A 288,358-nucleotide genomic window follows, 5' to 3' on the forward strand; every position below is an offset into this window, starting at 1 on the left:
TGTCCTCGGTTTACATTCAGAAATTTGGCCAATAGTCTACTCCTCTGCTGGTTTGAAAACACTCGTCTATTATCTATAGCCTTAAAAAGGAAGGTGCATCAGCATCTTTGGGTACAAAACTTAGGGAAGTTGCTCCTTCGGTATCCATCAGCTGCCTTTATAATCGGAGGAGATATGTCGCGGGAGGTGATTCAGAGCAGGAGACCAGCCTGGATTCTCTGAGTCACCTCCTGCCTGGACTAATCTCCCTCTGAAGATGAGATAGGGGAAAAAGCTTCCTGAATTGAAGTGCCCAAAGATTGGCAGTGTAAATAGCCCCCTGAGGCTCCCAATCCATGAGAGCACATCGGCAGAGCATGGCTGAGGCCAGAAGGGACCTCTGGAGATCCTCCTGCCCAACCTCCTGCTCAAAGCAGGGTCAGCTACAGCAGGGTGCTCAGGGATGTCTCCTGCTGGATTTTGGATATTTACTGCCAGAGCACAGCGCTGGATAAACACACCAGTGGTGCTATCACTGAGGTTACTTACTCTCTACAGTCCTGGATATTGTCTTTGCTGCGGCAGCTGTCAAGAAATGAAAGAGAAAAAAACAGTTTAGGAGCTCTGGCAATTATCTGCTGAGCTGCGCTTTCATCTCTCCTTGCCCCATCGCTAGGCGATGCTTAGACAAATACACTGATATGAATCAAATCTTGAGCCTTCGTTTCTTACCGTACATCAATACAGAATCATGACTGTATCCTCTCAATAATTAATAGTGCGCTGTACATTAAAAAAAAAAAAAAAAAAAAAAAAGAGCAAACATCTGTGTGAAAAATATTCTCACATCAGTGAATTTCAATTACCAAAACTTGATGGTGTTTTAAAAAAGCCTCTTCTGTTATCCAAAGCGGTGTTGAATTTGTTGCTGGGCATTATCTGTACCGAAAGCCCATTAGTCAGACAGCCCCTCATTCATCCATGGTAACTCACTGTCCTCCTCCGAGGTAGCTGAGCTTTAACAGCTAGACGTATATGAATGCAACACAAATAAATGGCATGGAGATATTTCATCATAATTTACGAAGTGCAAAAACTACTTCATTCACCGCTCGTGACTCCCATGCTAGAGCACTGTGACAGTCCTTTGGCACCAGCTCACAGGAGAATTGCTTTAGTTCGTCCTATGGCTGACTAAAAGCTCCATTGGAAGGAATGTTGAGGTAGCAAACGCAAGCGTGCAAAATTTGGAAATGCCCAAAGCAAGCCTGATGCCCCTTGACATAATCGTACTCCTCAGCCACATGCGTGCATGCTGCTCTTCACCTGATGCTGAGCTCCTCTTCTGCTCTGAGGGCCCTCGGTAGCACAACCCTGCCGCCACGCTCCCCACTGCTGACACGTCCACAGGCCACCACACCAGCTCTCCTTGTGCCCTCAGCCCCAGTGGGCCTCTTTCCTTGCTTTGGCACAATCTCCCCAGTTTTCCTTGGCAAGCTCACTTTGTGCTTTCCTTGGCACACTCCCCCCCAGCTGTTTCCAGCACCCGTTTCCCACCCCAGCTCCCAGACCAGGTTTCTTACGGTGCACATCTTCTCCACCCCTGGTCCCCAGCCCCAATCTTTCTGTGCTGCTTTTGCCCACCTATTTACACCTCCTGCAGACATCAAGGCCAGGACGCTTCCTCCTCACGGTTTTGGGTCAAGGAGATAAATGTGGCAGAGCTGGCGTCTCTGTGCCTGTGCCAGTAGGCATGAAGAAGGGCACGGGCAGAAACCTCCTGCTGAGAAGCTGTTCTGGGAAAAGCATTCCTAGAAAGAACAGCAAGAAACATCCCTCCAGAGTCAGGCTGAGGCAGTCATCCGGCACGGAAAATGCTAGCCTAAAAGGTTACGGTTTGAACAAATCGAAGAATATGGGAAAAATAAGATGGTGCAACTCAACTCAGACTATAATTAAAGCAAACCCAGTAGGAGAAAGGTTATTCTTTCTCTAACCTAACGCAAGTCCCATATATATTGCCCCTAGGGTAGTATGAGTCCACAGTTCACATCACAGGCCTTGAGAAGACGAAATTGCGCTGTGTAAACACTCCGCTTCATTATCACCAAACCACCCAGCCAGTTTAGGGTGTTTTATGCCTCGTGACTGGTGTTATTAAGTCCTGGTTGCTACAGGCTGAACACCGGGCGAAAACCGGGCTGAACACCACAGCGAAAGTCCAGCAGCCACCCAGGGAGCGAGCGCGGCCCCGCCATCTCCTTTTAGAAGGAGAAACTCAAGCGAGATGTGGCAGCCTGCGTGCTGATGCAGGCTTGTTTCAGCTACACCTCTGCCTGACCATGCCACCTCTCACGTGCAGGAGGAGCCGCCGGGAAGCACGCTCAGCCGAGTAGCGCTGCTCTTGAAGAGAAGAGTTAGCAGGGTTGGGACCAAGGGCTGCAGCCGCAGCGCTGAAGCTGAGGCACGCATGGGAGAAAACAAGCGCGCTGGGGGGTTTCGGTGTGCAGCGCTAGCATGGCAGCAGCGAAGGCACTTCAGCCCCACGCTTCCTGGAGGTGACAGCATTTATAATGAACACTGCAGCTCTGGATTCACCGCCATCGGAAACGAATTAGATAACAAAGCTCCTTAGGAAATCCCACGGATTTCCTGAGATAGACGGTATGGCCAGTTAAGTATGTGAATATGAAGTAAACTTATATTAAAATTTTTTTATTTTTTTATTTTTTTTAATTGAGGTTACTGAAGAGAGCCCCATATACGCATCAGCAGGGGGATGGCACTGCTTGTAGCAGGAAGCACATTAAAAACCTTCCTGTCCCCCTGAGAGATGTCTCATCAGGCTCTCCCGGCCCAGGCAATCCTTGCACAGCAGTCTCTCACTCAGGGCCTCACCCTGCAGTCCCCACGCCCCTGAAAGAAGCTCGGGGGATTTCAGCGTTGTCCAGTTTGCAGATAACAGGGCCATTTGTGCAAACAAACGTCTTCAGGACCAGCCCTGCCAAGGCAGGGCCATTCAGCCCTATGTCAGCATGTAAAGAGCCTGGTTGCCCACAGTTGCTGCTGCACATCCTCACGGATCCTTTCTGCATCCTTTCTACCTCCCAACCTGCTGGAAACTCGATGCTGAGACCATTTTGGAAAAGCATCCAGAAAGCCTTTGTGCACAGCCAGGGCAGAGCCTATATGTGCTCTACAGCAGCAGTGGTGCAAGTGCTCTCCGAATTACTGCCTTTTCCTTGACTCGCTTAGTTGACGTGTGTTTCCCCAAACAACCCATGTATGGTCCAAGAGGGAATAAGCTTCTTTCTAGGCTGATAGATCCATCTCATTAATAGTTGCTTTCCTAGGGCTCCTATATTCCTGTCAAGTTGGCACATGCTTTGTAGCGCAGTGCTGCTTATATCACATTTAAGTTTGCTGCCGGAAAATATGTACAGAGGTTCCTAGTTCAGACCTCTGGGCTGTGAGACGTGCCTGATCCATGTGTCTAGTGTCAATCCTGTGAGATGTCAGCTCTTAAACATGCCTCTGATTTAAAGAGAGCTGTTTGAGCCCCTTCTTTACTTCTTTCTCCTCAGAGATCTGGCTGAAGAGCAGAAAGACACGGCTGAAGGGCAAAAAAAGAGCCCAAGCGTCACTTCTGAAGTCAGATGGGACTTACACCCCGAAATCACTGGGAAGCTTTTGAAAAAAAAAATTATTGTGTCCCTGTCTGGACTGATAAAAACTACCTCTGAGAAAAGCTGTTCTTTTAAATATCTATCTGGGCTTGGATAAGGCTTCCCCATGCTCAGGGGAGGAAAGAAAAGGTTAAAAGGCCTGATCTTGCCTTTCTAAACTTCCCAGCTTTCCCACTGATTAAATTGCTCAGCAAATCAAGTTCTCTGACAAGTCCAAAGGGTACAGCTGGGTGTGAGCCTCATGGGGGCGAGCATTTTAAAGGCCATTAAAACTAGCAGAAGAACTTCCATGGACTGCAACAGGATTTGGACCACCCCATCAATAAGCTGCTAAATGTCTGTGAGGAGCGTGCACATGCCCTGCAAGCCAGTGACGAGGAAGGACGCAGGAAAGGGAACAGATGACACCTCCTTTGCAGGGAAGGTTAGCCCCATTCTCAGATATTTTACCCCAAGACACGTATTTCAGCATCGGTAATGGACCAGCTTGCAGGATGGGAGCCTACATGTGGGTTGTAGCAGAGCTGCCAAGTTTCCACCAGGGAGGCTGTGGGGAAGCTGCCCAAGACCGAAGGGGGCTTTGGAGAGCCTTGTGTACAGCTGAAGTGCTCAAGAATGCTTTGCCCATTCATCATCCTCAAAGAGAAGTGCTTGGCCGCGCTCCTCTGAGGGAGGGGAGGGCATGGCAATCGGACCCGCAGCAGCTGCCAGGGAAAAATAATCCAGGAGTAACATGAATAAATAAGAAACATTTTGCTAGTCTTCATATTACATGGCTTTCTTCATGCTCTCTCTCTAACACTTGAATTCCCTCCAAACATTCATTTTTTCCACTGGCCTCTGTCTATGGCTTTCAGCTCGTTTTCTTTTTCTTATTTCTCTCCTCTTTTTTTTTTTTTTTTCCTTTGAAGAGCAGCACCCCCATCCTCTTATTCTCTCTTCCCTGCAGTGTCTTCATTTGTTCTCCCCGTATTCTGCACCACCTTGTCCACTTTTAGTTTTTCTTCACAGGTTGTTCCCTCCATCTCTCTCCCTTTAAGCCCTACTCTGCACTTTATTTGCATGTCTTTCTCCTCCATTGCTTAATTTTCTACTCATTTCTCTGTCTCTCTTTCAGATTTGTTTTAAAACTGGCCCAACTTTTCTCCACAATCCACTTTGAAGACCTCCAAGCCCTTTTATTTCATTCTCTTCCAAGCAAATGTTTCCTTTCATCATCATTTTCCTGGATTTTAACAAAGAGAAGCCTTTGACTCCAAACCCTTGGCTCATGCTTGAGCTACAGAGGTGCCACTACCAGTTTCGGGCAGTTCCTCCCCAGGCACTTCAGGAGCCCAGCTAAGGAGGCAGAGATCCTCATAGTGACAGGGCCTCTGTGGCAGAAGTGACAGCGACATATCTCCACGCTTAGGTCACATCTGCCCAAAGCTTACAGGGACTAAGCTATTAGTGAGTAAGTTACAACTAGAGTAGTCAACACATGCTCAGAAATTCATTGCTGAAGGGCTCCGGACGATGAGTTAGCTGAAAGCTGCAGGCTCTGGCCCTTTTGAATTACGTGACTCAGGTGCCTAAAAACAATAAAAACACAAACATGGGAAATGAACATGAAGAAAACATTTCTAGACAGAGCTTTCCAAAGCCTAAGTGTGTCTGTGCTCAACTGCACCTTGAAGTTGCAAGAGTTTTGCTTTCTCTTACTGTGTTTTGACGCTGATTTTTGTGTTCTTCCAGATTTTCTGCTCTGTGTTGGGCTATAGCACAAGTGAAAATATCCACTGGTCAGCAGGCTTTAAGCACATGGCCAGACATAATCATGGGAGACAGACCAGCTCCACTGAAACCTTCCCCTGCCTGGGATTTCACTTTTCCTACCGTTGCAGCTGCATTAAGCAAACTGCGCTGCTCCCCATGGGAGGTTCATCGGCCTAGGTAGTTTTGATTCGTTTAGCTGTGGCTTTATCAAAGCCAGATCAAGCAGCATCATTCTCAGTCCTAGGAATGGCTTTGTTTTTTCCCTCCTCTTTTCACCTCCTGCCCCATAATTCCTTCCCCACTGCTATAAAGGATATTGCTTGGCCTGAACTCTTGCAACCAGCTTCTACATCCTTGTTGTGTTATAAATACAGCACCCTGCTCCAGCCAGATCCAGCCCCGGTTGGCTTGCTCTACCTCTTATTTTATGAGGAAAACTTCTCTGACGTGTGACAGTGACTCCAGGAGACCGCCAGGCAGCTGGGGGGAAACGCTCAGATGAACGAGGAGGGCCAAACTGTAAATCTGGGGTGAGGAAAGAGCTCGCCTCTGGTCCCTCGCCCCTGCTGCTCTCAGCGTAGCCAATCTTTGCCTCACACTGGATTATTTTCGAGCTGTGAAAACAGCTGCAGTTGCAAGTTGCTGCTTGCCAGAGCCTAATATTTCTCCTACCTGTCCAGACATCCCATATAACAAGAAAGTGCTGATGGCAGTATGACAAACCTCTCTCTCTGGAGCTGGGGCTGTGTAGTCATGTCTGCAGCTGAAGCGCCATCGCGGCCCCACCAGCGGGTTGGTTCTTGTTGGCACCGCGTTTGAAGGCACAGGGGATGCCACAACCGTGTTGCCACAGCATGAAAGATGAGAGTAAAAAAAAGCAGTATTTAAGGAGCGGGGTTATCCTGGCTATCCAAGAGGCACCATCTTTATCTGCTGAGTGCACGTAATGCATGCCTCACCTCATTCAGCCACTTATAGGCTGTTAGGTAAGAGTTAGGTACGACCACATCCAGCTCTCCATGCACACTCTGGCATTTTCTACAGGGTATCAAAAGGAGAATCTCAGTTTATGGCCCTGGAGATAAGAGCCCTGCCTGCTGTTTAACCTCAGAGGTCCCCACGTGCTTATCAAGGCGGATAAGCAGTGACAGTCCCTCCCCAGTGATGCACCCACGCCCGCACGCTGATTGCTGGGGATGTGGAAGCGTAGGAATCTCTGCTTATCTGCGGACGGCTTAACTGCTCTTACCCCAAACGTGCCTCTTTCAGGAAACAGCCGAGTCAGACTGGCGAGAGATTTAATTCCTTCTAAAGCTCTACCTTTAATGCTGCAATGCTGTAGCAACTGCAGAGGATTGTATTCTAAGACACCTTTGATTCTTGATTTCATCTGCTTGTATCACTGCTGTCTTCCCCAGGTAACCAAGGTGTGAATGCCTCAGCAGGCTACCAGCTTTCCCTGTGGTCATGAGGAGGACAAAAGACACTCGCTCACCTTTTTCAAAGCCTCTCCCCTCGGGGTGCCCATCTGATAGCCCAGGATGCGCCTTCAGGAGCTGATAGCTGCCTTCAGCAGCTGATAGCAATCACGGTCTTTGTCTCCCCATCCTGTCCCACCTCTCTGAGTCAGTCCTTTTGTCTCCTTATTTGGGTGCCTTTTGACTGGAAGCCTGCCCCTTGTCTTTCTGCTGTCAACTCAGTGGCTCGAGTCTTCTTCTGGTTGTTCTGACTTGTCCTGTGCCCAGAGTCCCCGAGGAGCTGCGTGCAGGTGTGCTGCGATGGTGACGACCTACTAAACTGAAGGCTTTCCCTGGCCTTACGTAGAAGAGGGGAGAAACACAGCAGAAACATCTTCCCCACTGCTCTGCTTTGTCCCTCGTCCGCCCCTTAGGATCCTCCACCCCCAGAGGTGAGGGTGGGTGATTTTCCCCACAGCTGAGGCCAAGGCTCAGCTTGGAGGGCGACCACCATCACAGAAACATCAGTAGCTAACGCTCCCATTTCCACCAAAACCCAGGAACATCTACAAGCACGGAGAGGGGGGAACACCAGCGCTGTATGCTGCACATAAACAAAGGGCACATTAAGCAATTGCCTCCTATAAAGCACGTTTAAATGCCCGGAGTTTCGAGAGAGCGCTTTAGTACCAGCATTGGCTTGCTCTAGTGGAGCTGCAGGCCAACGCGTATTCGTCGCTATAATTTTATACAGCTGCATTATTTTCACAGTTTATGGTGACACTATCTCGTTTATGAAGTGCACGCAGCAGTTACACATATGGCTGTATTATTTCCAGCACTTCGAGTGCAATTAGTAATTTTGTCGAGCTAACGCTGTCAAAGCTACAGCGGCAGCACGCACTGTATTGCAGCTGTCCAAAATTTAGGGAGTGCTATCCACGTTGATGCAATATGTACGTAGCCGTTTGGGTGCCTGAGCTTGGGCCGCTGTCTCCAAAAGGTTACCAGAGATGTCAGGTGAAATTCCACCCCTCCGGCTCCTTTCAGTAACCTCGTTTATACCTGGGATGCATCTGGCCCTAGGTTTTTGTGGCTCCGAATTGCAACACGATCGCTGATCAAGGAAATGCTGCTTCATCCCCAGCAGGAGCCATCATGAGACACAACACCAACCTGAGCAACCAGGCCCTGTGCACAGACCAGGGGCTGACAGTGGCCCTTTGAGACATCTCTGCCCATAATGCTATTTTGAGTCATTTGCTAGTACCGTAAATGACTCTCAAAATTAAGGATCAGTTTCTTAGGGAAAGAGGAGCGCTGTTAAGTGGGCAGACTGGGCAGAAAGAGAAAAATGATACAAATTTCATGGGCAATTGTGCTTGCCAAAAAAATGTGCCAGTTTGCACGTCACTGATTTATTCCTAGTGTAGTAATTATCATTGTGGCTTTACCCTGCCTAATGAGAGGTATTATCTATTGCTGAGAAGACAGATTCACAACTCTGCTGTCAACTTCAGTGCTGACTTTCACCAGCACTTGCATGCCAGCCAGTTTAGCCAAGGGGCGACTTGCTACTCGAAGGGACGAGAACAAGCAGTTGCCCTCAGTTCCTCCTCGGGCCTCTCACACAGGTGTCAGACACCAGCAAACTGCCAAAATTGCGCCCCGGTTTTGCAGCATGCAAGCCAGAGAGAATGAAAGCCACTTCCTGGCACATTCGAAAATTTGTTGCTTAGCTTCTAGGCTTTCTTCGCCCCCCGAGCGGGTGGTACCACCGAGGCGTGAAAGCGCAGCAAGGTTTCCCCCAGCTCCCCTGGCTGCTTCTGGGACCAGCAGAAGAAATGTCCTCCGAGCCCCAAATCAAAATTAATGGGTTTTCCTACCAGCTCCGTCTTACGCCGTGCTCCATGAAAGAACGGATCTATCCTTATCACAGCCCCCTGTGTTTGGCTAAACAGAAATACGATAAAGCACTAAGAGCAGGAAATGAAGGCAGGGTCAGGGGGATTCTCTGGGCACATCTCCCTTCACATGCTGACAGACTCGTGCATTGACACAAGGGAAAGTCTACCTTTTTTACTCTACTTTTTGGCAGTGGTTGTCAGTTTGGCTTGCTTTCCCCTGCAATAATGTTGACAAATACATGGCTCACAGCACTCGGGCAATAGCACTTCAGCCAGCCCATTCAGACAAATGATGTTTTGATATTTACTGGCCATGCCTCACCACTTGGGCAACGGGCTGAGCAGGAATTTGTATTTAAAACCTTCCAGGACATGCTGTTCTCTTTTTTTTGGTAATTCAGATGCAAACTCCCAGTGCAGGACTAAACCCATTCCACCTTTCCCGTGTTCCTCCAGCGTGGTATCTCTGCAGGGCTGGCGTTTCAGTCTCTGAACGTCTCCATCCCAATTTAATTTTCCCTTCATCCACCTTCTCTGATCCTTACCTCATCAAAAGTAATTGCCTCATCCTGATTTTATTTTTCTGTAATTAGTATGCTTTGACTTGAGACGGAGTAGGGATGCTGCCCCTCACAGACATTGCACCTGAAAGTTCATGTCCCCAGTTTTGAAGTAAAAACAAAAGTATTAAACTCCTGCACTACACTATGGTGTGTGGTTTTCTAGGTTTAAATTGGCCTATTTCCTTCCTGTTCTGCTTATTGACTCATTTCCTTAAATCTAATTTGAGCTTGTTATTGAGTTTTAGCCTCAGACAATACATCAGTTGTGTCCATAACACCCATCGATCCAGCAGGAAAAGAGATGGCAGCAAGAGATGGAAGATTTTCATTATTTTCACAAGAGAGAAATACAAATTATTATTTTCTGATGGGAGACAAGGAGGAACAACAGTGGATAGCCGTGGAGCAGACCATGTGTTCCTCGAGGGAACCTTATCTGCTGCTCCCATGTCCAAGAACATCCTATATGAAATCCATAGAAATACAGAACTTGGATTCATGGAGTTTTCATCAACAGAGATGTTGCTCTTTTGTAGCTGAGCATGGTAAAGATCCCTCAATATCCTTTATAGACGAATTAGAGAAGCTTAGAATGCCTTTTTTTCCTTTTTTTTTTTTTTTTTTTTTTTTCCTCCTGGAGTTGGGGAAACTAAGGAATGCCTGCTTTTCACTTCCACCTTAACAAACATTTGAAGAGGTTTCTGGTATTCATCCTGTCTGGATCCCACTGGGTATGTCACTTAAATGGAGTTTCTCCACTTTTTATTTTTATTTTTTAAAGAGTGGATTAAACATTTGCATTTCCAGTCCTCCAGAGCACAGATTTCAAAGGCAAATGTGTTCTTGCTTTTCCATGCTCCCATAGCTATTTGCTCTGAGAGAAGCCTTTAAGTGTAAATAACAAGAATAATGCAAATATTCTTAATTCAAAACCACATTTAAGCCAGCGGTTTTCTAGCTTCCTTATATCTGGTCCACAAGTAAAGACATTTTTTTTTTTTTTTTTTCTGAATTCTTGCCCCTGGCTCCCTTTTTGCAAGTTAAGAGGTTTGTGTCTCTCCATAGGAGTGGCTGGCTATTCAGTGTCAGCTGGGCTTGGTCCCAGCATCCAGCAACTTGAGCACAACCTTCTGTGTCTGCAAGTGGACACATTTAGACATCTAACTGCTTGATCTGCAAGAAGGTGCTGTGGCTCTGGTTTTATGCCCACACTTGAGCACAGAATTAATATTAAACTGCAGCACCCTACTTGAGACTCACATTTAATTGCACTTGAATTGTCAAAGTGCAGCCTTTGATCATAGGTGAGTTTCAAGCCCTTGCTTGCAATTAAGGAAGATGTTACAGGAAGCATCAGGCTGCTTTTGGAGTGAGAGTAAAGGAAGACAGAGAATGCAGGTGCTCTAGCAGCAAAAAACATCTGGCTCCACCCTTGGAGCTTCAATAAACTGCGGATAAGCATTGCCATGAAATGATGCTGGTTCAGTGTCATAACCTCAGCTGCTGTCAATGGCATTTTTCGTCTGCAAGGTATTTTATGGACACTAATAATGAGCTCACAGAAAGGCCTGTCAGGTAAGTGAGGTGTTATTACACTACATCTTTAGAGGAAGCAGAGCCAAAAAAAGCTGAATGACTTGCCCAAGGCTAAAGAGTGTCAAGGCCAGAGCATTTATGAGTCCTGTGCTTTATCCAAGCCACAGGGTCTCAGCTCATTCCCATAGTTTCTTAACCCACAGAATCTGCATAAAAAGATATCATTTCATGGTTATTTGGCCCTATTTGCTGTGCACATTTTCTTGTGTTGCACTTGGAACCAAAGCTCTGGATCCAAATAACTGATAGGAAAAAAAATAAAAAAAAATTAAAAAAAAAATTACCAACACTCCTATTGTGTCTTAAAAAGTCAGATTTAGCTGGAGAGACAGAGAAGGTGCCCACCAACAATAAAACTATTTATTATTATTCTTTCCAGAGGAGACAGTGTTATCTCAGAGCCTTGGTAAGATGACTGGGAGAACACGCGTAGCACTTTTGCCCAGGCTAGGCTGCTCAACAAAAAGGCATGCCTTAATGCCCTCATGTCTGCTTTAGCAAGTAATGAGTGTCTTCCTGATTTGCTGGTAGGACAAAAATAAATTTCCTGATAATTGTGTCGTTACAGTTTGTCCTGGCTTACTTACATCTCAGGAAATCAAAAGACACTACCAAGGACAGTAAGCTTTCCATACACCCAACTAACCACAGATTTACTGTCGGGGTAAAGCACTCCACCGGGTCCCCTCCATCCCAACCCTGTAGTACCCACCCAGCTGGCCCCTGTCCCTGCCCCACACTGGCAATAAACACATTTATCTGCTCCCCAAAGCTGGTGTGAGGATGCCATGACTGCCCTTTCCTACAGGGCCCCCAGAGCACACACACAGAAGCAAAGGCATGGTACAGATACTAAAGCATGTCCAGACTCAGACAAGGCACATAGATTAAAGAAATCCCTGGGCAGCCACACTTTCAGATGGCACCCTTGTACAGCTAGTGTACAAGTTCTGTCCCTGCTAAGAGACCCCATTGCCCTCAGGCCTGGATGCACCTGATTTTGGTGCCTGAGGGCCCCGTCCTCGGCACAGGCCTCTGAGGCCTCGCTGCCGCCCATGCCAACATTGTGCAAACCACACAGTGGCCAACAACAGCACCATTAGCTAATAAACCTCGATAAACTGCGACAAGCAGCTTTTTATGGCAGGCGAAGCACGTCCTAACAGCCACCTCGTGCTTCGTGCTGTTAAACGATAGCCCCGATACCGATATCTCGGCTTTGCAGGGGCGACGGTGGCACACCTTAAACCTGCGTCACTCAGGGACAGACGGGCTTTTCTGCCCCATCCAAACTGTGCCACTCACCGTGAATTTGGCAACCAGGGAAAAAAAATAAAAAATCCCAAGATTTTTTGGGTGGGAATTTTGAAAAGGTTTTCTTTGCCTGGTGGTCTCCCCCTTCAGGGAGCCTGGGGCAAGAGGAGCCACTGCGTGCTAGCAAAAGGCCTCTGCCACGCGGGACTTCCCATTGTGGATTTGGTTAAAGTTAAAGGCTCTTACACTCTTCTGTTGCCCTAAGGGAGAAACACTACCTAAAAGGCTGGTGCTTTATACATCAAAGGATGCCAGGGGATTTTTTTTTTTTTATTTTTTATTTTTAATTGCTCTGAGTAATTTTAAGCCAGACATTTTCATAAAAGAGTATCAATTTAAAATCCACTTCTGGAGCTGTTGAATGAATAAGCTAGGATCCAAAGAGAGGCTTAAATGAAAGCTACACTGGGAAAAAATAAATAAAGGAAAAAAAAAAAAAAAAAGAATCATGCAGAATATTTGTTCCTCAGGGCATTTGCTTTCAGTTTGGAGATCCTTTATAAGCTCCTCTGATCTTCAGCTTCCAATTTGTATGTGCCTGTTTCCAGGGAACTAAACACCATTCCTCCTAGTTTTCCTTTACAAGAATATAAGGCATGCCTGTAAATCGAACCTGTCTTTACATTTCTTAGTGAGCATACTGCATCTCCTACAGTTAGCTAAATAAAATGCACAAATCTCTAAGTGTGTCTGATCTGGCCAATCTTTAAATAAAAGGTCTGCTTTTCACTGGGAGGACTCCTCAGCACTTTCTGAAATTGCTCAAGCCTCCCTGACAGTGGCTTTGTCTGAGTCCATCCACACAGAGCTACCACAGCCATGTGAGGTTACATGAAACCAGCAGACGTGTCCAACTGAAGGACTCATTTCTTCAAATATCAGACCACACACACATGTACACCCATAAAAAGAATCCAGAACGACTGGGTTTAACTGAATAGGATGAAGAGAGACACCACAGAGCCAAATTGTTTGAAAATGCAAATTCTATACAAACAACGATTGTGTACAGGAACATACATAAAAGCAAAAATACCCATAGTATTTGTGGTTCTTTTCTCAAACCAAAGAAACAGTACAAAGGAAAATGCTGAAATTTGCCTTTTTTGTCCTGGGTCCTCAATGTAAAGCTTACTAGAGATAGAAAAGAAAATGAAGCCACATTTCATTAAGCAACCCCCAAATGAATTAAAATCAAACAGACAAAAGGGTCAGCAGATACATGTACAAGATGGTGAATTCAACTCCTCTGCAATTTCTTCGTTGGCAGTAAGTCATGCCATTACTAAAAGCACCAGAAAACACACTCTCAAAATATATATATATCTTTTCAGCCCATCGCATCTGCTCAAAAATAATGTGCATTGTGGTGTTTCCATTGGGGCTCCACAGGGCTGCTTCCTGAGCGAAAGGCTTGGAGTTGCCTCCAGGCTTCAGCTGGACAGGATATAGCATATTATTGCCAGGATACACCAGGCTACGATCTCCACGTCAGAAAATAAAGCATCAGTCAAAACAGCTCTAAACTATTTGCTCACAGGTCCCACTCTGGCAGTCATCAACCTGCTGGGTTGTCCTCCATCCCACCAGTCAGCCGGTCACCCACCTCCTGTCCCAATAACCCGGGAGGTAGGTCTGGTGGGCAGAGCTCTGAAAGGCATACGGGTCTGCATACAGCACGAGTGCCCATCAGACTCCATGAGAGGGCATTTTGAGGTAGCGTTACAGACACATCTCACACATACTAAATTACTGCAAGCTGAAGTCCTAAATTTATATCTATAAATAAAACTGATGTAGACTGAAGAGAAGAACTGCAGAGGTGTGCAGTAAAACGTGGCTCCATTGATGCAATTTTTCACAATGGTTTCCTGCACAGCTTCTACATTCATCTCTCCCCAGAAAGCCTCCTTCTAACAACCCCCAAATTCCAGCGGTTGTAAAGAACCAGGTTCAGCCCAGCAGAGAAAATGCAAGGGTGAGAACTGAGGTCTGAATCTGAAGCCCCCTGAGCACAGGGGAAAGAGACTGCAGCAGCTGGACACACGGACTTGGTCCAGAAATACCTCTGATAAATACCAGAGTAGCAACTCTGTCAATTCCCATATTGTTTGGGGTCAAAGGAGGAGCACTGCTTTCTGTCAGGAAAAGCATACCAACCCACAGAGTCCTGGTTTTGGGGTGGCAGTCCTTCTACCCTGCCTGGTGATAAATTGCCTCTTTCACAGGTGCTCTACCCCTTTCTCTGCCTAAGATTTCTGAAATAGAAATTTTTGGTTTAGGACAACATTGCACTGGTTCTCCAAGAACATCAAACCAAGGAGCCAACTCCTTCCCTGTTCAGGTGAGATAAATTCTCTGATACTTGGATATTACTTGGATGAATTATTCAGCTCGCAGTTAGTCACGGGCATGCTCCTGGACACAATCTGCTTCTTCAAAGCATGGTTGGGTAATGCAGCATGTACTCCCTGGGGGGCCCAGCTACTTCTTGAAGTTCTCTGTGGCCTGGAATTGCCTTAAAAGGGACATTAGATCTAATGCAGAAAGGCAAATTCAGTCCAATAATCTAAATGCAACTACCCTGTCCTGAGCTGCAGCTTTAGTTAACTTGAAGCACATTATCATGAAAGAGAGCAGTGACTAACTACTGAGCAACTTATTTCCCCCACCCAGAGGTTTCCACGATGCAGAAACCAACCTTACGCTGAGCCTTGCCAGTCTGTTATCACAGGCAATTATAAGTAATTACAGCAATTACTAATAAGACATTATCAAGGATAATGGGGAAGGGGCAATTGCTACTGTTCACTTCAGATGATCCAAGGTCACGGCAAGACGTGACCAAGAAGGACAGCCACGAGAGGCACCAAGCCTTTCTGATGACCCAACCCCAGGTCTGCGTGGCAGAGGTGAAGCCAGGGACGTGCCCTTGAGCACGGGCACTCTGCAAGCCCCTGGCTCAGTCTGGGGCACACGGCTGCTGGTGTTGACCTTCCAGCTGATCTTCTGTCTCTGTTAAGCAGGAGATGACGCAGCTCCCCCAGCCCTGCCAGGCTGTTTGGCCACAGGGGCTGAATCCCTGATTCCCACAAAGTCGTGGGAACTGGGTGAATCCTCACCTCCAACATCAGGCACGGTTACAGAGGTGAAGGGTCAGTGTAGTCAAATCGCTGGGCCATCTGCCTTCCCTGCTGCAGGTCACCTCTTTAAATGGCCACGGGGGAACGTGGGAGAAGGGTGTTTTTCCAGCTGACCTGCTGCCTTCAGAGGTTTTCGTTTTACCTCAGCCTCTGATTGATTTCCCACATCCTCCATTAAAATATATATGAGCAAGCGGTGGCTTGTGCGAGGGTGACAGCTCAGCAGCAGCAGTTTCCATCCTGAGGAGCAGCTTGTATGCACTCCTGCTTCTTCTGTCAGAGCAGCAATATATTAAGATGGATGTTTCCCTCGGTGCGAAGAAAACAAGGTTTTTTAACCCGGTGTGTGGCACTTTTTTAACTGACGTGCATCTAAACTGCTGGCTTGGGGATTATCCCCTCTGAAGACATTTACGCCAACACAAAGGGTAGGCAAAGAGGATGCTGCATGGCCCCACGTTGTGGGGATGGGATTTGCACAGGGTGCAGCACTGGTCATTAGCCTGAACAAGAGTGACTCTTGGTTTGCTTGGTTCGTTTTATCAAACACTTAAAGAAGAGTCTTAGCAATGCACAGGAAAGAAAGAAGTTCAGTCTTGGCCCAAAATGAAGCACAGCGTGAAATTAATGCTCTTCTACCTGCCCTATGTTTCCTACTGGTCCTCAAATCTGGACCCTGGCTCAATTCCCAGTATATGTAGCTTCTTTTTTTCCTTGCCACACAGTCCCACCAAGCTATTTACTTCCACAGGTTACAGTAGCTTTTATTGGTTTTGCAGTCTCTTGTATATTGCTACAGAAGAAACAGGATTGAGCTCAGTAGCATCTGTGTGCTGCTGAGCACAGAGCAAATTCCCAGGACTCTTTATTGGATTTCTCTATCCGGTACCAGGCAAATCACCCAGGGGGATAAAAATTGCTGCAAAGTCCAAGAGGAGGAGCAAAAGTTCCCCCAATAAACGGCTGGACCAGGTCCAGTGGGAAGCCTGGAGAGCTGCCAGGCTGCCATTCCTCAAGCAAAGACAGCTGGCATTTGCAAGTCAGGTCCCAGCAGTGCGAGCGAGTTCAGGGCGATCGGCCGGTGGGTCACGGCGCTGCGCACCGGGGTGGGGAGGAAGGGTCACACAGGTCTGCTGAGCGAAGGGCAGGATGGAAGAGCACACCGCAAAGGAGCGAAGAATCTCCTTCCAGTCCATGTGCTGCTTTGGGGTTGACCCAGAAGTCCTCATCTGCAGGACACGCTACTGTAAAATCCATGTTCAGTCACCTCTAGGAATGCAGAAGTCAAGCCTGAACACTTGGAATAAAGCAATTTGAGAGCGAAGTCCTGCAGACCGTACCATGAGATATAAACCACTTTGCAGACAATCCTTTTTGACAGGGCATTTCCTGAACAGGATGAGGGACCAAAGTTAAATTCTTAGAGATCTATCAGCAGTTCTGAGGAGCGTGAAAAATATCCCGGGCCTGGGGGAGGAGGGGAGCACTGCTTTTCCTCCAGGCTTTTCCCACAAGCATCTCCCAGCATTAGCAGCGTGATGGGTGTAACTTAAAGTATGCTGGAAGAGTAGACCAAACATATGGAAGAGCTATTTATATTAGGCTAATGGCAAGTTTATGCTTTCAGTCTGTAAAACATTGCTTTGGACTTAAATCTCAACAGATATCCCTCTCCTTCTGGACATCCCCTGAGGTTGTTTTAGCCACCTGGGGGGGAAGCACCCCCTTCCCTTCACATTAGGATCTCTGTATGAAAAAAATAATAATAATAAAACGAGGCTATTAAGACCTGTAAGATATTTTGCAATTTCTAGAGGAATCATACAACATAACTCTGCACCAGAGAGTTGCCAACAAATAAGCATGGCTCTTCTACGTGACTCGCTCAAAGCCTTTGGCATGGATATTAAGTTTGCACAAGCAATACAGGGGACAGGAAAATCCGGCACACCAAGATCAATTGCTTTCTTATCCTTCAGCCCAAGGCAACGTGGAGGAGAGATGACCTTCCAGAAGGACTGTGTGGAGGAAATGCCATACCCGCTCTCCAAAGAGGAATTGTCCTAGCTGCTGTGTGCAGACGATGCCCAGCACAAGGAGATGAGAGCTTCTACCTACTGCCACTGTAATGCAAAGTGTTATAATGAGGGGTGAATGTGAAATATGGAGTTTCCTACCACCTCCAGGAAACTTCTGGTATTAGAGCAGTGTGCACGTGTTTCTGTGTGAGTCTGAGCTGCATGCATGCATACATGTATATGTGGCCTAATGGTGTTATTTAGGTATTCCTAGAGAAGCACACAGCGAGATGCTCCATCGGCCCCGTCTGATTTCTACAAAGAAACAAATCAATCCCTACGGAGACCTCACATGAGAGCAAAGCTGAGTAACCGCAGATCTGCCTAACCAAGCTGCTGGAGTGACTTCAGGAAACCCCAGCAAGTCAAAGGTTTGCTAATGAGATCAGAAGGTGTGAACTCCTTTGGAAGGGCAGAGCTCTGTGCCGTCAGTGCTGAGCCACCTACAGAGACAAGGAGCTGCTTTCCACTGATGAATCCTGCAGAATCTGTTCCTTGATAGCAAGGGATACCGGCAGAGCACACAGAGCAGCATTCCTGCTAGTTTGCTGGCATCTTTGGAGAGGTTTGGGGCAGAGCGTATTAATGATCTCCTATGAGCATGGCTCCCACCAAGCAGCCTAGCAGCCTGCTGGTGTGAGGAAAACAAGGTCTAAAGCTGACCTACGTGTTCATTAATTCAAGTCATATTCCCCCCAGTGGTGCTGCAATTCAAGCATACCTCTTGCAAGTGCAGTTAGATCAAGTTAGCACGACTCTTTATCATGCTGTCGTGTTTCCATAACATCTGCTAAGAAGCAGATGCAACACGAGGATGGTAAACTTCAGTCACGTGGGAGCAAAACAAATTCTAACTCGGAGCCTTTAAAAGGCGAGAAGAAATGAGAGAAACAAGACTTCCTTGAGGAAGAGATGATGTATTGATATTGCGGTGTCAGGCTACGTAAACACAGCTGCAAATCTCCATGCAGAGTCAAGCTGCTTTATGGGGTGTTTATTATACATCGAGATGGATATCTCTTTATGTACTTATAGAAAACAAATATCCACATAAAACACCCGTCTGTAAGTGCTACACAGGCTTCCGCATTGCAAAGAAGTTGTTACGAGTGGGATAAGGGAAATGCCTGATGTAATATCACGAGGCATTCGGATTTGAGGGATGACTACAGGCCAGCCATCTCAATGAAGTCGGTGGCACTTCTGTTTGCATGTATTACAGTTTAATGTTAACCCGGCACCCGTGTTAGCAACATCAAAGCATCTGCTACAGTCCTGCAAGCCTTGCCACTGCCGAGTCTTTTAGATAGCAGCCTGAGGCCATCCATCATCTGCCAACATGCCAGTCAATGCGCGAGGAAAGACAATTACCAAAGCAGATAGCAGCAGTACCATTTCATTAGACATGCAATAGAAATTGGCTATAAAAGAAATGTGAAGATAAAACCAAATAAAATCAGATGGCCTGGCAAGGGATCCATCTGGTTTATCAAAACATTTATGGACTCCGTATCTCGGTTTGCTTTCCTGCATGTAGCCACAAGGCTTGTTGTACTTAGTTTTAGCCAGATCAGCACCCAGATCACCAGCTGCATCATCTTCTGTGCCAAAACAAGGAAGAGGACAAGAACAGGCAGGCAAGGAAGAGAGGCATATCTCCTTTATGGTGGCTAAGGAAACTTTAGGGTAGTTCACAAAACTATGGCATAAACTTTTCAACCAAGCTTGCTATTCACATTCCCCGGTACTTTGTAACACTCCTATAAAATCCAGTATCACATCCTGTATTGGGTTTATGTGGCATGGTTTTGGTAGAGAGGGGCTGCTGGGGTGGCCTCTGTGAGCAGAGCCCAGCACTGCCCCATGTTGGATCAGAGCCAGCTCCAAAAAGGACCCGCCACTGGCCAGAGCCAAGCCAGGGAGTGACCTGGATGGGTCTTTGTGAGAGCAAATTTAAGAAAGGGGAAACGAACTGCCATGCAAAAGCAGTCTGTGAGAGAGAGGAGTGAGACCCAGCCCTGCAGCCCCCCCAGGTGAGTGCAGCAGGAGGGCAGGAGGTGCTGCAGGCAGGCAGCAGCAGTTCCCCTGCGGGCTGTGCAGGGAGAGGCCCCCGGTGGAGCAGGCTGTCCCCCTGCAGCCCATGGGTCCCCCATGGAGCAGATCTCCACGCTGCAGCCCCCCCGTGGGTGGAGGAGCCCCCGGTGGAGCAGGTGGATGTGGCCTGGAGGAGGCTGCGGCCCATGGAGAGCCCGCGCAGGAGCAGGGGGTCTGGGGGGAGCTGCCGCCCAGCCGTGGGGGACCCGTGCTGGAGCAGTTTGCTCCTGGGGGATGGATGGATGGACCCCGTGGGACGGAGCCGTGTGGGAGCAGTGCTTGAGGAGCTGCTGCCTGTGGGCAGCCCGTGTGGGATCAGCTGGGGAAGGACGGCATGCCGTGGGAGGGACCCCATGGGGAGCAGGGGCAGGGAGGGACCCTGAGGGTCACTCTGCTGAGTCTGCTTTGCCCGTCACGATAATTGTTGAGCGATCTCCCCGTCCTTATCTCAGCCCTTGAGCCCTTTGCATCGTATTTTCTCCCCCTTTGTCTTTGAGGAGGGGGAGTGAGAGAGCGGCCGTGGTGGAACTCGGCTGCCCACCCGATTCAGACCACCGCAGTTGCAAAGTCCTGGGAAAGATTTCTTTAAAGGAATTAAACAAGGTGTTTAACAAAGAAATGCTCAGTTTCCTTTTTCAGGCTTCCTGGAGAATTGGGGTTCTTTCCTATTCCCAAATCAGAGGAAGGGAATTGTTGATTTCACCTTCTTTTTTCTTACATGGAAATAAAAGGTGAGCTGCTCTACAAGTACGGGCAACGTATCAGAATCAAGCTCTTTTTGTCTGTAGTCCTTTCTCAAGGAAAAGATTGATCACACACCTTCCACAGATGTACGGGTACAGAGAATAATTTCGGAACTACTCTAATTAAAGTCAGTTTGGCCATAGTGGTACTTCTCCAGCTGTTTCTGAGACATACGCATTAGCAACTGAGAGTGTTGTGCTGTCATTGCGAGGCGCCTGCGGTGATGACTTCAGAAACAGAACTGAATCATGTCACCACAGCACTTTGGGAACAGCTGCCTCTGTGCACGTTTAGCTGGGAGGGACAGAGAAGGGTGCTGGATGCGATGAAACCACGTGAGGACTTGTGGATCTCCCCTTGAGGCGCACAGAGAGGGCCCATGCCCTTCTGTAAGTGATGCTTGGCTGAGGAAAAAAATGTGGTTTTGTTGTGAATGCCTCATTTTAGTATTCTGTAGTTTGTGTAAAGTCCTTACAGAAGCCTCAAGTTTGGTACTTTGCTCAATGATGGAGCTGCACAGAGTGAGAACAGACCCAATGTACGGGTGAGGGCCTCTGCACGTTCTCTTCTTCCTACAGACGATCAACAAATAAGGGTAGACAGAGAAGAGTGTGCTGTGGTCCTCCCATAGACCGCAAGTACTAAAGCATAAACAAGAGGCTTAAGAGTCCCCCTGTCACGTTCAAATTCAGGACAGCAATGGACTTCATCACATGGGCTGGCCTGTCGAGTAGTGTCTCAGGCTGTGCTGTATGAAGATGCACTCCATCTGCTTTCAGGGCAGCAATGGCAGTGGGCAAGCTGCCTGACCTTAACATTTTTCATTTCATTTGTCACCTGAGTTTTGCTGCTTCTCCACGATTCATTCTTGGTCTAGAAAAAAAAAAAAAAAAAAAAAAAAAAAAAAAAAAAAAACAGACAAAAGTGAACTGGGATCCAAATAGAAGGATTTCCTTTCCATTAATTACATGTTCTTAACTTTGTAACAGATCTGGTTATTGACTTAGAAGGCAAATATCTGGCCAGACTGCAAGACTTATGCTCACAGCGTGGGACTGCTCTCGTAAAGGTGATTCAGGGCAGTTTCTGGAAAACAAGACATCAGATCTCCAAAACAGCTGTCTTTGTGCTAATGTAGAAAGGGCGAGTAAGAGTACAGGTAAGAGCCCAGATACCGTAAGAAGCGGAAGGTGTGAAGGAAACTTCCTTCTGCTTGATACAGCTCCATATCTAGTTGTCAAGTACGAAGAGAGCAGTGCTAAGTTTCTTGGGGAGAGGTCAAAAAGAAGAGACTGTGAGATTGTAAAAGGAAAAAGTGGGATTCGCTATTTCAGGAAATCACAGTGACTGGAAATAGAGACTGGAAGAGTGCTTTAAGCCAAGACAGACACGTTTTAAAACTAAAACCTAAGAGTTGAATGAACCAAGAAATGAATCCATTTTGATTATGGAGTTGTGTCCAGGGTTATCTTGGGAGATACGGTTTCCACATAAAACGTATCTGGTGCTTGAAGTTCTGCTAACGCCCTTCCCTGTGTATTCCCTACTGTTTGGTAAGCGCTGAGGTCACACTGCAGACAGCAGCACGTCCTCTCCCCACTACTGAGCTGTCTGTTCTCACAACACGTCTAGGAACAGAATGACTTTGACACAACCGCGCCTATGACCGAGTTCATGCAAGCTGGTGGACGAGGTAAAAGCTCTGGACAAGCGAAGGGGAGGGAGGGAGGGATGGACGTACAATATGATCACTTTAATTTCTCTAAGAATCCTTCCTGAGAAAACAAAACAAAACTGAATGGAACAGAACAGAACAAATGAAGCAAGCAGCTAGCTTGCTGGAGACATTGTCTGGGAAACAGTGAAAACACTTGCAGACAAAAACACGTCAAAGGACTAACTCTTTGAGCTTAATTCTAATCAAACAGCATGACCTCAAAGTCCTGTTTCTGTTCGTAACAGGCTGGTACAGTAACATGTCACATTGGATGACTTTGCAGCATAGATGTCAGGAATGCGGCTTGGGATCCCCTACTTCTACTACTCAGAGTTCAGCTTGAAGGGATGAGCAAGTAATTTTTCCTGGGTTGACGGAAATCTAAAGTCTGTTTTCTAACACTCTTCCAGACGCTTCTCTGTCCATCGGCCTGCCTGCCAACTCTGGTGTGAGTGTGAAGTTGTGGCAAGAGGGATTTCCCGTTCCTATTTGACCTGATGGACACCGGCTTTCCTCGGAAATTGCTGATGTTGCTGAGGAGGCAGCAGTATCAAAGCCCTTGTTGATGAAGCTACAGCAAGCTGGGGGAGGCTTTGGCATTTCTGCACAATGCTGCTCCCTGATTGTCACTCCAGACTCAGATTCTGAAGGAAGCAAAGCAAGCTAGAGGAAAACGGTATGTCCTGGTAATTTTCTTTCTTTTTATTTTTTCATTCTTCACTTGTAAGAAAATCTAAGTCTTTAAGCCCTTTGTTTGAAAACACAGCTTTATGGAAATGCTTATGGGTGTGCTCCTTCACCTTGTGTGGAACCTGCTTCACCTCGCTTCAGCTATAGGACACCTATGCTCCAATTTATGCTTCCCATGATAAAGCGGTGCTCTTTCGGTATTCTTTTCTGTGATGGTTGCAGGTGAGGTTGACAAGAGTTGTCAGTACGATTCTTCGTTTCCTTTGCAGTTTCCTTCCAAAGCTCGGTATTACAGCGGATCTTCTCCTCTGATCTGGAAAGCTTCACAGGCCAAAAGAGAATTGAGATGAAGAAGGAAATAGAGAATGCTGACCAATATTTCCAAGTACCACCCGTAAGTTTTGTGAAAGAATCCGGTGCATTTCTGTAGAGGTAGAAAGTTAATAAAATCACGATCGTGCACTTGAAGCCAAGCAATGCTGTAAAAATGGAGAATGCAAGGCCCTGCTTAAGGACAATCTTCAGGCTGCTTCTAGATCAACAGCTGATTTGGTTCTTCCACAACCTCATCTCCACTTGCTTAGAAGTTGTGAAGGTCGGAAGCACACTCCGTCTTTTTCATCCCCTCCGTGTATCTTTTCCCTGACAGCAACTTCTGTCTTGGCTCTTCACAGCCAGCCAGAGCAGTTTCTTTGCCTCCGCAACCTGCAGGCTGTCCTCTCGTGTGTACCTCTGGTGGACTGAGGGTAATGCTTGTAACGCACACAGATGCTGTATTCACTGTGACTTTTAGAAAAGAGAGCAAGAAGCTAACCTGCACAGCAGTTTCTTAGGTTTCTGTATATTTCTCTCTCTCTCTCTCTCTCATTTAGGTATGAGGTGAAGAAGAACACTGAAACCAGCTGAAGCCGTATCAGACACATGCTTCTGCTAGGAAGTAATTCCGAGTCATTCCACGGTGTACTTTAGACAGGTTTGCTCTGGTCCTCTGGACTCAGCATCCCCAAGGGATATTTCAAAGCTCTCTGAAGGACCTGTCATTATCTCTGACACTGCAGCCTCCAGTAGGAAGGGGTAAATATTCCTCGCCCTTGTGGAAAGGAACTACTCAGTTAGCTGTTTCGAACCCAAATCTCGTTGTTGTCTTCTATTGACAGACACCACCCGGCTAGCCAAGCTAAACCATTGAAAAGGGAAGCAGTGGGACTACTTCCAAACCCTGCTGCTGCTTCTAAGCAGAACTGCGCTGTAGGTGGGGACACAGCAAGAGCACACGTCCAGGCCACGGTGGAACTGAAAGGCACCTGTCTGAGCCACAGAACCAAGTCAGCAATTCCCACTTGGAGACTGTTGCTCACCTCCTGACACAGCAGCTGGAGCGCTTCTGGTTGCTGCTGATGGGTTCCCGTGAATCAGCCAGGGATAGGAGCTACGAGAACGGCTGAAGCGATTTGAAGCTAGCTGAAAGAAAGAAGAGAGGAGAGAAGAAGACAAGAGGGGAGGGAAGGGGAGGGAATAAAGGGAAGGGAGGGGAGGGGAGGGGAAGGAAGGGAAGGGGACGGGAACGGGGACGGGGATGGGGACGGGGATGGGGTTGGGACGGGGACGGGGATGGGGTTGGGACGGGGATGGGGATGGGGATGGGGATGGGGACGGGGATGGGAATGGGGGTGGGGATGGGGATGGGGAGGGGAGGGAGGAGAGGGGAGGGCAGAAGAGGGGAGGGGAAGATAGTGTAGGGGAGGTTAGCGGAGAGTAGGATAGGGTAGTGTAGCATAGTATAGGGGAGGGGAGCGTAGGAGAGTATAGGAGAGTGTAGGGGAGTGGAGTTTAGGGGAGTGTAGGGTAGGATAGGGGAGGGGAGTGTAGGGGAGCATAAGGGAGGGGATCGTAAGGGAGGGGAGCATAGGGTAGTGTAGGGTAGTGTGGACAAGGGGAGTGTAGCGAAGGGGAGTGTAGGGTAGTATAGGGAAGGGGAGTGTAGGGGTGTGTAGGGACAGGGAGCATAGGGGAGGGGAGTGGGGGGATGGGAAAAGAGGGGATGGGAGGGGTGGGGAATGCTACCATAAATAAATAAAATTGCCAAATACATGACATTTTGGATCTGGAGCCAAATCTTTGTGTTGCTGAAGGGACGCAAGACACAGACTCCTGATAGCTCTTGAACAGGAGGCGTTTATTGCCCTTTTTCACTGCTACAAGTCCTCTCCCCGTAGCCCCACGTGCTGTCCACGTGCCCAAATCTATCATACAGTTGGTCAGAGACCCTCAGACACGCGCCTGGAGCCAGCCAGCAATTGCCCACTGCCCAAAGGTCCTCTTTAACACTGTAGCCAATTCTTGATCTCAGCCTTGCTCAAGGTTTTGTTTCTCCCGCTTCTTTCCTCATTATCTCTAATTCAGGGACCTGCGAAACAGCGCGAAGCCACCTGCAAATGCCTTCCCCACACGTTGCCATTCATTCCACAACCTGATTTATCGCTGCCATCCGCGCGTTGCACAGTGCCATGAAAGGGTTGGCGTGCACAGAGGTGGCTGAGGATTTTCAGAAATAACTTTCCTGAAGAACTGCATCAAGACTTTTGCTGGAAGGCCAAAGATCGGGTGACTGATTAACATAGGGATGGCAGCTGAGCAAGGGAAGCATCTGCAAAACTTGCAAATATTTCCTCAGAGGTTGGACTCGATGATCTTGAGGTCTCTTCCAACCTAGAAATTCTGTGATTCTGTGATTCTGTATACAGGACTACAACTCCTCTGCTCTCCGGTTAGGAGTTTCTGTCACCTGCTTAGGAAGCAGAAGCAGTAAAATGGGATTTAGAGGATCCAGCTGAAGCGTCAGTGCAAGCTAGAGGAAATCATCAATTTACAGGGTTTGAAGAGAGTTTGACCAGTTTTCCAAGGAACATGTACTAGTGCTGCATATATATGCACATAAATAGATATACACCTGGCTTGTATCAGAACTAGAGTGGCCATCAAGACTAGGGAAGCGGTTGTCCCTCTGTGCTCGGCTCTGGTGAGGCCGCGCCTCGAGCACTGTGTTCAGCGAAGACCTCGAGGTGCTGGAGCGTGTCCGGAGAAGGGCTCTGAAGCTTGTTAAGGGTTTAGAGAACAAGTCTGGTGAGGAGCGGCTGAGGGAGCTGGGGTTGTTCAGCCTGGAGAAAAGGAGGCTCAGGGGAGACCTTCCTGTGCTCTACAGTAAGCTGAAAGGAGGCTCCAGAGAGGTGGGGATCGTTCTCTTCTCCCAAGCCCCAAGTGACAGGACAAGAACAAAAAACCTGAAGTTGTACCGGGGAGGTTTCGGTTGGTTATTACGAAAAATTTCTTCACCGAAAGACTTGCTCTGGTGGGTTTCTGTGGCAAGGTTTTGGTAGCAGGGGGCCATAGGGGTGGCTTCTGTGAGAAGAATCTAGAAGCTGCCCCATGTTAGATAAGGGCTCCACTGCTGGCCAGAGCCAAGCCAAGAAACTATGTCGCTTGTTCCTCTGTGAGAGCATATTTAAGAAAGGAGAAAAAAAATAACCAAAAAAAAGCTGCTTCACAGGGAGAAAGAGAGGAGAAGCAGCCCTGCAGCCCCCAGGTGAGTGCAGCAGGAGGGCAGGAGGTGCTGCAGGCAGGCAGCAGCAGTTCCCCTGCGGGTTGTGCAGGGAGAGGCCCCCGGTGGAGCAGGCTGTCCCCCTGCAGCCCATGGGTCCCCCATGGAGCAGATCTCCACGCTGCAGCCCCCCCGTGGGTGGAGGAGCCCCCGGTGGAGCAGGTGGATGTGGCCTGGAGGAGGCTGCGGCCCATGGAGAGCCCGCGCAGGAGCAGGGGGTCTGGGGGGAGCTGCCGCCCAGCCGTGGGGGACCCGTGCTGGAGCAGTTTGCTCCTGGGGGATGGATGGATGGACCCCGTGGGACGGAGCCGTGTGGGAGCAGTGCTTGAGGAGCTGCTGCCTGTGGGCAGCCCGTGTGGGATCAGCTGGGGAAGGACGGCATGCCGTGGGAGGGACACCATGGGGAGCAGGGGCAGGGAGGGACCCTGAGGGAGCGGCGGAGATGAAGCATCAGGGACTGAGCACAGCCCCCGTTCCCCGTTCCCCTGTGCTGTTTGGGGGGGAGGACATAGAGGAGAGTGGATGGGGGGAAGGAAATTTAATTAATCTCCCTATACTGAGTGTGTTTTGCCCATCATAATAATGGTTGTGTGATCTCCCTGTCCTCATCTCAACCCTTAAGCCCTTTCCTTTGTATTTTCTCCCCCTCTCCCTTTGAGGTGGGGGAATTAGAGAGAGGTTTTGGTGGAGCGTAGCTACCTAGCCAGGTAAAACCACCACACATGCACATGCCTACTTTTCTCTCTAACTTCCATTTGGCTTGGTTTCCTTCAGAAGGGCTATGCCAGCCAGCAGAGGCTGGGCTGGAACAAGAAGAAGTAATTGGGCTCATCAAGACCCACAGGAGGCGACTAACGTGCTAACCAAGCTCCATCTGAGAGAACGCTGACCAAGTCCAAAAGAGTCAACAATGGTTCCTTTGCTCGAGGGCTGCACATGTCAGCTAACAGGGATGTTTTTAACAGGTCTCTCACCATCCCCTTGGCTCCGTGGAAGGGTATCAGTAGGACACGGCAGACTGAAGATGCAGCGATGTCTGGCCTGCTGGTGGAAACCCTCACATAGCTGGTCAGCTATTGGTGCTGACCCAGAAACGCACAGGTGCTCCACACCTGACCAGCTTCTTTTTCTGCTGTCCATCACAGGAACAGATCTATCAGAGCATGTCTCTGCAGTGTAGACATGGCCAAAGAACTGGGAAAATAAAAGGGAAATTAGGTCAGGTGCCCATAAAAACAAAGCTATCTAAGACTATAGCATCAAACTTCAACTTCAAAAATTACATAGGTATGTAGCACCTTTCTCATGATGATATCTGTGAATAACCCTCACCCTTTCCAGATTTGCTTTCTGTAAAAAATAAGAAATAATTTAAAAAATGACACACTTTTTAATCAAACAGTTTTCCTCCCAGTTGAATAGCCTAACTACAGTTGACTTCTTGCTATGGTGACTAACCAGACAGGCCAACCACCTCGACAGAAATTCTCTCAAAATAAAGGCAGGCCCACTTGTAAAATTTCCAGCAGAGTTGCAGCAAGCAGCTCCAGTTTGTGATTTAAAAACAGAAGTTGTGGGAGGCAGCGACATGCTTTTGCAGTCATTGTATATTTTGTTTAGGGGACTCATTACAAACTGCCTTTACACAAGGAGCACTTCTCAAGCATTTTACTAGCAGAGAGGTTCTGATGGAGATGTCTTGCTCTAGCAGAAGCCCCCATTCTCTTCTCCCTCCCACCCCAAGCAAATGTTATCAGATGAGATCAGAAGTATCTTGCTTATTTACTCTTCATCTGGACAGACTCTATCCAACATCCCAGAAAGTCCTTCAGAGACGATACAAGGCAACAGTCTACAATGTAGACATGTTGGGTAGTTTTCTAAGGACAACAGCCATCCAGCATCCCCACACACTTAGGAAAAAAATGGGGAAGGGGAACCAAATCCTCCAGGAAAAATGAGAGGTGACAGGAGATGCAACCTGCTTCCTCCTGCTCGTCTCCCTCACTGTGTTCTCTGCACAGGTGGCTTTGGGGAGCATGGTAGAGGGTGCAAATAGTGGAAGGAGGAGAAGCTGCATTTCTCACAGCTGAATTATCATAAGCCTGAGCTGAGCTTCATGAATTCACTCAGCATCCAGCCCAGGGCCAAGTTCAGCTGCATCTGAGGTCTAAATAAATGTTTTGCATAGCTGTAATATCATTTTTTATTTCAGCAGAGCCTTTTTCCAAGGCAGGAACCGATTCCTCCGCTTGGCTGAAGAAAGGCTTTAAGCTGTGTTTGTTAATGTATTAAAAGGGATTTGCTCTGTTAATTTTCACAAATACCACGTCCCTTCTGTGGGCATATTTATTTGTACAGAAACAAGAGTGTGATCCATCTAAGGAACACAGAGGCTCTCTTTTTTTTTTCATCGTGTCCAGATGAAGTGATCAAGATCTAAGAGTCGATGGCTCTTATTTCAAGCGGACAAAAGCACAGTGAGATCTAACAACTGGAAACTTAGCTTAGAAATAAGATGCAATTTATTTTATTCATCACAAAGCATTATGAGCAATTAGCTTCTAGACCAAACTACCACTGAATTACACCATATCTTCATTTCTGAATTTTTTTAATTAAAACTACGTGGTTTTCTACAAGGTACACTGTAGCTCTAACAGGCTACAGGGCTAAAGCAGAAATTACTCAGCATAATGCTATGACCTGCATTATGCAGGTCAGGCTGGATGATCTAATAGTCCCTTCTGGCCTTAAATCCTATGAATTATGGATCTAGGGTGCCTTCCCTGGAGAGCTCCAAAATGGTTGCCAGCACCGGGGCGTGATCCGCTCCTGTACAGCAGCGTGTCCCTCAGCATCCCCAAAGCTCTGTTATCTGCATTTGGTGGCCATCTCTGCAAGGATGAGCTTTGCCCGTTAGGGAATTGAATATTTCAGAAGAACAGCTACCAGACTACGTGGAAGAATTTCCCTTTTACAGAGCAAGAGTGGAGTGGCATTATGAGTCCCCATAGTCTGAAGGCCTAAAATCCCTCAGGACTTCTGCTTCCCTGCAGGAACACCGTGATGGATGGATGGCTTGGTGTGATCCTAGCAGAAGCAAGGTGACCCCGGGTAACAATATGGTGGTGAAACAACCTCCTCACAAAATCTTTTTCTTCACAAAAAGAAACAATCTGACAACCTGCTCCACCTTTATACAGTACAGGCAAGAGACAGGAGCAAAGGCCTGGGCCCTCCCGCGTACTGCTAGGCCAGGGAGCACGCTGTAAATACAAGAGCATGCCCATGCATACACGTTCACACGTACTAAAACACAGGGATTGTCACAGTGAAGAATAAAACACTGAGGTGTGGGGTGCTCTGGGGGAAGGATTTGCCCCTGAAGATCAGCTGGGCACAGAGGGCCCGAAGACCTCCGACACGTAGCAGTAATGTGCCTGAACCTAAATGTTTTCCAGCAGAGCCAAGAATGGCTTCAGGGGCCTTTTCTGCCTGATAATGTGAGTTGCTGGTCGAAGCCTCTGCACCAACAAATTGGTGCAGAGACATGCTTAGTGCTTTTAGGCCCAGTTTCCATACTATCTAGACTCTTCAACTACCTGGCAGACCTTTCAGATAAAGTAGGGCTGAGTGCTCCACTACAAACTTTAATAGTGAAACAAGTGTGTCAATGCTTAAAACAATTGTAACTATGGTAATTTCTAAGGGAACCTAATCACTGCAGTTATCAGAACTGCTGAAGCGAGGTTTGAGAGCAAAGAGCAGGGAATGACCCCCCAGTGCATCATCCCAGGCCCCTGCTCTAACAGCACGCAACTAGGCTGCTGCTCACGCCAAAGCAGCTCACATAAATCCCTAGAGGCACCCCTCCACGGCAGTCATCACATCACAGATCTCCTAGGGATAAAGCAACCACAGAACGAGCCTGAATGCTGCTCTGCAAGAGCTTTATCCAAACTTGCTGAAGACGATTCTACCATTAACTGCATCACTTTTCCAATCAAGCCTGTAGCAAGTATTTTCTAACACGCTACTGCATTGTTCTTCGTGCCCTTTCTCCCCACGAGCAGTCACATGGCTCTTTAATAGATGGTTTACTACTCAGTCTTGCTTTGACCTGAGGTAGCATTTTCAGCAGGCACACATCATGTGAGTAAGCCAACAACCTAACAGGCGTGTGATTTGCTGCTACTCTTGTTAAGCAGAACAGAGAGCACCCTCGTTTTCATAAAGCACTGCTACAAAGACACAGCCAAAGAGAAAAAGCCTTTGCTCTGATCAAAGAATTCAGCCTTAGGTATGCTGTGAACCCTTCTGTAACCAAGTGAAAGAAGAGTTGAAGGCCTTTGCTTCATTGCCGAGCCTTTTTATCTCCTTTTTGCAGAGGAGTTTCTACTTCTGGAAAGGACTGGGTCCCATTTCTTATCTGCGGCAGACTGCGCTAGGACTGCCTTAGAGGAGTTACGGGGGTATGAGGCAGGTGGGAGCTATCAGAGCATCAACTGGGATAGGGTTTAATGTTTCAGAATCATTGTGCTGAGCTTCTTCAAGGCTTGGGCAAATAGACTGAACATAATACTAAAGGGTATACTGAAGAGCTTCTTTAAATGAGGAAGAAAATCCCTCTGAGTTCAACAAAACCTATATGCTTTGTCTCAGCCCCCTTTGTGCAAGGAGGGGGGTCATCACCAATATGCCAGTGACATGCTGAATTAGGGATTGTGAAAGGCACAGCTACCACAATAGTGGAGCTCTATAAATATCTTAAATAAAAACACATGGGCAGACACATGTAGCTGAAGAAGTTTGTACTTCAGTGGGCACAAACACGATATACCAAAATAATTAAATTCATCCCTCAGAAGACTCAAAACTACTTGGGTAAAGTCTCCCCATTTCATCCTCTCACATTTTATATAATTATGGTCATTCAATACGTCCAGTTTTTGGAAGCATAATATTCTGCAGCTCCTTCTCTTCCCCTTCTGCATCCAAAAAAACAGGCAAGAAAAACAACAGCTAAGTCTGAGCACAGTTAGGTCTGCAATATGCCACTGGCTTTCCTCCACACAGTTCCCTTTAAGTCAAACCAGCTGATTAGCTCCGAGATGCCCATCTCTGTAGAAGCTTTTCCCACAGCCAACAAAAAAGGGGAATTGCTTTTGTGGTTGCCTGAATCAGAACAGCACTTCTGGGATTTTTTCATGCTCTCTCCCTGTACAGAAGAGTCAACATAATAGTGCAACATGACAAGATGTTGAGCCACATTGCCAAGACAACTTGCACACTTTGCATTTTTCCTATTAGAGATGCATCAATGATTCTGGAAGGAAAGAGGGAGAGAGAAGGAGAGGGAAAATAATCCAGAGCAGTCAAGTCCAGCCCCAAAAGCCTTTGTGTTTTCATGTTTGCATCAAAATGGAGTATTACAATACACTGATGATTTGTAACATTCAAGTGTTGTAATAGATCTTGCTCTTTATTAAGACTGTTTTCCTAAGAAAAAAGTACACAAATACAAACAAACAAAAAACAGACCAAAAGATTACAAACTGCATAGCTTTCTCTACTAGCGACCTCATGCTAAGATGAGCAACAGGAAAAAAAAATAAAAAAAAAAACCTTTCAGATCCCTCCTCCTAGCTTTTCTGAAAGTTATTCCCCCAGACTGCAGCACCAAAAACTGTAAGCTCCATTTCTTTTCCTTACACTAGGAATCAATATGTTAAATTATGAAGGCTTTGAATGCATTTTCAGACTTATTTTTACACTGAACTTAGTACTGATTTTAGGGAGGTTTGTCCAGACTTTTTGATATAAAAATATATATATATTAAAACTTAAATAGGTGGATATCCATGGAGCTACTATTTCTGAAAATACCTGTAAGAACTACTACAGTAAAACATGCTTCCCCTACCAAGTACCTACCTGAGTTAGATTTTATATGACTTTGACCTGCTAGGAGGAAAGGGCAACGATTCACTACTAACATTGTCATCCAGCAAGTGGAACGAAGAAGGAAACTCTTTGATCAAGAGACAGAACAAGCAAATTCCCTCTCTGAACATCTTGGAGGATGAAAATTTGATTCACTGCCAGGGGAAGTGTTTTTGTATTTTTTCTTTGCACCCTTCTAGGTCTGGTCTCTCCCCAAAGCCAATGCAAAGAGCAACAGCAGCTAGAAACAGAGGTCTCCCTTTCTCCGAAAGCAGCCTGCCAGGTGGGCTCCTGCTGTAACATCTCTGGTCAGGACTCCCAGCTGGCTCCAGGAAGCATGTAGCACTGTGCCTTTTGCTGATCCAAGCACGCCGGGTGCCTGCTCTGGACCCAATCAACCAGACAGCAAAACTGAATTCGGGTTATTACTCAATAACCCGAAGTCTAAACTTGCTCCCTCACTGCAGGGCATCAGTGCCACCACTGTCCTCTGTCCCCTTCACATCCTGCAGAGGAGTGGGGACTCTGGAGAGGCTTTGCAGCCCATCCTGTGCAATGAACCATACCTCATGAGGAGCCCTGAACCTTCTTGCAGCCCTCAAGACCTTTTAATTTGCAGTGAGTGAGAAAGGAGATGTCCATCACTGAGAAACACTGTGCCCAAGGTGAGCCTTTCTGGCTGCTCCAGCATACACGAACCCATTCGTTCACAAGGTGAAGGCAGCTCATTTTACAATTTTTAATTGTAAGTGCATTGTGAGATTATGGGAAAGGAGTGCTGTATGATTTCAAATGGAAATTTGCTTGATAATTATAAATTAGAAAAATATCATTACCCTCACAAAGCATTTAACCATTACACGAACTACTGCTCTATTATTCATACTAACACAATCAGCTTAAAGCCTCAAGGCCAGTAAAAAGGTTCACTCTGGGTGCTCTTGTTTTCAAGTAAATAACAAAAAGATATCTGGATTAACTTCCCCCTCACACTCACACACACACACACACACACAACCCTCAAGCTTTTAAGATGCTGCTAATGAGCATCATGGTTTTAATAAGCCATGAATTGTACTGCAGATATTTGCTCTTAAGGGCCCACAAAACCCATTTGTTGCATGACAACCTATGCCTAGCACCCCGGCAGAGATTATTAGCTTTACCATTTCATTGCCTTTCTGAGGGAACTTCTCTAATCCAGTGTATTCTTTTCATAAAGGTCACATCGGGAAAACTTGCACATTGCAGAGCTGTGTTACCATCTACAAATCAAACCTCGGCTGCAAATCATGAACATCGCACCTATCTGAAAAGAGCAAACACACGTACGTATAGCGATCTGACAAGCCAGTCCTTCATACCCGCCTTGACAACTGATCCCAGCGATTTGCATCCATTATAGGGACGCAGGAGAAAAAAGGACGGAAGGTCACAAATCACCTTCCAATGCAAAGCCCCATTTTAGCCCCAGCAGGTTAGTCTGAGATTTGCCAGACGTGCTTGGCAAGAAAAGGAGAGCATTTTTCAGTAAAAGGGGAAGTAATTGGAGGCTTGTTTTTGAAATACAGCTCAGTGAAGAGCTACCCTCGGGTTGGAATTCTGACTCCTGCACTGAACCGATCAACACATTTTTCCACAGAAACTTTCCTGCAAAAATAGCTTTTTCTCTGATAAGAATTTAAATATAGAAACTAGGCAAAAGAGAGCTACTTTTTCAGAAGAAATCACTTTTCAGCCAAACATTTTTCTCTTAGCCTTGCTTTTCAATTAAAGCTGTTCTTCCAACTACTTTTTTTAAAGATCTTAAAGTGAACTCTGGAAAGGCTGGGCTTTTGGGGAGGAGAAAGGCTTTTCATTAGATTTTCTTTTAAAAAAAAGAACAAAGAGGTTGATAATTTGCCAGAGAAAAATCCTTTACACTTCCACCAGCTTCACTATCATCTTTTTTTTCTGATTCAAAATAGATTAAAAAAAATAATAAAAAAGCTAGTCTCCATGCTCTTCATACTCCTTAGAAGTTTTTTTTTTGTTTTTTTGTTTTTTTTTTAATATGCTTTAAGTTAGCCCAAACTGCTACCTCTAATCAGAAGTCTGGGGCCCAGACCTGATCTTGGTTCTTTCAGTAAGATTTCTGAGACAGGCTCTGCTGACGTCAAGAAGTATTTTTGTCACTCGTTTCCTCTGGGACCAGGATGGGGAATAAGGGAGATGCATTTTAGGCATTTCCAGTCTGGCACAAGGGATTAATTGAAGCAACAAAGTTGGGAGCATTCACCCTCTGCAGCTTCAGCAAGGGCAGCCAGCACAGCCTTGGGATTATTGGGTCCATAGGACCCAAGTCCTGTGGGAACCTTTGGGCATGTGAGAGGGAGAGGAGGAGAACTTGTGTGCAATCACACCTACAAAAACCTAGTTTGAGCATGCAAAGCTCAAGGAGATATATCTGCTTGGCAGATACAGCAAGCTCTTTCCTTCTGCTGCCTCAGGAGAGCCCGTCAGCCTATGCCCTCTTTTTCATAGCAGCAAAATGTCATTGTCTTGGCAGGGGACAGCTGTGTCCCAACCATAGCAGAGCTGGAGAAATTTCTCCTCAAGGCCACCAGATGAGTGCTGGATGTCCCTCACTTCTGTAGGAGTATGTTTGCCAAAGGTACCAATGTAGGAAAATCCCTGCAAAAGCCACAACACACTGCTGAAAGGGGCATGACGACGAGCATGGGATTTGTCTTGTATTAACTATGGTAACCTCAGCATCTCGTCTGTAGCTGGCTGGGGTGGAGTCCTGAAAATCTAATAAAATGTGAGCTAAGCATTGCACCACCTTGGAAGCCGTGACCTCGGATCACCCTTTGGTTGCATTCATGCTTTTAGGCTGTGTGCAATGTTTGTGGCAAGCTACCAATTATCAGTCATAGAAAGAGTTTGTAGTGTTAACATTCCTCTTAATGCATCTTGTATAGAGTCACACTACACTGTTTTTCATATGTAAACAGATGCAGCCTGAATCCAGGAATGAGGTAATTCTACAACATAAATGTATACTCAGTAACCTGAAAGGGGGGGGAAGGTGAGAATGAAGCAATGTAAGCCCTTACAGACCCATATAAGATCCCAGGGGTAAGTCACAGGCAAGGAGCAATCAAACAAGAAGGTTTTCCTGTGTAGAGAAGAACAGGAACAAGGTGACCAGAGCAATTTTTCTAAGAGCCACCTTTAAGAGGCAGCAAAAAGCACTCCAAAATATGCCAGCCCTGACAGCAGCAGCTAATGAACTACCCTAAAGAGCTAGCTGGGTTGCAGGAATAGCTGAAAAGACTTTTCCTTTTCTTTCTTTCTTTTTTTTTTTTTTTTTTTAAGTACAATCTTAATTGTTTTATCTTTTATTAACTTTATCCTAGTATCATATGTATATGCTCCTAAGTAAACATCCTTCATCCCTCAGCCTCATCTAGTAAAAATGCTGACTCTTGAGTAATGTGAAGCAACCAGGGTTTCCATTCCTACTGGGCTGGAATCAGAGGATGAGTGTGCTTTTGCAATAAACAACAGCTGACAAAAGTACTCCCCGGGGTATCATGAAAGTAGCAGCACAGACTTCCACATAGCTACTAGGGTAGAGAGGAGGAACCCTGCTCCAGCAACAGTAAGGCGTGGAGCCTGCCTGACATGCAGTAGGAGAGCAGGAACAAACCTGAGCCCAACTGGTTCCCAGCTTCCCTGACATCGGTGCCACTGCAGGGATTTACACCAAGCAAGGCGCCGGTCCTGTTCTTCCTTACAGCTCAGAAGTCTTCATATTTGCTGAGGTTGGGCTAGGGGGCAGGGACATGACATCAGCACCCTGAAATGTTTAAATAAATGGAGGCAGCAGTATGTTGAAGTACTGCTTGTTTCTCTAGAGGCTTTGCCAAAAAATAAATAAATAAATAAATAAATGACTCTTGTAAAAAAAATGCTACATTGGAAAGTTTGCAATATAAACAGCTGCTTTCGCTGACTTTCATCAGTGCAGCCAGTCTGGGCTGCCTAATCCTGGGGTAGCAGAGCTGATAAATGCTGTTCAGACAGGCAGGTTAGATCAGATTTTCCCATGAGCTCATTCAGGACGGTTAGCTTTCATGGGCAGGCGTGTTGTTATCTCTTTTAACTGCCAGCGCTTGAAAGCCAGCCCTGGTTTTCAAAGAGTCAGTCCCGAGGAGGAGGAGGAGAAGGAGGAGAGTATCTTTCATCACGAACCTGACACGGGTGAAGCCGAGGTTTGACTGACGCCACAGGAGAATATATCACTCACTGTCACGCAGAGCCAGGCTGTTTTTGACAGTGATGAGCCTGCTGCAGGGCACCTGGGGGGCACCTTGGGGTTTTCACCCAGGGGAGTGCAGCAGCAGTGGGTGTGGAGCCAACCCTCTGCACACCTGAGTGCATCCCAGCACGTTGGGGAGTGGGTCTGCCCATTGCAATTCGTTACCCTAGAAGCTCCAGAGAGAAATGACGTCCACCTTTGCACGTGTGTTGCTCACAATACTGTACAAGCTGCAGTGGTTAACACCAAAAGGCAGCAATGCTTCCAGCTGGCCACTTCCTGGCCCTCAGGTGTGCTCATCCCAGCATCGTGGTCGCCTCCATGGGTGGTTACGTACCCTCAGCTAGAAGGCACATTACAAAGACATTACCTGCCACAGAAACAACATGAAGGTGAAATATCAGTAGAGCTTAGATGCAGGAGTACAAATGATCAGAAGATAGCTCTGGCAGGACTATGTCTGACAAGAAAGCGTTAGCCTAAATCTTATCTGTCAGGAGATGTAGAAAATTTCTTCCAGTTCTGCTGCTATTCAGTTTCCCAAGAAGCATAGCTCCAGTTATGAGCAAATGATTGCTACAGGAGTGTTTCAACAGAAAGAGATAACAGCAAAAACACGTCTGGAGGCTCACGGGGAAAAATGAGTCCATCAGAGCCAAAGATGGAGAAGTCCCACAAGGAGAGTTGATTAAAGAGCATTTTGAAGAATATTATGTAAGCCCCGATGTCTGACATTACCTCAGCATTTGCCCCATGTACTGTCCTCATGCTGATCTTCATAACATCCTTTGTAGCTGAGGGCCGGGAGCTGCCATTCCTGTCAAAAGACATTTTGTGACAAACTCGCTGTGGGCATTTGACGGATGTGTCAGAAGTGCCCAGAGAAGTGGGAGGGAGGTGACATTACTGCTGTTGCAGGAAAAAAAAAAAAAGTGCAGATGATGAAAACTGCAACTGCGTAAACAGCATTTCTGTTGAAAGCAAAAGCAAAGTCCAAATGAAAAAGTGGTTTATCGTGGGGAGCAAGTATATAGGGTGAAGCCCGAGGAGTCTGCATGCTCTGCACCTGAGGAGATCATCACAGAGCCTGACCACGGCCTGCTGCCACCCAGCAGAACAGGACCATGGGCCTTTTTGCCTTTTTTTCTTGCTTGTCCTTCCTTGGGCAGATCCCACATCATCTGTGGTGTCAGCCCAGCTGGGATAATGTCCTTCCATCAGGGTTTGTTGTTGCCCAGCAAGGAAGGAAAACCTCATGTCTTAGGCAGAGTTTGGAGAGGAAGGCCTAGACTTTTGTCTTCACCAGCGGAGAATTCGTGTCACTAAAGGTGCCACTGGCAGCTGTCCACACCAAACAGCTCCTAATTATGGCTTCCTTGAAGAAAAGGAGTAATTACAGCTGGGCATTGAGAGACTGCCTGAAACCTGTGTGGCCAAGCCCCAGCTGCAGGCCCTGAGTGGCTGAGGGAACCCCTCACAGAGGCCAGGCCCCAGGGACAGGAGCTCCCTTTCTTTTCCAGGCTCCCTCCATCCCAAAAGCACGAACTGAAGTTCAGGTCTTCAGGGCTTCCTGCAGATATTAAGGGAGTTGGTAATGAGGAGAGGGATCGGCCTTGTTCTGGCCAATTTGGACCACAGGGTTCAGAGGGCTGCATCCTCAGGGGCAGCATTTGCCCGAGGGAAGGTGATTTGTGGAGATGATTTGCACCAGGGGCACCAATTTTCTTTAATCTCAGCTCCCAAGGGCTGCAGGAGGGGAAGGGCAGACAGAGGCCAGGATCATTAGCCTGTGTCCTGAGGAGAAAAGACCTATTCCACCGCACTCTGCCTCTCTCTCTCTCAAAGGTGATTTTATCTCAATTCAAAGGAGTCCCAGAGGTGTAAGTCTCAGAAATAACTGAATTTCTACAAGCCTGATGAGACACAGTGGCTTGGGAGAACGAGAGATCCCAGGAAGGAGCAGGTGGCCAAGAGTGGGCACGGTCACATGGTGGGTCAGCAGATGCCACCCACCCGCTGTCCTCTGCCTGGGCTCACACAGAAAAGGGATGACAGCACCTAGTGTCTCTCCCACCACATGCTTTGGTGTGAAACATCTTTGTGCAGAGCCAATTCCTCACCCAGGTGATGGATACGGAAGGGCTGCCCACCCAGGGGCTCGCTCTTCGCAATGGTGCAGGGAAGAGAAAGGCTTAGACCAGGTAGCAGCGTGCCCAAAAGCATCTATCCTGAGAGGATGTGGTGATCCAAAGCATCATTAAGATACCCTTGAGAATTAAAGGAGTAAAAGGTAGCATTTGCAGACCGTATGTGTCAAACCTGAAGCACAAGGGATTATCTTTGAATTATGCATAGGAGGGACATAAAAGGAAATTGATCTCACAATAATACCTAGCGGGATAATGTCAGACAGTACAGAAAGTGCTGTGGAGGGGAAACAAGTTTTAGAGTTTTTTTCCTTGACCGTTTTATTCCTGCAATTGAAACCTGACGAAGCCAAACACACAAACACTTAAGTATGTTGGTAGTTCACATGAGATACCAGCGAGACAGAGACAACCCGGCATGTTGGCTGGGGGTTTTGGTTTCCATGCTGTAGATGCAGACTCAACATCAAATTCGAAGGCTGTAGTTGAGTAGACTTGATGCAGAAATATCTGGTAGAGGACCACAGCAGTTCTTCAAGTGTTAAAGGTAATTCATCGGTCAAAAAATGGGAATTAGCTAATCACTTTCAGTTATAACTAGATAGGTTTCATGCGATATCTGACAGACACCTGCATACTCAACCAGTTCTCCTGGTCTGTTGATGAGATTACAAACAAAAAGTGGGGAAGGCAACCAAAAATCCTTCATTTTTATTCTGGGCATCACAAAGCAAAGAAGGAAAAAACAAAACAAACAAAACCAAAAAAGCAAACACACTGATGCGAACCCTTCTTTCACAGCCCGTGTTACAGATTTCTTCAATTAAAACAGACCCCACAAGTGAGTAAGCACCTCCATCAGAAGACATGCAGTTTCTGTCATTTCTGACATGACTTACAGAAGTAAGTTTGCTTTGCTTGCGGTACTTGTTCCTATGCATAGCTGGTGTAATTGCTCTTACTGAGCAGTGGGGCATTTTTCTCTGTGGAAAAAATCAATAAATATTTAATTCATAAATGTAAGAGAGGTGATGAGCAAAAATATTCAACTAATAAAGATAAATGGCTTTTGTACTCATGAAGGCTTCTTATTAAACAGCCAGTAGAAAAAAATGTCCCTGCTGGGCAAAGAGAACAAAATAAATTGTAGACCTTATACTGCAAACACAGCATTAAGAAAAAAAAAAAAAAAAAAGGAAAAGAAAACAACATTAATGCATCATTAAGGTTGAGCTTTTAAATCTACAGAAGCCAGCACAAACATGAAGGAAGGTTCCTGTGGCAACGTTAATTGGGACTTATTGTGGACCGTGTTATTGATGATTGCATACATTTAGTTGCATAAACAAATTGCCAAAGCTGTATCCAACTGGAATGCAAATGAGGGATGTGCAGCCATGTGGCTTCTCCTGTGTTGAGAAACCCACCAGGTAACAAATTTAGCAGGCATAGCTGATAGGTTGCCTGCAGCTACACACACACATACATACATATGCATGTGTGTAAGCAAAAGGCCAAAAAAATAAATAAATACCCAAACCAGTCTACCAAATCTTCAGCATACATCTTCTAGTTATTTGTGTTTATTTGCAGGCAAGTTAACAAAGACTGTGGCTAAGAATGCATTCTTTCAGTGAACACATAGTTTAATTTGCTTCATCTGTTGTATCTGCAAATGCTGAAACATGACAAGAATGCAACATTCCCAGAGTCGTAAAGTACTTCTATTTAGTCATTTCTACGGCCAGATGAAAACTTTGTGTTATTTCATGTTCCGTATTGCCAATAAAGCTGCAGCTGAGCTAACACATCCCAGCCCCTCTGCCTGTTTTCCAAAGCAGAATGTCCTGGGGACATATTCTCCAAATTGCCTGCAAAGCTCTGGAACAACACAAAAACAACCCACAAAAAGACCCCATCCATCCTGGCTGGCTCATCCTAGGGCTATGCTGGAAAGGCAAGCATCTGTCTCAGCTCCAGCAAATATTATTACACAATATCAGCACAGATGATCAAAACCTGGGAAAGATCCTTTAAACAATGCTGTGGGGTTATTATGGGAATTGCTGCCTTTCCCAGAGACCCCAGCTGAGATCAGGTTCCCACTGCACCCATTACAGAGGCAGCAATGGGAAATTGCCTCTCATGTCCAGGCAGGCTATTAACCTTGGGGAAAAAGGGTAAGGTGTGGGTCATCCTGTCAGATGACTCCCATTTCACAGGTGAAGTGGTGATGTGTGCTGTATCTCCTACCAAAGGCTGTGGATTTCAGTGGGAATTATGGTGTTGTGAAGTTTTGTTCAAGATGAAATCAAGTGCAAAAAAGTGATCCCAGACACTTCATCAAGTTGCCTGAGGCCACATGCTGTGACAGCAACCAGAACAGAGTCCAGGGCTGCCCATTTCCCCACGACTAATCGGCCTCTTTTCCACCTCCTTGTGCCTCTTCTTTTATCAGAAAAATGATGGCATTGCTCATGAAGTGCTACATCCTCTTTGCTGCTTTTGTTTCCAAGTTCCCCAGCGTCTGAGCATAGGGTGAGACAGATAACAGGGACATTTTGCTTAGATGATTTAACTAATCTCATGGAAATGTACTCAACAGTCTTGGTACACATCGTGCTTTCACCTACATAATGGCCAAGCCAGCTGAATATTGCTTTTTCCAAAGATAATAGCATTTTATGCATCGTTCTTTAAAGCTTTTTGTGCTCGCACACCGAAAAAACAGCTTCAGCTGAGGAATAACTGAAGTCAGTATACTTTGTCTCTGTCCAGGTAATTGTGTGTCCGCCTCCCATGTTAGCTGAAGAGATTGTGATGATGATAGGACCTCATTAAGATGTCTATTTTTTTCCCTATTTTTACTTTCAGAATACGAAATGGAAAACTGCAGTTAAACATTTATCGTTACATCTTTTCTGGCTTATATGAGAAACGCTGGCTGCCTCCGTTATCATGCATATGAGAAGCAGGAAGAACTTTGCAGGCAAGACAAAACACAGAACTGGTTGAAAAAGGCAGCACAGGCAGCAGCTCCTCAAGAACTGCTCCCACACGGCTCCGTATGACACCCTGCAGACCCTTGCAACTACACAAAAACAAACTTTTGGGTCACAACATAGCTGTCCTTTTAATGGGTGATGCTTCAACGCAAAAAGAACACTCTAGCGAATGATACCCTTGGCAAACATTATCTTGCAGGGGGTTACAGATAAGAATGGAATTTAATTCATTTCACAGTACAGTTGTGCAAAGGTGCCTAGGGATAACAGGCGAGGCCTGTAGAGCCTGGAGAAGGCTGAGAGGGGAATCTCCCAGTCAGGAGCGACTTGTGATTCTTCCAACCAGACGGGAGAGCTCTTCCTCTGAGCGAGGAAGCAGAGAAGCCACAAAAAAACAACATCAAGAAGGTGGCAGTGGGGTAGTGGAGGCCCTGCCCCTCCAGAAACACTGCGGCCACCATCTTGTGGCACAGGGAGCCCAGGCACAGGATGAGGAGGGGAGCTGGAGGGCAGGCCCTGTGCCCGAGGGGCAGCCTGTCTCTCTGGCAGGCAAAATGGCCAGGGAGAGCCATCCCCAGGAGAGGGGCCCTCTGCCCCCCGACCCTCCTCCTCCTGCCTCGTGAGGGCGTCTTTCAGGCCACCGACACCTCTCCCAACACAGCCACGTCTGGCCATGCCTTGGCCACCGTCACAGAGGCTTCCTGATGTCACAGTGGCATCTGCCCCCCGGACTGTTCCGGGCCCTATAAAAGGCCCCTGCGCAGGGCCCGCCACTCGCTGAGCTTCCAGGCCCTCTGACGACAGCCATCATGGATGGGAGGAAGAGGACCTGGAGCGAAAGCTGCCCACCCCTGTGTGGGTCCAAAGAGGATGCGCTCCTCAAAGCGAAGAGAAGGCGGCCACAGCTTGTGACGAGGAGGCAGAGGACCGGTGCCTGTGGCAAAGGAGCAGTGCGCTGCGCTGCGACTCGTGATGCGGAGCCCATGGAGGTGGATCTGCCTCCGGATGAAGACCTGATGGAGGTAGATCCGCCTCCAGATGAGCCAATGGAGGTGCATGCTCCACCACAGCTGGGCTGGCACAATACCAACGTGCCCGGGCTCCCTGCCAAGTACCACCGGCAGCATCACAGGAGCACCAGACCTGCTCCATATGCACGGCCCGGCCTCCGCCCCTCAAAATAGCTGTTAGGCCATCCACAGCCACCCTGCTGGCTTGCCTGCAGGGTGGCCTTTTTCCCGTCCCCCATCCACCATCCCCCACCCCCACCTCGTCCAGAGGTGTCATCTCTTCTACACGGAGTCCTGAGGAGTGGGCAAGAGGGGACTTGGCTTCCTCTGGGATGCTGCACCAGGGTGGCAGAAGGAACCCCTCAGAGAGCCACGGTGGACCTTGGGACCTGGAGCCCGGCGATGTCTCTGTCTGAGGACAAGAAGGCTGCCCCATGGCTGCTTGAAGAGGAAGCCGCACCTTCCATGGCAAAGCACAAAGAAGGGCAGCAGATCAGCCAAAGCTGTTAGGGGGACGGCTGCTCCTCTGAAGAAGCAGAAGACTTCACGTCTGCCGGGAAGAAGTGCTGGAGCGCAGCGTCACTGTTCGTTCAGAGAAGAAAGAATAAGAGCTTCATTAGGAGCTCTTCCAAGACCAAGCAATAAACAGCAATAAAAATATACTAATAAAAAAAATATCAGAAAACCACTTTCCTCCCTTATTTGGGGACAATATAGTAAGTGCGTCTGGGCTCCGGCGTCCCGTTCTGGTCTCCCTCATAGAGGAAAGATCCTGATGGGTGTGGAGTGGGCCCAGCTGCCGGCACTGGAGGGAGTGAGGGGCCAGGGCACACGGCATACAGGGGCAGGCTGAGGGAACTCCTGTGGTCAGCATGAAGGAGAGGAGGCTCAGGGGTGGAGCTGACAGCTGCCTCCAGCTGCCTGCTGGGAAGGGGGAGTAGAGAAGATGAAGCCTGAGGCTTCCCAGTGGAAAGGCAAGCACCCCCAAAGGCCATGCTTGCAGATGGAGACATCCCAGGGGATAAAAGTAAAAGATTGTCACTGGTGCACAGCTTCAATTCTGAAGCAACCAACCCTTAAGTTACACTCCTGAGAGAACCTTTTGACTATTTGTCTATCTACAATAGACCTCTTGATTTATTGGCTTCCGTGGACTTTGGGAAATTCCTACAGATTTTGGTCATGTCTTACATCCAAGGCATGTGTATTAAAGGGGCGTAAAATCTATTTTGGTGCATTAAATGGCTATGGAGAAAGTTCTAGGCCCCCTCCCCTCTGACCACAAAAATATGGCTACTTTCATAAGGAGTTGTATGTTATGCCGTTTGATCATCGTTGTTTGATCGTCTTTTGTTTCCTTGATAAGGGGAAAGTGCTGAGGGATTCAGGTATTTTTTATGCAATCCTGTTGATTCTGCACAAAGGAGAGAAAGAAATACAAAAGCCTTGAAGATTGAATCAATTCAGAGATAATTTCCTTATTACTTTCTAGCTAGCACTCAAGCCTGTAAAGAGACATTTCAGCCATTATCTCAGGATCCTATTTCCAACTTTTTTTCTAGCTGTCTCCTGGATACTCTGGAAAATGCACACTCCAGGAACAGTATCTTATTGCTTAGATCTGAATTTGGGCCCTAGAAATCTTTTTTTTTTTTTTTTTTTTCCACCATTCCCTTCTGTTTTTTGTTAATCATCCAGGGCTGGTGTTTTAGGGGTTGAATCCACTCATTTCCATTTTTATTCAAAAAAGGGAGATTATTGGCTTCCTGCGGATCTCCTGAAAGACACCTTCACTTTGCCATGCTTCAATAAAGCTTCACCTGACCAGCATCAACCTCAGACGTATTTTAAGAGATGATATCAGCAGAAATAAAGAGGAAAAAAAAGGTCAAAAATCATCCCAAAAAGCAAAGAACATGCAACAGTGGTGTACACAGGTTGGTGCTAATGTAAAAGGGCACGGGGATCATTGTGAAGGTTTCATGCTTCACAATGCAAATGCAAAGCAGCTGTTGCGTTTACGTATCTGCTGGAGCGGGAAGCAGTAACTCAACAAGCATGTTTCTGACAGGGACAGAAACCCAAATATTCTCCTTTAAAAAAATTAAAAGGAGAAAGCAGTGGGCTCCAGCTGTAGTTCTGGCTTGCCAAAACTCTCTTAGGCACATGAAACTTGAAGAAAGTTTGTTACATGGAGTCCAAACACAACTTCATCAGAATGACCCCAATTCAGCTTTTAATAACGCCCGTGGTTCAGAGCAGCTTTTTTCACCTGCAGCTCCAGGAACTTCCAAAAGTATTGCCGGAAAGGAGCTTGTGATGAAGCAAAGTTACAGGATTCCTGGTTGGTAGCATGAGGCAGGTGCAGGATGAATGGTGGAGGAGAGTTTAAAGATACTGCAAAACAAAAACACTTTGTTGCTCTTCTTGGGTTTAGGTTTTTCTTGGCCTCATTCCCTTTCCAATTAAGCCATTTAGTGAAAGCAATATTTGGCCAAAGCCGAATGAGATTTTCACTGAATAACCATAAAATATTTAATATGTTTCTGTTCCCCCAAATTAAAAACAAAGCAGAACAAAATGCTGTTCTGAAACGGGCAGCTAGGTTAGCCTTTTCCTGAAATTCCTCCCTTGCTTGTCCCTAGCCCGAGGAAAGCCAGCCAACAGACAGCTGAGGATGCTCCGTCCATGACAAGCTCTGATTACTCTTGCTTACTGCCGCCACCCTGCCGTGGATGCTCCACACAAAAGATTTTCCCTTTTATAAGCTCCCCATGCCAGACTCAGGTCCTCCGGGTCCCCTAAGCACAGGTCTAATTCAAGTGCAGGAGCAGTTTCCTGAAGCGCAGAAAGGGCCCGGCTCTGCTCCACGGCCGTCAGCAGAGCCAGGTTGGTTGGAGGTAAGCACACGCTGAAGTGCTCGGCTGGATTCTTGCCAAAACTGTCCATCTTTTACAGTTAATCATTTATCACCCTGCTCATGTGCTGGTAGGCGTGCTTCAGCCTGGAAATATGTAAATTGCTTTCATAAAGCTCCACGCGCTGAGCGCAAATAATGCTTCCTCAGCCCTTTGCAGGAGTTCTCCCGTCCTGCGACATCTCAGATAGATCAAACAGCACTTAGGGCTGGCAAGGAAGTTACTTCTCCGTTAATTAACCAGAATCATTACGGCGTTCCTAGCCTTAATAGCGAGGCGCATTCACAGGCTTGCAAAATAAAGGGATAAATAATGCCACTTAGCTCTCACCTGACAAGCACCACGCGTTTCGCCGTGAGGAGCGTGCACATCGATCCATCTTAGATCCATCAAGAGTGAGGATGGGAGCAAGCTGTCAAACGCGCGATGAGCACATCTGCATAACTGTGGCACAGATTAAGTTAAATGACTTTTATTTATTGTGAGCGAGGGTGTCCGCGATGGATGGCAAGGTAATTCCCCCAAACATCAGCGGCTGTTTTAATTTTTCCTCCTCTTGCTGATGTTAATTGCTGTGAACCACGGGGGATGTCACCTCCACTCACCTCTGCTGGCTTGCTTCCTGCGTAGGCAGCTTGCAGCTCCCATGATTTTGCACAAATTAAAATCACTGCGATGAGAGAAAATACAGGTGAAACCATCAGCTCCCAATACATCGTGTGTTGGAGTGACAGGTAGCAGTGGTGCCTTGCTGATACAGAGCCTTAAAAACGCCATCAGCTGCACTTCCATGGATTGCAGAGCCAGTTATCACCCTGCACTCTTGCCCGTGGGGCCTTGCCCGCACCCGCTGAGGAAAAGGCTGCTTTTCCCCAAACATCACACGCTTTTGCGAGAAATGAGGTACCACGAAGGAAAAATGTCAGAGTCCGTTCCCCGGCTTCATAGAGCAATTTCAGTAAGAATTTATCCTCTGCCAAGCAAACTGCCTGAAAAAATAAATGCATTCAGCCACTTTCTCTAAGAGGAAGTTTGAGCACTTCTCGACGTGAGTCATATTAAAATGAATTAATGCTGCCAGCTGGTCTCCCGAGCATTAATTGGAAAAAAAAAAAAATTAAATTCCAAGATTTAAGAATCATGTAAAAAAAATCCTGAACAAGCAAATAAAAGAACTGAACACACCCTGTGGGCTGCACAGAGGCACTGGTCCTGGCCAGGAGGCGGCACAGGGTGGGGATGAGGCTGGGGGGAGACCGCCACGCACCGCACATGGGGGCAGAGTTTAGGCAGGGCTCACTGAGAGACTGTTTTGGGACCAGCAGTGAAATAAAGCCCCCGGAACCAGAGGAGTCTTGGACAGTGTTCTGGAAGGCTTGCATTGGATTTAGGTCCTGGATAAAGATTTGGCTGTTGTCCCAAATACCAGGAGGCTTTCCTTCAGTATTTCATTCTTGAAAAATGACCTGCACGCTTTGTTTCTGCTTTAAATACCAGCCAAATGCCAAGTTACGTTCAAATAAGTTTGTGTTGTCTTATAGGTGTTAAGGGAGGTTACAAGAGATGCAGAAAAATACCTTTATGTGGGAAAAATGTATGGTGGCTAAACGTTTGTTTTCCTTTCACAGCAGGTCAGATATAACGAGCTTCCTACTCAAGGCCAGTGATGGAAAATATCCACTCGCTTCTGGAGATGTGGTGAGATGGAGACACAAACATCTGAGCCGCTAAATATAGCTCTGGGTAGCGATTCTCTGTACAGTAAGTTCTGGTGTCCCTTAATATGGAAATTGATACAAAAATAAAGCTGCAGTATTTTCAAAGCCTGACTCTGCTCACGTGCCTCACTTAGACAAACACCACCAAAACTCAACCCCGGCTGAAATTACTCCGCAGCTTTCCCTCTTGCTCTGTCTCACACACCACAAAAGCAGAATAATGATGTCCAGCACCAAAGGCCACGTCTATTGAGATACATACAAAAGGTTACTCCGCAGGAAGTCAATATGAGAACTGCACTCGACATGCCTTGTCCTTCAGCATTTGGGCAGCAGCGATAAGCTACGTTTAATTAGAGGAGCTTAGGCCTCGGCCAGAGATTTCCCCTACCCTAAATGTCAGCGGCTCAATTTTGCAATGCCCGTTCCTGAACACGTCCTTTGGATCAGCTCGGGTCTGCTGGAGCTTGGGGTTGGGCTTGGGAAGGCTGCAGCCCCCCGAGGAGGAGGAAGAGGAGGAGGCGAGGACAGTGAAGGGCTGGATAGCGACGTGTGGCTTTCCTGCACTTCTCCTCCCATCTTGCTGCACGGCAGAAACGTTGGGCCCGGCGGTGGCAGTAATTAGGTTAGATGTTAGGAAGAACTTCTTTACTGAAAGGGTTGTTAGGCATTGGAACAGGCTGCTCAGGGAAGTGGTGGAGTCACCATCCCTGGAAGTCTTCAAAAGACGTTTAGATGTAGAGCTTAGGGATATGGTTTAGTGGGGACTGCTAGCGTTAGGTCAGAGGTTGGACTCGATGATCTTGAGGTCTCTTCCAACCTAGAAATTCTGTGATTCTGTGATTCTGTGAACGCTAACCCTGTGTGTCTGCCTCCTCTTATGCAACACTGCAGGAAACGAAAAGGAAAAAGGCATTTGCTCTTATGACTTGCCTGCAAAATAACACGCAAATGAAATGAAACCCATTTTCCTTTATTTCCAGTTGATGCTATCACTGTCAAAGTTAGAAAGTTAGGGAGCTTGCTGCCAAGCACGAGTCAATAAATGGACGAATGAAGAAAATATCGACAAGCTTGATTTCAAAGGTCACGGGAACGGGACGAGTGCCACGCTTTCAGCATTTTCCTTTCCCTTTTCAGCCCTCCCCAAATGCCCACAGGCTGCACCCTGCCCCAGGGCTGAGGAGGGAGCCCCTGCAGGAAGCAGCTGAAGCTGGAGCTGGATCCAGCCCTGGTGTCCCTATAGTGTAACCGGTCTGGGGGACTCTTTCCTGCCCGAGGAGGGATTTGCAGCAAGAGCTCCCAGCCCTCCCCTGGCCACCACAGCTCACAAGGCAGCTGCCCAAAGGCAAAAGAAGTTTCAGTTTCTTGCCTTCAGGCTGGCTGAAGCTGTGGGAGGATGGAGAAGGGGGTGCCCAGCCACTGCAATGCACTCCATGCCTCAGTACACTCTCCATGCTCTTTGCCAAAAGCATTTTTTGCGAAGCAACTCTCACCACCCCAAAGCATAAGACACGGCAAAAGGGATTGCAGGATGCACATGGACAGAAAATTCTGCAAAGTGATGAGCTTCAATCCCTTACGGACCAGCTGGGAGGCAAAACGATGCTTTTATCTTGGCTTGGCCACACCACACAGGGGAGGTCAGCCTTGCTAGAAAGCAAGGTTTGGGTAAAAACATCAAAGTTGATGAATGAATGTATCCACATCCTCATTCACAAGGCTGTAAGGCAGCTACAGCCTTCACAGAACAGCTACGGCATGCACTGAAATTGGCAGAGCTTGTAAAATCTGATTGTGGGGAGGGAAGGGGAAATCATTGGGTTTGAGTCATAAGAGGTTTTGATATAATCTAAGCTTCATCATCTCCGAAGAAACAGCTCAATCCCTGGACTTGTATCAAAAAGCTTTGTGCGGCCCTGGTAATACAATAGCAGGGAACAATTCCTAGCACTGAAGATTACAAGATCTTTATATCAGCTGCTCTCACGCTGCAGCTTCCCTCGCATTACAACACCTGATGGGTACTCCAGGTTTATGGCTTGTTCTTCAGGGATCCATGACTCTGAAAGGAAGCAGATAGAAGATTTGCAGAGGTTTTTATACTCTACCAGTATAGCTAAAAGAAATTTTGCTGCCTCAGGGATAAATAATGTCGATCTACCTGCCTTGCCCTGCCTGAGGTTTTCACCGTCTCACCTGCTGTGGGAGTCAGAGAGGCTGCAGCTCTGTGGCAGGTGAAAGAAGGGAGGCAGGAGGGCTCGGGGTAGTTCTGCCTTCATGCCCTTGGCTGAAAGCACAAGAGCCAGCTGATGCCTGCAACACCAGAGTCCCTGCTTCTGTGCCCAGAGCCCTGCTCATGAAGAGGGACTGAAGACCCACGAGCAGAGCCTAAACTCAGCTAAGTATGAACTTTATTCCCTACCTCGGCTCCTAAGGCTGGCGAGGACGTTTGTTTTTGGAGAAGGAAGCACATATCAGCAAGAGGCAGGAGTCTACTTTGTCACACGCCCCATGGGTCTGCCGAAAGTAGCTGAGTGGGAGAATTTTTGACACCTCCCTGCGCTGGAGTAAGCCCAAACGTGCAGGCCAAGAGCCTCCCCCGGGGAGGCACAGGAACAGCAGAGCCAACCCTGCCCCTCCACCAGGGCTGCTCTCCAGCACTCCCGCAGCCCCCGCTAGAAGCTGAATTTGCAAAGGGCACAGGGATGCACGGGGCTGGCAGTGGGGAGGGAAAGGTGAGCTAAGGTTGCTGCCACCACGACCCAACCAAAAAGGGCAAACAGGAACAGTTTCAGAGAAGCACTGGGAAAAAAAAAAAAAAAGTGTGAATGTTGTAAATGTCCCTTTGAAGTCTCTGTTCTGCCCTTACAGGAATGGATATAAGAAAACCTACTTTGTGGAAGGAGGCACAGTGGAAGCCACAAGCAGAAGGTGCAACTGATGCAGGTCGCACTTGGCACAGCCACCTCCACTTGCCTGCGTACCAGAATATCTTGATTACGCCTGCCACCACAGATAGCAGCACCAGGGACAGTGGGGTGAGCCCCTGCATTACCGCCACAGCCCAAGAATAAACAGCCCATCATAAGAGGTGACACCAGGCTCGAGTTTCTGTGCCTAGTCCCGGGGAGCCTGCAGCACTAGACAGAAGGTACCCGCGGTGCTTTCCCTGGGTAGGCAGGGCATCCGCTTGGCCTTGTCAGAGCTAACGAGCACTTCTGACATGCCTGCAGAAGCCCTGCCTTCAGGGTGGCAGCCCCGCGGGCCCCACGTTCCTACTTTTTGAGTCAATTCCTTCCTGTCACGCCAGCGCCAGCTGTTCAGCTGCTCCCCTCAGTGAATTTGCTCGGCAAACAGCCGCCTGGCAAAGAAATCGCTCTGGTGATGGAGGCTGGGGCGTTCACTGCCTTTGCTGCAGCAGCAACTGTCACCGTGCTCGTGGTTGCTCTTCGCCTTAAAGCATGGCTACTGGCAGCAGGCACATGCCCACCTCCCAGCACGCAAGCCTGTGTGCACAGCCTGTAATAAACGTGAAATGTCTTCTGTGACTGAGGCCAGCTGTGCTCGCAACACGCCCAGGAGGGCCACCGGGCTACCACCTAGTGGAAAAATGACTCCCCCTCCAGTGCTCAGACACTCTGAGGTTGCACGGATGACTGCAGACCCACGACAGGGCATTTTCAAGCCCTCAGCAAGCAGATGGAGCTTTGCGATGGGTTCCTCCCAGCCAATCTTCCCGCGGGGCTGACTAGTTTCCAGGAGCATTAACCAGCCCGCTGACCACGGCCAAATGCCAGGTGGCTGGGAAGAGCCCTGGAACAGCCCTCGTGATGAGTGTCTTGTCCTGGCTGCCAGCACCTCGCACCGTATGGGTCAGCTCGCAGGCAGGGAGGCCTGGCTGCAGCCTGGGGGTATTGCTGGGTCCCCAGGAGCACCCATGACAGCAGAGCCTCTAAGTCTCCTGGCTCTTTGTGCTCTCACTTCTAATCAGCATACGAGCAGGAGATTTGTGTCTGTGTTTGCTTCACGGCGCAGCCATTACCCAAACTGACACTTGCAATTCAGACCAGAAGACAAGTGGAAAGGAAAACGGGGAAACAAGGGGAAAAATAACCCTCTGCACAGCAGAATAGGCATCACTGTATGCAAACCAGCAGCTCCAGCTGCAGCTTCATGACCTCTTTAAGCTGATCTAACTCTAGGCTGTCACCGAAACCATCAGCCCTATCCTTCCTGCCTGCCCTCTGTCACGAGCCGGACCGGGAAATCTGTCTGAATTTATTCTTCAGTTCTTTAATCAGGTTCATTTTCATTTGGATCAATTACTTCGTTTGGCTTACTGCTCAGCCCGCCCAAGCACTGGCAGAGGAGGCAGCAGGGAGCATGGTCAGAGGCCTCAGATTGCACCGAGGTTAGCTAAAAGCTATTGTCTTAAAAAAGACAATTGTCTTTCGAAATTGTCTGTTGAAAAGAATATTGTCTTAAAAGCCTCACAGCGTACCAGTCTTAACCTGCCTCACGCAGTCTGCCTCACGTTTACGAGGCTTGCAAAAAGCGTAGCCACTTCCAGAGAGATTCAAATGCAAACGCCACATTGGCAACATATAAATCAGCGATCTGCCCAGACTGATTTGATTTATGCTTTTGTCTGCGAGATGCTTATGTGAGACATGAAATGAAGCTATGACTTTGCAGACTCCTAATGAGAGTACGCGCGTGAGACAAACAGCTGGCAGCTGAGTTAGAGCAACCAAAAAAAAAACCACCCAAGGGTTTCCTGTGTCCTTAAACAGGACTTACCTGCTGCGTTTTATTTTATTTCCAAGAAATACGTACAGTTGGAGAATAGAGCTAAGGCTGTTTTGGCCCCATGATGTCTGAACGACAGCCTCCAAATGCAAATTTCAGTCACAGCATTTAATCTGCAGCAGCAGCGCCCTCGGATCCCTGGATGGGATTTTGGCACCCAAGTCTGTTCATTTATATTTACGTTCCAGAAATGGAGGTTGGTTCAAAGGAAGCCGGAGGGTGGGCACAAAGACGGGAACATTTATCTCTTCATCACGTGGCATGGTGCTTAGTCCTTCTGGAAAGATCAAGTCTCTTCGTAGTTAGCAACTGGGCCAGTCCGTTCATCAGCATCATAAATATGGTCAGAGACATCACCAGCACGTAGTGGCTAATGCTGCAAGGGAGAAGCAGACAAAAACAGAGAAATGCAGGTTTGTGAAGTAGAAAGAAATGACTTATTCATCTGATTTTTATTTATTTATTTTTTAAACTAGACCTAGTACAACACTTTACGTATGCTACTCCAGGAAAACCACTACAGCAGCACTACCAAGTAAAAAAACAAAGTCAAGTCTGCGGCAAAATAAAAAGGTGGGGACAACAGAAATCACAACTGAATGTGTACCAAGTGAATAAGAGGTACTGGGTTTACACAGATACATATAAATATATATATTTCTTCATCCTAGTGGGTAATTCAATGTAAGCAACAAACCACTGTAAGATTGCAGTTTGCTACAGACTGATCATGCAGAATTTAGGGAGAACTTGCCCAGAAGTAGGCATTTCTTTGTAACAAGACAAATCAGATATTTAGGTCAGTCGAGCTGCAATTTTCTAGAGAAAGCACTTCTCCAGCAATAAGCAGCTTTAAGGAAATGAACCCTTTTTTCACTCAATGTTTCTAGAAATCATCGATTTCACTGCTGTGGTAAGACATGGATTCAAACAGATTAAACAAATTAGTTCAAGAGTGGTTAATAGACACGGTAGGAAGATACAATTTCTGGGTTGGGAAGACCTCAAGTCACTAATAAGTTCAGCACACACACAGATTGTTCTCCACTTGCTCAAACTCTCACATTACTTCCTCAAGTACCTGATGCTCACCAGCAGTAAGGACAGCAATTGGTTCAGACTGAGATTTCACCTCGGAGATTCAGCATCCTGCCTTCAGTGTCTCAAGCTGGTTGTTAATATAACCACTGAGAAATTAGGATTTTTCCAACTCATGGCATTTCAGACTAGAGTTTCAGATGAAACGCTTGTCTGCATCACAACATCCAGTCACCAGTGCAGCTGGTTTTTTGTTGTTTTATTTTTTGTTGTCCTTTTCCCCAGGACTACTGAAGACACTGACATTATTCTGACACGAGAGGTGTTCATATCTCCCGGTGAACCCCATCTCCGCTGTTTCAAAGCAGATGGTTCCTTAGGACGCGTGGGGTAACTTCAGGCTTGATGAAGCCTGAGTTTATTTAGAAAAAAAAGGATCGCAAGGAGTACTTGCAGGTTTAATGATCTGGAATTTCTGCCTGAGGACCCATTCCGTTTGACAGTTTAGCCACGGAAGAGCAGTAAAGCTCGTAACTGATGCTATCAATCCTCACGACCCCGAGATGGTGACAATCTTGGCACTGGCATGCTGTAATTTAGTTCTGCGAAGCGTATAAGCACTGGCTCTTAACAAAGCTTGGCCACTAACCACTGTGAGAGAATAAAAGTCATCCAAAAGTTCACTAATGAGCAGGAGCTCTCCCACAGCCAGGATGCAAGCAACCACAGGAACTCAGCTGAACAAAATGGGTGGAGAGCACTGAGAGGGACCTGACTCACGCTACAAGATTTTTCTGTTTCCATTGGGGCTGATTATAACCTTTTCACAAATACCTTGCTCAAAATACATACATTTAAGGAATCGTTTACAAAAATCCACCGGTGCAAATGGGCTCCCACCACAGCAAGAGTAACCCCTTCTGTGCAACTCCCACCTGTGTGCACTGTAACTGAAAATGTTCCCTGCTGTGAACACAGGAAGGTTTAATTTATCAAACAGGAGCCATATTTCCTTCCCTACAAGTATCTCCCTCTCTAGCACAAGCTAAGCAGAGCAGCACGGCTACCAGAGCCGGCCTCCTGCTCTGTCTCCGTGGGGAATGTACAAATCCATGCAACGAGGGCATGAAGTCAGGCGCAAAGCACACTTTCATCTGGTCGCTGCACTTCGGACTTCGCGGCCCACAGTGAATTTATGACCCAAACGTTACACAACTCCCTCAAGAGCAGCCCTTGGAAGTCCACCTGGGTGTGTTGCAGACTCTGTCCGAGTTTCAGTGCTCCGTGCGAAAGGACATAATGCTGCCAAAGTCAAACCCGAGCCGCAGCTGTTTTCGTGGTGTCAGGTGTCCTTGTACGAGCACCCCAGGTGCAGCAGTTTGCCGAGCCCTTAGGAGAACAGCCACCCCGATGAACAGCTCTGTGGCTCAACGGCTCATGCATTTCTGGAAACACCTCAGCTTTCCCACTCACTTGGCACCAGAATTGTCGTTTCTCATATACAGTAGCAAGAATACTTTTACTCCAGCTCTGAAAGAAAGCTTGAAAACGCAGAATCTGAAAATGAGAAGTCAGATGAGGACCCTACCTTTACTCTTACAGACAGCCTGAGAGAGACGGTCATCTGAGGCTTAGCCATTGCTGAAGACCTCCTGCCATCAGCATGGTGCTTCCGCAGACATCTGACTTCCCCCCATCCTGAAAGAAGCTTTACCAGATGTGGGTGCTCATCCATTATTTGGGGGGTACAGAGAGGGGCTTTCTCCAACAAAAAAGCCTCTGCAAACTGTTTAGGCACCTGTCATTCTGGGGATTAGGTTCTTCGTGCTTTTATAAAGGACATTTCTCTCTTGCTATACTGCACAAGGCTGAATGGCTATGCTCCTTTATTAAAATATCAGATGTTCAGAGTAAAGAAAACATATATTATGTCACAGAGCACAATTAAAAGCAATTTCAGTCTATTTGCCACATAATTGCAAACAGCCAGCATCTCTGGGGCTATCAGCAACTGGTACTGCAGTGCCTGCAGGCAGCTCTGCTTGGCAAATTAGTTCTCAGGCTGGGGTAATGCTGTAATTAAACAAACAAACAAAGCGAGACTCTTACAGGTATGTGCCACAACAGCAGGGGAAAAAGCTCTCGATTCCTGCACAACCCAGAGCTACACCCTTGGCTGGATCTGTAGTTACAGGGAAGCAGGCAATTCTCAGAACAAGGCTCCTCCATCGCAAGTCAGAGCTGAGCTAACAAGACAAAAGAGTGAGGTTGCAGGCTCCAGGCAAGTCAGACCCCTGCAGAGGAAGGGAAAATCCTGAGCACGGTGGGGCAGGGAGCCTGCAGTGGGGCGATGCTTATGGAGGACAAGACGGGCAGGGACAGGCAGTGGTAAGAGGAGAGGTAGCTGGTGTAGGGGAACATGGACAAACTAAGGAAAGGCAGCACTGCTCAACAGAAAGGTGTTTGCCCCACCTGCGGATGGAGGTTACCAGGCAAGGCTAGTGCTAGGAGAAATCTGGATCAGGGCAACACCTGTTTTGGTCACAAGTAACCAGGAGGAGAACATACGAGGTACTACTCTCTCGTGGCTTTGTTTGGGACAGTGGGTATCGATGAGAAGCACTCACCCAAGAAAAGAGGAATCGAACACCACTAGAAAATGAGAAGAATCAATCCTGTCCCAACCTGCGCCTGGTCTCTCAAGACAGGCTAACTGCTAAGGTGGCAGACCTGACTGGAAACCGGGAAGGCAGGAAGACGAAGCAAGTTGCCTTAGCAATTAAAAAACGGAGACTGAACTAAAACAAACAGAATAAAGGAACTCATGCAAGGACTTGGAAGAGCTCTTTCCAGAAGCGTTTAAGGACCTTATCTCTACATGGCATGCTGCTTTCTGTGTGCTTGGGAAAAAAACAAACAAACAACAACAACCACCAAGAAATACTTCAGAGACCAGACGCAGGTTTTGAATTTTAAGTCTCCTGCATTTTCAGCCAGGATCCTTCACCATTTCTCCCTCCACTTCATCCGAGGCAAACCACAAAGCACATCGTCCTAGATCCTACTTTAGAGGTTGTTGATAAGCACCGTTCTCCTCATGGACGCAAGACCCTCGTTTTAATTAACAGCCCTAGAACAACACCATCCCCAAACTAAAACAGTTTCTATCAGATGAAAACCTAAACCCTTGATCTATGCTTTATCTATCTCCTCTGAACTTTGAAACTGCAGAAGAACAGTTCAGACTGTATCTATCTTTATATCTTCTAGCAACTGTTATAAAAAGATAGAGGAAGTAGTACAGCGTGTGTCTGGATAAAACTATAAAATACTGTCATATAAAGAAGTTTCAGGGTTCTGTCTTGACCATCTGTTTATACAGCTATTTACAAACCGCACGTACTATACAGCTCTAGTAGGTTTTAAAGGCTGTATATCTCCGTTTTTATAGATAGATAGATAAAACATAGCTTTTAAGCCATAGAGAAATATATTTCAGTGACAAAGAAGCTGAAAAGCTATCTATTCTATTTATCTGTTATTCAAAAATAAAAGAATCTGTCAGAACAAACTTCTCGTGATCAGGTACTACACACAGATAAATCAAACATACTGGGAATACTGCATCAGTGCACCTATGAAATGTAATGGTGGCTTCTTCCACAGCATACGACACAATTCAGGGTCACCTCGAGGTGTATGTGTACAGGGTAAGGTTAGCAGACCCCAGAAGCTTGCAAAAGACAACACTAGGAATTCAATATTCACTGAAAGATTATACCTCGTTCTTATATTAAAACAATAAAAAACAGCCACCCTCAGAAAAATAAGTTCACGCTGATTTTAGTAGCACCATTAAGCAACGGGGCATCAAGACTTTCTGAACAGCCATAAATAATCGTGATAATTTGTAATTTCCTGAGAGGAGGCAAGCAATAGTGGGTTGATAATTTGCTGAATGTGATACTACAGGACTTTATGTTGGGTGTGTTGTTTCTCAGCATTTCATTGATGATCTGGAAGAGAGGGAAAAGTAAAAATCTCTACATTCAGAGACAATACTTAAGTGGTGTGGTGTATTCAACCAGGAGAATAAAGACATGTTGTTAAGGCAGCTTGGAGGCATGGTAGACTGAGATGTAAGAAGCAGGAGTCAGGGGTGAAATAAAAAAAAAAGGAAATATATCAGTCAGGCAAATAAAAACTACTTCTGAACAATGCAAGAGATCCACTGGGAAACAATACCACCATAAAATAGTGATGAAAGTCATATTTTTTCCTCAAGGGACCTTACATTTGAAAGTACTGAGCACTGGTATTGAAAAACCCAGCTCTCGCCTAATGAGCATTCCTGACTCCCCCTTCATATTCTTAGTGAGAGGACATTCAAACATTTTGAGGGGCAGTAATTAGAAAATTCAAAGAAATCTATCACCACGAAAAAAGAAAGAAAGACTGGAAATATACCTCCGAAACTTTCCAAATGCAGGATATACACCCCTTCAAAGGACTTCAAAGGAATGGATCTCTCGTTTTTCACTAGGCAACTAAATTGCTGCTTTTCCAGTTTCATTTCAGTGATCTTGTAACCAGTAATACAAAATGAACCAGAAAATTGTATCCTCCTCAAACTACTTCCTATCACTACCACACACACACACACAAAAAGACAGCAGCTGGTCCTAAGGGCGCTCCTATTCTTTGTTCCACTAAATTCTGCACAGGTTTTGTTGAGATACAAATGGCTGGAAACAAACCAACCATCATTTCCTTAACTGACTCAGTCTTCTCAGGAACATTTTGGCAACACCTAAAATGTCAGCTGAGAGAGGATATTTTCAGACCTTGCTGTCAAAGCAACAACAGACAACACTGCCATAGGAATGCTACAGGGCTGTCACGGCGTCTGTAACAAAAGGACAGGAAAGAGGCACATTAGTATCTCTCTCCCACCAGTTTTGGGAATTGCCCAAAACCCCACGAATCTCATGTTTCAGGAATAAACAAAAAAATCTTCTGCCACTGCCTGCTGATTCTGCCAAGCTTGAGGACTGCACGTTGAAAGATCTGCTCAGGATCAGGAGGGGTCAAAAGATTGTTCACCCTGGGTAAGAGGACTGCTTCAGTTCTCTCTGCAGCTTCACCTCTTTTCTTACACAGCCCAGTCAGTTTTATCTTATGTGCATGCACACACACAAATATGTGTGTGTACACATATACACAAAAATATAAATCCTATACACACAACATACATAGAGAAATTACAATAAAATAATGTAGGTTGTAAAGTCAAACATTCAAAAGTGAAGTAATAACAAAGTTAACGCTGCCTGAGCATTATGCATTAACACACACAAAACTAATCACAAATTACTTCGAAAAAGGACTACTTCAATGCCTTCTTCAGTGTTCAAAACACACACAACGAGAGGCAGAATTACATTTGTATGTATCAGGCTCCCCCAAGCTCTTTGGAACAAAGCCTACCTCCAGCTGAAATAGATCCAACAACCTATCCCAGCTGTAAATCACTGTGCTATGAAGACTGTACACGAGAAACAAAGGTTTGGGTTACTTGTGACAATTTTTGTTCTTGTTCTCTAACTCCCAATTAGAAAGCTTCTTGCCCAGCTGAACAGACAACTTCAGAGGTCTTTAAAATCCTTATTAACCTACAGAGGAATTCAAACCAAAGGATGAGGCCATCTGATCTACCATAACCTGACAGCAACAAGGAATTGTGATGTTAAAGCAGTTTCCATTATTTGATCTAACTCGATCTCCTCCCATTAGGAACCTTCAAAAGCTGTAGGCAGGAGTTTCAGCCTCTCGGGCAGAATGTGTGTGTATATATGCATGCATGCACCCAAAGAAGTGCAGGGCTCAGCAAAGCACAGGGTAAATGTAGACTAAACAGAGCATTAACAACGGGTCACTATTCAACTTTTGTTTAAATAACAGTTTCAAGTGACCAGATTGGCTGGATTATTAACACCACATTCCCTGCTAAGCTTATTACAGAATGCTACCTACTCCCACAACTCAGCGAAGGTAAGTCTGAAACGTGCATTTCTTGGATGTGCTATTTCTGGGCCACTCACAAATACGAATGCACAGCAATGGATGCCGTAGGACTCACAATGCAAAACAAATTCACTTGCTGAAATTGTGATTTGTATCTTAAATGCCGCAGATTTATTCTCCCCCAACTGCGGGTAGGATAAATGCACGGGTATTGGTACCCACCAACATATTCACACAACGTTCATGAATTCACAGGGGATCTTATACAGAAATTTAACTAGATTCATGACAATTAAGAACCTTGATAAATTATTATTTTAACAGTAATTAAAACTAATTACAATGCAAATCAGTAATTAAGATATTTTTGTGTAATTACTGTTCTTTAAAAATAACAGGATTTCTTGTCATGCAAGATTAATTACTTACTCCACGTTGCTTTGGCACAGATTTTAAGATGTAATTTTAGCTGGGGATGTATCTATGCATGTGTTGGGGTGCACGTGTGCACATATGTATTCATACGTGTTTTAAGTACGGGGAACATCACTGAAGCATTTGATTAAGGAGAGTAATTGGAAAAAATTACAAGAGTTCTGAGTAGATAAACAACAATATTAACCTATGAACCTTCTTAAAATGCATTGGAGGCAAAAAAAATACTGTACCTTGTTCCTATTTCGAGCCAGCTTCCATAATCTTTAACCAAAAAGAAAAAGTGCTAGGAAAAAAAAACAACAAGTTTTATTAGTACATCATCATTGCACAATTTGAAACCTAAAATTAAAACGAACATTTTCAGGTTGTTTACTCCAAGTTTCTAATTCAAGTAGAACAAGGGCAAGACCTTTCCAGGAATGCTCATTTGGACAAAAGTAAAGAATACTCTAGCAGCCAGAGATAGACTTAACATGGCATCAAACACAAACAGCTAAAGATAGACTGAGTTCTGTTCCTGTTTGCCAGCAGCAGCAGAGCTTACCAGCAGAGAACCTTTTCAATAAGAAAATGCAGTTCACCTTATTGCCCAAAATAATGGGATCCCAAGTAATGCCTAATGTCAATAAGCAGCCTACATATCGTTTACATGGAATTCTGCCATGAATTTCTTTGTGCAAGTCTGGCAGTTCCCCGTTTGCAAAAAGGCAATAAAGTCAGGAGAAGACAATTATTTATCAGTGAATTATAGCTAATGGCCACAATAAATACTTCGGAAGACTCAAGAAAAGCAGTGTTGTTTCATTTTTTTTCTTGCTAGCTTTCTCATTTCTCGATATGCACACAGCTCCTGCATATCAAACCCTTTTGGTCTTGTTTTGTTTTCTACACCAAGTTGCTAATTGTTTTAAAATCATTAAGTCAAAATAGGAGAATATGTGAGATAGGAAATACTGGGGCTTGCTACATATCTGCACACACCCCCACTCCTCTTTTGTCTTGGTCTATTTAGACTGATTTTATTAGTGAAACGCTGAGTGTGGCTTACTGATATTTTAATCCTTTTCCTCTGAAAGTTATCAAAGAACAGTTTAGTCAAAAGACTTGTTTAGAGTTACACAAAACTGTATCTTCTCCATTTTTTACTCTACAGACAAATTAGTCATTATTTGGTTTTGTACTTGTGCTGTTTTTCCTGTAAGGTAAGATCCACAGATCACACTGCATTGTACGTTATGATGCCCACTGCCATCACATCTGGAATACTTACTCCGAAGTGACCAAACAAAAACAGCATGTAAAAGTGAGAACACCAGCTCTACCTGCTGCTTTCTAAAGGTTTCTGTTGAACTCATGATATCGAGAGGCACCAACTGGTATTACTTGATACCATTAGAGAGGAACAATGAAAACACACTTTTAACCTGTAAAAACTATACTGGGTTATTACTGTTCAGATTTGGGTTGTTTGAACTACCTTGGCTTGTGGACACAAGCTATCTGAAGATATTTCCTAACAGCTTATTACAAAAGGCACAGTGCCTTTTCACATGTTGCAGATCTCCCAGATGCTGGCAATTCTAACAATGAAAATGGCAACACATTTTTCCTTTTAATCTTTTTTTCTTTTTCGTGGGAAGAGGGAGAGGGTGTGAGGAAAAGGTTCAGATTCCTGAAAAATTAACTAAACCTAGCACACAGCTAGAACTGATATTCTCATTTAAGCTCTTCCTGAGAATTTGATTGAAAAGCACATGAAAGACTCAGAATGACTTGTTACTCCATTTTTGTCTCTTGTTATTGTAAGTATATTGCTTCTTTGGAAACTTTAATTACATGAAATTCAAAGAGCCGTGATTGCAGGAGTGTTATTTCTAAATTGTGCTAGGATTTCAATTCACTGCCCTAGTTGCAAAAATTTTGAAGTCTGAAGCAAATTCAGATCCGTAGCTGGAGTTAATAGAGCCCTCTGCTTTACCTTATTCGAAGAGAATGTGCAGCAACAACTTACCAAAGCCATGATGTCTGAAATCACAAGAACAATGAGGAAAAGGCTGCAAAGAAAAGTAAAACAGCAACAGATCAACCTTCATTCATGGCCACAGATGTTGCAAAGCACACTAACTCCTCTTCTCCCCCGTAAAGAAATTAAAATAAGATATGATTTCTTGTGGTCAACTGCCTTTCAGCCGCTCGGCTCCTTTTCAATGTATTAGAGAGCCGTCAAAATATATGCCTAGAATATTAGGTGTTTTTAATCCCACCCTATTTGAGAATAACATTTCACATTAACAGCTTCAATTTTGCAACAGAGAAACCTAACATGGGTCACTAGCAGAGAACAAGAGCATGCTAGAAACAGTGCCTGTCCATCCCCTGCACAGGGAACTCATGTGCCAGCTAAGCCAAAGAAAGCTGATTTAGAGGTTTCGGGGTGGACTCAAGAGTGAGCAAAACTGTTTTGTGCAGGCAGATAGATACCTGAGCTGATCAGTCCTGCTCTACAACCATGCCTGCTGAACAAGGAGCTTGCCTTCCCCTTCCAGAGCTCTGGGTACCTGTGAGCTGCTCCAACGAGGTGCAGCATTTTTTTGGTGGCATGCTCCCAGACTCACAGGAGTCTGTCAGGCAGCAGTTTACCTCTGCAAAGTAGACTGCAGCCAATAAAATGAACCAGAAGGGAGCACGTAGAGCTATTTTTTTCCCCATTAACCTAATCTTCTTTTCATTAAACTATGTAAATCCTAAATTGCATGAAAGCAATTACTATAACTGGTTAAAACTAGCTTCTAAGTTAATGATGCTGAAGCAATGTAGCAAGGAACTGACCCATTAGCAGAGGAGTCTTTAACTATAATACAGTTAATTTATCAGTACTATCACCGTAAATCCATGAAGCCTTTTTTTTTGGGAAAAAAATGTCCTGCAGCAGCATTGCACAAGCCTGTTCTGGGAGGACACCCATATCGATGTCTCCAAAGAAGAAAAAGTTTCTGATATTGCCAAAGCCTGCATGTGGTTCATTAGTAAATCAGGATGTGTCTCAGGCTCACTGAGAGGCATCTGTCCCCTTACCTATGGCTCAGTTCAGATGTTGCAATCTTGGAAGCCTAGGAAGTACTCAGCTAGAGGGCTGTTTTCACAGGGAAGTTATAAGAACATATTCTGACAGAATATTCTCCACAAACAGGAAAAAAAAAAAGAAAAAAAAGAAAAAAAAAAGGATAATTCTTTAATCTATAAACAGGGAGTTTGGGAGCAATTTGTTGAGACAACAAAAACCTGCTTTACGCCCTTCTGAACTGCAGGAAGCCTTTCACAACGGAAGGACAACACTAATTTCAGAGCATGTTTATAACACTACAAAAACAAGATTGCCCCCCGTGATGGCTTAATTTAGCTAGCAGGGGCAGCAAGAGCAATAATGAGAGTACAGCACAGACTCCAGGATGTGCTGATAATCAGAGCACAACCCCTCCAGGGAACCTGGGCACGTCTTATGGTTTCTGTCTTGATCCCAAGCTGATGCTGTGGCAGTATCACTGCTATTGTTACCTGAGCAGCTAAATGAAGCCAGTAAAAATCCCAGCCTGAGGTACAACCACAGCCTCATAAACCTGCAAAGATGTACTTGTGTCCCATGCTTTAAAAATACACAATTTTCCCTCTCACACACTCATATGCACGTTACACAAAAGCTTGCAATATCTCCAGTGTTGCAAAGCACTCAGAAGTTGGGAAATGCTGACCTTTGTGATGCCTGATCCCTACAAATGTGAATTGTTAGCTGACTTTCTGAACAATGCCAGTTCCTCAGTGCAGCCCTGCTCCTGTATTAACCTTAGTGAGGAAGAGATACCCTTCCCTTCCTGGGAGGTCGAGGGACTATCCCAACACACTGCATGCACAGCTGAGGCAGAAAAAGGGAGAAGGCAGGCCTTGTGCTACCTCTGCCACAAGAAGTCGGGTTTCAGGCTGTCATTCTCCTCTTAGTACCAGGTGAAATTGCAGAAGGAGACAACAGGCAGAGCACAGGCAGGGTGAAAACAAACAGAAAGGCACAGGACATCACAGCGATCAAGGGCAGCTTTCTCCATCTTAGCTGAGCAATATGAAGGTTGGTCCCCCAGCCACTGTCCAGTGAGACCCTTGGCCCCAAACAAGATCCCACTGTGACAAATTCAAAATTAGGTGGTGGACCTCCTACATCTCAGCACCATCTGTAACCCCACATGATGTTCAGAGGCTGGGGACCCTTCTCACATTCACTTTGAAAAGTCTTTAGAGATGGAGAAAGGGCAGGCAGCCATCTAGCCCTACCACAAAAAACATCATATCGAGGACACCTGAGCAGCATTCTACTGCCATAGAAGGGCATACAGACCTTTTTTTTTTTTAATGCTATTTGTGGTGAGGTCAGTGCTACACAGTTCTGAATTGGTTACGTTATAAATGGATTATTTTTAAAATATTGTACTATAAGCAGAGTTGCAGTATGAAACAAAAATCAGACTTCAGATTCTGCTCATTTTTCTATATTACAGAGAAAACAGTGCTCCTTCTGTGTATTGTCAAGAAAGAATATTAAATATCTGATTGCTTCAGACAGAGCCAACACCTCCATTTATAATCATTTATCACAAAAAGAACTCCTGAGCTTGCAGAATCACTGAACAAGAAAACCAAACTGCAGTAACAAGTAACAGTATGACCCATCGGCTGATTTTTTTCTTTTAAATTTAGATATGACAATCTTGAATTCTTGCAAAATAGATTTGAAACCCTTACTAATGCAGAAATACAGCATTTACTGTACCTCTTAGAAGACAGCTGAGTTGTGACCTGAACAGCTTCGAAAGCGCATGACACCAGAACAAATGGGATTACAACCTGTTAAAACAGAAACAACATTTTGGTTTATGACTGTATTTACACAACAACCTGGCAGGTTGTGGAAACAGTTTCATCCTTTTGAAATTATCACAGAGTGTGTATGTTACAAAAACAAAATATTGGCAAGAAAGAGTAGAGACCCATTCTGCAGGAAGCATGTTCTGTAAATGAATAGAAAACCCTTTCCATCGTCATAGCTGAACTGCAGTGAAATAAACCATGAGGCAATATGGAAAACTGTAATTAAAACACATTAATGGTACTCACTTCATTTAGCCATTTTAACACTGATGAGAAATACTTCAGCAAGGCTAAAAGACAGAACTATTCAGATCTAATATCCTGTGTGACAGGCTGCAGAGCTCCAAGTGAAGTGTAATAGGTCAATCTTAGCCTCACACGCACAAAAACAAAAATTAAGTATAGCATATGTTCAGAAAAAAAAAAAAAAAAAAGTAAAGTAAGGCAAATGAAAGCAGTTCAGTAAACTAAGAACAAAACAAAGCCAAAAAAAAAGATAGAAACATTAATGTCTTTTGCTCCTTCTAAAGTTGCCTTGCACTTCTTAAGTCTAAGCACATCACAACTCCTAGAGGCTAAAAGCTCTTCTCTAGGATCCAGAAAGTTTGCACTGACTTGTGTCCTGGAGTATTACACATATACCTAAGTGCTTTCCCTGGGACAGAAGCAGCAGAGATGCAGAGGTAGGAGCTGCTGCATATTTTAAGAGAAATCCATAAATTCCATGTTTTCCTTCCTGTTTGCCTCTGCCTCTGGCAGATCCTGTTCTCCAGTATCAGAACAGAGCTCCCACACCTCGCCTGCAAACAAGAAGTGCACTCCAATCTCTAATAGACCATTAAGATATTAGAAAAAAATATTAAAAATAGCACTCATTGTGAAAATGACAGCCTAATCAGTAGAGCATTCAAAGCCTGTACTTAATGTAATGTAGATAGATGGAACTAATAAAATATATATTTCCATCCATGTTTCTGTAGATATTATACTACAGGGAAAACTCACCATTTTAAAAATAATCTAGAAGTCTTTTCAACATTTAAAATTTCCATTTTAATGCAATAAACTGATCTAATACAGTTAAATTATACTTTCCATACAATTTAGCTTCTCTCCTCTGGGAATCAGAAGAATCCATCTCTAGAAATAATACAGAGGCTGAAAGCTTCACACATGGTTGAGAAGGCTAATGAAGCTCAAATACATATATATGTTTTTGTAAATTGCAAAGTAACAACTGCGTACACGATGTGTTATTTATTAAACAGCTCTTTGAGAACATTTCACTAAGGCAGGATTACTAACCTTCAGCACAAGCAAGCCTCCCATCATAAAGGGACTGAACACAGTTAAGAAACAATAGACAGACGCAGGATCAAAACTAGGGAAACATGAAAAAGACATTACAACATGTCCTCAAAATGGCATTTTGCATTAAAAAAACGTAGCATTTAGTTAGTCCTGTGTATATACATTTTTAAACAAGGCTTCCAGCCTTCTCTCCTCTTGCTCAAATATTAAATTAGCAAGGACTGTTTACACTTCACTTTTCTTTCTCTGCAATTTTTCTCTGCCGGTGTCTTTTGGGGAGCCATGCTGCTAATGAGCAGCCGAGCTCTCCCAAGTCATGCTGCCAATATCTTCTAATGGAAATTGAGATGACCCCGTAACCAAACAGTGCAGCCTTTTAGGGAACAAGTTACAGAGCAGAAAAAATACCTTGCTATTATTATTATCACTGAATATTGCTTTAATTCTGCTGCCTTAATCTTGCGAACCAAATTTGTATTCAGTATACCAACTGCAGGAAGAACTGTTGTAGCCTACTGTTTCTCAAATCAATGAGTAAGATTTACCTGTTAACAGAAGCTATGTTTCCAGTGCCAAAAAAGGCTGTCACTATGAAGAAAACCTAGATGCACTTAAGGAAAACACACCGCAGAAACAGCTGTAGTAAAACAAACCCAGCATTTTCCCCCTTCGTTCCAATTTAATTCCCAAATCCTGTAAATTTAATTCCCAAATTTTTTTCCTCTTCCCATCAGGCAGAGGGTTACTGACAATGGCTCCTGCTGCTAGAGGTCCCTCTGGGTCTTTCCACTCCTGTTACAGCTACTGCCTCAGATCATTCAAGTCTCTGCATAAACAGCTTGCTACCAAATATTCAGCAGAATCGTCGTGATTCTGTATGCAGAATTTCTGAAGGATTAGGTCAGCACAACTACAGAAATTACGCCTCCCAAGTGTATCACATCATTTCAAGTTTAGTAACACAGCAGTCTAACAGTATAGTGCAAATCTGCCAGTTGAGATTTATAACAACAACAATTTTGTAACAAAGCAGAAAAAAAATACCAGTGGCACATAGGTCTAATGAAAATGCTAAGCATGTGAATTCTGAATCTTCTTCTGGAAAATCAGGCTACGAGGTCAATCAGTGCAAGACTGACTTTTGGACCCTATATAGGAACCTTGAAAGATTCTTTTTAAGATAAACAACTAACAGGGTTGTGGATGCAACGTGACTGTTCTAGTAGAAAAGGCTTTGAACACCACTATTTCTAATTGTTACACATACCTGAGTTAAACAAAACAAAACACTACCTTCTGAGCTAGTATGTATCACACCTGCAAAGGAGACTAGCAAATTGTATATTTTTTCCAAGAGCTGAACAGGATACATTCAAGTGTTCTCAATTAAATATAATAACTTAATCTCATCTTAAGTGTTTGATATGAAAGAAGTACTATGCTGAAACTTTAAAAAATATAATCATATTGCTTGGGTCTTGTTTTGGCTAATTTTTAGGATCTGACAGCACTAATTTCAACATAGCTTTTTTTTTGTTAAAAAAACAGCAAAGTAGCAAATGAAATAGATGAACTCACTGCAGGATCTCAGGTTGTTTTCAGGTATACTGTATAAACAAATAATTTCAACTGCAGTCCCAGGATGAAAGAGAAAAGCAGTAACATTATCAAGATTTTAGAGTACTGAAAAAAAAATACCAGCAGTTGCAGTTACAGTAATGCAAAATAACTGCTATGCTAGTGAACAAGCAAACCTGAGCACAAACCCTTTCTAGCAGCAGAAAGGATATGCGATACATTTTATTCTAGGCCAAACTCTGGCAACACATTTCATTACAGTCTGCAGGAACTTTCCTTCTCATCTCATCTGATTGGCCAAGGCCAATGCCTCCCCTTTAACATTTTCTTCCTAATAAACTGCCAGAAGAGAAAAAACAAAACCAGAATTATTTTAATATCACCTTTTCCAACTAATTTGTGAAGGTTGAATGAATTCTCTACAGCCAAAATGTACTGAAAGGCAACCAAACTGAAAACTGATGCCCTTAGAATAAAGTTAAACTCAACTGTAATAGTTATAAAAGATCAAACTTTTCAAAGTGGCAAAGGAGACAGATTTCAAAGAAAAGTACAGTTCATTAAGGATTTATTTTTTCACTACTGTATACAAAACAATGTACAAGACTGTTGTCTTCTGAGCAATGCGAGTCAGATCATCTTCACTAGCTTCTGTATCCAACCACTATCAGACTAGAATTTTTTGATTATAGGACCTTGTGAAACAAACCCATTTTTTTCCTGGAAAGCAGCAGCCAAAAGGATACGAAGAAGAAAGACCTGCGGATGTCATCTAGGTGGAGCTGTCGAAACTGAGTTATATCAGTAGCATAGGCGAAGTTGAAAACAGCAAGCTGGGAAGACAGCAGAAGAAATCAATACGTTACATAATGGATGTACTTCAACAGAACCACCATATTTTTCACTGAAATGAATGAGAAATAAACCTACTTCCCTAGCAGCTGTTATTAGAGTGACATTATGATGAGGACTGCAAACTTACCCATATTTTCATTATACTTTAATGAATCTGCCAGAAAGATTGTCCTAGTGAGATGATCAAGTGAACACAAGCAGAGTTGCCGCTGTTATCTAGACTAAAAAAGAACTTCTATGACTTATATTTATCATCTTCTTTTTCCATCATAACTATTCCTCCTACACACACACACTTCCACTGGTCACAAGAACATGTGGATAAGGACCCACAGAAATAATAGACTGCAATCATCCTTAATTGACTTATGCTGTGGATGAGAATACTAAAATATTCTCCATCTCCTTCACTCTGTCACTTGACCTGAAGAGAAACTGTCTTCATGGAGTTTAAGAGGCCAAAGAACTCCTTTTCACTGAGGAAAAGAAAAACGTCAAGTAATAAACATTCAATACTGTCAACATTTTAATTAATGATCTCACATCAGAGAACTAAGGAGGATTCTCAAGTACAACATTTACTTTATGGCAGGTATTAACAGGTATTCAAGAGATGAATTTTCTAATCTAAAAGTGGGAAGCAGGGTGACTGTTATTGTTCCATTCACTTGAAACCAAAAGAAAAGTCAAAAGACATGCAGATAGTGACAACATAAACCATAATTACAGTTCCTTATGTTCTTGTCATTAACATTTGATTAATAGTGTTCATTACTGTTCAAGTCTTCTACATAATATAAGGCTTTAATAGAATTTAATTTTAAAACAGACAGAATATCAGACCACCATCAGGCAGGCAAGCATCACAGATGGCTTGTCACAAGATGCAAAAGGTACAGTGGGTTCAGGAGCAGAAGAGAAAGTAGATCCCACTGAAAACTGCCGTGCTAAGAATTTCCTGCTATCACGGCCTTGCACTATGTTTTTTTCTGTTTGTGTGTGTGTTACCTTGTACATTTTTGCATTCAGACTCCACCTCTGTCACTTAAGATGCCACAAAACTTGCTCACATAAAATACCGCTAGTGTATGCAATATACATAAAAAGTGATTCCCATTTTCATTTCCAATATCCAGCAATAAATTGGTAAAACTTGTTCTCTCTCAAGTTGTAAAATTGTCTCCCTTGAGGAGACAAAATCACAGCATTTGTCAGATCCACTCTAGCAACTGCTTTGTCATGAAAGATAAATACCACCTCCTCTCTTACAAGCGTCTCTGGCCACTTCTGTGCATCCCTACCCAGATTCTCTGAGACCAGCACCAAGGAGGGCACAACTGGGAGAAGTGAGGAAGAACCACATTGCATACCTGCTTAGTTCTGAGCACCCAGACAGCTCTGCAGCAGGCATCCAGGCTCTAACCAAATCAATGGCAAAGCCACAGCCTGCTAAAACCTGGACCTAAAAGTTAAACAGCAGTGTGAGCAGCATGGGTTTTAAAAAGTGCTTTAAAAATTTTGGGGTGAAAGAAATTGCACTGATACCTATTACAAAATTCTCTCTCCAGGCAAATCCAAGAATGTTACAGCTTCAATTTAGTCTCCAACTCCTTGTCTGTCATATCAGAAATAAAGGGCCATCTTTGATGAAAGAGAGGGGCAGGACAAAGTCAAACGAGATTTCTTGTATTTCCTATGGGTCATTCCAGAAATGAAATTATTTCTTTTCAGTCTTTACATGGACACTCACGACTGCCATCAGAAAGAAAGCACGGTGACATTGCACTTGATCTGAAGAGTTACTGTACCCTCCTCTGAATATCACCGCATTCGAAGAACAGTTTGTAGCCAACAGAACATACCACTAAGTCAAACTGACTTGCTGCTTTCCTAGAAACAGCTCTGATGCGAAACATCTTTTTTACAAGGTCACATTCCCATTTCATGAGACAGCTGTTACTGGCCTCCTAAGCTCAAAAAAAAGGAAATACAAAGTTTTGCTGTGCGAAAGTCACTCGGAACTTTATTGTTTATTGGAATTGTTTATCGTGCCTGAAGGAAAAAGATGAAGCTGATAATTAACTTGATAAAAGTATCTGGAGCTGTTACCTTTGGTTTGAGTGAAAGACCATAGTGCTGCAGTGCTTCTTGTTCCATGTGTATCCAAACAAACATCAAACCAGAGAGCACCAGTGGAAACAGAGCTTCATACCTGAGTGACAACGTAATAATCATAGTCAGTGCAGTCACTAACAACTGTTTAACATCAAATATCAATATATTTTTTTCTTTACTCCAGTGATAGATGAACACTATAGCAGCACTCTTCACCCACCATTTCTGAGGAGTACACACAGTTGGTTGGTGAACTTTAAAGCCACACAGTGATTAAATTATAAAACTAGGAGAGGCAGACTGCTTCAGCTTTAGTCAGTTCTGTTTTGTACTCATTTCCTTATCTGATGGCTGCCACAACATTGGCTGAGTTCCCATCGTTATCATGACTGATTTTAACAAAACTCTAGCAAATAAAATCTAAAAGGAAAACGAAGAAAAAAAAAATGTCAAATTTGGCACCTGTTTTCTGCAAAACTGAAAGTTTCATAGCAAGATTTATTTGGAACTGAGGAGGTCCAGTCCAACATAGCATCTAGAAGTTGTGTCTCTTTAGGACCTAACCACACAAACTCATTCTGGTGGTCTCAGTCCAGCAGCCAGGAGAGAGGCATCTATATGATTAAAAGAGCATCACATTTTACAGAAGCTGAATGTCCTTTTTCTTTGCTACATACTAATCTACCCCAGTGGCAACACCCATCACAAGAGCAGTGTCAAGCCATACTCTAATCAAGTCACCTCAGCTTTTCTAGAAGCTAGGTACCCAGTCTCAGAGGGGGGACTGCTGGTTTCTACAGCATACTGTAAGTAGCTGTGCTGTTCAGCTGGCCTCGATACTTCCACCTGACTACACCTAGGAAGGTGCTGGAGTTACCCAAGTGAGGCACCAGGCTATCATTACAATATGTAAAAGAGTGCTGAGGAGAAAATGCTTTTTGTATGGACAGCCTTGGGTTTGCTGCAATTGTGTTTTTGTTTTTGAAGAATTGTTTTAGAATTTGTTGGTCTATTTGAACATTGCAGGAAGGCAGCAAAGTACCGTAAGCGTTTAAGCAATTTGGTGAAGGGCCACAGTACAAAGAGGGAGGTTGTCATCCTCAGAATAATTTGAATGCTTTATCCAGCAACCAGGACAGGCTAAGAAGGTCGAGTTCAAGACTGCGTGTGTTGACAAGAGTAAGATTAGGATCAAAAACCTAATGGGAAAGTGGGAGGAAGGGGCAGGCAGGAGATAAAAAAAGAGATGTTTCATCTGAAATGAGCGTATCCACAAGAGGCAGCTATTGCAAAATGTCTGCTGCAAGATATTTTATTCCACTTAATTTTCCAGTGTAATTAAATCCAGAGGATAAGTGGGAGGGGAGGCAGAAGGGATGGTTCCTACACTCCCCATTAATTATGCCTTTAACAGCTACTGACTCTGGACAAAAAGTGGGTTGGCTGACATGGTGTTTTCTTCCTTTACAAGCTCTGGAGAATTGCCTGTTATCTGAAAAGGAGAAAGCCCTGCTCTTTATGAGGATCTAGCATCCCTTTGAAAAAGGATACTTCCATGAAAATATCTCTGAATAAGTTTCCCTCATTTTAGGGCTACTTGTTTCCCATCACGTCATTTAAGCCATAGCTACACACAAGTGCTGGGCAATTGAGAAGAAAGTTATTTATTTTTTTGTGAGGAGAAAAGCATGTACTAAACCAACAGAAGAAACTAAAACAGATTTTCTTATTTGGTGCAAGATTGTTTGAATACACATCCTTTCAGCCTCTGCTTGGTCTAGCTGAAAGGAATGTCAACAAAACAGAGTGCTTAGAATAAATAACAAGGAGAACTACAGAAGTTCCCCTGAAATTTTCTTTAGGGAACTAATCAAAGAGATAAACAGTGAGACTACAGCTGCAAGCAAGCTTTACACCTTTAAAAGGAATGTACATGAGATTCAACAGACAGTTTCACATTTAGCCCCAATACTCATATGCAAGATCAATGCAAACAGAGTAAGAAAGAAGTACCCTGTGCTGAGGAGTAGGTAGGTGGCCATCAGGGAAAGCAGTATGCTGAACAGTCGCTGAAAAAGAAACGTGGGGCTCAGTAACGGCAACACCGAGGAAGAAACTGCAAGGAAAAGAGATCTGTCAGTCACTGCATGCAAAACATTTCATCCTCAGTAACAAGATAATGTTCTTCAAATCTTGAGATTTATGTATGAAAACTCAATACTTGTCATATATGCCCTACTTATTTTCAGAGGTTACTTCTGGTAAAGGCAAACTGTGTTTGGAACATTTAATATTTATCAAAAGTAATTTTGGTTCTCTGTCATTTTCTATCATTTCTCTACAATCTCCTGGCTTTCTAGCTCACAACCTTTATAATTTCTCATGAACTGCTGTTCCCTTAAGATAACACAGAAGAACTACCCTCCAAAAACCAGTCAAACCTCACTGTTTACTACAAGTCTGAGAACCACTAACCACGTCCTTGAAGACCACCATCAGCTCTAAGACTGCAGTTAGGGAACAACTGCTCCATTTTATGAGACTAGGTAGCCTGCCATATTTTGAGGTGCAACTGTAAATACTGGTAGTACAGATATAGAAAGTATTGACTTATTAGCTTCTCTGCTGGAAAGGTTTAAAACAGGAAGATTTAAGGAACTACAGGGGACCTATCTGTTGTGATTCATGCTTCTCGCCTTTAACCTGTCATGTGTTTTTATAATGCACATGTAGGGTCTAAAGAGTTGCCTGTGCTGCCCCTGAAGAGACTCTTCTAGCTGGGAAACTCCTGCAGGTAAGGATGGGGTCCAGTGGCTTGCAGGAGGTGAGGAAAACTGAGAAAAGTAGAAACGGGCTACTGGAAGAGAATGAGCAAAGAAGAAAAGTAGAGGAAAAGCAGCCAGGCACTCGAAGCAGGGAAAGGGAGAAGGAAAAGAATTGCCATGATCTGTCCCCTTTAAACCTGTTTCTTTTTAAAAATACTTTTTTAAACAGAATTTTATTTAAAACCTTTATAAACAAATGAGGGGGCAAATAACATTGGTGCAATTCTTCATTGTGGCATGGTCCCCTCACTAGACTGAAATTCTCAAAGGTTGCCGCAGCACTGAGTCTTAATTAATACATATTCTGTCAAGAAACAGAAATAAAACTATAATACATGGAAAGCTCATTTGTTTTGTTGTGCTTATTGTCATAGCATACAATAGTGTTTATAGCAAGCGTATCAATGAAAGAGAGATGAGGCAGTTTCTACAAACTGTGGGTCAGCATGTTTTATTTCCTGGCTTTCAGCCTGGGCCACTGCTACAGTAAGAGAATGAGTGACTTCGTTTCAAGGGTGCTTCAGCCTTTTGGCATTACTTTTAGCTTGCTGTGCTTAAAGAAAGCCTGGCTCAAGGAGAAACTCCAGGGACACTCACTGCAAGCCAGATTTGGTGGAAAGAAATTCAGTGTGGCTATGGGCCTCTCTGAATTAGGCTCAGTGCATCAGGGTGTGCATGGGTTCCCATGCACAATCACAGATGAAAACAGATGAGTGTCTGGCAGGTGATAATTACCCTTTCCATCTCTGATATGTCATGTGAAATATTAGCCATCCAAAGACCTGCACATTTCTGGCTGACCTATATGCTGACCTGTATGCATCCCAGGACAAAATTATGGCATGAAATTACTCAAAATTTGGCTAGTCGCCATGGTAGATTTCCATCAACGAAAACTACTAACATACAAAAGAAGGCTCTGTAGAATGTGGAAGCAGCTGGATTCACTTTATACCTCCTGGGTTTAATTCTGTATGTTTATAGTTCAGGTACACTGCAACAACCATGTGGCATAACAGCTGAAGCCAGCTGGACCTTTTGCAGGCCTTCAGGAACCCACCCATGACTAGTTTTTTGCCTGACTTCCCCCTCTCCCCACAACCAGCCTTTCTTTGAAGTTTTAAATTAGGCCTAAAATTATCATTTTTTAAAACACGGTAGACTTTATCACAATGAATAGCTGGGGGATGACGACACAATTTGCTAGAAAACACGTGATGTCACGGTTATGGTAGATGCTAATGACAAGGCAGATGCTAGTTGTGGTTATGCAAGTGCCAAGGCATCTCTCTGCAACAGGAGCATTGAGGACATACTGTTGGATGCCTTAGGTTTCTACCTGCTTAGGTGTTTAATTATGTAAAGCAACTTCAACAAATGCATAAGGCTCCTACCTGGAATATCACATCCACTTAAAACAATTACTTCCAGTCTGAAAAATTTCGCTAAAATATTCAATACCACTATGGCAGCAAACAGGGTGCATAGCTTGCTTCACTTTCAGTATAGCTTCTATCATAGACACAACACCATCAGCAAAGAGAATTTCTAATACACTTTTTCCTTATAACTGTAGACCTCTATGACTTCCCAAATCATCTCTTTGATGAAAAATATTTTTCTCTCACCATTACACAGGAGAGAAAGATAACCTTTAACCTCAATTCCTGCTACAGTAAGCCAAGCAGGACATCATTGATTTCATTGACTTCAAAAACTGCAAGGAATTCATCCACACAGAGACAAGCACTTAGCTTAGTAGGCTGTGAAGAGGCAGGAAAGGATGATGGAAAAGAGAATGCTCCAAAGAGAACTACATTACAAAGAGTATTCCTCATACACATAGTGATCACAATCAGTTGTATCAGTCTTGAATTAACTTGATCAAAGAGAAGCAAGAACGGCAAAACAGACAAGATCTGATTGTGTTACAGCAATGTCACCAATACATGAACGCACACAGTATCTGACATTCAGCAACTAGAAAACAAGAGCCATAATTCTTCCATTAAGCTGTATTTAAGTGTTTGGTCCTGTCTTATAGGAAACTGCTGCTTTCAGATTTAAAAGGGGATATGTTTAGCTTTAAAAGAAGTCACATATTCCCAATGAGTCAGGGATAAATAATTCCTAACATTTTCTAATGCAGTCCTACAGAAATTATTTTAGAGCTGAAATACCAAAGGCATTACTTTACTGTGGTCTATAACCCCAGTGATAATTACATTTGTTCTGCTTAATCATCCTAAGATTTTAATTTAAGAGCAGTGAAAAATCCAGCCTTGTAAATTTTTTACTTTAATAGTTAGGTTCTAACGGATATCAAATGTATACTAACATCATTAGTTCACAAGTACTTTGTAAGGCAGTTCTGAAAAGCCTACCCAATACCCCAAGGATCTCTGTCATCAGCTGCAGCTTTATTTTTATTGAAATATAGCAACAATCTTTTCATTATTTCACTGTGCTTTAACTGGCTTGCTTGTAGAACATCTCAGATCACCCTTATCTGGCTTCAAGTAAAGGGAAAAGGGCCTTTGTACCATTATATCCCTAAAAGGGATCTTCAAGATACTCAGAATATTCAAAACAAAAGATAAAGCTACTTATAAGTCAAAGTTGTTCACATTCCATTAGAAACTTAAAAAGCAGTAGTGTTTTAGAAGACTAACACACTCATCAGGGGAAAAAAAAATTAGAAAATAATAGTAAACATGTTTACAAACTATAAGGAGTTAAATCAAGGAATATGTGCAAAAGTAAGATGTTAATATTAAAGTGTCACCACTAGCCCACCAACCCCTAACACCACAAATTATCAGAAAAACAAGTTTGGGAAGCAAGATGTTCTTACCTAGAGTGGTCCAACTGATAATTTGATTGAATACAGGCAATCCCTGTTTGTTCTTCAGACTGTTATGGGTACTGCTCACAACATATGTTGAAAGCGCAATACTCAACATCTAGAAAGAAGAAAATCAATAAAACGCATAATTAGTGTAGGGATCTCTGCCATCTCATACTAAATATGTAAATATTTTTCAGAGCTGCATAAACAACTTATCTGAATCAACGCAAGAGTGGGAAGCCTGAGGAAGACTCTCTGATATGCAAGTAGAGCGTTTCTACCTTTGTAGAATTTTTGCCCTTTGAAACTTTTCTAGTCTTTTTATTAATTTTAAAACTTATTCACGCTGTTTTTAAATAGTTTAAGTGTTCCAGATCAGTATTGCAGTGATATACCCTCCTTAAACATCCACATAAACCACACAAAATATATGCACCCAATTTTTTGCCAACACATTATATATCTTGTGAACCCATCAAGTACCAATGCCTCTTCTGATTTCCTTGCATTATTTTTTTTTGACACACTTGTAGGTATATATGTTTCATATTTGCTAGATACTGTAAGAATCCTCCAAAGACTCAAAGCTCAGCATGGAATTCCCTTTTTATAAGCTAACCCCATTTATCACCTTCCCACATCCTCCTCCCCCTCTATTTTTCTTAAAATAAGTGCAAATATGAAAAAAGAACCAAGCACGGAGCAAATAAGCAGAAGAGCATTTGTCCTTGCATGGCAGCCATGAAGAACCAGCAGAACTTCTGGCTCTGCTGCAAGATCAGGCTCAGGGTGAAGGAAAGGATAGTTAAGAGCTTTGCAGGGGCAGCACAGTTGCCTCTGCTCTGGAAAAACACAGAAGATGGAAAGGGATTTTGTTTTGGACTGATTCAGGAGGCGCCAATCAGTCATCTGGTAGGTGCACCCCCCAAAAAAACAACAAGATAAAGCACACCCTTAGGGAGATTACCCCATGAGTCAGTTATTTTTGAAAGCAGACAATTATTCAAGAAAACGTTTGAGCCAAGTTTTCAATTACTGCTATTTGTTCACAACTCCACAGTTCCACTAAAGGCAAATCAAGCATACATGGCACTCTGCAAACGTGCTTTAAAATAGCATTGCAAGATCTAATTGCTGTTGTTTTGTTGTTTTTTTGTTTTTTTTTTGTTTTTTTTTTTTAAGGCAAAGCAACTAAACAATGTCCCCAGCCTTCACTTTTTACCGTGGGAATAGCTGCCACTTCCCATCCTGACATTAAGCAGTACCTGCCCAGAGGATGTATTTGGCAGTCAGCACCCTTTTTTGGCCCAGTTTCAGAGGTGCTCAGTATCTGCTGGTTCTGCTTAATTTCAGAGCACATGAAAATATAAGTTGTATTTCTGTGTGACATCAAACTAGGCCAAACCATTATGCCTTCAAAAGCTCAGATAATTGGCCCATTTAGACCTCTGATGTTTATTTGGGATCTTTTCACTGCATTGAGGCCAGATCCCTCTCCCCTTCGACATATCTTTTCAACTTCTCTGAGTGTCATGAGCTCTAGTAATCCCCCCTGCTACCTCCTAGTCACTGGTGAAGTCACTTCGAGTCATCACCCATAATATATCTTGTGCCTTGTAAGATTAGTGATGATCTGGGCACATCAGCAAAACCCCATTTACTGCTGCTAGATCTATACTAGGCCTGGGGTGGTGCTCAGCATCTGCTGCTGAGATTTGTGTTCACAGTTTATCTGATGTGCAAAGTGCTCCCAGCTTTCGTTGATGTCTCCAGGACTGTGGAACGACACAGAAGCAACTTGGAGATGTAAAGAGAGGTCTCCAGCTAAGAACCTGTCTTCCTTCCCCCTGCACACCTCCTTTTAGTTCAGAGATTCTTCTTGAACAGCCCGAGAGCTGGCCATCTGTAGGTCTCAGCTAGAAAGAGGAAACCAAGAGTGACATCTGCAGTCCCTGCATGTCCTTGCCAGCAACTTCCCTGAGCACCACATGTGATAACAGCCCATAGAGAGGATGGTCCAAGAACCTGAATCATCTGCCGGGCTGCATACAAGACTGGCTGAAAATACCCCTCCTGTCCCCAAACTCCATAACTCATAACTCATTTTTAAGCACTCCCGAAGCCTTCTCAAAGACAGAAGAGGCATTAACCAGAAAGCAATGCTCTCCTTGCCACAGCAAACCAAACTCAGAAAAAATAGTGTTATTCCCGCTTTAATGATATCAAAAGAAAACCTGAGAAACTCTTGACAATTTTTAGAAACAGCAGAGAAGTAATTAGTATCCTTCTGCCTCAAGCAGGCAGTGACATATATCAAAACTACAAAACTGGGCTTGAACAAAACTGAAGATTTTGTTACAGCTGTAAATGTAAATATAATTAATTAATCCTGTATTTTCACTTTTATTTATAACACTTCAGTTGACAAATCTTTTTGATCATAATGTTTGGTTGTCTGACTTGTTTTTGTTTCTGTAAGGCTAAGACCAATGTTGGAAATCCATGATGAATACCTACAAAAGCCAGTAAACGAATGTGTAGCCTGTAAATGGACTCTCAGATCCATACAGGTAGGTAGCTCATACTCATTTGCCAAGGTGTATACTTGGATGGTGTCCCATACATGGAGAAACCAAGACAAAAATATACAGCTCAGGACTGAAACCGAGGTGTTTATCGTCTCTGGGGATGGCTACATACAAGCTGTCATTTAAAAAAATAAATAAATCATTAGTTTTGTCTCCTCTGTGGGTCTCTTTCTGCCAAAAGGGGGAATAATTAACGTAATGGAACAAGCTTTGTTCCTTACCAGCCATGGCATCTTCACTACAGGCTAATTCTCAGATGGAAAAGGAAGCTCACTTGGACAAGAAAGAAGAAAGCTGTCTTCTGAAGAAAAAAAATAAGCACGACAAAAAAAGGCTAAGCAATGCTGTGCCCCTTTCTTTCTCTGACATCGGAAGAAAACTGAAAAGGGAAGCATCTTTACTGAGATGCAATTTCAAAATAACTTGTGGTGAACAACTCAGGCAAGTGGGAAGAACTACTTGAGTCTTTAGGAAATGTTACCTGCTTTCTTGTATGAAAATGCATCTCATCCTAACTGAGCAGATGCAAAAATCTGAGATGAGAGATTGAAAATTTGAAATGAAAGATTCAAAAGAGGGGTCTTGCATGCAGACAGTACCAGAACAAGGAAGAAAGGGATTGAAAAAAGGAGTCAAGGGATCCTCACAAGAGAAGTTAGGCCAGATCAGCAGGGTTTTTTGCTAACAGAAGTAGTAAAGCTAGAACCTCCAGTTATTCCTTCTCTCTTGTATAGTTCAAAAGCTTTTGGTCAGAGCTGAACCTATAAAGACAGGTTAGCAAAGTTGCTAAGGGAATCCCAAGGCATAACTGCTCATGAGGGACACTATATTTTTCCTTCTACTTCAATCAACACTTGACAGGAAAGGAGCACACCAAGAAGAACGAACCACAGCAAATGAATCTCTCCTCTCATTTACCAAAACGAAGAATAAGAATCATGAAGCAACCACTCTTTTTCTCCTCAGTAGTAACACATATGAGAGGAAAGCATTACTTTCAGTGACAGCTTCCAGACAGCACGCGTGGGGGAGCTGCACAAATTGTTCTCAAGAAATCCCTGCCCAGATGCAAAGCAAGAACCTGATGGTGCGTGCTTATGTGCAGGAGCGTCGGTAACCTGACCGCTGCCTTTATAAAATAGCTCTTGTCTGGTGAGAAGATTGATCTCGCCCTTAAAACTGCCCAGGAGTTGTGTCTTGAACTCAAGAGCTCACAATGCTCCAGATCAGCATTCTTGACTCCTCCCACCCCAGCCCCTCTGAAAACTCCAACCCAAAAGAAAAAGCACAGGGAGAGCAAGGGAATCCCAGTGTCTAGAAATGACACCAGGCTTCTGCCAGACATTTTCCTTTAGCATTCCTGTACATTTCAGAGCAACCAAATAAATTTCAACCGCAAAACAAGCTCATAACCGAGGAACATATGTAACAGCTCTGTAATCTTCTGTCCCCCCTCTGAGTCTGAATGCTCTTCCTGCCCAATCCTTTCCTCACCCAGAGAGTGAATGATGGATCCCATATTTGTCACTCCTAAGAAAGCTATTGAAATAAAAACCTAATAGATAACAGCAATGAGATGTCGTTATTGTAAAAATATCCCCTGATTAAGGAGCAAGTTGAGGAGCTTTATGATCTTCTTACAGCTTGGGACAAAATCGAAGATGTTTCTCCCTGAACAAGCAGGCAGAACCTTTTCATCTAGTTAAGTATCTCAGGGCTCACAAAATTTCCTGCATCTCTGAAGCTGGCTCAAGAAGCATCTGGCATTACTCTTTGACTACTGAGCTAGTTCCCCCTCGTTTGTGAGTTTCTCCACAAAGTTACACTGCTGAGATGCTGTCACAGTTGTGTGGCGGGTTGACCTTGGCCCACCTAAGAGCACTCCCACTCCCCCAACAGAAGTTGTTTCTGAGCTTTCCAGTGAGAGATCCACAGCTGAGAATACACTGGAAATGTCTGTCTTAAATGCTTAGGACCGGAACCAGTACTTCTTCTCCTAGGTTAAGCTGAAAAGGTTAAGAGAAACCACGACATTTTAAATATGTGCACGCTCAGGTAAAGGCATTTTAATACTTCAATATTCTTTCCCCTCCTCCTCTTAACCAATTCGAGCTCCATACCTAAAAAGACAATATAATGAATACATTGCTTAGCTCAATAGGAAATTCCAGCATACAAGTCATAACCAAGAAAGCTTTTAAGAAACACTGTTAGTCCTAAAATAAAACCATTATCTTGTAACAAGTTTTTTAAAAAATGGGGACTGCAGACATGTAAAGTATTATTAAAATCTTAAAAGCTCTCTAGAACTTAATTAGCAACTAGTATGAAAAGATCTAGCTATTCTATTAAGCTGTGAAGAAAAATCTCATCTTTCATCTAAGAGAAGATTTAAAGAAAAGAAAAGCAGCTCAGTATCGGTCTCACAGCTGTTATTCAACACCCACCCAGAAACTGGAAATGATCCCCTGAACCAGCAAGCTCGTCCTTAGTGTGCATGGACAGTCCTGCAAAGGTCAGTGGGAGTTAGATACACAGACTGAAGGCAGGAGTAGAGCATCAAATTCTTGGGGTAGAGCATCAAAATGTGCACGCACATCTAGGCACCAATGCACATAAAGGAAGAGCTTTTGGGGACACAACATTATGAGATTTAAAAATGTGTATTACCATGAGCATAGTCCTCTTGAAGACAGCTAAGGAGAAAACTCAGCAACAATCAATCTCCTTTTGAAAATTGTGGGTTTGGTAGGAAAAGGTTCTTAAAGTACACAAAGATTTACACCTAGAAACACTAACATTGAGAATTACTGTAAAGTAGCAACTGACCTGATAAAAATGTACTTTCATATCTTCATTATTTCTGTACTTATTTTCACTTTTACAAGACGATGCCAAGGAGAAGCCAGAGATCAAAAGAGTCAGCAAACCAGCTGCTATTCTATAAAAACAAAAGGACAATAAAATCCTTGGAAATATCACCAAAATTAATAAATCAGGACTTTTTCATAGACATGTTCTTCACTAAGATAAAATAATTTGTTACAGTATCAAGACAGAATATATTAAAGGAACTTTAACATCTAGCTTTGGAAAAACAAAATTCAGAGTCATGTACGTGTTATTTTTTTGTGTGTGTTTTTGTTTGTTTGTTTGTTTTTTAAATACCAGGCTTGTCATCCACAAATACGTTCTTTTTGGGTAGTGGCAAAAATCACCATTTTGGCCACATACCTGCTTTGTTACCCATCATTTTTAGTTTTTCAATCACCACCATTTGCCTTTTGGCATCGCCATGGAGAGACTACTGACCAAAACGTCCATTTGTGATTGCTCTGCTCATTGTGTTGTCTCAGTCAAAACAACAACAAAAAAAAGCACAAATAGCTCATATTCAGTAAAATCGGTCTGCTTAATTGTATTACAATAGTAATTTTCAGGTAATGATCTAGCCAATACAGTAACACAACTGCAGGCTATTCACTCACAGAATGAAGATTGGAAAGCACCTCTGGAGAGCAGCCTAGTCTAACTCCCTACTCAGAGCAGTGCCAACTTCCACAGGCTGCTAAGGGCAACATCCACTTGGGTGTTGAATAATTCCAACAACAAAAACTCTACAACCTGCCTGGGCAACCCGATCCAGTCTTTGACCATTTTAATCAGTATAATTTTTTAAAAAAAGTTTCTTATGTTTAAATGGAATTTTGTGTACCTGGATTTGTGCCCATTTCTTGTCTTTTTGCTGGATACCACTGAGAAGAATCTGAATCTGTCATCTTTACCCTTCTCCCCCGTTCAAGTATATACATACTTGGATAAGACCCTCCTGAGTCTTCTCCAGGATACCTGGTTTCAGCAACCAATCTCTCCTCGTATGACAGATGTTCCACTACTGGCAATCCAGATTTGTTTCACCAGGACTGGGTAGAGAAGAATAATCTCCATCCCTGACTTGCTGGCAATGCTCTCCCTACTCTCCCAGGGCACCACTGCCCTTCTTTGCTGCAAGGAGCACAGTGATAGCTCACGGTCAACACAGTTAGCCCTCAGCCTGCCTGATGAATAAGGTTGTCACTCTTCAGGTGTAGGACTTCGCCTTTCAGTGACTTTGTGTCACCCTTTGAACCTGAAAATTCAGCCGGTTTTCAGTCCGCCTCACTGTCCACTGACCTAGCCTGTATGTTATCAGTTTTTGTATGAGGATGTTATGGAAGACTGTACTAAAAGGCTTGCTACAATCAAAATAAACTGTATCCACTACTCTCCCCTTGTTCAGTCAGCCAGTCATCTCATCTTTGAAGGCTGTCATGTTGGTCAAGCACAATTTCCCCTTCGTAAATACATGCTGACCACTCCCAATCACCTTCTTTTCCTTCATATGTTTGGAAATGGTTTATTTCCAGGATTAGTTGCTTCATGGCCTTTCCCAGTGATTGATGTGAGACTAACCAGCCTGTAGTTCCCTGGATCCTCCACATAAAGTATTCCCTTACCTGATCCTCTTCCACTAAGAGGAAGTTGTCCTTGCTCCAGACTTTCCTGCAGGTCTCAGGGGTCTGAAGGCTGTGGTTCCTTAAGGTCAGTCATACCAATAATCACAGAGGCAAGGAAGGCCTTAGTCTGTATCAAGTCCTTTGCCACCAGGTCCCCTGTCTCAGTGAACAGCAGGGGCCACATTTTCCCTAGTTTTCCTTTGGCTCCTTTATGGCATCCTAACCCATCCTGCACATTGAGACAAGCATGTCTATGTTCCTCCTAGGTAACGCAACCCTGCATTCACCTCTTGTGTGCTTACTTTTTATGAAGGAGTTTAGTCAGGATCACACTGTGCAAGTTTTATTAATGTCCTGAAGAAGCACTGGCCTGACCTATAGTGCCAGTGCTCAAGAACAGATTTAATAAATGCACCCATTTCTCACTGGCACTCTAATTTCATCCTGTGGTATCTTCTCTTCCAGTATCTCCTTATCTTCAATATCATGAAATGTCACATGAACATATACTTTTAATTGCTGCTTCAGGGCTTTGCAATTTCAAAACTCCCTTGACAAGATTCAGACAGGTACAAGCTGTTTTAGAGGTACAATGTTTCATTAGAGAAATAAAAAGGAAGATGTACGGCCAGGGTAAGGTGAGTGTAAAGAAGTGTCAGGGAGGAAGACTTGAAGGTAATTTAATTCCATTTTGATTTCTAACCCGTGCTAAGCTGTTATAAAGAAGAAAAAAGCTCACAACCAGCAGAAATACGTATCTGTATATACAGCCAAGAGACAGTACTACAGCCATCACTCATCTGTCTTGAATATTTCTAATATGCCCAAGCACCAAAGGTTTTCAATGGATAAATTTAAATTACAGTGAAAAATATTGCAGCAGAATGTAATAATAATTTTGAAAATATCTGGGCTCTTAATTCTATCTGCAATCTTCTGTCAGACAGCAGCAGGAGCTCTTGCAGTCTAGGTTGATCCGAGTCTCTCTGCTGTAACTACAAGGATACCACAAGCCTAACTCCTTCAGGCCAACCAACTGGACTGCATCCAGATAAAAGAGAATGCCTCTATGATGAAAGAGTAGCACACAATAGGAGAGCTCTCGTGATCCTATTTGCTCTATTTCTCTGAATAACTCATTAGTTACACAATGTTATTCAAAGACAAAGTATTTAAAATTAGAGAAATTCAGAAAGATGCTGTCAAAGTAAACTGTTTTTGAATAAATCTTCTTATTCACACATCACTGCTATTTACCATGGCTGTACCCCAGTGAAGCTCCTCCTTTAATGACAACTTTATTTTCATGTACAATTTGCAAATTCTGGTATTGTGAAAAATATTTTCCTCCACAAGAAATCACAGAATAATGAAACAAGCAAATGGATTTGCCTTCCTTTGAAGTACTGCAAGAGAATTAAAAGTCTCTCCTCATTGACATTAGTGACTAACCGACGTCTCTATAATCATATCATTGAAATTCTGAATTTCAATATCTGTCTCAGCCAGCTTTCAATAACACAACTCCTCACATATATCAAGTCAGTCTAAATTTCAAATATCAAAGAGGGAAACAAAACACTTAAACAGCAAGACAAGATTCTTACACCAGAGGAATGTTCGGTTCTCTTCCTACAACAGGCATTAAAGGAAATACTGCCAGGAGTGCACACAGAACAGTCCAGATCAATGTTGTTGTCTAAAAGAAACAAAGACAAATGGGATTTTTGGAGGCCATGTGGACAGACAAAAAAAAAAAAAATTAATTGAACTACCAACAGCTACAAGCACCTTCCAACAGACAAAAAAAACCACCTATCTATCAATAATAAGATTAACTGGAAAAGGCCACAAGGTCATTTGTATTACAGCGCTTTGATTTAATACAAAAAAGAAACTAATTCACACAGCTGTCAAAATCCCATCAAAGACAATAAGAATTAAAACTAAGCTTTAATTTTTATTCTTAAAAGCGCTTTCTCAAAGCGTGGCCTTCACGCACATCACAGTCACCAGAAAGCTGCTGAGTAACCTCACGAAGAAAGGAATAAAACCATAATCTCATCAGAAGTTTGCAGCAGCTAACTAATCGCCAGTCTCTAGCGATATGCTAACATTTTTCAGTCTTTGAATCTGAATGCCATTTGATTTACCTACCATAATCACCCACCTAGTTCTCTAAATTCTCTGCTTTGAGGGAAAAAAAAAAATCACAGGTGTTTTATTTTCAATAAAGTCAGGAAGAGATACATCACTTAAGATTTTCAAGCTCATGTCAGGTTCTACTACCTGAAAAGATATTTTCAGGGCTAGAAAGCATCTTCTTTGTACCCCCAGCTTTAAGACGTGTTACTTGAGTACTGAGATACAATAAAAAAAAAACAAGAGAAGCCTACATCACAACAGTTCTTGCAAAGCACGAAAATTTGGGTACAAATTTTAATTTCAATTAAAATGCTAATGCTACTCCAGACCTCTAGGTTTTAGGTATTCTGCAAGGTAAGAGAAGTTTCAACAAACTAATGGAACAGCTGTCTGTTATATTAAAGATTGTGCCACTTCACATCCTTATCTACTGAAGCAGAGGAGGTTTTTTCCTGTGAAAAGCAGTAGAGGAAGCTGCCACTGAGGAACAATACATGCCATTTGACTGTGGACAATAAAGACATGACAAGCATTTTTCAGTAACTTCTTTTTTTTTTCAATTAAAAAAATATATATTTCTTAAATGGTGGCATTTTCACCAGTCATGTATGTCAATGCTTTTGTCACTGTGACAATTCAATAAATGATGTGCACTTCATATGACTTTAAACCAACCATTTTTCTTGTCACTACCAACAGAAAACTGATAGCTAGCTCATAGCTATCCTGGAATGAGGACAGAAGCATGACACATGACAGCAACAGCCAGGATACTGGACTCCAGGAAAAAAAACAGAATTCTGTCAGGTTGTAATCTAGAAAGATTACAACTGTTCTTGCCTAAAATCAGTGTAGACTAGGATGCATGACAGCTGTCAGTCAAAATGTCTGTCAAATCAGTTCTGATTCTTAACCAATCCTATTGCTTGTCTCGTATATGAGAATTCTATCCCAATCACGTGAAATTCCCTTGCTTTGCTACATGTTGCTGATAGAGATCAGAGTTAGAGCATAACTGAAAATCAGAATCAGAAGCAGCATTACAAAAGAGATGAATCCGAACATCCTAAGATGCAACCATCTGCCAGTCACTTAAAATGTTTTTGTTGTTGTTGTTGTTAAGTAAAGCAATAAAAACCATACAGTACCTTTGCTTGAACCCACAGCTGTGTGATCACTGGCCAGCCAGCAAACACAAGAAGACCCACAGTGAGTGTAGCGCGGTAGAAAAAGCTGAAAACCTAATAAAGAAAATTCAACATAAGATTGAAAAACAAGCACATTAATAAAACCTACAATTCCTCAAAGAGAGAAATGGTAGCAATGAGATACCCTGTTGATACATACAGATAAGATACTTACTAGTATTTCAATTCCCAGTATAGAAATCAAGATGAATCCTAGAGACTGACTGATTGGAAGTGACCGGAGATTTGCAGTGAGGTTTTGAATAACATGAAGTCTGTTCAAAACAATGGAACACAATAACCATTACTGTAACACAACAGAAATAATATAAAATTTTACTGCTTTGAAGGACAGGGGCGAGGGGTCAGAGCACAAGAAATGACCAAGGTATTGCAGATCCTGTCTGCAGCTAGAAATTAAGATTGGGTGATGGCCTGAGGCTCCTTCTGCCCAGTTTTATTTGATATAAAACCTACAATAAAAACCTTCATTTTTTTCTCTCCCATTTCTGGCATATCTCCATGAGTATTTGGACAAGCTTCAGATTGCTTTTTATCCAAATTGACTCTGAGTTTATGAACATCTTTGGTTATGCTGTGCTTAATGTCCATCATAACTGATGAAACATTCACATGCTTTAGAGGGAAAAAAAACAGTTATCTCTTCCAGTGTTTTATGAGGCAGCTCATTATCTAACTGCAGTTGGTCTCATTTTCCCTGAATAATACCTAGTTGGTATCTACAGAATTGCCAGTAGATTATGGAAGTAATAGAAAACAGAAAGGAAGAAGTCTTGTTGAACGTGAGGTATTTAGTCAAGTTAAAGCCAAACAAGACCAGTTCACTTCAGTACCAGAGCACAATCCTCAATATGACTAGCACATCTTCTCCAAAAGCAGCTGGAGTTCAGCACACCTAACATTCCCAGGATCAGACCATTTCAGAATAACTAAAGAAAAGGAACAACCCGCTCCATTTTACCCATTTTTGGTCAAGATTTTAGCACCTGTTTGTTCCAAAGCACTGAAAACATCTCATCTTGGAATAACATGAATTTATTTTCGCTAAAAGAAAAGATATCTTCTAGAACTGGCAGCTGCATTAGTCTGTTTGGAAACTGTTCTATATGTCAAGTGAAATATAAACCAGAGTACTCTGGAATGTCTCAGAAAACATTTCACCAAATTTAATTACAGTTGTATCTATTTTTCTTCCAAACTTAAAGAAATAATTTAATTATCAACAAAAAGGACACACAGACCTGGTTTTATAAAACATGATTTCTAAAACGTATTCTTTACTCACTCTCTCATAACTGCATACCATACGGGTACGGGCAGCAGACAGTATATGTAGTATGTCCAAGGAGAAGTTTGGATCAACAGGAAAAAAGTTATCATCATCCCAACAAATGTAAAACCGCACAAGAGCGCTGCAGATTCCTGAAAAACAAATGGTTAGACAAACATCACTAAAACAGCAATGAAATGGTTTAAACTACAAGCTATTTTCCACTTGTGGAGTTACACCCTAAAGCAAATGCCATGTTAGAACAGCCACTCAAGCTGCCTCGTGTCTATGAATACAACTCTGGATGCTGTTTCCACAGCCCGATTAAAAAGCTGCAGAAAGATTTGAAGATCTACTTCTAAATATTGCTCTACGTAGGGTCCTGCAGTAAACTCTGCACAGGCAAAGTGCACTTGTACAATCTGGAAGCCTAATGCGTGCAACACTATTTAAGTTCAAAAGAAGCTTGAAGTCCAGTGGAAGTCAGAGCATGAAGAGTCTTGGAAAAAAAAAAAAACACAACTCTTAAATTTAGGTTCTAAAAATAGACTCGAAGTATAACCTTTTGAGTTCAAGTTCAGAGCATTACAGTCAAAGCATTTAATGAAAATTCCATTAGCACACGTCTCCTTCTCCTACTTGAGGCATTTATAAGAGAAACAAATTAAAATACAAGACATCGACTCCTACTGAGATCAGCTCTTCAGGATTTAGTAGCAGCTACCGAAGGGAGATTGCCACTAGCCTTCCACAGCTAAGTTCCCCTACGTTACTCCTGATCCCCTGCAGTTTCCACCTTTGGGCATTAAGCTAAGCCAGCCCCAAATTCAATTTCCTGCTAACAAAGCAGAGATGAAAGCAAGGACGGTGGTGCAGGAGCTGCCCTGTGAGCCAACCCAATTTTTCCCAGTGCAAAGACTGATGCACCTGCTGAAGAGGCAGCACAGGCTGATGGGGACTAATCAGCAGTTAGCAGCAGGCTCTCACTTGCACAAAGAAGAGCATTAAACAGTCAATCCATCCACCTTTTACTTGGTCATTGAACTACTTTTCCTTCTTCAGGTAAAGGAAGATTACATGCAAGTTTGAAATGAACAATTTTATCTTTTGGTATTGCAACTTGAGGTTGTGAAGGCAGCTTTAGCAACGGAGCAGTGCTCAGCACAATGGGTAGGTAATGACTGAAGAATCTGTTTTCTTTTAATAACAGAACTGCCAGTTCCTCTGAATGAGTTATTTCAAAGGATACACGACTATGCTAGATGTGCTGAGAAGACAAGACACTCAATTAGCAGGTCACATCGATGGGTTAGCAGTTTTTGTTCTCCTCCCTGCCGTAATTGACATAAAACTGCCCTGATCTAAGCTGACAGCAAATGCAAGTTCTAAATGATTTTTAAAATACAATTTCTGCTAAGATACGCCATTAAAGGGAAAAAAAAGTCATACAGAAAGCTGACCTAATGCAATATGGTTCCATTAGTTTTAAATTTTACATTTGCTGACACGTACACAAAATGAATATGTATAGATACGATACACACACAATGGAGTTTATTGTCGAACGAGTAAACCACACACAATCAACGTTTTATTCCACGCTGAGATAAAGATTATACAATCCAATAGCTGGTCATGCATTGAAGACAGAAACTGATTTCACATTTTCTGTGAATGTTTAAAATTAGATTAAAAGGTTAGGCTTCTTACTAAGTGAAACACCCCACCCCAAAAGAAAAAAAAATGTTTTCTCATAAGCAGCATAAGAAGCCACAGACTTTTATAGATGACATATACAGGATATGCAGTTTCATTATTCAAAGGCTGCTACTGGATTTTATACGGCTGTGCTTTGCACAAAACTATTTGTCAATGGTAGATTAGTTTCTCAGCAATATTCTTTAAGTAGCTCTGATACTATCTGTAAAGCAAATAACTTCCATGTAAGAAGCGTCAGGCTCACACTGTGACTCCCTGAATATATATGAACACACAAAAAAAAAAAATATATATATATATATACAGAAAAGGGCCTGTTATAAAAACAGTGAAAAGAAAAATTCTACATGCAACAGAAGGAACCTCTTTTTTTCCCCACCAGTGTTGCTGGCATAAGTTTTGCGTAACATTTTTGAGATTTTACCTGTTGAAAGTAACGAATTATTTTAGAAGTGAAATTTTATGTTGACTAAAAATACTACATTTTTGCTTATGCTTTTAACATACCCAATATTCAGTCTAATTTTTGTAATTATTCTGTTCATATCTAACATAAGCATCTTGGACTATTTCTTCTACGTTCTTTGATGAAAGAAAACCTAAGTAATGCAGTACATCACTTATGAATATTTTCTGATTCAATTCTGTTTGATCATTTTCATTAAAAGCCAAGACTCTCTCATTTCAGCCAGTTGTAAAAACATCAAGATAGCACGATGGGAATTTTCTCAGAGTAATATACTGAAGGCAGTACAGATGCTACAGGAATACTCATTGCCAAATTAAACAATTTCTTTTACTCTGAAACAAATCCTTAAGTCTGGGAGGGTTTTTTTGTTTGTTTGTTTCTCTCCATAAAGCTTTCATCTTCCCCTGGTGAAATGCTAGCTTTTAGCTGGTTCTCCTTTTTGAGGTCTCTCTCTTCTGATGAATGACTGAAACAAAAATGAATTTCCTAGGATTTTGGATTTTGTGAAAAATCGAGCCATTATAACCTTGTTAAAAAGAGCTTCCTCTTTGATATTTTCTTCTCTACTCTTGCAAATCGTAAAGGGCAAGAGTGCAAGCTGACCTGTGAAACCACAGTTCACCTTTCAATTAAAACAGGTTATACATTTTAAAAATGCCATCATAGAATTGCAAGGCTTCTGAAGACTGATTACCCACCACTACTGAGGACAGGAACAAAAGAATCTACATGCAAATTTTTTGGCCCTACAGTAGAAAGCAAAAATCGAAATGGAATCCAAAAGTCTGTATTGTTCATTGTATAACAATGCCCATTACTAGAGTGCTGACTTTATTACAGTTAAAGTTGAAAATTGACTTCTGGTTAAAGACCGATTCTCTAATAGTTTTTTAGCATTTAGTAAAATGCACAGTTGTAAGAAAGAAACTCAGAAAACACAGTATTGCATATTCTGACTTGTAATGCATTGGAATACTGATCTGAATTAATGGTCCAAACAATAACACCAGGCAGGATTACAGCAGCTGTTTCCATCTGTGGTCAACAGAACAGAACAGTGGAATGTGTGCAGTTTTATCTCCTGCACAGAGGCACCAGGCACACATAACACTGAAAACAGGGAGAAATCACTGCATATTTCTGACCTACCTTATTACTACTCTGGACAGCCTTAGTCAAATTGGTATGGGTCTTGACAATCACCAGGATCACGTAAGTCGTCCATCCCATGAAACCCATTGCGATACTTAGGCCCAGGAATAATCTGTCATACGTATGGTAATACGACAGGCCTTCCAAAGCAAGGTTAATCAGGGTTTTGCACAGAGATACCTAGAGACAAACAAAAAATACAAGCAACAGTTTGAAGTAATGTAAGCTCCATACCACGAATCAACCCAACCAACAACTGCAGCTCAAGCAGTTCTGCCGTTCCTGGCACGTGTCCTCTGTACAACCAGGTATGGTGTTTTGGCCAACATCAACTACTGGAGTGTGCACCGCTTCAGACTCCTGTTGGACATAAAGTCAGCCATCACTTGGCTCTTTCACTACCCAACTGAGCCACGACAGTGGTTGAGATGCTGAAAGTTTCACAGGCTGCACATCTTGAACACCATCTATTATAAAGCATACCACTTGTTTGTCCCATCAGCATTTGACCTTTACAGGTGACCCCCTGAAAAAAAAAAACAGTCACAAGCTTCTGAGAGCACCACATTTAAATAGGAGGATGACTATGGATACAGATTACACTGGACTGTACTAAGTTTAATCACAAGTCTCTCTAGCTCACTACCTCCCTCACTGTGCTGACCCCAGTGATTTTCCCAAAGATGGGAAAAAAACTGTGTAATTTATGGTCACAGAGGATTCTCTGATTGATGGAAAGATCTGTAAGGAAGGCTATAATAAGAAGTTAAGCACACATCATGATGCTTCTTTATATGCCCAAGTATCCATTAAATACTTTGTTATTACTATAATTGTCTTTATTAATTCGCCTGATATGGTTCTCAAGGCTAGGCACAGTAGTGGACATATCACATCCATCTACCAGTAGAAACAACACTCTTTTCTCTTGGAGCACTTGATTTCCCGTTCCTGCTCAATTTGAGGAAATGTCCATCAGTAATGTGTCATTACTCCCTATGACCCACAAAGTACTAGGAAATTTGAAAAAAGAAGTTCAGATCGTCCTTGATCAGATCAGAGGTCAAGTACAAGGATAAGGACAATGATATTTAACATTTGTCTCACTGTCAAAATCCTTTGAGAAGCACTCTTACACATAAAACACTTGAAAGGGCACAAAGTTCCTCAAAATAAATGAATTATAGTATGCTGATATCATCTGCTTGCTGTTATCTGTTAAAGCAGGTGACAGAGATCCTATTAAACCAAGAAGTTGGGACAAAGTTTCAATCAACAGAAAAAAGCGTATCAACTGTTGAAGAGCCTGATTTGTTAGTCCTCAAAAGAGTGATCATGAACACATAGGGTACCTGAAGCAAACAAGGGGTAAAGTTTATGTATAAGAGGTCTCAAGTCCCTAGACCTCTACAGCCTCTGAGCAAGCCCAAGTCCAGATGAAAGAAAGCTGGAGAGGGACTCTATCAGGGAGTGTAGCGATGGAGCAAGGAATAATGGCTTTGAACAAATGGAGGGGAGATTTAGATTAGATGTGATGTGAGGAAGTAATTCTTTATTCAGAGCACAAAGCACACATGGGCATTAGGGCTGAAGATACACCTTGCTTCTCTTCTTGTCCATAAAGAATAGAATAAAATCACATAAAAACCGGTGTTAACAATAAACCCAGGGCACAGGACGGGAGGTGCAGGGCAGTCCCTGTGGCCAAGGCACAGCCTTTCTCTCCGGCAAACCAAATGGCCTGGTGGAAACAGCCCCAGAAAAAGGGTCCTCAGCCCCCCCAACCCTCCTCCTTGTCCACGTGAGGGCATCTTCCAGGCTGCTCCCAGCACAGCCACCTTTGGCCATGCGTGGGCCACCCCATCACGGAGGCTTGCTGAGGTCACTGGCCACCACTGCCCTGTGGGCCCTATAAAACAGGCCCCCTGCAGCTGGCCCAGTATTCACTGAGCTTCTAGGCACCCTGACTGCCAGCCAGTGTGGCAGGAAGGAGACCAGAAGAGTGAGGCAAGCAGCAGGCCTCTTGGTGGGCGAGGACAGCCATGCTGTCCAAAGAAGCACCAAGAAGGAATGCACCTGAGCAGGAGAGGTGTTGTGGGCACAGGGATGGTGCTGGGAGCATGAGAGACACCAGTGCTCGAGGGACCTCTGGTGCCCAGCCCATGGAGATGTGTAAGCAGTACCAGTGGTACCACAACGATGCAGGGAACAGGCTGTCCCCTCAAACGCCCAGCGACAGGGGGCCCGGGCCTTACTACAGGCACGACAGTGGCATGGGGTGAAGGCAGGAGCATCAGGCAGACAGCCATGGGGAGCAGAGGCGTGCCCATAATCCAGAACATGGTGTGGGACCCAGGCATGGCTGTCAAATGGACGGCAGTGTCAAACCCCTGCATGGAAATCAACCAGACAGTGGCACGGGGCCTAGGGGTGGAGCTGGACCACCCCCTGGTTCAGCACCCCGGCCTGAGAACGTTCCAGATGGAAGCCATCCCGTATGGGCAGTCCCGGGCAAGGACTGGCTTGTCCTTCTGCCAAACACCATGGAGCCCATGGAGATGGATCCACCATATGTGGAGGAACCGATGGAAGTGGATCCACCTCGGCCAGAACAGAGCTGCACCTACCCCGGCATGTCTTTGCTCTGTGCCACCACAGCACCCCAACAGCATCGCTGGAGTGCCTGGTGAGCTCCCTACTCATCGCGCAGGCTCCATCCCCAGCATTAGCTTGGAGCCCCCAAACACCACAGACATCCCACAAGCTTACCTGCGGGATGTCCCGGCAATAAAGAACTCTGTTGCCAATGCTCAGGGATTGTGTGAGTGCTTCTTTCCCAGCCCCCAGCCCTTGTGCCAGAGGTGGCAGCCCTTCTGCACAGAGCCTGGAGGAACAGCACAAGCGAGGACCCAGCTTCCTTCGGGCTGCTGCGCTGGGGTGACAGCAGGAGTCCGCAGGGGCCACCATGCACCTTTAACATTTGTGAAAATAGACTGGGGGTGAAAATAGTAGGCTCTCGTGGGGGAGGGGGCTGTTCCTCCTGAACAACCACTACACGTTTTGAGGCCCTGCTTCCCAGGACGTGGTCAAACATCGCTTGTTGATGGGAAGTAGAGAATAATTTTTTTTTCCCCTCTCTCCGTGCTTCCACGCGGACTTCTTGTTTCTTTTGTTCCTCCCCATTCCCTTTCCTTTTAATTAAACCTTTCTCATCTCAAACCTCAAGTTCTGTGTTGTATTTTCTCCCCCTTCCTCTTTGAGGAGAGGGGGAGTGAGAGAGCTGTTGTGGTGGAGCTCGGCTGCCCACCTGAGTAAAACCACCACACCTGAACCCATAGCTGGAGGCTGGGGGAGCAAAGTCCCACCCACTGTCAGTGAAGAGCAGGTCTGACACCACCTGATGAATCTAAACAGGTACAAGTCTATGGGACTTGATGACATGTATATCAGGGTCCTGAGGGAACTGGCTGATGGAATTGCCAAGCACTCCATCAGAGCTAAAAAGCCATGGCATTCAGGCAATGTCCCTGGTGAGTGGAAAAATGGAAACATCATGCCCCTACTCTTCAACAATTAAAGAATTGAACAAAGAGCACTAATCTTCAACAATAAAACAATTAGGAGACTTTTCTTCTCAGAAAGAGCACTCAGGCATTGGAACGGGTTGCCCAGGGAAGTGGTGGCACCACCGTCCCTGGGGGTGTTCAAGGCAAGGTTGGACCTGGTGCGTAGGGACATGGTTTAGTGGGTGACATTGGAAGCAGGGTGATGGTTGGACCAGATGATCTTGGAGGTCTTTTCCAACCTTAATGTTTCTATGACTCTGTGTTACACTGATCAGATACAGCTAATTTTCCAGCCTGAGCTGGAAAAGAACACGTGGAACGTGTGGTCCGAGGTAGATAAGGCTGCGATTTGCTAGGTCCTGCATTTTTGCCACCTAACCCAACCCATAAAAGTGGCCTTAATGGAGCCGGAGAGGGACTCTATCAGGGAGTGTAGCCATGGAACAAGGGATAACAGCTTTGAACAAATGGAGGGGAGATTTAGATTAGATGTGATGTGAGGAAGAAATTCTTTATTCAGAGCACAAGTGCACATGGGAATTAGGGCTGAAGATGCACCTTGCTTCTCTTCTTTTGCGTGAGGAATAGAACTAATTACCTAAAAGCCAGTGTTAAAAATAAATGCAGGGCAAAAGGTGGGATGTGGAGGGCAGTCCCCATGGCCAAGGCGCAGCCTTTCTTGCTGGCAAGCCAAATGGCCCGGGGGAACCAGCCCCACACAAGGCGCCCTCAGCCCCCCCAGCCTTTCTCCTTCCTCCACGTGAGGGCATCTTCCGGACCACTCCCAACACAGCCACCCAAATTTGGCCACACATGGGCCACTCCATCACAGGGGCTTGCTGAGGTCACAGTGGCCACCACTACCTCGCGGGCCCTATAAAAAGGCCCCTGTGCCGCCAGCCCGCCACTCGCTGAGCTTCGAGGCCCCCTGACAGCCAGCATCCGCGGCAGAAGGCAGCCCAGAAGCAGCAAGGCGAGAGGCGGCCCTCGTTGGTGCGAGCGGACGGCGATGCAGTCCCAGCGAGCACCAGCAAGGAAGGCAGCCGAGAAGAAGCGTCATGGGCAGAGCACCAGCGGCACGACAAACACCAGCGCCCAAGGCCGCTCTGGCGTGCAGCCCAGTGACAATTCCAACTGGTACCCTTGGCACCACAACCATGCGGGGAACAGGCCGGCCCCTCAGCCATCCAGCCACAGGGGGGCTGGGCCTTCCCAGTGGTGCAACGGCGGCGTGGGGCGAAGGCAGCAGGATCAGTCCGACAGCCACAGGGAGCACAGGCATGCCTACCATCCCTACCACGGCGCGGGACCCAGCCAGGGCCATACACCAGATGGCAGCGTCGGATCCACGCACGGAAATCAACCCGACAGTGGACGTAGGCATGGAACTGAACGACCCCGTGGTTCGGCACCCCGGCCTGGAAGGCATCCTGTTTGGGCAGTCCTGGGCAAGGACTGGCTTAGCCTTCTGCCCAGCACCGAGGAGCCCATGGAGGTGGATCCTCCACAAGACACGGAGGAGCCAATGGAAGTCGGTCCACCTCAGCAAGAACAGACCTGGGACTCCAGCGGCACATCTTGGTTCTCTGCTTTGCGAGCACAGAAAGAGCGTCGCAAGAGCGCGCGGCCAGCCCCCTACTCGTCGGCGCGCGGGCTCCATCCCCACCATTAGCTTGGAGCCCCCAAACACCATGGACGTCCTGCAGGCTTACCTGCAAGGCGTCCCGGCAATAAAGAAATCTGTTGCCAATGCTCAGGAGTTGTGTGAGTGCTTCTTTCCTATCCCCCAGCCCTTGTGCCAGAGGCGGCGTCCCTTCTGCACAGAGCCTGGAGGAACAGCACAAGAGAGGACCCAGCTCCCTTCGGGCTGCTGCGCTGGGGTGACAGCAGGAGTCCCCGAGGGCCACCATGCACCTTTAACATTTGTGAAAATAGTAGACTGAGGGGTGAAAATAGGAGTGTGTGAGTGATTAGAGGTGGCTAATTTCTTATCCTAGGAGTGAGTTTCTCTACCTGAGTACTTGGTAACGACAGACGTGGAGAAAGCTGAGGTACTCAACAACTTCTTTACCTCCATCTGCACTGGTAGGCGGGCTTCCCGAGTCTTTCATTTCCCTGAACCCGCAGATGGAGGCTGGGGAAGCAAAGTCCCACCCACTGTAACCGAAGAGCAAGTTCGAGACCACCTGATGAATCTAAACAACAGGTACAGGTCTATGGGACCAGATGACATGAATCCCAGGGTCCTGAGGGAACTGGCTGATGGAATTGCCAAGCTCTCCATCAGAGTTGAAAAGCCCTGGCATTCAGGCAATGTCCCTGGTGAGTGGAAAAATGGAAACATCATGCCCCTACTCTTCAACAATTAAAACAAAGAATTGAACAAAGAGCACTACTCTTCAACAATAAAACAATTAGGAGACTTTTCTTCTCAGAAAAGTCTTGGACAGGCATTGGAACGGGTTGCCCGGGGAGGGGTGGGGTCACTGTCCCTGGGGGTGTTCAAGACAAGGTTGGACCTGGTATGTAGGGACATGGTTTAGTGTGCGACATTGGTAGTAGGGCGATGGTTGGATGAGATGATTTTGAAGGTCTTTTCTAACCTTAATTTCTCTGTGATTCTATTCTATGACCCACCACTCAAACTTGCAGGTTTGACTACTGAAAATGATTAAAATACATCCTGTAAGTAAATCTGTAACAGACAAGCAGTAGTTGGAAATAAAAAAGATCTGTTCCCACACCAAAATAGATCCATTGATGTTAACTGAGCTATTTCCAATTTACAATGATGTAAATGAAAAGGTACAAGGTATAAAATAGGTTTAGTTCTTCTGTGCATGAAACAGTAGTTTATAACCTTGAGAAACATATTAAGAAAAAAAAAAAAAGAGCTGAACCTTAGCACATAACAGAATTATTCTTCCATGCATTTGCTAGGTTAAATGCAATCTTACAGATTCAACTTTTTCATGGGCTTTTTCACACAAAAGTCAGTAACTAACCTAAACCTGTTAAAATGAAAGTCGTCATTGTATCATTTAGCTCTGCAAATTATTTCTGTGAATGTCAGAATACAAGCACTGGCAAACTGCAACCATCAGGCACCCTGTCTCACTGAGTAGCAGAAAACGCTTAGGAAGGTATTCAAGACTTGCAAAGCACAGAATGATTCCACATAAAGCTCTCAGTTTCTGACAAAGTGAAATGCAAAATTAAAAACATGAACAGCTGGTTCAGGTAAGAGAAGTACAAAACAAAGCAGGGTCTACGACAGAGCAAGTCACCATGCTTTTTCATGCAACTAGCAGCCTAGGAAGGATGATTATGATCTACATTCTTTAGTTTCTCTTTGAATTTACTCTTTTTTTACAGTGGAAAAGATAAACATACTTTGTGTGCTGCTACACTGTGGAATGGTAGCAAATAGTTTAATAGCTATGAGAAAAAACTGAGTAAGTTAGTATTGTTCAATAGCGCTGATGTCATGAAATGCAAAACTTTGGAGACTTATAATGGGATTTTATTTGTGTTGGTGAGATGTGCATCAGAATGACAAATATTTTCTGGTTTAAGTTAAACAAATATAAATATATTTACATATAACAGAAGTTCTTAAAGTTTCTATAAGATAGAGAGCAAAGGTGCACTTACCGCTTCATCATACTTTTGCTGCTGAATGTACAGTCTTGTTTTCTTTAAAAAGTTGATCTGTTCAGAATCAGAAAGTGGCCTGTCCAACAAAATAAACAGATATTAACATTAATGCTTCTTTTCATGAGCAGAGGAGGAGACAGAAAAACTTCACTTCATAATCAAAAATGATTCTGGAATGAAATGAAACAAAACAAGTTTTCCAAATTTCATTAGGGGAACGCTCCATACCTCTATATTCATTTTCACACGTAAGTCAACACTGCTGCTGTCTAATTTACCCCAAGAACTTTGCATTAATAGACACATCTTTTATTCCCAGCTAATACTGCTGGTGAAAATTCTCTCCCTTGTGCATTATTATTGACCACTGCCCTGAGCAAGAAGCACTGCACACACAAGAATTAAGCAAATTAACTGATTTGATGATACCCATGGCTGTAAGATGTTTGAAAGCCTGTCAGCAAAGGACAAATTGTTCAGGATCCACAATAGCCATAGATGATGCCTAACAATCTTTTATTAAAAAAAAAAAAAAAAAAAAAAAAAAAAGAGTTTATCTCCTCTTCCAGGAAGCTGTTAACAGAGTCCCCATACCAGGGGATAGAACAATTACCTGACAGCACTGAGGCCTGTGGTAAAAATCTCTGACTTTAATGAGTTAGATAATCACCCAAAATCATTTCTACAACCCTTCCTTTCCAGGAAATATCACCATGGAAGAACAAACCAGCCAACCAACCCCCACCAAACAGAGGAGGAAGGAGCTGAGTCCCTTGCCACTTTGTTCCAGGTTAAGGATGGCAGCAGGGCAGAGGATCCCCTGGGCAAATTGTCAGCCACTGGCCCTCTCAGCACCACAGAGGAAAATTGTCATGGGTCCCAGATTCATGACAGCTGATAAACAGATACAGGAAGGTTTTCCTTCACACACTCCACAACGCTGCTGAGCCACAGCATCACCTTCACAGCACGATGGCCCAGCAGTGTACCATTGGCCCTTGCGCACACTCCTCCACACGCAGAAATCCAAACTTCACGTTTCAGGCTGTACCAAATCCAGATCCACCCTTGGGGTCTCATTCCTTTTATTTTAATCAGCAGCAATAACCTGGGTGGGCACTCAGTTGAACCACGGGGGTCGTTTTTGATGTGATGCACCCACTGCCTGGAAACACTTCCTCCTGAGCATTTGATATGAGCTGTAGGAGCTACCACTGCCTGCCACCCAGAAGCAGCTGATGCATCATCAATGATACATACACACTATCTTGTGAGCCACGAAACCGCTGTGAATGATTCTGTGATTGACCAACCTGATTTTTTTTTTCTTTTACTATTACTAATAGTACCCTGACGTGTTTTGCTGGATTGCTTTGATTTCAGAGCACAGCAGTATTGAGCAGGGGTCTTCTAAAACAGCAACAAATCTATCTTTTGAAAAAGGTAAAAAACTAGCTGCATTTAAAATGCTCAGCTGTTTTAAATCTAGAAGAATCTAAACGTGTTGTTATCTGTAAACGAGAAGGAAGTGAGAGGCCCCATGGAATTCAATACACTCTGTAACAGAAAAGCAACAGAGGAAGAAAGGAAGATGAGTGACATGGTGGTAGTGAGCATTTAATCACCTTAACTTTGGAGGGGAGGGCAGAAGACTTCAGAAAATAGCCTTGAAAAGTAGCAGAGTGAATGCTGGTTGTTTCTGCACCTTCATGGTATGTCCCAATGAACATCAACCCTACAGCTCCAAAGGCCGAGGGCTACCAGCACGTAGCCAGAGAGCGTGCACCAAGGCTGGTGATAATTCAGGGAGGAATCAATTCTTCAAGTAGGCTAACAAGATGCTAGCACTGCCTCAGAGAAATCTTTGATCTATCTAGTTTTCCTAATGTTTTTGGCAGGGCAAACTGCCAAAGGAACCAAACCCACGTGGCAGTTTCCACCTTGTGAGTAACAGGAAGAAGAAGTGCTAACTTTTAGGTAAGGATTTAAAGAATCTGAAATAAATATTAAGCAGCTTCATTTAGAACTTCAATTCATCCAAAGGGTTCCTACGTGAATTGTCTCATTTTTATTGTTTCATATGTATGCTTTCTGACAATTTTATCCTTCTAATATTTAATGCAAAGGTTTAACATGCTAGAAAAGCCTTATTTTTACCTTTCACTCTCTATTCTTTCCTACAGTCATTTAGCTATAAATCCCTTAATTATCTTTTTACTCTCGATGAACCATTTTAATATTAACGAACAAGTTACAGTCTTTACCTATTCCTTCTTCGATGACAGCTCCCAGGATCTCTGCACGTGGAACGGTGTAACAGACGAAATGTTTTTTTTTAAGCAGAAAGGTTCAGGAAGTCAAATGCACAATGCAATTATTATGTCAAATGGGGTTGCCATTAGCGAGTGCGCAGTTAATTCTCAACAGCTACCGTTGTACCACACATTTTACCTTACTTCCATACGCATGGATTTCAAGGTACTGACAGTACAATTATGTATGGATTACTTCTCTGTTAAGTTAATGAATTCTACCAGAAACTGAGGACTGTTCACACATACCTGTATCAAAATGCAAGTTTCATCCTGAATACAATGTTTGATTGTCACCTTACACATTATTTGCCTCAATATTCAATAAAAACTAAAATAAGCCATGAGAGGATTTTTACATCTCACGCCAGACTAAAGAGAGGAGTTACTAAACACGCAGATTATTCATCAGTCAAGGCCTGAATGTAGTTCACCATAAGCAGCTTATCATCCACCAAGGATCTCAATTCGCATCCTAAACCTGACAAAGAAGATGGGAAATTTAAAAGAAGACCTTCACCAGAGGTAGGAGAAAGAGCAAAGCGATAAAGCTGACCCACGAATAGAAGAGGAAAGTTGTCTAGAAAAGGGAGAAGCCAGGGACTTAAATAAACAAACAGCCCACAAGTGGCTCTTAAAAAAAAAAAACCTAAATGAAGTCAGAACAAATGAAAAAAACAGAGCCCAGAAAAAGCAGACACAGACTTGTGTGCATGGTACTTGGATTTTACCAATTTTCTGTATTTCCCATACTACCCCCTGAGGAGTGTTTTTAAAACTGTTATTAGATATAAACATCTTTGTCTATTTCAGCCAGAATATGTTCCAGAACAAATAACCCATCAATGTAAAAGCTGCGTGCAACAGATCACTAGAAAAAAAAAGTATCACAGAAGTGGGAAGAGAGAGGAAGAAGAAATAACTCATGCAACCTAGGGCAGCTAGACACCATAGGATACCACTTTCCTTGTGGGATAGCAAGTGGAATTTATACCTACAAATGAAGTACTGCAACTGGACTTTACTCAGGTACCATGAAATTAAAAATGAAATACTTGCATGCTAAAATCACATATGAAACACACCATGCTGAACAATGTGCAACACCAGAGACCTTGAGACTTACTGAAGCATCACTTAGGAGGAATTTAAGAATATTTAGAGGTACTGAGAATTCAAGGCAATGCTGAAAATTAGTGGATTTAGCTCCACCCCTATGCGTTCAGTCATGAGAGGTTCCACCATAGTATAATACTATACATTACAAGGTAAGCAGACTCTGGAAAAGGAAAAAATAAAGCTGAAAATTGCAGAAACTCACCCTTTTGAGGCAAACAGTAAGGAACCATCCAAAATAAAGGAACAGAGAAGAATAAAAAGTAATACCTAAACAAGTATTGTATCTATTCAAAGATGATTATGAATGATGGTTAATTTTTGACTACCTGAACACATACAGGATTTCAGTGCATGAGTACAAATAGAATAAAATGTATCAGGTGTCAAGAGTTTCAACCCTTACAGACAAAATTTATGGGGTGCTACTGTCTGCTAATTCCAACAATCAGAGCACAAAGCGGAAATGCTGTTTGCTAGGTTTTAATTTTAGATGTGACCAAACAACAAAACTGCAAGGCAAACGTGGATCTGAGAAATTAAATCTTGAACTATTCTTAGCACCAGTTAGTTTAATTTTAACTTAATTGAAACCATTGAGAAGGTTTAGAATACAAACGAGGTAGTGTCAGAGACAAGAGTAAGCAGGCCAGTTATTTCCCTGTGTTTCAGCGTGCAGCAATCCCAGAGGCACTACTAGTATGGTAATGTATTCTCAAGGTCATTTAATGCACACACATGCAATTAATATTAATAGTAATTAAGTGAGTTTAGTGATCATTATTAAAAAGATCCTGAACTCTACAAAGAGAGCTTAAAGTTGTGAATGCACATGCTCCTCCTGGCTACCCTTCACCATCCAGTTCTACAAAACTAGAAGTACAACTAGTAAAAATGAAGTCTTTTTGCTGTAACACAATATCCTAGAAGTCTTGTTTTCGCTGTATTTGCCTATTAATAGGGAAGAGAGAGCAGCTGTCCTCCTTTCTTTGAAGAAAACATTACAAAATACATTGCTCACACACTGTAAAATGTAGTACCCTGAGATTTAACTTGAACAAAAAAAACTACAAACTTAATAGTCCCATATATGATAAATAATCTAAATGCCTTCACAGTAACATTAGACCTCTACATTCTTCACAGGAAATGATGGTGGCACTAGGAGAAGGGTAATTTTGTTTTTCAATATGGCCATCTGAAATTAGCTTTCTAGCTCCAGACAGAGAACTCACAGCTTCATCCGTGAACAAACACAGTTAATTACGAAAGAAAACAATTGGGCTAATTGTGCAAGTGCTTGTAAACCATCCCTTATGAGATGTTAGCTACCCTTCTCATAAGCATACCTGACAGGATTAATCTTTCTAACGCATCATTCACGCTTCATATCAGCTAAGCTATTTGACAGCACTAATAACAAGGCTGAGATGAAGCAAGGCTCTGGTAGCAATGTCAAGGGGACCTCTCTTTGGCCAGTGAATCTTATTTATCATCACGCTACAGAATTACCATCCCCACCAGCACAGACAGTGTGCTACAGTCAAACCATGAAACCCAACAGCAAAAGACATCTTACAGCGACATCTGTACCCTCCACTACCAGTATGTTAATTTTATTATGTCTGATCATTTGGGTAATGATTTATAGTCGTTATATTGTACAGTACATTTCCCAGAATTATGCCATAAAAAACCCACAGCCCTTAGGATCTGTCGTGGTTTAACATTTAAAGTGCTCCAGATTTCATCATGAAAGTCAAGGAAGCATCACAGACTGGAAGATGCAACGTATGAAGAAAAATGCTGAGTTGCTTTTTTCTTTTTTAAAGCTTGCTGCCAAGCAGTCGAAACAAATTTGTTTTCAGTTCCCTCAAACACACATGCATCCCTGTATGTATAACTAATAGACTACTCACACTTGAGAACTTAATTTCTTGCAGGAGAACTCAGTCTCTCCAAGACCAACTCCGTGTACCTCACCATCGTCAGCTCATACACATTACATCCATCGCTCCTTTTTTTACTCTTGCCGTTAGTAAAAACAAATGCAAACAAAGAAACACTGAAACCTGTGCATTCTACAACACTTTTGGAATGACAAGATTTGCAGAAAGCAGTGATCACATTTCTACAAACCATATCCCACCAGCAGCAATAGCTGCTCAGCAGACATCGATCATCTAACTTTGCATATTAGGTATTAGGAGATGGGGAAAAAGACCAACTCTTCCCACTGAGGAGAAACAAAAATCTTGAGGGTAAGGATATGCATCTCTTGAACCTCATTATGAACCCCAAATAGATGTGGAAAGGTGACCTGAATAAAGCCTACTAGGATTTTGTATGCATCAGCTTCTCCTGAACATAGTCACAGGATGGTTTGGGTTGGAAGGGACTTTAAAGCCCACCCAGCTCCAACTCCCTGCCATGGGCAGGGACACCTTCCACCTCACCAAGTTGCTCAAAGCCCCATCCAGCCTGGCCTTGAGCACCTCCAGGGATGGGGCAGCCACAGCTTCTCTGGGCAGCCTGTGCCAGGGCCTCACCACCCTCTGGATAAATAACTTCTTCTGAATACCTAATCTAAACCTACACTCTTCTAGTTTAAAGCCATTCCTCCTTGTCCTAGCACTACCCTCCCTGACACAGAGTCCCTCCCCAGCTTTCCTGCAGGCCCCCTTTAGGCACTGGCAGGCCGCTGTAGGGTGTCCCAGAGCTTTCTCTTCTCCAGGCTGAACAACCCCAGCTCCCCCAGCCTGTCTTTGTAGGAGAGGTGCTCCAGCCCTCTGAGCATCCTCATGGCCCTCCTCCAGACCCCCTCTATCACATCCATGTCCTTTTGTGCTGGGGCCCCAGAGCTGAGCACAGGGCTCCAGGTGGGGTCTCACGCGAGCAGAGCAGAGGGGCAGAATCCCCTCCCTCGCCCTGCTGGCCATGCTGCTTTTGGTGCAGCCCAGGATACAGGTGGCTTTCTGGGCTCACGTCGATCGAGCACATATAGCAACATCGCACACGGCAGGCCTTCTCACCTGCTTCGCTATGAAACTCCAAACTCCCCAGCAGCTGGCAATGAAAGAGGCCTCAGACTGCTGCCTCCCCCAGCAACCTCTTCCTTAAAAAGGCCGAGCGGTCACAGATCCTTGTCCTCTTCTCAAGCAAACTGCTGGCGTTTTGGTAATTGGCAACCTGAAAGAAATCCCCTGGAGGAACGCTGCCCCCCCTCATCAGCAGGTTGTCCCACTGGCACCACCCCACCCACGGAGCAGCCCAGGTCTCTGCCACACACCGGCAGTCTCGTCGTGCTGAGTGGGGCCAGCGCTAACATCTCCGCTCTCACCAGGAGAGAAAATTGCCAGCGAAGGAAGCAGTTGCATGTATTCAGACTGTTTACCAACTCTCCTGCTGTGAGGGAGTCATACTAAGAAGGCCAGATTGCTTCCAGTTCAGCAGTTCTGCAATCAGCTGAAATAGTGCTTAGAGGACCAACTATTATTATTTTGATCCACATCACTGCTACTGGCGAGATGGCATCTTGGAAGCGCAGATATAAAACTCGCCCGGCGCTTTTGCAGGGCTGCTACTCAAAAGATGTACAAGTAATGGAACAACACTTTTTCACAGCCTTTTCGGAGCAGCAAGAGGATCTAAAAACAAAGCCAGTCTCCTGCGAGAGCTGCCTTCAAACACTCCCACCGTACAACGGAGAGCATCTCAGAAAGCATCAGGTAGGAAAGGACAACGCAAGATACTCACAGTGTGTGATGTGAGATCAGTCTGGCAGAAATGTGATTGCGTGCCTCTTCCTGATTCACATCAAATTGGTACTAACAAGCAATCTGAGCGCAGAGATGTGATATTAATGACAGTGCAATCAGAATCAAGCCTCACCTTATCATCCTATCATTTCTTTTAAAGACACGGTGCATACCCTAGCAGCAAGAGAACAAAACACATAATACAAAGCCCTCCCAATTCTCTATCAAGAGCAGAAAATGATCAGAGAGTGAATAGCAAATGATGCAAAGCCATGAGTTCATTCAGTGGGCCACGGAGAAAAATCAACCCAATAAATATTTCAGAAATCAAAGCCTGGAACCGTGATGTTTACTTTTCATTGAACTCGCTCTGAAGCACAGAGTACATGATGCTACTACAAGCAATGATCAGGAAAAAATCGGGTGCTATAGTTTCATGGACTTTACCAAATTACACATTTACATTCATTTTAACACTCAGAAACTGATTTTCTCCATTTTAAAAATGTGTTTGTTCTAGTTCTTTATATGTGCCTGTTCAAAAAAAAAAAAAAAAAGAATTGTCTTACTGTATCTTCAAAAGACAGACAGAAAGCACGTACTGTTAGATACAGAAACTTATTTCAGTGTTGTTCGAATAGTGAAATACCAAAGATTAAACGATTCAGTGGGTAACTTGGTGATGCTTAACCTGTAGAGACAGATTAAAACATTTTAGTAAAATGTTAAAATTCAGCCTACGCTACTAAAGGGGCAAGTCCTATGAAATTTAGTTTTCATAGTTTAGAAGATGCAACTCATTTACAAGTGAAAAAAAAAAAAAGGTAATATTTTAGTGTGTTAAAGCAGTGCTAAAGAAAAAGATAGTCACACTGAAAAGTTAACCCACCCTAAAGAGTTAAGTTCCTCTGACAGTGCTACCTAAGGCCCAGGACCCTCACTTTTCCACCTCCTCCTGATCCAACCTCTCCTCTCCTGCTATTCCACGCCAGGCGTTTCAGCTCTGTAGTGGCTCCAATTCAGCCAGGTTTTTGTGCCTTCTGAATTTTCCAACTACTGTGCTAGGGTAAGTCAGCCAGTCTAGCTGTAGGGCTGCCGTCAGTTGCCTTTGCAAACTTTTTTTCTTTTAATAAATATTAAAGGCACCACACCAGGCACTCTGAAAAAAAAAAAAAAAAAAAAAAAAGAGGAGTAAGAAGAGTAATGGGAGACTTCTAAATCTTGAGGTTTTTAAGCTGTAAAGCATAATGAAATTACAGAACTTAGACTTCCATAGACTAAAGATACCAAAAAACTTCTCTAGTGATGCATCTCTAAAGCATCTCTACTGCAAGAGCTGCGGCCAAGCGGAGGCCCCTCTGATGCGGTCCCTCCAGACACTTCAAAGAGGAACAGCTGAGTCGAGTCGAGTCACCCGAGGCCTGCACTGCAACCCAGCGTGGCTTTCAGGCTGCGTGGTGCTGCACAAATCCCTTGGCCAAGCTCAGCCAGATGGCTGTACCAGAGGAGCCACGGGCAGCTCTCACCCAGTGCTGGTACTGCCTGCACGGCCTGGCCTTCATCTCACAGCGCAGCAGGAAGTTCTCATGTGAACCTCCGTTTTGTTTGACAGTGGAAATAATAAATAAAATTGATTTACTGTAAGCAAATCACATAACAGTTTGAATGAGGAAAGGGAAGGAACCTCTCCACGGGCTGGATCTGTGCAATGCTGTGGGAAAATCCATCTGGGCTCTGCTTCAGGAAGATGAGGCGGGGTGCCCGGCATCCAAAGGGCCATAAAGTAAGAAGAATATAGATAATGAGCCAACCTTATCTTATGAAAGCAGCTATTTTATCCTATTTGTTGTGCCTTTCTTAGTGAGATCCAAAGATCCCTGTGCTGTTTCTCCCACTTGACTCCCCCGGTGATGAACATCCTCCTCCATCCCTTCCCACCCCACTGCCTGCCCTGCACACCCCCCACACCGTCACTACACGACGCCTCGTAACCTCTGAGAAAAGGCCCGTGAGATTTATCCAAGGTGACAAGCAAATACATACAAGTCTTGTGATACTTTATCTCATAGGTTAGCCTCTCAGATTCTCCTAAAGACCTACTTCCCACTTGACAATAAACCCAATTATGTCCAGTCCTTCTGCGCAGCAAGCTCTGCTTGTGAAAACAGAGAGCTACGGAGTGTGCTGAAACCTGCCACCAGCAGGGTGCCTGCTTTCGAAGAGGACTGCATCCTCCCTGATCAGCGTTCAGAGCTTCAGACACAGCACATTCAGTGACACAGAACCTGACTTTTTTTTTTTTTTTTGCCAAAAAACATGTGTTTTTATAGTAGACATACATTTCTGATGCATCTAACAGTCCTTAACGTATATAACCACGTGTGTCTCAGGTGCTACCATTTAAATAAATGTCACTTATTTAAACAAAACAAGAACTTGGTGCTTTGAAGGATGTACTGTGTTTACTGACCTCAAGGGACCCTGCCCCACCTAATGGTGGAGGAGAAATCACTTGTTTCGCTTTGATCCAAATGTCAATTTGTCGAAATATTTCTTAGTGCAGTTTTGAAAGGCCATCAGGCAGAGGGAACAATGGAGTGCTGCATCTTCAGTCACAGGAAGGAAGTAGAAAAGAGATATTTGTGCATATGGCCTTTCTTTGAAGTTGCTGTACATCTTCAGAGACTCTCCACACTAATGAAAGAACTACTTTCTATTGCCATGGCAAATCACAGAATAGTTTGGGTTGGAAAGGACCTTAAGGACCATGCAGTTCCAATCCCCTGCCATGGGCAGGGACACCTCCCACCTCACCAGGCTGCCCAAAGCCCCATCCAGCCTGGCCTTGAGCACCTCCAGGGATGGGGCATCCACAGCTTCTCTGGGCAGCCTGGGCCAGGGCCTCACCACCCTCTGAGTGAAGAATTTCCTCCTAATATCCAATCTAAATCTCCCCTCATTTAGTTCAAAACCATTCCCCTTCATCCTGTCATTATCTGCCTGAGCAAGAAGTTGCTCTCCATCTTTTTTTTTCTTTTCTTTTTTTTAAAAGCTCTTTAAGTATTGAAAAGCTGCAATGAGATCACCCCAGAGCCTTCTCTTCTTTAGACTGAACATCCCCAGCTCTTTCAGCCTTTCTTTGTAGGAGAAAAATTTCTCCTACCCTCTGATCATCTTTGTGGTCCTCCTCTGGACCCACTCTAACAAACCCACGTCCTTCTTGTGCTGGGGTCCCAGAGCTGAACCCAGGGCTCCAGGTGGGGCCTCACAAGGGCAGAGCAGAGGGGGACAATCACAAATACATGATGCATATCCACGTGCAAAGACTCAGTCTACGTGATTGATATGCATCAAATCCATGCAAACATTTAAGGCAGTCATATCTCAATTTATATGGGAGGGTAGGGGGAAGGAAATGTTACATTTTCACACGGTGAGGGAGAAACATATTTTAATTGCAGTACAGTGCACACACTAAAATGCAGGGGCTTTCTATAGAACTATAGCTATGGAAGTCATAGCTTGATTATACATACCTATAGCTCCTGGATTATTGAAATTTAGCATTCAAGCAACTAAATTACTTAAGAATGCTTAAACTACTTTAAGAATGCAACATCAAGGTGGTACGAGGTTTTCCATATATGAGAAGATACTAATATGACAATGAGTAACAGTTATGCTGTTTCCTGAAGAAAAAACCACCACCTTTCTTATTGACATACACTGCCAAAGACATTCAAAAAAGAATGGAAAGAGGAAATCAAGCACTCATAATCCAGCTGCCCATCTCTTCTTTGTATGTGGTGGTTCTTAACCTACTGCTCCTGCTGTCTTACCACGGGTCAACCAGAACCTGAACAGCTGGAAGCTGTCTTGCCTGAAAGCATTGCATACGCCAGCCATACACAGCAAGCACTCTTGTGCTTTTGTGTAATTTAATACCTTAAATCTCTTGCACCTGTTGGAATAATCAAGTTGTTTTAATTGGTTTAAGAGGATTTCAATGCAACACTGATGTCCGCTCTACTCACCTCACTACAACCGTCCTCCTGCTACTCCTTTTAGGATTCTGGAGGTGATTTTTTTATATTTTTTTTTAGGATTTACTGCAGAGTCTGGAGGTGGCAGCTTTGGGAATGCTTTTGCAACAGCAGCATCTGGCCCCTTGGCACACTCCTCTTCAAACAGGGCCAGCTCTGCAGTTGCTTGAAGGTACATCAAGTGGTGAGAATGCTAAGATAATTTCACTATCCTGGACATCGGTCTTCCTGTCAGCTGTCTTCAGATTTGTCCTCCCTCTCTCTTTCTTCAAAGCATCTGGTATTTTGGTACCTGCCTTTCTTACTTACAAAGGTCAGGGCACTGTGCCTGGTAAGGTTTTGTTACACAAGTAACCTCTGAAGACTTGCTTTTCACAGCTGGAGGAAAATGCAAGGAGTGGAAAGAGGTGGGAGGAAAACTCATTTCAGGCAGTAATCCCTTCAGATATCCAACTGGAATTGCCTATAAATATTCTAAACAATTATTCAACATAAGCCTCACAAGTGACTGGCACACAAGCAGGGGATGCTTCTGCTCCTGTGTATTCATTCACCCCTCTAGGGGCAGGTTGTGCACCTTGCCTGGCAGAGTCAGACACTCGCAGCTGAGCTCCTTCCAAAATGTATACTCAGTTTCACAGGTAGCCTCAGGATACACGTTTATACAGATTCGTTCCTTGATGAAGAGACGTGAACTAAATGAATACGACACTGACAGCCAGACACGTCCCTTTTCATAGATACAGCTACCCAAATTCTGACCTGCCTCAAAGGTGGTTAAGTAGACACCTACTAAAGTTTCCATTGCATAACAATGGTCAGATCCATCCTCCCCATCCTTACAAATTTGACAGATGATTTCAGAGATGCAATTTGGGTCCAAGAGAGACAGGGCACGTTTCCAATGGCCTCCTTCCTTCCCTGGCCATTGCGCTATCCACATTTCTACGAGAGGATAGATTCCTTGTGGAGATCAGGAGACTATCACTTCAAGAACCTTCCTCTCTGTTGCCAGCATTGTATAAAAACAGGCTTGTCGTGTAGATATACTAGCTTAATGCTTTTGGTGTGAGAGATTGAATGTCCAACTCAAATGCTAGTTTTTGAGTCATTGCAGCAGAGGGCATGAAGAGTTTTCTGGTGACGTGGCAATGATACACCTTGAAAATTCAAGCCCAGAAACAGGATCTCCCCTTTACAATATAAGAAGAACCTTTTCATGCTATTTCTTGCTAAAAAATTAACCTGAGTTTTTCTGGAAAGTTTTCTTTCTACAGAACACATTATCTGTGAATGTATCTCCCTCTATACAATTACTATTAAAGCTGTGTTTATATCAACTTCTCTGGAAACAGAACGTCTCAGTCTGAAATTTTACGTTCGTATTTCTTCTGCAATTGACATCCACATTTCAGTTACACAGACTTAAACAACATTTATTTAATTACACCATTTAATTTAAGTAATTAAAGGAGGGCAATTCTTAGGCATTTTTGTTTATTTTTGGGTTCTCATGGTACTGAAACAGAATGTGTAATATTCCAAGATGGTGTATTTACTTTTCAAATTTCTACATAAAGGTCCCAAAGCCATGAACTATGCTTCGCCAACCTCTGATAAACGAGAGAGGAATAAAGCATTATGGTTTCTGAGCATCAAGTTACAGATTTCACGCGCCAGAAAGATTAAAAAAAGGATATCTACCTCCTTCGTACAAGAATTCACATCTATGAGTAGTGGCGGAAGAAGCTACTCTCACCTTAATGAAAGGCCAGTAGTGATCAGAAGAAACAACACAGAGCTGTGTTCAACAGTGGACAAGTACAAACATAGATTTACATCAACTTGTGGTCAAACCTCTCATTAAATCTACTCTGACAAATCCAAATTGTGTATAGCTGTGCAGTAATGGAATCTCTATACCACTACCAATTATTTTGAAACAGTATACCACGAGGTCTCCTGCTCCAGATACCCACCAAAGATGGGATAATTTACCTCCTGTATTGCATCTGTGGAGAGTTTTGCCATCTTTGAAGAGACTGCTAATTCAAAATTGTACTTTTCCTTTCACACCATTTTATTCAGTGTAGCGATAGCAGTGGAACAACGTGTATTGTATTACCAGATTTCAGACTGGATCATATGGGCAATAATGCTGCTGCCTTCTGGGCTTCTATCCTTCAAAACACGCTCAGCAGCACACAGCAAACAAAATAATACTCAGATGTGTTAACAAATTTGAGGGTTCTGACAGTGAGCATGGACAAGACTAGCTGTGAAGACTTGAAATGCCCATCTCCTCTCTGCCCCCAGACACACACACTACCTGACCTACACAGTAAAGCCAGCAGAAGGGGGTACCCGCCTTTCCCTGAGCATCTCAGACATAAGCGAAGTTTTATAAGTCAAGGAGCACTGGGAAAACTAGTTAGTATCTGGCTAAATTCACCCTACAGCACACTGTGGATGAGTATTTGCTTTAATGCATCACGGCCTGTGATATGAATCTTCTGTTTCCCTAATGCGAAGAGAAACAATATCTTGAGGAACCAAGGAAAGTCTTTATGCACGCAACACACTAACACCTTTTGTAGGGTAATTCACACATCCAAGGAATTGTTTTGTTTTCACTCACCTTTCCCTTGAAACCGTTATCCCAAATTCTGATTCAGAAACTATTTAAGAATACACAGAGAAAGTAAAATAAATGTGTTCTTGCAGCGTGCCACACTGAAAAGTGACATTATTTTTATACCAAGTTTTAGTCATATTTTCTAAGTGATGTCTCAAGCATTTCAAGAACATTTCAACCCAAAATATACCTCCTCTCCCCGCAGAAAAAGAAAAAAAAGAAAGAGGAAAATACCAATTCATAAGGCAATTAGCAGTACTTAGTTGTTTTAAAGTTAAACTTAACACTAAGAAAAACACACCACATTTTACAGATTCAGACACTTCTTGCAGAAAGGTGAAATTTAAAGAAGAGCTGTGAAGTCAACCTTCACAGCCTTCCCCACAGAACCAAAGCTGACCAACTGTCCTTTGCACATGGCATTTTTGTTCCCTACAGATCAGTAAGTTATTAGGCAAGGCAATTGTCATTCTTAATCAGAATTTAAATCAAAGCTTTCGTTATGTGCCCATGATTGATTTAACCGGGGTCTCAGAAACTAAGCATCTTGGAGCCCTGCCCTTAGAAGAAGCTAGTGGTGTAAGATTGACACAGTAAATCTCGATTCAGAAAGACAGCAATCTTATTTAGCAGTTACACGTACTTCACAGGAAAAGAGCCTAGTACTTTCCTGCTCCTATCATTTAAAGATCTTAATTAACATCAGTTTTATTTCCCAAAGGAAAACAGCTGCGCTCAATGACAAAGCATTTTTGGAGCTCTCCACACACTAAAGGCAGAACCGATCGTGCGCCCCCATAGCAAAGCTTTCTCAAACCTTCTGGGGCAGCGGGAGGGCAGTAGGATAAAGCAGCTTTAGCTGGATAAGATGGAAGGGTGAGTGGGTCAGTAGCAGCTGCATACATTGGAACAGAGCTCACAGATCCACAAATCTTTTTCAAAATTCCTTCATGGCCCTGGAAACAAATACTAGGCAACACAAAGACTTTGAGCCTCATTTCTGGCTGCAAGGGGTTTTGTTTGTTGGCTATTCATTAGAATTTAAATTGCAGAAGAAACAATTCCTAGACCAACTTTGATATAGATACAATCTGTTCTCTTCCTCGTTTGTATTTCCTAACCCTACAGCACCTTCTTTTCTCCCAAGGAAAGATAAAAGAACATACCAAAAAAAGAAATCAGGGAGACTTACCATGGAGTCTCTATTTAGCTATATTGTCAAAAAAGTTAAGTAAATAACCCTTAACCAAAGACTAAGTGTAAGGAATGACAATTTCTTTTTAGATCTACTTTAACCAGAACTTTTAAATAGAAATTTATTGCATAAAGTCTTCATTAATGCAAAGTTTCATAGTTAGATAAGCACTATAATTTAACAAGGAAGAGGCCAGATTTCTCTGTCGTTAGATTTCACTGAAATACCAAAGTGTTAAAACAATCAAGGAAAGTCTTTACAGGCACTTACTTAAACGGTGTGAACAGAAATGACAATGTAGTTGCCTTTTTCTGATTCATCTTAACCTGCATAAGAAAAAAGTTACACCATTACATGCAAGTTGCAACAAGAACAAAAATTATGTCAGGCATTAAACTAAGTCACAGAAAAGTTCTAAGACCACAGAAAAGGAATTAAATCAAGTTGCCATTAGAGTGCCCAGGAAACCGGGTGTTAAACATTTGTCTGTATAACTCCTCTGAATGCTGAACCAGTGTTTTTGGGAAGCCAGAGCTGCTCCAATGTAGGTAAAATACAGCCCCCTCTCTGCAGCAGTGATTTTTTTTACAGGACTTCTACCGTTTTCAGGATTTCTAGCCATTTCTTTCCTTTATCCTAACAGACTTTAGTGACAGTCTCCTGTGAAAGTGGCATTATTTATGCTGGACAGGAACTGGAACACTGCTGCAACAGTGCTGAAGCAATACTGTTAGATCGATTAACCTGCACCTGGATAAAAATAGAAGGCTTTGATGCCAGAGTCACTTTGCCCAAGGCCCTTCAAAACATCTTTAAGGTCTCCTGCACCAGTTTGACTTGAGTTTGACTGCTGGCATAAAGCAGAGGAAAGAACTTTCTAGCACACTGCTTCCAGAATCTGACAGCTTGAAGTAGCAACCCACATGTCTCATCCTATCCATCCAACACAACGTCCTCTCTCCAGGGAGTACAAACTGTGGTCTGGTCAGTCCATCACAGGAAAAGTAAAAACCCACTTGGCATGTCTAAGGCAGTGTGCCACTTCTGCTTCAGCAAAGAAATGCAAACAGAAATCACCAACAAACCTTCCAAAACAATTCTAGAAAGAAGCTACCCAACAAGAAAATAGCTTAGCACAACAAAATTACAGAATAAAAATAAAGACAAGGAGGACTAGAACTACTTTTTTTCTTAAGTAGTCCCCGAGACAACAATTTAACCCAAAAGAGCCAATTTCCACGTTCAATACTTAGAGCAGAGGTCTTCCAACTGTGGAGGCTCTACCCCCATACTTCAACTTCACACCCCAACAGCCAGTCACTCCCTCTGCTACATGCCAGCTCTCCACCACCAGAGATTGGAAAGCAGCTCTGCTGTTGACATGGCCAATTTGATAACCACATAAACCTTTTAATAATTTGGGAACCTGTATGTTCAAGGGAGGGAAGGTGCTGAAGGCACTAATCATCATGTTACATCATTATCTCAAGTGAGTGCCTTGCTCTGCCATCATCACACGCTTTCTTGACGGTTCTACATGCCTCTGCTTCCTATCTGTGGAGATGATAAATTTCCTTCAAAGCATTTCTATGTCTTGCCAAAACAGACTTTTAGGATTTGTGGTTTTTTTTTTTAGGATTTTAATCCACAGTTAAATAGCATCTAGTGAAACAACCCCCCCCACACACACACACTTTTGGACCACATACATGTTCTTACAATATCCAATATGAGACGAATCAAGATAGAAAGCAGAGAAACGTTTACAAAGCATACAACAGATATTAAGCATAATCTAAAGGTTAATTAACACGCTAATTTTGTTTCCTTAATGGACATGTGCCTGTTACTTTTTGATCTGTTTATTGGTCTGCTGTAGAGCCTTGTCTCCCAACCACTGCTGAAAAGGAAATTTTCCTTCACCAACTGCAGAATTTAGTGCTCAGCTTCAGGCCTACCTACGAACTGCTACAGGTTTACACTAATATCAATAAACATCAGCATTAAGATCCAAATCAAGAAAAAGTTGCTCATTTCCCTTACTAGGGAGATGTTTTACTGAAGTCTTTCAAAACTCTTCAGATACAGTTCACAGCTAGTATCACCTAGTATATGCATACAACTTTAGTCCTTGATATTACAGCGTGCCATATGCACTGCATGGCCCAGTATAATTATTTCACACAGAATAATAATAATTATTATTCAAAGAAATATTTCTCTTTTTCACCATGTTTGATTACCTTAAATTGCTCGAGAACCTGAACAGCATTGGTAAACATGCTCTCAGCTTTGAAATGAGCACTGTTGTTCAGATATTCCAGAGGCAGGGTTCCCTGGGGAAGAATAAATAAATATATAAATAAATGTTAAAAATTTAAGGGAAGACACAGGAATTTCTCTAACTGTATGGTGGGCCAAATGAGCAGTAAGAGTGCTTCAAATTACTACTTAAATAACTACTGTTAACACCTAACAATGCTCTCACATCATTTATTAGCACTGCAAAGACTGCTTGTATTATCCCAGCTCTCACAGGAACACAAAGGCATGTAATGCAAACTGTTAATTAAACTACATATTATATAGTAATAAAGCTTCAACCACTCATCATATGCCATTTTTAAAAAAATATCTAGAAGTTTTCCATTCAAACCCTTGCTTGGTCCTGACTTGCCCAGTACTCAGGATGAGAAAGGGAGTGTTAGGACACTTTTCTCAGGTTAGTTTGCACATCCAGCAATCAGTGCAAGACACAGGGACTGGGGCAGAGCTTGCAGAAGAAATATTTTGAAAACGTGTTATATATTGATGTTTCAAATGGAAAATGAGAAGCATGAGAGCATGCTGATGCAATGCTAATTGTCAATTAGGTATTTATTAGACAACCTTTGGACTACATAAAAACATAGCTTTTTATTTGAAATTGCTTCCTATCTCAGTGAAGACTGTTCTCTCACTGTTTACGAAATTAAAAGCACAAGATACCATCTGAAAAAAAAAACTCATCACATCAAATTAAACAAGAAATAATTAAACCTTAGATTGCAAGAACTATCTTGTTTACAGATTCAGCTTTCTTGATCAAACTCAAATGTTATTCAAACCATATTGCATTTTTACCATCCCTAAAAAAAAAAAACACACAAACAAACAGAAACCTTTTACATAGCTCAACAGGGCAGGGTTGCAGGTTATAAAAGGATCGACTGCCTTTCCAAATTAAAGTACTATATAATATATAAGAAGATTAAGTTCATGCTCCAAAGTGAAAATGTATGCACATAAAATTAAAACTATAAGCAGTCTCATACCCTCGAGCAATTTCCCAGAACTGTAATCTTTTCCCTTCTATCTCATCCCCAAAATCTCTTCCTTTAAGACATGCAGATTCCCATAATACGGTAAGACATTTGTACTACTTACCACAGAATTCAGGGGGAAAGGAACACCAATAAGGGAAGCCATCAGTGGCGCTATATCAGCCTGTGCAAACAGAAGCATCCCATTTTAACACAATTCCAGCTTCTAAAACTAATAAATTCAGTTTAATTTTAACGTATCTACATTTGTAACAGTAAATGGCATGAGACTGTGAAGTTATAACATCACTACTTCATAATATTTTGTTTAGTTTCTTGTAGTCATCACAAAACATTGAGCCTCCACTACTGATAAAGTTTCAAGACTATATATTTAGTTTAAAAGGCAAAATAAAAAAGGTATTTATTCACGGGAATTCAGTACTTTCTTCACTGCACTCAGAAGCATACTGCTTTATGACAACTTATACCACAGAAAGCACTCATGTCGTATTTACAGCTTTAAGCAATACACCAAATTTTTGCTTTTCAAAATGCTCCTCCTCCCAGGTTTTCAAAGTGAGGATTACTCAACTTCTCCCCTTCACAGAGGCTCTATATTTTTTCTTGTGCCCACTCAGCCCTTAGCCCTCAAGAAGGTCCCTATATCTACATCGAGGCTTCTCAGAAAACAAGTTACCATTACCTTCTGCTTATGATGAGAAACAGTGGATTTTCACTAGGTTTGTATTTTTCTTTAGTATATAACTATACACCAAAATTCTTTTTTTTTTCTCCACCATAAATCTGAAGAAACTATGCTGAAATCAAAGGCACTGCTGCAGCCTTATGTTTACTGTGCAGATGCAGACTCCAAAACATTATTTGTTTGTAGTCAGAGAGTATGCAGTATAATATAAGCAGAAATCCAGCTCTAATTTCATACTAGGGTTTTGCTGAAAGCAGCTTATCCAAAGCTTTTCCAACTTTAACCTTCCAGTAAAAGTTTCTTTCCATTGTTTTATCATGTTTGGAGTCTTATTCGTACATTGGGTTTCACAGGATGGGATAAAGGAAGACTCAAGTTGCCAGTGCACAGATGTACACTATTTCCTTGATTTATAAAAACTTGGCTGATTTAGTATCAAGGGTTAAGTTGTCCTTTTCTTCTTCCTTTACAGTGCAACGCTACATATTTGTCTAAAGAGCCAAATGGCTGGGCCATAACTACAAACTTTGTTAAAAAAAAACAGCTCAACGGTAGAGTAAGAAATGGTTTTGATTCATAAGTGATAGCAACTTCTGAAAAAAGTGACAAAAATACAGACATCAAAATAGCTCTGAAAAACAACACTAAATGTAAAGCTGGTTAACTTAAATGTAGCAAAAAGCATGCAGATGTTTGCTAGCTTGGGAAGCGTGGCCATCAGACTATACTTTCTTGTGTTTAGCTGGGCACCTTCCATAGGCAATATCCATAGGCACCTTCCTGAGGCAATAGCTCAGATCCAAAATATTTTAAAAAGCAGAAAGTTGAAGGAAGGCATCACAAGCTACTTCTAAAAGCTTGCAAAACCAAATCCCACTCTGAAAACAGATGCTATTCAAGTTACATTCAGATAACTGACACTGAGCTTGCAAGGAATACCTGACATATTGTACTGCACTCCTTCTAAAAAGGCATATTATCGCAATTAAAAATGGGGAGAAAATTCATTCAAGTTCCCTCAATTAGTTTAAATCACACAAAACTCCATTTGAAAGCTTACAAGTTCTGAAATTAGGTATGTTTGATACCTGATTGACATCCAGCCTCTTCAGGTTCTCCAGTTTCCACTCTGCAAGAAATAACAGAGCACATGAACAAATAGTCTAAATAGACTTGAAAGGGATAATTCAAATGACATTTAATGTCTTGTTGGCATTTTCTGAACAGTGTTGTTACTAAAGAAAACTCTAATTTGGCTTTAGGATGCTAGCTTAGGAGAGGTTATGGATGGAACACAACAGGCAGAAACAATAAAATGCATTCATTTCAGTTCACATTTCCTTTTATCCACCAGGATAAATTGCTGCCTGCAATTGTGACCCAGATCAGTTGAACAAAGTCCAAGCCTTTTTTTTTTTTTTTTTTTTTCAGCACAGCACAGAAAGTGATGTGTTACCTTCTGTACCAACTAAAAGAATCAAACTCAGGTTTAGGAGGACTGTTTAAATCTCTTCAAGTGTCTTTTTTTTTTTTCTTTTTTTTTTTTTAAGGTTATCCAAAGGTTTCTAATGTACCGGTACAGAGTGGTACAATCGTACTTCATGTGTGCCATATGCAATACTAGCTAAAAGCAAGCTCAAGGGAAAAGTTCAACAATTTAGTAATCAGAACAACTACAATGGAGACGGAGACAAACCCCTGAAGCTATGGTGCATCATACAAAAAGCTGGTTGAAAACAGCATTTTCCTGCTCTCCATTAACCTCTAAGGAAATGAAGAGGAAATTTGCTGTTTTCACTGGGGGTAGAGAGCTATTTCAAAACGAAGTTAAGGATTTTCTTTCATGCCTTTTCCTATCATTTAAATTAGCTTACCCAATACCTACAGCAATAATATGAGAAAGAAAAACAAACAAACAACAAACCCTACAATTTTGGTAACTCAAGCTTTAAAAAAAAATAAATCCAATACACAGGAAAAAACGGTAGGGGCTGAAACTGGCTTGCAGACAGAGTACTTAAAATGTTGTCACCTATGTACGTAGAGCAGACCTTGATTACAGCAGTAAAGAATTCAGGGCCACTTTTCCTCAGCTGGGGAACCCAACTTAACGTCAGCCACAGGGACGCAGCCACCTTTCCCAAGTGAACACGCAAAGCTCAGTGGAGCAGTTGCTGCCCTGCTAATGCTGTTTGCCCAAACGACACCACAGAAGCAGCACAGATGCCAGCAGGGCTCTGCCCAGCATCTCAGAATTGCAGCTGCCTCACTTACACCGCTCCCAACATCAGCACCTTGTCTACAGTCATCCTCTGGGTTTAAATGAATCAAAGTTTAAGGGCAGCAGAAACAGGGTTTGTTAAGAGTGCTGGTAAACCATATTTCCCAGTTCTGGCCCAGCCTCGTTATTTTCCCAAGCAACAATAGGCATTCAAATCCCGGACTGCACCCTTTTCGTGTCCTTCAATACACCCTGTCAGCACCAGACCCAAACATCCCTACTTTGAGTATTGCCTGTGCCACGCTTATTTCCAGCAATTAGCTCGTATCACTGCAAGCTTCAGGGACCCGACTGCAAGTTCACTGTTATTTATGAGCTCAGAGCACCCTGAACAGCAGCCACACAGCTTAACAGCAGTAAGAAATAGTTGCAATGAGTTCCCATAGCAACACAGGGCAGGATTATCAGTATTTATCACGAATCCTGTATTAAACTTGCACCAAAATGAGCAAGTTAGTTTGTTTCCTTTTGCTTCCCAGAGCAAGAAGAGGGTTTATATTTCTAGAGACAGATTCTCACCTAGATTTTTATTATATAAAAGCAATGTTTTTTCTCTTCTAAATGACGTTTCCCAATCAAAAATGTAGAAAAACAGTCCATACACATACAACGTGTCTAGGGAAGGAAGAAACCATAGCTCTGCTGGAGAAGCTTCTAGCAAACCCAGAAACTTTTACGTCTCTGCTTCCCTTGTCTATATATTTTCAAGAGGAGAATAATTTGAGCCACATGCCTTGGACCAGGCACCGTACGACACTGAATCCAAGTGTTCCCGAGGAACAGGGCATCTCCCAGACTGGCCAGCCTGGGTTGCACTCCTGGGAATAAGACGTGGCAGACCTAGATGCTGCCCTTGCTGTTTTTGTGTTTCAAGCTTTCAGCTTCTTTTCTATGGAGCAGGAAAGGCAAATTCAGAGAACTCTTCAAAAAAAATTATTTTAATCATTTTTTTCTTGCATATCTCAGTTTTATGAAAACGTATGGGTTTGTAACTTAATGGAGTAGCTGAACTGTACTGACCTGAGAAAGTGTCAAGTTCCATTTCAACAATTTTTTCTTTTCTTTTAGGCTACATAGCCTACTGGAAGCTGTAACACACTGCCAGAATGTAACATACTACCACAGAGAGCGTATTCACTTTTTAGAGGATAGTTATTACTCCAATAGAGATTACAACTCTCAATATATTCAAAGACACTTAGAACTCAAAGAGAGATTATTCCTGACAATTAAGAACCTGTAACCAGTGCCTAAGCCAAACAGCACTGTGATTTTCAGCTGGAAAGCTGCAGAACAAGCCTGGAATGAAGGGCTTTAAAAAAAATAATATATATATATATATAAACATATATATACACCACCACCAACAACAAAAAACAAACACCACTACAAGGAAAACATGAAGCAGGCAGAGCAGGGTGCAGACATTTCCTCCTTTAAGGAAATAAAGGCATCCTAACTGGTAGCAGCCAACCCCCTTTTTCTATTGTGTACCTAGATGTCAGCTCAACAGTCATCTTCTTTGAAGTGCTCTCACACCATTTTCATCATTACTTGAAATCAAATGCTGGTACTAAAGCTGTTAAAAATCAAAACTGCACCAGCTGCAAAAATCATCTATTATGGATAAACAAAGACACTAAGTGTCCTTAAAAGTCTAGCAGATCAGCCACCAGACACCAAAATCTGTTGTTTTCATTTTTTCCCATTGTTTATTGTACAACTAATTTTCAATTTTATCTGACATGCTGTAATTTTATAGCAGGGAGTAATGAGCACAACATGTACACGGCCTACGCTGGACAAGTCCTGTTTAATCTGTTACCAAATACCTTCTCAAGAGCAAGGTGGGGTTAAAACCCCATGTTTGAAGTCATTTTTGTCCATTTTCTCTTCTCTAATGCAGCTTGACAAACAATCCAATAAAATATAAAGTCATTTGATCCCAAGCAACACCATGAGAAATTCAAGGCATCTTAAGAAACAGAGCAGGCTACAGAAGTCAAACACATGAAAAAGGAAGAGCTTATGCAGTTAACCACATCTGATTTTCAAATCCCAAGGAAATTTCAATAAACAAGTATTTACAGTTTTGAAATATTTATTATTATTATTTTAAATAGCAGTGTTTACTTTCCTTAGATAAGTTACAAATGGGTAAATTAACAGTAAAATAGTCACAGTTATTCATTGAGAAAGACTGTTTGTATTTCCTCAAAGGCCACAGGGATGAATGTGAGATACGATGCTCCAGGCAAGTTCCCAGGACTCTACTGTGGAGCTAGAAAGAGGTCTTCGGACCTGTCAATTTATGTTTCTGTACAAATAACTTTTAACCTCTAGGAGTCTTCTGAAGAAGCAAGTCTCCTCCGTAACTAAGTTTTAAGAGTGTTAATAGTCTTCTGTACGCAAAGAGAAAGTCCTCAGTTCCATGACTCGGGAAGAAATGACTCTGATATTATCTATCCAGTTTTCCTATATCCTCCACATGTACATCCTGTCACCTTTTCTTTCTACACTTTCTCGCACAAAGCAAGTCACATTTACTGTAATGGAAGAGAAGTCAGTGAAGCTTAACAGATGTAACTGCTGAACACTGCCCTTTCCACTAAAACCTCACACTTAAGTTTCGTATTTTACATACCTTTCAAAAAATTGTCTTCAAAGAACTGGGATGTGACTTTCTGTGGATAATTCACTCCAGCACCCCAAACAATCAGGGGTGTTAAAGTCTCTGAGGGATGGCCGGCTCCATGGGAACCTAAAATACACCAAACCAAAAACAACCTAAGCTTCAACATGCATAGTGTAATAAATAAATGTTCACACACGCAGTTTTTATTATTGAATTTATGCTAAGATTGTTACAGGATCAAAACTCAAGGTTGAATTAAATTGGGAAACTGGTATCATTCAGGTCAAGCCTATACAAATAAAATGCTGTATATGAAAAAAAAAACAAAAAACACAAAACACAAAACTGTTAATACAGAAACTAAAGCCAAAGTGTTCAAAAGTCTTAAGGTACAGAAAAGTCACCTGTTCACAAGTGTTCAAATCCTGTTGCATGTGCCTGTCCCTGAGTGCTCCATGGAAACCAGAGCTGGTTGATTAGAGCAGTTAGCTATGTGCCTAGAAATCACACAGAACTGATCTCTGTGGTACTCAAATAAGGATTAAACTTCAGTTTCAAAAACAAGGGACAAGATACATAGCATCTGCCATCCTTTCCCAGTGATGTGAGTTCATTTTTAAGGTTTTAAAGCCTGGTAGCACACTTCAAGAACTGATGAAACAGCACGTCCTTCCCTGAGAAATTTAATTTCCTAAAGATTAACATATCAGTTACCCAAAGGAGAAAACAAACTACAACATCTCAACACAGCTGCACTGAAGCAGAAACCACACAAGCTTGAAAGAAACTTTGGCCATTGCATTCAGCGGGTGAGGTGCCACAGCAGTGACATAAACCAGTCTCAAAGGTAATGAGATGGTTATACAAACTATGCTGGGCACGGCACATGCTACAAGACTATATGTTTTATTTGTGTGTGTGTGTGGACACACACCCCCTCTGTATGTATATTTTAATCATTCAAGAGGATAGAGAAAAATGCATTGCTTCAAGGGCCAATTTTTTTTTTAAAGTAAAAAACAATTTGATATAAATTTGGGAATAGCACTGAGGTTGCCTGTGCAATTGCTACGGCAGAACTGAAAAGCCAGCTCTGCTTTCTTTAAACAGCCACACTGGTCTGCAAATAAGATTTCAGACGTACAGAAATCCCTTGGAAGGCATTCTCTGGGCTCAACAGTAGCAAGTATTCCTCCTCACAGAGTTTGGGAAAAGAACAGATGGAGGTCACACTTCCTCCATGCATCAGCTATTTCCTTGTATCACAGGAGGGAAGTACAAGTTTTGGTGAGCTTTCATTTTATCTGAGCCACCAGCTCCATCAGCATTTTAGTGAGTGTGCCTCCATTAACACTGCAAGACAGATGTAGCTGAGTGAGGCAGCCATACTCACCCTTCCTGTTTTCAGGACCAGGTTTCAGTCGAATCCGAACTAATGAATTATTTCAGCTGCGTCAACTCCCTGTACCACCTGCCAGCACCCCCAAAACAGACTTTTTTTTTTTTTTTTTTAAGGTGTAAGGGAAGGAGATGGTGCTGCTGGTTTAGGTTTCTGTGCTGTCCAGCACAGCGGTATGTTTGCCAGGAGGGCAGCAGGATAGCAAGAGGCTGTGATGAGGGTCGGTGTGGGACTGCCTGTGTTAGCAGTCAGGAATCCCCTCTGAGGTCAGGTTAAAGCAAAATCACGGAGTCAGACTGAGAAAGCAAGTGATTATTATCAGCCTTTGCTAACAGCAGCTGGAAATCCTCCCAAACGTCTTAATTATTTAAATAAATCTGGTGCCCACCCCGTTCTGCAAATAGTCACTGAAAGACTGTAGCACCTGCGGATACCACAAGCCTGAATGAAAACCCACTGCAGTAGCCTTCAGAAGGCTGGCGATGGGCCCCTGCCTCTTCTTTAGGTTTGCTCTTGTATTCACTCAAGTCAGCTCTAAAGTCACTGACATGCCTGGCTGAAGATCAAGCTTTCACTTCTGACAGGAGGGAATGACAGAGGACTGTGGCAGACCTGTAGTTCTCAAAGCCTGAAGTCTTAACTCCTGTCACCTTTCATTCCCCTTTCAAAGGTTCCAGTACATAATGAGAACGCCTCAGAATATATATATAAGTACATTTTATTAACAAGACTACCTGCTCTTCCAAACTAACAGCAAAGCTGACCTGTTTTCAGCTATTGAATCAAAAACATGTACTAACTGGAAAACTAATCCAGGCTGATGCAGATGAAAGACAGGCCTTTGAATACCTTAATATGGCATTCATTTTATATTCACACACCTCCTGAAGAGCACACAGGACACTTTGCAGACAGCAAGCTGCTGATGAGCCAGCGGCATGCTCTTGCAGCAAGGAAGGCCGACAGCACCCTGGGCTGTGTTACCAGGGAATAGATCCAAGCAAGGGATTATTCTCCCCCACTAAGGGCTTCTCAGGCAGCCTCTAGGCATTGCATCCAATTTTGGACCCTCCAGAACAGGAAAGACATCAACCAACTGGAACGAATCACAGAGTGGTTTGGGTTGGAAAGGACCTTAAGGACTACCTGGTTCCACCCTTCTGCCATGGGCAGGGACACCTCCCACCAGACCAGGCTGCCCACAGCCCCATCCAGCCTGGCCTTAAGCACCTCCAGGGATGGGGCAGCCACAGCTTCTCTGGGCAGCCTGTGCCAGGGCCTCACCTCCCTCGGAGTGAATAATTTCCTCCTAAAATCCAATCTAAATCTCCCCTCCTATAGTTTAAAACCATTCCCCCTCGTCCTGTCATTATCTGACAGAGCAAAGAGTTGCTCTCCAACCTCGAGTCCCCTCTAATAAGCACTGAAAACTCTGTAGGAAGTATTGAAAAGCTGCAATAAGGTCACCCCACAGCCTGCTCTTCTTTAGGTTGAACAGCCCCAGGTCTTTCAGCCCTTTCTTCATAGGAGAGGTGCTTCAGACCTCTGATCATCTTCATAGCCCTCCTCTAGAACATGTTCAGCGAGAGGCCACCAAACTGGTCAGAAGAGCATATGCCTTGCAAGGAGAGGCTGAGGCACTGGGATTTGTTTAACCTGGACAAGATTTTTTTATTTTTTTTTGAGGGGTGTGTGTGTGTGTGGTGGGACATGAACTTGTACTTGGCCTGCTTGTACTACAGTGCCGGTGAGTGCAGGAAGATGGAACCAGGTCTACACTGTGCTATGTGGCAGAAGGATGAGAGAAAATAGGCATGAGTTGAAACAGAGGGTGGTCAGACTGCAGGTAATGGAAGTGTATTCCTTCCTTCCATAAGGGCAGCCAAGGAATGGAAAAGGCTGCTCAAAGGGGCTGTGCAGGCTCCAGCCTTCGAGGATTTCAAGGCCCTGATGGATAAAGCCCAAGCAGCCTCATCTGATCCCAAAACTGAGCCTGCTTTGAGTAGGTGGTTGGATCTCCTGAGGTCCCTTTGATCATATATATCATACAATATCTCTCTCTATATATACAGACACCTGCATACACATATATTAAAAATCATTACTTTAAACAACAAAAATATCAAACTTAAATTTTATTTTAAGTGGCAGCCAGCTCAGCAATAAATAATATTCCAAGCAGACCATTTTGCAAATGAGCAGATGGCAATTCGGCTGATTTCGAATAGATATGAACACTTTTGTCATCTCTGATAACAGAAAGCTTGCGTAGCATCCGTTAGAAAAGTGCAGGATTTCACACACTGTAAGATGCTGAATTTTGGCATGACCACACCTTGACTCAGAAGTGTCACAATTAATAGCTATGAGCACACACAGCGTATTAAGACAGATCTATCACTTCATTTGGGAGCATGCAAGGACAGGAATGTTCTTAAAATTATTGGAGGAAAAAAAAAAAAAGACAAAAGGAAAAAGAATTGTCTGAAGGACCACAGGAAACCCTCCTCATCTGCCTTGAGTCTTGTCACACCAGAATTGCCCCCAGTCCTTCAGCAGCTATGGTTGTGCCCTCCACAAGTGCCCCCTGTGAGTACCAGCCTGGCTGGCCACCTGCCTCGCTCTCCTGTCCTCACAGCTGCTTCTCCTACTCTCCAGCACCAGCCTCTTCTAGAAGATCACGCAGCAGTCCCATCCTTCCTGCTGTACCTAACAGCACAAGTGGGAAGACAGACCACCCCAGAAAACTTGGTCACCAGCTCCCAGTCAGGCTCCCCACCTTTCCTTTTTTTTTTTTCTTTTTTGTCTGTTCTGTTCAGATCTGCAACCCAGCTGTCACAGGACTGATGAGGGCCCCTGCAGCCCCCATTAACCATTTCCTAATTCACCTGGGGTTCATACACAAGCAATATTTATCAGATCAAAGCAGAAGCTCCAAAGCTTCTAACAGGACAGCACTCTAATCCCACTCCAGATGTGTATCCCATACCCCACTCCCACTCATTAACTCAGCTGACTGTCAACATTTAAAAATGCTCACCCCAATCTGTCATTCCATGGTCAGAAGTTAAGATAAATGCAGTTTTTCCATCATTTCCATAGAAGCTTTCAAGCATTGAAGCAATTTCTTTCACACCCTCATCAACTTTTCTAATATTCTCCTTGTACTCCCTGGAGAAAAAAAAAAAAAAGTTATTAGATTCAAGGTAGCTTTTGCATTTGGTATAAAGCAAGTTATCCACAGTAATTATGCCCAACTTTATTCCTCACAGAACCTCAAGGTAACAAAAGACATTCTAGATGTAAAACTCCCCCTCTGCTAAGTGTAATGTGAGATACTGAACTGCCACACTGCAGTTTGAAAGTCCCTTGAACTACAGTCTCAATGGCTTTTTATTTGTGTTGCAAATCTAACCGGTCCTTGATGGTGGACAGCTTATTACCCACAGTAATGAAGCAAATTTACCAGGGAGTGTAGTGACAGGACAAGGGGGGGGAGTTAAACCAGAAAAGAGTAGGTTTAGTTTAGATATAAGGAAGAAATTCTTCACTCCGAGGGTGGTGAGGCCCTGGCCCAGGCTGCCCAGAGGAGCTGTGGCTGCCCCATCCCTGGAGGTGCTCAAGGCCAAGCTGGATGGGGCTTTGGGCAGGCTGGGCTGGTGGGAGGTGTCCCTGCCCATGGGGTTGGAACCAGGTGGTCTTTAAGGTCCCTTCCAACCCAAACCGCTCTGTGATTCTAACAATTAAGAATCATAATGAAGAATTCTGGAAAATTCAAACACTTAAATTAGAAGTTTCAGAAGTTATTTTACACTAGTAACTAAGACCTCACAATGCAGGAACTGCTTTGAGACTATTCATATATCAGCACAGATCCCAGAGTTTGAGTCAGAGGCTAAACCAAAAAAATCATGCATTTTTTAGAGACAGTGACAAAGATTAACTGTTGGCCAACCAATTTTCTATTTGTTGCTGTTGCTAAAGTCAATTTGAAAACACCAAAATAGAAAAGAAAGTGAGACATACGACAAACATAAGCTTTGGAATGACATAGAAAATCAGAACAAGGATTTTGAAAGTATGCAAGGATCAGGAGAAAAGAAAAAATATAAAATCCTATATACAAAACATCTGACTGAACAAAAGCAAATCTCTCAAATACCCTACTTCAAGGTGAATTGACGATGAATACTGTTAATAATCTAAACTCTTCATTCAAGCATCCTAGGAAAGCTAAAAGATGGCTGACAAATTGCAGCATCAATATTTTTGATCTTACTTTTTTCTGCAGAACCAGTCTTACAAACTTTCAGCCATGCAGAATCCAAAAAAAACTGTTTACATTTTACATGTGAAAATGCAGGTCCCTACAGATCCTCTAGATCATGTATAAACTGAATTAGAGGACCTGATAAAAAAAAAAAAAAACAACAAACAGATTTGAGTAGAGAATTAGAACCAAGCATAAGGTATATATATAGCAAAAAAACCCCAACAATAATAATAATTAAAAAAACTTCTATAGAGAAGACCTTAAAACAAGAAACCTCTCAAAATTCAGAGCATAAGTAATCATGGTGACATACATGGCCTATTGTAGAAACCCCCAGGACTGCAAGTCTTGTTTGGGGCTTGATAAAGAGCAAGGTCAAGAAAAAGAGTTACTGTATGCACTCAACATTAATAAGAAAGATATATTTAACCTCTCCCATTACCTTGAGTTTGGCCGATGAGCATGTCCATTCGTGTCTATGCCTAGCAAATGCATGAACAGGACCACTTTTTCTTCATTTAGCGCAGAGAACAATGTTTGATTACTTCTTGAAGAATTAAAGAAGCTCTGTATGGAATAAGCCATTAAGATATTAATCTGAGAAGAATGGACAACAATGACAGAAAGCCTATTAAAACTAAAATGCAGCTGGTTTTGCATCAAAATATCAGTAGTTATGAAGAAAAAACTGCTTCCCAATTTACTTACTACCATCAATGTAGTCAGTCCAAGGTTTCAGCTTATTTAGGACAGGCAACACTTAATTTTTTTTATTATTTTTTTCTAGTTCCCGTTAGGGAGGCATACCAGATGACTCTATCAATCCTTCTTTGCCTCCTACATGTACGCAACTACGCACCACTCCTGAGCTCCGCTTACAGCTTCATTTTTCTACTGATTTTTAAGCTGGAAGTGAAGTTCTCAATACTGCTGCTGCTTTGGAAGCAGATCCTGCAGGACTGAGATACCAAGCAACAACTCATTTGCAGGAACCAAATTAAAACAGAACAAAACAAGACACGCTTTGCAAATACAAGCGCTACAGAACATACATCTGCCTTGCACATGTCCTACTTAAGCATCCCCGAGGCAGATGCCAGGGGGGGATTTTCCCCCTGAGACTGTATGAGTCTTGACATGGCTATCGAGATTTAGACCAGCCACATTACAGCAATGCAAAATGCAGGCAGACAGCTATTTCAGCATGATCCCCCTAGAAACAGAACTGCCCAAGGAAACAAGGTTGGGTAAGGTTTCAGTTCAAAGAGCATCCAGGGGACCTTTCAGTAACAGGAACAGAGAAAAGTGTCTCTGAATTTCACACAGGAGCCTAGGGAAAATGCTGGTAGGCAACAAACCATTTCTGTCGCCAAAGGGAAAAGCAACCTACCACATACCTGTGATGGTGGTGGAGCTGCTAAAACTAAAGCTCACACCCTGGGTAAACTAAAATCATTGCACCAAGAAGAAAACCAAGCTGGCAGCAAGAGCACCATAGTAAGCTGTGTCAGGATACCAAGACAGTACTCAATTCTACCCTTTTTCCCCCTGAATACAGCCTAGCCACAGACTGATATCCAAACATCAGCTCCTCTCCAAACAAAAAAGTAGTCTTACCCAAGCCCAGACATGTTTTAAATGAAGGTACAAGAGAAAAAAAAAATATCTGGTTGCATTGTTTTGAAAGCAGTATAATTATTTTTATAGATGTGTCCATTTCCCAAATGGGTCTGTCCACCTACACAAATTTGACCACAAACTGAAGCAGCCTCCCAGAACACACACCAATAATTTACAGGATACCGTATAGTTCTGTTTTATTTTTAATTAAATATCAGAACAGAAACAGGAAATTACTGGAATTATATCTTAAAACATAGATGAATATTAGAAGAAAGGTACTTTACATCAAGGCTTAACAAAGCAAAAGAATATTTTAAGAGGAAAGCAAGGCTTTATATTAGAGAAGTTCCTGTGATGCTCCAAAAATGCCCCACTCCCCCAGCATCAGCCACCTCTTAACCCTAAGCAGCAGCAGCCAAAACAGCTTGCCTAACCTCAGGCTAATTGAGAATAAGGCAAAGGGAAGGAGAGTGTAACTTGAGCCAGCATCTCCTCAAAGAGCAAATGCAAACTTTATCCCATGGAACATTTTTAAAATCACACGCTGCAAACAGAAAATTCACTGCAAGGAATTATCTTAGGCTGCTAAACTTGACAGGCTGATAAACAGGAGGGGGAAGAAAAAACACTAAACAGTTGGGGCAAAAACAAATAACCTTGCTCAAGTGGTTGCTGTACCATGTGCCCAACACCATGCTCACAGCCTTCTAAACACCTCCTGGTTTTGGTACCCTTTCACACAACCTGAAACCTGTGGGCACTAGTTGCCAAGCCACCACTGTATGTTAACTATGTATTTGTCTCTATTTTTTTTATTTAGCTTTTATTTGCTCTATTGAGTGATATTATCTCCTTTGTATATTTAAGCCAAGTGTCCTCAAGAAGTTTTTGGGGTGGGAATAAACAATGAGGCTGAGAGAAGCTTGGCCTACAACTCGTTACTAGGAAGCTGAAGAGGTTATGGAGCCAGACTTCTCAGAAACATTCGACAATAGGGCAAAGGACAATTTGAAACACGGGAAATTCCAGTAAGATCGGGACTTACTGCTTATTTTTTATCACTTTGGAAACCGTGAGTGCAGCCAGATCTTTGAACAGGTACCAAAAGAGGTTGACACATTTCTGCCCTCCAAGATGCTCAATGCTGGCCTGGGAAGGCCTGCTCAACCTGCTGTAACTGGCACTCCTACGTGCAGGGAGCTAGACTAAATACCACTAGAGCTCTCCTCCAACTTGATTTTCCTTTGATTCTGAGTTATACTAATGACAAGCTTTACAAGGAATAGATAACTCCATTCCCAGAATCCAACCAACTTTCTGTTTTTCTGGTAAATATACATCCTGGCTACAACTGAACAATGTAGGAAGATCAGTAATGGATTTCCCATTAAAAAATTTTCACAATAAACTGAAAAGTTGTTTATAATGCTTAAAACGTAACATTTAAACATGAAGGTGGGTTTTAACATCTGTAAATCTTAGTATCATAAGAAATGTTGGTATCACAGCCCTCCTTGTATTGGGAAAAGCAAATAAAAGTGTACCTAGAAGGTCTAGCAAATACCTGCTTTACTGATGTCTGAACAAAATATAGACTTCACTAATATCTACCAAATTGTTGAGGACACCTTGTTTCCCCCAAAACGGAGCCTTCCTTGGAAGCACAATCCTTTCGTAGAGCTGATAAACTGCTGCTGACTGCATGGATGCACAAGAAGAAAGAGACTAAACAAACTTTCTCCTGCCACAAAGCTTCTTCACACACAAATCCAGGACAACTTAATTAAATTGGCTGATTAAAGTTGTGCACACTGATGTGTGCTCATGCGAGAGTTTAAACGGTTATGCCAATTTTTAGATGCAAACTAAAAAAGGCAGGATAAAAATACGTATGTCAGGTTTATATCAGTAGAGCATGCTTATGCACAGCAGCGCTATACATTTAAATAAATCATTCAACCATGGTACTGCTAATTAAAACAAAGCAATTTGTATTGAAATCCACATCAGGTCGTGCCACATGGTTTGCAGAACTTCAAAGTTTAACATGATCCAGTTCTGGACTCCAACCTCCATCAAACATACAAGGAACAGTCTGAAGGCTTGGGTGGCCTGTTTCTGGCAGAAAGGGGCCAAAAGAAGAAATACTATGGGCAAAATGAAAAGAGAAAGAAGCTTGCTATCTGCATCTACATGTCCATTTAAATCAGAAGACATCAACTTAGTATTTTAGAAGTATTTTTGACCCTGTGGTCATAATAAATTGTGGTCAGACCACTGCTGAGACTCATCTCCAAGAGACTGTAAATACTTGCAAAATGATTAAAATATTCCACTAAATACAATTAGGTTCAATCTTCTAAAAGTGTTTTTCCTCAACATTTTTAAAGATCAGAAATGCATTTTGAAATACTTATTTATTACTGTTGCAGCATTTGTTCTCTACTTTTTTTTTTTCTTTTTTTCTTCAGCACAAAGTCAAAGTATGATCCAGCAATAGGTCATTAACTGAAAATTGTTGGGTCACATCCTGCCACATTCCAGTTGGTCCCCTATTTTTTAAGGTTTCTGGAAAGGAAAAGTCCAATAACCCCATACCTAAGTGGCCTAGGTGGGTGGCAGTAGCACCCACAAACTACCATCACACATTGACGTTCCACCAAGCTTTAGCCCAGCTGCAGATAACCACTCACATCATCTAGTCTATACCCAGTCTTCTCTGTCCTCAAAAAGGGCTGGGATGTCCTTATACCATAAATAGTCATTGTAGGAACTATAAAGAATCATTTTTTTTTCCCCACTCACGACTTAAGCAATCTGCTTCCAATGCATACACAACTACTAGCCAGAGTTTACATACCTCCCGACTAACTTAGTTTCTGCTATATTGCACTTTTGAGGAGAATAAGCAATTCCACAGAGACAGAGCTAACAGCCCAAACACTAGTCGGCCATTCTCCATTTTATCCCCATCTTTCTGGGAGGCAGAGAAAACCAAAAAAGGCCTCGTGATGTTTGGGACCTGCTAACTACACTGCAAAGAGGGGATACACCTTCGTCTTTTGCTTTCTAGAGCAGGAGACACAAATTCAGGGACCATAAATGCAAGCCAAAGTCAAATGACGTGTGGTTAAGTATTTTCCTCCCTTTCATTTTATCTCAAATACATGTTGTAGAAAAAGTAGATTTCAGATTTCAGCACATTATCATTGTTACCCATATATTCACAACAGCATGGCTGAGACAGATGCTGGAGCTATAGCAGAAGAGTGACCTGTTTCAGGCAGCCTTAAGTTTCATGCTTCTGAAGCAATCGCTGATGTGTAACTGAAGAGATGATTAATGGAATGAGTGTTTTACGCTAGTCAGTCAAGTCCTACCCATTCACAGCATGAAATTTAGATAGGCAAAATAAGCCTTTACAACAACAGTGGGTGCTGGTTCCAAAGAAAAAGTCACCAGCAATGACATATATTAAGCATATCATTATGGCTTGAAATAAGAAATGTCATTGTGTGTTTTAACACAAGAGAAAGGTAGCACCACCCTCATACACCTGTGCAACTCCAAGTGACAGCAGGGTGTAACTTTAAGGCAAGTGTCCAAGGGTAACTGACAGCCTAATTTGATTTGTATTATTCATGCATATTACAACAAACAACCTGGCATGGGTGCAAGTTCAGAGAGGGCAATGGTTAAAAAACAAATCAAAAACCTTCTTTCCGCTTGCAAACACAGAAAATCACTTCCTTTGAACACTGGTGACTTGTAATAAACTTTTCAACCCTACAACATCGTTTAAAGCAGGCCCACCCTTGGCTTCCTACCACGGATGCTGATTTGGTTTATATATTGGTTTATTTGTCCTTATTTAGGTTTGATTTGATTTACGCTGCAGCTAACATTAATGCATGCAGCCCAAAGATTATGTGGAAGAAGTTTATTAAGACTTGAACTGCATTTAACATTGTTATGAGACACAGAAAGCCAAACCCCACCTAATCACTCCACTGACGTACACACTTAGGCACCAACACCCACTAACAGCATTTCTTAATTCACGACAACTGAAGTAGCACAGCATACAACATGAACACAGGAATTCACAAATTAAGCACTGTGTGCATTGGATATTAATACAAACAATGGTAATATCACAGAAGACTGTCTAGCTGAGCAGAGCACCATGTGAATGAGTAATCCTGCTTCAGGGCCTAAATTGCCTTTTTAACAAAACTAACCATGGCTCCTCTGGCAGTCACAGCATAGCATTAGCCTCAGCAGATAATCAGGAGTCATCTACGTGCATCAGAAAAAGCAACACTACAGTTGGAGCAGATCGAGTCCTGACAGAAATTAAGTGAATAATATTGTCCATTTTTTTTTCCATAATGAAGATCTGTTTCTCCCTACTTAATTCAAGTAGGAAAACACCTCTAAGATCATCTAAGTCCAACCTTTTTCGGAGTATTGACAAGTCCACCACTAAACCATGCTACGAAGTTCTACCTCTAAATGTTTCCTGGAGACCTCCAGGGATGGTGACTCAGCCACTTCCCTGGGCAGCCCATTCCAATGCTGCAAGACCCTTGACCCTTTCAGTAAAGACATTTTTCCCAATATGCAGATACTTGTTAGGAAATTCTTAGCTAATCACACAAAATTTTAAACAGTCTGTAATACTCTAAAAAGATAGGTTTCAGGTAACATGCAAATTTAAGTCTAAGGAAAGCAAAGAATATTTGTTAAAAGGGTATGTTTATTAGCATTTTAATTAGTATTGGATGACACACTTCCTCTAATCTATTACATGACTCATGATAATCACTTCAAGCCCTTTTTTTTTTTTTTAATACTTACTGCCTCAAATGATATCTCTTTCAAAAATTTCTTATTTTCCAGATCTATAGTAAAATAAACATTACCTATGTTTTATACACAGGTAGCATGAGAAGATTCTTTGCTCACCTTAACATGGTCAAAAACCCAAGTGTCAAGCTTGGATGCATCTTGTGCTCCAAAGTCTTCACTTTCTGCTGTGTAACAAAATGTATAAACATGATCTCCAGTAGCACCTGCAAAAACAATATAAATGGAATAGGAGACAACAGAAAGAAAAGTTTTCATCCTTCTTCCTTAGTAAAAAAATACATGAATATTAATGCATACGAACACAAATCCATCAAGAATGACAATCCTGAGAGAATTCAAAGAAGGATCTCTCCTTAAATTATTCCACCATTTACATTTTTAAGCCTAGATACCATATTTATCTCATTAGCTTATCAGCATCTTTGGGGGGGGCTGGGGGAAGGGGGGGAGGAACAACGTTACTCAATACACTCGTGAGAAAAAGCAGATAGAAATTGAACAACTTCCAGTTAAAGCAAGTTAAAAAACTTAGTTTTGAAACAAGTAACTTCATTAAAATGTCTAACAGGAAACTAGACATCTAGAGCCTTATATGAGCACACAAGTTGTTGTTGTTTTTCTTTTGTTATTTGTTTAGTAAATTGTACAGGGCTTTTGATTGTTAAAGTGAATCATACAAGACAACAGGATATCATGTATGCCTTTTATTCAGGAAACAATCGTATATTACATACAAGGCAGGCAACAGCACGGAGTATATGAGGTCCACTGATGCAAACACACAGCATCTGAACAAGATCACAGAATCACAGAATTTTCTAGGTTGGAAGAGACCTCAAGGTCATCGAGTCCAACCTCCAACCTAACGCTAACAGTCCCCACTAAACCATATCCCTAAGCTCTACATCTAAACGTCTTGCATTCACTGTCCACAAAGTAAAGCAGAAAAAGAGGGGGGGAAAGATAATGAAGACCTAGAAGAAAGTAAACTTCTGAAGTCCTGGAAAGATCTGAAATTAGGTGCAGTTTAATGAGCTATTCAGTCTGTGGCTGAGCTGTTAACAGCTTGGGAATGCTATTTCTACATTGACTACATAAAATCCCAAAGGGGAGACATTCTTCTATCAGTTGATTGCCAGTCAGCATGTAGCTGATTTTCTGAATGTCAGAATTATATAATGCCATTTTGTAAGCTTCCAGGCTTGTCAATGGGCTAACATCCCCATATAAGGGACATGTTTAACCAAGATTACATCCAAACCTACGCAAGTGATGCAGGTATTTCAGGCCAGAAAGATGAAAGCTGGCACAGATCTGGTGCAGTTCCCCCTGCTGTCCCTCGGGAGATGTTTCTACTACTTATAACCCAGAACACTCGCTGCACTCCTCAGTCTGAAAGAAAAGAACAAAATACTCCAGGGCACTTAAAAGTGAATTAAGGAGTTCAAATTGGTGGATAAAGGAGCTCAAAAGAAGAAATAAGCCCTGGTGATCACTGTAAGGACGACTGATGTTCAAAGAGGGTAGAGTGCTGTACTGTTTGTTCTGCAGCATTACAGAACATCGGACGAGACCTGTTTTTGTGAGGTACAACACCAAAGAAGCTAGATGAAAAGCATGTAGTTTGCAGACTGGGTAAAGGAATGCTACTGGTTACCCATTCTAATTTCCACCAGAGGAAAAAAAAAAACATGTAGCGGCTAAATGAGGCCATATAAGGAAAGCTTTGGAGTGCTGGAAAGATCTTCAAAATGATTTTAAGAAAAAAGAAAACAACCAACTATACAATATTATTAAATAATATTTTATATTTCTGTATTTTGAGAGGTGATAGGCAACAGTATGCCTGATACTTCTTTGAAATGTGGGGACGAGGCAAGGAGGATGCAAAGACGTGATAGAGAAGTAGGTGGTAGCCAAGGATGAAAACATCCTTACGAAGCAGAGCTCTACTGTGTTTAGTGGTGCCATTACACTAATGGAAATAATGTGGAGATGCCAAAAACCTGCACACCAGATACCAGCTGTTCCTATGGCAGACTTCTGCCTGGCATGTTGTCTCAGCCCTTAGTATCAAGATTCAAATACTAAGGTTAGGAATAGAGTTATCCTCCTACAATAAGATTACATCCTTTGGAAATCAAAGCTCTCATTCTGCCTGACCCTCCCCTGTCCCAGCTCCATGCCGTCCCTCGGGTCCTGTCGCTGTCCCCAGAGAGCAGAGCTCAGTGCCTGCCCCTCCGCTCCCCTCGTGAGGGAGCTGCAGGCCGCCATGAGGCCTCCCCTCAGCCTGCTCTGCTCTGGGCTGAACAAACCAAGGGGCCTCAGTTGCTCCTCATATCTCTTCCCCTCCAGACCCTTCACCATCCTCAAAGTCCTCCTTCAGAGGCTAATAGTTTTGTGTCCTCATATGTTGTGGTGCCCAAAATCATACACAGAACTTGAGGTGAGGCTGCACCAGCGTCAAGGAGACCAACCCCTTCCTTCAATGGTCCAGCAGAAGCAGCAGCTTCAGATCCTTTCTCAGTGTGGTTTTCAATACTCAGGATTACGCTCTAACCCAGACCTACGACAAAACAGTACCAGGCTGGACTACAGCAAGACAAGCTCAACTCTTGGCAAGTCTAGAAGAAAAAATGGAAGTTTTCACAAACATTCTGGAAATAAAGTAGACATTTTCAAAGTGCACTGTTTTCAGATAATTTCAAGATCAATCTAAAAATATCATAAAAATAAGGTTAGAATTAAAATACCGAATCTGCGTAGTTTAAGCAAATTTATCTATTGGAAAGTAACATTCTCTAAACCTGCTTCAGATGTATGCAAATTGCACACTAGTTCCAAAGATACTTCTGACATTTTCTCAGACTAACATTAATCACACAAACTTAGACGAATTCAGATATCATGCATATACTTATATTTTGATATAGAGAGATCCAACAGCATTTTATTTACCTTCTCTATAGAATCTACCACCATCTGACTGAAATATTTATTTTATGACAGAAAAAAGACTGGAAGATAAATAATGCCAGCAAATGGGATTTTTCACTCCTTGACAAAACCCAGCAGGTATCATATATTCTTTATTCATCATCCAATGAAAATGGTGTGAGAAGACGTGTTTCTCACAATGGTGAAACAATTAAAAGAATTCTGAATATTTTGGCATGATGAAAAAACACAAGAAGGGTCATATGACTGTACTAATTTCCAACATGGAAAGAATTCAAGCTATGTTCCACTCATCTTCTTTTCAGCTTTTTGTAAAAGTGAAGCAAAAGTTAATAAATACTTGATTCCATTCCTTTGTTTGTTATAGAAGCCAAAGTTTCCTATCTCTCCTCTTCTTTGGAAACTCGTAACAAAGAAATGGCAAACGTCTTTATTCTATACATGATCAAAAATAAATTGCTTATAGATAAAGCTTATATTGGAGAGACCAAAGAATGCAAGAATACTTTTTCCAATAAAAAGTTAAATCAGCTTTATATCACGAGAAACTGCTTCCCAGATAGCATCTACTTCTCAAACTGTGCTGCACTAAACCTTTCTCAAGCAGTGTGGCCATAGGCCAAGGACAGTTCATTTTTGGAGGATTCCAAAAAAAAAAAAACACAACAAAACAACAAACAAACAAAACAGCTTCACTGGTGTCACTCAGAAGAAGCCATATTGAGACACAAGACAACTGTATGGAATTAGCCATGCACACCCCTGCAGAAAACATCAAAGCTGCTTCCAGTCCCCTGTTTATCTTCTTACTCAAAGAAAATTAACAAAAGGACAGGGCTTTGTAAAATTCTTGAATTCCCCAAATATTTTCCCAAGAATATATCCCTAGAAATGTAAATAATCTGTGCAAGGGCAGTATACTACCTTTCCTCGCTCCCCAGTCATCATCAAAATATTTCTAAATACAAACTGTTATCTGAGGTCATGGGAAAGTGTAAACTTCTAGGACATATTTTTACAGCTTTTCATAAACTTAAATTTATATGGACCAACCTAGGAACAGGAAAAAAAAAAAAAGAAAAAAAAAAAGAGGTGTGTGTGACAGAGGAGATACTGGGGAGATGAAGAGAGACTGGAGTTCAGAAAATGAAGGAAGAACTTTAAACCAAATTAAAAGCATGAAGTCCTTTTAACTATGGGTGTTTCTCCTTTAGTATGTTGACAGAATTAAGTAAAGCCTACTTAAATGGATGATAAATAGGGATAACAAAATAGGGATATCTTCTTAAAAGCTTACCATTTCTCCACCCAGTCTTGAATTCACAAACTAGAAATCACATGTACAAAAAATAAACTGGAAACATGTCATTCACCTTCTTCTTTAACTTGAAAATTTCAAGTCTTTCTATTTTATTACCAGATAACTACGTGTTAAAAATTCACAAAATTTAAACCTTACCTTTTGCAAACATTGGCAAAATATCTGGGCTTCCCCAGCTCCACGTATATTTACTTTCATTGAAAACAGAGTCAAATTCCACTGGATTCTCCTTCCATCCTGTTAAACATACAATTTCAATTGGATTGCCAAAAGATTTTTGACTTCTTTTCCATGCAAATTTTCTTTTTGGAGGGTGGGGGATGGAGGAAGTCCCTTCTACTATTTCACAATGAACCGCACTCCGTAGGTCTCAGTTTTACTTGTTTTTGCCTCTATTTGCAATTAGTCCCACATTCATCAAGAAATGAGATGAAAACCTAAGCCAATCTTGTTATGAAAGGATTCAGACAAATAACACACAGCTGGTTTACCTTCTACAAAGCTAAATTTTTCCCGAATTCTAAATCCCCTGTTATCTGATTGCAGCTTTCAACATACTGTGCATTAAGTTACACACACGTATTATATTACCAATAATCATGTTCCACCCTTTCACAAGAAAACCTTAAAGACTTTCTGTGACAAGGCAGCTGACAAATATAAAGAGATGCTCTTAACAGCAACTCATGCCAATCCTGCATTTGTAACAATGTCAGAAGGAAGAACCTTCTGACTAGAAGCCTGAGCAAGATCAGGTAATTCCTCTTACCCTCCGCTTTCCAAAAACAACATAAAACATTACAAGTGTTCCTAGGGGAAGGCATAGAAGCATACAAGACATCAAGTTAGAAACATGAGGGTTTGTTCCATATTATTAACCACCAAGCATTCACCGACAGCAGCTATCTCCAGCTAAACCATAGCTGAAGTTTCCACTCCATTTTGCTACTGATCCTTCAACTCCACCTGACAATGGTTCAGCTAAAACAATGAAGTTTACTTCCGTTTGCAACAATTATTTAACCACCTTCTATTACATCCCAAATTATAATTTAAAACAATCTGTTACATGAAAAGGTAAATCCAGAAAGTTCTTCTGCTTTTAGACTTAGGGTGCTAAATCTTACTAAATTACAAAATATTAACTTGTGTAATGCATTTTCATAGCTAACAATATGAACAGAGGGAAAACTATCCAAAATGAGATTTTTCCATATAATCTTGTCATACAAACCACTATGCAAGTGTTTACCGATAACATAGAACCTAGTATATCAGTAGAATTCCTTATCTTGGAGCATAGTGTTTAAAACTTTGGGACTGGCATACCTTTAGCAACTGCACTGACGTCTTCATAAAACCCAGCTATCAGTGCAACGTGCCCTGGTCTGGATTCTGTTGGGACTCGGGTATGAGAGATGCCCCAGCTGCCATTATTCTCCAGAATAGCCCTGAAAAAAAGATACAAGTCAGTTAATGCTTGTGACTTCTTGCAAGTAAAATGTTTTGCAGATAAAAAGAGTGACAGGTAGGATGCTACACAGGAAATACAAAAAGCCCAGATTAAAAATAGATTTTTTGCTTTAGCCTGCTGTGCAGCAACTCAAACCAAACATTAACTGAAAGTAGTTCTGTATTATAATACCCCACAGATAACATTGCTATTGTTGACCACCAACACTCAAACAGACTAGTTTAACTGATGTTTTACAACACTTACACGTAACATATAGTGGTTTTGTTTTTTTTCTGCTGTTTTCTAATATGGCTTAACCCCCCCAGTCCCTGCCCAACAAATTGTTGCTGTCTGGCATTGCTTTTCTTTGTTCTTTCCATTTAGCTTGAAAGTTCAATCTTCCTTTGCTCATTAAATACACTCAAGTATAATTAGTTCTTGGGACCATGCCTGTCTTCTTTATCTATGCTTAATCTTGGAAGCCAGCAACGAGAGGATATAAACCAAATGTGAATGCAATGTGGAGATCATTCGAACAACACAGAAAATCCAGGCAAACCTATTATCTTTTGCAGTTACGCTGAAGCAAATCAGAGTAGATTCTCACCAAATATAAAGAAATACAGAAGCTGTCTAGGGATTATACATGTACACATAAAATCATTGTAAGATAAAAAGCAAAGAAAACAGAGGGCAAAGCTCAAGCGTAAGAAACAGGCTCAAACTGTTCTTGTCTGCTAAAGATATGAACAGCTGGAACCTGTCAGAGAGCAAGCAAGCAAATGTTATCATCGAATGTTTTCTTGTCTCCATCTTCTGGAAGCAGAGGAACATTCAGTGCCCACTGTCAGGGTGGCGGCTGGAAGGAGACGAGATTAAAACACACCATGATATACTTTATACTAATTCTTAGGAAAAAAGGAGCAGATTCTCTGAACAAATCCAAAGCAATTTTATGAGCGAAACCTACTAGAAGTTACTTTTGTTGTTCAAGGTATAAGTTACAAAACTCGCTGAGTTTGAACGTGATCGAACGTAGATCCCAAGTTCATGTTTTATAACTTGATTTTTAACAGATAGACCAATCTGGTTTTATACAGTTGTTAATTACAAGTTCTGTACGCTAAACACATTTCACATGAATAACATAAGAATCAAACCAAAACATAGAATATTTAAGGCTTGGCTGTGCTCATGGAATTCATTGCTTATATTCATCTTGGATCTCAAATTCTCAGGCCTACTTGGAAGTTCACGGGACTACTTTGAATAGCCCAAACACTGCAGAGAAAAATGAAAAAGGCAATATAATATTCTGATATTACTTCTAGCTATCACCTCAGCCAGGTTTTAAGACAACTCATATTGAAAACAAGTATTATTCTTAAAAAAAGGATTTAAGTATCAGCTAAAGAGGTTTCTAATTTATTCTTACTGGAGACTGATCAAGATATATTGCACTAGCATTAGTGGAAGACTTACGACAGATAAAAAATTTTGGCTCTCCTCTCACTTCACTGTAACAACAGGTGGGAAATTGTTTTAATTAGACTTTGATTTCTACCCCTTGGATTACTTCCCAACTCCATTTTGCCTAAGTTAGAAAGTAATCCTTTACATTTGCTTCTGATGGGTTGCATTAACGTATGTGAAGTCAACAATAACATAAAGCAAGCAGAATATAGTCAGAATACCTCTTACCTTTTCAAAAATCACTTAGCCATTTTGAATTATTTCCAAAGCCTTTTACTCAGAAGAACTGTTTTAAAAATTCATTTCCCTGACAGGACAAACATTAGCTACCCATAATAGTGATGAATATGATATAGCAATACATACAAAACGTGACTGACAAGGAATACAACATCTTCCTTGCAGTCCTCATCTGCACTACCACAGCACTTCAGACCACACCACCTGCTGTCCCTTGTAGCTACCAGAACGCTGCTGAACAACAGATTTTTCAAGAATAGTTGTAAAAGAAAAGCCTGATGTATACCTGCTATACATCAGCCAGCAATCTGTTCCAACCATAATGGATATTTATTAACTTTACATGCCTACTAAAACACCTTGCTTTCATTTATGGCACATTGCTACATGAATAATTCTTGCTCATTTAAAGATAATCTTTCCTCCTTAGAGAAACAGTAGTTCCCAAAGTGCTCCACCTGCACGAGACAAGTCATCTGCCTATTATGCTGCACACTAAAGCAGATAAGGGACTGCACACTTGACACTTAAGAATGAACATGCAAAACAGTGGACTTGATATGCCCTGGACTGCCTTGCCTTCCACCTTTCAGAAGACACAGCGTGCTGCATGCTTTCATCTCACATACACATGCTCACACATGCATTTATTATTTATAGGCAGAATGAAAGAACTAGAGATAGACAGATGGCACCTCAAGTCTCACTGGCATTTTACTCTGGTGACCTACCAGTATCTTTTCTTCTAAGGCAGCTCTTTCCTCCACTTACCCAGGTCCTTTCAGCATAGGTTTTACTTGCACAAATTTTGAAATGGGACAAATTAAAAGACAGAAAAGTACAAATTTCCCAATACTGGACAAGCTAATGTATGGTTTGCCTTATTACTAGAAATCTGTAATAATGCTGAATTGCTGAAACTGAAGAACTTTAGACACTTCATGGCTGGAAAAGAGGGTATTTTGGCCCCAACGCACCACTGCTCCTAGAGATGGGGCACTATGGCATTCAAAGCCTTATGATGCTACAAAAGACCAACAACTTTAGTCCTAAAAGGACGAATCTGCTCTGGAAGAGGCACGAAGTCCACCACTAAAAGAAGGTATGGAAAACACACTGGTGTGGCACAAAGCACACCTTACAAGAACCCTAACTCAGGCAGAGAAACAGTTACAAGTAATCCCACGCAGGATGACAAGCACTAAAGTGCAGCCTTCCCAGATTTCTATAGCAGACTGGAAATGCCATAGCAGCTTCAGATGATTGATTACATGGATTTGCTCTGATATGCCAGCCAGACACCAGCTATTACACAAATGCAGTCTTATTTAGCACTGTCTCATTTTTTTTAAATTTCGGCAATTATTCGTGTTATGATCAAGTAACTATCTCGATATAAGGAAACAAGGAAGGCTGGGGAATATTAACTTTAATCACTCAAAGACAAGGCTTCTAGCGTTCCTTTCTGGCTGCATTAATTTTCCACAATCTTAAACCCAATCATGCCATTATGCAATGAGAGATGCTAGAGATAGCACAAGAGAGGCAGCGGGGTCACGCAGACGGGAAAGGAGGAACAAACAGGAAGAGGCGGCTTGCTGTTAGATCCGCTCAGCCCATCTTGTTTAATCACTCCTTACGAAGCCTCATCAGCAGCTCAGAACTGGAAGACAGGTGCGTTAATGAACTACTCCGGCTAAACTGAACATCCAGGAAGCAGCTTAAATAAATGACTTAGGTTTCAAAATTGATGCCATGCAGAGCGTAACTCTGCAAAAATTTGTCACTTCAAAGGCAGAGGGAAGGCAGTACCAAGCCACCACATTTGTCTGTTTCTCTTGTTCCTATGAGAACACTTTTCATCATTACATAGAGCTAACTCCAGAAGCTAAACCTTCTGGATCGGAAGCATTTTTGGGTGGACTTACCGCAGGTAAGGTGCATGGGAAGTGTTGTTGCCATCCAATTCGTACAGTGAATCTGCCCGCAGACCGTCGGCAACAAAGAGCACGAGACGTTTCGCTGGAGGTGGCAGCGGAGTCTGCTGAGGGGTCATACCGTGAACCAGAGGAGAGCTGAAGTAGATGTCAAAAATGGAGACCAAGAACACAAAGTGGACAAGGAGACCAGCAAGGATGAAGACTGGTATACCCATGGTAACGGGGGGCTGGCAAGGCAAAGTCCAGCACTGAGAGGGAATAAGAAAAATATAGTTAGTCACATGAGACTTAGTAGGATCAGTATTTATTTCATTTGATACAGAATGGGAGTACTGTAAATAGAGTTGTTACCCAGATCCAAAATCAAACTTCATTTACAAGCAGCTTTTTCCCAGATATGCTGGTTTCGGTCAGAAGCCATCGCACTGCTGATTCAGCCTGTCAGATAGCTGTGTCACACCAACTCCACTTTGGCGTTTTCTGGCATACCGGCTGGCTTCAGAAGACCATTAAATCAAGCCAGCATCTCCGACATCCAGCAGCTTTCTGTTACCTACAGCAGTGACAGGACAACACGACGTCTCTCTCCATGAGCATACTACCCTCTACTGGCCGACTGCACGACAGCTTTGGGGTCTGTTCTGGCAGATAAGAGACCGAAGTCAGCCAGGGAAAGGCATCCTACAGCAAGCACCCATCCAAAGGTGCTTTCTGTGAATTTACCATCAATTCCGGGCTCGTTATACTCCATTTAGAAACTTACTTTAAACGAACAAAGCTGCTCTGTGTGAGTGCAGAACGCTATCACTCCTCTAAGAAAGGCGACAAAAACGCAACAGGTGAAGAATTACGGTTCAGCAGGATAATAATCTCTCCTTTCAGGATGCTTTTTCTGCCTTCAGTCTTTGAAGTCAGGTTCAGGATACAAAGATGCTTAAAAATAGATACACTGGAAATGCATGCATCCACCACATGCACTGAGGGTTTCGCATGATGCCTACCGAAGGCAACGCCAACACGTACAGAGTTAGGTAAAATAGGAAACAGCCTGAACGAGGCTATTAGCTCTGTGCAAACTGCTAACTTCATTATTTAAATAAGCTAATTATCAGCCCTACCCAAACAGCACCTCCACACCTCCATTCACTGATTTGGAGACAGATCTTCCGAACAGCCCGGAAGGTGCCGACATTCAGTTGTCTGTATCAGTACGTGCCTCCCTCCAAAAGAAGCTCTTCATTCAGGATCTAGTCAGTGCTCCTGAATGAGAACGCCTACATTTCTTATCTTGCTACTTACAGAACGCCAGTAGTTAGAAACACGAACGTGGACAGGCACAGACAGCCACCACATGGTAAGACGATTAGTTTTATCGAGGAAGGAAAGAAAGGCTTCATTACAACATAATTAACCCTGATAAAAACCCTGAAAGATTTTCTTAAAATACAAATTTTAAAGGGCCAGGAAAACCACAGGAAAAGAAAAAAGAAAAAGATTTGAAAGTTTGTTTTATATCTAAATCACACTACTTGTCAAAGTAAAATTCAGGCCTATACGCAGCTTAACTATAAGGTACATTTCCACTCATTTTCCCTACTGAAATACAGCTGCACCAGCCTTCATCCTAATCAAAGTAATTAATACAGTAATAACTTCCAACTTCAGAGACTGAGAGAAAAAAGTATCACGATTGAGATAAATATGGCATTTCAAAGAGACATGTGGTAGCCATACTCAATGCAGAGTGAGGTTTTCTCTCTCAAGCAGGAGCTTGTAGGCACAGAACTGTGTAAGTGAGATTCCAGCAGAGACCTGGGACATCTGTAAGCATCAGCTTATTACTTAGTGTTTCCATTCTTAAGTACTTTAAGTTCCTGCATGCGTTGAACATTAACGTTGTTCATTAAGTTGAACACAGGACCTCATTTTACTGTCTTATTTTCCACCGGGCTTCCTCTTCTGATGTAGCTGTGCTGTTTGATACGAGAACCTGAACTATTCATGCCTAGGAGCTGATGCAACTAGATACCCCCTTAATGAGAGCACATTACTTCAATCAGATACTTGCTGCTGGCTGCTCCCAATACTACAAATCTATAGCTGAACACTTTCTGAGTTCTTCCAATTACAGTATTAGACATCTAAACTGTTTACAGCACAGAGTATTTCCCTTTGCTTTAAATCTCCCCAGGCCTGAGGCGTAGCTTGCAGCAAAAGGAGTGTAATCAACACAATTCAAGTTTAATGCCATGTCATCAGAGTACAGTGATCTACAAAATTAAGTCCAAAAGAAGACTTCATTTGCAACCACGGTTCAATTATGCTATAGTAGGCCACTCTTCCAGGCACAAGATACCCAATTGCTCATCACCTCCAGATGATTTCACTGCAGGCAGCTCCCAACCCACCTGCTTTTTGAACCACTAAGCCCTTGTGAGGTCTTGCAAACGAGCACATCTGTGGCTAGAGAAGGATCAAACAGCATTGATAAGAGTCAGCAAAAAGCAATGTAGACAAGCAACAATGACCTTCTGCACCTCTTCATGCTGATCAAGTTACAGCTGAACTTGGTCATTGCTACTCTGAAGCGTCTAAAGTTGTTTAGACTGTTTATGAAATATGTTCTCTTCAAACACAATCAGGGAACAACATGAGTTAGGATTTCCAGTAACTGATTTTCATCTTGGGTTTCCTTGAGACTTCCCAACAATCAACGTACCCTTTCTATCCCACAGGACAAACAAACACCCAAGATCGGGTGTTTTTGGGGAGCCAGCTTTCCACAGGTCCATTGCCATCTAATTCTCAGCTTGGAGCACATCCCCATTTCTTCTCAACCTTCAATATACAACATCTTTGACTACAAAGTGAGGAGAAGGAAAAACAAGCAGGCACAAAGATAACCTCTTCTATAGAGCTTTGGTTACTGGCGGTTGAATGCTTCTGCTTTTCTTATCTTCAAGCATTTCTCTACATGTCTGCTCCACTCCTGTGTATCTTTCTGGTTAAAATCACGTAATTACAGCTTCAGAGCTCTTCAAGCAAATGAGGCATCTCCGCAGCTCTCCCTTCAGCAGCACACCAGCTCTTGCAAGAATTCATCAAAAAGCACAGTTCCAGGTACCCACTTAAACGTGACAGATACTTTTAAGCATGGTCATGGTTGCAGAACTACTCTGACCCAACCTCTTCTCTACCACCTAACCCAGGCAGGATCTGAAAAAGCAGAGCAATGAGACTACCTGAAGAGAAGGGCTGTGCACATTTGTCCTCTCAGCGACGATGCTTGGGGTAAACTTTGGTTCCTGACTGAAAAGAGGGGTAAATACTCCTTTTCATCCCATGATGCTGAAACATCAGTTTGCCTAGAAGGTACAGCAGCATCAATTAAAATGGGCAAGTTGATTTCCAGAAGGGGCAAATTAATTTCCAGAATGCTTTTCCCAGTCCCCTTCCTGAAGGCTGTCAGAGGAGTCCCATAGGCACACTGCCTATAAAAGAAACTGCAACCATCAAATACAAGGACCAGGATCTGAACCAGCCTTTGTGCAGAGGAAACAGCAACCGAGGTAAAACATAACATTCAGGGTTACGTTGACTCGTGAAATAACCTATCAGAGGCTTAAATATGCATGGCATTAAGCATTTACAGATTAATGAAGTGAAGTATACCCTGACAAAGAAGTGACTTTGCTAGAGCCCTCTAAGCTTACGTACCACAGTCTAAGACAGACATGGGTGGAAGATTGTTGAATGATGGACTGAAATGGCCACTTCTCACATAAAAACCAGTTTCTGTTTTGAGTAGGATCTTGTCTGTCTACACAATCCACAGCTGTGCAGAAACAGGTCTTGGCTGACACTAATTTGTTTCTTGGCTTAATCACTACCAGCTGGGACTTACTATTAAAGGTTGATTTACCACGGATCACTGAATCGTGAAAGGCAGACCATCAGGGAAGAAAGCAAAGGTTCAAAGACAAGGGGACTTCCAGAGTTTGTAAGCCACCTCCATGGCACAAGAAGGCCTAATGCTAAGCAGTGTAATTACAAATATAAGCATTTGTAGCACAAAGAGGAAAACAGATGAATGCGTCTCACTTCAGATATAAATGGGTTCCCTGGGGTGATCTCCTCCACTGCACTCTTGTGCAGGGATCATCGGTGTGGAAAAGTAAAGCTACAAATATATTGTGAAAATGTTTTCTCTTGCAAGATCTGGACGTGACCTTCAGTAATCAGAACAAGCCTCAGTGTCAGTCTCCTGGGACATCTATTTGTGTGGTGTTTTTTTTTTTTTCCTTCCTATAATGGGCTCTAGTATTATACTTCTCTCTCCTCAAAACTTGACCTCGTTCTCAAAGACACGATGGAAAGTCTTGGACTGCAAGTCCACCGCCTCCACGCAACCAGTGCAGTAACAACTGGGATGGGGTGACAGCACCAGGAAATGTGAAAACGCAGAGGTCTTTGGAGCACTGAGCTGAATCATCCACAACGCAGGGATCTCTTCCACGCCCCTTTTCTTCTCCCTCTGTGCTTCTGCATCACCTTTTGACAGGGCTGTTCAAAAGCCAGTCTCAACCTGCAGGTTCGATGTGGGAACCAGAGGTGGAACAGGATCTCAGAGGTGCCCTGACACACCTGTCAGCGTAAAGAGGAGCTGCAGATGAAAGCCTTGGTGCCCAGCAGCTCTCCAGCATGCTTGTCTGGCCAGGAAGAGCAGAGAGCAGCTATCCCAGTACAATCCAGGCACTCAGACATCCCTCAAGCCAGTGACGTCTGCCCTCAGGCCCTCCAGGCACAGAGGGGCACAGGTAATGCTTCTCAGGAGCAGGTGTCTGCTCTAGCAGGAGTCATGCATATTTATCTACGTACTGTTCGTCTGCATCCTCGGAAACGCAGAAGTAGAATCCGATTTTTATGGGGCACCACACAAAAGAAGAGACAGACCCTTCCTCTTCTCCCTCCTCCTGTTGTAGAAGTCATCACAAGCAAGTTTCTCTGTAGAGCCTGGTGCTTGGTGGTTCAAGGCAACCCCACAAGACATGAAAAGGACAAAAAAAAACTCAGAGAAAAGTAGATTTACTGTTAACTTATACGAAAAAGCAAAAGCCAAAGCCTGTCAAGAGAAGCAAAGGAGCAATGTATTAGACACGCAGCCCTTTTCACTTTGGAGGACAAGGAACTGAATCTAAGTTTATTCTTAGTGCAAAAAGCTCTGCTCTCATGTGCTTGGCCACCCAAAAAGTGGATAAACAAACTCTCCCTTGAAGATGTATCTTGCATCTTGCTGTCAATGAAACTTAAGGATGTGTCAGCATTTTTGCGTCCTCTGATATCTTCCCAGGCAACCCCCTAGCAAGTGACTCAGTGTACTACAATCCAGAGATTTAAGCTTTGCCCAAATCCTGATTGCATTACTCTGTTTAATTCCATTTAGCTACTGCCTATCACGTACTAAGAGAAAAGATCACAGTTTCTAGCCTTACAGACAAAATAGAGGGAGAGTCCAGAGCACGTTACAACCAATTTATCACTTGCTGTTTCTTACTGTCCATCCAAAGACGCTACTTACAATAATACAGCTCAGGCAGCCAATTCATCTCCTCTACAGCCTCAGCCCAAGTAGTGCACAGGGCATCAGGCTCTGATTTATCCTTTTTCTGTATTTTCTCTCCTTCTATCACTACCTCCTAAAACTAAATACGGAGCCAATCCATCGTGAAGGCAAGAAGCAGGCAGCCTGTTTCACGTTAGCTCGTCCCTCCTCTCCAGCTGGTCCATACCCTGCTAACAGGACTTTTTTTTGACTTGCACCCCAGCCCAGCACTACCCCTGCAGCCAGGTCTGGCCGCTGCACAACCCACGTCCACAGCCCCCAGGAAAGGATCAGCTCCCTTACAGCCGAGCAGGAAAGCTGATGTAATTAGGGAAATGCTCGTTTCCCCGAAGCAATCCACATCCGAGTTGTTTTTCCCTGAAGTTATAATCTCCCAGCATTACAGATAAGGCAAAGAAAGCCATACTTGCGCTGCAATATAACATAGTCCTTTCTGAGAAATGTAACTTTTCCCTTCCCTTTTTTTTTTTTTTTTTTCCCTAAATATGCAATAAAACAAGCACAAAACACTACATGGAGTATGCCTCCCTGGCAGGAATATTTTTTAAGGATAATAAAGTGTCAGGAGAGGGAGCTGAAGTCACATTAATCAATTCCGGTAGAGGGACCATGCCTCACTAAATACTGCCAAGCCTGTTGGTTAAGATGAAGAAAATCCATTGGAAAGGCTTTTTCAATAAGCACCGACGGCCTTGGTAAGTATCTTTTATGGAAAGAAGAAATAGACGGGAATGTCTGCTCTGTTTCTGGCTGACGAACACATTTTTCAGCTAAACGGCGCTGTGTATTATGTAATTTAAGCTGTCAAATTGGTGACTGCACAATTTGTCCATACATAAAACATGATCCTTGCACTTAGGGCAGGGGAGCGACATGGGAGCTCTGCTGCGTGACAGGATTTTTCGTGGTGTGGCAATTATACTCCATCCACGATAGCACCAGCAGCCCTTACCCTACTCTTTTACTAATCTGTATTTTTTTTTTTTAAGAGTTAAACTTGTCAAATAACAAAATCAAGCGATTCCTGCTGTCAAGGCACACACCTACTGGCTGCACAAATTTATACAGCAGACTTAGCAGCCAGCCTCGGAGTAAGCCTACTGGCATCTTTATGCAACACTTAAACTTTGGAAACCCAAAAACCTCATCGTGACTTCACACATACGATGAATGTAGGTGAGGTAACAATCACGTCCCTCTTCCTCCTTTCCCAAACTTCATTTTCTTTCCCTACTGAGGCATAATATGCTCCGCCAGACAATGAAACTGTAACGAGAGTATTTTTACTTGCTCTTGCACTGAAGTGGCTTTCGTAATTCAAACCATCTGTTTATAATTATTTTATGCTCAACATCTTCACCGAGCATCTTATGGATTATAATAACAAACGACATCTGCTTTAAATTGTAAATGTGGTTCAGTAAAGCACATCCAAATCTGAGGCAGGGAGCCCAAGGAATACTGAATTTTCTTTTTAACATCTCTTGATAATCAAGATCGCTTTGCCCGCCTAGAAAAGTCTCTTTTGCGAAACCACTGCAAGGAGAAACCTGACTGTGGCCTACGAGGCAGAATGACTTGAACTTCCCCGCAACGCCGTCACTCCAGTGCCAGCCTAACAAATTCAATCTGAATTACCCTGTGAGCATGGGAACAGCATCCACAAGTCTCCCAGGTACAAAGACATACCCAGGAACAGCACCGACAAGACGACAGCGTGGAGAAGGAACAAGGGTGGTTTCCTCATGCTTTGAGGCGTGAAAGAGAACAAGAGCATCGTCCTCTGCCAACACCAGTCAGCCAGGTACAGAGAAAGGGAGGGGGAGAAATGCAGCGGTACTTTTGCTCGCCATGCAGGATGTTATAAAAGTACTCAGAAAAAGCAAAACTCAAACCCAACTGCTGTGTCTTTTCTTTGCTGTGAATCAGCCATTTCATCGGCAACAGCACTTTGGGAGCCTGTCTGTTTTCAGGCAGCATTCACGATTCTGTTCGGGTATTTCTTGATTTATTATTTATGTATTTCTTCATACCGCCATGCTCTATAAGCAAGATTTCTTCGAGCACCCCTGGTCTACAGCTTAACATCATATTTCATGGACATGCCATTCATATCCTCATCATTTCATAAACATAGACTGTTTAGTTGTTTCTCCTGCCAAAAGTGCCTTGTATTACACTGTGTAACCTCTGTTTTTTTTTAAACATTTAGACAAAGAAAACAGTGCTTAAAGTATGCTCTACAGAAGCGACTACAAGATTGAAAAGAGCTGAAACAGAAGAGTTTGGTCTGAAGTCACATTTTCTCATCAGTATCAACGGCTACCAAAACCCAACAAACATGGTAAGAAGCCATTTGTCAGCTACTTCCTGCACACAGGCTGTCGAATGCCAATTTTTCCTTCAGGCTGAAGGGAAAAAGGACTGCAAGACAACCTTCTGAGCACAGAGTAACACTTTCCTTAATAAAGGAACACGTAAGTCAAATAATCATTTCACAGGTTCCCACTCTTTCAAAAAAAAGTGTTTTAGAAAGGACTCACGAGCTTGTGAGATAAAAGTACTACTTCAACCAAGTCTGCTAGCCAGTAGAATGCATTTGATCGTAAGGTATAATTAATGGGCTAGCATAATTGCTATTGTACAACTCTTAACCTACAGAACCTGCACCCACAGCACGCCCCATAGAGCGATCCCTGCCTACCGCCCCGCTCCCTCACCCCAAACTTGCCTGTTTGGCAGCTCCCGAAGGGAATTTCCCTTCCTGTTGCCTTTCTGTTGTCTTTCTCAGGGCTATACAAACATTAAGAAGGATCTTGGCTCTGCTCCAACCATACATGGGCACCGTTGCGGACCAAGACCCTAGCAGGATCCATCACAGAAGCAGGCTTTCAGTATGTACAGGTTCATCATAAAGAAACTAGCACAAGGGGGGCAAATGTGCCCCAACTTCTTCAATCACCGAATGAAATGATTCAAGAAGCTGAAATAACTAGTTGCAAGGCCCAGAAAAACAAGAGCAGACACTTACTGTTATTGCAGACATCAAATATAGTCTCATGTTAGAAACACACAGACGAGTTCTACCTACATTAGGTGCCTGTTCTCAGGGAAGAAACAACCAGCTAGTTTTAAGGTGACAGAAAAGGTCTATTATTCACATCTGTGTAGCACTTCTTTACCTGTACCCAACCATCTGTAGGAACTGTCTGGTAATTAAAAACATCTGTTTCCCAAAATAATTAAAACCAGCAAGGGAAATATTTCATCGGGTGTTGCTACACGAATACCTAACTGCTACTGCCATGTCAGAAGAACAAGAGGTCCTCACAGCCACAAATACCACAAGAAAAACCAAGCTAGGACAGCTGCAGAGAGTTGTCCTGTCCTGTGCTCCCATCCACGTATTCCCTTGGACTGGCACAGCTGCCTGGAAAACTGCATAGAGAGACAGACTGAAAATAACCTATAGAAAAAAAAAAAAAAAGGAAGGAAACTGAAATAACTTTGCTCCAGTGCAGTTCCCCATTCTAATTCATAAAATAGACCTCCGCTGGCGCCAGATGGACAGGCCCGCATCACCTCCCAGCTGTGCTAACCGAGCACATTCGAAGCACATCCTCAGATTCTTACTTTGTTTTCCAACTTATATTAAATTTATTAACACCACCATTGCCTTCATTGCATGACCTTCTCCACAAGCCAGCTTAAATATCTTCAATCACATTTTCCTCCAATTCTCGACCGAACAACAGCAGGCAGAATAAGGAAAACAGAGTTAAGTGTAGAAACCATTTTGCAAGTTGGAGGAGCGTGCTTCTGCAGTGACGGGAATAAATAAGACCTTCTCAATTTCAAGCCTTGTTTTCACCTCCAGAAAGCTTCAATAACAGACTCGTTAATAAATTCAGGCAGCGTAGCCTCTCACGTGAGTTTAGTTCTTTAAAACCTCCAAATGACTTTACAAAGGCCACTTTTATACTTGATTTCTACTGCTTCCTTTCCCACCTAGACTGTCCTTCAATATGGTACAGAATGCCATCTTTAACAGCCATCTGTAACCTCCACAACTTTCTTTCTGTACAGCCTACATTGGCAGACAATATACCCATCTTCCACAGGTCTCCAAATTTGAGTGCCTGAAGACCAACAACTCAATTCTCCAGTTTGTGGATGTATAAAAGGTCATATCTCTTATCCCCAAGTTGTGACTTCATTCAACAGCATTTCTCTCTCTTTGTTCTCACAAAAACATGAAACACGTCACGAAATCTGAACTTGGTTTCCCAAATTTCTAAAATTCTTCGTGGGCTGTAAATGCTTTATTCACCATGCTTCAGACAGCAGGCTCCCAAGCATCCATTGTTCACAGAAATGCTTCAAAACAACAAATCTAGAGAAAAGAAAAAGTGATTGAACTTTTCTCCTCCCAAAGGAAGAAATTATTTCTAACCTCATAGAATCATAAAGGTTGAAAAAGACCTCCAAGATCATCTGGTGCAACCATCACCCTACTACCAATGTCACCCACTACACCATGTCCCTAAGCACCATGTCCAACCTTTCCTTGAACACCCCCAGGGACAGTGACCCCACCACCCCCTGGGCAACCCATCCCAGTGCCTGATTGCTCTTTCTGAGAAGAAATGTCTACTAATTTATAACCTAAACCTCCCCTGGCGCAACTTGAGGCCATTCCTTCTAGTCCTCTCACTAGTTATCTGCAAGAAGAGGCTGACCCGCAGCTCTCCACACCTCCTTTCAGGTATCTGTAGAGAGCAATAAGGTCTCCCCTGAGCCTCCTCTTCTTCAGACTGAACACCCCCAGTTCCCTCAGCCGCTCCTCACAGGCCTTGTGCTCCAGGCCCTTCACCAGCTTCGTAGCCCTTCTCTGGACATGCTCCAGGGCTTCAGTGTCTTTCTTGTAGTGAGGGGCCCAAAACTGAACACGGCACTTGAGGTGCAGCCTCACCAGAGCCGAGTACAGGGGGACGATCACCTCCCTGGTCCTGGTGGCTATACTATTCCTGATATAAGCCATGATGCCATTGGCCTTCCTGGCCACACTGCTGGCTCATGTTCAGGTGAGCATCAACCAGCACCCCCAGATCCTTTTCCTCTGCACAGCTTTCCAGCCACTCTGCCCCAAGACTGCAGTGTTTCACGGGGTTGTTGTGATCAAAGTACAGGACCCAGCACTTAATCATGTTGAACCTCATCCCACTGGCCTCTGCCCATTGACCCAGCTTGTCCAGGTCCCTCTGCAGGGCCTTCCTACCCTCCAGCAGATCGACACTTTCCCACAACTTGGTGTCATCTGCAAACTTACATGTTCTCCTCCTACTTTGTGGGACATTATCACATTTTTGTTAAAGCTGAAAATATTTCCAAGAGTCCCTTCTCACTTTTGTCCTATTTTTACTTCAGATACATTATAAAGTCGGTTTCTATGGGTAAAGCTATACCTATATTTAACATACAAAAAATATATATTTATAAAATAGCCTATATTAGATCAGGATTCAACAACCCTATGAAAATCAACACAAGAAGAGCAAAGATTGATGTGTTTCTACTCATTTTCTGCCTCAAGAAGTGCACATTTTAAAGTTCATGAAAAAATATGCACACATTGAAAAACTGGGTTTTGTTTCATACAAAACCAAGTAATAATAATAATAATAAAAACACAAGAAAAACTCCTGAAGGCTGTTTTTTTCTTGTTTTGTTTGTTTTTCCTCCACACAAGCCCTCCATATTTTGGATACCCAGCTTGACAGACCTATATTTGGAAACCTCATCTTCTGAGACATGTTAAGGTAAGCTATTCTTCAGACAACCAACTTGCACCCTTTAAAGGCAGAAGAAGATTTTAATTCCAGTAAGAAACAAAGCACACCTTTTGGAGGCAGAAAAATAAATGAATTTGTAGATGTCTCCATCAAGCAAACCTATTTAATGCCTTCTTTCCAGAGCTTCAGCATCTTTTTCTGCCTCACACATCCTCCATGGTGATGAACGTTTATTGTGAGGCTTTCTTCTCAAGTCCCTTAAATTAGACTCTTAGAATACCTATTCATATACCGCAATAAACTATTTTTAAGCATATTGTTATTGCACAAGGCAGTTTAAACACATTTTCTTCCGCTCTGGAATATGTACTTCAGCTGTGTTAACCTTATCCTAGGTGCCAGTACATTCTTTTGGAGCAACTGAAGGACATCAGTGTAAACATTGCAATTAGTTTCATAAGCCCAAACGAACCTCTTAGGAAGTACTGAAACAGAGAAATATTTGTGCATTATTTTAGGGGAGAAGAGAAAAATTTAGTCCTTGTTGTAAAACTACACAGAAGCCAGCAGCAACGCGTACCTTAAAAGCAAGGGAGACTTGTTTAAACCATCTTTAAACTTCGAATCACTTGTAAACATCACAGATCACCACTAGAGGCTGCTACAGGACATCAGTAAGGGAAAAAAAGAGAAAAAAGACCACAAGCAGATGAACTTTTAGTAAGTTCACACTGAGCATCCTTTAACTCTCCAGAAAGGAAAGTGACAAGATTTCCTTAACGAAATCTACCACAAAGTACCAGAGAAAACGCTTTTCTTATTTTTTTTCTTATTTTTAGTGCATTTTAGTATATTATTTTTAGTTTATGTAGTGTATTTACGTGTATTTTGCCACTTCATTTTATGCTACAACCCATTCACACTCCCCTACTGTTCACGCTCCCCTACTTTTTTCCTATGACATAGACAATATGAAATCAATATATTATGGGAGAAAAAAAGTTTATTAAAGGACAGGTTGATTGCATTTTAAGGAAAATTTATGTAAACTAAATACAGGAGTACCACTCTTATAGCATAGCATTATAACACGAATTAACCAGTTTGCAGTTACAGTAAAGAGTACTGCTGCATCTAGTGAGGCCCTGTAAAACAAGATTAGATGTAGCCTTGATAGAGTTTCGATTAATTTGCAGGACGGTCACTTCCACACACCCAGAAACGCGTCTTTTTGCCTCCCTGAGATTTGTCTACGCTTGTATTGGAGATTTCAACCCCAGCTTTGCTTCCAGCTGTTAGCATGGAGAGGAGAAGGCTCTGGGGGACTTTATAGCAGCCCTCCAGCACCTAAGGGGTGCCCAGGAGAGCAGGGGAGGGCCCCTACGAACCGTGAGGCCCCAAATTCCCCCCATGAGCGCGCCCACAGCCCGGCAGGACCCCCTCCCTCCCCCACCCCCCGCCCGCCCCATCTCCCCCAGCCCCGCTCCCGCCGCGCGCACTGCGCAGGCGCCAACACTCACTCGCCTCCCGCCGCGCGCCCGGCCACGGTCCCCTTCCGCTTCCGCGGACCCCTCAAGCCACGCCCACCTTCAGAAAGCCACGCCCATCCCTGACAAGCCACGCCCATCCCACCACGCCACGCCCCCTCCCTCCCAGGCAGCGGGGCCGGTCGCGTTGTCCGGGCGGCTCTCGCGAGAGCGGCGAGCCGGAAGAGGCCGCGGGGCGGGCTGCGGAGCGCAGTGGGCGGCGGGCGGGCGGAGGTGCGGGAGGGCCTCGCCTCGCGTCGCGCCGCAAGATGGCGGCGGGCGGCGGCAGCGGCGGTGTGAACCCCTTCCTCAGCGACTCGGAGGAGGACGAGCCCGGCGGCGGGCGGCACGGCGGCAGCAGCAGCAGCACGGAGCCGGCCGAGCCGCGGCGGGAGGAGCCGGGCAGCCCCGAGGAGCCGCCGGGCCCGCGGGCGGCGGGGGCGCCGGGCGATGGCGGCGGGGCCGGGCCTGGGGTTGGTGCCGGGGCCGGGTCCGGTTCTGGGTCCGGTTCCGGGCCCGGCTCGGCGGTGGAGCCGCCGCGGGTGTCGATGGACGCGATGGCGGCGCAGCTGCTGCGGGACCAGTTCCTGCTGACGGCGCTGGAGCTGCACACCGAGCTGCTGGAGAGCGGCCGCGAGCTGCCCCGCCTGCGGGATTTCTTCTCCAACCCCGGCAACTTCGAGAGGCAGAGCGGCACGCCGCCCGGCGCCTCGGGGGGGCTGCCCGGCAGCCTGCTGGGGGCGGCCGGCGGCAGGGAGCCCGGCCCCGGGCAGCTCAGTAAGTGCCGGGGGGACGGGGAGGGTGCTGAGGCTGCCCTGGGCATCGCCTGCCCTCCTGGGCACCCCTTCTCAAAGAGGAGTGAGTGTGCGGCGCGGTGAAGGGGCTGCCAGAGCCGCCACCCATTCATTTGGAGCCTCGCGGGGTGGCTGAGGTTGGAAGGGATCCCCAGGGATCAGCTGGTCCCGCAGGGTGACGCAGAGCAGGCTGCGCAGGGGCACCCAGCAGCTGTCAAAATGTGGCTGTCAGTGCAGGGCTCAGGTCTGCAGGACGGGCCTCAGTTACACGGGTACCACCCCATCGCACACAACTAACACAGTGTTTCCAATAACCCGTGCTGCCAGGCTTTCCAGGCGCTTGTACTCTTGGACTATCCATTTTGGGGATCACCACTTGGTGGGGGGAAATATACTGGGCTAGCGTGCCTACTGGAAGCAGTGAGGGTGTTTCGGAAGTTGTGGCATAGCTGGCCTGAAAAGCTTTTAGGTTTTAATAGTCGAGCAGGTGGTTTAGAATAGAATTACTTGTGTGATTTAACAGTATTACTGTTGAGAACAGCAGAGGTTTAAAAGCCTGGCAGCTAATGGAAGTGGCACTGAGAGAGAGAGGAGTTGCCCTGACACCTGACTTCTGAGGTCTTAATGAGCTCCTGGACAGCATTGAAATGAAAGGTGTTTTTTTTCAGCAGACTGTTGAAAGGTTTATCTATACGCGTATTCTAAGATACCTAGTGGCCTCCTGCATGTATTCCTGTACTTGGGTTGACTTTAAAAAATGTCCAGTGTTGCAAAGACACACAGTTAGACTTAAAAATTGGAAAGAACTGGTGGTATCAAGATGGCTTGGATAACAGGAGGCATCTAGGCTGTCAGCTTTTATCGTTTTTTCAATGTATTTTAAAAACTGGATGGAATTTTTCTTTAATTCCTACCATGTTGTTTATATGCCGCTTGTCTTGCTTACAAATGCTTAGAATTTCATACTTGGCTTTGTCCTACCGAGAGCTTCAGTGTTGTTGCTTTCATGATAAGATTGGTGAACGCTCATGCTTCAAGGCTACGGGCCAACAAAAATCTCTGTTTCCTTAAAAGCAGCTTTCTTGGGGTTTCCAATCAATTCATCCAATTGATTAAACATTCTCCTCTTTTTTTAACGTGTTGTTTCCAGTTGTTGATGATGTACATTCTCCAGTGGGATTAAGAGAACAGCAGCCTGTGTGACTGCTGTTACACACCCCAAAAAATGGGGAGTTCTAGAGCAATGTACATTGATGTGAGAACATCTTTCTGATCATTGTGCTGACCTGCTGAATGCATGGCAGCAGGATGACACAACTATTAAACAAGGAGGGAAGGAGGTGAGGAGAGGAGGGGGATGTATTTCTGGAGCAGTGTAACAATACTGAGGCATGGCAAAAGTAAATATGGTAAACCTTATGTTAAAGGTTACGTAGAAGTGTCTTGAAATCCAGTATCTATAACAGAAGTTGTGTGCTTTTTTTGTCTCAAAAGCATTTCAAAAGGCAATTAACATTGAGTGACGTTGATATGTGTCAGATCCAGAACAATGAGAAAAATGTATTTTTGCACAGCTCAAGTAGATTTTCGAACTTTTTTTTTCTCATCAGATTTCTTGAGATGTGGAGGTCTAGTGCAGAGCTAGTGATTTGTGTCAGTGCTGCTCAGCCTGAGGCTGGTTAATGTTAACGAGAACTGATAAGGACTCATGCCTCTGAATTTAAGCCAATATCCAAGTGTTAAAATTGATGGCAGAAGATTGATGGGCTGAAAATTGTAAGGTCCTCGCAAGAATTCCTTTCATTTTCTTCTTCAGCAGCTGGTATTGTATTTGGCCAGTTAAATAACCCACAGGTCTGATCCAGCAGTGAGTGAGTGTTTCCCTAAGCTAGCTGTGAAGCCAGAATGAGTTTGAGCATAAAACTGTAGTTTTCTTTACAGAAACTATTGATGTAGAAGGTAGTGGGATTTGGTATGATTGACATCTCAAGGTCACTTGAATTTTGTGCCTCAGTGGGGGGGAAAAAAAAAAAAAAAACACACGTGTTCAGAATGACAAAAAAGTTGTGTTGATACCTAAAATCAGAATTCTTTCTCAGCACAGGCCCTGCACCTGCTGTCCCCTGCTCCCAAGTTAGATGACTCTGGTTGTGTGGTGAGGCTTTCCCTAGGCTGGGTGGCTGTAGGAAAGGTGACTGGCGCTGAATGTGAAGCATGTCTGGAATGCTGCCTGAGGATTTCCAGGGAGCAAGGAGCAGCTTTGCACTGTATGTGCATTCATATGCAGAATGGGAGAATTTCACTGCAACTGGTCATCGTCAGGTCTCGGTGTTTCAGGCAAGCTAAAATACGAGTCCACGCTGGCATTTTTATCCTTTTTTCTTTATGGATTTCTATAAAGAGGCTTTAATGAAGTATCCTAGCAGCTAAAGAACTAGCATCATGTGGCCAACTAGTGACTTAGAGGCTGTTTTGTCTCTGAACCATGCTTCAGAGAGAGTACTTGGTTACAAAGCAGTTGATAGTCAGCTGACTAGGTTCTCCTGTATTTTTGGAAGAAACACCCCTCCGTTTTGCGGCAGCAATGTGTCACAGCTGCAACCAGAGATAAAGCCATACTGTAATGAAAAACAGGGAAAGGTTTATTGCGTCTAACACTTTTCTTTGTGTAATTTTAAAAAAATAATTGACATTGTGAAGGAGTCAGCGCTGCTCCTTCAGTCACACAACACTTCTGTGCAGTCATCCTTCATATCCTGCATCTCTGCTTAGATCTTCCCAAACTCCCAGGTTTGCTTCTTCCATTGGATTCAATAGCAGTGGTGACCAATCTGCTAGACCATTTTGATACCACTCTTCTAATGCTAGTCATATGAGCAGTGCAGTTTGGAAGTTCCTGCTTCACACGGTATTCCAGATCTCCTAGGAGGCTTTGGGTAGCGACCTACATTTTAAAAGTAAAATTGTGGTCCCATCACCGTTGTATCATATAAACTGAGACACTTGAAGTTTAGAACCCAGTGGCCCAAATGGCTCATCTTTGTTGCCCAGCCTCAAATGTTGTGCCAGTAAGTCCTTTAAGTTGAGAGCCATAATTCAGGCTTAAGCATAGCAGGTGAAGAAGCCTCGTATTTCTTATGTGTTTGGTATGATGCTCTGTGAGTATTACACTTGGTGAATGTTGTTTCCTGAAGGGATGCAGCTTACGCTGTTAGAACTAGCTTTAGTCTCAAAATCTGCCTTTCATTTCCTTCATAAAGAAGAAATATTTTAAAAATTTGTAATGGCTTTAAAGAAAATCATAAAGGGATTAAACTTGTCTGCTGCATTTATATTTTTAGGAGATGATTTTTTTTCTGGATATTTCAAAAGTGGAATTGTTTGTAATTTGCAAGGGGGTTGGTTCCAGTTACGTTAAGTTAATCTGTGAGTACAAACATAGAGGGAGTTGATCCTGCTAGTGTGCAGTAAACTGCAGGGTTTCCTTGTGGTTTGGGGTTTGCTTGTGTGTGTGTTTCAGATGTAATAAATATCTCTGCTTTCACTTATAGCCTTTGGAATTCAGCTCGGTCCTACTGGAAGAAGGATGCAGGAAAAGCACATTGATGCTATCACGAGAAAGGGGGGGCTTCATAACAGCTCTGAATCCTGAGCTACAGGCACGGTGGTGCTGTGACTCTGTACGTGCCCCTGTCATGATCTGTGTTTTATCAGATTTTTGCTTTAAATGAATATATGTTAGAGAAGACTACATCAAAAGAGCTCCCACAGCTTAAATGACAATCTAAATAGGATTGGAAATTGAGAAGATGATGTGGTATCTGTTGTTCTAATGACTAGGATTCTGCCTTGTGCTGTTTTGCTTTTGTTATCAGCTTGAAACTTACACTGGTTTCTTTATGAAAGGTGATCTGAGGGCTTGTGGGTGAGACAGTGGGTTTAATACCTGCTTTAGGAAAGGCTCCTCTTGTGAAGGGAAGGATGGAAGGGTGCAGGTGAAGAGGGAGTCAAAACTCCCGTTACAGACAGCTGGGAGATACTGAGTGTTGTCTCTTCAAAAGGACAGAACAGACCTGTATGGAGTGCTGAGGGAAAGAGGAACTGAGTTTTTGGTGGCTGCAGCCGGTGAGTGGATTGTTTAATCTTTGGTTGATACCTACATTGGAGCGCTCTGGGGTGTTTTGGTGGATCTGAAGATGGATTTATGCCTGTAATGATGCAGTGACACACAGAAATAACGCGACCAGGCAGCATGAGGTACGTACAGCAGAGATGGGCAAAGCAGGGCAGGCTCACATCCCCCAGGAGCAGGCAGGCACAGCTCAGGTTATCACTGAGTAACAAGGGTTCCTATGGCACGCCATGCTTTACCTTGCAGTAACTTATTTGTGTGCCCTTCGTCTCTTAGGATGCTTGCAGGTACCCTCTGGGAAATCTTCCTGCACGAGCCCTGGCTTTCTCTTGTGTTCCTGTGCCGGAGCTGCTGCTGGTTTTCATGCTGTGGGAAGCAGAAGTGACCCTGTGCAGATAGGCGCTGTGGCTAGTGCACTCATGGGGGAGTTGAGCCGTGCCTTGTATGAAAGTTTGATCAAAATGAGCAGACTGGGTGCTGGAGCAGCACACGTTCCCTTTCACCAGTGCTGCTGGTGGAGAAGGTGGAGCTGGTTGTGTGGAGAGGAGGGGGAGACCGAGGAGAGAGCTTTGTGTTTAAGAGCCAGCAGTTGGCAGCTTCTCAAGCTTCCCTGTGCGTAATTTCAATGCTCTGCAAAGTGCATGGAGTTTCCTGCAGCTTTTCTTCCTCTGAGAATTGTCGGTTTTGTGACAGAAGATGCAACTTACAAATTCTGTTCTGCCCAGAGCACACTTGCTGGAAATTTATACAAGATTCATTGCCTGATAATAAAAGCACTGTCTTGTATTTGCAGGCAAGCCGTGATGAATTAAGTAGTGATACCAATTGTGTTGGGAGCTGACTTGTGTGCAAAGTCCATCCTGGTTAATTTAAAATTGCCAGCAACTGTATTCTATAAACCCAGAATTAATGAAAATACAGAAAAGGGAAGTTTCAGGAAGTTCTCAGACTTTCAAACCAAATTAAGATTTCTAACCAATTCTGAGTTAAATCTTTTTTATATTTGGAGCTGTTCAAAGCAGAGCATCAGAAGTATCTTTCCTATCAGTACGCGGAGATGTATCTTAAAACCTTATTTTGTTGTGTGTTCTGCATTGCAACTATTCCCATTAAATGTATGACTTGTCATTGTTTTTCTAGTATATTATAAAGATGTAGGCGTGATAAAACTGCATTTGATAACCTCTTGGGCAAAGGCTGCAAGTTGTAGTTAAGCTTGTAGGCTTTGGATTTTTAGTTACAATACAAACGACTAAGACAGGGTACAAAGTGTATGTTAAGTTTGGTGGACAAGAAGGCTTTTTTTAGAGGTGGTGTTTTTGTTGTTGGTTTTAAATGGACCAAGCTGAAAAAGCCTTTGGGAAATACTGAACTCTTCCCCTGTGTGCACCATAGGGGACGGGCAATTTACTTCCTCCCTTCCTGCAGCACAGCTCTGCATGGTGGTGACGCAACTTGGCTTCTGAATTGAAGGAAACGCTATTACATAAAAACTCACAGGAAAAAAAATCTTATTTATATAACAAGTACTTCTTCATGTTGGTTTGATGTTGGTGGGGCAGGGTGGAAATGAGCAAATACTCATTTGACAGGCGACTTGCAAATACCTTCAAGAAGGGAGGGAGGTTCCGCAACCTCGCTGGGCAACCTCTGACACTGCTCAGTAAAAAAAAAAAAAAAAAAATGTTTCCTGATGTTGAGATGGCACCTCCCGTGTTCCAGTTTGTGTACTTTGCCTCTTGCCCTGTCCCCGGACACCACTCAGTGAAATATCTTGTCTTTGCACCCTTCTTCCAGGTGTTGGCACATGTGGATGAGATCCCACCTTAGTCTTTTCTTCTCCAGGCTGAACAGTCCCAGCTCTCTTGGCCTTTCCTCACAGGAGAGATGCTTCAGTCTCTAGTTTCTTGATTATAGTTTTTAAATTTTTTTAAAAATTCTCTATAGAATCAGCTTAGACACACGTTAAAACTTAATTGGAAAATTTACTACTATCCTGAGGTAAGTGTAAAAATCAGGGAAATGTGAATACGCTGGAGGTGAAATAACATGAAGATGGTGCTTGAGAATTAAGGTGGGTGTCATCTCTGCATGTTAAGTAGTTCCTCATCAAAGTCAGCCACTTAAGGACTGGATTGATGCAAGATAATTTTGGCTGGCATCAGAGAATGTAACTAAAAGCTGGGTTACTGCAGAGAAAGGAAAAATCCTTGTATTGCAAGCTGATTTGTATGCCTTGGGAAAGGCAGAGCTGCAACACAGAGCATATGGAGCTAACTTGATTGTGTTGATGCTGAAGCTGGGATCAGGGGCTGGAAGTCGTGCCCTAGCACCGTGCTTCGCCCTTAGCTCTTCTCTTCTGGGAAGCTCTGGCAGCTGGAGCTTCAATGCGTTCCCCAAGGTAAATTACCCCTGGGGTCTCCATGTTCACTGCAGCAACACTCCGTGGCTCTTAGCAGGGCCAACTGAGGTCTTTCAGGCTCAAATAATGTGGGTGCTGCCTATGTCTGCCCAGTAAGCTGCCCATTGGAGTGCTGTTTGCTGCTGGGAGGGTATCTTAACCCCAGGCAGTGGCTCGTGAGCATGCTATCTCTGTGCTAGGCTGCGGGATCCATCTTGTGCTTGTGTGGCTTCCGCTCATGCCTTTCCATAGGAGCAAGCATTATAGCTTTCTATTTTAATGTATCTAGCAAATAATCTGTTATACAGAACTGGTGACTTGTTTTTTTCTGCTGTTCATGGCCAGCAAGCATAGATTAGCTTTCTCCAAGTAGTTTTAGGGCTGTAACCCTCATATACTTCCCAGAAGTTTTCTTAGCATGAAGTAGGTAAAAGTATTGATCATCTGTTTTCACACTGGTTTGGGTTTCCTGTCATGGGCTGGCATGATCTGATCATCCTGAACACCTGTTAAATTTCTAGGTGACTTGTAAGTCGATTGCTCTGGTGGCTCCAAGTTAATTTTATTCTAGGAGCTGTACTTAATTTAGTTGCCCTTTAATTTGATGGTGCTCTGAGAACTTCTTCCAAGCACGTAGCAATTTGTAAAATTCATCAAAGAAAGAACATCTGGGCGAGGGTGGAAGAGACGCTCATAGATGGGTGTGCACGATTCAGTGCCTGATGCAATAGATGGCTTAAAGGCTCTGAGTTCCCTATCAGAGTTACCACAGCAGTGTGGAGTGTGTTGATCTGCTGTACATTCACTATGAAGTTTCAAATCAATTTAAAAACTTGACCACTGAGTCTGTTCCTTCCTGATAGGTTTTGTGCTAGATCACGTATCTGCTGCCACAGATCTAGCTTGCACTGCTGGCTGATGCAGCAGCGGGAAGCTGGGAAGAAGCTGAAACCTCTCAGAGCTTCTAAGTGCAGCAGCCAGTTAAGACTTCTCAAACTGATATTGCTCCACTGTTGTCTTGTCAAACCTGTTAAGGTTTAGAGTAAAGAAATTCACTGAATGAATTAAATTGTTAAATTCATTTATTCCTATGTACTGCACAAGATACCACCCAAAATATCTATTTCAGTTGCTACCCAATGTGGCTACAAATATAAGCTGCGAATTGATAATTGCTTTTCAAAGTGTTAATGATGTCTGATTCTTCAACGTAGAGAGATCTCCATTCAAGCTGTTTGTGTTTTTATCTTGTTCCACATCTGTGAGCGCTACCCCTCTTGCCAGTTGGTTTATTCACATGCACATATTTGCGTTTTGGTACTAATTTGGAGTTTGAACTTCCTCTTTTACCACTTGCACATGCCTATTCTTTCTCCCATGTGGTGTCCATGCCCAGTTTCCTCAGTTCCTGCTGTTCCTGCCTGTGATGTTGTGCAAGACAGCTGAAGATGCAAGTAACTCAAGGACATGTTTCTATAGAGCAGTACTCTAGAAGAGAGCAAGCAAGCTGTTGTGTGACTGTAAGGGCTAGTTTAGACTAGGTCTTGAATGTTTAAGGGAGGTGTGATACCTGGTCTGCTGACTTCTTTACCACCAACAGAACCAGATCTAAAATACATATTCAGACACAAGTATTTCCTTAGGCCTGAACATAAGCAATTCTTCTGTTCTACCTCTAGCACAGAGGAAAAATAAAAATAAAAAAGTGGCAGACCTGAGTAGTTTCTAAGGAAACTTGTCAGTTGGGTTCTGTTATCAGTCTGCTGGTTTGCCTGTATCTTCTTGTGAACCTATAAATTATGTGGATGTCCTAAATATAAAGATGAGCTATACTTGGTAAAATGTACTGTTGGCTTCTTCAGATGGATATGGAGTGTTTTTTCCAGTGTCTTTGACTTCCAGACACCTTCAAAAAAAATAGTTTTGTTTTCCTGATGACATTAGCTTCCTTGGAATAGAAAATTTGACTGTACCTTAATGTATAGATCAGGAAGAGGAAGAGTTTCTCCTGTTGAATTGTGCTGCTGTTAAGAAACTTCTGTATATTTTCTAAAGTTGCATGGAATTGCACCCTTACTTATCTTACAGCATGGGTTGTAGGTTGAAAAGCACTGCAGTAGTCAACATGTGTAGCTTTGGATCTGAGAGTATCCTGTAATCAGAAATTTTTTCTTGGATTCTCTCAAATATAATGGTAATTACATGTTTTCCTGACATTTATAATTCCCAACTACTCTCATTATATTGCGGCTAATAAAATTTGGAGCCTAATTTACTATTATATGTAGCATAACAGTAAATTATATAGCATGTCTGTTGGTTGAATTGTTTTTCTAAATCATAGGAAAAATAAACCTTAGCAATTCCCTGTCTTTTTATCTGTTTCCACAGAACAAATTTTCTATCTTCAGTTCAAGAATGAACAGTAACTTATATCTAAAACTGCAGAGAGGTACAACCCAGAAATCCACTGCTAAGGAAGCCTCATTAAGGTTGAAATCCTATGTAATTAAAATTTAATTTAGTGAAGAGAGTGTGTTGTCAAATAAATTACTTCTGGTAGATCAAGTTGCTTGTGCAATACTTCTAACACCAATGTCAAAGCATTTTGACCTTCTCTGAAGTGTTTCAAAAAAAGTTGTCCGTGCTTTTTGTCATGGTTCCGCTCGAGTGGGCAGCCGAGCTCCACCACAGCCGCTCTCTCACTCCCCCTCCTCAAAGAGGAACGGGGAGAAAATATGTGAAAAGGGCTCAAGGGTTGAAATAAGGACGAGAAGATCACGCAATAATTATTGTAACGGGCAAAACAGACTCAGCATAAGGAGATAGTAAGATTTATTGCCTACAACTAACAAGCGAGAGAAGTGAGAAACAAAGGAAAGAAACCAAAAGCACCTTCCCCCCCCACCCACCCTCTTCCACCTCCTCCCCCCGAGCGGCGCAGGGGAATGGGGGTTATGGTCAGTCTACAGCACTTCTTCTCTGCTGCTCCTTCTCGGTCACTCTTGTCCCCTGTGCGGTGGGGTCCCACCCACGGGATGCAGTCCTTGATGAACTGATCCGGCGTGGGCTTCCCACAGGCAGCAGCTCTTCCAGAACTGCTCCAGATATGGGTCCATACCACGGGGTCCATCCCTCAGGAGGAAACTGCTCCAACCTGGCTCCCCTACGGGCAGCAGCTCCTGCCAGGCCACCTGCTCCACCGTGGTCTCCTCCATGGGCTGCAGCGTGGAACCCTGCTCCACCGTGGTACTCCATGGGCTGCAGGGGGACATCCTGCTTCACCATGGTCCTCACCACAGGCCGCAGGGGACTTCTGCTCCGGCGCCTGGAGCACCTCTCCCCCTCCCTCTACACTGACCTTGGCGCCTGCAAGGCTGTTCCTCACTCCTCTCACTCTCCCAGCTGCTGTGTGGCACAGTGTATTTTTTCCCTGTCTTAAATATGCTCTCACAGAGGTGCAAAACAACATCGCTTATTGGCTCGGCTCAGGTCAGCAGTGGGGCCCTTACCTAACATGGGGCAGTTTCTAGATCCTTCTCACAGAAGCCACCCATATGGCCCCCTGCTACCAAAACCTTGCCACGTAAACCCACTACACTTTCGGAAGGTGAGCTTCTGGAACTCTGCAAGCTCAAATACTCAAAATTCTCTACAAATATTTTCTGGTATCTGGTAGCATGAACAACTTTCTGTTACGTTTTTTTCCAGGTTTGTGATGTGTTTCCAGGCCACATTCTTGCCTTAGTAAGGCTACAGTAAATGACAAGGAGAACTGTACTAAACATATAAATTGAATTTCTTCCAGGAGTGTTTTCTTTGTTTTCCATTTCTGTTTCTTTTTCTGGTGAAATGTAGTGATATTTTTTTCTCCAAAGAATGATGTGTGAGGATGGGCTTCTGAAGAGTCTAGATGGTGGTTTCATTATAGCGTGGTAGGCATAAGCTTTAAGCTAGATTAATGAACTTTGAATTTGAGCTTTTACTGTCTTGGAAACACTTGCATCTTCCTGTCACATATATGAGCTGTCTTCTTACAGCTTTATCTCCTTGCATAAAATGCACATAAAGCCTAGCTTAATGGAAAAGATTTGGTCCTAGTGTATCAAATATCCAGAGAAAAGCTACCTTTAGTCTTCATGGTGAAGAATTCTTTGCATTGCCTCTTGCTTTGTGTGGATGCTCATCTAAACCAAATTGCCAGCAGCCATTTACTACCCTCATCAGTTTAAAACGTGGTAACAATCTTGTTACAGAAATTTTTCAGTACGAGTGAATGCTAACGCTTGCAAAAGACAAATTCACTTTGAATCTCTAATCGTGTTACCTTTATTACTCCTTGAATTTCAGGGAAGATGAGCTTGGTCTTCAGATGCTCTGCTTGGTTAATTGCTAGTACGCGGTGATTGGATTTCTTCCCATCTTCAAGCAAATGTGACAACTGCTTTGCTAATGGTTGCTTTACCAACAAGTATTTCTAAAAATTTAGTTGTTGTCAAAGTAAATGCAAATAGCTTCTAAAAGATCTCTCTAATATTTATTGCGCGTTTTCATCAGGAAGCAGTACTGCCTGGTTTGTCTGTCTTTAGCAGATATGAGATAGTATACTTACATAAAGAATATTAAGTACTAAGGTAGAAGATGGCAATTTATTTCTGCTTAATTTTTCTACTTTGTGGTCAGTGTGATTCCTGTTGCATCCCTTTATTTCAGCTAATTTACCTAAACTGTTTTTACCATCAGAGTGAACAAAATTTAGCCTTATCTTTGTTATGTATGCTAGTGTAAGGAGCTACCACTTTGTTTTGAGTTTGGTTCATCTGTTTGTTTTTCCTCCCTTAGAAAGTTGCGCTCAGGTTGTATTGAAAGACAGAGGTGAATATGCCTAGGGAACAGAAGCTGTCAGCAGAAACCTGCGCATAATACAGGTGGCAGGTCTGGGAATAAGAAGGAAAGTGGATTTTTTTTCCTTTGGAATGAAGCAATGTTTTAAAAGATAAGTCAATAAGCAAAACATGATGGTGAGCCTGAGTTTTAACTTCACAAACGAAATGAAAGCGGTTCCATTTTCAACAGATGGTTTAAAAAACTTAGCTTTGAGTATCAAGTACAATTCTTAGCTTTTAGATTTTTCTTAATACTTTTCCAGTGGCTCAGGTAGGAGACGAGACACATACAGACTCTTTTGCTATCCCAATCTATTTCTTGGTGTTTCATGACCAGGAGGGATGAAAAGCCTCCCCCTCTCTTGCTTGCTTTCTGTGCACCCCTGGCACCCTGTCTTGCCACATCACAGGGCTGCGATTTTTAATGCCTCCTTGTCAGCACCATTCCTGTTATATTGGTTTGATATTTCTGAAATACAAAATTGACAGCAGGGTTTTTTTGGCTTTCACTAGTAAGGAATTACTAGTGAAAAAGAAAGGTGTTTTAATTCAGAAAACATATAAAGGAATACGAAGCCTATGCACGGTTGATTGTTGGTGAGAACGTGCGTGTAATAACAGCAAAATGGCTTCCCCCTACTGCCTTGCTTTTTTTTTTTTTTTTTTTTTTTTTTTTTTTGCTAAAACGGAGGTCAGCCAAGGCATATTTCTCCTTCTCAGCTCTTTCCCTCTGCGGGGCTCTGCTTTGATTTTTCCTTGCCAAATAGCATAAAGCTAAGATTTTTCTTTTTCATTAAGATTTTTCTTTTTCATTTAGACATTAACTAAAGAAATACACTTTCCTAAAACAAATTGTTTTTCCCCGCTGGTTCAGAAAGTAGTTCTCTCTCCTGAATGCTTTAGTTGGGATACTTCGACTCAGAGTGCAATTATTTCTACTTGAGAAAAATGGTGATGTTTCGCATTCCTTCGGCGGGCTGCATGGGCTGAGCACAACCCTTCCCATCCCGATTGCTCTCCTTCACACAGCCCTGCTAATTTTCAAGGTGAATGAGGCCATTGTGTGGCCTGCAGGGAAGGTACCGTTGTCCCCATCTGATCCTTTGCTGTGCAGGTGCGTCCTTTATGGAAGCATAAACCTTGAGTTTATAAAATGTTATTGTCTAACTTTCTGGATGCTGGCATTAGTCTTGGGAGATAAGGCTCCATGGATGACTGCCTATAAAGGGGGTAGCAAGGAGTGAGGTTGCATTTCATGTTGAAGTGTTTTGGCTCTGGATGGGAGGAACGGGGCCGTCTTTGCTGCCCACTTTCCCCTTGGCTCATGAGCATCGGTGCCTCGGGGCAGAGGCTGCCAGCATAGCCGAGGTCTGTGTGGGCACGGTGATAGGAGCCCATGCTGTAGCCACACCGCGTATTTTAAAGGCATGACACCACAGCAAAGTAGTGATCCAAGTCTTATTACCCAAACTAACCACTTAGTTTGTGTTGTAGAAGCTGTAGTTTCCCAACATCTGCAGCGTGTGTTACCTAGAGGGACACTGAATTGAGAAGGTCCTGTGCAGCCTGTGTGTGTGTCCTGTTACTGTTCCTACAGCATGTTTTTGGGTGGCCTAGACGTTTCTCAGTGTAGATTTGGGTTTCACCACAATGATGCATAAAGACAACATTCACTGTAAACCTTACCTTCAAGTAGAAGGCCATTATCTCCACGTTCTTCAAGTACCAAGATTGACTTGGTTTAGGAATGACAGCACCAAGTTTAATTATGCTTTTGAGGAGGAAAGTCATCTGTGAGGGAGATTTCGTATACCAACCTGTATATGAGTGTAGGATGTTTGCTGTTATGAACACTGTGATGGTGATGAGAAGTCTAAACAGTGAACGTACAAATTTTCAGCCTACGAATTGCTGGTGTGCGTGTAGGTGATGCTTAAGGCAGTTTCTGGATGTTAAAATCACCAGGGTGTCTGGTTTTATTTGGTTTATACAAGTACTGTTAACGCTGTAAAACTGGCGCATGTCCACTGGCGGGGAATTACTTGATTTACAGCTGCTGGTACAATATTAAATGGCCTCCATTGCCTACGTCCTGATGCTGGTGTAGATGGCACCGTGCTGTTTTCTAGGCAACTGCTTTTTCAAGAAGCCTCTGTTGCTTTGGCAAAGTTTGTGTTTCGTGGCTGGGTTTGATTTACGAGTTTTGGGGAACCCTCTGCCTCTGAAATACGCTGCCAGTCACGTGAACAAGGTTTTATTGCGTCCAGCTTTGGATGCTTGGATAATTCTGATGTGGTTGACTACCTGAAAGTTTGGGAATTGCTTCTTTGATGTTACCTGCTTCGTAAGAGAAATTGAAAATTGGGCTGTGCTTTGCCACCGTGGTGCTGTATCTGAGACTGGGTCACTTCCCTTAAACATTGTTTTTTCATTGAGATCTTTATTTGTATGCTGTCTGTTTCTTTGTTGAACTTGAGTCTTGGATTTGATTTCAAAAAACTGAACTGAGAAAACTTGCAGTCCCAAACGAAATAAATTGCAGCAGCACCTTCCAAACAGTGTTAGGCGTTCAGAAAAGTCAGATGGGAAGGCTTTCACACCATGCATTCAAAATTCATGCTGCTAAGCACTGTGAAGCAGCCGAAACTGAATTCTTGCATCAGGTTAGTGTCTGGAAAAACTGCAGAAAGATCAGAACCTGCAAATGAACGGTGAGGTTTAAAACTAAATACCAAATGGGATGTATTCAGGAGGAACAATCTATTTCTTCACCTGGATAGCAAAACATAGTTGTGGCAAAAATAAAAATGTGGTTAGATATTATCATACATATAGCGTACACTACCATGTACTTGATGCAAATAGCCAAATGAGGATTGCCACGCACTGTAGTTTGGAGCAGAATATCTCTGCTTGAACTAGCAAACTTGTTATTTTCAGACGTTTTGCAGATAAGCATAAGGTTTTCAATCAGCCTGTATAATAGATTCCTTAATTTCTGGCACAATGCAGAATTACTCTTTTAGATTTAAATACTTTCAATAGTGTTAGTCGTGACAGAATGTGACAAAGAAGGGATGAAATTGCTTCTCTTCCCTCTGAGAGTTGCAATTTTTGACAGCCATGTGGAATTTGTTCTTTGTTAAAGTGACAACAATTCTAATGTAATTAACATGATGTCTGCAGAGCTACATAGAAATTAATTTCCAAAGGAGGAGAAAGCTTTAAATTACTTAATATATTTCTTACATGTTCAATTGCTTTAGGAATGTATTCTATTTATTTTGGGTTCTGTCACTATTTCAGCTATTTCATTGAACCTTTTTTCTAATAAAAAGGTGAATACGTACTTCAGCAGACTTGAAATTATCAAGATGTGTTGTTGTGTTTTTTTTTTTTTTTTTTTGCAGAAATGGAAAAGTTAGTGGTTATATCAAAACCTTATACTAGTTTCTAAATTTCTTGAATGATGTTAAATTCTGCAACATGAGTATTATAACTGCAGTACCAAGAACTGTGCTTGTTTTGCTTTAATTTTGCTAGAGAACACATTTAATAATGAATGCATTAAGTGAGTTTGTACTGGAGTTAATGGTTAGAGTCAGGAGATAATGCTGAGTAAATAGAAAATATAGTAAATTAAAATACAGTGAAGTAAAAGAAGTAAAGTGCTTGGCTACATTAATGTGACTTAAGATACTAAAAAGGGGAACAGAACTGCTTGTAGCTTGTTTCAAAGTAGTTTGTATCTGCATGGTTTCTTACGTGTACTCATTTAAGTCCAAGAAGAGGTCTGTGGCCCATGCGGAAAAGGGAAGGAGCTACTACATGCTGTTCTTGACATACTGTCTGGAGGGCAGAAGGGCTGTCTTTTGGGGGGTGGGGAAAGGGAATCTGTTACAGTGTCTGTTCACTGATCTTGATGTAGTGCTATATTTTTTTTAAATTTACTGATGTACTCTGCTTAGAGACAGACTTCTTGGGAAATGTAGTGAAATTTCAGTCATGCAGCACATGTAGCCTTTTATTAATAGTTTCTGAAATAAGTTGTTTAGACTTTATTCATTAAAGCTGGTCAACTCTTCAGGACTTTCTAAGATGTCTTTTTTTCTTCTCCATTTTTTTCTTAAGATCGCGCTGGAAGCATCAGTACTCTTGATTCCTTAGATTTTGCAAGATACTCTGATGATGGCAATAGGGAAACAGACGAAAGAGTAGCAGGTAAGTTTTTATGATTTGGGAATAACAGAAAATTGACTTCACAGTTTGCCTTGCTGTTTGTAGCAGCAGTGTATTTAGATGAACATTCCTGAAGATGACTAAGCTTCACACTGTGGTTGTTTAACTAGTCACTTAATGCATCAGATTTCAGACACTTCTACTATAATCTACTATAATTATTGTAAATTTTCAGGCAGGTGTATTTCTGTATGATGTTAGCAAGCAATATTCTTGAAACTTGGACAAAGTTTCTCACAATAGAAACCTACTCCCTTCTAATATTTAGCTGAAACACAAAATGTGTTCCATGTAGTAGTCCGTGACTATGAGCTAGGTAACAGCTTTCTGATGTACAGATCTGCAGTGAATCATGAGGTTAAACATAGTATACGTTTAGATCAAACGTGCTTTAAAAAAAAAAAAAAAAAAAAAAAAAAAAAAAAAAAAAAACATTTGGGGTTTTCAGTTCCACAAGTCATCTTTGCTACAAATCTTAATTGTAGTGCTTTTCTTCTCTTCCCACTTGATTTCTGGACCATATAAGATCTTTTTTCAAAGAAGTGTCAGGGCTTTTTGCTTCTTGTAGTTGTTCTGAAATTAAGGCTGTGGAGTTTGAATTTCAGGATTTTCAATTATCTTATCAAAGGCAGAGAATGTTTTTCTTTTACATCTGAAATTTTTATAGTAGTTTCTTTTGCATGTGAGCTATGTTACTATAATCCATGCTTTTTTCAAAGATCAGATATTAAGCTGTTCACAGCTTCTCCAAAGAAATAAATAAAATCTCTCTAGAATATGCATCGTATTTTTCTTCCTGTCAAAGATTGCTGCTTAACATCCTAAGCACCTGAGAATTGTCCATGCTGTGACCTTTGTTCACATTTTTTAGCTTTATGAAACCTGAAGTGATGCAAGCAGTCATACCTCTGCTCCACGTCACTGTTTCTGCTTTATCTGAGCAGAAACACTGGCAAGTACAAAAGCACAGAAGAGGATGCTTAAACATAATTCTGCAAAGGTTCTTGATTCTGAAATTTCTCTCTCAGTTAACCTGAAATAGCAGCCAGTATTGAACCACAGAAAAGAAACAGGGGTTTTAGGATATTGTCATTTTTCTTATGCAACCTTTGTTGCTGAGGTAGAGAAATAGTGGAATCCACAAACATGAAGAAGATTCATGTATTTTGGTGCTCTGGTCTGAAACTATCAGTAATTATTGCTCTTTGATTTATGTGAAAACTGTCAGATTCTTCCAGTGATTGAATTCCTGTCTTTTGCAAAGTAGATTGTCAGTTTCAAGGAGCGAAAAATCTCAAAATACGCAGTTGCTGTTCTAAACAAAATGTCTCTTAAGGAACTCAGATATTTCTGAATCATGTTCTGTAATACAGTGCAGAAGCAGGCATTTTCCTGATCTTTTTCATCATCTCTGTAGATTATTCCAGTATGTACGTAATCTTTTGTGGGAGTTTGGCCATGGGGGTCGACAAGGTGTCCACATGGTCATTACGCCACGATCCTTCTTGGCAATAGTATTACTGAAAGAACTCGCTTGATTTTTGCTTGGAGCTGTGTTTGGTAACTGACTTGTATTAGAGGTGCTTATGGAAAGTGAGGACCAGGCAGAATTGGCATCTAGTTAAACCTTTCATCTTCTGATGGAACATTAATTACAAGATATTGATTGTTTCCAGCATGGAATCAATATATCCTAAAATGAAATATTAAATGTAACTCATTATGTACTAAAATATTTTTGAAGACTATGTTATATTAATTGGCTACTTCAATGCAATAGACAAGCAAATTATTTGGCAGGATATTTACATTGCATTTCTGTGTTCCTTTAGAGAGATTTTTCCATGAGTTAAAAACTGATGTGAGAACTTGACCAAAGAAAGCAATACTAGATAGTAAGATTTCTGGATGTTAGTGAAGACTTGAAGTTTTCTAGAACATCCTATTTCTGTTTGATTATAACTGCTTATGATCTCATGCATCAATTCTGTATGCAGCCTTCAAGCAATAAACTGACTTGCATGGAATTGCCTTCAGAAAACGTGCATATTAAAAAAAAATCAGTTAAAATACCTCAGTAGAGATTTCAAAACCTTTCTATATCCATCTCCTCCTTTGAACAAAATCTGGCTAATAACTTCTATTTTTGAAGTTGTTCTTAGCTACAAATGTGCTTTGAAATGTAAGTAGTCCATCCTGCTTATTTCTTCTCGTATTCTTTCTTCTTAGTAAAGAACTTTGATCCATAGGAGGTAAAATTCTAATGTATTGCAAAAGCTGGAGGCCATGATCTGATAGTCATATGTTCTTTTGATAATTCTCAGGGTTAGATTTGAGTAGTTTCTTTTTTTAAACACATTTCTCATGCTGTTATCTTTGTGGGTTTTTTAAACATTTGGACACAGTCCATGATTCCTATTATCAATTTCCTAGTCAAATGTCAAATGAAGGATAAAAAAGAAAGTTGTATCAGTCATTGAAATAAACAAATCCTGAGTCAGAAGGACTTGAAAAATGAAGTTATAACATCCCATACAAATACTTGTTTATATTGGAAAGCACCAAATCAAAAATATCTGCGTGTACTGTCCAAAGCCTTCATGTTTCTGTTTTTGCCCCTATGGGTGGTGCTACTTAGCTGCCAGACTTCTTTTACCTGTCAAAAAAAAAAAAAAATATATATATATAGGAAATACTGGAATCCATTTTTCCCAAGAATATTTCCAGTTATTTCCTGTCTGTTAGTCCAGCTCATTCCATCTGAAGTTAAAAAGCCTAGAAGCAAAAGTCCTTTGAAGAGTTTGTGTGAACTTGTTTGGAAAATCTGATCAAAGGAAGTGAAGTGAGTCTCTTATCATCAGCTTGACTGAACAGATGCAAGTTGCAAAGACCCATCAGGATGTGAATGAACACTGCAAAACTAATTGTATAGAAAACATCTATTTTTTTTGTCGTTTACCTGATCTTAACATGGATCTAGAGTGCTGTGTAACTAATTGGATAATGCATTCATAATACACAGTTTCAAAAAATGTATGCATTGTTAAATCTTGCAATGTACTAGGTAAAAACAACTTCTTCTATAAGACTAAGTACAGAAGCAGTTGGTGCTAAGATGAGGTCAGTACTGAAGGATTTATGAGGTAGGCTTAGTAAACCTCCAAATAGGAATTTTCATAGAACAACCAGAGTACAGAAGACCTAACTTGAAGTCAAATACCCTCCAGTATTCAGTGTAAAAAGGTCATCCCATGTTCTGCACTGAATCTTCTGCCATATCTTAGCCTGACTGCGCATGTATGTTTCTGATCTAAAAACACTACTTTCTGTAATTCACAGTATTTAGCATTGCTAGCCTACCTTGGATGTCTAGTGTTCTGATAATTTTAGAAATGCGATGCTGTTATTTCAGTGCTAATAAAATGAAAAATCATCAAATTCCATTTCAGTCATTTGTGTTCTTTGTTTTTTTCTGTGTTAATTTCAGGCTAAAATGTGTATCTTTGATTAGCACAATAAAATATTGTCACTGTCAGGGCTTGGAGAGAAGAGACAAGTTCAAAAATTCACTTATTTTTGAGGATTTCATGTTATTTAGACTTGTATAAATGTTTCTGCTTCTTGCAGAGCCCTTTTTTAAAAAATAAATAATATTAAACACAATTCAGAAACCAAAAAAAAAAAGACAAAAACAACAACAAAAATCACAACAAAAACCCACAATAGAAGTTTGTAATACTTGCTACTACTTGTTTGTAGTCACTTTCTAATGTTGTGTGTTCAATTTGTTCATACTGGAAACGGACCAGTTCCTGTCTTCTCATTTGCTGTCTTATGCCCCGTTTAGCAGTTGTGCATCCCCTTAATTTTTTTCAAGGTTAGTAGACTCCAAGGGTCGAATCTAAAGATCAGTCTGCTCTATCAGATCTTCTTTGTAGTTGTCAACTTGGACACATTAATGAGGTTAATGAGTTAAGTGTTCACTTCCCAGTCTTAGAATGATAACAAGTTCTCTGTTAATTTGCTCTTAAGTCTCCAAATGATCGTAATTTTTGTAGCTTGATAGCCATCCCTAGTACAACTTTGACTTTCAGTTCTACTTGTGTTGTGTCCTGAAATGTTTTATGCAAACAGTAAATATGGTCACTTCTTTTCTTCTTAGGACTTGTATCTGGGAAGTGGAAATTAGGAAACATCAGGTCTTGAAGTATACTGTGATACTAGCTTCATTGACAACCAATTTCTTCTCATTGACAAAAGATGTAGGCACAAATCCATTGAATGTAATGGGATGTCATACACCTTTTAGGGGGGTGAATTTAGGACCTCTGGAATAGTTCTGGATTGATGGAGGAACTTGAAAATAAACAGCAATAAAACTTTTAACAGTAAGTTCAAATTCAGAGAAAGCTAGGTAAGCACAGGGGCCCTTGATGCTGTGCTTCAGAGATCTACTTCTAAATAAAAATATTGGAATGCCATCAACGTCTTCACAATGTCAAACTAGAGTCCGAGTGTTGTCTGAAGTATTTTTGTACTGAAGTTTGCAAAAGTCTGACAAGATAATTCTTATGTAGAACGTAGAATTCAGAATTCATGTGTAATTGTGTTAAAAGCAACACACCATGTAAACAGAAGTAAATACTGAAAAATTTTAGAAGTACTGTTTATTCCTTCAGCTTCCTTGCCTTTGCCTAAGAAGAGTGCTGTTCGTATACATCTCAAATCGTTCAGTATCACAAATCACAAGTTGTTCTTTATAACTAATGTTCATGTAACCATGAATTCATGGGTCAACAACTTCTGAAGTCATTAATAAGTGAATGAGTAGAGTAAGATCCTTGAAAAAAAAATCATTTTTAAATTTCTAAGCTGAGCAGACAAGCCACCCATTACTCTTATGCACTTTTTTTAAGTGGTAGATTAACTACATAAAAACTGAAGCACTTAATTCTTGGTCTAATCCTTAGTTGCTTGCTTGAAAATTGAATTCTAAGTAGGGCTAAGTAATTTCTTTTCAGAATAACAAGTGTAGTGATTTGAGTTCTTTAAAAAGGAAAAGTAAGACAGCCACCTAAATCCAGAAAAATCCAGAAGGCACTCATAGGAGGATTAACCAACCTCATAGCTCCCAGTTTCTGCTCTCTGCTTTCCTGATGAAGAGAATCAATTCAGTTCTTTTCTTTCCTAGGCTGTCTGCAATAAAGCTCTTCTGTGCATCATTCTCGAGGAGTGTAAACTCCTTTTACCACGTACTGTAATTAGTTGCACACGTTAAGAATTCAGTCAAGCATGAAGTTAAACTTCAGCAGACTTTATCAATGTTTTTAAAAGGTTAACCTCGCAGAGGTATGCAAGCATTACAACAGGAGGAGAGAGGGGGGAAGAGACCAGCTGTGTTTTTTTTTTTTTTTTTTTTAAAGAAGTCAGTACATCTAAATGGTCAGAAAGAAAGGAGATAGGGGGTTGCATTTTTATTTAAGAAGAGAATCTCTACTAATGAAATCATTTGTTCATTATTTTAGATGTTGAATTAAAAATCTTCACGTGTTTTGGCAGAAGATTCTATCTCAGAATAACTTCTAAAATAGAGCTTCTAATCATAATTAAATGTTACTGAAATTGTAACTTTGCAAAAAATAAATTAAAAACTTGGAAACAAGCTTCTTTGAATAAAAGCCAAATGTGTGACTTCTAGGTACACTAAGGTTTGCACAGTGGCAATTATAATGATTACATCGCTAAGGCAAGGAAATAAGGTACAATTATAGCAATCCTGTTTTGTAGTGGAATGGTACAGCTGTTGTGACAGGCTGTGAAGTGACTTCTTCACAAATATATTATGCTCCAAATCTTCTACTGTATAAAGAAAAACATGCAGCAGAGTAATCTTTTAAGGTTCAATGGGGAAAGTCCTAATGGCTTCTAAGAAATTTCAGCATCATCACAGTTAACTAAAAAATTAATTCTTGCCGTCTGACATGGGTTTGTCTGACATGAGTTTTTTGGCTTTCTACGCCTTCAGTCATGTCTTATTCCTATTTTCCTTGATGAGATTCCTGAGTTTTTCTAGTTTGTGTTGTTTTTCCAACTTTTTTTTTATTATTATTATTTATATCATTCTAGTGCAGGGCACTCCTGATCTGCAACTGTTCTGGTCATTGGAAAAAAAAAAATCAGAATAAAATGTTAACACAAAGTCATTTCCATCAGAAGAATTAGTGAATTTGAATTCTTTACTATTTTCAAAAACTAAAAAAATTAGTAGTTTTCAACTTAGAATTGTAACTGTCAATTAGTAAATCAAATGTAAGGAAGTACTAAAATGATCAGATACCTTACTACTACAAGAGCATTTTCTAACTTTGTTGCACAGAAGTATTTGCAGATCAGCATTGCTGACTACTAGAGAGATTTTATACATTTTATTCATTGTATCCTCAGTTGCGCTTTTATATCGCTGCAGTAAAATTCTGTGCATCAAACAAGTTCCTTTCATGTAGCAAATGTGGTGTACCGTAGTTACTCCTTCAGTTGTTATGGATAAATGCAAACTGAGTGAATCTTTTTTTCCATGCATGCAAAAAATTCATAGTGATCCAAAAATTCTTAGTCACAGATGTTCCAAAAAGGAAACTACCTTTTGTAGTCTTCAGTAACATTTCTTACAAGCAAGAGCCAATTCAGCATTTCTGCCATGTACTGTCCTCTGCAAAAATTTCAAAATGCCATGTTAAATTATTTCCAGGTAATGATTAAAAGTCACTCAAATATATTCTTGTTAAAAGCAACTGCAACACTTCTCGTTTTGTGTGGGGAGCAAAATTGAGTAACTTAGAATAGTTTCAAGTAGTTTAACACTTTGGTATCGTAGCTGTTTTGTGCTTATCACGTATATTTAATTACAAGACTCATTATTTATCATAACTGTTTATTCAAGTGTAATTAATCTGGGAATTAATGGAAAGCATGGAAATTACCTAGCAATTCCCTAAATAGGCTCCTTCAGATGCTCTAACTGGCTATTAAAAAGGCACGTACTATGTTTCTTGCAAAAGTACAAGGCTTTATAACTTGACACCGCAGTGTAGATGTTGTTTAAAATTAAAACACATGAGATTCCAGTGCAAACAAAGCACTCCTGGCCCTTTTTGGAGGAAATAACGGAATGTGAGAAACTCATAACAGTAATGGAAGCGGGAGCAGGTGGAAGTGGCAGCTTTTGTATTTTGGAGTCTCAAAAATAGCCCTAAACGATTGCAAGTGTTGCATAGTCAAGACTCACCAGAAACTTTTAAGAATAATGGATCAAAGACTTTTTTTTGTAAGCTTCTCTGTGAGTATTGAGAGAACTGCATATTTTGCTTTTTTGTCTTGTACATCTCTTTAGATTTTGAATTCCCTTCAATACATTTAATTAACTGAAATTATTATGTACTTCCTGAAAATGTATAGTGAAACAAAAAGCTTTTAAAAAGAGATGGGTTTTTAGTGAAAACATGAACTATGTTTCAAATTCTGCCATTTGAGGTAGTAAAATTTCAGTATATACATTTATTTTCAAAAAAAGAAGACAAGTACTCAATGGCACAGTACATTTATTTTAAGGTTTCAGCATTGCTACATGGAAACAGCTAACACAGTGCCACCAGCATGTATTTGCTTTTTTTAGATCTGTCCTCTGATCACCCTTGTAGTCCCCCCACCCCCTAGAAATCAAAATGCTTGACAGTATCAACTGACTGTAACTGGGGAAGAAATTAAAACAAACAAACAAAAAAACACTTTTCCCATTAATATACAAAATTAAAAACAAACAAAACCAGAACACCCTACAGCGAGTCCTTGTCAGACAGCTTGAAATTTTCATTTAGCTAACTTAAGGCCAATGAAACTATGGAAAATGTTCACCAGTTTGCTTTCAGACCAACTCTGCTGCATGTGTTCATAAGTTCCATAAAGATTGCATGCTTTCTGTTTAATACGAACTGTATATTTTTTTTCACACCCATCCTTGCTTTTTATATTTTATTTTTTGTTTCCCTTGCCTTGGTTGGATGCCTGTGTGTGTTTAATCCAAATCCCTGTCCAGTCCTGGAATTTGAACTACGGAAAGCCAAGGAGACCATACAGGCCCTCCGAGCCAACCTGACTCAGGCTGCAGGTGGTGTACATAAACCTTTTCTTAAGTCTCTACTTTGAACAATGTAGAAGTAGCTGAGCTCATCCTCTCTGAAAGAGTAAAATGTAGTTACTTTATTTTTTTTCCTCCCCAGAAAATGAAGTTCCTTTGCAGGAACGAAAAAATTATAAATCAAGTCCTGAAATTCAGGTAGGTGGTTGGTGGTAACTGGGCTTTGCATGGAAATCAATCCAGACATGCCTTCAGTAGATGGCAGGAAAGTGAACCACAGAAGTAGCGTATTGTTTTCTATTTTTTCCAGGAGCCAATCAGACCTCTTGAGAAAAGAGCTCTAAACTTCCTAGTTAATGAATTTTTATTGAAGAATAGTTACAAGCTTACGTCAATAACATTTTCAGATGAAAACCATGATCAGGTAAGGTCTGATGGGCTTTTTTTTCCATGTGTCCGGTTTCCGTATTCGGATCTTGTAGTAAACTCAAGTGAACTTAAGTAATGTTGAGTATTCTAAGAGTTAAGTATGCTAGCATTTTCATACATGAAGCATCACCTGAAAACACAGCATTTGGAGCAGTATATCCTCAGAATTTGTAGGAAGGAAACAAGAATACTTGCTTGCTGTAAAGGAAACAAAACAAAATGATGAAAACTATCTCAATTTGTATTTCAATATTCAGCTTACATATCTAGAAAGTACTTAATATCAGAGCATGGCTGAGGTTGGAAGGGACCTCTGGAATTAATCTGATCCAACCCCCCTGCCAAGCAGGGTCACCTACAGCATGTTGTACAGGATCAGCAGGGTTTGGAATATCTCCAGAGGAGACTCCACAGCTACCTGTTCCAGTCTCCCTCGCAGTAAAGGCAACTTGCCTCCATAAGGCAACTTCCACACACAGAGATGAAGGTGTGGTGTCAGCCATGGGGGCAAAGTCGTGCTCGTGCACACTGTCACAGTGCTGCTTTCTCTAGTCCTGTGCAGGATCTCTTCTGCCCAAGATGGTCTGGGAAGGCCCTGGCCAGCTTTGGGAACAGGCCAGCCCAAGCAGGAAAAAATAAGCACCTCTGCTGCCCAGCCCACGCATTTCCATCTGTCCTGGCCAATCTAGCTAGAGCTCATGAAGAGAAGTATGGGACAAAGAGTGAAAACAGCTTCTTAACTGCCACCTCACGTGGTTCTCTGAACCAGCTCACCTGGGGGAAACCTTTGGTGGGAGAGAGACGATATCACGGCAGTGGATGGAAGCTGATCTCCTTTCTCCCCTTGCCCTGTTCCACAACCACACACACAGATATTTGAGACATGCCTCTAGGTTCTTGATTCAAGTTGCCAAGCCAAACATCAGCACTTGGAGCTGAGTCCTCGCCTCAGCAACAGGAGACTTGAAGGGTAGTGTGCCTGGCCTCCCCTTGCAGCTGCAGCATGGCCCTGCCATCCTGCAGGCTCAGAGAGGCAGCCCCTCACTGCAGGGCTCCCCTGAGCTTCACAACGCTATCCTCTGGCATGTGGCCTTAAATCATACTCAGTTGATTTGTATGGGTTGATTAATTATATTAATTTTGTCATCTCCTGAGTGTATATTTATGTGTATATTTAATCACACTGTGACACTGAATCCAGTCTTGGAGAATCTCTTTTTAATAAGGTCTTATCTTAAGTATTTCATAACAGCTGTGCTTTAATACATTTTTCTTACAATGATCATTTTTATATCTCTTTTGGGAAGGCTCTAGTTACATAATAACTCTTACTGGGTGAAGAAAGTGGTGTCATCAACACTCAGTATATATGTAGCACAACACTGAATATTTCTAGTAGAACTAAATATTTTTCTATGCGAATTTCAACCAGTTCTCTCTCTAACTAATCCCCTAGTGTTTTTTTTTCCTGCAATTTGGATCTTCATCTCTTAAGAAAATGAATTATTAAAAATTCTTGCTGGATCACCCCCTTAAAAGTGGCATTTAATAGCACTAGGTCTTCATACATACACTCGTGAGGATACAGCCCCAAAAACAGATAAGACAAGTAACTTCTCCTAGCTTTTTGCATTTTCTCAACTAGAAACATTTTATGTTGTAAGGTTACTAACAAAAACAAAGTTCTCAATTGTATTGAGTAAACATAAACATACTAAGTTAATGTGTAGCATGCACATTGTTTTTTCTAGATTAATGCCATTCTTCCACAAAACAAGGATTATCTGTTCGAATACATGTATATAACTAGACTATGACAAAACATAGTGAAAATTTTGAAGGGTAGAAAAAAAATCTTAAATATGTATATGTATTTGAAATTTAATGCCTTGAAAGCAAGCATTACAACTCCTGTGGAAAGGTATACATGCTTATACAAAGGAATGTGAAATAATCTTGTAGTAATAGAATGGTTACATGTCAATGAGAAAAGTAAAATCATGTAGTAGTGGTTTGAGATGGGAGGCCCTACTATTGTTTTCACCCATGTACAGTTAATACCATTATGTCTAGATTTCGCTGAGCATGTGCATGCTGTCAGTCATCTTCAGAGCTATTTGACTGTCTGCTTCTGGAAGACTATACCTGCACTTGTGAATAAGATGGAAACAAAATGATAGCCCTGTCAGTCTACTACCGACTTTACTGGCTTCTGCTGGAGTTTGATCAGTGATGTATCTGATTCTCAGAAGTATTTGCATACGGAAATAAAAAGTGTGCTGTGTGTTTTGGAAGGTTTTCTGTTGAGTACACAACCTAGAGCTGCCTTTAGTGTGAAATGCTTTATTTCATGAAATGAGATGTTTTTCTACCTTTGTGTCTTGTTATCTCTTTCAAGATTTCCTTGTTACTGCAAGGAAAAGCAGCTTTGACACGACTGTTTTGCTGTTCTACAGCAAATACAGACCTACAGTTAAATGAGAAAGAAAACACATACTAAGGGAAAGTATGGTTTAGTTTGGTTTCTCTTATTCCTTTGAAGGATTTTGAACTGTGGGATGATGTAGGATTGAACATTCCAAAACCTCCTGACCTGTTACAACTCTATCGTGACTTTGGAAACCATCATGTTACTGCGAGAGACGTGGTGGATGTGTCAGTTGGTGTAGATGATGATGAATTGGAGGCTGCCACTCCTATACTTGGGAACATCCCTGTATTTGAAACAACACCACAATCAATAGAAGTAAGAGATTGTACAGAAGAGATATTTCGGCTGTTTGCATTGCTACTTTACTGTACTAAACTCTTCTATTTCTGTCTTGTATTTAGCAATGTTTAATAGTGCAAAAATTAGAAGATCAAATTAGTGTGTTAAACAGTGAGAAATGGTCTTTGATGGAACAAATCCAAAGACTTGAGAGGTATGTACTTATCAATCTGCTTGACTGGAAAGAAATGTTGAAATAACTTCTCAATGTTTTTCTAGAACAGTTATGACAATATAATTTATAACAGTAAAATTACTAGGAGTTCTTTGGAACAGGGCAGTCTTTCCTTTTAATACATGCTATTTGATTTGAAGGAAAAAAAGAGGCTTCAAACTGAGTAGTCGCATTTTATTACCTACATCATTTAATTCTGTAATGAGCTTTGTTCTTTCAATGCAACTTCTTTATTTACCTAATTGAAAACAGAATCAGTTCTGATGTGTTTTGTATAAGTTTTCTCTTGAGTCAGCTACATTTCGCTCCTCAGTACTGCAGCACGTACAGCTTGCAAACGCTGTTAAAGGTGTTTGTTTTAATAACTTATTTCAATATAGGTTTTCTTTCTACAGTGCAAGACTAGTGGAAATGACAGTATCTTTAACAAAAACAAAAAGACTTCAAATGTTTGGTCAAAACATATGGTTCTGTAAGCTATAAAATGTAATTTCTCTTAAGAGATGCATCAGTGTAGGCAAGCATGTAGTTTTTCAGTGGCTTTATTGATCTGCACAGATACCATTTGAAAGCTGTGTGGGATGGTATGTATTAATTCCCTGCTATAGCATTTTAAGTTTTGCACCCCAGGTGGATTTCTGTCTCTTGACAATGTTTCAGTGCTCAGAGTTCAGAAAGAAGCATGCAGTGCGAGCTCTTCTTATTCATTTATATAATTGATTCACGTATTCTGAATGCAACATTTTTCTTACTACTAATTATTGACTAAAGAACTCTGGTAAACCGGTGCTTATTTGAAGACCTTATGTGATGCAGATTATGTCTATTAATGGAAGTTTTGAACATACTGGAGATAAAGAGGGAGCTGTTCAGTATGTTGTCCTTATTTCCTTGCTTGTCTCGTGATTCCAACAACCTTCTCATGAAAGTTACAAAAATATTTCATTGTTTGCTTTAATTTTTTAGTGAAATAGATTTCCTCAAGAATGAAAACTTTGCTGTGTCAACAGTTTATGGTGTAGCTCCCCATCCTTCTTCAAAACAAGTGCCTCTCACAGTCTCAGAGGACAATGGACGGTACTTGGATATCAAGAGCTCTGAGAATGACAATAAACATGGAAACACTGAGGAAAAAAGCCTTTCTTTATCAGCTGAAGTGGATTCAAGGACTTCTAAAGATGATACGCTAAATTCTGTGCCCCGTAAAGAAGCCGAGAAACTGTCCTCTTGTGCTCCATCAACTAAAGCTGCAGTCCACTTTGATAAACCTAATAGGTTAGTGATAAGTTTTAAATGAAATACTTTAATTAAAAGTTATTGTAAAGTGGATAGATATTTTTCTAACAGTAAAATTCTGCAGCAGGCATAGATCATTTCATGTTCTGAATACAAATGAAATACTTAATATATACCTTTAGGGTGTACTGCTGGTATTTTCACATATTGTTCCTGATGGGTTTTAGGGAAGACAATTTTTAGCATCAACATTAAGGCTTTCTTTTCACCTCCTACTTGTTTCTAAAAGTTGCCCTGTTCCTTGCAACAACAACAGAAGAAAGTTAAAATCAATATGATGAATGAGAAAACAGGATATTTCCATTCTCCATTAAAATTTAATTTTGTAATGAAATCTCTTCTGTTCAACTTGAAGAGTGGTTGGGGAAGTTTTTGCTTTTCGTATATAGATGCAGGTGCTTATTGTTGTTATTACAGTATATAAAACAACCGTATATCTTTTTTTTTTAATTATTATTTATTTTAATAACCAATAAAGGTTACCAGTGACATTCTGCTTTTTGAGCTGTGAATTCTGGGCAGTTCTTCTTTACATAACTTGAATTCTTTTAATGAAAATAGAGTATTCATGTTTTTACTTGGAAGCTATGGGTTTGTGTCTGGGTGTTTGTAACAAAATCTCTCCAATATATGCAATCTTCTTAAGCATTATAGTGAAGAGAGAAAGTAAGATGTCCAGTAAGTAATAGATATGCAACTGTGTAGCTATTGGAAGTAATGTGGGCCACCCAGATAGTAATATGTACAGCTGAAGGTATGTATCTGAAAATAATACCAAGCAGAAATCTACGTTTGTGATACTCTGTGCAGATGGAAAATCAATACAGGCTGAAAATTACCACTGCCTCCTGCTCTCCTCCCCACCCCACTCAAAATAGTGAGTTGCTGCCCTTGCTAGTAATTAACTTCTCATGCAAATTTTAAGTCCTGTTCACCCTAGATTTACCAAACTTGTCTTACTCAATCTTAGTGGATGGAGACAGTTTTTTAGTGGTATATTCTTTAGAATAAAACAGCAGTAAATATGTCTGATTTCTGAATACAGTGGGTTAGAGTATTACTACTGATTTAGTCTATTCTAGTTGAACCTTCTGGCATTTAATGGGAAAGTAAACTTCAATAATCAATATTTGTACTTGTCATACATGAATTATAAATTTGTATGCCTACTTTCATCTGTGACTTTCTGCGTGTTTTTTTTGTTCAGAGTAATTGGGAGTGCCCGGAGGAATTAAGAACATGAATGGTAGATGGATGGTTTAGGAATAGTAGAGGATAGGTATCAAAACAGGGGGAGATCAATGAGAGGAAGGAACTATGAGTATCTCCAGAGGAATCTGACATCTTTAGAAAAATAGTTAAATACTGAATAAGTAGTTAAATAAAAATAAAGTAGTTAAAACTGAAGTTTTAAAATCTGTATGCAAGTGGATTTATTTGAAGAGTAGTTGGAGAGAACCTTGAATTCACGTTGAGAATGTTAGCTTCAGAAGTGTTCACTGCAGAAATAGATAATGTGTGTGTAATGTTCAGCTATTTTTGTACTGAAAGTTGTGTTTGACGTGTGATTGAAGGGTCAAAAGAAGCCATATCTGATAGTGTTTTATAGATTTTTATCTATGAATTGTCTTCCTGGGTTACCAACTTGGCTTGTAATACAGTAATGTTTTATTAAGAATCAAATGCTTTCTTAAGTATTTTGAGATCTGTGGGAGAAGAAGCACTGTTCAAGTGCTGTGAGTTTATTTCCTTCAATCTGGGGGCAGTTGTTTGTAGAGGACAATCACTATGGTTTATTCAGAGGGTATTAAAAAGCTGCAATCAGTGCTAAGCCTCAGTTCTAAAAGGCAAGATTGTTACTGCAGTAGCTACAGAATGGATTCTTGGCAAAAACCTTGCTCAGATGGGAAGAAAGGCTAGAAGAGCAAGTGAGCCTGCTTTGTGTAACTGCAGTGAGAACAGATGTGTGTGCATGCCCGAAAATGAGGACGTGGAGATCCTTGGAAAAGTGCCTTGTGTAACAGATTGCAGGAGAAAGCACTAGCGGTAGCTTAAATAGACTTCACTGCATATATTTATTCAACTCATTTTAGGTGTTGGGCAATTTGATCCAAACACAAGGTGTTTTCTGTATGTAACATTCAGTCCTCATTTTTTCAATAAACTTACTCTTTTTTTCCTAGTTAATATATGGAATAGAATAGTGGTGATTGATTTTTGTATGCATCATACTTTCTTACATTTGAACATCTTCATTACTGGCATCTGTTGGTCCTTGAAAAGACTTTCCACTGTCTTGTGTGCAAGAGGCCTGTGTTTGTCTTTGTTTTTGTGAGGAAAAGCCTTCAAGGATTTTACTAGATTTCATCAAGCTTTCTAGAGTGTACGTAGCCAGAAGGCGTAATGGAATCCGCATCGCCCAGAGCTTGCTGTTAATTAATCCCCAGAGAAATTTAGTGGCACGTTGTCACACTTTAGCTTTTCAGTCTCTCCAAAATGGGGATAGAACTTTGCCCTTATTGAGGTGTTTAATTAAGGTTTCAGGCAGATAAGAATTCGACATTCTGTGGAGCGCTGAGACAAAAGACATCCAAGGCAAAGGTTGGCTAGGGCTTTCCGAGTCTGTTAATACTGTAGTACTGCTTTGCAACGCCTGCTCCCATTCTCCCAGTGTAAATAAACTGTAAAGCCTTGAGTAGAGTTTGTAAATACAGCATCCAATAATGCTTTTGCATATTAAGGGCTAGCATATTACCAAACCAAGATCCGTTACAACTGACTACTATCTAGGTCTTTTAGTATTCTTTTTTTTGAAGTAAACCCTTTCATTAAATCAAGTTGATCTGAATTAAACTGACCTCATTAAAATTTATAACATGTTTTAAAAAATATGTTTGTCCAAAAGAATACTTGATTTTAAGTAAGAAATGTGAATTCTTAAGTATCGTATTTCGTAAATAGTCAGAAGAGGAGAAATACCCCAGTATATTTACCCAAATCCTTCTGGCTCAGTTTTAACAGTGTTAAGTAGGAACATAGCTTCTTACTGTTGGTGTTTGGTTTTTTGTTTGTTTGTTTGTTTGTTAGAAAAGAGTGGTTGATGTATTTATTATAGTGTAGTATTTCAATCCAGTAAATAAAAACGTGTATGTCCGTACATGTGCAATCACATGCATGTAGGTTTTTGTGCACTTAGGCTCACAAAATGGCAGTTTTAAGAGTTGAAAAGGTGAAAAACACTTTGCAAATACGAAATAGGACTTCTTCCGTAATCCCATCTGATACAGTTAGGGGATTCAAACAGAAAATGGTGGTGTACGGTCAGCTATTTTCTGTGCGTGTTCTGGAAGACAAGTGTGCTTTTTAAGCAGAGTGGATGAAGCAGTGTTTGATTAGCATCTAACTACAGGCTTCAGGTAAGGTAGAGGGAGTTTTCGTTGCTGCTGCTGCCGACACTAGCCTGTTTTATGTAATGGTCAGTCCAATAATTGCTTTCTGAGAATGCTTCTGCCAAATTATTGTCCTTGGACATGGTAGTTCTGAGGCTCTTATTGGGGTTTTATGTATATGCTTGAGGCTTTGAGTAGCTGGGCTGTGTGCTGGTGCTTCATGAGGTGGTACTTCTACAGACACACGTCAAGGAGGAGGCAGCAACTCGAGTTTAGTTTTGATGCTCTCACTATCTGTCTGAAGCCAACATTTAGATTTCAGGGTGGCCGTTTAGCAGTGTGGATTTAATCCTGAAGCTAATACATGACTGACTACTCAAATGTTTTTATCCGGTGTGCAGAATCAGAGCATTGAGAAAAACTGCTGTTTGCTTGATATTTTTTCCTTGGTTTTCAAAATTGCCTGCTTCCTCTTGTATTGCCAAAGCTTCCTTTTCTTTCTGCTTTGGTCCTATTTTTGTCTGTGAAGCAGTTTGAAAGAGGTTTCCTTTTTAGGAACTAAAAGTAACTTGTTAATTAGTATATCCACTGTTGCCTTGCTGCAAACTAAAACTCAAAGATAATTTTAAACAGCTCTGCTGTATACTTCATGGAAAACAGGCTTTTAAATGTCATTTTATCTAGCTGGTTAAGCCAGAGTCAAAGGATTTGTTCCGTTACCCTTCTGATCTGTTCCTTTTTTCTTCCTCTCCCTTTTTGATGGTATTTCAGGAAATTGTCACCAGCTTTCCATCAAGCACTACTGTCCTTCTGTCGGATGTCAGCAGACAGCCGTTTGGGATCAGAGGTAAATTTTCCAGTTGGCATAAACTAGCGTGTCCTTTATTCTGCATGGTAGCAATAGTTAAACTAGCAATAATTGTTTTGTTACAGGACTTCTTAATGTAAATAGATAAATTTATGTGCATGAAACCTTAAGAAATAGGGATTTTAGCTTAAGTATGATACCTAGCTGTAACTATGTAATTACTAGAAAGTTTTGAGTCTCAATGAGTATATTCATGCTTTTGAAGTTGGCATGACAACTGCAAGACCAGAAACTAATGAGCTAGTATGTGAGCGAATGAAATATTTTTGGTTAAGTGATCAGCCTGCAGCAGTTCTTACTAGTCCTCTAAAAAGATGTTTTTCTATTCCTGTGCTTCAATTAAAAAAAAAAAAGTAAGTTAATATTTTTTTCTAGGTATCTCGAATTGCAGACAGTGAAAAAAGTGTCATGTTAATGTTGGGACGCTGCCTGCCTCATATTGTTCCTAATGTGCTGCTTGCAAAGCGAGAGGTGAGGAACCCTGAAATTTTGCTTTTTATTTTTACCAGGATGCTTTCTTGTTCGTTTTGAAGATGTTGTCATGAAAGTCTGTTACTTGCAATCATATTCTTACTTTTGTGCATGCATCTCTGCTCCTAGAAAATGGTTTTACACCTCTGTCAGGTGAGTTCAGTAAACCTGCATGGTATCCTAATATTTCTTCCTTTGCTTAAGGCACCCATTAGCTTTCAGCAAGACTACTAAATGTTACTGTAGGTCCATTTGTTTGTTGTAGCGTAAATATTTTTGTTAGAGAAGACTGTGCTGGATATGTGTTACAAAGAACAGAGGATATAAAGTTCAAACACTACATTTGGTTTATTTTGTCTATCAATTTCAAAGAGGATTAATGTTTAGTTTCTTTTACAGCACTGTGTACTTCAAAAAGATTTTATTGTCTTTTTTGGGAAGCTTCACATAACATCCAAGACAATGTTCATCAAAGGCACCTCTTCATAAGAAAATTACCAATCCTGCTTATACGTTTTCCTTAAACTTCTAGTGAATCTAAATAAACTTAAAATGCAATGTTTATTTTGATTGTAAATGAAGTTGGTGTTTTGCATAATCATGCACACTATAATATAGAAAAGGAAGACGATGACTGAAGATGGGAAAAAATGGTTTTGTTTTGCTATACTGTACATATTGCATGTTATCAAAAGCATGTTAAAAAAAAAAAAAAGAAAGCAAAAATGCAACAGTCCTATACTTAGCACAAAAAGAAGAGATTTAAAATTGTACAGTTTGACTGAGTTTCAGTTCTTGCCAAGGGGACCTACAGTATAGTAGATTTAGTGCATATTGCATAAATTTATTTTAAGGCTTTGAAAACTCCATAAGAAATTTGTACTGATCCTATAATCTAAAATTTAGTAACATGTAAGTAATTGTTAGCTGTTAATATGATGAATTTGAGATGTACCATATATTAAAAGTGTCAAACTTTGTAACCCCCCTCCCCCAACCCTTTTATAGTGTGTGTTTTCTTGTTGTTTTTTAATGGAAAAGATTATGTTAATAATCTTTCAAAATAATTCTGTGAATGTTCCAGGATCAGTGCTTAATTTCTGGTTTCATTATTACTCCTCTCCTTCCCTCTGCTTGGCAGTATGTGGTATTTTGGCTTATTTTCACAGCTTGTAGCATAATCCGTGTAATGCATTTAATAGTTCTGTGACTTACAGGCTATTCCCTACTTACTTTGTTTTACAATTGACACTAGATCTGATTACATATATTTTCATCTTAAATGAATCACCTGTTTCAATTTGATTGAAGATCTCACAACACAGAGTTTTGTAACTGGATCGCATGGGATGCTTAATGTCCCAAGAATTGAAGTTTTCTTTAAAAATGTCTTATCTCAGTTACCACCCACTGCTGTAGCTATTGTAATGTTCCTTCAGGTGTAGTCATGGAATTTGAAGGACAATTTGGGTAGACCGTCTGTTAATATTTTTAAATATCAGCATTACGAAAACCCAAACTAGGAATTAATTAGGCTCTATTCAACAAGGTACAGCTTTGGGTCTTGTCTTAGCAGTCATATTGTTAGAGAGTCTTAGCAGAATTTTATTGATAAGTAAAATAAAAATGTATCAAAAGACCACTGATTTGGGCAAGATACTTAAACATAATGATTACTAGTCTGCTCTGAAAATATATAACAGTGGTATTTAAGATCTTTCTCTGTTAGTGTGTAAAGCATGAGAATTAAATATCATTTTTGTAATGAATCTCTAGTGTCCCCCCCCCTCTTAGTTCCTTAAGTATCCATCACATTCTGTTTGGTTGCAAAATCTTAAGCTGAAATTATTGTGCTGTGTATTTTCATTTTGAAGAAACTGTGTTTGTGGAGAATGACAGTCTCTCAATAGATATTGTCCTTCACAAGAGATTTAGAGGCCATTTCATGAATGCTTCTCATCCTCTTCAAGTTAGTAGCAGGCTTCCTGACCTGTTAACAAGTGGTCCATTAAACATAGTTGACATCTCAGCAACTCGTTAGTGTCAGAATGACTGACGCATTTCCAGAATTACTTATTATATGTATTGGTGCTGCTTTAGTTGTTTCATATGTGTTAGGTGCTGATGGAAGATAGGAAAGCAGGGGCGACATGGTAAGGAACCGGGTAGCTGAGGCAATAATTTTAGCTGTTTCTAATAGACCAATTCAACTGGGTAAAACAATAACACGTAATGTAGGTCTTGACAATTCCATGCATCAGCATAGTTTAATTTTATTTTCATCTCAGGTGTCTAGTTTATCATCACTACTGGAAAATATGCATGTGTTTAAATTTGTATGTGCACTCGCATACAAAGGACAGGGTGCCAGCAAATATGAACTGGAATGAAAAGTACCAAAATGTTAAAATCTTCAAAAAAAAAATCTTTGGGAATGACTATGCGTTTATCATTTAAAACTGAAGTACATTTATTTAAACAAAATAAAAACATAATCAACCGCTTTGTCTTTGCCTGGAGATACACAATAAGTAGATTCCTTTGACTAAATTTTAGTTAGAGAAAAGACACTTAAATTTTGTTTTGCAATAATAAATCAGTTCAAAAGTGGTTTGTCAGACTTAATAAATGCAAAAATCAGTGTCTGTCTCCAATAACAGGAATAACCTTGCTTACATGTTCGACTTCCATACTCTGCAATCTGTAGTCTTTGAGCAGAGTTTGCACCAGAGTAAACTTTTTGACTTAGTATCAGGATCTTGTTACACTTGATCTTAATCAAGAAACACTTCCGTGACTGTTGGTACCTTTCAATTCCCTGTTATTCCAGGATCAGTTTCTCTATCATGTTAGCTTTCATTAGTGTAATGCAAACTTAGCAAAATCATAATAGCAATAGCTTATTGAATGTCCTCACATTTCCCTGTGTTGGGAAACTTGAGCGTGCTAAGAAAAAAGTTCTGCTGTTATTTCTTCAGAGTTGAAGGAGAGAATGCTGAATCTGCAAGCTCTGAGTGCCGTTCTTGGCAAGAAGAGTGTAATGCTGTAGCTGTGAAGTTGTTTGCAGTAGCATGTGTTAACTACACACAGACACTCACTACCAAGGCACTTTAGCCTGTGGTTGGTTTCATAGGTATCTGTCTCAGCACAGTTGCACTGCATATCTGACCGCGGATTTTCATCTCAGTCTTATCCTTTAAAAGTCATAAAATGCAGGCTTTGTTCAAAAATTAAAACCAATGAAAAACAACAAAAAACCACGCACACACACACACACATGTTCCCAGGCATGAAAGCAGTCATCCGTCAGTGTATTCTAAAAGACTGCTCCTCTTTTAGGGGAGAAATAAAGGAATATAATAGGGGAGAAGAGAAACATTTAAATGAGCAATTAGTTTTTTTTCTGCTACTTAGTACAATTTAGGCAGATGTAGGCTCTTACAGTTTGTGTCATGTATTAACACTACAATTAAATATTTTTTTCATTTTAGAACTAAAAGATGTCTAAATTCTGAACTTCAAAGACATCCTTGCACAAGAGATGCTGTACCTGTAACTTAACTAGCACCTGCAGCTGTATCAGTTGCTTCCATCAAGATTTTGTTAGCTTTACATAATATTCAGAGGCTTTACATTACAGAAAAAAATATATACAATTGTAATATTTTGTAATGTAATTTAATATAGTATCAAATATGTTATAATATATAACATTCAATCACAACTTAAACATTGACTAGCAGAGGAGAATAAAAGGAGCACGTTCATGAGATCTATCATAATGTCATCCTGGTTTATGATGTTTACAACTCCTTGCTGTGTTGTTAATTTTAATATTTTAAATAACAAAGAAGATGACTATGCCGAGCTATTGAAGTAACCAATCTTGGCACTTAACACTGATTTCATTTGTTCTCTGAGATGATGATTTTGCTGATGAACACTTCAACAAAAAGACATGAATAGTGAGAGAAACTCAGTAGTACAAGACTTGTCAGAAAATCGAACAAAAGTCTTGTAAATGGGCAACAACACTGATAGGAAAATACCATGCTACCTATCAAGAAAGTTGCCAGCAAAATAAACGAATGTTTGCTCTAATATGTGTAAATATATATATATATATATATATACATAAACATGTAGGAGGAACTATTTTACATCTAGTTGAGGTAATACCAGTTCCTGTCAAAAAGCCACCTGCTTTTCACCATAATGAAGAGCTGCTTCATATGCCTATGTAAATGTTATTATTGAGAACTTCAGTCAGCTCAAATAGTGAATCCTGTTCCAAGATCACAGAATATGTTGTTATAAGTTAGGGAGAAGTTGTGCAAAGGTTCTGTGGTATATTTCATGCTGTAGAAAAAAATGTGATTTTTTTTTCTTTGGGGAGACCTAAAGGGAGAGTTACCCAGAAGCAAAACAAAAAGCTGGGCGGTTTCAGTTCTTCTGTGCAGTGTGCTAGGTCACCTTTGTGGTCTTGTCCATGGGTTACCTGTGTGTGGCTCATTTCACAGTAAAAACAAATTTTTTTCCCTCTCCCTTCTGCAATTGGACATCTCACAAATACAAACTGCTCCAGAAACAAGCTTACTTTTTCAGTAGTAGAGGCGAGACCTCCAGTATGATGTGATTTATTTCTGGACTCGCTCATGAAATCACAAGCGTCGAGAATATGATAGCAGTCTGCTTGCTGTCTAATGAGAAAACCATGCGAGTCACTCCTTCTGGTATCATTTGCTGGCTGCAGTAGAAACTAATCACAGTTTTCTGAAGTCAGAGGCAAAAGGGAAAGGCGACTGTGGGGCAAGTACAGGATGTTTAGGAAAGATCCAAAATTAAATAGAGAAGAACATTAAGAATAGAGAAGAATTAAAAAGAACATTTTTAATTTTAAGTTCTTAACATCTAAGTGTCAGCACAAGTGGTATTCCTTCCCAAGGAAGGCAGAATGTTTCAATTGGCACTGGAAGTCCTCTCCTTGATTAGCCAAATGCCAATTTTGTTCTGTGTTATTGGAAAATGTGCGGTTTTCTACAGCGTTCCTCTGCTGGCTTTTTTGAGAATGAGAAATCTGGGATTTATCTAAGGCATGTCCTTTATCAGCAAAAAGGAATGAACTTGAACCTGCCTGTAAGTTGGTGTTGTACAGCTGTGTTCTTAATCATCTTGAATATTCAGACAAGAATCTGTCCCTTCTTAAATCTTCAGAAGACCTCACTTGATGTGTTCTGCCCATCAATCAGAGCAGTTTTTTGTTCTTCTTTAGAGAAAGACCCTTTCATCTCCAGTTTTACCTTCCCTTCTCTGAAGTCTGTAGGGAACACGCACAACACTGTTCGAGACTTTTCACTCTTTCTCCACTCCCCTCAATAGAAGGAACTGTAGCAGCACTGATGCAGCGATGCAGAGAACGCTCTCTTCTCCCATAGTATGCATGAAAGAATGACCAATGGACAAGAAAATACAGCTAATTCCATCAGCTGTAATAACCAGCTTTCTGCAAGGTAAAGAATTAGCCTTGTATCTGCCCCATATCAGTGGTTTTAGGTAATTCATCAACAGCTGTCTAGGTGAATATTCAGAGGTGTTTTCCTTTCATACAGACTCAGATGGAAAAAAACAAAAAAAAAAAAAAAAAAACAAAAAAAAAAAACTTTATTAACTTACTTTAATTTGAAAGGAAGCTTTAAAAAAAGCCCTCATGGCACTGATTTGAAATACAGTAGTTCTGAGTGAGCAATTGAGATTCTTGAGTAGGTACTCAGACATAGTAGGAAAGTGGAGTCAGTGTAATGATTTCAACAGATGAAACAAAACCTCCTTAAAACTATGTGTCCCGTTTCACAGGAGATATATATATGTTAATAATCTTTATAAGAATCCTTAAGAATATTTGCAAAGCTATTAGGATGATTTGAACTTAGAGTAGCCTTCAGAAAGTTGTGCCTCAGCATAGTAATGTGGTTTATTTTTTAGTAAAAAGGTTTTTCCATGACCTGTAATCGTTCTGGTGAAGTTAGTGATTTTGTATATACAAAATGCAATTGGATTTATTTTTTGAAAGATCTTACCTTAATGTATCAGTATTGGTATTTAGAGTGGCATTCTTATTGTATTTTTTTTTTAGAATCTTTTTGAATTATAACAGTGTTTGCAGTAGAGAAAATGCTTCTGTGAAGTACAAAACAAGAATAAATAAGTTAAGTCCCCTCCCTTCTTAGAATTTTAAATAGGAGCAAAAAATGAAAATTAAAGATAAAAAGAATAACATACAAAGTGCAAATTCCAGAGGAAATGGAGGTTTCAAATGAAGAAAGTTGAGCTCTTTGTGCAATAACATTTGTAAAATTTCTCTTTAATACATTTTCACATTTTTTTACATTGTGCTAAAATCACAGAAAAGCAAAAACAAAAATTGGTTCGTATTAAAATGTTGAGAAATAGAAGTGTCCAGTTGTTCAAATCTAGTTTTCGTTTCTCCTTCTGTACTTCCAGATTTTTGAAGTGGTTGGTGAGATATTTCTGTATGCACTCATCTGTCTCATTGTAGTTTTCCTAATCCATACCTTTTGATAGGTTAAATATTGTTAAAGTGACTCGCAGTACATTGAAATACGGTTTAGGACCTGTTTTGGCCATCTTCAGGGGGGAAAAGAGCATGTTGAGTAGACTATTTTTTTTTTAAATGCAAACAAGAACTGTCAAGAGTAGACTAGTTTAGGCGATGCTCTAAAACAGAGCATTTTTCTTTGCTTATAATAAACATAGCTCTGGCTATTCAGGATAATCAAAGTTGAGCTTGTTTAGTTAGCTTACTTCTCAAGAACATCAAGAATAGTTCACTTTGAATGTCTGCAAGTGGAATTCGGCACCTCCCTGCAAAGATGTTAGAGAGAACTACAGTTTTTTCTAGGTTTTGTACAATCTTTCCTGGTAATTTGAAAAGTGTTTTGCCAGTGTCATCTGCTTGTTTGTCACTGCTTATTCATTTGCAAAGAGCTTTTCTGTGGAAATTGGCTCCCAAGTGTGGGCAGGGTGGGAGAGGCAGTCTCCTGGCTACTAGCCTGTGTTTTCTCTGCAGACACCTCGGTCTGTCTTGCTTTTATCCCCCCAAACTCCCATTGTGATATTTCTGTCCATATATTATTAAAATCAACTGGAAATTGTGTGGTTTCCAAATTGGGTTGGAGTAAAGGCTCTTATTATTAGGGTCAAGGAAAGGGACTTCCAGTCCATGTTTTACAAACATTTGTTTCTTCTGGGAATGAATACCATTACGGTTTTAAGGCATATAGATAAGAAAATCTTTGCTTCTGTGAACAATCTTGTATTTTCTCTTAGTTAATGTTTGATATGGTATTTTGTTGGTAGTTTGTTCGTTAAGGAAAACAAATTGTCCTAAAGATAAAATTGAGGCTGAGATACTGCCTATTTATTGAAAAAAAAAATTCTTTTAAGAAACCATGTCATTCTCAATCAACACAAAATAGAAGGTATTTGCAGTCACCTTTACCAGTGTATGTTCCATGATGCTTATTCAAATTTGTGCATGAAAATTTTGTGTGTGCTTCACTGGACATTTTATCTCTGACTCCGCAGGTTGTTCCATAGATGTCTGTGGAGCTCTCTTAGTTTCTTAGGTAGCGGAAAAAACACAGACCATTTATGTCCTGTAACTCTGGTTGCAAGTGACCTGCATACGTTAGTTGTAATTTTTGTAGGGCTTTTTATTATCTGTACTGGTTGTCCCCTAATCTTTCCTAGCAGGAAAATAATTCTAACTTTCATAGGCCTTCACCTTTTTCGTGTCACTTTTATAAAAGGTCAAGACTAAAACATCTGTAACTTTTTTGATATTACGTGACTAGATTTATCTTCTTAGTTTCTTTTTCCGTTAAGAAAATTTGCCAAAAGAATTTTTACTTTGTTTGGTTTTCCCCTACTTGCAACTTTTTAGGAACTGATCCCACTCATCCTGTGTACGGCCTGCCTCCATCCTGAACCCAAAGAGAGAGATCAGCTTCTACACATCCTGTTCAATTTGATCAAACGGCCAGATGATGAGCAAAGGTGTGTTTGCGTTCGTGTCTTGCCAGACAAGAAAGAACATTTTTTCTGTGTCAAAGAAGCTGAACTAATAGAAATTGGATATTACTGGATGATTTTAAGCAAGTTTCACTGAAGCTGATATTTTGTTGGTACAATGGTGACAAATTTGTGTGGACTTCGGGGCTTTCCATTTCTATAACCTGTACTTTCTAGTTACTGAAATGCAAGAATGTGCTTGGTTAGCTGCAGTGTAGCATTTCAGTCCCTTTCTCCCTTAAGGATGTACTGGGATGTTCTGTAAAAATAAACTTTAGGATCCTGCTTCTTAATTTAGCATCCTACTTTTTAGAGATCCTACTTCTTAGTAGTGGTAGATAGAGGAATCAAAGCAGCTTTTTTAAACTCCTCTCTTAGTGCGTTTTAGTTTCCCATATGTTTGTGAGCTAAAATACCATGTTTATTTAGCATGGGAAAATAGTTGGAGGAAAATAGTACTCTTTTTGTTGTTCAGTACTAAAGTAGTAATAAAAATTCAGAAGTCTGAAGCAAATTATTTAGTTTTGACAAGCATTAAGAGCTTTGTTTTATTTTAGTTAAGACTTTGAAACAAAATATTGTTTTTAGTTTTATAAATGTAATTCTTTTTTAGTAGTCAGTGTCTGACTTTGTACCCATCTGGGTAAGATTAAGATCCTTCAGGTTGAAAGTCTGTATCCTAGCTGGTATGTTTTATTTAATTATGGAAAGTTTTTTCATATTTGGTGATTTGTAGCTCTTCCATTATTTTATTCAGAGTTACTGTAAAGCAGTTGTATCTGTTGCTTCTCTATTCTGTCTTCAGACAAAATAGGCTTTAGTGAAATAAGCCAAACATGTTTCTTTTGAGAATCTCTGAAACCCAAGTGTTCTGGTGTCTTTTTAAATTGTTCCCATGTTAAAATATAGTGATGATGTGTAATTGAAAGTGATGGCTTGGAGACTAAAACAGACACAAAAGTATAAATAAATAAGTTAATTTGTAGTACAGTGGCACCACGCAGGTTGAAATGACATAAAGAAGCAGTCCTTGTTCTACTTCAGGTCCATCAGGAAATTGCTTCTGAAAAGTGTACAGTTCTCTAAAATGTTTTCAGTGTCCCATGCATATTGTGAAGCTAAAACTGTTCTGTGATTGAGGGGGGCAGGAAGCCGCATCTCACTTCTAGTCCCTTGTAGTTGATTTGTCACAAGGTCAGTGGCCTATCAAGTTGATTTTTCATACACCTGTTTAGCTGCTGTTGGGTATGTCATTTCCAGCAGCTAAGAAGGAAGAAAATCCAACTTGCTTTTTCCTTAAATTTGTTCATTCTTTGCTGTGAAATATCATTTTCAGATATAAATTTCTAACTTGTTTTCATAATAAATTTGGGAAGAGTATTCTGCTACATTCCCTGGAAGCAGAGGGGTACATGCCATGTATGCATGATTTATTTACACACAAGTAAGTTGTAGTCAATTTTCATGTCACCACAGCACCTTACTGAAGAATAACCTCCATCAAAGAAAAGATTCTGAATAAAAATTGGGAAATACATTTTCAGAGCTTCTTTCAGTCGGTAATTTTTTATATCACATTTTTATGGAAGTATATTATTAATGCTTGCTTTTTATCTAAGTAAGTTTAAATAATGTTTTAGCAGTCTTGTGTGCTATCAAGTGAGCAAAGACATTCAGGTTTAATCACCAGGACAATGATGTTAATTAGCTCTTATGTTACTCAGTCACCTGCTGCTACGCTGTACAGGCCTACATTATACATTAAAGTAGCAGATGATAAGCTGACTTTTTTAGTTTGTTAAATGTAGGAGACTGAAATATGGCATCGCATTTTTACTGAGCAACCCATTAAAATAAATGTGCTGCTTACTATAAATATTTGACCTTGTAAAGTATGCTAACAGTTAGTCAGAAAGCTTGTGTTGTCCTTGCCCCTGTAAAAGGCATTTTGGTGCTTGCAGATGTAGCATATCACCGTAGTCTTGTACATTTGTAATATTTAACAAGCCCCCTTTTATCCTCAAGGCTCTGCTCATTAATTTACTGTTTGGCTTTTCCAAATGTGTATCAAATCCTCTTCTGCAAGCAAATACGTGTTAGCTTTACTTGAACTGCTTTTTGGACAATTATGTCATTTTTGGAAGCCAGGGAGCCATGAAGAAAGTAGTTTATTGTTGGGTCTTTTAGGACAAGGTTAAAACATAGATTGAAATGTAAACTCTTGAGAAGATCTCCAAGCATAATATATGTAGAAACAGCTCTCTTACTGAAGAAAAATTAAAATACATTACACTTAGTGGGACTAGTATGAGTTTTCTTGGGTCATATAATGCCACTTCATGCAGAATTCATGTAATTTGTTGACATTTGATGGAAAGCTCTTGTAAGCAAGTTTTTAGTGTAAACTTCAGGTGTAACAAAAGACTCTGAACTGTGTATTATAAGACTAAATTGTTAACCAGTGCATGCAGCCACTTTCTAAAACCTCTGGGAAGAGCTAAGAAGTGTTAAGCTGTGCTCTTAACTCTTGCCATGTTCCTTGAGTCCAATTCTTGATTTCACTTTGGTTTTTGTACTGATGAAGCTGAGTAGTACTGATTGGCTTTATGTTCCTGTCTAGAGGATCGTAAGCACGTAAGCTGAAGACAGCTGTTTGTGGAAAGCCTTCTCAACATCGTGTTAACAAAAGAGAGCATCTTGACAATAAATAGAAATACATTTTGCCCCATATCTAGTCTAGACAGCAATTTTTGGAAGAGTTCAGTGTTAAAGTATTTTGCTTCAATAATTTGTCATTGAGTTCCTTTCAACCTTTCCTTTCCCTGAAACACCAACTGTTGTCACATACTTGAAGGATGATTATACTAAAATATGTCAAACATTATTTTCGAATAGTTTTGCAATATCTGAAAGCTCCCAACTTTATCACCAAGGCAAAAGGGAAGTCTGCCTTAATTTTGAGATTTCATTAAAGTTTTTCGAGTTTTTTTCCCTTTGTCTGATGCAGTAGATTTCACATGAGTACTGTATCCTGCTATTTGCTGTTAATATATTAAGAAAGTATACTCTGTTGCCCAATTCTGTGATTAGGTGCAGTGTGTAGGTCAGGAATTTCTCTTGTTTGTTGTAGAACTTGGAATTGCCACAGTCTTTTGTCTCCATATTGCTAGCACAACATCAGCTTTTGATTTCTCGAGTCTTATCTAATCGTTATATTTTTGTTTTTCCCCCAAGCCTTTTACCTTGATCAAAGGTCTAGTTCATTGTACGTGGAAGAGAAACTAAAAAATTATTTAAAAAAAAAAAATAATAAGCTTGTGTTGTTTGGCCTAAAGCATGCTAGGAAAAAAATCTTTTAGGTAGACTATTTCTCCTTGTAAATATTCTGAAAGTGAACGCGTCTCCTTTTGATGGAGGAGTATGTTGTATTACTGGTTAAGAAATAATCAGCAGAATCTCTGCCTTTCAACCTTAAGGGCATACTGTTAGCTGCAGTAAATGTTCAGGAGTTCAGACATGACACTGAAACAGTATCAGATTAATTCTGTCTTGCCTTCTGCAAAGTGTTAATGAACAAATTCAGTAGTATTCTAATCTGACTGTAAAGGTGATAAAATGACTGTCTCAAGTTTAAGTTAAATTTTACTTCTTGATCTACAGTAGAACCTCATTTTGTGTATAGCTGTTTGTGAGGAAGGTGGTTCTTCAAATGTCTGAAATGTAGGTATGATGAGGGATTTCTGACCTCACACAGTTCCTGAAGTTACTCACCCAGCTGATTGCATGGATTGGTCAAAAGGTCATTTGTATTTTAAGTTTTTTTGGATCCTAATAGTAAATAATAATCATTTAGGAATTAGTATTTCTAAATCTCCTAAATTGTTTTTGTTGTGTGTTTTTTTTTTTTTTTTTTTTTTTTAGCAAGAATATAAATAGAAATCGTATATACTACTGATTGATTGTGTCCTTTCCATAATGGGCTTTTGAAGATTTCTGACAAGAGTAAAGTCCAGTATTTTGGGAGAGATGACAGTAACTTGCATATTAGAATGTTGCAAGACCATTTCGTGAAAGAACGAAATGACTTTGAACAAAGGTCATTCAAACCAACAGATGCTTCTAAATAAAAGCAGTAGGTAGTGTTAATAAACTTAGATCTTGTTATTGCATGGTGAATCATGGTATTCAGAATTAAGACTTGTATCAGAGATTTAGTTAGATATTCCTGATCTCAAACATTAGGAAATGAGTGCTCAGGGGTTCCCCTGTCAGAGATTTTCAGGCTTTGGTCCTTTGCGTTTTGGATCTACTAGTTTCTTGAAAAGGCATATTAAGTAGAAAACAATATAATGGCTTTCAGTTTAAGATTTAGCCTTTCAGTCAGTGTGTATGGAGTGAGATTTTGACTGTAGATAATTACCTGTTGCCTGACTAAACCCGTTTTTCCTAACCTAAAGAATTAGGGCATCTCATGTTATAGAGCTTCTCTTTATAAACAGATTAAATTTTTTAAACTTATGTTTTCAGACAGATGATACTGACCGGTTGCGTGGCGTTTGCCCGACATGTTGGACCAACACGTGTAGAAGCTGAGCTTTTACCACAGTGTTGGGAACAGGTAATGCTTATTTTGTGCTTTACACTAGTAAGTTAGTTACAACTTCATAAATGTTGGCTTTTATTTGCTGAAGGGGAGGTTGTTCTAGTTTTGTTTTTCAATAAATGTCTGTTCAAGGAATTTTTCAGAGATGTATTTGGATGGTCTTTGTCATCATTATATATACCTTTATGTAACATGGAAAAGAATTCAGAAACAGAAAATTTGATCAAGTGTATCTGGAGATTCTAGCTATCTGTACATCACGGACCTGCATGTTATATAGAAGTGCAGATAGGCACACCTTCATCAGCAGTGCTGTCTAACCTATTGCCAAGTAGGTGTGTTTATAAATATCAAACAGTCATTTCTAGCCTGTTGGAAATCCATTTGCATTCAAAGATATAACTTGATGACTTTTACATTGTAATTAATAAGTCCTTGGAGCAGTATCCACACTTCAGCTAGTTTAAATTCTTCAACAGAAAATTAATGTAGTCAGGAGTATAGATGGCTTACACCTCCAAGACCAGCCTGAAGCTTACAATGTGACTTCTAGAATCACAATGACCTTTTCTACAGATAGTCTGAATTAACAGAAAGAACCAAACAACCAAACTGAATGATCTTTCTGAGACACAGAAACAGAGCAAGATGAGTTCGGGTGAAAATCTTTATTTTTCCTACCATTAGGAAGGAAAGAGATTTCATCACCTAAAAGATGGTGAATAATTAAGCTATGACAAGAGTTGTAATGCTTGCTTTGATGGCCCTGTCTTTCTGGTCTGATAATTGTCTCCTGTTTCTCCACATGCATAACTCAGCCATCTCTGTTTCACAATGAAGTCCAATTTTTAATTGCCTTAACGCTTTCTGACAGTGCAAGTGCATATTAGATGTAGCATTTGTGCTTATGTGTATGACTAATTCATCCGTTGATTAAAGGAAAGACCCACAGCAGTTAAACCTTGTTTTGTTTTCTTAGTCCTTCTCATGAAAGTTAAACAGTGTTTAGAGGAACCAGTCTCACTTCAGTAAGAGCCCATCTTCATCGTTCCAGTTTCCTGATAATTGCTGATGCACAAGACAAACCAGTCCAACTGTGACAGTGCAGCGTATCAGGCTGCCAAGCCATATGACATCATGCATTTATCTCATGCAGTTTGCCAGACTTTGTTTGCAGTACTGAGCCCAGGTCAGCATTTTCTCCAGCAAAATACTAGCTGAATCTCATTGTCACAGAAATGATTTTGTGGAAAGAACTCAAAAGTACCCATACAGTATGATTTTTTACTTTCTCTCAGTAGATGCCCCTAATCCCTTAATCTTGAAGGGGTTAATGTAGTTGGGCTCCAACCAAAATGTATTTACAAATGCAAAGGACTGGGCTTTCAGAACAATCAGCATTTTTATCTGCATACTCTGGATCTCAGGCTAGTCTTTGCAATGTTTCTACCTGCTGTTCACAGCTCTTCATGTAGAATTTTCTGGCTTGCTCATCTGAGTTTAGATCAAGGCTCTGTGGATGCTAAAAGTTCCCTAACAGCTAGTGACCAATTAACCGGTTTCCAAAAAATGTAGTACTACTAATTAAAGACAAAAGAAAAGAAATTATAATCAATTTACAGTTACCTTTACATTGTCATGGACTAGCAATCTTTCCTGAACAAGCGTTAGAGAAACTTGAGTCTTTTTCTTTTTTCCTTTCCAGTATGTCGGTATGTCTTTGCAGTAACAGGGGCAATATTTATATTGCCTTACCACTCTGCCTAAACCAGATGCAATGAGTATTTGCAATTTCCCCCAAGTAGGCAGAGGTTCAGGAAGTGGAGTATGTCTATTACCAGTATGGACTTTGTGTTTAGAAAGTTGCCACATAAAACTAATGGTATCTTTGGCTTAAGTATTAAAAGCAGCCTGATGTGGGGCCATAGTGTTTGTCATCTATGAAATCTAAATCTCCATGCTTGCAAAATATTACAGGTGCCCTGTTGGTGTATGAATGCCAAAAAAAAATAATAAAAATTATCGAAGACACTCAAGAAATTCTTTCATGCTTGATGGTTCAGTTTGCTTCACATGCATGATATATCTTCAGAGATTTCCCTTCCCAAGATGAAACAAACCCACCTCTCTCAGCTTCCCCCCATATATCAGATGCTCCTATCTCTTAATTGTCTTATCTTTCTGCTGGACTTGCTAAAATATGTCCATGTTTCTCTCGCTGGGGAGCCCAGAACTGTACACAGCACTCTAGATTTGGTATCACCAGTGCTGAGGAGAGAAGAAGAACCATTTTCCTTACCTACCCGTTATGGTCATCCTACTGCTGCCCAGAATACCCTATACCTTCTTGGCTGTGAGGGTGTGTTGTGAGCTCAGCTTGGTATCCACCAGGCCCTCTGGGTCACTCTGCTGAGCAGCTCTCCAGCCAGTTGGCCCTGAGCCTGGCCCTGTGCATGGGAGTTATTTCTGCTTGGGTGCAACACTTTGTCACACATCTTCCTTACTGGCCGTGGAATCACCCCTTGGGGCATTGCACTGGGGACTGACCCCCCTCTGCTGGACTTTGTGCTTCTGGTCACAACCGTTTGAGCCTGCAATTAGTTCAGCCTGGTTTCTGTCTGCCTCACTGCACACTTGTCGAGCCCAGACTTCATCAGTTTATATGTGAAGATGCTATGGGAGGCAGTATCAAAAGCCTTCCTGAAGTCAAGATAAGCAACATCCGCTGCTTTCTCCTTGTTCTCTGAGGCAGTGATCTCATCTTAAAAGGCTATAGGACTGATCAAGTGTGTGTTTTCCTACCCAAATCCATGCTGACTTGAAGAACATGATTCCCAATCATGTTCTTGTGGTTTCTGGGATGAATTGCTCCAATGCTTTTCCAGACAGTGAGGTAAGGCAGACTGATCAGTAGTTCCCTGGATCTTCTGTCTTGTCCTTCTTGAAGATAGCGGTCACGTTTGGTTTCTTCCAGTGCTCAGGAACCTCCCCCATTGCAACAGCCATTCAGTGTTTGTCAAGAGTGGTCTTGCCACGACAGCAGTCAGCTCTTTTAGCATTCAGGGGTATATCCCACCAAGGTCCATAGACTCCTATGTGTCCAATTTGTTTAAATGTTTCCTAACCTGATCATTTTCTCCCAAGGGTAAGTCTTCCTGGCTCCAAAGTGTCCCATGGTTTTTAGGGACCTGGGATTGCTGAAGAGAAGTCTGCCCGGTAAAGGCCAAGACACAGATGGCAGCACTACCTTGGTCTTTTCCATGGTAAGATAGCTGGTCCTCTGCACAGCAAGAGAAAAAGGAATAGTCGCACCAAATGCATATCCTGTTTTACCTGACAGGATTAAACTATTCACTTTTCCCGTCATTGTTTTGCCCTAAAATTTTTTTATTCACAAGGTGTATTGAAACGTATTACCTGTTTTTCATTGCACAGCCATTAGTGCTCTTCTCTCACTGGACATTAAAGCTGATTCCACCAGGATGCAAACTTTTTCAGAAGTGTCAATATCAAATTTCTGTGGCAGAATTTTCAAATGGCCTTTGGAAAGGGAAGGTAGGCAGCACAGGAGTTAGAGGCTCTTGAGAACAGGAACTGTGCTCAGTCACATCTTAGAGACGTGACACGTTCATGGGAACAGAACTTCAAAAGTATGCAAATACTTTTAGGCTTAGTATTTGTGTCCTCTCCTGACCCTGACTGCTTGGCAAGACCCGGGCAGCTATGCTACAATGGTTGGCTCAGATCACTAGAGGGCACTTGTGTAGTTCTTAGAGGACAAGACATATATCAGGATCTTCCAGCTCCTAAGTTACTCATATTCTTTGGAGAATATTTTCTCTGAGTCCAGCAACCCATGCACTGCTTTCTACCCGTATTTTTACTGCGTTTCCATACATGTTTCCCAGCTTCTTCTCGTACAGTAAGCTCTGACTTACAGGAGAAGGCTGTATCTGCCCTGCCTCTATGCCTCAGTGCAAGAATTTGAGTCTGCTTTGTACCCATATGCAACTTTTACAGGCACAGCCAATGTTTATCTAAGAGGTGCACACACATCCCTCTGTTGCAGTTCATTCTAACCACATTTTGAATACTGGTTTCTGCAAAGCAAATAGCCATTCTGTTTCTCCTCACCAGATCAACCACAAATACCCAGAGAGACGGCTACTGGTAGCAGAGTCTTGTGGAGCTCTAGCACCTTACCTTCCAGTAAGTATTAATAATGACTCTTAATACTTTCCATGAAACTTAGATTAAAATCTGTTGCTTGACATAAACATCTGTTACCTTTTTAAATACAGCCAAGGGTGGATGTTATGTGTAGACAGTCACATTATCTTCTACTTTGTCACATAGAGGAGATTCAATAAGGAGGATATGTATTATTATAGAGGAGAGCAGGTCAGTGTAGCTATAACGTGCCTTAACAACCAGTGTAGCCTGATAAAATCATCTTTGCTTCAGAAAACATGAAGTAATTGATCCTAACTACCTTTAAGGAAATCATCACTGAAAAAATAATTGGCACCCAGTAACAGAGTTCTTTGGACACTGTGGAATGTTTGACATGAAGAGTGCTGCTAGTCAAAAGAGGCAGCAAAGTTTGGTCAGTGGCCAACTAGAATTTGAAGCTTCAGACAAAGATGAAAATAATCGTAATTAAAAACCTACTTCTCCAATTTAGCAATAAAATGATTAAGAATTCTGTTTTAAGTACTCTTCTAAATCTAGGCCTATGGTAGTATTTTGCTGTCAGTTATTTCTGGTACGTGTTTCCGTATGAGTTAAAGGACTCCAGTTCTGTGCTTAGTAGGACAAAAGGCTCTCTAATGAGGCTACTAAAACTTTATTTTAATTCATCTTCTATTTTGGCAGCTGAATGCATAGTATTCAGAAGGGAATCCATAGTTGGAGGAAGGGATTGTTGTTTGTGAACACTAATAGAAGGGCAAATTATTTATAAAAATTGATATGAACCAGCATGTCTTGTTTATTGGATTTAACAAGAATTTTTCTTCTCTGCAAACAGAAGGAAATTCGTAGTTCATTAGTACTTTCCATGCTGCAGCAAATGCTAATGGAAGATAAGGCAGATCTGGTACGAGAAGCTGTGATCAAAAGCCTTGGCATCATTATGGGATATATTGACGATCCAGACAAATATCAACAGGTACAGCTTGAGTTGGGTTCTGTGTCTATGAAATGTGTTTTGTATTTATTTTGTGAGCAGGAAATACATAATTTTAAATATTTTTATTAAACAGTTCTTGATACTTTTAAATGTTCATGGTTTATATGGATGCTCATTTTTATTGTATCACTGAGACTGAAAAAAAAGCATATACTTACAAGTGTCATTAAAACCTTGGGTGTAAGCTTCATACAGAAGCTTCTTTAATAATTCATAATTCACTTTCAAGAAGATAACACTTCATTGCCCACCTGATACTATTAGCCAATTTGAAATCATCATTTGCTAGCAAAGATTCATCTACTGCAACAAAGCCTACTTGTAGTTGTTATTAATGCTAGCTAATAATATTTACAGTTCTTGAAAGTGAAGAATTTCTCTTCCTGTCATGAGTTTTTGAGGGTGGAGTGGTAAAATGTGTTTGTAATAATTCTGATAACTTGATGGTAAAAAAACGCTAGCAAGGTGTTGGACTACGTGTTATTTACCTTTGCAGATGAAGTGGGAATGTATGTTGAGAGGCCTCAATATACTACTTTGGTTTACTTTTTATTAGTGTAAGAGTTTTACAATAGGTGATTTTTTTCTAGTCTGTGCATATTTTGTGTAGCTATCTTTAGCACAAAGTGTAGGAAAAATCGTTATATTCTTAATTTTTTTTTCAGGGCTTTGAACTGCTGCTTTCGGCTTTAGGAGACCCTTCAGAACGCGTAGTTAGTGCAACACATCAGGTATTTTTACCTGCATATGCTGCCTGGACAACAGAGCTGGGAAATTTACAGTTCCATCTTATACCTACACTGCTTAATAAAATTGAAAAACTGCTCAGGGTATGTGTTCAGCTGTTTCTACACTGGAGAGTTTTCTTTGTATCTTGGGTACATATACTGACTTTTTAAAAACACAAGAAATTGCTACTTATGTTAGCAACTCTCTGGAGATTTATATATTTTTTTTGTAACTCTAACATTTATTTGTGCTTCAAAATGGGAAGAAAACAAAAAAGAACAAACGAAACAGATGCTTCTTTAACAACATTTTGTTTTATAGCCCAATAATCAATGTGCATTTCAGAAGAAGTTTACTCGATTCTGTGACCAGATAGTGTGTTTTTTTCTGAATACACTTGTCCTGTATTTACATTGTTTTTAAGTGTCACACAGTGTAGCTTTTAATAAAGTGCAGTATTTATTGCACACCAGAAGAAGGATAATTGAATGGTTTAATTAAGTGGTTTGCAGTTTTGAGTCTGTTTGTCTGCACGTGTGCCTGGGGTAGATACCTGGAAGGTTCTGGAAAATAGGATATCTCATACAATTTAACGTTCTTAACCAAGCTGACAATTTCCAGAGTACATGTAACTAGTTTATTCAATTTTTAGATGCATTGATCCTTGAGATGACAGAGTCCCATTTTTCAAAATGTGCTGAAAAATGTTCTTTCAGAATATTGGTATGTTCAGTGATGTGAGGCACTAAATGCCAAAGGCTTTGCTGCTTAATTCTTTTGAGAAGTATCCTAAGGGTGAGAAGGGTGTTTGGGTGGTGACACAAAGTACACTTGTGGTCAGGATATATTACTATTATATTATTATATTATTATAATAATAATATATATTATATATATTACTATTACAGGATATATTACTATTATATTATTATACTATTATATTATTACTATTATATAATTAACATTTCTGTGTAGGAGTTCATCACAAGTGCATCCAACCTGAAATTTTAAATGTCCTGTTTGTTTCAGGAAGGAGAACATGGCTTGGACGAACATAAGCTCCACATGTATCTGTCTGCTTTGCAGTCACTGATTCCTTCATTGTTTGCATTGGTGCTACAGAATGCACCTTTCGCAAGCAAGGCTAAGCTTCAGGGAGAAGTACCACAGATAGAAGGTAAATGATGAATTTATGATAAGTGAAATTTTGGGAAACGTAAGTATAATTCAGTGACAAATCTCAAATCAGTGTTACATGCAAAGAAGAAATTTCAGGAATCGTGCATAGTCCACATTTACCTGGAATTTTCAAATACTTAGGGTTAGTACAAAAAAATAAGTTGCAGAATTTGTGCGTAAACTTCGGTGGTGGTGTTTTTTTTAATATCACACTGTCTATAAGATGATAATCTAAGTTCCTGTCCCCAGTTTTTTCTACTCTACCTGTTTTTTTTGTTATATTTTCAGATGTAGCAAGAACAGAGAGAGAAGTTCAGGGAACCTCTGTCGTGTTATGAACTTCCTTTAATGTGACTGAGTTGATGGAGAGAATTACTGTTCTTCAAAAAGCTAGATTCCAACATAGGAAGATTTGTCATGACTTTTTTTTTGTTCTGTTTTTTCCCTTTTTGGGAAAAAGTCTTTCTACTTCCTTCCCTCATCCCCCCACTCCTACTCCATTGCTATGAAATAAGTCAATGTTCAAAAAAACCTTTCTCAGCTATTTAACTAATTACAAACATCAGTTTATTGATACAGAAGAAATATGTAAGACATGGGTATGCACAAAATGATTACCAGTAGAAGAAAGGAGAACTAAATTACCTCTCTTAGGATTTTTTTGCTAAAATTTCTTTAGTTACCTAGCAGTGTTGCTTAGTGTAGGTTATAGGCAAAATGGCTTCTATGTACCTAGTGACATCATTTTATGTAATTCTGTGACAATCTTGCAGCAAAATACTTCACTGTTCTAATACAAAATATGAAATGGGAGGAAAGGGGGAAGGAAATAAGGTTTTGCCTTCTGATTTGCCCTCTATGCTTTTTTACATTTGGGCTACCCTTAGTAAAATCTTAAGCAATGTTTCCTTTTTCCAGTCTTTCCTATGCGTGAGCCACTTGATTATTGCCAAAAAATAGTTTTCATTATTTCATCTCAGAGTATTTCTCTCTACTTTTCAAAAGAAACTTTTGAGGAAGCAAAACAACCCTTAATTGGACTTTGTAAAGGTTTCTGAAGAACTGTTGTCCACAAATAGCCAATAATAGTTCAAGAAGGCTGTCATCAGATTCAGTGAATTCTTACAAATAAAAGATTTTTCCAAGTATGAAACATACAGCCTAGTTCAGGAGCTTTCACCATCTCTTATGTGTCTATGTAATTACCGTGGCAGACTGAACGGCCTATTACTGAAGTTACACTTAGATCAGCACTCCCAGCCTATCGAGTGTTTTCTTCCATTGTGAATACTGTTTAAAGATTTTACTGGTAATACCTGCTACATGCTGTTAACAGTGCTATGTGTCAAGATTCAAAGAATGGGTAACAACTTTACGTTTAAAGGGGAATTTGGAAAGGAGCAAGTGGTATGATATATGCATTAATGTAAAAATGTTAGCCATGCCACAGTAAAGCTCTGCCAGCTGACCTGAGTCATTTGAAGATGAGTACATTTTCCCTGAGTTGCTAGTGCTTAAATAAGGAATTCAAAAATTTCAGGCTTTAACATAGTCAGAGAGTTGCTTCCTCCACAGAAGTGGAAGAAAAAATCTCATGTACATGTACTTTTCACTAATCCCATAGCACTGCTGGAACGGCAAGTTTTTCTTGAATTCCACAGTAGGAAAGGTTATGTACTTGTCACTTAACTTCATTGCTGAATAATTTTAAGTATGCTTGGCATAAAGTGAGAGAAATAGAAGAAATGTTGGTGGAGCAGACTTTCTGCCCCAGATATTTTAATGGTGTAGAATTTTTGGAGGTCTTTGTAAATTCCTCTCTTCTGATGATTCAAATGCTTGGTGCTGCCCACCCACTACCCCATCTCCTCAAAAATTACTTGAAGTGTAAAGGATGGAGCAGTCTGATGATTAAAGCTTAGCAGAAGAAATCAAGAGACCTTGTCTTGTAGTCATTCTACAATAAATCTGCGGCGTGATCTCTGGAGTCACCTGCAATCTTTGCGTTTTCTTAAGTGAGGGTTATGTAATCTCTTCAGAGCTATATTTAACAAACTGATTTTTAAAACGTAACTTCATAAACAGATGTTACTAAAGAGTTTCAGACTTTCTTGGCTGTCTTTACTGAGATGATCCCCAAGGTATTTTCATCTTATTTTGTTCACGTCTGCTTGTTCTCTGCTGTTACAGTCACTAGATTTCCCCGACCCGCATCACCCCTTCAGGATGTGGCCATCATCATTGGAAGCCGTGAACAATTGGCGGTGCTGTTGCAACTTTACGACTACCAGCTAGAACATGAGGGTACCACTGGCTGGGAGACTCTGCTATGGGTAGTAAATCAACTGTGAGTTAATTTCCACCTTAGGATTCCTAAAAATGGTCAAAATTGATAGTTCTTCAGCATGGCTTTGTTTAGCAGTACAAAACATAAAGGTTTTAAGTATGATTGCGTTTAAGAATTACTAATTTTTAAAGAGAAATGGATAGATTTTTTTAATTGCATTCTGGATTATCTTTGATTACAGTCAGAAGATTCAGCTATCTTAACAGAATGCATAGATAACTTTTCTGACATTTAAACCCTTGCTTTCTTCAACAGTTAGGAATTGTACAGAACATGTAGATAATTTGATTAGAACCAGTAGCACTTAATATGTGTATTTATTAGCATAAACAGTAAATCTATACAAATATAACTGGAAAGAAGCAAAAGATCAAAGTGGTTTCTAATATTCTTTTTAATCCTGATTTTTTAGGCTACCACAGCTTATAGAAATAGTTGGCAAGATCAATGTAGCATCAACTGCATGTGTCCATGAGTTCTCTAGATTTTTCTGGAGACTTTGTAGGACATTTGGGAAAATTTTTACAAACACTAAGGTAAGAAAGTACTTTGAAATGCTCTATCAAAAAAGTACCTTGATAATATATACTATCCATATTTATAGTATGTTTGAGTATCCATGTTCTATTTGACATTTGTATTTGTATGCCACACTGATGCTTTTCTGTAAGTACTTTTAAGCCTGATCTTTTTTAAACAGTCTTTTGCATCTTTCTGTTTTATGTTTTTTAGTCAATGAGCATTTCAGAAAGGCCTTCTCATTTTGCCTAATGTGCAAGGGTTTTTTAACTGGGTTCTTCAGACTTGCTTTGTGAGTGGCATACAGAGTAGGAGATCATTCTAATTCTACTGATTTCTCTATTTTCTTTCTTGAGAACAGCATACTGTCCACTGTTTGTGACACATATAAACACTCCATCCTATACTTGATCAATAATATAAAATGCATATTCTCTGCTGAAAATAGTTTTTACAGGTTATATCTGAATTTTTTTTTTTATCAATGAAGTATGTCACTTTTTTTCTCAATACAATAACTTCTGAATACTAATTGAGAAGTTAGTTAATTCTGAATATTAATTGAAAGTATTTTAAAGGGAAATGCTAAAATACTGGATTATCTAAAGGTAAAATTAAAAAACAAGGTTAGCATTCTGTGTGAACCTACAATATGTAGATTCCATAGGGAAAGTTAAAATCACTCTGGTCTTCAAAAAGCCTCATCTGTAGGTTATCTCTGCAATTCTTGCTTACATAAAAGTGTTTCAGTATTGATGATCACAGAGATGTTTTGGAAGAGAGCACTTCATGAACAACAAAGAAAAAAACACACATACAAAAATTATTCCTTTATTTATTTCTTCTACAAATAGCTAGGTAGAACCGTAAACCCTAAGGCCCAGTTAAGCAAAGTGACAAAAGACTTCAGCTCTTAAAAACAAGAGCGCTAAATGCTCCTACCTCAATGGTAGCTACTGAGTGGGTACTCAGCAGAAATTTTTATTTTCTTTATCATACTTCAAATTGTGGCAAAAGGCTATGTTTTTTAAAGGTTTTATTTTTTCTTTCCATGTTTTCAAAATGTTCTTTTCTGGATTTGTTGTCTTAATTTTTTGAAAGTAAACTGACACTACCGACAGCTTTTCTTATGTGGGTTTCATAATCCTTTATGTAGGTAAAACCACAGTTCCAAGAAATCTTAAGACTGTCTGAGGAAAACATAGGTGAGTAATGTTTTATTCAAACGAATAAAAATTGATCTTAGCAGCAGCTGGAAAAAAAATGTTTCTCTCCTGTTCAAATAACATTTTCACACCACAGTTCTCAAATTTTTCATCTTTCTGAAATATTGAAAATCTCATCTTAATCTGAACGAAACACTGAAGTTGTACACTGTGTGTGTGTAAATTGTAAATAAAATCTCAAATCCAAATACCAGTTGAGCATTATTTTAGCATGCATGTATACATATATACATTCTTTATGTGTATATATAAAGATGAAAATATATATATATGCACACACTCTTACAGTGCAAAAATCTTTTACTTTATATATGTACGTAAGAAAACTGAATTCTTCACTGTGTGTTCCATTAGATTCCACAGCAGGCAACGGAGTGCTAACAAAAGCCACAGTTCCCATCTATGCAACAGGGGTCCTTACGTGCTATATTCAGGTAGGTTTGTTTTTCTGTTTCTTTGTTAAATTTCACATAATACCATACATTTATTCTCCCAGACAAAAACAGAATATATTTAAGAAAACACACCACTTTCTCTGAAAACTTCTAATGCTCTCATGCTTTGAAGGTAATAGACAAGTAGGTAGCTGTAGGTGCATTTTAAAAAGTTTCCAAGGTAGGTCATCTACTACATTTAGGCAGTAGTCACCAGTGTTAAAACCTGAATTCACTAAATCTTAGTTTCTGACTCCTAGACATTAGCAACTGCAATGTGCCTTTATCAAAAATATTTGGGATGTTCAGTAAATGGGTTCTTGGCTATTTAACTGTGCCCCTTGCAAGCCATAATTTTGCAACAGTCTCTGAAATAAGTAAGCAGGTAAATTGCTATTTTGAGCACAGTTGGAGTCTTAAAATTTTAGTGTTACCTAGGACTAAAATAAACACTCCATAAATAATACTCCCTAATCCTCCAGTACGCTGCAGCTATGGACTGGCACATACGTGGCTTATAAGAAAATGGGGCGTAGAAAACCCTACATCATCTCACAGATGGACTTAAATTTCTTGCAGTGAGTGGACTGTGAGCAATCACAAACTGTCAGGAGCCATGAAAGTGCTCAAGTAATTGGCTTTAAGTTTCTTTAAGAAAACTCTTGTGCAGGAGTATGTGCTTAGTTGATGAAATAGAAAAATACAGTCTTGTGTTTACTTTGAAAGATTCTTGTTCTAAAAGGACATTTTTGAAATTCATAAGAAAATTATTAAATGCTAAATCTAATTTTTTCTCTCTTAGTTTGTCTTCTTCATACCTGTAGGTCATCACAATGACAGCAGTTCTACTGCATTTAATGTTGTATTTCTTTAGGAAGAAGACCGCAAGCTGTTAGTTGGCTTCTTGGAAGATGTCATGACCATGCTTTCACTGTCGCATGCTCCTCTTGATAGCCTGAAAGCTTCTTTTGTGGAACTGGGGTAAAAAATATACAATGGATTTGACTGGAACTGAATGCATTAGAAGCTTTTACTAAGAGCTCCCAATCTGGCTGTAATTTTATTAACTGTGATGCTTCAGATGAATGAAGAACATCCTTACACTTTTCCTTGGTGTTTCAGAAAATGTAAACATTTTATCTCAAGTATTAAAAATGTAGTGATAAAACAAAACAAAAATATAAGTGTGAAAAAGAAACACCAAACCTGCTCACACAGAAAAAAAAAAAAAAAAGGAAGCTACAGAAATGTTAAGGTTAAAATAAGAATTCATTTAGTGTTTCCCATATTATTACAGTATGTCCTATGTATGTGTTTGCATTCAGTTCAGTGTTGTAATATACTGAAAAACATATTCTTAAGGTGTTTTTTTAAATGAACTTGAAAATGCAACCTGTTTTCTAGACAGTAAATGTTACATGTTCTTCAGAATGGAGCAAATGTATCCTTCATAAAGGATAAGAGTTGGAGGCTTAGACTAGTTGAGCAATAGATTATTGAGACAGTTTTTTGTAAGCAAAGAACTTATGCAGGGTTTGGGGATATTTTTTGTCCTGTTCTTTTGATTGCCCAACTGTTACCTTGTAGTGCAAACCCAGCTTATCACGAGTTGCTGTTAACTGTCTTATGGTATGGAGTTGTCCATACATCTGCTCTTGTTCGATGCACAGCTGCTAGAATGTTTGAGGTAAGTGATACCCAAAGTTTTTTAGATGACTTATTTGAAACCTTAGTGTATATATAAAAATAGCGATTTAGATAAAATTGATACATATTTAAAAATTACAGATTGCTTCAAGAAGCTGTGTACTATGTGATGGAGCAGGAAGTTGTACAGTTGTTTCTGTATCTGTTCATTATTCAACAGCACATCTTTCATTAAGCAGTTTGTCATTAGCCACTTTCAAAATGTTTCTGTAGTAACCGTGTATGTGTTCTTTGACCTGCTACTGACTTGGGTTTTGCATTCTGATTATTGCATGCTGAAAAACATTTTCTGATTATGAAAATGCATTTCATTGCAAACTTGTGTTCAAACCAGAGTTAAATACATTGTCAAATGTGTTTGCTTAGGTCTGTATGTAAATATAAGCAAGCATCTCTCTCTCCAAGTTGTAACATTTGCTTTTGCTAGTTAACACGTCATCAGTGGCCTAATTCACAAGTTAGTGGTTTTCAATACGTTTGTCTGCATGCAAACAGTCCACTGCATTGTAGCTCAAACTAGTTTCCATTGGTGCCAAATATGGTGGTACAAACATGAATGATTCTAGTTTTTACAAAAAAAAATACATGATTGGCTAAATACACAATTCCTTAATTTACTAGATTGAAAACTTCATCTTTTTATTCTGAACAGATTTTTAGATGTTAACATAGATGTTGCCTTTAGGTAATAAGTATGATTTTATTTCTATATCATGCCTTTGTTTTATCAAGTTTTAATTAAAAAAGGCATATACAGGAACACTGGAACATACTCTACTTGCTGAACAAAGAGAATATCTTTTTTTCATTTTTTTCATTCCTTCCTTTTGTTCTAGCTGAATCTGCCATCTTGTAACTATTTGCAAACACAAATCACAAAAACAGAGCAATTAGTATAACCAAAATCATTAGTTTTCTCTACTGCAATTTTGCAGGTCATTGCAGATAAAGCACTAAACAACGACAAGACCTATTGTTTGACTTTGCTTGAAAACACCCAACTTTATATTTGTTCATTTTTCCCTGTAAAAAGGAGATGGCAATTTTTGGTCAATGCATGAAAGACTTTAGTTGATACAGGCTGTTGTCTTAGTTGCAGTTTTCTACTCCGACTGCATATTGGTTATTTTTAGGTAGTTCTGCATGCTGCTTGACTGCTTGTTTCCTAATACATTTCATTTTTTACTAATGCAGAGGACTCTTGATTGAGGACACTCTTCTCAACTGATAGATTTTCATAATGTTTCCACTTAGTAGCCACAGCATACGTATTTATACATGGCAATGTAGGTCAGCTCTGTACAGAGATGGTGATAGTTGGTTTTACTTTTGAAAATTCCTTCATTCAAGGAATTTCTGACATCTCAGAGGTTGCTCACCAGCAAAGCCCGGCAATTCTCTGATAAGATAGATGATAATGACTGGATAGTAAGACAGAAGAGTGTGTCACCAGCAGGACAGCTGTGTGTGTGCTATAAATATTCTGACCAGTGCAGTGTTCTGCAGCAGCACAGAGACCACTGTGATTAATGCCTGCAAAATCATGTTACCAAACCTTAAAGTCTGTTGTGGCCAAGAAGGACGCAGAGGTCTGTGTCACTGCTCGCCTTTGGGGACAGGAAGCTTTGTGCTACAATTTCTAAGGTGTACTATGTCTGAAGTAATGAACACACATTGTTCTATAGCAATTAAAAGAGGTTTTTAAAATTTGTGTTGTCTGTCTCACTGTAGCCTTACGTGCTGCTATGTGGCTTTGCCCATCCAGCTGTTTCTTTTGCTCCTGTGTGTTAATGTTTTCTGTCAGTAGTTTCCCATTTAAGTGTCGATGCAAACAGATTTGACCATGCTGGTTTGAACAACTGTGTAGTTGAGTTATAAACTTTGTTGGTCTGTTAAGGTGCAAGGTTAGGAACATATGTCCAGAATGACACTTGAATCATGAAGCATGTTTTGTTTTCTGTAAGACAATGATGCCATTTGCCATGCTTTACCTTAATTAGAAGTGCAGCAGGTCACATAATCATGGAACTGAGATCATTCTAGAAAGTTTGCTAATCACAAAGCGCTACATTACCTGCAGATTTTCCTCAAAATTCAGATTAGTAAAGAAAAAAGTAAAGAACCTGTGTGTTCAAAATTGAAAACAGTAAGCATTGCTTAACTTCTCTGTATGAGAGGAAGGTCACCGTGGCTGAACAGTGAGCTCTGTCTTTAACATCCGTTTGAAGCTCCTAAAGCTGAATACAGCAGCACTTTTTAAGCTGCTGCCACTCTAAATAATCATGAAAAGCATTAGTATTAAAATGCAGTAGTTTGCTAGTGCACTCCTAGTACTATGTGAATTATGAATGCAGGAAGTTGCAGCTTTCCACCCCTGGGTGTTTTGCAGCAGTAATGCTTACGCAGTTTAACAATTCTCTCCCCTCTGCTTCCTTCTCCAGTTATCTGTAATCACACTATGTTCACAGCATGTGTGCACACATGCACAAATATTGCTTAACAAAATCACACCTTTGTGTAGAAGGCTTCTGGAAAGTCAGGTTCCTTCCAGTCTTTAATTAATCGACTTCATGTTTTAAATTCAGAGTCGGTAAAACCAGAATGCTCAATCAAATAGCAGAATGTAAAATTCTCTAGTTAGTGTAAATATTTTTTTGCCTGATTTTAGCACTGCATGATACACTACCAGGTACTGCTTTCCCCATGACGCATGCAGATCTTACATATTCTCTTGTGACACTTCTGGAGAAAAAGCAGATAATTTACTTTGTGTTCATGATGTAATGTAGGTAATTAGAATATAGCTAAATATTGAGAACATACTTCAAATTTCTCTCAGAAACTACTCACCAAACTCATTATGCCTATCCCCTAAAACCATCAAATACAGGCAGACTTTCTTACATATAAGATGCTTTTCCTTTATTACTAACGCGGATAAAGACAAGCAAAACAAAACACAACTGTTTGCTGAGGAGGAAAGTTTAGAATCTGCCATTTTCTAAAAATGAGGCTATCTTATAGGTAGAAAACATGTAAAGGGCATCTGCTTCACAAACACAGAGTTCACAAGTGTATACAAATACATATACGGTTGCTACATAAGTAATGTTAAAAAAAACACTTGGAAGTGCCTAAGTGTAAACAACTTCCACATATTTATGGATAATGACATAAATTTCACTGTGATCTCAGTTCTTAATATTTGGGATGTATTGCAAAAAACAGGTCTTTTAGTACTCAAAAGGACTTGGTGAAATACATTTCATGGTTAAATCAAGGATTATTATCCATTTTCTACCTGCATAGACCAGCAAGTATAACTTGGGTTGTTTCACATACAGACTGCTTAGAAGGCTGTTAAATCTAAAATAAATAATGATTGTGGAAAGCTTAGTGGCCTCTGGGAAGATGCTGGTTGGTTTTTTTTGTTTGTTTTTTAGAAGAGCACATGCATTTGGCCTAACTAAAGAAATCTTATTTTGCATTTGACGGTCCCATACTGTAAGAAAGACCATTCCGTTGAGGTAGAGCACTGTTTAGATTAGACTGTCAAAGTCGAATTGGCATCGTTGTAGTGTTTTGAAAGATTTGAATGATAATGCATAAATTACTTCCTAAACTTTCCAAAGTTTGTGTTTTTAAATTGCTGAAAATAGAGAAAACTACTTTGTGTCATGGAATTTGTCAGGTTTGCGCTGATTGCCAGACCACTTCAGCTTTCTTCGTGCCTTTGCATTTATGAAGCACTAGTGGAGCAGTATTTGCTTAGCTTCTAATTTTGGTTTGCTTTTTGTGTTTTTTCTTTCTCTCTCTTGGTTGTGCCGTTCTTCTTCCCATGATACTGTGCTCGCTATTTCCGTGCATCACCTGTGATAACCCCCCTGCTCCGACCATTCAGCTGTTGGTGAAGGGGGTACATGAAACTCTGGTAGCTCAGAGAGTTGTTCCTGCTCTCATTACTCTCTCCAGTGACCCTGAAATGTAAGTTTCCTGACTGTCTTATACATCTAGCATCCCTCTTAATACTTAGGAAGAAATAACCATCAGTTCTGTTTCTTATTCTAGTTGAGAAAAAAAAAAAAAAAGTAATTACTTCTAAACCAATGTAACTTTAAAATCGCCTACCTGTAAATAGAAAGGTTTATTGGAACAGCTAGAACTGAACAGAATAAATTTGCAGAATACATTTTAAGTAGAAAACTAAATCAATGTCTTTTTTGATTTTTATAATGAATCACAATTTCAATTTTGACATTTGCTTAAATCATTTCTAGTAGAAAGCTGCATATTAATGTGCTCTGTAATGCTACCAGCTTTACTATAAAGTATCATCTGCAACATTGAAATGTGGAACAGCCTTGGCAGTACCTAATTTCTGGTAGACAACCATAGTACTTAAATTCCTGGACTATATATAATATAATACTCTGATGTGATATTTCTTTCTAGCTAAGGAGGGATGCTTTGCTAATCTTACTAACAGGTTTATTATCAATGAACACTAGAGCATGAATAGTGTCTTAATCAGTTTAATATACTGTGTGGGTGACTAAAACAAGATAAACCCCAAGAGTCTGCCTGCCCATCCTCAGTCACAGCTAACCCAGTTCTCCTTCCAGTTTACCAAACCATTTTTTATTGCATGTTGACTGGTTTACAGCTGACTCTTCGAGGCATGAGTGAAGCATTAGTTGGCAAGCGGGTTGCTCCGGCCCTTGTAACCTTGTCCAGTGATCCTGAATTGTGAGTTTCAGATTGAGACCTTGAGTTAATCCTGTCTGTCTTTTCTCCTGGTCTGCTTTTTTTGTTTTGTCATTGCTAGAAACTAACGTAACTTAAAGTACTAATTTTTTAGTTTTGCTCTATTTTTAATTATTTATATTCTTAATGTTGAATAGGTCTTAAAAGACACCATTTTTCTCTTGTAGCTCAGTGAGGATTGCAACAATTCCTGCTTTTGGGACCATCATGGAAACTGTTACTCAAAGAGAGGTAAGAGTCCTTTAGTCAGACTTGGTTTGATAAATCCAATAACTTACTATTAATGAACTTGGAGAAGAAAGGAAAAAAAAACTTCTAAATTATTTCTTCATTGTTTGTTTTCTCTTTTAAAATACTTTCCATTTTTTCTGTAGTCATTTTTGTTTGTTCGTTTCATTTTTTTGTTTGTTTTGCATACTATTTTTATACAAAAAAGCAAACCATCTTTTAACTAAGAAAAACATTTGCTTCTAAATATCAAGCCAAACACTAAAAAAAAAAAAAAAGCAAAGGGAGAGGCCTGTGCTAAAAGATGGGAAAACCATGGCTAAATATGTAAAACAAACAAACATTTTCTAATACAGTTGAGAAATCCAAATCCACTTTTTCCAAATTAAATAGGTGGCTTCACTTTAAAATGCTGATTTAGAAAAAAAAAGTCATGTTAGGATTTGATGACCTCCACATAAATACATTGCACCATTTTAGATTGCTTGGGATATCATGCTTGGCTTCCAACTACTTTAGAAGGGCACAAGTCTCTTGTAGTTCTTTCATGTTGCTGGTCCTCTGCAACTGTCTCAGCACGTGGTACCCAAGAAGACATGAAAAGACATCACAGTGCAGTAAATGAAATGGTACTTCAGGATAATGTAGATATGCAATTTCTCCTTGTTTTCTAAATGATGAAACATTTGTAGTAAATCAGAATTCTGAACAAGATGTCTAGGATTCTTCTCTAATTATAGAAATACTGTATTTTATTTTATGTACTAGTTGTACAATCGAATTTTTTTGTAAAGTCCTTGCAACTTTTTGCAGAGTTTGCATTCTTCCTGTAATTTCAACATACTCTAAAAGAATGCATTTGAGGAAATGTGAGTAAGAAGTCAGTGATGACTCACAAGTACTTGGAAGATGGCTAAGTTACAATTTTGCAGTTTGGATTGCATGTCTATAATCAGTTTGGAAAGCATACGGTTTTGTTCCCGCACAAAAATGACTGTATTCACTGTACTAATTATAATAAACCTTAGAGAACAAAGGTGGTAGCTCCTTCCAAAATGTAGCAGAAAATGCTACTTTAACAACTTTGAGTGCAAATGAAGTATTTGTCATCTTAGACATATTTGTATTTTGTTCAGTTTTTCCAGCCTTTAGTTGAAGTAATCTTTTTAATTCCATTGCTTTTATGAAGCTCATCTATGCATCTGTCTTCTGCAGGAATTTTTTCATCTTATTTAGGTGATATATTACAAAGAAACTAATGTGAACTCAGTTGTCTTTAAAAGAGAAACTCCAAAGATTTTAGTAATGAGGGAAATTACAATAGATAAAAATTGCAAGCAAACTTCAGGAGGAGAGACTGGCTATGTGAAAGCACTCTTTGCCTATAGTTAAAGATAGATCAGAGTAAAACACTGTTAAGTCTTTAAAATATGGAGCTGTATTAAGCAGGTTGGAACATCCTATCAGAAAAGATTGTAAGTGAGCAGAAGGTCCAAGGTTTATTATCTAAAATACAGAGCATTTGTAGATGTACTCTGAGCTTAATGTTTCTAACACCTTAATTCTTTGGTGAACTTATTATTTATTTCTCTGGGAACTTTTAAGCTTCTGGAAAGGGTAAAAATGCAGCTGGCATCTTTCCTGGAGGACCCTCAATATCAAGACCAACATTCTCTACATACAGAAATCATAAAAACGTTTGGAAGAGTTGGACCTAATGCTGAGCCCAGGTTTCGAGATGAATGTAAGTTGCATTGCTGGGAAGATGAGTTCTTCCTCTTATTGTCCTGAGGCTAATAGTTTGCTGTTGTGTTGATACTGTTTTTACAAAATAAATCCATGAAAACTCTTTATTTTTTAGAGTTTAGATGTGTCCCTATATATTTTTTTTTTGACCTTGCCAATATAATTTTCACTTGAGCTCACGCTGATGTACCTACAACACATCAGCATGTGGAAATTTAATTATTTCGAAGCTGAAAGGGACTGGTCACAAGAAAAAACATGAATTTGCCTTTTCTGAGTTACTTAGCATGTAAAATGCTTTCCTCTTCCTGTCTAGTCAGTGAAGATTTCTCATGACATGCATATCTCTTTCGCTAGCTGATGAGCTGTATTTATAAAACAGAAACATATTTTAGACAGCTTCAGCGACAGGGGAATAATAATGTCACAAAATATTTTCTGTAAATTGTTCCTGTTCCAAAGGTGGTGCTTTGAGGAGCCTTTTTCATTTTAGGTGTTCTTACTACACTGTTATTTCACATTGGAATTGGTCAATTACGCCTGCATGAACAGTTCCATCAGAAGCCATTATTTGCAGCTCTAATCCCACATTGATGCGTGCCGTTTCAGATGCCTGCGATTGTAACCTAACAGCTTAATGCTTAATGCTAAGCACGTCTATGGAAAGCAATTTCAAATACTTACGCCAGTGTTTGCTTTTTACAGTTGTTATTCCACACTTGCACAAGTTAGCCTTGGTCAACAACCAGCAGTCCGTGGATTCTAAGAGACTGGATATCGCCACCCACCTGTTTGAAGCCTACAGCGCTCTTTCCTGTTGTTGTATCCTTTTGCCCTTTTTTTTAGGGGAAGTTTAGGTGTTAATTCTATTGGGGGGGGGGGGGGAGAAGATTAATATTTGAGAAATAACAAAGTTCGTCTTTGAATGTGTGATCTAAAATATGATCTGCTCAGTATAGATTTTCACAGCAGGTGGAACTCAGAATCATAGAGTATCCCAAGTTGGAAGGGACCCACAAGGATCATCAAGTCCAACTGCTGGCACCACACAGGTCTACCCAAAAATTCAGACCATGTGACTAAGTGCACAGTCCAAACGCTTCTTAAACTCCGACAGGCTTGGTGCAGTGACTACTTCCCTGAGGAGCCTGTTCCAGTGCGCGACCACTTTAAGTACTTTCAAAAAAATCCCTTGATCTGAACCATCAACTGTAAAAACACATATGTTTACGTATGGAAAAAACAGTATTGATGTATGAAAGATATGAAGTTACATATGTTTCAAACTTTTTTGTTTTGTTGGTTGTAAAGTAGCAAATTCTGAAGTAGCTGTGCTGTTTTCTTGGGTATTGCTGCTGTAGCTTGTCCTTGTGTTCAGTAGGACAAAATTGTATAGAATCAGAAGACAGAATAAAATAGTGTAATTTCAAAAGATGATCCTTACACTACCTTAACAACACAATTTTTAGTTATTTCAGAGGATTTAATGGTCAATCACTTTTTACCAGGACTTAAGTGTTTACGAAGTGACATGGAACATCTCTCACCAGAGCATGAGGTGAGCAGCAACATTTACTGCGTATGAGATACAGGTGTCAGCACGAGCTGAAATGTAATGATACTTAAAACCAGAAGTTAAGAAAAGCTACTCATAAATAGTATCAAAGTATATAACATTGAGGGTTTGGGGGGGGAAGAAATAGATCCCATGACTTAAAATCTGTAAAATTGATTATATCTTCAGGCTGAGTACCCTGAAGAGAAGTATTGAACTGCAGCTAGTATCACAGATGTTTGCAGACTGAATAAAAATAAATGTTTTTACCATCTGTTTTTTTCATTAAAACAATAATATACTAAAATCCGTGGCCACAATGCATCCAAGGAAATGGAAGTGAAAAGTGGTGGAGTTCAGGAGATGAAAGATAATCAAGTTCAGCAAAGAGAAAGGATAAGAAAACATAGTCCTGAAACATGTGGGATGAACTTCATATCTGGAGCACGGTTTCCAGTTCTGGGCTCCCCAGCAGAGAAGAGAGAGTGTTACACTGGAGAGTCCGATGAAGGACCACTAAGATAATGGACTGGAGCATCTCTCCTATGAGGAGACGTGAAAGAGCTGGGACTGTTCAACCTGGAGAAGAGAAGACTCCGGGGGATCTCATCCATGTGTACAAACACTTGAAGGGCAGCTGCAAAGAGGCAGAGCCAGCCTCTTCGCAGTAGCGCTCAGGGACAGGACAAGAGGCAGTGGGAACAAACAGGAATTCAGGAGGTGTCATCTGAACATCAGGAAACACTTTTTTTCCTGTGAGGGTGACCAAGCACTGGTCCTAGAGAGATTGTGGAGTCTTGTACCTTGGAGGTGTGCAAAAACTATCTGGACATGATCTGGGGCAACCTGCTCTAGATGTCCCTGATTAAGAAGGCAGGGTTGGACTAGATGGTTTCCAGAGGTCCCTTTCAACATCAACCATTCTGAGAACCCGTGAATCATAAAAAGCAGGTTATAATAAGTAGACAGGACAACATGAGAGCTACCATGGTAGGTGCTCGCAGAAAGCAGCAAAAGCAAAGAGGTATCTAGAGAAACTGGCTTGAGAAGCTTGAAAGTTTTGGCCATGTGTCTTGGTCTTTTTTGTAAGTACCTGAAGATGATGAATGCTAGTAGGGATTGGAATACATAGAGATTAATTCAGCACCTGAAAGTAAGAGAAGTAGTTTAGTTGCATGCTGGAAAATCTTGACAGTCTGAACACTTCAAGTAATGGAAGAAAATATTTAGTCTAAGTGTATGAAGGAAGGTCTTTATGAATGTCTTTTCTGAAGGTTAATAGTGTTCTTCAGGGACTGTGTTGTACTTGAGAAAAGTAATTACTGTTCTTTATGTTGGTCAAGTGAGATAATTCAGTTAGACTATATTTTCTAGGAGTCCTAAATTCTTAAACTTGGTAGCAAATTCCCTTCTGGTTACATTTTTAGCCTAATAACCTATAGTCTAATTCATGTTTGCTCTGTATGATATTATTCTATATTAATTATCTGTGGAACGGGGGGGTGAAGGACTTTGAAACCTTATGAGGAAATAATCTGACTTCAGAGGGCATTCAGATTGGGACAGTAGTGGTCTGAGCATCAGTCAAAGGCAACTGAATACTCTGTGTTCAGAGTGAGCTGGGAGGTGCGGTGTATATTGGGAAGTCCAGGAACACCTGAAAGCTGCAGTAGGCAAAAGTTGGGTTTAGTTTCATTTTCTTTCTTCTGTCATGTTTAGTAATGAGATAACTGTTACAAATATTAATACTTCATTTTTGTGTAGTCATTAGTGGAACTTGAAAAGTGTAAGGACATTTTCAGTTCTAAAAAAAAAAAAAAAAAAGAAAAGAGCTTATGTGCTTGTGTAGTTCAGTTTGAGTCCTGTAGCCAGAGAAGGAAATGAAAGCTTAAATAGGCTTAAATAAATAAATAACAGATTATTGAGAGCGATTGTCTTCAGGCATGATGCCAAATGTTTTATTTTCTTATCCCAACGGAAACATAAGCTTTAAAATATTTGCTCCAACTCCAGTGTGCTAGAAAACTCACTATGGCTTTTACTGCAGAACTGGAATTGCCTTGCCTTGCTCCTTGCCCTGACGTGATGCTTGTAGGCACCACGACAGAGACCTCTAAGACCCAGTCAGTTCTATTGCCAGTCTTTCAAGTGAGGAAGTTTAGTCCTAAGTATTCTGCAGAAAACTTTAGTGCTGGAATTGCTAAAGTAAAAGGGGGAGGAAAAAAACAAAAAAAAACAACTTGATCTATAGTAACCCTGGAAGACATCAGAGAAATGATGTATTAAGTTTACTTTCACATTTCCTTTCCATTAAGTTATCTCTGCACATTACTATGCTTTTTGTTTTTTGTTCCTTGCTTTTTCGTTCATGCATCATGCTGGTAATTACAAGAATTTTAAAACATACTTGAAAACTAAAGGAAAATATAGGGAAGATGAGTGTTTGTAAAAGTTAACTGTTAATAAAAGTAAGGTTTGAAAAAAAGGGAGATAAGAAGATGCGTTACAGAAGTGAGTTTGGTTTGGCTGTCTTTAAAAAAAAAAATAGGAGGGAAGCAGAAGGAACTCTTGAACTCTTGTAACTGGTTCAAAAATCTTTTCTTCCTTAAAGTGTTTTGAATGGTTTTGTTGTTTCTACCCCAAGGCATTATCAGATGGTTGCTACTTAAATGCACTTGAAAAACACAGGAGATTCATTTTAAACGGTTCTGCTAGTGTCAAAATTAGTTGGGGAGCAGATTTAGTATGAAGTGTTGATGTAACAGAAAAAGTATCATATCTATCTCTTCCTTATTCATTTTAGGTCATTTTAAGCTCCATGATAAAAGAATGTGAACAGAAAGTGGAAAACAAGACCGTCCAAGAACCACAGGGGTAAGGCTTTCACTTCTCTTTTCTTTTCCTGTGCCTCCAGCATAATGTTCTGTGGAGGATCTTCCAGAATGGTGTCCAAGATTGTGACCAGAAATCCTGCACTGAAGCACATCTTAGGAACTTTAGTTCAGTTTTGGTTGTGTCTGTCTCTCTGGTGTAAAACACAGGGCAACACACATTTATTTGTATCATAGTAATGAAGCTCCTGTTTTCCACATGACTTAGTTTTTGATCCTTAGAAGACAGTAATTGAGCTTCTGTCCTGAATCTCAGAAGGCAGGAGGTGCTTAGCTTAAGTGCTGAAAGCAATGCATGTGGCAGGCATCTCACATCCCTCTTTCATGAGGATGGCCTGCAGGCTGAAGTTCTCATAGTGCTAAAAGCCTACTCCAGCCTGCTGGCTTTGCTTTATTGTGACTAGAGCACATGAGAACAGCTGTAGCATCGTGTAGGTTCAGTATGTTGCTCTTTCTAGTCTCGCTTGTGAAAACTTGGACTCTGTATGTATGAAGTAGGAGCACTTGTGGAAAGGTGGCAGGGGTCACATTCGCAGCCACCAGAAGGCTTTTCTGCCAGGTGAAACCTACAGAGCTGTGCCCGAGGGTGGGCAAGGAATGTACAGGGTATCAAAGGAAGGCTGAGCAAATATGTAAAATAAAAATCTATTGGGAGTTACTAAGTTGACAGACAACGCAAATTCTGGACTCTGCTCAGGCAGAAGCAGTTGGAAAAAAAGAGTTTTAAGGAGAGGGGCCACCATTTATACTTGCTTTGCTTTTACTCTTCCCTGCATGTCTGCTTTTGGTCACTGTCAGAGGCAGGATACATGGGCTAGATAGATCCTTGGTCTAATCCAGTACTGTGGTCCTTGTATTAAACATAATATTTGAAGGATAAAGATCGACATTTCTGGTGAGAAGGTAAAGCTGACCTTTCCACAGAGATGTTTGTCACTGTAGCAATCGTCAAATATCTAATTAGTGCTAGTGTGATGACTTCCAAAGGTAGCAAAAAATAGTGTGCACAAAAATGTTTTACTGCTTTTCACTAGAACTGTTCTTGAGGCCATGATAATTCACTTTATGGTGTTACATGAATGGTATTATATGTATCTGGGCTTGGTGGCGATGGTTCTTCAATTCTTCATGATGGATTGATCTTCTGTCATCTTTAAACCACTAACAGGCAAAGACAATTTGGATCTTTATTAAAGAACAGCACAGTGTTCTTTTTGTTTGTAGTCTTCTATAATTGAATTTTTGTCTTTCCTAGCTCAATGTCGATTGCTGCGAGCCTTGTGAGTGAGGATACAAAGACCAAGTTTTTGAACAAAATGGGCCAGCTGACTACATCGGGTGCAATGTTGGCTAATGTGTTCCAGAGGAAGAAGTAAGATGGGAACAGGAGCTCCCAGCTAACACTAAGATGGACCTCACAGAGACTGGTTCCTGTACTTGAAGTACTTGCCTTTTTATTTCTTCTGTCTTACGTTCTTGTAGTATAATTTTATTCTAACCTCCAAAGATATTTGCACTGCTTTTGAATATCGCTGTGTACCTGTTAATTTTGGGTTAACTGTGGTTGATATAAAACTGAAATCATAGTCTGTACCAAGTCCCTGTTCTGTGTTCTTGTCTTTCCGGCATTTTTTTTTTTTTTTATATAGTGGAAGGGTTTTGTTTTTTTGTTTTTTATTATTATTTTCTGACAGGATATCAGCAAATATCTGTATTATACATGGAGCTATTATGACGGTACTTAAAATAATGTAAATTTGAAGTCATTGTCATGAAGTAATAAAAGTGGAGATTACTTATGTATTTAAATTATGAAAGAGTAATGCAGATTTTTTTATTATGTTTCTAAAAAGAAGAGGAGGAGCCACCAGCATTTGTCTGTGCTTCTAGGGTTGTTTTTGTAAGTATTGTGCATCTTGAATCCAGAGGAATTGCAGCATCTAATGTCTAAGACTGCTTGCACTGCATCAGTCTGCAGGGAATGCTCATGTTTCAGATGCTTTATGCTGACATTGTAAATGCTGTACAAAATCCTTCAGATAAAATTCTCACATCTGTTGCGGTTTTTGAGGGATGTTTTGTTTTGTTGGAGTTTTTGTTTTATTTTAAAGCACTTTAACAACTAGTTGCACATCCAGAGGCACATTTGCTGAAGTAAAGGCAAAACACGATAAATGAAGATTAACAAATGTGTAAACTACTACAGGGTCCCAACACAGTTCTGCAGGCAGAGTAACCTTATGCAGGAGAAAGACTGCTTTCGTCTTGCGTTCATTGTGCAGTTCTGTGTACTCACAGATTTTGTCGTTTAGCTTGAATCTCAGTTCAAATTTCATTTCAGAATAGTCGAAATTATAGTAAGGAGTTTTGACATGCAGTTTCTTTCAGGTGTTAGGTAGACTGCATACATACTTTATGAAAAAACATTACAAGGAGTATCTTGTAATGAAGCGTTTTTCTTAGCAAGGAAGCATTAACAACTAAATCCGTTTATTCTTATGCAGCACTTTTTTTTTTTTATTTTCCTTTATGTCAATGTAAGCTTCAGAAAGCAAACTCAAGTGCATGCATAAACTGGTAAGATGTGATAAACTCTAAAAGATCAGGCGTTCTCTGAGACGACACCATTCAGTTGGAAGCATAAACATCTTGAAGGATAGGGAAGCAAAGGAGCGAAGGGAGAAATTGCAATCTCCTGGGGCAGGATATGGATGGCAGCACTTCACATAGTGCCCTCGAGTGGAAATAATAGAGGGAATTTGAGGCTTCTGACTGCTTCGTGTCTGTGCCTGTTGGCTCTGCGTATACGGTTGCCTGCCGTGTTTGTGTTGTGACAGGGCCTGCTGCACACTTGCACACTGCCAGTCCCTTTACCCTTCACTGAACCATTTTTCTTGAGGTTACAGACAGCTCCATGCCTTCTTGTTGCTTGTTACCATGAAAGTATACTTTTAGCAGACTGACTGTGAAATGGAGACATTCCTGAGGAATGGGAAGTGGTGATGTTCCTCTCTATTGTTCTGTTGTCAATAAAAAGTTTTGTATACCTGCCGTGTCTTGTTATTTCCTCTCTTCTCCAAGATGATGATCACATCAAAACAGCCCTTATATTATGTTAAATACACAGAAATCCTTCAGCCTTTTTTTTTTTTTTTCATTCTCTGTACAAATAGTTGCAGTGCCAGAGGTAGCACTGTAGTCCTGAGACCAAAATAATTTTACAGCCAAACTCTTTACAGCAGGGCAGCTGTCTGCAGCCTGCCTGTGAGAGTGGTTCGTAGCCCCCACTGAACTTCAGCCAGAGTTTGGAAACCTGCTGATCAGCACAAGCCAAAAAGCTGTGACAGCAATTTAACCATGGGTGATTGTGGCATGAGAGCCTCCTTAGTTTATGAGTGTAAATGTAGCATCTGTAAACTTGCAAAGTTTAGCTTTCGGTAGTCAGCGTTTTACTCCATACTAGCTGATCCAAGGAGGAATTTGACTGAGAAACCCCAGAAAAACCAGCTCCGTTGTCATGACCACTGAGCTGAAAAAAGTGCTGTGTAGGCAACAACCATCTTGCAGGTAGTCTCCAGGAGTTTAACCTCCTAAATTTCATGTCTCAGTGTATGTTGTTTTTTTCCTTTGGGGGGTGGAGGGGGGTAGTGTTGTTTTTGTTTTTCCTCCAAGCAGTGGCACTGTTGCATTCAGCAGTGAGATAGAAAAGATTTAGAGCTCTTAAATTAAATGTATTTTTTTTTCTTTAAAATCAACTTGTTTTCTTCCTGTTATTATATAAAACAAGTTGAGTGAACCTTTTGAGCGAAAGCGCTTCACTAAAGCGAGAGAGAGGGATAGCCAGCATGGAAAGGAATTCATCCTCAAAGACTTATCTTCAGTCGCTTATAATTTTGCCAAAATAAGGATTCTGTAAAAGACAAAATGTTTACAGAAAAAATCTTAAAAGACAAAATTTAAAGGATCAACTCCTGTGCTCTTAGACAAAGATGGTCGATGGGTGGAAGATACATGGCTGCCTGGGTGAGTGTTCATGATCTAAATATGTTTTGTGTGGATTAGATACAAGTCATTATTTGCATGTACTCTGTTCTGAAAGAGATTGTTTTCTAAATTTTAAATAAAGTAAGTTAATTTTTTTTATGTTCTAATCAATGAGAATTAAGGGAGGTCTTTGAGAAAATCACAGAATCATCTAGGTTGGAAGAGACCTCCAAGATCACCGAGTCCAACCTCTGACAACCTAACACTAACCAGTCCTCCACTAAACCATATCCCTAAGCTCTACATCTAAACGTCTTTTAAAGACCTCAAAGGCTTACAGGTAAAATATCTCTGGTGAAGAAGGGGGAAGAATTATTGTATCGGAATTTGTTGCTACGTGCAGATAAGATTTAATAATGGTGCAGAAAAAGCAGGAATGTGGACTATTTCTGTACTCCATGTTGTGATGGTGTTAGGATTTGTCTGTTCTACGAGTTTTAGTGCAGTTTCTAAAAATGGCTATCTTTCATTGAAGGTGTTTTAAGTACTTTTCTGTATAAAACTTGCTGATGTTGATACTGAAGTAAAGATGAGAAAGCTTCATGGAGTAGAAAGCCACTGTTATGCTGATACAATGGGCTGACTGGCACGGCGTTCATCCTAGACAGAATCACAGGATAACTGATGAACTGCAGGATCGCAGGATTGTGTCAGGCAACAGCATGTCAAGGAAACTGGTTTGTTGGCTTGCTGAGTGTGTTTGGCTGGTATTTCTAGCTAACATTCAGGTCGTGAAAAAGATAGGAGTAGCTAGTTTGTTTTAGGCAATGAAATTGGCCGACAGAGGCATGGAGGAGTATTGTTTTCCCGTACATTGGCCAGCCAGGTCTTGGATTTCAATAGCGTATGGGAATACATCAGGGGTTAGCAAATCTCAACAAGTAACCACTAATGAGTAATCATTTTCCAGGGAAACTGTTTCTAAAGCGCTCTGCCTGTACGTTTGATGCTCTCCAGTATTTACAAGGAAGCTGTACGAAAGGTGGTTCTGCCTACAGAGTTTGTAAAAGACGTGCAGGTCAGTGGCAAACAGCCCGGTTCATTGGAGGAGCCTCTACTGCGTACTGAGCTTGAACTTGTGTCGTACTTTCAATCTAGTGGAAAGTTTCCTCCAGCTGAAGATTCCAGTTTGTAGAAAGCTCGAGCAGTTACATGGTAGAAATCAGTGACTTGAAAATGTGACTCGTGATCCAGCCTGTTTCATTTCCCAGCACGTGCATTGTGTGCACTCCTCACCGTCTCCGTGACCTTCCACCCTTGGGGCTGGCCTGCACCCTAACCTGCGAGAGGCACGCTTTGGGACACCAGCATCCCCAGCAGGACATCCTCCAACATCTCCGTCCTAGAGGCAGATGCCCTTTTTGAATTCTACTGTTTAAGTCCTTTGTGCATACAAATAGGGCTGTTTGCTGTGGATTTGAGTACGCCCATTCCAAAAATTATGTTGATTGTGATCTTGTGCATTTCCCAAAAGCTGAGAAACCTCCTTCCAGCTGAGGTGGACACCTCACGATGGAGTCCTGCGGTGGTTACAGCAGCTGTAGCAAAGCCTGTAGGATGCCGTGTGTCATTCTGCCAGGCCTGTTGCACCTTCCCTTTCAGCGTGTTGTGCAGGGACAGGGAAGCAGCAGCTGTAGTTTTTACTAGGCAGCAAGGTTTCATTTCAACTCAGTCCTTTGCTGAGAGATGAATGCGCTCTGTTGATCCACGGGTGAGTCACCTGAGCATTGTGGTGAGTTTTCAAAGACGTTCGTGATAGTTCAGCACACGGGGCTAGATAACGTGGCAGGGTGGCTCTGTCAGGCTGGTGATGGGTGCTGCGTGGTGTTTCAAAGAAGTGTTATGGTGCCAGTCCTCACAGTGGGGTGGGCTCTTGGGTGTTTTGCCAGCCTCAAAGACGCATCTCCAGGCTGCACAGTAAGTCAGTGCTCTGGGCAGCAGAGGGAAAGCTCCCAGTACTGCCACTGCTGCTCTTGTCCTAAGGATGAACATAGGACTTCAGCCTTGGAGGTCAGCACCAGCACGAACAACTGTTCAAAGTTAAAAATTCACCACAACGTTTGTATTTCCTTCCAGAAGTATGCAGGCATGGTTATCACCACAGGTGATAACGTCGGTGATAAGCTATCAGTTCAATGAGTGCTTGCACATACTTCAAACATTCGGTGTGTTAGCAGCGGCTAGTTGTGCGCTTGCTCCTTCTGAATGCGGCAGACTTCAGGTTTCTGACAGGCATTCCGCTCTGGTACGTTTCTGTGGGATTGTCAGAAGTGTGTTTGGTGTAACCCACACCATATGTGCCTTACAAGCTTCCTGATAGTTGCTCTGTCATGAAAAATACTGTGTGCGTTTGAAAATCTTAGGCAGATTGGGCAATAGTCTGCTGTGGAAATGTGTACTTCGGAGGAAGAAGACAGTTTCAAGTTGACGGTGTTTTCTGTGTATAGATTTTTTTGGGGGGTAAATCATGGAATTTTTCAATGGAGACCCAGTGAAAGCCTGTCTGGGGATGTGAACGTGAGCCTGTTCACGTGTGTAGAGGTGTTGTTTGCATTCGACTGCTGTATCTACCAAAACAGTCTTTATCTTTGCTTTTCAGGTTGAAAATGTCTGAATGACAGGAGTCAAGTTGGCTGGTTGTCTGGGAATTAGTCACTGTTTATCCAAGCTCTGGGAAAAGAGGCGTTTGCACACCACTGCTGAAATTGCTTCATTTTCAGACAGTTGTAAGACTTACAATACGGCACTGACTGCTGTACTTCTTTGACATATTTTTGGCATGCAATTTCTACTTCTCTCTTGCTAGGAAAGAGGTAAGAAGAGATCTGTACTAACAAACCATACCACTGCTAATTTATCGACTGCTCTGATGGTTTGTTTCTGTGGCAGACTTCACAAAGGAAGGGATCCTGGTATCAAATAGGGTATTATGAATCCGTCGCACCTGTAAGGCTGCATGTGGTTTTCCATCCCTCTTCTTTAAAAAGAGCACTGCGAAGGATAGCCCAGTAGAGTCTTGCACGTCACAGCAGTGAATGGAAACAGCAGGCACCCAGCTGCCGTAAGAAGTTCGAAACTTTCAGATTTCAGGTATTTCATCTTTATTCAAAGTATGTGTTTTGCAAAGCTAGCTGAAAACAAAAACAAAAAACAGTACTTGATAATACAAAATGTATCTTTTCTATAAAATAAAAGCTGAAAAAAACAGTTTTGGTGTAAATCTTTGTTTTTTACTTGTGCTGCACGGAATTATAAATGCAATAAACAAAAGAGCATTGATAACACTTTCTCCTATATGTTCTCCCGTTTATATTTCCAAGCATTCGCATTTCAGTTTCTAACAATCTCCTGCAATACATAATTAAGACTATAAAGCACCCAGTGGTGGCTTCTGTGGTTTTTGGCTCAGAAACATAAAATTTAACTCAGAGGAAAATGTCTGAGCTTTCCAAAAGAGGCTGTTTTCAGATAGTGGAAAGGAGAAAAAAAAAAAAAAAGGGGAAAAAAAAAAAAAGACAGAAAATTTTCAGCAAATACTTCAGGCAAGATTAGGGATCAGAATGTGAAAATAACAAAGCTGCTGTGTAAGAGTGAAGTGCCTGGAGCAGCTCAGTGCTGAGCAGGGCTGGGCTGCCCTCAGCACCTTCCCAGGCAGAGGACAAGGCGTCTGACTGCTGGTGACAGCGAGCTTGCTCCTGTAAATCTGTGGTTAGAGTGAGCAGCTGGTAAATAAACACTGCTCATAGCCTTGGTATTGTGCTAAATGTGAAAAGGGGAAGAGACTTAACAGCTTGTTCTGTTTAAAAAGAAGCATTTCCTTGTGTGTCAAATACAAGCACTTCAAAAAAGTGAGCTGCTGCCGGTGGGGAGGTGGCTCCGGCACAAGGATCTCCACTGGTCTCCCCCCAGGGGCAAAAGCCATCCTCAGCATCCTCAGGTACCTGCGGTACCCAGGCCTCATGTGCTGCCTCACGAAGCGCCGGGCGAAGGAGGCGTTGTGCATCACCCCCTGCGCACACTCAGCGCCATGGCCTTCCCCCTGACCCCTATTGCTCTGTTCAGCAGAAGGGCTGCGGGCTGGCCAGCCTGTGTGTGTAGAGGCCACGACTCTTCTGGCAGCTCAGCTGGGCTCTGGCCCTACAACTGCAAGCCTTACAGCTCCCTAAAGCCCCGCAGCACACCCCTGGCCTGGCTGCTCTTGAGGTGAAGGGGCAGCAGCACCGGCTGCCAGCCATGGGCCAGGAGAATCAGCGTGGTGTGGGGCATCAACCTCATGTCAGGGCGAGCAGTGCAGAGGGTGCTGAGAAGGTTTTAAGCGTGGAAAGGAGCTTTAGGAAGAGTAAATGGGGCTGGCTTCACAGCCTCCGGGGCCATGCGGGCGCATGAAGGTTGAGGGAGGCTGGAGGCTGTTGTAGGCTCGGCTGAGCCCCCAGATGTCTTCAGATAGCATGAGGGAACAGCTAGAAGTGGTGTGAAGGAGCAGGCGACGGCTGGGTGGGCAGCGGATTTTGGGGAGGCCACGTCCCCGAGCTGTGGTGGGAGGCAGGTGGGAGCCCTGCGGAGCGGGACAGGGAGAGAGAGCTGTGCCCAGAGGCAGGAGGAGGGACGTGGGTATGGTGACTAAAAGGGGGTGGAGAAAGGAAAGGGAGGGACGAGAAGAAGGGAAAAAAAAAAAAAAAAACACATACCAACAAATCAAAGAAGAAAAAGAAAAAAAACAAAAACCAACAAAACCTGCATGTCAAGTCTGAGGAAATGCTGTGGGAACTACAGGCAGGCTCTTTTTTTTTTTTTTTTTTTTTTTTCTTCTCCTTCTCCTTCTTCTCCTTCTCTCTTCTCCCCTGGCGTAGCTGAGAGGAAGGAGCGGCAGAAGGAGAAGTGAGCCGCCCGATGCGCCTGGCCGCGCCGCCGGGGCGCTGGGGCTCGGCTGCCCGGCGATAGCGGGGCCCCAGAGCCGGGCCGGGCCGGGCCGGGCCCCGGAGCCATGCCGGGCCCCCCGGGCTGGCTGGCGCTGCTCTGCCTGGCCGCCGCGGGACAGCAGCAGGTAAGGAGGGGATCTCTCCTCATGCCCCTTTCCCCAGCTCCCGGCTCGGCTCCCCCCGTTTGCTCGCTCCCCCCTTGGCCGCCCGGCTCGGCTCGGCTCTCGGCTCCGGGGAGCCGGCGGGGTGTGAGAAGCCAGCAGCGGGGTTGCCGAGGGGTATAATTTGCATGGAGAGCTTAAAAAAAAATAATAAATAAAACAAGGCGGGCTCCACCCTACCCGGCGGCTGCAGCCGGGGCGCCTCGCCTGTCCCCAGCACCCGCAGCCGCCCCATGGCTGGAGGACGGGGACCCGCTGGGTGCCTGCCCCTTGGGGTGGCCCAGGAGGCAAAAAACGATGGCCCTGTGAGTTTTGGAGGTGCTGCATGGCTCTTGTGCTTCGAGGGGAGAGATGGCACCGGGTTTGGCCCCCTCTGTGCCCACCGAGCCCCTCCTGCTGCCCGCTGAGCCCTGCGTGATGGGTGCTCTTCTGCTAATCCCATGCTGCAAACGCTTTATTACACGATTTGTGACATTAATCAAATGTTTGGCAGCCTCGCTGCCGTTTGTATTTCTTCCTACCGTTTCTCTCCGTCTCATTATTCTTGATTAGGCGTGAGTGTCATTTTAAGTGCCACCTTAAACTCGGTGCTGCTGCAGGGGCCGTGTCAGCGTCCCTTGAGAGCAAGGTGCAGCTTCAAGGAAAAAAAAAAAAAGATTAAGGCAGAAAAAAAAAGGCTCTGCTGTCTCTAGCTTTCAATTTAATGTCTGACCACATAGTCCTGAGAGCCTTCCCTCTGGATCCCTGTTCCTAAATATGTTGCCTGAAACCACACAGGCCTTTTTTCCCCGCCAAAATATATGTTTCTTTCTGTCCGCCCTGACTCCTTAGGCTTCTCTGAAATTGCTGCTTTCCAGGTGTCCTCCATATGTGTACGAACGAGCCTGCATGTTTCACAAGTGGCTTTTACATGACAGCTTTCAGGCACTTTGTCCTGTCCCGCAGCAGCTTCTGTATCTACCTGTTTTCTGTGCTGGTGTCCAGGACTGTGTTCAGTGCAGCATGGCAAGCAGACTTGGTGATCATTAGCCATGGCATTTACTTCTTTTTGGAGCTATTTGGGTTTGGGTCACTTGTGCTGGAATTGCCTGAAACCTGCTCCTCTTGACCAAACCTTACAAATTCAGATTTCCATGCTTTACATCTCACCATTTCAGGTACCTTGGTGTAGGAGCCAGTAGTTACTCCTTGTTATTTCTTGTCTTTCAATTCGTAGCCCTTCAGAGGATGCAGAACAGGGAATGTGTATTTGTTTGGGACTGATGTGTAAAGTCTTTCAGCACGTGCTTAGTTCTGAGTCTGCTGGGGATTGAGTAGGGTACAGCTTCCCAGTGCCAATGTTTTAGACAAGTAGCAGTACAAAATAGTAAAGTTGTAGCCAAGTTTACCTAGGAAAAGCTGTATATTGTCAAAGATCTGGCTGATCTAATAGCTTCTCTGCCACAGTCCTGAAAGTCAAGCAGGAGAACGCAAGGCAGGCCTGGATGGACGCTGCTCCCAGGCAGCCTTTCAGGTTCTCCTTTGGCTGACTGATTTGAACAGTGCCTTTTGTAATCCCCTCATGGGTGGACTTTTCTGACGGAACAAGCTATGAGAATAAGCGTGGCAGGGCTGACATTTGCCTGATGCACTTGGTGTTAGGGTCAACAGTGTGGTGGGGTGGTGGTAGGCCAGCAGTATGTGCAATGTATTTCCTGTGAGGAATGAGAAACACTTGCGAATGTAAGTTAGTAGGTACTCACAACGCTGCTGAGAATAGGCATTATCATCGTCATCATGTTCACCAAAGAGGAAACAGGAACAGAGAATTCGTGACTTGCTGTAGGTCACATACCAAGCATGGAGCAGAACTACTGGGAGCAAAGCTCAGCCCTCCTTGTCTTGTGCTTCAGCCTCAAGATGATCTTTCCAAGTGAGTCGTCCCAGGCAGCTGTCACAGGACACGGCATTTTGCTTTCTGAGATCCAAAAGCAAACGTGATCTGCTCAGCTTCTTTGTACAGAAGATTCACGTCCCGTTCCTTGCTTCAGATGGATGAAGGGCATGATTGTTTCTGTCAGATGGGTGCTAAAGCCTGTGGGAACGTGCATTTGCAAATATGCAGTAGCTCAGTTACCTGGTGTAATGTCAAGGATTCTTCTCTTGTATGGCAGCAGGAGGGATTCTTCCACTACTCCATAATATCTACTTGAAAGTTTGCTCACTAAAAGCATCCAGAATTCTTCATGATCTTGCCATTTTTTGCCTAATGTGTAGATTATCTTTTAACTTCCTAAAATGCACAGTATTTATGGTGAGAAAGAAAAGCAGAGCATAGAGGTGTCTGTGCTGTGTCAGATCATAGGCTTTCCCAGTCCCGTGTTCCTGCCCTTGTCAGGGCCAAAGGAGTCACCCAGTAGAGCAAAATTACGATATCATATCTAGCCTAAAGCCCTGGATTTATTCTGGCGTTAACAGCATCATTTTAACAGCTATTGTCATTCAATTACTTTACTTATCATAATGCCCTTGCAGGAAAGGGCCCTGCGCGGGAAACTGGCAAGCTTCTCGCTGCGTTGCAGGTTCCCCCTGGCTCATGTGAAAATCTGAAATAACGCTGAAATAACCACGTATAAAGGGAGTAAACGCCTTGTGTGTAAAACCGAACCGATTCACCACTTAAGAAACCGTTGTCGCTTCTCTTTTCGCGTTAACATCATCTTCCTGATGCGATTTCTACTTTCCCACAGCGAGGCCCAGCACGGGCCTTCGCCACGATCCACAGGCCAGCCGAACTCAGAGCTTATCAGCCTGCCATCTGCGGTGTGCTCGCCCACGGCACAGGGCTTTCCTCTCGCTGTGCCGCGGGGAAATGAGGCGGCACAGGTCAGGCAGAGGCACCAAAGGCGGCCCCAAGGGCCGTGCCCCGTGCTCCTTGAGCAGGCTGCCCCTTCCTTGCGATGGAAACCCAGCGAAGCAGCTGCTCCGAGAGCGAATAGCTCGGCAGTGCCGACGGGAAGCGCAAAGGCAAATATTTGTGCGTTACGGAAGCCAGATAAAAAAAAACCCTGTGCTGTTTAACCAGGTTGCACTCTGGACTCGGGTAGGCCGCGGTCTAGCGTGGCGCGATAGCCTGCCTGCAAGGACGTGCCCCGTTTTATGACTTGCTCTTCTCTCAACGCGGCCCAAAGTTCACACAGTGGAAGGAGGGCTCTTCTGGGACCAGCACGGGGCCGGCTTGCAGGGTGGGCTGCAGGAGCGAGCCCCGGCACCCCGAGCAGGCAGTCTGCCCTCATGCCCGCTCTGCCACAGCGCTCGCTGCGATGCTTTGCCTCCGGGGGGGGCCAGTGCCCTGGTGTGTCACTCGTGTCACCTCATCGGTGTGCCACTGCTCCAGGGAGTGGGATCTGTGGTGTGGTGTCAGCATGGGCAGCAGGAGCCACCCAGGGACCCCGGGGCGTCCTGCTCCTTGCCCCATGCCTGTGCACCGGCCTCAGCGGCTCCTCGCAGCGCTTCCCTGGGTTGCCTTTCTGTTTGTCTTCTCAGGGCGTGAGCTCTCCGGGCCCAGGGCTTGGCTTTCCCTGCTGTTTGCACAGTGCTTAGGATGTCAGGGCTGCAAATACAGCTGAAGAGTCATTAATCACCGCGGCTTAGAGCCCTCTCCCCTTCCCACCAAAGTCACGGGGAGGTCTGCTGGGAAGAGAGCAGATCCGTCCCCCCAGCAGGCTGCCACCGTGCAGGCAGCATCTCCCAGCCCTCGTCCTCTTTCTCCAGGTCCCCTCTGGCCTCCTCACAAATTTTGGCCGCGCACAGCCCCTGGCCCCATGCCCCTTCCCCGCCGCATCCCCGCGTGGCGCGCTCGCCTGCGGTCAGAGAGCCGAGCTGGCCGGTTCAATCCACCCTGCGAGAGCCAAGTAGCCGAGGAGGGGTAGAAATAAAAAAAAAAAAAAATGAAGAAGGAACAAAAAAAAAAATGAGGTCATTCACCCTCACCACTCTGTGGTTACTCCAAAAGAAAAAGAAGTATATAGGGGCTGCTCAAGAATGACAAAGAACAACATTTGTGAGTGCAGATCGGTGCAGAATATATTTAGCCAGTGGTTGAAATGGAGGGAAAAGGGGAAAAAAAAAATCTTGTATGGAAAAAAAAATACCGTGAAGTTTTGTTAGGCAAGGCATTAATCTGGAAGACAGATAGGGAAAATGTGCTGCTAGGTTCATATGAAGTCCTCAAAATTGCTTACGTAGCGTGCAAGAGGATCTATTTTGGGCCTGTTATTTTGCCACACCGCGTAGTTCTGCCTTTGCGAGCATCGTGTCCTCTCTAGCTTTTCATTGCCTGCTCGCAAGAACAGCGAGATGACTGCTTCAGTCTGCCCTCACAGGAAAAAAAAAGCTCTCCCCTGCAATACCACGCATAGTAAAACGGGCTCTTTGCTAAACGTTTTGGTTTGGTTGGCTTTTGGGTTTGATTTCTTCAGTCCATTCCCAATGAGTCGCGAACAATAACGTGGATGCTGCTGAGCAGCCGGTGAATACAAGAGGTCTGCCCTTCTGCACGCTGCTCTGGATGATGACTCTGCCAGGGGCTGAGCATGTGATGGCGAGCTGTCAGTCCTCAGAAGGCCACGATCCTCGCCGGCCGCTCCAGCCACACCACCCATCGCCTCCCTCGCCTCCCACCTGATGCACCTGAGGTTCCTGCATGCTGTACCCCCGCTGCCGGCGTGGTCAGCGAGGCACTTCTCCTTCACGTCGCCTGCCTGCTAGAAATAGCTCCCTCGGGTTTGGCAGTGAGGCACGGACCTTCCCCTCGTCCAGGCAGCACCGGCGGCTCAGGTGTTTGCTCCTCGCCACGCGTTACGACGGGGTGGGCAGTGGGAATAGCCAGGATGGGGATTTCACCCCCGTCTGGCCACTTTCTGCTTGCGAGTCGTGGTTTTCTCTCAATCTTCATGTTATCAGTGTTGTTCTTCGTGTTCCTTCAGGCCCTAGCAGGGTTTCAAGGACCTTATTTTTAAGAGCGAAATAATATTTAGTTTTCAGCCACTGCCATTTCCCGGCTGTATTTGACCACGTGGTGGTAGTTCTGTGATGTGGTTTTCCTGGTCACTGGAAAGTTGACATCACCCAAAGCATTTCATTCACAAGCTGAGACTTTTGCTTTGGATTTTTAGACCTGCAGGCGAATAACTGGCATTGTGCGGCCGTGACTTGCAGGCTGTCCTGCTCCAGTTTGCGTCGGCAGCGAAGCCTGGCCATGTAGGAGCTGTTGCATTCACTGTCCCTGTGATCATGATCAAGCCTTTTTAGTGTAAAATTCCTCTCCCCCCTTGCAGTTGTAAAAACACAGAGAGCTGTGTACTGTGAGCATTACTGCTAGGTGCCCCAGCAGGGCGCCTGGGAATGCCAGCCACGTGGAGCAGTGCTACGCTAGAGCCAGCTCCTTGGGCTCAGAAATAAAGCCCAAGGAGCCATGGAAATATCACATTTCTGCAGCAGGCATGGCCGAGGATCTCAAAAGCAAGCAGTGTGAGTAAATTCAGGCCCCAGAGCTCAAAGAGCAAGAGGTGTGCGAGGCGGGACGTGCCGTGGTTCATTCTCCCATAGGTGCTTTGGGTCCTAAATGCAGAAAAAATGTGCTTTGCTCAGTGAAATGCTGACGGGTGGCTTGAACGCTCTCCAGAAACAACTCCACCGAGCACGAAGGTGTCATCTTGTGCTAGCTACCCCTTGACGTGTCCCTTGACGTCTCAGCTTTTGCACAAGTCAGATTATCGCTAACGAGCAGCCCCACTGGGGCCTCAGGTTCTTGCTCCCAAGTGACATGGGAAAAAGACCGTGGAAATCCCCGAGCTTGCTCTTCCAGATTTTTTCTGTTAAAGGAAAGAGGCCCGTGCAACTCTATCTTCTCTGAAATGTGGGTCTGAATATTCATCTGAGCGAGAAAGTAATTTTAGCATCGATGACACACAGCTTCTGCTGTCACCCGATTGCCCAACAGCACTGAGAATAAATATTTCCTTAAGCCTGGGGACAGGAATCTGAGTGCTGCAGCTTCCCCCTTCAGAAGCACCTGCGTGCTTTCAGGGTCTGAGTAACGCCATGGTGCTTCGGAGCTGTGACTCACGGAAGGTCTCCCACCCTACAAGCACGCTCTTGTTTAGCGTCCTTGTGCAAGAAATTTGGAAAAAATAAAAATAAAACGAGGCTGAGAGGGCTGCCTGCAGCTGCCTGACACCGAAGCGCGGCCCTCCTGCAAACCTGGGCACGAGCAGGCCTGTTTTTCCAAAGAAGCCGTCGATGCTGCTCCTGTGCCTGAAGGTGAGGAGGTGTAGGCGTGCTTTATCCAACTGGCCCCGTGGCAATCCGCCGAGCCCAGAGGATGTTTGTCTTCGTCCCCCGGATTCTCCCCCTCTTGGATATTTCGTGTTTTGAGGAAATATAAATCACCGAATCAGGGAATGCCTGAGGTGGGAAGGGACCTCGGGAGGTCATCTGGCCCGGTCCTCCTGCTCCAGCAAGGCCGTGGCCGGCTGCCCAAGACCAATTAAGCAGGAGAGCTGACTTTTCTTAGGAAGAGGAGCACACATGTGCTTCGCACACGTTTTAAGTGACGAATGAAATGGACACAGGATGCCCAGACCTCACTGGAGCACTCATTCACACACGGTGCTGGTATTTAATGCAAAACTACCAACAGTGAGCCTTAGAGGAATGACCAGGCTGTGTCTTTTCGATCTGTCTTGTTACTTCAGGCGAGGTTGACAACTTTTCTGTCGCCAGGAGATGAACTTGGAGATGTCAAAATCACTCCTGCTTACGGGCAAGCGCCAAGGAGAGGAAGGATGCCCTAGGGGTTACAGGGCGAGCTCGAGACTTGCTTCTCTTTCCTGCTTCGCCACTCGTTTCCTGTCACCTTTGTGAAGCCGTCCGGCCCCTGGGTGCGAGTTCCTCCTCCGTGACATGAATTGCACTTCCCCATCTCAGCCCGGCGCTGCGGCTGGGGAGGCGCTGGCGCTGCGGGGCCTCACTGCTGGCAGCGCACGTGCTTCGTGCTGACCAGAGGCCCCCAGCTCTGGTCAAACACCACGATTCTGTTCCTTCACCTTCCCATCCTCCCCACACCCAGCTTTCACACTCAGCGGGTCAAAAAATACCTGGCCCAAATCCCTCTCCTTCGGGAGGAGGGAGTGAGCGAGCACGTGGGCACCGATAGCTTTGCCTTTGTCTCGCCGAGCGTCAACCAAAGGAGGGAGTATTGTGGCTTGGAAAACGCGTTGGCTTGTCCCGAAAGGGGAAGGACACAGCCGCCGAAGAGAATACCTATTGACACAGAGCGAGGATTTACGCAGCTGGGAGGATTTTGTAACAAAAGCCCTCTGTGTGCTGGATCGATTTCCTACAGGTAGCTGAGCAGCCAGCCTGCTCCCCGAGCCTCAGTGCAGGGGGGTGCTTGCTCTGTTCAGGCCGAGCCTTGGTTTTCGGAAATCATTCCAGGCCCTTGAGCGGGAAGTTGTTCAGCAGATTTGCATATCCTTCCTTAAAAAGGACGATTTGCCCTTCTGTGACACTCCAGTCATTTTCTTAGTCTTTTCTTCTAAAGAGGAACCTTCGAACTGGGGTGAACGAGGAAGAAAAGAGCGGGCTGTTATAAAAAGCAAGTGACTGGACCCGTCCTGGTCTGGTCGCTTTTGCTGCCAGTGCAGACGGCTGGGGATAGGAGTCAGTCCCTCCAGCCCTTCCTGCTGCTGGGTACCACAGTGTGGGCTCAGCCCCGACCTGGCCAGCGCACGGCAGCTGAAGCACGGCACCAAAAACACACTCCTGGCATTACACTCACTGCTGTGCCAGCCCTGGTTGTTGTCCTGATATTCAGGAAGACGAGCAAGGTGTCAGGAATAAGCCAGCAGGAAAGCTTGTGGCAGTGTATGCACTTATTTACCTTATGGTTGGGATCCTAGCCGTGCTGCTGGTGACCCTTTGTGTGAGGCGCTGTGCAAACACGAAGCGCAGCCTTTGTTCCGAAAAATGCGTCATCCCCTCGCAGACAAGACACTGCTAGTAAGTACAAAGACAGGGACAAGGAAATAGCGAGGCAAAAATGGCCCAAACTCCAAGCCAGGAGGCGGCGTTTTAAAGAAAAACGTCAGCCTCTTTGGTCGTCTTCAAGTCACAAGGACCCCTCCCAGCATTAGAAGAGGATGGCTCTGCGGATGGCTGCCTCCATGAAGCGAGGTCACCTCTGCAGGGCGTGGTGGGAACCATAAAAAGCTGCAGAAATAAAGTCCAGCGTTTCATGGTGCTTGCCAGGGGTGTTGTGTATCCCAGTGGGAAGATGGGAACTTATTTTTCAAGGGTGTAAATCATTCCCTTTACCTGTTAGCCAGATGCTGTGTTTTAAAGCTGTTAGCGGCCTAGGCCTCGATCTGAGGTCATGTATGTAGAAGAGACTGGGGAAGTATGTCAACACCATTTTCTTTACAACTGTTTTGAAGTCAAGGGTTTCGAATAATGGAGCACTGTAAGAACAGATTATACAGCGGGCCAAAAGTTCATGACAAATTGCAGGACTGTGCTGTTTGTTTATCGCCTGGCTGCACTGCAAGTCCCTGTGTGTACAGGATCACGTACATAGTCTTAGTCTGTCTACAAAGCGCCTTTGAAGTCTTACATGTTGAGTAATAAAAATAATAAAAATATAATAATACAAATAATAAAAACAAACGTTGAGTAATGTTTTTACTGCCATCCAAAATGCTGCACTGAAGAGAAGTTTGCCTTCTGCCTTCCAGCACTGTGATAAGGCAGGGCTGAAGCTTTCTGGGTGTGCTGGGCCTCATGTCCTCTCTCTCCTTTTTCTCTGCAGTTGTCCCTACAGAGCACTCTGCTGTGTGACAGCGAACAACACTATGAGTCCTCCGGACGGTGCTGCACCAAGTGTGAGCCAGGTACGTGAGCACCGGGCTGCGCTTCCCTGGTGAAGGAAAAAGTTCCCTAGAAACAGCTCTGGGGGTCAGTAGGGCAGCTTGTTCTTGTGACTCTGCAAATCTGTTTGCACATAGCTTTGCAAATGCATAATTTCAGGCCCATGAGTGTCTTGTAGTGCAGCTTAGTCCTGCTGACCTCAGCAAAAGTCCCAGCAGCTGTTGTGTTGGAATAGCATTTAACCACTGCAGGAGATGGAAAGCAGCTCCCTTCTTGCGCGTGTAGCTAGGACTGCTCCCGTGCCATAAGCTTCACAGATGTTTCAGCCCTCTAACTGAGGAAACGAATGGGGGAGAGGAAGAAATGGTGGTCCCTGTAGTACAGCAGCGTTAGCCCGGCTCATTATTTTCCCCATGCTTCTCAGGCAGCTGGTGTGCAACTTGCGGGTGACCTGCCTGTCCTTCTCTTGCTCGCAGGGAAGTATATGTCTGCTAAATGCACTGCCACTTCGGACAGCGTGTGTCAGCCGTGTGGCCCAAACGAGTACATGGACGTCTGGAACGAAGAGGACAAATGCTTGCTACATAAAATATGCGATCAAGGTGAGCTGCTCACACTGGAAGACCTTTTAATCCAAATTAGTGAAGCACGAAGATGAGCAAGTGGGTCTAGGGCAGATGCCTTGTTCAGGCGCATGGTAATGGAGGAGGCACAAGAACCTGGTGGCCAGGGAGGTCCCCAGACACCAGGAAGTTTTGGTTCTGTGCCGTGCCAAACACCATAACCATAGTCTCCCTGCTGCTGATATGATTATCTTTACTGGGGCTGTTCACTCCCTGTGAGCTGGGTCTTTAAGGCTGTCCTTTTGCCCAGCATACCGTGCACTCCCTCTCTTTATGTTCTGTGGGAGTGACAAGGAAAAACATTGCTCAGGAGCCCAATCAGTGAGGTGCCTAACACTAATCAGGGGTCCCCCAAGATAGCTTGTCCTTTAACCTGAATGGTTTCGCGTCTGGCCTTCAAGCAAAGCAAATAGGTAGAACAGGAGGCTCACAGACACGAGGCCTGTTATCGGAGAGATATTTACCCCTGTTTGCTTTCTCCTCTAGGGAAAGCCTTGAAGGAAGTGAACCCAGGAAACAGCACATTCCAGCGGCAGTGTGCCTGCACCACGGGTTACCACTGGAATGAGGACTGTGACTGCTGTCAGCGCAATACCATATGTGCTCCAGGATTTGGAATTGGGCACCCTGGTAAGATACGGAGAGGATGTATGAAAGTAAAATATCCAGCTCAGGCCTACAGAATAAGGCCAGCGTCATGTGGGTTGTGGTGTTAAAGAGCAGGTACTGTAGACCCTCAAATCATTGCTGCTGCATGTAACTCTCCAGGGCTATTTGTATTTTGAGGGCTTCTGTCTCTGTAGTTTAAAAAACATCTTGGATCAGGTGACATTTACAAGCTTTCACATGTGCATGGCAATAATCACAAGGTCTTCGGTGCATTTGTAATGTTTGCTGAGGTGCTGGTCTATGAATCACCAGTTTGTGCATTGCTCCACAATTCAGAGAAGTGGTTCACTGCGGATTGTTGCTGAGGTCAGATTTGAAATCAGTTTTTGCCAGATGGTTTTGGTTTGCCATTCTATAATGTTATGAGTTAAAAGCGATAAACACCTTTCAGACAGCGCAAGTGTTCTTTGTTTTAGACAACTTGTAATGCAAAGACTTATTGCAGGCACTGAATTTAGTACAAGGTCTCCGACTGAGATCAAAATGCTGGTGTTTTGTGGGTGGAAAATAGGGACAGTGAAGTTCTGAGTTGTCATGAACACTGGGAACATTTGTACCAAGCACAAGGAACACCAAAAAGCAGCACACAATAGGCCAATAGAGGATGAAATGCTGAATGGGTCTGCCAAGAGCACAGTGGTGGTGTTTTCCCTCCAGTCTAGCAAACCCTTGTCCAGCATTGTGTGTATGGTGGCTTCAAAGAAGTGACAACACCAGTTCGTGTCGCTGCCTGTGGCGTAGCATCGACATGGGGAAGTTGGTGGCAGTGGAAGGATGTAAGAGCTGCGTGTTACTTCACAGTCACTGCAAATGGCTCCTGGTCATTTCTTATTCTGATCGTGCAGAGATCTTTTTTTCTGCTTACATGTGACTGTCAGTGCCGCTCCAATATCATTTTAGATCCTCTCCTCAGGGAAGCTTTTGGGAAGGGGGGTGAAGTGGGAGGGTGGGGGAGCATCGTCACCTTCCCCTGGTCTGAGAGGAACTCAGAGAAGCTCAGCTGTAATGTTTTTTCTTCCTTTGCTACTCGCAGTGCAACAAGACAAGGACACGAAGTGTATGCCGTGTCCCAGAGGCTACTTCTCAAAGGTTGCTTCATCCACGGATGAGTGCAAAGCCTGGACCAAGTAAGTCCCTTTGTCGTGCAAAAGGCCTGTGATAGCCACGAGGCAGTGAGATGCTTGAGTGAGCATGCTTTTTGGGGGGGTGTCCACTTGTCTGGGGAGTGCGCAGAGCATCTCGGTTGGTTGTGCAGTGGTAAGGGCTTTCTTGTGCTGGAGCTTGAGTCTTGCTCCCTGGGGGGAACAAGAGAGAGCAGTAACAACAGCTGAGCGGGTGTAGCTGAGCATAAAGAAGGTACCTGAGCTTCTTAAGGGTGGAGAAACACAGGAGTACTTCACAGCAGAAAGTACCACTGTGCAGAGGTGTAGGAGCCCCGATGAGCTCCCTCTTTGGGATTCTAACCTGTTTGTCTTTCCTTTTCAGCTGTACAGCTCTGGGGATGGCAGAAGTAGTCCCTGGGACTGATAAGTCAGACGCAGTGTGTGCAGAACGGAAGATATCTGAGCAACCAGAAGACGGTATGTGTCTCATGGAAATCATTCATTACAAAGGACCTGGGAAAAAAGGATGTATTTACAAGGGTTTTTGGCTGGCTTAACTGTATTCCTGTTGTACTTGACTCTAGGAGAAGCAGCTGTAGACCAAGATTGGTCTCTCTTTCTCTTGGAAAATCTTGCTTTTAAAGATTAGTTGAAGCCCAGCAGCTCTAGACCAGATGTCTAAGCAGTGCTTTGCATCTCTTCCTGAAATTTCGTGGAGAGCAGCGCTGCTGTTATATCCATGACCTCCATCACGTTTCCTGCTCCTTCATTTTTCGGTCTGCCAGTTTCCATATGCATGTCTCCTGTTCCAAGGCCACCAGCTTCTCCCCACGCTTATTTTATAGCAGTGGACACAGTCTCAAATGAACGTAGCTCTCCCTTCTAGCCCTTTTCTCTCTCCAGTGAGGATATGGTACCAGAGAGGCTGGCTGGCTGCCATGCAGCGATCCTTCATGATCTGAGATGAAGGCAGGATTTGATCTGCGTTTCTCCCTTATCTTGAGGCAGAGCAAGCGCAGCCCAAGGCTGCTGACAGACTGCAGGGAGACTCTCAGAGGAGGATGTCTGCCTCACACCTCTTGCAGGTGCTCAGCTTTTACTGAGATGGCTCTGTACCAGGTACCTCTGGTGGGGCTGCTTGTCACAGAGCTACGTGGGTGCTAGAGCTGTGGTCATTATTGCAGAAACTGAAAAATCAATTAGGAAGAAAAAAGTCCCCCTCCTGTGGAAAAATAAGCGAATGAGTAAGGATTGTCCTACTGCTGAGAACACGCTGCGTGCTGATGGTGCTGTCTTTCTTATATTCTGCAGGAACAAACAAGATTCTATACGTCTTGATTGTCATCTTGTTTTTTGTGGCCCTAATTGGCATTGTCATCTTCATCGTGTACTACAAGAATAAGGGAAAAAAGCTGACAGGTACATGGTAGCTGGTGTGTATGAATGTGACAGCCGCGTGGCTCTTTGTGCTCTGGTTTCGCAGGTAACCACTGCCACTGGGGCACGATGTGGGTGACGGAGAGTGGTGCTGGGTCTTTTTGTACCAGCAGGGCTCCCCCGCGCTGCCTGGCACGGCAGAGCCCGTGGTCAGGGAGGGACTCACGGGGCCTTCACCACCTCCCGTCTCCTTCTCCCCACTTCCTTTCCTCCCCTGAAACCCGCATCTGGGTGGGTTAAAATACGGATTTCAGAACCGATGTTTGTTTCGAACCATAACGGAGGCGATGGTTTTATCTGAGGGAGAAAGCTCCGATGAGAGACTGCAGAAATACTAGAAGGAATAGAGCAAATAATAACAATAGAAAAATTTAAAAATTCAAGAGACATTCTGGATAACACTAGGGCATTGAGTATATTATGAATATGACAGAAATATCTCTAACAGTTACTCAACTCTGTGTTAAGCCCTCTGCCTTCACAATGAAGGACAAATGCTTACTGTTCTCTTTATTTTTCTCCCCTCTTTCCCATGGAAAGCTTTTCCTGCTGTATTTTTCCCTTCACCTCCTTTCCCAAACCCCAGCAATTCATGAAATGTTTTGGGAGCAGTGGAAGGGAAGACAGCAATCCTCTCTTGTAAAGTATTTTTCAACCCGTATTTTAGAAATAGGCTGCCTCTGCCACACTAAACATGGGTTTTGCTAAATCTGGCATTCCTGGGATGGGCTGGAGGAAATGGTGACTCTCCCTGCAAACCAAATACTTGCGATGCAGAGCAGGTTGGGGGGAATGCTCTTTATTTGAGATTCCTATCACCCTGCTGCTCTGCAGCGGCAGTCCTTCATTGCCTTCACGTGGTAGATCCTGCTAATTAGAGCCCCAGAGAAGAAGCTCTGCCTGCCTGGGGACTGATGGTAAATGTGCAGACCTCACTTCAGAGGAACGGAGTCATTGCTGGGAAGTGGCAGTGGCTACGTAGCTGATCTATCTTCAGACATACAAAACCAGCACGAGCCTAAAGCGTACACGAGACCTGAGCCCTGCAAAGTCTCCTGAAAGCATGAACAGAAAACAAGAGTCACTCGCTCTGTTAAGCAGCAGTCCCTGCTGTAAAGTATTGTTGGACTTGAAGCTTTTCCTTGGGAGATACTCTGATAAAGTGAGTTTCTCAATTAAATACATCTTGATTAAGTGGAATACGCTGTATTCCAGTCGGCCGTCCCGTGGTTTCAGTGGCTTACCCTCCTCTCTCCAGTCTCCTCGCTCCTTTCTGGGAATGGTCTTTGGGCCATCCATGTGACTTCTCTTGAAATAGACTGTGCAGTTGTAAGCGGGTCGGTATCGGGCTAGTCATAGCGTGCTGACATATGACCAGGAAAGAAACCCCATTTGATGTGGAACACAGCTTAACCGTAGTCTATTTTAGGACCTTGGAAACATTTATTCCACAGAAATATCTCTCTGTTCCAGTTACAATGAATCCTCAGCTAGACTGATGCTGGGACACTTGAACAGTCAGTAAAAACAACAGCCTTGCTGGTTTTTATTTAATGTAATATTATGGATCGTGAGTGAGTGACTGTGGGTGTTTAGGTCTGTGGCTAGCTCCAGCGCCTGCTCTAATTTACAGCTACTCTTTTCTTTTCCCTACAGCAGATCTACAGAATTGGGCTAATGAAGTGTGCAGCCAAATAAAAGGAACGAAGGTAAAGTCAGGGACATGAAAATTTTCTCTGTGTTTTATGGCTTTCTGACACTCCTGACATTCCTGACACTCCTCCTTAATCCAGAGTCCATGATAATGTTTGGCTAGAAAAAAATGTTTTAAGTTCCTCAAAAACCACTCACAGCTTTGGCTTTTTTAGTCTGGTTTTCTGTAAATGTGAGGCTTATGAAATCACCACACTCAAATAGCTTCTGAACCTGCTGTCTGGTTTCAGCCAGCTTTAACAGTGGTAACAGTCTCTTTGAAGACTGAATGTTTATAAGAGGAAAAGGTTGAACGTGAGCCCACGAGTTACTGAACATCTGAGACTCTACCTAGGAGAGAGCCTTTCTAAATCCTAAGAACAGAAAAAACCTCAGCTGTGTTTGCACCTTTTTACATACCTGGGTCCTCATGAAAGAGAAACCTGGATCAGAGGCAGTGCCAAGAATGCCAGACATGCAAAGCACTAAGCACACAGCCACCAGCTAAACAAAATGGCCACGAGTCCCTTTTATTGTAGCACGTACAGAAATCCTGGTTCACATGTTTATGTGCTGCCTGATCCACACTGGGGATTGGACTGAGGTTCCCTGGGTCCCAGGCGCATGCTGTCCCCACCTGCCAGTCTAGGAGCTCTGTCTAGCTTAGTTGTGGCAACACTCAAATCCTATTGCTACCAAGAAAACAACAACAACAACATTTTGAGCAGGCAGTTCCTCTTTTTTTCTCATAGCTGTTCATGTAACGCCCTGCGTTGGCAGCTGGTTAGGTCCCCCAGGACAGAGGAGTGAATCAACAGCAATTAGTGGCTGGCGGCATTGACTCTCTCTCCTCCATCCTGGAAGAAGCAAACAGATGCTAGAAATGAAAGGTAGCGGATCCCAAATACCCATCATTACAGCATGACTGGCAGGAACCGAAGGGAACCCTTGAAGTGTTTCCCAAGCCTTTTTTTGTGGAGCTCCAACCAAAAACACAGCTTAATGTGGAGCATAGCTGGAAAGTAACGTCATGGGCTTTTGCATTTGTTGTCTTAGCCTTTTCCAGGTTAAAGCAGCCTTGTGTCTGTGTGATATTTTTTTTTTATCTGATAATAAAGATTCTGTTCCCAGAGAGGCCTCCACGGACCAGGAAAGGCATAGATTGTTCAGGGGGGTTATAAACCTTATAAGCAGTTGGATAAGGTAGGGCTTATTGATGGTCCACAAGGAACAGCAGAGTCTAGCAACTTCTAGGATTATTTACCCTCAAGTGCCCTCTTGATGACTGGTTGATGGATGGACTCGATGATCTTGAAAGCCTTTTCCAACCTAGATGATTCTGTGATCCTTAAAAGCTAGGAACAGCCTTCTCCCACCATTTAATGTTATTGTCCCCAGATTTTTTCTGAGCAGTGGCAGAGCCCAGCCAGTCACAGTTTTACAGCAGAACAGAATTGCACTTCTCAAGATTCAAACACATCAGTGCTGCCCAGCCCCGCCAGCTCCACGCCAAGGAAACACGAAGACATTGTCTATTCCTTCTCTGCTCAGAAAACAACCTCCTGCCAGTTCATTTATTAAACATGTTTTTCTTTTCTGTGTCTTTCAGGAGCCCCCCAGAGATGCGCACGTTGCTGTGAACATACCGATCGCCGCTGTGCCCCAGGGCTCTGAAGACACGCGTCTCCTGGGCCCTGCTGCCTGTCCTGCCCCCGGGATCTCATCCTGTGCCGGTGCTCACACCTCGTGCACTCACAGCAGCCCCGGCACGGCGCCCTACGAGGCCGGGGGGAACCTCCAGCAGCTTTCTGTGGTGACGGAGAGCGATCTCGACCATTTCCCGCCTGTTCCCACAGAAGATGAATATACAGATAAAGACCTCCATGCTGCTGATTATTTATCTCTGCTGAGTCGGCCTGACAGTAAAACCGTGTCGTCGTTTTCAGAGCCGGTGGAGATCGGGGAGAACGATAGCTTGAACCAGTGCTTTTCGGGGGTGGGGAGCAGCGAGGACGTCTCCGTCTCTCAGGGCTCTGACTCCTTCTGCGATGCAGACGGTGCGCGTGCTGCCATGGACAGGTGCCTTCAGAAGCCTTACCAGCGTGCCCACAGCTGCCCAAAGGAAATAGACAGCAAAGACACAGATCGTTTTGCAACGAACCATGACTCAGAGAAGATCTGTGTAAGGTGTGGCGTTTTGTACCGGGATTCTCCCAGAAAGTGGAGCAAACCCTGCTGTGCTGCCGTTGACAGCGCCTCCGCCTCCCCAGAAACTGGATCCTATGCACAGTGCACCTGTGGCTTGAATTTTCTCTCTGCTGGTCAGAGCACTCTAGCAAGTGACCATGGTGTGGAAGATGCATCTTCTGACGGTACCAGCACGAAGCACCAGAACACGAGCAGAAGCACTTCAGGGACAAACAGCAGCACTTCAGACCTCCCTCCAGCATCTGGTGAGTCCACTAGGCTCGACCTGTACGCAGCTGTATGGGGTTGTTCTCTGTGCTAGCTTGGTATCATCCAGAGGGGCTGATCTAGGAGAGCTTCTGATGTGGCTGCAGAAGCCAGCCAGTCCTGTAACTCCGTAATTTGGGCTGTGGCAGGTGTTTGTAGGACAGAAAACCTAAGAGAGGCTGAGCTGATTAGGGACAAGTAACCTGGATGGGTGTTTTTCCATCCAGCAGCCAGCATGTGCATCTTTGTCCTGGCCGTTAAGTTGAAGCCCAGTTACAATCACGTGGCCATCAGTGAAATTCCAGCTGGAGATCTTACTTGGTGGCCAGGGTTGGGTCTAGGAGACCATCATCAATTTTTGGCCTTTAGCTCTTTCTTTTTGTTTTAATTCGCTCATATATAAACATTCACCTAAGAATAATTTCACACATACATTTGTTTCTTCACATGCAAGCACTTTGTCCCCAAAACAGCTCTGAAACACTGATGACACCAGCTTACTAGGCTACTAATTTACAAATGGAGTGAATATTGCAAAATAGTCAAACGAAAGCAGGGAGAAAAATCACTGAAGCAAAACCAGCAGAAGGGAAGTTGTGAGCATTTTCTGGATAAAACCTTCCTCCCTCAGACCTTTCAGTATAAAAGTCTGCAATCTTCGTGTCATGTGTTATTAGTCATTTTAGGTTATAGCCTCTTAAAGACAGATGCTCCGCTTTCGTGTCTGTGTGCTGCCGGGTGCAATGGGACCTTAGCTTTGACTGGGGCATCTGAGTATTCCTGTAACACACACGGCAGTCGTAAGCGGTTGCTCTTCTTTAAAACCACACCATGCCTTAGGGCTTCTTACGCAGACCTTCTTGTCAATCTGCCAAAGCCCAGAAGTGACACTTTGAAGACCCACAAGTGACATTTGGAGGGCCCTTCCCTTCTAAGCATGCAAGCTGTGCGAGAACCTGAAAGCGTGCAGCCTTGATCTTTCTAAGAGCAGATACTCTTTCTACTGCTTCAGTTTCCTGAAATCTCAAAACAGTTTCGCTCCCTGATCTGTAGAAAACTTCACAGTAGTGAAGAGCAGACAGATTTTATTTTTGTGGAAGGTGACTCTGAGGTAATACTGAAAGTCAAGTCTTATCTGGCCCTGCAGAAGTGCTGTTTTTCTTTCTAAATCTCTTAAGAAGAGGAAGAGAAAATATTAAGAAACATTAAGGCAAGCAGGAGAGTTTGGATGTAAGTGAGATGCTGGGAAGTGCCATCTTAGCTCGACAGCACAGTTCTTTCTGCGTGATTTTAACTGCGTCTGTGCCTTTGGGTAGGTACGTGCTGCAGTGCCATCTGCTGTCACCTCAGCACAGATCCAGCGCTCCCAATTCACCAGAACCTCGGCGTGGCTGGGGAGGCGCTGAGGGAGCAGTGGGCAGTATGAGAGCTTGGGTTTGGTTGTTTGGGAGCCGAGGTGCCTTGCTGGCAGAGGATTTTCCAGCCTGTGGAGTGGCTGTGCCCTGGTTGCACGAGGAGGGGGACAGGGCCTAGCAGTAGGAGCTTCCTCACTGAAGCGCCCCAGCTCACATTTGGGGCTGCGTGTGGAGCTGTAGCAGCATCCGTCGTTTTGCTGGGCCCTGTGAGGTGCCCAGATGGAATAAATGTGCAAAATAACTTTCTGCTGAAGCTTCTCAAAGCAGCTGTAGCCACCGGGCTTTGCACGCAGTTGTGCTAAGACAGAACTGCCTGAAAGTGGGTGGGTGAAGAAATGGGAAGAAAAATGCCAGGGGTAATTCCATGAAGTTTTGGTTTTGGTTCCTTAGCATTCAGAAGGACAACAGAAATTGCAAACTCTGCCCCTACTGTGAAACGACCTGAGAGGGCCAAAGTGAACCTCTGCACAGGTGCCATTACGGGGCCATGGACAGCAATTGGGGGAAGCCTTCCAGCAGCACCCTACATCTCCCTGGAGGCAGTCAGAAGATGCAGCAGTCAGGACGTGGATCACAGGCACCTCACGTCTCCTGTAGGGCTTCAGCACCAGACACGAGTGGTTGAAGATTCATGTGACAGGGCACTGGGGATGGTTTTGTGGAGACTTTCACTTCCAGGGCCCAAACCAGCCCGGTTCAGCTGCGACAGCCAGCTCCTACCCCCCAGATGCCATTAGATGGCTCTGAGGAAATTACTTGCCTACATCGTTCCAGTTCCTAGTGAATAATTACCACAGAAATTAACCTGTCATTGTAATTAATATCATCAGCTGGGGAAACAGCTTTTCCCCGGGCTGGGCCACGCTCGGCTGCAGCCAAACTGTGAACGCCTCGAGTGTTGAGGAGAGCACAAAACGTCTGCGAGGGGCACGGTCAGTCTGCAGGTCGTGGTTAAGCCAAGCTCAGCAGGGTAAAAAATCTGAAGAGAAGTGTCCGTGGGCTACGAGGGTGATTTATTTGGTTGTTTTGGTTACTGCTGTTTAATTTCAGGGAAGTTTGTTGGTTTGGTGTTGAAACTTTGTTCTCAGTTATTTGCTTTCCACTCCAAGGGAAGTTTATTAATTCCCAGAGCCCGGTCCCGTGACCCAGTCCTGAATGGGGGGATGATTGGATTTATGCTGAGAAGCCTCTAGCCCCAGGCAGACTTACGGAAGCCGTAACCCTGTTAGGCTGCTGTGTTATAGACTCTGCCTTCCCCGTAGCCAGCATATATCCTGTTAAATCCACGAGGGCACTGGGTGAGGGCTGGAGCGTGCCTGCGCGGGAGATGGGACAATAAAGGTAATCGTATAAGCTCGGTGTCGTTCTGCAAGGCCTGACATTAAGCCATTTAGGATTTATTCCATAAACCTGCTGCCTGGCCCGCACCACAGGAGTGATTGCTTACCGAGGGGGGGAAAAAGCAGTGTGATGCCTGGGGCTCTAAAAGGCATCTAGGAATGAGAAATGATAGCTGTTTCCTCACAAACTGCGTGTGGAGGCGGCCTGGGAGCAGCTCGAGCGTCCGGAGGCCATGGGGAGGTGAGGTTATCTCGCCTGCTCTGGCTGGCAGGAGCGCGGTGCGGAGGGAAAGCTTCTCCACACGGCTCCCCGAGGGTGGCAGGCGGCGTCCCGAGGTGGCACAGGTGGAAATCATGAGGGAGCCCCATGGAAGGCGTCGATGATAAGAGCATCCCTGTGTCACGGGGTAGAAATACTGGAACAAAAAAGGCAAAGCCATGGCGGCGGGTTACATCCACCGCGCTAAGCACCCGCCTCACGAGAGAAAATATTAATCACGCCTGTCTTCTTTTCTCCCCCGCTCCCTCCCCAGGCAACGTGACTGGAAACAGTAACTCCACGTTTATTTCCAGCGGGCAAGTGATGAACTTCAAGGGGGACATCATCGTCGTCTACCTTAGCCAAAACTCCCAGGAGGGAGCAGCGGCCTCGTCGGGGGCGGCCTCGGAGACGGTGGGCAGCCCGGTGCAGGAGGAGAACCCCAGCCGCTGTGAGACCTTCGCCGGCAACGCGCAGCACTACAAGGAGAAGTGCGCCGAGCTGCACGCCCTGGGGGCCGCCACCACACGAGGGGGGCACCACCACACGGCCACGGCCACCACGGTGGCCTCGCAGCCCGTGCAGGAGGAGGGGAGGCTGGGACACTCCTCGGAGAAGGTGTTGAACTGAGGGCCCGCCAGGGGGTCCGCCCCGAATCCCGGTTTTGTTGCGACGGGTTCTTCGTTTCCTCGGAGGCCGCTGGGGTCCCCTGGGAGAGGGCTGAACCCTCCCGGGAAGCCCTCAGGCTGGGGGACTTGGCGAGGGGGAGGTTGTGAATCGCCGGGCGTCCCCTCCTGGAGAGGGGGCAGCGTGCTGGAATGGGCCCCAGGCACTGCCTGGTTGTTGTGGGTTTTGTCTTTTTCCTCTGGGCAGGAATTCAGTAGCTGTGCCAGGTGAACCCGTTCACGGGGCCCTGGTCCTCCTCGATACCTCTGGTGGAGGGATCGGGTGGGTGCCTCCAGCCCTTCCCCAAAGGAACGGGTGCTCCAGTCCTAAACCAGTGCAAAAGCCAGGATCCGTGCCTGCCCCTTGCCAACTCGTGGGTGCGAGCGTGTGTTAGCGCCGCCCGGGCTGCAATAACAGGCACATCAGCACCGAGATGCCTTGAAAGCGTATCAGATTAGTCCTGAGCAAAGAGCATTTATAGTTCTGAACCCTAATTCACCTCGGCCATACTGCATCTCCCCAGAGCAACTCAGACCCCTGAAGCTAAAGACGAGCGACGTGCGCATGGCATGCTGTTGCACAAATCATGTCGCTGAGGTTTAAGCCACAGAAGTGCCAGCAGGTGGGGGAAGGATCTAGAACAAGTAGCTGCTGACACTTCCCGAGTGACAGGAGAGCGCCTGAAGGTGGGGAGTTTGGTCAGGGTCAGACACGTCTTCCTTCATCTGCCCAAACAGATTTGTCTTTCCCCTTGATGTTTTAATTAGTAAGCACAACATTATTTGGGCAGCACGAAACTATTTCCAGAGCTCGGCCTGTCTCAGCTGCAATCGGAGCACAACCACTGTCACACTAAGAGCTGACAAGCTGTGGGACCAGGGGGTGGGTTTAAAGGACAGGAGTAGCTGTCGTTAGTAGGGCCTCGGCTACTCGGTTGGCTTTTGTTCAGGTCCTGTATCCTTCAGCCTCCTCCACCAGCCACCGTGGAGAGTAAAGGTGAAGGGAACAGAGACTCAGGGAAATCCCAAGAGGAGATGTTGATATTTTTAATGTTTTCCTGACGTGGGGTAATTTTCTGATTTTCTTCTGCATTGTGTGAGAGCTGCAGGAGGGTTTCTCCAGTCTGAGCCTTCAGGAGGATCAGTGCTGCATTTCCTACCAGACAGCACAGGGGGCTCTTGTTGAGCGTGATCTCATCTGCCCTGACTGAAAAGATCCCTGGCAGGGAGGGCTTCTCTCCCTGGAGGTTTGAAAGCTGAGGGGTTTGCCACCTAGCTGTCCTGTTCGCAGCAGTACTGCTCTGGGGGTGAAGAGAAATTAGGAAGCTAACAGGGTGACCACTGTGCAATCATGGAGTCATTCAGGTTGGAAAAGATCATCTGGATGAACTTCTCATCCAGGAACCAGAAGGGTGGGCTAAGCCACCGTCACCTCTTGGGAGAATAATTCTGTGTTATTTGTATATCTGGGATGTAAAGTTTGGCGCACACATGCGAGATTGTCTCTTGGGTGGCTGGGGGAAGGGTGTGCAAACAGCCAGGCTCCTTTTCACCTCTGTGCGGCCTCCCGAGAGCCAGAGCATCCTCCCCTGGACTCAGCCAGGCAGGTAGGTTGTCCTGCTGAGCGATGGCCTAAGCTACCTCTGCCTCTTTGAAGGAGGTGTGCCACCGAGGCTGTGTTATCTGTGGTATTGTTCTGTTTCTCCTGCCGGATCCTGTAACAACCTCTCCGTAGCCTCTTCTGGCCTGTTGCTGTACCCTGGTGCAACAGGGACGAGGCAGCAGGGCTACACATCGGGTCCATGCAGGCTGGTGCAAATGTTTTCCCACTTCATGTTTTCAGTCGCGTTTTCCTGGAAAGAGCTAACCCAGGACACCGCTCCTCAGGAAGGGCACGTTTTTCGCCTCCCAGATGGCAGGATCCTACTGAGCAGGGTTTGACACTAGGTTGGTCAGCAGGCATGAAGAAAAGGGTCAGCACCATCTCAGCACTGTGGCCACTCCCTTGTAGCAAACGGTAGATCCGATTCTTCTTACCTCCAGAGCCTGCCCAAAAGCGAAGAAACCACATCACACTCATCAGCACGCTGCGTGTTCCCTGGGCCTCTGCCTGGCTGCGTCGACAAGGACCCCACAGGGACTTCTGTACCCTCGTGATTTCGTTTGCTGTCACTTTGGAGCAAGGGCTGGTTTTTAAACACCTCTTTGTACAATGCTGCCCGACGCACTGGGCACTAAGTCGGAGGCTTCTGGCTGCTATAGTAATACTGGTAATTAATGACAATAAAAATCTTGAAGATCTACAGGAGAAAGAGCAAAGATTTGAAATAATGGGGGGAATCAAATGCATCATTATATGTCCATGCTCATTTTGACATAAATAAATAAATAAATTGTGAATATAAAAATGTTCCTGGCTAGATTTTCGTAACCTTTTTTTTCGTGTGTGGAATTGTTTTAAGAAAAAGTGCACCTTCCTTTCCTCCCTCCCTCTCCCGGCACCTTCTGCAGCAGAGAGTAAGTGCGGCCAGGCACACGCGCGGAGTCGAGCAGGAGCTCTCACACACCGAATGAGGTAAGGTTTTACTGCTGAGAACTGCACCCTCCTTCCAGTTTACTCCCGAAGTTTCACCCTGCACAGCATGCATTTTTAAAAGTCTTTCAGTCTGAGGAGTCCACGAGATGCATTATCCGTGGCGGATATGCCAGGTGCTCTTGAAAAGCAGCCACTTGAGGCCTGGAAAGGCAGCAATACCTCTGTGTATATCCATAGGGAAACGAGCAGCAGTCTTTAGCTCCAAGGTGCTGGAGCAGCCCTTCTGACCCCCACGAAAAGCAATTATGGGATTAAAGATCAATACGCACAATAACTGGCTCCGTGCTACGCGGGTGTTGTAATAGGGCTGCACTTTTATCAGAGACATCCACTCAAATTAGGCAGCAGTCTCCCCCCAGGCCCTCCTTAAAAACCATCAACAACGTTTGGAGAATTCCTTGCTGTCAGCACATGCCAGTGGACGTGGTGAAGTGGCTGCAAATTCTCTGTGTGGAGAAGTTATTTCTGGAGCATGTAATATACATTATTAATAGACGCTTAAATTATAGCCACTGGAAAATTGAGATGTATTCGGCCAAGTTTCCTGAGGTTTTTTGTGAGGAAGGCTGAACCACTCTGTGCTTTACAAGCCCCTTCTCCAAGCCTCCTTCCAGATGGCTGTTCCCTGTCGTAGTCTCTTGGGGATACCTCCACACGGACCTCAAAGGCACACGAGTGGGGCCACGTCCCCACGGCCTGCCCAGGGCAGCACCGTGCAGTGCTCCTGCTCGCAGATGTGGGCATCTGAGGGCTCTGCCTGGCACAGGCTGGTCCGTGAGGATTCGCTGCCACCCCGAGGTGCTAGATGCCAGCGATTTGCTTTCCCTGTGGCTCAGCATCTCCAGCAAAACCCAAGCTGATCATCTCGTGACGCTGACGGTGACGGCAACCACGAGGCTGCCGAAGCAGGGGCCTGAGGATGCCAGGTGCCGAAGGGACTGAGCACCGCCTCAGGCTAAAAGGTTGTCATCAGTGTGCTTCTCCTCTCTTCCATGGGGCTGTCCTCGTTTCTAAAGAGTGAGTTGTTTCTCTACAATACATTATTTCTCCCAGAGGAATAATGCCCTACGAGTTCACTCTGCCGCAGCGCCATGGTGTCAGTCACCTTGCTGAGTGGGGAGGTGGAAGCAGAGCACACATCAGCTGCGTGTAACTCCAGTTCGTCTAACCCAATTGCATATTAACAGAGACTGCTTTGCATACGATTGCTGAGTCCACGTTAGCAGAATCGCGAAGGGCAAATCAAAAAGCAGCAATTCCCCCTCAAGCCAAGAGGAGGAACTGCTGCTGTGTGAATGGCGTGGCTGATCACACACGGTGTCCTTACCTGAGGAGATAGTGCAGGAGAAATTCCCCTCTCTTTTCCTTTTTTTCCTGCTCTTGTAGTTTTTTTTTGTCACACCTTATGTCCTTGCCAATTTCACCACGTATGGGATGATTTACTTCAGCTGAATAAATGTTATTTTCAGCCTTTGTTATATCTTCAAACCCTTTCTACCCAGCAAATTAATAACGGGCAGTGGGCAGTGGGCAGTTCGTGTGTGTACCCTCCAGGGTACACATGAAGGAACCCTGTTGCGGTGGCTGAGTACCCCAGAGTGTCTGATTGGGTGTGTTTTATAACTGCATTTTTCTTCTTTTGGATACTTATGACTTATGGTTCCTTTATTTTGGCTGAAGACGGCCACATTCTTTAGCCTGCTTGACCACTTGGTCAGTGTCCAGGTGTTGCTAGCTTCAAAGCCAACAGGTCTGTGGCATCCATCGTGTGTTTCTGCTGACAGTCTCGGATTTCTATACACTATATGCAGCTGATCATACACAAAATTGCACCCGATTTCAAGATCCAGGCACGAATGTAAGGTTCCCAAGTCAGTCTGCCAAGGTGAGCAAAGGAGCTCAGGATCACCAGGGCTGACCTGTAGAAGCTGGACCTGCTACACAAGTTGATGGGACTTGGCAGCGCGTATCTGAGGCAGCTCAGAGGCCAACATCCCTACAAAGCCACACTTTAACATTTTTAATAGGTCATGGTGTGCAGGGGAAGTCCCAGATGACTGGAAAAGGGCAAACATTACACCCAACTACAAAAAGTGCAAAAAAAAAAAAAAAAAAGATTTGGGAAAGTACAAATGAGTCAGCCTCTCGTGAGTCTCTGGAAGAATTATGGAACAGGTTCTCTTAGAAGCTGTTTCCAGGCACGAAGAACAAGAAGAGAGCCAGGAAAAGCCAACACCTACCTCAGCTAACTCTTCCACTGTCAGGAGTTCACCGTTTGCTTCATCATTGCTTCCATAGGGACTTGGGAGGCTGACCTTACTCATGAAGATCAAGGCAAAGAAGGCAGGAAGGAAAGCCTCCAGGTTTTCCTCTGTCATTTGTAACTAACTAACTGTGTTGCTACTTTCTTGCTGCTCTTGACATCCCTTGGAAGTTTGGGCTCCAGATGTTTTTTTTGTTTGTTTGGTTGGTTGATTTTGTTTTGTTTTGCTTTGCTTTGTTTCAGTTCCGTTCTCTCAGTAGCTCACTATTTAACCAGACTGGTTTCTGTGCCGGTTCCTTTTCCACTTTACGTGAATGAGCCACTCTTGTACTTGGAGAATGCTGTCTCCAGAAGTCTCCCAACACTCCTGCACTCCTTTGGCCCCCAGGCCCTCTTGGGATCACGCTGAAATCTGCTCTTCCGAAGTGCTGGGCCTTGATTCTGCTACCTACCTTTGTCACTCCCCTGAGGACGTTCACCTCTGTGCCCTTACCATCACTGCAGCCAAGGCTGCTGCTGTCGGTCTTGGAGTGGTCTGAAGACGGTTTCACCCGTTTCTCTTTCCTGATCAGTTGGTCCACAGCAGAAATCCACTGAGAGCTGTCCCTTGAGGGTGACACCTCTGATTTTGACCCAAAGGCACTCAACAGGCCTATCCTCATGCCTTCTTCTCACAGTGCTCTTTGACATAGAGCACACTCCCTCCCTCCCTCCACACCTTCTACACTTTCTGGCTTTCCTCAAAACCTTGCAGCCTGTTGCTTTCACTCTAGCACAGCCATTTCCTCAGTCGGCTTCCGAAATGACAGAAAAACGGTGTTGCAGCTAGCTCCCCGCTGCTGTGCCTGCATCCAGTAACAGGACTGAAAGCTTCGTCCTGTGAGGGCAAGAGGCAAGGTCTGGGGCTGCTGTAGAGAGTCCAAAAGAGCCCTGCAGGAGGCACAGCAGTGACTTGTTGCTGCTGGAGGTAACCTTGCTCCTCTGGTAGAGTCGAGGCTGGAGGCAGCGTCCTGGAGGCTTTGCCACCCCCGTGCTCTGCAGCCCGCCGAGACCCTGCTGCCCTCTCCCCCAGGCCGGTGATCCAGGGTTTCCATCAGAGGAAACCAGCCCTGTCCGTGTCTATCTGGAAAAAAAAATAAAAAAATAAAAAATCAGTATTTAAAAAATGAAGTGAAATTTGCCGTAGGCAGCCGCGGGGGAGACAAGTCACAAAGTGGGACCAGCCATTACAGATGCAGACACCACGGCCCTAATAGGCTTGTCCTATTGATCTTCACTGGATTTTAATGGCAGGCTATTTAAATAAAGCCTCAATTATTAGAAGCTCCTTAAATGAGGATTTAAGAGGTGTTTTTCAGCATGCAGGCTTGACATTAAAAATCTCAATTACTTAGCCTTTCTGAAGCAGCTTGCTTTCTTTACTTTCTATGGTTTTGATCCATTCTAACATTTATTCCCTCTCTTTTAGTGTTGCAGGCACTTCTAAAGTACAGAAGTTCTTGCTCCCTGTGGGAAACACAAAATGCTGTTTCCCCCAGGACATTTGCTTTTTGCATCATTTCAGTTTCTGTTTTTTTTTTTTTTTTTTTTTTTTTTTTTTTTTTTTTCTTCAAGCTTAGTTGGTGATAAACGAGCTAGCCAACAGATGGCAGAGCTCATGCTGGAACATGGGAAGTGTTTCCTTAACACGGGGGTCCACTTAAAAATGCAGCTGCCCACTGGTGCACGGCCAAACTGCCTTCTGAGGCCACCCTGTGAGTGTGCTGCAGCATGGGATGGATGCAAGTGGCTCTAATGATCTTCTCAGCAGGCTCCTCATAAATGCTTCCCGCAACCCCTGCTCTTTTCATCCTCGCCCCGTGGGCCCGCCGTGCCTGCTGAATGGGCAGCGCTCCACGGGCTCATTAGAGGCTTGTCCGGTTCATCATCTTCATTTGCACAAATCATCGTTGAAAGGGGGATGTCTCCTTTGTCTGAAAGGATGCTGCAAGCACGATGTAGAGAGAGACATAAAAATAAATGCACTTCAATGCGTAGGTTTGTCTGTCAGGCCAGCCTGCCATATGTAAATGTTGACGTGCTTTAAGGCTTCTCTTTATGTCATGCTCTTTATCAGGTCCCATTTGGATCTACTGTGTTATACTTTTATCTACTCTGTAGTAAATTTTGCAGCTGATGCTCCTTTGATAAAAAATACTAGAAATCAGACAGGTATTTTTATTCTTCTTTAGGAGGAGACTGACTATGAGAAAAACAGACTCAAGAATTCTTTCCTGGTAGCCATTTTTTAAAGCCTTGATGTTCAGTTGACTTTGGATCTCCGTGTTTTGCTGAGATTTTACTCTGACAGTAAGCACTCTTCCGTGCCATGGTTTTGTTCCCTCCCAGCACCACTTTTCTGCTGGAGGTGGCTGAAGAGCATGATTGCCCTAAGTTAAAGACCGAGCCTGTTTCTAAATAAAACTCTCCTGTGGTTCCTTTGCTGGATGGACACACAAAGCTTACTTTGCTTTACTGAGCTCAGGATACACCTGCTGCAGGGGCCGCAGTGCTGCTGATGTGAGTCCCTCACAGTTCATGCAGACAGAGAAAACAAACCCAACCCCAACTTCTTTAACGTGCATCCAAATAGGAGCAGCTGACTATGTTTCAAACAGCAAAGATGTGCTTGGATTATTTTTTTTTCCCCTAGTATTCTCCCCCTCTCCTAAGCTTATCGGTCCTTTTTTGGTGTAAATACAAAGGTCATGGTTTTCGGTACGGTGGATGACTCATTCTCATGTTCGAGCAATGTGATCAAAATGGAAACTCAGAAATCCCAGTGTGGTGTGTATTCCCTGCAGGCAGCGAGCACAAAAATATGTCTCTGTGGATGTCAGCTATCTGAGCAGTGCCAGCATCACGTATATGATTGCTTACGGATTTCTGGCTGCGTGCTGGATCAGAGAAAATGCTTTTAACCTGACAGTGCTATATCAAAATAAGCAGATTAGTTTTTTGCCATTGGGTGTATATATATATAACATCTTCAACAGCCACATATGTGTGTACACATGGGGTATTAGAGTATGACTAGTGTTTAGCTGGCTCCTCAAGGCTGGGATCAACCAAGCAATCCCTCCTCAACCACTGTGGTGACACCTATTGCTTTGGCTCTCCTTGTAGCTTGTGAGGGTGGCCATAATGATCCTTCAGGCTCAGGGACCTTATATCTGATCCACAGCCTTTTACAGCCATCCTCAGACCAACGGGGAATCGCTCAGCCCTATGAAAACAACCCAAACCTGGAGCTGCTGCGGCCACCAGAAGTGCCTGTCCAGCCTGCCCTTGACTGCTCCCACCCTGTCGGGAGAGATTTTTGTGACAGCTCTGCACCCGTCTACTCCCCCAGCCTCCAGCCTCACACAAGGGTTTCGCTGCTTCGGAGGGCAGAAGAACGGTGCCATGAGGCAAAAGGCAAAGCAAAAGGAAACAAAACCTCCGTCTCCTCTGATTTCAGCGTAGTATTTAGTAGTACACTATTCAGCTGCCAGGTTTATCGCAGTCGGTGTGTGCTGGGCAGGTTCAGATCAACCAGCACCCTTCTGTCCCCTGCTCTGCAGGCTTCATTAGGCGAAGGTGCTCATCCCTTCTCCTTCTCCTTGGGACCAAGGCCACCAGATGGAGCCGTGGGGAAGCGCCTGCACAAATCCTGTCTCAGCTGCTTTTACCGAGTGTAGAAGCCGGGGGGAGGAGCGGGTTGTATTTTTAGTTACAAACGCCTCTCGCCAAAGACTCCTCTTCTCGTTAAGCGTGATTTCTCCTTGCCTCGTTTCCCATCGCCTCAACGAGCAGATGAAGACCGAGGCCCCGCTGCAGGGAAGGTCCAGCCTGCTCACCACAACAGCCCTGCCGTAGAAAGAGGGTAATCGGGGTTCTTTGAGGAAATGTAAAGAATACAGACATAAAATGGAAAATGTATCTAAATCCTTGGAGCTGCTGCGAAATCCTTAGCCAACGAGGATAAACAGCCGCAACAAATAACGCAACTGAAATGGGAGTGGGAGGAATAATAACTTATGAGCAGATGCTGACAGTCTCAAAGTGTGATCTTATCAGCTGTCACAGTCAGTGGGACCTTGGGTTGTGCGCACACAATGAGCTTAATTATGTATTTTATCAAATGGATAAACTCAGGAGCTCAGCGAGCTGGGCTGCAGCCAGCGCTATGTGCCATTCACTAGCACACATTACAGGAACAGACATTCAATTAGTAGGAAACAAAATCTGAAGAGGAAATGATTGGTTTTATCCATCTTGTGCCTGCCAGAAATTAAGCCTTTGAAGTCAAAGACCGTTTTGTGCTAGTATTAAAGCTTTCTTTCCTGACTCTTGTGCTGGGGCGAGAGTTGCCTCCTTTTGCAATCCTTTCCTAGAAGTCTTCTCATTTCTGAACTGCCTTTGAGCGTACTCTGGAAAAAAAAAAAAATAATCCTTAAAGGAGAAAAAGGATTCCTGAAGTTTAATGTATTGAAAATTACAGTATGGAAATAGTTTTTGCTTATCGAGTCTTACATTTACGTGCTTCTCCAAAGTGCAGGGTGAGAATTGCATTCTCACTCAACACAAGGAAAACAACTCATTTTATGAAATACCTCCTGTAACTTCTGCGGAGTCTGAGTTATGACATTTATAGTATTAGAAGTGGAATATAGTTGTATTTTTCCCATTGATATTTCTCTAAAATACAACAACATATCCATAAAACTTAGCTTCTATGTAAGTGTTTATACAATTTAAAGCCTAAAAAAAAGCATCAATGTAAGATCTTTGGTTTGTGAACATAGATTACTTTTTGGGGCACACAGAGAGAATGCATGTAAATGTAATACAGCTGCTGTAAAATGTATTTTTAAGCAAATATTGGAACTCTAATAGACTTCCATTGCACTGGGAGCTTCCACACAGTGTCAGAAACTGGCAGAATACGTGTTCAGATTGAAACATCATTGGAAACAACACAAACAGGACTTGGTTTTGCCTATAATAGCTTTCAACAACACAACGGCTTTACATAGTGTAGGTTAAAGAGTGTATATTAGGATGCTGTTCTGATAATAATAATTTGTAACAAATACAGAGTACTAAATGCTAATGGGTTTTCTCACAGTGTCTTCTTGACACCCTGGGGTGACAAGGACTCAAGCCACCCCGTAGGCCCATGCACAGGGGACGAGGTCCTCCTGGGCATGGGGGTGAGAAGTGCCTGAGGCTTGGCAGGCAGAGCAGAGGCAGTGAAGCTGATGGAGCCAGGCAAGAGGAGCAGAGCAGACAAGTGACAGAGCCCAGGGAAGCTGGGCAAGGATGGACGAGATGTTTGGTGTCTCACAGGAGGCCGGGGAGCCACAAATACCTGATATCCCAGAGCAAGATACCAGGTACCCAGGGGAAGCAGAGGGGGAGATGAGGTAGTTGAATGTGGATGAGGAGATGATAGGACAAGGCATGGTAGTTTTAAACTAAAGGAGGGTAGGTTTAGATTACATATAAGGAAGAAATTCTTCACTGTGAGGGTGGTGAGGCACTGGAACAGGTTGCCCAAGAGGCTGTGGGTGCCCCATCCCTGGAGGTGTTCAAGGCCGGGCTGGATGGGCCTCAGTGAATCAGTCATAGACTTTGGGAGTTGTTCAGGCCCCCGTCTGGTATGGCCCTCAGGATCGGTGCTCCTAGAGGAAGACCAGCATTTCCAAAGTTTGTTTGCCAAAAGAGGAGGAATCTCTCCGGAGGGGGCAATAGCAGCACGTCCTCTCAGCTGTGTGGCCGTGCCCAGAGGCGGGTCTCCAGGCATGTCCTCTGAGAGGTGGCAGCGCTCACGGAGGCATGACGGGGTTACACAGCACTCGGGTTTGGAGCAGATTATCCCTTCCTCTTCTGCTTTCACACACAGCAACCCACTTTAAATGACCAGATCACCTAAATCACTAACCAAACCAGCCCCACCTTGCAGCATTTATGGGCTCCTAGAATGGGGCGCGTCCGCAGGGGAACCATCTGAGCTAGCACCACGCTCCTGCTCTGACACCACGGCTGCTTTGTTCAGCACCACAGGCCACCACACTTCCTTGTGTAGCAGGAGAGGATCGGGAGCATTTTCAGTTCCACCCGGTAGGTTAAACAAAAATAAATCAGTTGACTTCTCTGTGTTGAAACCAGTTTTGATAGCCCACTTCTACAAAAACCAGGTCCCATCACGCAAAGCCTAGGCTACTTTCGCTTCTGTAGACCAAAGCAGTGTTCAGTGTCCTGAATTCCCGTGTCAGGGAATGACCAAAGGTGGGTACAGTGTTCAAACCCCTGTGCATGGCACTATGAAGAGAAAAAACAGCTCTCCAAGGTACAGCCTTACTTCAGCCTGTTCCTTGAGAGAGAGCCCATAAGCCCTGATCCCAGGAGAATACAACTATGTCTATTTTCTGCTGAGACTTGGGTTTTCTTCCTATTTCAAGTCACCTGTGAAATTTATGGTTCTTTTCACACAACATTTTTGCTGTAGACTTCAATATATAGAAATGAAGTAATCACAGCTCCACCACAGACAACATAATCGATGTCACTTTTCAGATTAATAGTGAGAAAGACGTGTGTCTGCACAGAGCAAGCCTTGAAGGCTCTCTCTTCCCTCCCTGAATGGGTGTCCGATTAGAGCAGCTCATCCCATATTAAGGCTGACACGGTACCAAAGACACTGCGTGCAGCTCGGGGCTCCCAGAGAGGATGTTCCCACTGAACTCACTAGATATTCCTCACCAAGCAGCGCTGGTTACGTGACTGGATCACACAGGAGTTTTGGCACATATTGGGAAAAACACTCTCATCAAGGCCTCATGATGCTGCAGTCTGTTGAAAGTTCCCATCCCTATGCTGCCAGCTGAGTGGGAAAAGCTTGTAATCCTTCACCAGCACCTGACAAGGTCACTGTGTTTTCAGGTCTTGCTGCTTAGTCCGTGTTTATCGACGTGAGAACCGATACATTCACTGTCAGTTAATTTTGGTGAGCTCTGGGAGTGCAGGCTACCCCCACAACTCGCAGTCCTGCACGAATCTCATTATGTTTGTGACATTCATACTTCCTCGGTAGATTAAGGTTTTGCAGCTCTGACCTACATTCATTAAGCCAGCAGCTGCAGCTCTTTATCATCATGTAGTTGTTACTACACCTCCGCTGGTGGCTTTGAACCCCGTAAGGAAGCAGAGTGGAGCACGTACCTCAGCTGCTAGCTGCCAGACCTCATAGACCTTGCTCTGTGACTATTCTCACCCTGGTTTTAAGCTAATGTGTCAGATGGTGATGTGGGCGACCAAGGAGCCAGCACCTGCAGGTACCACATAAGAAAGGGTGTCTGGGCAGTAACCTCCTAGGCTGCCTGCACAGCCATCTCCAGGGATTTTTACTGTGAAAAAAATATCTCCTTTTTTCATGTGTGCACTTTCCATCTTTCAATTTGATGAATACTCCCTCATTGTGCAAAGTAGGAAAAAGAGAAGCCCTTGATCTCTTCTCCACATCATTTCTCATTGCCCAGGCTTGTGTTCAGGTCCCCTCCTAGTTTTCTGCTTTCTAGGGAATGCAGTCTGACTCCTTCAACTCTCGCTTTGACTGGGAAGGTTTTGCACTTGCTTTGTCTTACGGAATTCCTCCAAAGCCTTGTGATGATACCTTTTGTGAAATCTGTTTACCAGTGAAGGAACAATGTTATTCCTGGGCCTGCCCCATGCTTGGTTATTTGAAATGGTCTTAAAATCTTTTTTTTTTTTTTTTTTCTAACTTGCAGCCCATTCTTTAAGCCTTCTTATATCTTGTCAACACTTCTGATCGCCCATTGAGCACTGATTTTCACCGAGTTCTGTAATGCCACCCGGGTCACTTTATGAAACCGAGACAGTTAATTTAGAGCCCTTAAGGTGCTCGAAATGCTCTCATTACGCCTCCAGCCTGTATTGCTTTACATTTACTGACACCGACTTTCATTTCTGCTCATCTAACTAGTTCACCTCTCTGAAGATAATAGCGAAGAATTCCAGGAGGGCGCTTTACCAGGAAAAGTGTGGCTCTGTGTTAGCTACCAGCTAGCCTGGGCAATGAGGAAAACACCCCGAGGAAAACAGGAGTCCGTGCAAGCTTCACTCGGGGAGCAGGCTGAGGTGAGAAGTGGGGGGCTTGCTGTTTTAGACACTCGCATTTCCTATGTAAGCAACAAAATAAGGCTCTTCGTGGCTCTGAAGGCAGTGTCGCCAGGATTAATGAGTGATGACTTCATTTGCAGAACTGGTGCTAGTTGTCCATTTTAACGCCCTAATCTGACAGGTACTTTTAATGAAGTGCATCAGATGGAGCCACGGCGCTAGCTGTCTTCTGCTTCCCAATGTCTGTAACATCGAGTCAAGTAAGAAATGTTTTGTCCTAACCATGTAGGGAAAATTTGTGCGTAGGGATAATCCTGGTGAAGGATATTGATGCAGCATGCGGATCCAAATTTTCACATGAAAAAGCTTTTCCTTCAAGACAGAGAAAAAAAAAAAAAAAAAAAAAAAAAAGTCAGACAGACATTTTGGGCATAAACACGTTTTTCTGGCAATCTTGGGTGGTTTGCTCTGAAATCTGTAAACACCCACTCCTCCCCACTGTCTGGAGCAGAGAGGCCACGGGGGTGTTTCAGTGCACTTTACCAACCGCATCTGCAGGGGCGGCAGCACACAACGCGCACCCTGAGAGCTGCTCGCCTCCTGGCGTATAACTCATTGTTCCAAAAAGCACCAAAACAATCGGCAAATGACAACTGTGCGTGATTTTGTGATCGGTTTGGTGGCGTTACGTTGTCACCAAGGCATCATTAAAGCGGCGGTATTTGGGATGTGAGCGGGTTTGGGTTCATGGTGATTCCGTTTAGCACAACCCTTCCCTTCTCCTCTTCATCCCCTTAGACAGAAAACTGGGAAGGAAAACTCCCAGCTCCCAGCTCCTTCCTTTTCTGGGAGGAATGATGGGGAGTGAAGATCTTGCCATGGAAATAGCTCCAATATGACTGCTGGGCACCTCCCTTTGAGCTCTGCCAGCATTGCTAACGCACTCCGGCCAGCAGTCTGGCTGCAAGCAGGAGCCAAGGGCTGATGTCTCCAGAGGTTTACGCAGCCCAGTGCCGGGGATCCTCGGGCCGCAGCTACACCTTTGCTGCTCACTGCCCCGTGGCGCTGCCGTGCCTCCTGCACCTGCCCCTGCTTCACAGAAACGCTATTTTAGAGCCTGCCAAACTCAGCAGCGTTGTTGCGTTTCTCATCCCTCTCCCTGTAATATCTAGTTGCCGTAGTTACCTCGTGTAGCTAAGGCAACCAGATGTTACAGACGGAGCACTGAAATAGCATCAACAAGTGTAAAAATTACAAGTGCTTTAACTAGCTGGCCCGGGCTAAGCCTCCTGGGGGAATTTCCCTCCCAGCTCTGTCCCGTGCCACCTCCTCTGACAAAACACACCCCATCCAGCCCGGCCTTAACAGCTCCAGGGATGGGGCACCCACAGCTTCCCTGGGCAGCCTGTGCCAGGGCCTCACAGAGCAGGTAAGGGATATTTACCAGCCGTAAGCCAGCCCACGGCCACGGGGCAGGTAGGAGAGCCTTGTGCGCTCTGCCACGCGGCGGGTGGCAGCTGCCACCAGCCTGCAGGCAGAGGGGTCCCCAAAATTCCTCAGAGGGCTTTGGTACACGCAGGTTTTTTGTTTTACATAAAAATGTAATGGAAAAGGAAGGGATAAGGGGATGGGAAACTCCTAACCTAAGCAGTTAGAGGAAAATTAAAATTAATCCTGCAAGGTGCTGCCTTTATCCCACCCTGAGCTTCGCTCTACAGCTGTTGTCTTTTAACTCCCTCCTTCTTTCAGGGGCTCCGATTCCTTGCGAGGGCCCGGGGAAAGCTCCCGAGCAATTAATTTCAGGTGGAAAAGCACCTTCCCCTCCAGGCTGGAAAAGCATAAATCAGCCATAACACCCTTCCCAGGCACCTTTCTCGAGACTGAAGGAAGCAGGTGTTGAGCATCACACTAATTTTAAACCCACAATTAGCGTAGCTTGAATCCTGGCCTAGTTCCAGGCTAATTCATTATATCCTTCCAAACTGAGCTCCCCTGCTGACTTTACTCGAAAGCAGGAGGCCGGGCCCTCCACCCACTGATGCCTTTTTGTTATTCTGCTCTGGGTGTAGGAAATGGAGTGGCAGGGAGCTGCTGCAGGGTTCCTGCATGCCCTCTGTCGAGGAGGTGTAGCTGACATGGCCACAGCCCGCCTGCTCTTCTGCCATGAAAGCAGCATAGGTGGCAAAAACCCTCGGGAAGCCCTTGGTGCTGTTGGAAGATGTCAAGTGTGTTGGCCAGGCAGGGAAGGGGCTCGCAGTCTGGTTGCACACCGGGTATCACAGGATCATCCGGGTTGGAAAAGATCTTCAAGATACCAAGTCCATCCATCAGCCTCGCCTACTGAGTCCCATCACTAAACCACATCCCTTACTGCTTTGGTATGTGTAGGTTAAACATGCCCCTGGCTCTACGGAGCTTTGGCTGGGCAAGAGTTGCTGTATTTAGCTCTCTGTATAAGTGCTGGTTGCAATACAATGACTTCTAAGGTGTTTACTGGGCTGGGGAGGATGTACGTGAGACCAGTGCAAGCAATTAGTGCCGATCAGCAGTTCCCTCTGCTGGCTGAGCTGATGAAGTTGTGCCTCCCACCCTGCAGGCCTCTCTCTGATACCGCAAGGGTGCAGGTATTGAGTGAGGTGCCATCTCTGCGCGTAAACTAACGAGGATGGCTACATAAAACACAGCCACGGGGGATCTGTGCAACAAATAATAAAAGCGTGGCTCGCTCTACTGCCATCAAACTCTCCTCTGGTAACAAAAAGAGCAGAGCAGCTACAGATGCTTGCTCTGGGAGCAATCCTGACATACATTTCCCCAGATGATTCAGAGCTGCTGCTAGTAATAATTTGTGTTGGTTTGCTTGCTGCATCATTTTGCAGGTTTGTGTGTGTGTACATGTGCTGCTTGTTATGGGCTTCAAGCAAGGATGTGAGTCTACCCATTGTTTTCTTCTTATGAAATATTTTTTTTAAGAGATCATACATTTTGAAATGCAGCAAGATACTTTTTTTCCCCTCTTTGTTTCTTCGAGGAATGATAAAGCAGACCATAGATTTGTCTTCTGCATCTCTGACACGAAAAGGAGATGTGGTGACTTAAGTAAAACAAGTTTTGAGCCAACTGTTCTCAAAATTCAAAGGCTTAAGTCACCCTGAAATAAGAAATGGAGGAAACCCATTTTAGGGCAAGTTGTCAGTATCTGAGCCGTATTTCCTTCTGTCCAAATGATTCTCTGTGAGGTGGCTCCTTGGGGAAGGAGGGCTCACTGTGAGTCCACTGTCTGCTCACAGACCTAAAAAACATCAGCAGGAGTCACAGCTCACTCAGTGATCCCATGAAAACATTTTTACAGACAAACATGCTTTTCTTACATACTACGGATTTCGTTAAAATCTTGAGGGTTTTGTGTATTATTTTTTTTTTAACGTGAACTACTGATCTGCTCTGCACTTTTGGACGTCTCTGTCTACCTCCATAAAGAAGGGAATGAAATTGTTAAGTAATGGTTTTCACGTCCAGGGGAGCTGGCTCCACTCCTGTGTTTCCGGCTGCTGAATGCTTTCTGCTATGAGATTCCTGTGGGTTTTTGTGAAGAGCTCTCGCACCTTCTCCTGCACAGCCCTCGCCACTCAGCAAGCAGAAGGGCTGGATGCTGGGCAGCCACCTTCATCCCCCTGCCAGGGAGACCTGCTCCTGTCTGGCCAAAGCTGTGAAGGGTTTTGAACCACGGGCTTGAACTCCTCGGGAAAACTTCAGCTACACCCAGAGCAACAGCTGAAATACACAAGCATCTCATGCCCAGACTGGGCTTACTGTGGGAATGACTGGATGCTGCCAGGGAAAACGGCGGGAGGTGAGGGTGGCCAAGCTAAACAACTGCTGTCTGGGCCCATGTCGTCCTCTCCTTCCTCCTCCTCCTCGGGAGGACGGCGGGGAGCAGCAGCCCTCCGATGCGTGGCTGGGGTGGGGACACCCTGCTCCTCTCCCCACTAGCTGTGGGGCCAGGGACCCCCCTATGCCCTGGGTTGAGCCTTGGGGCTTTGCCTCACCCCCACAAGGACTGATGCTCGAGTGCTCCTGGCTGCGTGTGCTAGGAAGGGCTTGAGCTGTGGGAATTTGCATACAGAAAGCCCAATTAGCCCTGATGGAGCGATATCTAGGTTGCGGTATTAAGCAGCCAGCAGCAGCCAGTCGAGCTGCAAGTTGAACATTTCCCTTCTAAAACTGAAACATTTGGTGGTGTCATAGGAATTTCTTAGTAACCTGCTCACGCTAATTTTACAGCTTTGCTTGTTGGGTTTCCACCAGTACACTAAAACTGAATTTCTATTATGGCAGGAAGTTTAGTTTTATATTTTTTTTAACATATATTTTTACATACAGTATTGAGCAGTATTTACAGATGCATTAACTCACCATTGCCACATGAAATTAGTGTGGTTTATGCTACTAATAGCACTAACCAGCCAGGCCATAATGGTAACAGAGCTGCAAAAGTAGCCACTTCTGCACAAAGTCCTCACGCCCTCTGTGGCCTCAGCTAGCAACTCCCTTTCAGTAAAGACTGGGTGATGTTTAGCTAATTACCCCCGAGTAATTCCCGATTTACCGAAGCACAAACAATGCTTAATTTACCCATTGCTTTGCACACTGGGCCACTTGACCCACTAAAACGCAAGCCTGCTGATTTCAGCAGGTTGGGAGGTTTCGTTACAGGGGATAGGAAAGAGACAAAGCGGGGAAAACCCACGTAGAAACACGCTCTTGGCAAGCGTTTCCCTTCATGCGTGCACCTACACTTTATATACGTCAGGCACGTGGGAAGCTCAGGAGCCCCGGTGTGAGCGCTCCGAGGTGCTGCCATGCAAATGCCACAGCTCTCGTACGTGGGCTCCCGCTTCGCAGCATTTAGATGAGAAGTGCCAGGGCCCACACTGCGAACGTGGCACGCTGTGCTGTGCTGCTTCAACCACTGAGAGCATGGTTGGTTTTTTTTTTTGGGGGGGTGGGTGGGAATGGCTACACACAGATGCCTCAAATCTAGGCTAAAAGAAGCGCTTTCCCTCGGTAAACAGTGTTTAAATCAGCTGCTCCTTGGGGTTTGCCACTGAATTTAACTCCTGTGTCGTAAAAAGGAGCTTTGGGATGGGAGGAAGCTTACTCTGAGATGCTTGCAGTCAGAAAATACCCAAATATATCTTGAGAGAGGCTGAGGAGGGAGAAAAAAAAACACACACACACAACAAAAACAAACAAACAAAAAAAAAGGGGGAACAGGAAAAAGTGATTCACTAGCAGCAGTAAGGAGGAGGCGGGCTGGTTTCAAGCAGCAGTTTTACACTTTTTTTTTTTTTTTTGATTTGCAGATCCGTGAGTAGCTAATTTTCACCTCGTGCCAGTCAGGTGGGAGGCTCCTGAGTGAGCAGCAACCTGCAGGGCCCAGGTGATATCTGCTGCAGGATGAGGGTCTCTTGGAGGCTTCTGGACTCATCCTGTCCCCTGCTGGGGACCTGTAGAGATGAGTACACGAAGGTGATGGTGCCAGCAGGCTGAGGGATGAATGCTCGGGTCTGGAAATGGCAGCAGAAGGTGAGAGCACAGGGACCAGGAGGTGTTTGGCAAAGGAGGGTGAGGAAGGAAGTCACAGGCAGGCTGAGGGAAGAGGAGGAAGAGGAGGAGGGTTTGTAGTATGTGAAGGTGCAGCACAAAACTTGTGCTGGATTTCAGAAAACACCATATGCTGACAATAAATCTGTGTGTTTTAGGGTGAAAAGGAATGAAAATGTCTTCTGGAGATCCTAAAAAAATATAATAATCTTTGAGAGCAAAGCTGTATTTAATTTGGTTATAATCCTCTGAATTGAGATATATTTCAACTTGACTGAGGGCTCTTGAGCACTGCTCACAGAGGAAACCTGATCACTTTTGGCAGAGGGAAGAAAAACTGTCTGTTAAAGCTCAGTTCTCTCAGCTGGAACATTTATCGCCAGAGATCAATGAAAACCAGAGGATAAATAAAAGCAGATTTTGAAAAGGAACAGATAGAAGATGTTCAGGAGCCAAAATCTCTCTTTTTTATTTCTTATTCTTCTAGGTCTCTTCTTTTGATTTTCTCCCCTGGAGAGAACTAAATTGAAATGTGCTTTATTGACTGATCTGTATCTTATTTACAAGACTGGTAAATTAGTGGCTCATGTGCTAGAGGTCTCATGTTTGCTGCCCTACCAGACCTATTAGTTTGCCCCACTAAATGCAGACGCTCAAATGTAGTGCATTTTCCAAGGTGGGACACGATGTTCTGCTTCAACAGGAAGCACGTGGTCCGATTTTTAACTGCATAGCAGGACTTGGAAGGGACTAAACTTACTAAACAGCATGCTGATGATTTTATAGAGGCTAACTGTATTTTCCCAGGGAGACTTGGTATGTCTGAGGGGAAAGAGAAAGTAAAAAGTATGTTTGGTGTTAGTTGCAAAGCCTGGAAATGCATTTGGAAAACAGGCAAAGCTTCAGAGATCCAGGCGGCCACTCTGCCCCTCACAGGTATAGCTGTATTGCTCCCTGAGCTTACACAATGTGGCTGCAGCCTTGATCAGTGTCCTTGCACCCATTGTCTTGTGTGTCATCCTTTCTTCAGGCTGAAACGTGCTGGGCGAGCTGAGCTTCTCCCCAGGGTCTGCACCACCTGACCTCTCTCCTCTGCGCTCCTTTTCCTGCATTACACAGCACTTCATTCCCACCCACCCCCCTTCAATATTGTTGCCACGTGTTGCCCATCTTCCACCTCCCTCCCAACTGCTCCCCCTTGGCTGTCCTCCCTGGTCTTGGTTTGGGACTGCTTCCTCCCTCCCTCTGCCATCTCCCGCGCTCGTGCTGGGAGCCGCACCACCCCTGTCCCTACAAGGACAAGCCCCTCAAGCTGGTGTCTCCTAGACCTCGCTGTCTCCACTTTTGAAAATGTGAGTTAAATAAACACCATCAGATTTTCTCCAACGCTGATTTTCCTACTGTAGTGGAGTTTAATGAAGGCATGCACGCAGCTGTTTTAATAACTGCTTTCACTGGTCACCTTAAAGCACCCTGCCTTTTTACAATGCTGATAAAAAGAAATGACAAGGGCTAAGCCACCTGGGCGCTGAGATCAGGACATCTTGCGCTGATGAATATCACTTCATTGCCTCCATGTATTTATCCACTGATTGCCCATTGCATCTGGCCTTACACCCATGCTTCACACTCACCATCCTTTTGTTCTGTGTTTGTGCTGAGGACAACGGGACCCGCACATTTGCCTGAGATCCCAAAGGCTTCTGTAATTAAAAACTTAGGGAGAGTAAGGGTAGCTGAAAGCTATCCATTATCAACTCTTGTGGATGGAATAAGATTTTAATACAGAGTTCAAAAACCACTTTTATTCAGTGGTTATTCTTCTGCTTTTTGCATATAAATGTGTGTGTTAGTAGGAATGGTTTAGGTAGATTTGGGTCTACGATTTCTTTAGAGCAACAGCAAGGTAAGGAAAAATATGGTCTCTGTGGAAAGGTATAGCCTGTTTCTGTAACACACTGTATTTGAACTGGAGCCTGTCTGACAGCTGTCTCCAATAGATAGATAAATCATTATGCAGGGAAAGAATTACACAGTGATGTGTGCCGCATTTATAAGCAAAACCTCATAAACCCCAGCGAGGGAGAGGAATTTCCATTGCAGAAGTAAATGGTTGTGTGCCTTTGATAGAAAAATATTAAGACATTATGTGCAAGGTATCTTGAGGCAAAGGTATGTGGTACTTTGCCATCCTGGCCATAAGAGAGAGAGGTCAGTATGCCTGGTGATACAGAGGCCTGTCCATCTATTGATTTATTTTTTTTTTCTGAGAATAGCACCACTGAACTAAAGTCCTTAGTTACTATTAGAAAGATGTAAAACAGGATTAAAAATGAGATGGGATGAAACAAAGGTTTGATTCAGGGAAATACCATATTCTTCTGGTTGGGAGAAGGAATCTTATCAAGTCTGGCTCTGTAATTTCCCTATAATATCTGAGGCAGACTCCTAGTACTTAATGAGACGCATAATGCAATGACAGCCATAATTTGGCTAATTAAAAGTGACAGGCAGGGATCCTCCTTCAAAGATAGGGGAGGGAAAAAAAAAAACACCTCTCGTTTCTCTTATCAATGGGCTGGCGAGTCTGGATTTATTTATTTTTTCATGGCCTGGCCTACAGGAAATCCCTCCTGCAGCCAGGGCCTGGGCCGCCATTTCTGTGAGGACACCTGGGCTGCGCGATGCAGGCCCCGCCATCTTCCTGCATGGGGCTGGTGTCACCCTCCGGCAGCAGGCCCATGAGCTTCTGGTGCTGTTATCACCAGCACTGGAGTTGGCTGGTGCATGTCACATAGTGTATGTCTCCTTTACACTTCTGCCAGACGGTTAATTGCTACAATGAGTAGGAGAACATCTCACCAGTTTAATCCCACCACCCTTCTCTAGTCACCTTCCTTCACCGTTCTCATGTGCGTTACCCAGGTCCTCGTATTCCCATTACCTACTTACTCCAGTTTAAAACTGAGCTTACAGTTTTGTTGAAGCAGCTTTCTTTTCCTGCTTCCCCCTTTCAAGATGCAATTTCAGGGAAGAAGGGTGTGCGTGTTGGGAAGTCTGAGGGATAGGAGTTTGGGTTGTGCCCCTACAGACTGAGCACGGCACTTCAACCTCTCAGCACCTCAGCTTTTTGTTTGCAACAGGAGACGTAAAAAAGAAAACGTGACTAAAATGTGCCAGGCTTTACCATATTGCTGTTTGTAAAATGTTTTAAGATCTTACAGTGGAAGGTTCACCAATGTAAGAAGGACATAAAATGATAGAGAGTTGTCCAAAGTCTTAGGTTATTAGTCTTGTCCAAAGGAAGATAATGAAGATGGTGAAGGGTCTGGAGGGGAAGAGATATGAGGACCAGCTGAGGTCCCTGGGTTTGCTCAGCCCCGAGCAGAGCAGGCTGAGGGGAGGCCTCATGGTTGTACAAATTGTACAGCTCAATGTGAGGGAAATCCAGTGATGGGGACCCAACAACTTTGTCTGCGACAGCATGCCTTGTGCGTTTTCTACCCTCTGTCCCTGTGGGACATGCCCATGACCTCTGCCCAGCTGCTCGGTTAGTTTACCCATGTCCCTGGTGCAACACCCACATCCCTTGAGTGCCGTAGAGGACTTTGGTGTCCCATCACCTGCTCTAAAGTCCCACTGCAGCACCACCATGCCACCCGCCAACAGGTGGAAAGGGGGGTTCAGACAGGGAGGCAGGGGGAGGCATGATGCCAGCCAAAAGGGAGTGGGTACCTCTAAGGATGGCTACATGGGCATTAATTATCTAAACCAAGAAACCCTGCCTTTGCTGCTCTTTAAGCAGAGCAGGATGACTTCCCTGAGTGCCAGCACATACGAGTATGGTATATCTATGCTCTTCTGTTTATTTCTCTTGAAAGGGAGCACAAATGAAAATATTTAATTTTTCTCTGATAGTTCAGTATTATGGGTGGGCTGGGATTCAGGAAAAACTTTGGTTTTGCATGGATTTAAGCAAAGAACATTGAGAACAGAGACTGAGTACTTCAAGATATGCATAATAGAAGATGTGCTCTTCGCCAAACAAATTGTCAGTTAAAGTAAACTGAAATGTGGTATCTAGTTATTCTTATATCAGTGATGCCTGCCTGGTCGTCTCTGCAAAGAATTAGTTTTGACCTTGCAGAGATCTCCAGGGTATAGCTAGCAATAGCTCTAAATCGACTAACGCTGTCCTAAACCTGCAGATTTCATGCTAGGCTTGGAAAACATTCACGACACATGTCCATGATGGTTTAAGCTGGTGTAAGTCAGAGCTGGAACAAGCGCAGTTTTAGTCCTAGCCAGACACTTGCTTTGCCTCAACATGAAATTTGTCTGATGGTGAGAGAGTTTGAAGATCAAAACAGAAAAGCAATGGATGCAAAATTATAATTACCAAGTTTAAAATAAAATAGTATTATTTTTTTTTTCACGCTCAGCTGCCTGAGCCTATTTGCAGTGGGATCAGAAAAGCACCAGTGGTGATGGAGAAGACGAGGTGGGAGCCTTCCACCTTGGACAAGGTGGGGCCATGCCCAAGTGGGGTTGGAGCAGCTCATGCTGTCGTCCCAGAGCACACTTACATGCAGACAGGTTGAGTGTGGGAGCACTCTTCAGGCCTCTTTCCTGAGCACTAGACTGTAGTTGGCCTGCGCTTTCTTCTTAACCTTGCCCTCTCCTCTTCACAGCCGTTCTGTCTCCTTTATAGTTGTGACTTTCTGTGCCAAGAAGGTTGTGACAGCAAACTTTATAAAATACTTGTACTGTGGGTGTATATGAAAGCTTCATTTGAGACGATATTCCCAATGCTCTGAGTTACTCTCATTTGTACAACAGCAACTTGGCACCCTTCTAATCATGTAAATGGACTCTGAAGAAGACACGAGCAAAATTTGTAGCTAGCCTCAGGACAAGAATTTCTCCTATCGTTTGGAAATGTTATCAATCTGCATTAGGCTTGGAAACTATTTTTATCCAGCAGAGCTGTGTTGAAGCATCCATTGCAAGATTGGAAAAATCCCATTTCTGCTTATGCCTGCTTGGCAGTAAGAAGATAACGCCAGTTTTCAGACACCATTAAGGATTTAATCACAAATAATGTATCCCAACACATCACTTGAGCTTTGGCAAAACAACATTTTTCAATGCAAATACATTTTGTTGGAAGTTTTGACTGGTTCCAATTATTTTGCTTGCATTTTAAGCTTCTTTTTATAGTGGTACGGTGCAGTAAAATGGATCTTCATGTGGACTGTTGGCAGGGTCAGGCAATGCAGTTTAGGAATACTGAGCTCCTAACGTGACGTCCCGTTTCTGCTGCCTTCTTTGCAATGTGAGTTGATAGAGAATTTACTTCAAACAATACTTTTTTAGGAAAAGCTGTGTTTCTCAGGTTTGACGTTGTTCTTTAACTCACACTGAATGCAATGCAGCATAATTTTCAAAAGCATAGTTTTGACTTTTTTTTTTTTTTTTGAGTCAAAATCTGTCAGCTCTGATCATCTTTGGAAATGTGGATACCACTTAGGGTTAAATCACGCTACTTGCGTGCCTAAGAGCGCTGCCTAATATTATCACATTGGCAAAGTTCCTGTCGCTATATTTATGATCTACAATTAATTGCACTCTGTGGACCAATTCCGCCATGCTGCTCAGACTAAAGCTTCGAGATGGCCGCAGGAGAGAGAAGAGAAGCCAGTGGGAAGCAAGCTATTAGGCCTTGCCTACTGGGTCTTATGACCAACAAGAAAACCACCGCTGTTCTGAACGCTTGGGTGATGTTGCATGGCCGTATGAGCATGTGTTCTTCAGATGGGTAACTGAGGCTTATCCACTGCAAAAAATACTTTGACGTAAGAAAAAAACAAGAGAACTGACAGTGCTAAAATGTACCAAGTGTATACGTTTTGCAGTGGTTACAGTAGAAGGTGATGTGTCAGTATTTGGTTAGCTGGAGGCGATAAGGTTCAGCCACGTTTCTCAGTTCTGTCATTAAACACCCTCCTGTGCTCAATGTATGAGGTCTTCAGGAGAAATGAAGATAGAAATAAGGAAGGTTTTGTGCCCTGGCAATGGGCTGAGTGAAACACCGGGCTGGCATGGGCAGTGTGGCTTGCCCCTTGCTTCCACCAGAGCTTCCACTGCTGCTTGGAGGCTATTCGTGTTTGTTTCAATTTCTGCACCTTGGACAAGAACGCAGTAATTTTTTTACTGGTCCCTCAGGAGAGGGTTAAAATTAAGCAAACAGTATTTGAAAAGTGCTTGGCAGATGGCAAAAAAAGTCCAAGTATTTTCAGAGCTCTAGTGAGAGGAAACCTCTTGTTAGGCTGCATGTCTCAAATCAGCTTCAGCAGATTTTTTTTTCTTTTTCTTTTATGGTTGAGAGCTTATTTAAAAGGAAAAGATGTTCACGTCTCCAGCACTTCGAGTTTGAAACTCATGCCTCTGTCACGTTTCTTTGGCTTTTCTCTCGTGTTCATTACTATGCTCTCTAAGTGTTTAAAAACACAGGTTCCTAGGACAATATAATTTTAAAATTAGCCAGAGTGTGATGTTCAGAGAAATTTGGGGAGCTGGGAACCCCTCGGAATTCATTAGATGCTGGATTTAAGCTACATATCCAAGCTAGATGTTCACATTTCAAAATTTTTTTTTGAAGTATTTAAACAGAATGTTCAGAGCTGAAGAAAGGCGATCCCTGGAGAGCCTTTAAAGCAGGAAAGGGAGAGAAAGAAAGAATTGGGCAAAATTATCTCGCATCTAGCTTCCGACACAGATTAGTAATTAAATTGGTAAAAAGTTAAATTGGTGAAATGATTTAAAACCCAGGTATAGCACATCCTTTCCCAAGGAACTGGAGTGCCTTTTTAGGGATCCTACAAAAGGTTTCAATGGTGTAATTCATTTGATTTAATTGATTTTTCCACCTTTTCTCTGGGAGGTGATAAAGCCAGTCATCAAGACAGATAAGAGAGCTGCACTGTGGACTGCATGTTCACAACGTTTTCCAATTTAAGCCTTCTATCGTCAGGGCTTTTTTATCATCTTTAGGCAAACTCAAAGTATTAAAGTTTGTTATTCATTTAGTGTCTCAAAGTACACCAGGAATATTAAAGATATAAAAAGCAAAACGTGTCCCTGACTAAGACAGGATTTCTTAATTATGTATTTTATTATATATTATATTACTTTCTAGAGGCCTCGATCAATGCCTTGGCTGCTGCACAAATACAGAGGAAGGCTCATTGGTGGCAGGATGAGTTTACCGCAGATGGTAAGCAGATGTTTCAGGTGGATGGCAGAAGAAAATGAAGCCTGTGAACGGGGACCTCGGGCAAACACACTGGTCTGCACGAGTCCTGAGCCGGCCAGCTCTGAATACAGCATCACTGCCCATCTTGGAAACACTCCAGACATTATCCATGTTGTCCTTTAGGCAGCCTGGCTTCTACAGATGATGTCTTCCCTTGCAGCAGGCAATCTTGGGACCTCTGGGGAAGTGACATGAAGCTTCCTTTTTTTCAGAGCCTGAAATATTTTCCAGATTCCTGAGAAAGAAAGGGTATTCCTCTTTGAAATTCTGATTGCTTGTTCAATACATGCTAGAGAAAGCAAGGCATGACTAGCCTATTATTTTCAAGAGGTAGTAGATGACTATGGATGATAATCATATCCTGTTAAAAACATCCCCAGAGGTAGGGATGACATGGAGGCAAGGTGAAAGGGGGTAATTTTGTGACCCTTCACTTGTCTTCAATTATTAAGGACAGCCTGTAACTGAGGACAAAAAAAAAAAAAAAAAAGATTAATAAATGATGCTTTGGGCTTCAACCACATGAAATGTCTGTCTGCTAAGCAAAGTGCAAGCGTTACCACTTTTAAGTGCAAGGTCAAGCTACAAGTAAGGCTGGAGACTGGCTGAGCTGAGGGCAGCACTGGTGACACATCCGTCTTCCCACGGGCTGCACTTCGTAGCTCCAAGGAGCCACGCTGATGTTCAGTGCCCAGAGATGCTGTAGATCTTTTCTAGATATTGTAGATATTTTCTTAGGAGGTATTGACTCTATTGATTAATTGAATTACTCTTTTTTTTTTTTTTTTTCCCCAGAATGATTTCTGTGATGTTTTTCCTCAAATATCACAGATTGTAAGCCATCCCACTTATGTGCCATGAAGTCCTAATAAATATATATCAGACTTTAAAATCTCCCACAGATGTCACTATTTCAGTGCAACCTACTCATTCTTCAGAAGCAGAAAATGAGAAACATCTCCAGTCTGAAACACCTACCCATCAAGAGATTTCCAATTGCTTGCTCTATTTTCGAGAGGGTTGCCAAATGGAGAAGTCCCACTTTAGGAGCAGGGATCCACACCTGAACGAAGCACTGGACATCCCAGAAGGGCAATTATCGAAGCTTTCAAGGACTGGTCATTTGAACTAAGAGCATCTCAACATCTATGCATACATTGCAGGAGACGTGCATGTGGAAAGTGAAGGTTTTTTTTTTCTCTGGATTTACATATTTTCACAACCTACTCTAAAATAACTGAATGGCAGTGTAACATCTGCTCTGGTAAGCGTTCCTGCATTATTTCCAGGCTAAGGCATACGCTGGGGACTCAAACAAGCAGCAATGGCACGCTGAGGTCAGCTGAAGCTTGAACTTTTTTTTCCCAACAGCAATGTTGTGTGTCGTGAGCCAGCCAAAGTGTGCAGAGCTGAAGACAAATGAGTAGTAGCAAATTCCTCAGGTAATGCCGTGAACCGTGCAGCTGAGGTACTCAGTTCTTCACCAGACCCCCATCTCACCCATCGGCTCATGATGGCAACTTCTGCCCCAAAGGAAGCTCTCTCCTTTTGTCCTACAGCCGGGCTTGCTGGCAAAGACCTGCAGAGTCCCAGTGCTGAGAAATCAGCTCTGGCAGCTGTGCAGCAGCCCTTCCTCTCTTGAGGCCGCGCATGGGACATAAGCCACGCCTGGCAGGAGGGGGTTTCCCTTGCTGTAGGTAAGATGCTAAGCAAGGCTCAGGCTACGAAGAATGCCACGCTCTGAGCACTGACTGCTTTGCATGGTGACGGCGAGAGCTGTGTGTCTAATTTGGGCAGCAGCAGATGGGTCTCTTAAGACAGCAAGAGACTGGCATTACCAGCAGAGTGAAGGGATAACGTGTTCCTTCTGTGCAGCAGAGATTTCACAAGTGACTCATGACTCTTCTGCAGCTCACGCTGGCATCGCTTGGTCTCCCGAACCGTGACTGCACATTTTAAAGGTCAGGATGTAAAGCTTCTTCGCCAAGCACCTCCGAGTCCGTATTTATTCTGAAGGACGTTTGGCGCACACGGTCTGAGCGGGATTTCGTTCTTCTCCTGCTGGCATAAATGCAGAGATGATGAAATAATCCAGCCAGTAAATCTCTCCGGAGAGTTTGATTCCCGGGTGCTCGTTGCATACACAATTATCACGTACATGACTAACTCCAGGCAGGCCTGGTGCTTGGGCTCTGGCGTGCCGGAGCCACACCTACATTCCTCCTGCAGGCCCTCGTTTAAGAACAGATTTCAATTAACTTTAATCAGACGTTTAAGGTGGCCTAGGTCTTTTCTTCTGTGTGTAGGTGTTTAAGTTTCACTGCCCTACACTTAAGCATGTACCTCACTGCTAACTAGAACAGGGGCTGATTTGGGCATGTGCTCCAACGGCCTGGTGCCCAGTGGCCTAACTTAGGCAGGACTTCCCAAGACAGCAAAACCCTGGTGTTGGCAGAACTGTGCACACAGATTGCCTGTACGCACACGTCCACGGGCTCGTTGTGAAAGCCCACAGCAATGGTTCACCTGAAATTCCCTGCGGTCACTGGCCTCTCTGCAATGTCTGAAAGCCCAAAGCTGGATGCTTTTGGAAATCCCATCACTCTGTTCTCCCCAGAGCGATTTCTCACCTAGATCAGGCAGTAGCTTTCTGTGCATAAGTGAGTATCCCAGTGCTGGTATATTCTTTGCTCTCCCTAAATTCTCTTGTTAACTGTTATTTACCATTTTACGCAGAGCAGACCAAACCAATACAGACTGCCATTTGTACCACGGGTTGGAACCCCCATGCAGGTAGGCAGCCCACTCTGCGTACCAGCTGAAATCTTAGCAGCTTGGTAATGTTTCAGGCTTTCGTACGTTTCTCATCTGCATCCAGCTGAAAATAGTAAAAATTCACCTTTGACAGTTACGTAAAACAAAGGGTTGCGGCCTCAGTTCAGCTTCCCTTGAACGGTGAACTGAAATTTGCAACCGTGTTTCGTAACGTTGCCTTTATTGGCCAGCTTGCCACAGAGTCCTGGGACAGGTGACCTTTGCAAATGAATAACCAACAACTTTGACTTTAGAAATGGGCTTTCATAATGATGTTAATCCCGGGGACACACCCTCAGCCTACGCTGAACTTATTTTCCAGTAACTTTAAATCCAAAGCCACGTGTAAACTATTTAAACTGTGTTTAAAACAGTATATTTATTCCTGCGCAGGGTGCAAATGAAATTAGGACTGTGGGTCATCTTCTGAATTTCATGAGTTACGTTAGGTCTGAAAAATGCATGTCTTCATTCTGCACATGCGTATTGAAAAAATATCATTCCTTAAACATAGCTTTGGCTTTCAGAACTGTCTAATAATGTACCACGAAATGATCCATCCATCACGTCTAATCTTAAATGATAAAGACTTCCTGCCAATACCATTTTTAATTTACTTAAAGAGGAAGTTATGATATCAGATTTTTAAAATCAGTATTAAAACAAGCACTTAAACGCATCTTTCCATTATTGAAAATATAACCAGGCTACAAATTATGTGTTTGGGAAGATGGCTAAGTAAATGCTGCCATTGGATCAGTGGACTTGTTTTTTGACTGAGAGATCCAACCTCAGAGGTGGTATTGTGACACCCTAACCTTTCCACATGCCATCAGGCTGCCTTACTCCAAGCCACTAGACCCCATCTGCACAGAGGAATATAAACTTGTTCAGCTCATCCTGAAAAAGAGGAGGACAAAGGAAAGAATAAATGAGCTCAAATATTCAAAAACCATTAAAACAATAAGATTTTTTTTTAATGTAGTGACATATTGATTTGTCAGGTTTTGTTTTCAGTGAATTTCAAATTGTCGTGTTCTCAAGACTTTTTTCTTCCAGAGAGTCCTGACTGAAAGGTAATGTTCACCTGTTTCACAAAAGGTAACAAAAACAAAAGGTAAGCTACTCAAAAAAACACCGACTCTCCTAAGATAAATGGCAAATCATGAGTGAGCAAAACTGCTCCAAACCTTTATGGAGGATCTTTACTTGCTGCTCTAGTTAGGCTATTCCCTCCGTATGTACCGCACCATAACCAGCTGGCGTGTAGCTGCTTTGACTGATTTGCCCTTGTTTCCCTACGAGTCTGTGGCATGCATCACGCAGAAGTCACAGTTCTTTCTCCCATCTCCTCTAACATACTGCTAAGAAAATCAGATTAGGACATCTCAAGGGCAGCGTATCACAGCAGTGTTCATGCATTGCCCTGCTGCTTTCTTCTTCCATTCCCAGCCCTGAGTTTCACTTTCATTTCCTCTGGATATTCAGAGTTTCAGTTCTTGTTCCACACTGTCTTGTTTCTTCTTGCTGCCAACTCCCTGAGCTACTGAAATACTTTTAAGCCCATTTGGAGTACCTTTGCCTTCTTCTTGCCTTCTCACACCATTATTTTTTTTATTTTTTTTCCCCCTATATTTCAAATTTGTTTTCCTCAGTTATCATAGTTTAAACCATTAGAAAAGCGGAGATACAAAGGGGCTGAGTTAATCAGGTTCTTAAGCTTAGTTGTGGCACTTAGCATCGGCTTGGGAACTATCACACTGGGATGGATGTAGGCACATGCTCAAGTATTTTCTGGACTTGGGGAGTGTACTTTCAACCATTACCCTCGCACGTG

At 42.7% G+C, this 288,358-nt stretch overlaps 3 protein-coding genes across 11 annotated transcripts; 2 read left to right on the forward strand and 1 right to left on the reverse strand.

Moving 5' to 3' along the window:
* Window positions 1-52,187: 52,187 nt before the first annotated feature.
* On the reverse strand, window positions 52,188-156,958 carry PIGN (phosphatidylinositol glycan anchor biosynthesis class N). 3 transcript variants are annotated; one of them, XM_084306742.1, is made up of 29 exons: window positions 156,876-156,958; window positions 143,929-144,188; window positions 140,161-140,282; window positions 138,970-139,068; window positions 134,649-134,755; window positions 128,500-128,624; window positions 126,825-126,955; window positions 122,395-122,511; window positions 118,558-118,598; window positions 116,885-116,944; window positions 115,702-115,794; window positions 113,729-113,784; window positions 98,397-98,475; window positions 91,174-91,356; window positions 87,852-87,988; window positions 86,721-86,820; window positions 86,507-86,599; window positions 84,821-84,912; window positions 81,547-81,658; window positions 76,136-76,244; window positions 72,470-72,572; window positions 70,451-70,553; window positions 68,233-68,319; window positions 66,454-66,509; window positions 65,903-65,978; window positions 64,500-64,573; window positions 61,695-61,737; window positions 59,914-59,966; window positions 52,188-52,559 (listed from the first exon to the last, which is right to left on the reverse strand). In XM_084306742.1, the coding sequence occupies exons 2-29, from the start codon at window positions 144,153-144,155 to the stop codon at window positions 52,436-52,438; spliced, it is 2,802 nt and encodes a 933-aa protein (XP_084162868.1). In that variant the 5' UTR covers window positions 144,156-144,188; window positions 156,876-156,958; the 3' UTR covers window positions 52,188-52,435. The 3 variants fall into 3 exon arrangements, with proteins under 3 accessions (XP_084162868.1, XP_084162869.1, XP_084162870.1); XM_084306743.1 differs by lacking the exon at window positions 52,188-52,559 and adding an exon at window positions 59,750-59,794; XM_084306744.1 differs by lacking the exons at window positions 52,188-52,559; window positions 59,914-59,966 and adding an exon at window positions 63,632-63,671 and having other exon boundaries at window positions 61,699-61,737.
* Window positions 156,959-157,126: 168 nt separating this feature from the next.
* On the forward strand, window positions 157,127-229,884 carry RELCH (RAB11 binding and LisH domain, coiled-coil and HEAT repeat containing). Of its 4 annotated transcripts, XM_084282011.1 has the most exons (29): window positions 157,127-157,658; window positions 173,226-173,315; window positions 181,426-181,497; window positions 181,610-181,665; window positions 181,778-181,891; window positions 184,439-184,642; window positions 184,729-184,820; window positions 185,808-186,116; window positions 190,298-190,373; window positions 190,770-190,865; window positions 198,829-198,941; window positions 203,484-203,574; window positions 207,697-207,768; window positions 208,589-208,729; window positions 209,416-209,580; window positions 210,509-210,656; window positions 212,849-213,005; window positions 213,418-213,541; window positions 214,681-214,729; window positions 215,105-215,184; window positions 216,059-216,165; window positions 216,772-216,871; window positions 220,793-220,875; window positions 221,823-221,886; window positions 223,489-223,627; window positions 224,335-224,451; window positions 225,099-225,187; window positions 227,988-228,058; window positions 229,331-229,884. In XM_084282011.1, exons 1-29 carry the CDS (start codon window positions 157,151-157,153, stop codon window positions 229,449-229,451), a joined length of 3,648 nt encoding a protein of 1,215 aa, XP_084138137.1. In that variant the 5' UTR covers window positions 157,127-157,150; the 3' UTR covers window positions 229,452-229,884. The 4 variants fall into 4 exon arrangements, with proteins under 4 accessions (XP_084138137.1, XP_084138138.1, XP_084138139.1 ...); XM_084282012.1 differs by lacking the exons at window positions 225,099-225,187; window positions 227,988-228,058; window positions 229,331-229,884 and adding an exon at window positions 224,599-224,815; XM_084282013.1 differs by lacking the exons at window positions 220,793-220,875; window positions 225,099-225,187; window positions 227,988-228,058; window positions 229,331-229,884.
* Window positions 229,885-236,830: 6,946 nt separating this feature from the next.
* On the forward strand, window positions 236,831-260,150 carry TNFRSF11A (TNF receptor superfamily member 11a). Of its 4 annotated transcripts, none has more exons than XM_084281408.1 (10): window positions 236,831-237,163; window positions 246,048-246,129; window positions 246,583-246,708; window positions 247,216-247,359; window positions 248,432-248,525; window positions 248,884-248,978; window positions 249,813-249,920; window positions 251,598-251,647; window positions 253,240-254,083; window positions 257,373-260,150. In XM_084281408.1, exons 1-10 carry the CDS (start codon window positions 237,104-237,106, stop codon window positions 257,726-257,728), a joined length of 1,959 nt encoding a protein of 652 aa, XP_084137534.1. In that variant the 5' UTR covers window positions 236,831-237,103; the 3' UTR covers window positions 257,729-260,150. The 4 variants fall into 4 exon arrangements, with proteins under 4 accessions (XP_084137534.1, XP_084137533.1, XP_084137536.1 ...); XM_084281407.1 differs by having other exon boundaries at window positions 236,832-237,163; window positions 251,595-251,647; XM_084281410.1 differs by lacking the exon at window positions 236,831-237,163 and adding an exon at window positions 244,339-244,586 and having other exon boundaries at window positions 251,595-251,647.
* The last annotated feature ends 28,208 nt before the right edge of the window (window positions 260,151-288,358 follow it).

This window comes from Netta rufina (assembly GCF_964035555.1).
Source record: "Netta rufina genome assembly, chromosome: 2".
NCBI classification, from domain to species: Eukaryota; Metazoa; Chordata; class Aves; order Anseriformes; family Anatidae; genus Netta; species Netta rufina.

Bases quoted from the DNA above. Each gene is read 5' to 3' on its own strand.
- PIGN (XM_084306742.1), bottom strand. From the start codon at position 144,155: ATGGGTATACCAGTCTTCATCCTTGCTGGTCTCCTTGTCCACTTTGTG. The intron at 118,599-122,394 runs GTATGTAAAATA...TATTTCTTGCAG, and splicing joins TGAAGACAATTTTTTGAAAG to AGTGGAAACTGGAGAACCTG. The intron at 91,357-98,396 runs GTAAGTGCACCT...GTTTGTCTCTAG, and splicing joins AGCAAAAGTATGATGAAGCG to GTATCTCTGTGCAAAACCCT.
- RELCH (XM_084282011.1), top strand. From the start codon at position 157,151: ATGGCGGCGGGCGGCGGCAGCGGCGGTGTGAACCCCTTCCTCAGCGAC. The intron at 203,575-207,696 runs GTAATGCTTATT...TCTCCTCACCAG, and splicing joins TACCACAGTGTTGGGAACAG to ATCAACCACAAATACCCAGA. The intron at 224,452-225,098 runs GTATCCTTTTGC...CACAATTTTTAG, and splicing joins CAGCGCTCTTTCCTGTTGTT to TTATTTCAGAGGATTTAATG.
- TNFRSF11A (XM_084281407.1), top strand. From the start codon at position 237,104: ATGCCGGGCCCCCCGGGCTGGCTGGCGCTGCTCTGCCTGGCCGCCGCG. The intron at 248,979-249,812 runs GTATGTGTCTCA...TATATTCTGCAG, and splicing joins ATCTGAGCAACCAGAAGACG to GAACAAACAAGATTCTATAC. The intron at 254,084-257,372 runs GTGAGTCCACTA...CTCCCTCCCCAG, and splicing joins AGACCTCCCTCCAGCATCTG to GCAACGTGACTGGAAACAGT.